The sequence below is a fragment of the Cheilinus undulatus genome, linkage group 4 (genome assembly GCF_018320785.1).
Source record: "Cheilinus undulatus linkage group 4, ASM1832078v1, whole genome shotgun sequence".
NCBI lineage: Eukaryota > Metazoa > Chordata > Actinopteri > Labriformes > Labridae > Cheilinus > Cheilinus undulatus.
This window is the reverse complement of record NC_054868.1, coordinates 37,727,524-37,970,657: the sequence shown is the minus strand read 5'-3', so window position 1 is coordinate 37,970,657 and position 243,134 is coordinate 37,727,524. Positions and strand designations below refer to the sequence as shown.

Sequence of the window (243,134 nt, the reverse complement as noted above, 5' to 3'; positions counted from 1 at the left end):
AAGGCAGGATATTTTGATCTATTTAAGCCTCATCCACTATGTGAAATAAGAATGGTGGGTTGAGGTTTTCTGCCCTTATTCCATCATCACAATAACACATAATTCACAAAATATACTTCTTTCTAGACTTTCAAAATCTTGCTTACACTTGCCAGTTTCTCAACAGCTGCCCTCATCTAAAAAAAATAACTTGGTGAAAATCTTATTTTTGTGGGCTTCTGGTGATTTCTGACCTTGAAAAAAAAACCAATGGATTGGTCAGATTCCATGTCTGTTACAGAAATCCCATAAAGAGGATGTGTGAAAAACTCTATCTGGCGTATCAGGTTGAGAGATTTCATTTTACTGAGGTGTTGCTGAACTTTACTCTGAGAGTGCACTGTGATGTCACTGGTAGGAACAAGCTCAGACAGTCAAGCCTCATATTGAATTGCATTATTAAAAATGTGACAGAGTATGTGTCAAAATATCAAATGTAAGTCCAGCACTGGAATAATTCATTATCAAAACAAACTCTAACTGCCTGTTTACATTGGAAGCACATTATATATCTGATCTGTTTAGCTGTATGTAGGCTTTATTGTCTCAATGGATAATTAACCCTTTTAAATCTCTATGTTTAACATATCCAGGGCCAGCTGGTTGTGAAGGAAACTAAGTATTTGTAACATACATAAAGGTTTATATGGTGGCATTTACAGGAATGTAGAGCTGGTCCTTTGGATCATGTGAGAAAGGTTGAAAAGTAGAAGTTTGAGGTTTCATATTGTACTATTAGACATAAATTTATTGTGCAGGTCTTGATTTGAATCCTAATCCATCTACCGCAACTCTAAAATCTAAAAACATCATTTCTTTTTAAAATGGCTGCACACAGAACTATTCTTATGTACTGTCAGAAAGTAGGGCAACAGCACTGGGTTCAGTGCCCTGCAGTCGTAAATACCAATGGAGTCAAGCCCTCAAATTCCTTGAGTGATAAATAAATTGAATTAGCGGGATGATCCTACGGGAAGCTGATGCACTGGTAAATATGGATTATTTCATTGTACTGTCTACCGATACGTTTCGGTCCTGCCATGATGTGAGAAGACAATGAAAACACGTGTATGTAGAATTGCTATTTAAACACCAATGCTAAAAGCCTTCATTAATAAGACTTATCTGATTGGCTGCAAGAAGCCAGGAATGCTGACCAACGATTAGCTTTCCTAGCTGTCAATAAATCCTTCCTCGGCCAATCGTCTGCTCTGTATTTGTAGGCGTTGACGAGGGCGTAGATGTTCCTAGCTTTCTGATTGGTGCGGTCACATCACAGGCCTTGTTTGATAACACTGGGGACCCGCGACAGTGGGACGAGACGAGGGCGGCGGTTTCCATTGATAGATCGGCGAGTCCCCTCTGGATCTTTACTGAGGATTGAAACACGTTATTTAAGATACAAACCCTCACCATCGAAGGTAATGTTTCCTACTGTTCGGCAACACAGATATTAAGAGGATTGTCTCGGTTAGGTTACGAAACTGCGAAATCCTAGCTAATGCTAGCCAGCCAGCTAGCTAGCTAGTCCGCTAAAGGTAGCACAGATAGCATTCGCGACAGGTCAATGCTAACGACGGCTAAACGAAAAAGGCGCTAGTTAAATTATTGTTTTTGGTCACTCTTAACTAGAAGTTAACTAAACTAACCAACAATTCAAACAGAATCACATGCGCATTCCCATGTGACATTTCTGTTTACATTGTCGTGATACGTATTTGCCCTCAGCTTAGGCAGTTATTTTTTGATTGATAGGAGTTGCATCATGCGCCAAACAGATATTTTGATTTTACCTTTATAGATGTAACCCCAGAGCATGTTCACGTATCGTATTAATCATACAGGCTTCATAGTTATTGTAGGTGCTGTACTATTTATTATCAATCATCCAATAATGACAGAGGGAGTTGCATCAGCCATGTTTGTAAACACAGGATTTCATTACGTAATTTAAACACGGTAGAATTAAGCATTTGCCACAGAGTCACCAGCTGTATAAGTAAAAATATTGATTATAAGTCAGACAGAGGACGCAAATCATGGTCAGTTACTTATTCCCTATATCACTGTATTATAAATAAATAGAGCTTTTCGTATGATTTGATAAATGACTAACAGTTTTATTAATTTTATTCTTTGGGTAAAAACATACATTTCTGTCAGATACTCTATTCTTTAATTATGCTCAAGTTTGTAATTTAACCCTGCATTGTCTGCTCCACCTTTACATACTGATGATTGTTTAAAGCACCTTGTAATAACTAACAGGCTTGCATCATCCTAACCTGTTCCCTCACTTGCCTTAACGGTAAATTAGTTACACATTTAAAACAACAAGCACTGGAAAAAGCTGCAAAATAGTTGTCAAATTTTTGTTTTGAACCCATCAGAAAGGAGGCATGTTTTAATCTTCGTCAGACTTTGGATTCTCGACTAACTTTCTGTTTGTCTTCAAGGTTTGGACAGAAAATCCCTCTTCCTTGGCAACCAGGGGTTCTCCAGTGTTTGTGCCGTCAGGGGGATGTCAGCAGTCTGTCTTGCGCGCCTGGCAAGGTGCAGCGGTCCTTATGTTGGTCGCAGTGGTCTTTTACCGATCGCTATTCTCCCACACCCATCCAAGCAGGACAGCCAACTCCAGGTTAAAGTCATTTGGAGACAACTTTACAGCCCCTCTGGGAAACTGAACAGCAACACACGCTTTGATGCAGACAGCAGTGGCCGCCCTACTACTTGGGACTCATTTGGCATCTGGGACAATCGCATTGATGAGCCCATCCTGCTGCCATCCAGCATTCGCTATGGCAAACTGATTCCCAAAGTCAGTTTATCAAAAGTAGGATGTGCTTCACTTATTGGTCAACGCAAGGAGAATGAAGACCGCTTTCAGGTCTCCCAAATAACAGACAGTATCCTTTACTTCGCTGTGTTTGATGGACATGGAGGACCGGAAGCAGCAGACTTTTGTGAAAAGTACATGGAAAAATTCATCATGTAAGGAGACATTACACAAGCTGTAACTGCAACATGCACGGTTTAAATATTTTAACCAAAAACTACTGCCATTTTTAATGTCTGTAAATATCAAACAACTGGAAAAAGTTCTTGCTTTGAAGCTGATATACTTAATGAATTCTCTTGGTGGTTGTTTCAGGGACCTTCTGCCAGAAGAGTCCAACCTAGAGTTGCTTTTAACTAGAGCCTTCCTCGAAGTGGACAAAGCTTTTGCAAAGCACTTACATTTCACCCCAAATGGTAGGTTCTCTTATGTTACATGTGCTTAGATATATTCTGTATACAAACACACACATTTATATTTTTGCTTTTCTCTTAAAACCTCATCTACCCATTCTACTTAGGCTTTGAAGCCTTGGATTTCCCAACTGACATGACCCGAGCACTCTTTGGTAGAGGTCGGTCATTTAACCAGAGTTACTGAATAACTGCTGAACAGTTGACAGCTACAAGTAGAGCAAACGCTTGTGCCTTACTTCCCCAAATACTGCATCTACACGTACAGATTGGTGACAAATTAAAGGAAACAAACCTGAGTGCATGTTTGGGTAAACATTACTAAGGTAAATCTATCCCTACAGAACTATATAAATATATATATAAAATATACTTTGATCATTGTGTAAATGGTGCACACATTTACACATCTGTGTTAGACTTTAGAGTGCCTGTAAGACCACACTCTCCATCAGTAAGGAAAGTTAAGAAATTATTCAAGTAGAGATCCAGGGATTTGTTTAATTTATTCAAAGAAGTTTTTTTGGAATTGACTCTGTTTTCTTCCTTTAGTTTGTTGCCTACCAGCTGATATTTTGTCACTCTGCAGTTTAGATATTTGAGCACTGGTGTTAAATATAACATAAAGCATCCCTTAAACATTTTAATGCAGTATACGTAAATCATGATGATGACCATCTTTAAACATTTCAAGTTAGCCTGGCTTTGATTAAGTAGACTAAGGATTATCTGTTACTCTGAAAGCTTGTGTAAATTTAATGTGACCATCTTTGGTCACGCTGTGTGAAATGTCCCAATATGCCTGTGTGTGTGTGTGCATGTTATCTACGGCAGCTGCTGACCCAGCTAAGAGCTGGAGGCCCTTGACACCAGTGTGGATGGCAGGAGACTAAATTTTGAAGGAGAGTCCAGCGGGTCCTAAATCCTGGACTACTGGAAGGTTCCTTATCTTTCTCTAACTCCTCTCTCTCTCTTTTTCTCTTCTTTCCTCTTTCCAAGTGTTTGCAAAACTTCTTGTATGACAGTGCTTTAAGTTGACAAGTTGAATGAGATGTATGTTGTCAGTGACTCATTTAATCCATGAGATGTAAGACATTTTCAGTTATAATCTTAAGAAGAATGCTCGTTCTGTAAAACTGGCACTTGCAGTATGTTTGCTGTTTTAAACCAAAAGTCAACATCCCTGGGGAACATTACAAGTAGTGTCAGTCACAGAGCAGTGATTGTTCAGTAAGAGAGGTTGCTCAAGGCGATATTCTGTCTTCTCTTAAAACCAGTAAACAGTTACCATGGCTGAATAAACAAAGAAAAGATTGAGTGCAGCAATGATCAGAAACACTTTAATATGCTGCTCAGATTAAAGGAAACAAAATAAAACGTCACTGAATATTTCATTTATTTATTATTTTATTTAGTTATTTATTTTATTTAATAAAACAAAAAACAATTCATATTCAACAGAAAAATTCTTCCACTTTGAATGAAAAGGAGCAGAATGAATATTAAGTCATCATCATAAAAATGTAGATTTAAAACCACTTCTTTTGTCACCTGATTTATTATATCAGAGAGGTAATAAAACAAACATACAGTGCTTAAAAAAATTTATTAGACCACCTGTCATATTTGTCTCAGAGACCATCCAGCATCATGAAGTGCTTTAATCCAGACTTTCATTTTCAGTGAGCTCTCCACGTTTTACCATTTTGAACAGAAATGAGGGATTTCAAACTGAATTGACCTTTTTATACCCAAATTTGAGCCGGCTCGCTGGGCTTCTCTGAGAAGTCAGAAATTAATCAAGCATAACATTCAACCACTAAAACGAATTTTTCTGTTCAGGAATGCAAGTAAATAACTATAATTTGACATACTAATCAAGAAATAATCATTTGCTTTAATATATATATATTTTTTTTTTCAGTTTTTTTGTAAATCAGTAAATTTGAAAATTCATGGATAACAATAATAATTATATTTTAGCATTAAAAATATCATTTGGGTTAAAGAGCTTCTAAATATTGGTGTATTAACCATTGCAGAAACATAAAAAATGATTTTGGTAATTACCAATGCTGTTAATTTAGGGCAGCTGTGGCATAAACCTTACTTTTGGTGGTGGTCTAATAAATTTGTTAAGTACTGTACATATATCAGAAAATGCATCTGTTTTTAAGTTTTGAAGATTTTTTTCCCCCAACTAAATTTCTAGCCCCAAGTCAAAAAATGTATGTATTGTTAAATATCCTCTGTGATTGGTTCACTCAGTACCTCTGACTGAACCTAAGGAAGACACTGTGCTTTATTCTAGCATGTAGCAGCAGCTAACAGCTACAGCCTCTTGGTTTCACATGAAGTTAATAATTTATATTCTCAAAATTCATTTTGAATTGCATACTGTGCTCATTTATAAAAAAGTGATTATTGTTTAACTAAAAGTACGTCCAACTCAAACATCTCACTGTTGTTTCAAGTACGTGAAGAAGCCAGAAACGGCTCAAAACAATGGCATTGGTGCTGTATGCCAACAAGCACATTGGTGATGTAATCGTTGGCCAACACGGATGCCAAACCACAAACACAGATGCAACGTTTGCTTCGAAAAGTTACAGCATGTAGGCTTTGGCATAGGATCTACTTAGGTTGAACGCACAAGTATGAATCGGGCTTTAGACATAACCCTGCTGTCAAAATGCTCTGAACCTTTACTCTGTGCTGCAACAGTTCAACCTGCATGTGTGATTGCTCCTCTGTTGTTTATAATCTCTAGCTTGTCGTAAATCCACTTTAAGACTCCCCTCCCCCCTTTGTGTTTATGTTTCAGTGTGTGGATGTGAGAATGTGAGGCCCACCTTGTGGTCGTAAACAAAGTGAACAGTGATTTTTTGTGTGGACCTTTTTAAACAGCATGTTCTATCTCTGATGTTATGTTTAATGTCTCTGTAGCACCCGCAGTGAACGCAGGAACCACTGCCACTGTGGCCCTGTTGAGGGACGGCATTGAACTGGTGGTGGCCAGTGTAGGCGACAGCCGTGCCATGCTGTGCCGCAAGGGCAAGGCACTTAAACTCACTGTTGACCACACTCCAGAGAGGAAGGATGAGAAGGAAAGGTATGGGTATTGATTGATTGCATTTTATTCGAAACTTTATATTCAGTATAAAGTATGATCAGCTTTTTTATGAATCAAATAGCTTCAAAACAAGGGTGTTCTTCATGCTGATTGAGTTGTTTTTGCAGTAATGCAATGATATTGCCTCTGTTTTATGTTAAACACACTATGACATCTGAGGTATTTCTTTTGTGCCTTTTTGCTTCTTCACTTGACTCCAGGGTAAAGAGAAGTGGGGGTTTTATCACATGGAACAGTCTGGGACAACCAAACGTAAACGGGAGGTTGGCCATGACACGCAGCATTGGAGACTTTGACCTGAAGAATATGGGAGTCATCGCCGAGCCTGAGACCAAGAGAATATCAGTACGTTTATGAAACTGGAGTTAAACTAAGAATAATATTCTAGATTCTAGATCCACAGACTTATCTGCTAAATAACATGTGCAATTGCCTCCCTTAGTCTGTGGAATGTATCAAAAAGACACTTTTAATATGTACTCTCATAGATGACCTTTTTTTACTTTCTGCTTTTGCAAAAACACCAGAGGTTATGTTGATTTGATCATTTATAAACTGCTGTTGCAAATATACACTAGTCTTTTCACTAGGCTTTGAAATTCCAACTAACATTAAATGTCCTTAAATGTTTTTCTTCAGTTACATCATGTCCATGATTCGTTCCTGGCACTGACGACTGATGGCATCAACTTCATTATGAACAGCCAGGAGATTTGTAATGTCATCAGCCAGTGTCCTGACCCAAAAGAGGCAGCACAAAGAATATCTGACCAGGTAAAGTGTTATTACATTATTTTTAATAATCTCTTGATTTTCATGGGTGCTAATGTTGGTTAAGGTGTGTCCCATGGATGTGGGCAGACTGGTTTCAAGTCCAGCCTGTGGCTCCTTTCCCCTATGTCAGGGGTGTCCAAACTTTTTCCACTGAGGGCCACATACAGAAATATGTAAAGACATTGGGGCCCCTTTAATATCAACAAGACAAGGTACACAACATTGATTAAATCAGAGGCAGAATGAAGGAGGAGCTGGGGTGGAGAAAGGTTGCAAGAGCAGCTTGCAAAGAGAGCAGTAGAGCTTGGTCAGGAAAGAGCCGTTTGAATAAGGCAGCATGGCCAACAGCGTGCTGAGAGTGAATCAGCTGGCTGTCAGCTAATGAAGGCTTGCACTATAACAGATGGCTGGGATATTATTGGTACTGCTATTTGCTGCCGAAATTCTTCAGGGAGTTTGAAAACAAGATATTATTATTTTGATTGCCAATTTTTTTGTACAGTACTCTTAGTTTGGTAGCAAAAAAAACATAAATTACCTAGTTAGAAAGTGACATGACCAATCAGCGCACAGGGCAGCGATTTCAGGCGCGGCGGAGTCATGACGTAAGCAAGCAGCGACAAAAGGCCGGTTCAATTCTGGTGGAAGACATTATCGTGGATGCCGCTAAAGCGCCAGTTTTATCAGAACTTGACGACATTTCTTTGTTAAAAGAACAAAGAACAGCAATGAATTGTTTTCTTTTCAAAAATGACAAAAGTCGTGTACTGACATGTCTACAGTCGCCATGGTTTGCGTTATGCAGCTCTGTATGGAGTTTACTCCTTCGGTAGGGGTGCAGCTCAGTAGCGGCTACGTCACGTGTTCTGTTACTCCGATTGGCCCGTAAAGATATGACAGAAAGTTTATCCAATCACCCTCAGAGTTTTTATTTTTTCCAAAGGCTCTGCCCTTTCCCAAATGCTGTATATGAGTGGTTTTCCAGATGGTTGTGTGAAACAAATTCAACTGGCGTGCCAGGTTATTGTATTATTATGATTTTTTATTTATTTATTTTTTCTTAACTAATATCCTATTGAAGCTTAAAAATCTGCTGTAATGTCAGCTCTGATCTTGTGGATTAATTGTTGTTTTCTCCTCTCTTAGGCTCTTCAGTATGGCTCAGAGGACAACAGCACCATTATTGTGGTACCCTTTGGGGCTTGGGGAAAACACCAAAGTTCGGACGCAAGTTTCTCCTTCAGTAGAAGTTTTGTGTCTAGTGGTCGCTGGGCTTAATCAGCAGGACGTTGGAGGGAAAAGTGCGGGTCTATCGGCCTGTTTTAAGTGTGCAATACAATCGAATAGTGGTGCCCTTGTGAAAAATTTGTAAAGAACAATTTTCCCAGACATTGATACCTAAGGACTCTAATATTTTATTGAGAGTAGCATGATATTTATTAGCCTCTGGGGACTAAGGGGCTGTGAATTCATGATGTGCACTAAATGAAAAACGTCCTCTTTATACACGTTTTATCTGACAGAACGTCTCAGGCGTTATAGGTGTTTAAAATAGAGACATGTTTGAATGGCAGAAAGGAATTAACAATGACATGCATACAGTTGCTGTGCAAAATACAGTGCAACATGACCTATGTAAGCTAAAAGCTCAAGAGTGTCCCTGACTTTCTGCCATTGAGACATCTATCCAGCTGTTTAAAATTCCCAAGTTTTCTTGTATAACTGAACTTGGAGAAGTTGCATTTTTTACCACTTGCGTAAAGCCAGCAGCCTCTAATTGGTTATGGACCATTTTTCAGTTTTAACAGCTGAATTACAAGCATTGAAAAATTGGAGTTCTTTATAACTGTCTGTGGTGGAGGTTTCACTAGCTAGAAGAGACTTGCTGCTCAAGTGTCACTGAGTTGATGCCCAGTTGCACAATTGTTAAGGAAGAAAAGAGCAAAACCCTGAATGTTCTGTGTCTCGTAAAGGTGTGAATGGAGTTGCTAGATGCAGTTTTAGTGTCTGAGTTAAAGATTTGTTTATAAGATATTCATGTTTGTTGCAGTTCAAAGATTGCTCTTGTTTAAGTATTGATATCTGTATTTAGTTGAGACAGGTATTGTAAGGGCACTGAAAGGTGCTCAGGGTACAGAAGTGTACAGTTTATTTTTTGTAAATAAGTCTATTTATGTATATCTGGAAACTCTCCGTTGCATATACTGAATAACATGGTTAAAGAGAATCTCATCAGGATTTCTTACATGCAGGAACTGAAGTGCTTGTATTTTGTTGTATGTATGCTTCATTATTTTGCTGTAACTTGGTTGCACTCAGTAATTTCTGATTTAAAACCATTTCAGTGTTTTCTCAGAAATAGCATAACACACTTAATGCAACACTAAAAAAACTGTATGGCCTCGAGCCATGTTTGACAATGTGAATGTTTGCTTGAATGCCCTCCAGGAATATAATCTGTCTCAGAACGGTAACGGAGTAATTCAGCTGCACTGTTGTTTTAGACTGGCCTCATGTCACTGGGCTAGTTTCCTGTGTAAGGCAGATGTAAACTATTTGCTTGACAGTACTGCTGTTGTTGGTCTTTGGTTTGCGGTTTTTGAAGGCAGATAAATGCATTACTGTATATTTATCAGCACTTATCTGTTGTGTAGGCATCCATTGTACAAATTTGTAAAAACATTTTTTCCCCATTCTCGTGAGGGATGGCATCCTGGTTTATAATTAAAACGTCCTCCTCACAAGCCTACTCAATTATTCTAACAATCACAGCCTTTTTGTTTTTTATTTACTGTATTTGTTTCATTGCCTCTTCAACATTATCCAAGCTGTGGACCTGGATCTGGGACCTAAATGTTAATGTTTTAACAGCAGCCTAAGAGTACTGTGTTGAATGGCTTGTGACACCTCAATAAAAGAAAAAATACAATGTCAGTATTTTGTGTTTTTATGTGACAGTTTGTGAAACAGAAATTCAAAGTTTCACAGCACCAAAATGCAAATGTTGAAGTCATTGGATGTTAGGTTAAGAATACACCAGCATTTTTTAAGAGTAGTGACTTCATTGTCACACATTATGCTTACAAATGGACAAAACCAACCATAGACTTTGCTATAACCACAGGATAATAATCAAGGGAGTTCATGCTCTTTTTAGTGATATGATTCATTTGGCTGAGCTCACCAAGAAGGGCAGGTTTTTGGTTCTCAAACAGCAAATTGAAAGGTCTTGTGCGCGTGCTACTGCGAGCATGGGGAATCTGCACGAGAGCACTGCTGGAACTTCATTAAAGAGACGGAGGATTTTGAGGAGACGCTGGAAGTACAAGCCTAGCTTACGTAGCCTATATCCAAGTTACGGAATGTTAGAGACAAAACCATGCCAAAAGGTTTTGTTTTTTTAATTTGAAAAAAAACTTAATCGAAAAAAAATACATTTGAAACTAAAAGTTTATGGTTTGATCCTGAATTTGAAAAAATAAATACACTGAACTGAAACTAAAAATAAGGTGGTGTTATTTTTCAGTCCAGGTTTTATGTTTTCAGATTAAAATCTTTTTGTTTCACATTCAAATCTTTTTTTGGGTTCAGATTTTTTTTCACTTACAGATCATATTTTTTCCAGGTTCAAACTTTTGGCCCTGTTATGGTGTGGGGGGCATGGGCTCGACAGAAAAGGGTGTAGAGTTGTGAGTGACAGCATAGCAAAGAAAGCTCAGAGCCTTCCCCAATTATGTTGACATCAGGAAACATGGGTACTTTGAGATATATAACACAACACTTCCTATACAATTCATCTATTAGAACATTTAAATTGTCAGATTGTTACGTTTATCACCCATACTTGAAGAAACAATTTTCCCACTTCCGTATTGGACTGTGAATGCAGCGCAGCAAGGCTGCCCGTTGAGCCCACTACTGTTTATTTTAGTGACTGAGCCCCTATCAATAAAACTGAAGACTACACAGTCCATTCATGCTAGCAGGAGTGAGTCAATATACAAGGTTTCTTGATATGCTGATGATCTTTTGATTTATTTATCAGACCCATTATCTTGTACAGCTGAGGGTTTGAAGATCCTGGGTGACTTCAGCCATTTTTCAGGCTGTAAGATGAACTATTCAAAAAGCATGATTCCCTTTTAATGCCAAGACAAAACAGATTCAGGACGCAGACGAGCCATTTTGTCTGTCAGATTCAGGGTTTAGATATCTGGGAGTCAGTATCAGCCCTTCTTTCTCTGGTTGGTTTGAAGCTAAATTCACACCTTTGCTTGAGAAACTAGAATTCACAAGCTAATTTTATGGTTTGGCAGCAAATTTACAGAAAATAGTTTATTGGCTTCAACATCCAGATTGGTGCAGGGCAGAAGCAAACCTTTGCAAACCGCCATCACTCCGTGTGTTGATCACTCCAAAACTCCCTTTCTCTCATCACATTTCCCTCCAGTCCTGTAGTTAGTTCTTCATGAAGAATCTGGATGCAGTTTAGACGAGCATTGAACCTACCTGACCTTTCTCTGTTAAGCCCAGTATGCAACAATCATCTTTTTCCAGCTGCCAAATGAGACATCACACTTAAACAATGGGACAATATGGGACTAAGGACTTAAGAGGATTTTTTGGATCATGTTTTCTCCCATGTCACAGACTTAGCCAACGTCTTTGCTATTTTTTTTCTGGTATCTCCAGATCAGCCATTTCATTCAAACTCATAATTCATCATTTGCTCATTTACCTAGAAGTTCCAGCTTAGAAGTCATCCTACAGATGACTTTAACCCCAAAAGATCAGATTTCTAAATCTATAATTCAATGATGTCGTTGTACTGCGTTTCAGCAGACACCATTAAAATGAAATGGGAGGAAGAACTATGGACTGGCATTCCTGAACTTACATGGGACAGAGCTTTGAGTGGATGAATAAAACGTCTAAATCTGATTCGGTTCAAAGTTCTTCATGGCGTTCATTATACTCAGGTAATGGTGGCCATTTTAATCCTTCACCTCAGACAGGAAATGGGTCATTTCTCTATTATTCTTACTGTTTTAAACCTATCATGCTCTGATTTTCACCTGAACTCATTAATATCTGTCCTAATATTGACATGACTCATTAACAGATGAGTGGCCATGTTGGCCATTTTGGTCCTTCGCCATGACACAGGAAGTGGGTGTAACTTTTCATATGAAACACCTGATTGCCTTCTAATTTCACCTGTATGATCAGGGTCTGCCTCTCTACAAACTTCAATGTTAATTTCATGATTTTGCTGCAGCACCTCCTACTGCAAGATGCAAATACACCTCAAAAATAACAAATCCAATCCTTTTTCAATTTTACATGATAGACAATCCTTCCCTAATCACCTCAACATATCAACATCCACCTCGGACATACTGCCACCTACTGTTGAGGGGCAGTAGTACCTCATGTACAAAATGCACCTTGCTGATATTTTTTTATGTAAGGATGCTCAAAGGAGGATCTTCGTTGTCTCTCTGCAGTGCTGCAGCTCACTGCAAGAGTTTACCTAAACCTCACTATAACAACACAGGGGCGGATGGCCCACACCCTGACATGCGCCAGGGTGCGAGGGCCCTTCAGTGCTGCTTGCAGCCCTGGTGTTTTGTTAATATTGTCAATGATCTATGTTGTCATTTATTTATCTACTTATTTCAATTATTTATTTATGGATTTGTGGGCGTGGGGTTTGTTGGGGTGGGAGGGGCTTATAGCTATATAACCACTCTTCAATATTACAAAGGTAACAATGTTGAAAATTGTATGCCAATGGAACCATGGCAAACTGTGGCACTTCATGTGACATTGTAATCACTATGTCTAAAAAATCTATAAAAATCTATGGAAAAAATACTTACTGTGAAATATGTGAATCATTCTTTAGAGTTTGATTGGAACAGCAGTTAATTCTACATTTGAGAAACTTTAAATGAATATTTTTCCTGATGTGTTCATGCACCGTAGGTTACCTGTAAGTAACATTCTAAGTAGGGTAAGATAATCCTACAGTACCATACTACACACCCTAAAGGTCCTATCAGTAAGGGACATTACAGCTGTTAATAGTAGAGAATATGGAGGTGGTCTGCAGGTTGACATGTCTCCTAAACTGAGAGCAGATTCTGATGGAGTGATAAATCACTGGACAGGAGTGAAACTGGCACAGAGGGGGGTGGAGCAGATAAAACAGACCTGAGGCTGACTGGGCTGCAGGCTTACTCCATGTGAACCCAGGTTTCAGGGCTAGAAGTAGGTTTTCATCAGTTCAATGGAACATAGGTTTGGCATGACATGACTAATAATAATGCATGAAACTGGGTAGGGCTAGACCTGCAAGCTTTCTGGGTCTCTGAAGAGACTCCTTTGAGTTTGACGTGGTCCATCATTGCAAATGAACGATAATACACTTCTGTCCAGAGATTTGAACCATTCCTTTTTGATTAGAGGGGGATGGTCTGGAAATAATAAGTATATTCAGGCAGCACTGTGGCCAGTGGTCCAATTCTAACTGGCCTGCAGAAAGTTCAAGAAATAAAATGAAATGCAGCCACATTATAATGTGAAGCTTGTGCTGTATTGTACTATTGTACGCTTAGTTTAGACAGGAGAAGCACAATATGCTGCTATTTATCCCACAAATTCATTTTAGCTGATGGACTGATATCAATATAGATCAAACATAGCTCTGACCTGAAACACCAAAAGGACTGTGGCAGCAAATATCAGCATGAATGGCACTCATTTGCTGAATCATCTGCTCCATCTCCAGCTCCACTTTACAAATTATATTCAGTCACCCACACTTCCAAAAAGTTTGTCAGCTTCCTGCAGTCTGCTCTTACTTAGTGTCTGAATGTTAAGATGAGTCACCAGCATCTCCCCTCTCTGCTCTCATCCTGACTAGAGCCAGATCCAGGAGCAGACAGGACCATTTTATGTTGTGGTTAATAATGGAAAGCTCTAATGTAGGCCATTTTTAAGTAAGGAAACTTTGCTCTTTATAGAGAACAGCGGCCCTGAAAGGGGTCTTTTGTTTGTGAAGTACTGTAGGGTTGGTCACAACTACATGCCTCCAGGAGCGCTCGGTAGCTTCAGAGTTGAAATACCAGGTGAACCTCTCCCTCTGCTGCATCAGTAACCTGGTGGACTTGTTGGATCCCAGATGACCAGCACTTTCCAGAACATCCAAAACCTGGAAACAAGAATCCCAAATGTGCACTCTACCCCCAGCAGAACCTAAGAGACATGAATTAAATATTCATACATATAAAATATATGCATGGGGTATCCTGCTGTGTGATTCTGGGAGCCACAATGGCAAGAACAGCATCAAACTGTTCCTGGGACAGCCTGAAGAAGTTACTGAACAAATGCAGCCAGCTCCTGGCGCTGGTGCAACAGTGTTCTCATCAAACAGGAAGAGACTCTCTTCTGGCTCCACCTCTGACAAAACCGCTAATGGAGAACTTCAGAGAAAAGAATAAAAGAGAACATATGAAGTCTGAAGAGGTGCAAACACTGTATGGTAACTGTGTTAGTCAAAGAAGCTCTAGATTTGAAGGTCAGGCACCTTAGCTAAGTATAGACCTATTTCTAAACTGTTTAGCTGCAAAGATCCATGGGAAAGTCAGGGTTCAGCAGCTCTGACTGTCTGAAATGAACACTGCATTAGAGTCAGGATTTAGACTCCAGCTCAGCACAGTGGTTAAAGTGCCTAAAGATCTACAGTTAGCTGCAGACAGAGCTCTTTTGTCTCAGTTTCTTTTATTACATCTTAGTGCTGCTTCCAAACAGCTGTAAATAGTATTTCTATTTTTTTATTTGTAGGTTACATTTCTATATTTCCTGTTTTGTATTTATTCATTGTACTAATTAAATGCTCTTTTTACTCTCATGTGCTTTGTTTGCTCCACTCTTGCTGCTGTAAATTTGGAATTCCCCTTGCGGGACTAATAAAGGGATATCCTATCTTATCTTATCTTATCTTATGTGCTCTTCCTTCGCTAGCTAAGGCTTGGATCAGCGCTAGTTGTTCTGCTATAGGCTCAGGCCGGACACACACTAAACGTTTTTCAAATCTGAAATGATTTTAAAAACAAGGGAAAGCACAGACATCCGGACAATTTCAAACGATTTTTCCTCTTTAATCTTCTGAACGCACACAGCCAGATTGTCAGATCACTGGAGACCACACACCTGCCGACCTGCCAGCGAGCTCAGTGATCACGTGACTTCAGGAAAAAATACAAACACGGATGTCTGTTGATGCCCTCTTGCTGTCGCTCCACGACAAAATGCCTTGGCATGCCTTACAGGTGCAACAAAAATCCTAAAACAAGGGAAAGACTGAGGATGCAATCCTGGCTGAATGAAGCTACTGTTGTGTTTACGGTTGTGAGCGATGAAAGTACCGTTGACGCAGGTGACGCTGCTCTGGCTGCTCACTCTCATTGGTTGTTGTGGGTGCTCTGTCAGAAGCACTGCGATTTACACTCATAAATATCAAACGTGTTTGATATTTAGCCTATGAGTCTCTGTCTGGGAGGCTCCAACGCGATTTGGAGCAGTAAAACAATCGTGCTGACACCAAACACACACGACGATTATTCTGAAAAATAGTGGTTTGTGACTAGGCTGTTGTTATATGTTTTTTTTTTTTTTTTAAAACTAAATGTATTCTATTTTCCAGTTATTGAACTAGACCATCATTATCTTTTTTTTTTTAATCCAAACCCGCCACCCCACCGTCATCGGAGGACAAATAGTTTTATTCTCGTGAAAAATTACAATACAGAGCTTTTAAAAACTTCTTTTATTCTATTTTGTAAATTGTTAAACTACACAATTAGTGTGTTTTTTTCATCCAAACCAGCCACCTCCTTCCTCATCGGAGGACAAACAACTTTATTTTTGTGAAAAAAGCAAATCAAATATGTTGTTTTTTTAATTTTTAAAACTAAATTATTGTTATCTAATTATTGAACTAGACAATCATTATCTTTTATAATCTAACCCCGCCATCACCACCCCTCATCGGAGGACAAATAACTTAATTTTAGTGAAAAAATCTAATAATATACGTTTTTAAAATTTTTAAAATTACTTTAATTCTATTTTTTAATATTTAAAACTACTTTTATTTATATTATTTTTAAATTGTTTGACTTCACAGTTTCTCTTTTTTGTTATCTAAACCTGCCACCTCCCCTCATCGGAGGACAAATAACTTTCTTTATTCTGGTGAAAAAATCTAATAATATATGTTTTTTTTAATTATTATTTTCAAACTACTTTTATTCTATTTTCTAATAATGAAATAGACAATCATTATCTTTTATAATCTAACCCCACCACCACCACCACCACCACCCCCTCATCGGAGGACAAATAACTTTATTTTAATGAAAAAATCTAACAATATATGTTTTTTTAATTTTTAAAACTACTATTATTCTATTTTTTAATAATGAAATTAGACAGTCATTATCTTTTATAATCTAAACCCGCCACCACCACCCCTCATCAGAGGACAAATTACTTCATTTCAGTGAAAAAAAATGCATGTATATATGTGTTTTCATTTTTTTAAACTATTTTTATTCTATTTTTTAATTATTAAACTAGACAATCATTATCCATTATAATCTTAACCTGCCACTACAACCCTCATTAGAGGACAAACGACTTTATTTTAGAGAAAAAAAAATACACGAATATACATGTTTTTTATATTTTTAAAACTACATTTAATCTAAAAATATTTACTTTTTGACACTTTTAAGACTACTTTTATTCTATTTTTTAAACTAGACAATCATTATCTTTTTTATTCCAAAAGATAATGAGAATCCTGTCCCCACCTCTGCCTTTCCCTCTGCTTCTGTATCACCCTTGCCTCTCTTCCCCTCTTCTGCTGTAACACCCTCTCTGCTCTCTCTTTGCTTCTGCTCCTGTCTCTCCTCCTACACCCAACTCACTATATCTTCCTGTAATATTTTATCCATATGCTCCACTGTCCAGTGCCACGTCATTTTTTTTTCTGCCGTTGCTCCCTCTTCTTTTCATCCATCAGTATCAACTTAGTGGTCTCCCACTCTGTCTGCTTCTTGCTCTCCCTCTCCATCTGCTCCTCTGTCTCCACCTCTATCCGTCTCCCCATTTCCTGTCTCACCTTCAACCACTCTTACAGCTCATCCCACTTCTTCATCCACTCACTTATTTCCTGTCCCTTTCTTTCCCTCTCCTCTGTCTTCTGAACAAAGTCTACTCCCTCTTCATTTTTCTTCCAAAGTCCCTTCTTCTTCCTGATCTTTTCTTCTAAACCTTCCTGTTTCCTTAGAAGCTTGTCCCACCTCCCCTCGGTCTTGGTCACAGCTTTCATGATGTTGTCTCTGCTGTGTTCCATGTACCAGAGCTTCAGTGCCCTGTCTCCCTCTCTCCTGTCCTCCTCGCTCCTCCTTCCTACTCGTCTCCATACTTACCTGTCTCTCCATCTCCTCTCTCCTGCTCCTTCTAGCTGTCATCCTCCCTCCTTCTATTTCTCTCTCTGTCTCTCTCTCAGCTTCAGTCACTCTTTCTATCAAGAGTCCTCAGCTTCACTCTCTCCTCCGTTGGTGTTCTCCGTCCTGTAGTGCCGACTCTGTTCAGTAGTTGATTTCTCTCTCTTTATTGTTCTGAAAGATAATTTCCCAATGATGTATCAGTAAAACTGCAAAACTATTTAAACAAAAACATGTTTTCATAACATATTTGCAATCATTAGTTGAACATGGCTTACGGTTCAAGAAGGAACATTTCAGAGACAAGAGTTCAGAGGACATTTTCAATGAAGCTATATTGAATAAAGCATGAAGGATATCAAAGAAATTAATAATATAACAATATTACTTATCCTATCAAACAAAAAACGCAAAGACCCATATGATCACAACGTACACCTTCACTACAGTGAAACATTAAAACAAAATCAAAGTACAGTAAAGAGAAAAGAGAGCAGCATGTTAACTTCATGCTATAGGACAGGGGTGTCAAACGTCATCATAGCAGGGGCGGGATTTTAAATTTAGGTCTGACCTGAGAGCCTAACAGGGATCTAATTTAACCATAAACCATCAACCTCTTTTCCACAAGTATTTAATTATGGGGAAAATTATGATGAATGCTTTTGAGATTTAAGGAGTCACAATAAATCATAAGGCTAAAGATCTGCGATAAAATGCAAATGCATTAGTTCAAATGGTCAAAACAAGCAATAACAAGCCAAACCAATGTTTTCAATAGGTCAAAGAAGTCTAAATAGGAGATAAAATTCAAAATACTGAGTTTAAGAGGTCAAAATATAAGATTTAATTCAAATCCTGAGTTCAAAAGGTCAAAATATGAGATAAAGTCAAAATCATGAGGCTTAAAGGTCAAAATCTGAGAAAAAATCAAAATCATGAGATATAAATGTCAAAATATGAGATAAACGCCCATATTGTACGTTTAAAAGGTCAAAATATGAGATTAAAGTAAAAATAATGAGTTAAATAGGTCAAAATATGAAATAAAATTCGAAATCATGAGTTCAAAAGGTCCAAAACATGTCACCAAATTCAATACTGTGAGATTCAAAGGTCAACATATGTTCAAATTCAAAATCATGAGATGAAAAGCTCAACATATGAGATGAAAGTCAAACTCGTCAAACTCGAGTTAAAAAGGTCATAATATGAGATAAACGTCCATATTGTAGGTTTAAAGGTCAACAAATGAGGGGAAATGTCAAAAAATAAGATCAAATTCAAAATCTTGAGTTAAAAAGGTCAAAATATAAGATGAAGTCAAAATGATGAGTTTAAAAGGTGAAAATATTACATTTAATTCAAAATCATGAGTTCAAAAGGTCAAATATGAGATAAAGTCAAAATCATGAGGTATAAGGTCAAACTATGATATAAGCGTCCAAACTGTAAGTTTAAAAGGTTAAAATATGAGATAAAACATTGAAATCATAAGTAAAAAATATTCAAAATATGGGATAAAATCTAAATCATGTGTTCAAAAGATCGAAATATGAGATCAAATTCAAAATCACAAGATAAAAAGCTCAACATATGAGATAAGAGTCAAACTCTTGAGTTAAAAAGGTCAAAATATGCAAAGAAAGTCAAAGTCATGAGTTTAATATTTATTAAATTCTCACTTCTTTATCTGATAAAGTAAATTAACTTAAGGAAACAGGAATTAAAATCAAATTATGACTTGTTGATAAATATTCCAAGAAGTTACAAATATGAGACAATAAATAAGTTATTAATAAACGTTGTTTCAGAACCAATTATCATAATTAGAAGTATAATTTTCCTGTTTATATTTATTTATTCATGTCACTGTTTCAAACCTGTTTTGTTATTTAAATGTATGTTTTAATATTTTTCCTCCCTGTAGTCCCAAGTTAGATGACTAAGAAAAATGTGGCCAATTTCACTGTGTAAGTGTTCAGTCAAAGACAGCCCTGATGACTTCTTTTAAAAAATAGTAATAATTTTAAGCCACTTCAGACCACACTCTCCATTATAAGAGTTACATTAATCTGAAATTAATTCATGATGAGCACGCACAACGAAGTCAAAGGTATATTTCTTATGTAGTTTTAGGATTTGATTGATCCACTTTTCCTGCGCTTTTAATTTATGAATGTAGGAACAGTGCACACTGGTTCTAATTTAGTGGGTGCAGATGGCATTCAATTCAGCTCACTTCTTTGTATGTGTAGCTGACGCTGTCAGAGTTGAAGTTGCCATGACGACATGAAAGGTTGGAACACCTAATTTTAATTTTTATGATTGCCAGGTTGTTTTGTGTTTATTTGCAATCATAAATGTCTGGTTGTATAATGTTTGTCACATTATTAGTTATATTATTATTCAATTTATTAGTTTGTCTGTAATGTTCGTTCTGTAATGTTCTACAATTTTTTTTTTTTTTTTTTAAATAAAATAAACATTCATTTACAAACATTTGGCATTAGAAAAGGTTGACATCAACATCAACAACAAGGCACAGTTGAAAATGTAGTGACAGAAGAATACATGAAAATAAAACAAGAAAATAATTAGAATGAATAAAATAAATAGAAAGACCAAAACAAATAAATAATAATAAATTATAGAAAATTATACGCAATATACTGTATATATTGCAATTATACTGTTTATCCTTTCAAGAAGAAAATGAGAAAATGTTGTACATAATGTTTAGTTTGTTATTTGAAGTTTAATCTGGTATTGTGACACTGTAAGAGCATTTTAATTCCTAATTTTACTTTGAAAATACGGTGCTTTATTTTAAAGTCGCTCAGTAAGTATCATTGAGCTGCTCTCACGTGAAAGCCACTTGTGTCTGTCTGTGCTTGGAAGGAATGATAATATTTATTTTATTGTTCATGAGTTGTTAAATGTTATTTTAATGACGTATGTCGGACTTCATATGATTTATTGTTATTCATTTTCAGTTTCACAGTGCTCCATGATGTGATAATTCTTCTGTGAAGATTAGACTTTGTTGTGGACATCAGGGTGAATCGTGGACTCTTTAATGACCAGCAGGTACAGTATGTATCCTCTTATCCACACACTGACAAATATAATAGCTGTGACTTCAGGCCAGTCAGGCCAGGTCACAGTAGATTTGCTTGTAGCCCCATCTTGTGGACTTAAATGGATCTACAGGAAAGGTGTGGAGGATTGCAACAGCGTATTCTCAGCAAATGTATACTGTATACTGACATGAATTATGTTTGAATGCATATGTATTATTATCACCTTCATAATGAGGAAAAATCACGTGAAAGAGCACTTTGAACAGATTTTTGCACTTTTTCTTATGAATTGAGAACAAGATTTAAAATTTCCCTCCACATGTTAAGTACATAATCATGTAAGTTCATTAAGTGTCGGCTTAAAACTGAACTATTTGATTGCTTTTTATAGTTAGGGCTGGCTTAGTCTTAGACCAGCTCTTAGTTCAAGGTCCATTTTAGTGTCATTCATTCTCAACCTTTTCAGCCCATGTTCCCAAAAATAAAGGTGCCAGAGACCGGGGACCCCCACTGTACCTGAAGGCGGTTGAACACAGGCATGCACGTTCAAGAATAGTGATGTGCAAACAAGGCCGTCCATAAGGGAGGATCAATGGGAGAGCTTTCTGGGGCCATGCCAAACTCGGGGCCCATGGAGGTCAGGAAAATCATAGTCCATTATAAAGTTAGCTAGATATCCCGATCTATATTTGATATTTAACCTGAATAATAACCACTCTTAACATAGCAACGGGTATCTTTTTTTTAAGTCAGTTGTGACAGTATATATTCATCCTAAAAATGTAAGACCCTTTTCTTAAAAACAGAATTAAAACAGTAAAGAAATAAGTCTAAAAAGGTGGTGGGAAAGGTGGTTAAATGGGATTTTAGGAGAAATGGGTTAGAAGTGGCATAAATTTGATAACAGTGGAAAAAATAGCAAAAAAAAAAAAAATGGAAAAAATGTGTTGAAGTGGCAAAAACAGGCGAAAAAAAGTGTTAAAAATGGATTAATAAGTGACAAAAAAAGTTTTAAAGTGGCAAAAATTGGTGAAATGGGATTTCAAAGTGGTAAAACATGCTTTAAATGGGCAAAAATGGGTTAAACAGGGCAGATAAATTGGCAGAAATGGGTTAACTGGTCAAAATGGGCATATCAAACAGTGAAATGTAGTTGAAATTGGCAACAAAAGAAAAAAAGGGGGTTGACAGTGGCAAAAATGAGGCAACAATATATGAAAAGTTGCAAGAATTGGTTTACAAGTGGCAAAACCGGCAGTAAAAAGTGGTGTAAAGGGTTTTGACAAGAATGGGTTTAGTGTGGCAAAAATGTGTTAAAATTGGCAGAAATTGTTGGTTATAAGGGATGAAATGGGTTAATGTGGGGTAAAGTGGCAAAAAAATTCCAACTTGTGCAAAATTGATGAAAAGTGACAAACAATAGTCACAAAATTGGGTGAGAAAAAAATCATTTCAAAAGTATTCTCCATTTTCATCTGGCGATCCCCTCTTAGTGTTTCGTGACCCCCAGTGGGGTCCCGACCCCCAGGTTGAGAACCCCTGCTATAAAGGACAAGTGTTCAGTTGAAGTTACTATCGCCCATACAAATGAAATAGAGACATCTGTTTGTATAGTGTCTCTCAAAAGTTTGTGTTCAAAACTAACTGTAGGTTTTTTCACTACTTTTACACTGTAGCTACCTTGCAAAGAGTTTTACAAATGCAACATATAAAGCAGTGTATTATGCACAATAATGCCATGTGCAATATGCAATGGCTCATATGCACATTTGTACTAATTTATGTAAACTATCTTAAATTATCTTTCTCATGTAAATCAGCCCATATTCTTGAATATTTTATACTTCCAATCATGTATTCAGCATTCCTGCACTCTTTGCACATTTTGCATCCATGCTAGTATTACACATGGACTTGTATATACTAGAAAAATATACCTAACAAGAAGTTGTACATATTTAAATCCTAGTTTTTTGTTATACTTTTTCAGTTTTGATTAGTTTTTGTATTTAGTGTTTAACTCCTGTACCTTGAGAGCAAAGCTAACTAGAGTCTTTGTTGCATAAGCATACCTGACCAATAAACCTGGTTCTAATTAATACTGATGTGGCAGTGTTTTTGGTAGTGCATGATGATGATTGTGATTATTTTTCAGTAAGTTATTTGTTTGAATTATCTAAAATAAGCATCACTTTTTAATCAGCTGTATCACAAAACTGAATTTATCATTTATTATCATGAAGCCACATATCATTTGTTGTTCCAAAATAAGTGTTTGATGCTGTTCGAACTTTAGTATTTTCAATAAGGTGTGGTTTAAATAGAAGAGTCTTGATATAAAAGTCCCGATGGCACTTTATTTTAAAAGTCTGCTCTGCTTGGACATACAGTGGTAATACGAGAATATAAAACATCAATGTGGTGATGATTATTGTACAGCTGTTGCTAATTCTCATGGGTCTAGTGGCAGAATTTTACATTTGGCAGAACCTGTTTGAAAGTTATAAAAATCTACTTCTTCATCTCAGTCATGCCTTTCTAGGTGGAAAGTAAAGGGTTAAATCTGTTTGACCCTTGCTTTAAACCCAACTGAGTGTGAGGTTGGATGGTGAGGCACCTGTCCCTGCTGTCATGAGCTGATGTTAGCCAGCTTGCTCCGTCTCTGCTCTGTCAGTCTGCAGCAGCAGAGCTCCTGAAGGCTGCAGCAGGACGCCGAACCTACAGCTTTATCACAATCTCGCAGTCCGGTAAGTCCCTGCAACAAAACCTTCTATTACTTTGCATCAGCAAAATGGTGTTGCCTATTTTCATTGCTTTCACCAATTTATTTCTTTAATCTGATACCTCAACAAGAATAAAGAATGGAATTCTGGGCTTCCTGGAAACCTATTTATTTATTTATTTATTTATATATATTTAGACCATTTGCACTTTATATCAGCAACAACACTGATTATAATGGCGCTATGTAAGAATCAGTGATGTAGACAGAGTTCAAAAATACTGAAGCAACATGCACGATTCCTATGGACAGGCTTTGCTTCTGGTTTGGAATGGTTATAGAATTGATTAAAATTAGGCCTATGTCTGCAGAATTAGAGTTTCTAATGTTCATTGCTGCATAAAAGTTAATATGAATAGCATCTATCACACAAAAAGAAACCTATCTATACAGTGTATTATATATTGTAAATCTTTTTTTAATCATGAAAAATCATAGGTAATTTTCTCTAAACATTACACAAAAAACATGGTGGTATCAGACTATACACATCTTACTATAAATATGAAATTGCACATAATATACTTCTAATGAATGGGTTGTGTATTGTACTTTACTCTACAAAAATGCTTCATTTGACAAACTGTGCATTTTTTTAGCAAATGGTGTTGTCTGTTCTTGTACATGTCTGCTTTATGATGATTTTGCGGATCAGTCAAGTATACAGCTTAATATGATATTTCACCAGCAATTCCATAAGATTATATTTTCAGAATCATTTTTCTTTAACCCCTTAATGCCTATTGTATCATATTTGATACACACTTTTATGAGACCTCTATCTAATCAACATGATCCATGAATTACTTAAAAATATTTTGAATACAATCTGATAAATGATAAAAATGCCCAAAAGTGGATTATCAGTTGCCAATATGCCTAACGTATCAAATGTGATACAAAAAAAATCTATGCTAAATTTAATGGCAATTTTTCTTTTTTAGATTTCAGTAAGATGTTAAATAAACATGTCATTTCAAAAAAATTGATTTTTCTAGCTATTAATTGAGTTATATCAGTAAATAGATAAAAAGATGCAAAAAAGAGAAAAAATGGGTATACTGAGAAAAAAGGATTTATGAACTGCTAAATCACATGCAAACATCATTTTATTGCAGACTCTTTTTGCTCTCCGTTGCTATTTTTCATCCATTTAATTATTAAAAAACATACTTTCGTATAAACAAAATACCCATTTTAGTTGTCTGCAACAGTGGTTCCCAACCCATTTTTCCTTGAAACCCCCCCACTACTTGTATTTAAGAAAAGCTGCCCAACCCCACCCAAAAAAATCAAAATTGATTTTAATTGTTAAATCCATAAAAACCCTTGAAATGAGGTCTAAACATGTTTCTTCTTAACAGAATAGCTTTGAATAAACTATTTGAGTGTCTTATTATGATTTCAGATAATAACTGCATATCTAATTTTGACAATATCAGAGCAGGTAAAGCCTTGAGCATCCCCCTAAAGGGGTCCCGGACCTTAGTTATAACCAATTGTGGCTGTTTTTGTTGTTTTTTAATATTTTCTGGCTGTGATTCACGCCCCAACAAGCTGTGCCAGAGCAGTACCTTGAGTGTTTTTTCACCTCTCATGCTGTAGATGCAGTTTTTTTTCTAGAAATCATTCAAACACTAATTGATCACATTTATTAATCTAATTAATTCCCAAGACACATCCAGTATATTAAATTTGCTGTAACTGATAGTCATTTAGCTTTTCTGTTGTCCTATAACTCTGATGTGTTTTTATTGTGTTATTATTCCATATTTTCAGTGGATGGGCTCTTTGCTGTAGCCCTAGAAATACTGTAATACATTTCTTTATTCCTGTCTGTGTACTCTGACTGTTCTTTTGCTGCAGTGGAGGATGGAGAAAGCCAATCACGTCAACATTGCCATGATAGAAGATGCTGGCACCAACGGCATGGCGAGATCAAAGATCGTCTCAGCCGTGGACCAGAACAAGCGCCCATGTGGCTCCACTGTGAGCTTCCACAACATCCATTACAAAGTTATGCTGAAGAGCGGCTTCCTCTGCAAAAGAAAAATCACTACAAGGGAAATCCTGGTCGATCTCAAGTATGTTCAATAAAACTTATTTACTTTCTTTCACCTGTCTTTCTCTATTCATCTGTTTTCATGGATAGTGACCTACTGCACATTTGTCAGTTGTCTATTTCTACAAATTTACTGAGATTTGAGTCTAAAATTGATAACACTGTCAGTAGTTTCTTATTTAAGTTTGGTGGGGGGGTTTTTCACTTTATTCTCCAGATTTTTTGATTAATTACGAGCAATTTCTTAAAGTGAATCAATAACAAGTCACAAATCTGGTGACCCTTGAGTTTTTTTGACCCGCAGAAACACAAAGTGAAACTGATCTTTTTTGGCTCAAAAAGGAAAATGTATTGCAGTAATCCATTTGTAATTCCAGCATCTATGTTACTAAAGAGCAGTGGACCTTCATGCTTCATCAAAATGGCTCATTGTATCTTTATCCAAAGAAGTACAATAGTGAATAGGCTCTTATATTACTTTCTTTCTGATGGTATTAAACACACCTGACATTTCCCATGAAAGAATGAATCATTTCACACAAGTTTTGGAACCTTTTCCAGCCTAAGTGTTAATTATAGGATATTAAGCATGGTTTCTTGCATATAATCTCTCTGATGCACTAAAGCAAAGTCTGCCAGGGAAACGAATTAAACACCATCACGTGATGCGCTGCCAGGCTTTTATTCAGTCTATTAATTCCTTTTTATATCACTGGCTCGGGGGGCTTTTATGAAACTGCTCTCTCTGAAGTCAAAGGATTTGATTTTGAATTTTCTAACACCAAAGTATAGTTTTTCTTTTGTGTATGTGCAGCTTCCAAGAAGAGCTTTTGAAACTGCTCAATCTTTTCATGATATTAATTTCATTTGGGAAGAGGTAAAGAATGTAATCTGGGGTAGGTGGCTTTGGAGAAACCAGAAATAATTAGCTGGATTTTAAAATTATTCACTGAGAGTGCAGTCCTTCATTTAAAGTGCCTATAAATTGCATTCACCCCTTTGGATGTTTATCCTTTTATTGATTTTATTAATCAATCATGGTAAATATAACTTGGCCTTTATACTGAAATTACAAAAGAAATTTTTCACATTAGAGTTAGAACACATCTCTACAAAGCAATGTCAATATGTGATGTAAAATAAGTGACTGCATAAATACTGCCTCCTTCAAGTCAGTATTTAGTAGATGCATCTTTGGCTGCAATCACTGATCTTTGGCTGAGACATCACTGAGTCTGTGTGGATAGTTCTCAGTCAGGCTTGTACATCTGGACTCTGCAATTTTACTCTATTCTTTTTTTGCATGGGGATCAGGTGTGAACAGCCCCTTTCAAGTCCAGCCACAAATTATCTATTGGATTGAGGTCTGGGCTTTGACTCGGCCACTCCAGAACATTCACCTTGTTGTCTTTAACCCATTCCTGCGTAGCTTTTGCTGTATGCTTTGGGTCATTGTCTTGCTGGAAAATAAATCTCCCAAGCCATAGTTCTCTTTCAGACTGAATAAGATTGTGTTCCAGGATTTGCCCATATTTTGCTGCATTCATTTTACCCTCTACCTTTACTAGCCTTCCAGGGCCAGCTGCCGAGAAGCATCCCCACAGCATAATGCTGCCACCACTGTGCTTCACAGTGGGAATGGTGTGTTTGTGGTGATGTGCTATATGTGATGTCTGCCAAACCTAGGGTCTTGTATGATGGTCAAAAAACACCATTTTGTTCCCATTAGACCACAGAACTTTCTTCCACTTGACCACTGAAGTCTCCCACATACCTTTTGGCGAACTCTTGTTGAGATTCAATATGAGTTTTCTTAGACAGTGTCTTTCTCTTTGCCACTCTCCCATAAAGCTTTGACTGGTGAAGAACCCTGGCAACAGTTGTTGTATGCAGAGTCTCTCATCTCAGCTGCTGATGCTTGTACCTCCTTCAGAGTACTCATAGGTGTCTTGGTGGCATCTCTCTCCAGTCTCCTTGCATGGTCACTCAGTTTGTGAGAATGGCCTGATATAGGCAGAGTTACACATGTGCCATAGTCCTTCCATGTTTTTGATGATGGATTTAACTGACCTGAAGAATAAATCTACCATTGTCTTCCATGGATGTGGCATTATTTATACTTTAAAACTACCCTTATATTTGTAATGGACAGCTGATCTGGGGAACAGAAATTGCAAAGAAATCATTTAAAACCTTTGAAATCCTTCCAGTTGTGCATCTTCTTTCCTGACAAGCTTATACTCAGGATCGAAAATGAACGCCCCTCCAGGTGCCAGATGTGGGCAGATGATTTTAGTTGGTTGGGGTTTGGCCAAAGCATGCTTACCTTTATAAATAAACAAATGCAAAGCAAATGAATTTGTTGTCTTATTTGAAAATGATTTAATCCTTGACTTAAATCTGAGATCCAGTCTGAAGGAACATTCCACCTTGTATTACAATAATTTGTACTGAAATGAAAGTGTATGGGACAGAAAATGTTTTTTTTTTATTTTATCTGTGAAAAGTTGGTTTGGCCAGTAAGCCAAAAATGTATTTTCCAACCGTGTTCATACTGTTTATGGAGAGTTTTGTGTTATTATCTTGCAGTGGGATCATGCGACCAGGTCTAAACGCTATTCTTGGACCTACTGGAAGTGGAAAGTCTTCGTAAGTTTGTCACTGATATCTTTCAGCATTCATCTGCATTATTGTTGCATGAAGTATTGCTTTTTATGTGCTTGAAGATTTTTGGACATTCTGGCTGCAAGGAAGGACCCCTCTGGTCTCTCAGGAGAAGTCCTCATTGACAGAGCACCACAGCCTCCAAACTTCAAGTGCCTCTCTGGCTACGTGGTTCAGGTGCATTTTTTACTACTTGAATAAATTCAGGATGTATTGATCATTGATTTTTCAAACAACTACAGAGCAGTGGAAATAAACTATATTTTTAGATCTGGTTTTTTTTCAGTGTTAGGTTAAAATATTGATCAAGAATGCTTATAAGCTAGCTCAAAACTATAAGGTAAAATTTCAGCAATTAACAAAAGCAAACCACAGAGCAAACAGTCCCTGTATCTTTGACATCTGCGTCCTGTCTCCTCCCTCAGGATGATGTGGTCATGGGCACCCTGACTGTGAGAGAGAATCTGCGTTTCTCTGCAGCACTTCGGCTGCCGAGCTCGGTACCTCAGAGTGAGAAGGAGGCCAGAGTCAATCACCTCATCAAAGAGCTGGGTCTCACCAAGGTGGCTGATTGCAAGGTAAATAACACCCATGTAAATTTATATAGTTATCTGGTCTGATTTAAGTGTCACGTGAGGCAGGGTCGACTTATTATAAGGGTGCTTTCTCCTCAGGTGGGCACACAGATGACTCGGGGAATCTCTGGAGGGGAGAGGAAGAGGACAAACATCGGTATGGAGCTGATTATTGATCCTTCAGTTCTCTTTCTGGATGAACCGACTACAGGACTGGACGCTAGCACTGCTAACTCTGTGCTGCTGTTACTAAAGAGGTATTGAAGACAGAAATGCTCCCACTTTATCATGTTGAATTTGATAATACATAAAGGTCAAAGGTCATTATTATTGGGCTTTATGTTCATCCCTTTCTTTTGAATGTGACATCCTAAGAACCCTTTGAGGGATTTTCCTCAAGCTTGCATAGATGATCACTCTGACTTATTAGGAGGTCTCTATGAGTTTAAACATCAAGGACATTAGGCCTAATGCTAAATCCTTGCTTATTACCTCCGCCAAGGAGGTTATGTGATCGAGTGGGTTTGTTAGTTAGTTTGTTAGTTTGTTAGTTAGTTTGTTAGTTTGTTAGTTAGTTTGTTAGTTTGTTAGTTAGTTAGTTTGTTAGTTTGTTTGTTAGTTTGTGAGTTGGTTTGTTTGTTAGTTAGTTTGTTTGTTAGTTTGTTAGCAACATAACTCAAAAAGTTGTGGATGGATTTTGATTAAATTTTCAGGAAATGTCAGAAATGGCATAAGAAGGAACTGATTAGATTTTGGGACTGATCGGGATCACCGTCTGGATTCAGAATTTTTTTTTAAGGATTCTGTACTATTGGGAGATAGGGCTAATGGTGGAGGTCTGCGCTGTTACCACTTTACACCAGGAGATGGTGGACATGAGTATCTTCAACCCCAGCAGAATTTTGGGTGTGTTTCTATTCAAAGTTTTGGGGTGTTTGAAAAACGCATGCCTGGTCGGAGCCTAACAGAGAGAAAGACAGCGAACTGTAGCGAGAATACTCACAATGCTGGGAGGAACAGAGGAATATTCATCCTCTGCCATGACTTTCAGTCTTCCAGGGAGACCATGAGTGAGACTCTCAGTGCATCTGTTGGAACCAGCAGGCAATGCTTCCACTATGACAGTCCACCCGTAGCGAAGCCAATGCTTTGCCTTACCGCGTGTCCACCCCACCGGGAAGGGAGTAATCAGCGAATGCCGTGGGAGGGGGTACATGGGGATGGATCCAGGAACTTTTTAAAGGATTCTTCACTATTGGGAGATAGGGCTAATGGCGGAGGTCTGCACTGTCCGAGTGCTTTTCTAGTTTGCTATGTATCCCACTACCACAGAAACCACCCAGCCATTCTTCTTGGCCCAACACTGTGCTCTTCCTGTCCTGCAGTTATATACCTCATTGAGGCAGACAACTGCCCCGCAGTAGTTCTAGTTTAAGTGCTCATTTATAAAAATTAAGTCCAAAGAATCTCCCTTTTGGTGGTGAAAAGACAGTTGATAGTGGCAAAAACTGGTTAACAGAGGCATCAATAAGCAGAAAGTTTGAAAAATTGGTTCAAAGTGGCAAAACAAGCAGAAAGGGCAGTTCTACAGTGGTTGGCAAGAATAGGTAGAAAAAGTGGTGAAAAGTGATAAATAGTGGCAAATATGGGTTAACAGAGGCAACAACAGATGTAACGTGGGAAAAATGGGTCAAAAGAGGCAAAAATGGGTTAACAGAATAAAAAAGGCAGAAAGTGGCCAAATGGATTTGAAGTGGTAAAAATGGGTACTGAAATACAGTTAAATTGGGAAGGATGGGTACAAAAAGTGGTGAAAATGGGTTATTTCTTTGTCTAAATCTTTTAAATGATAAAAGTCTTGATCTACAAACTATTTTATTGTAATTTGACCCCCGCTTCTCTTGAATAATCTATCATGATATTTTACTTTTCAGAATGGCTAATAATGGCAGAACCATAATAATGTCCATCCATCAACCCAGATACTCCATCTACAGGCTGTTTGACACTCTGACTCTGCTGGTTAGTGGTAAAATGGTTTACCATGGTCCAGCACCAAATGCTTTGGACTATTTCTCCAACATCGGTGATTACTAGTCTTATGTTATTTCTCAGGATTTTAAGGTTATTTAAATGTAATATGTGTACATTGTTGTGCAGTTGTACAATGTAGCTTTTATGGCTAAAACATTCAAATGCTTCTCATCAACATTGACCATGTGTTGCCATTAAACCTGGATTATGATGATCTCTGTTTAAGGTTTTCCCTGTGAGCCCCACAACAACCCAGCAGACTTCTTCTTGGATGTTATTAATGGAGACTCAACGGCTACAACTATGACCAAAATGCACGGATCAGAAGGTAACAACATTTATAAATGACATAAAGACTACAGTCAGGATCATTTTCTTTTGTCACATATAATCATAAAATATACTTCTAACTTAAAATGTTTCTTGTAAATTCCTAAAATTTATACTTAACAAAAAGAAAAATCAAAGGGATTACTAATCTTTTAATGTTTAATTCTTTGGTAAGTAATACATTTTTTGGAGAACTCGTGATAAAAGACAAAATAAGTAAATACAGTAGGGGTTCAGTAAGGAGATAATTCCAATAAGGGCTTTTCTGGTCAACTTGAATCTCAATTTTGAGTTAAATGGCAAAATCACTCTTCTCTCTTTATACATTCGAAAGCACACTCATTGTTGTATTTGTTGAAATGCTTTTTAGGATGATGAGTGTCTATTTTTTTAGAATACCTCTACTTCACACACCTGTAATTTTTCTTCCTGTGTTCATTCATAGATTTGGACTTTGAAGAGCTCAGCAGCTCTCGGCAGAGTATCGAGGAGCGTTTGGTGGAAGAGTTCAGGAACAGCAGCTACTCAAGTGACACAAAAGCCGAGCTGGAGGGCATTGTCCGGGACAAGGAGTGTACATTATGTCCTAAATCCCGGACCATCACCTACAACAGCTCATTTATCCACCAGCTACACTGGGTGCTCAAGAGAACTTTCCAGAACCTCATGCTGAGCCCACAAATATCTGTGGCCCAGGTAATACACCTGAAATAATCACCTTAAATACAAAACTCAGCATGAAATGTCTCCCTCAGCTATCTGGTGATTCTGTCATAATGATTGTCAGGGAATATGATGATGAAGGACCTCTTCAGCTGACCAGTATTAAATGCACAGTATTTATACTGTGTATATTGACAGGGTACTCTAAATTAAAACAATAACTGAAGATGATGAGGAGACACATAAGGCCCAGCTCAGCCCACCTCCATCCACCCCCAATGCCGACTTCTTGTTTTGAGTTTAGTTCTCTGTTCAATAAAAACGACCCGGCCTTCCTTGTTGATGCTGTGAGCAATCCTAAAAAAAAAACAATAAAAACAAAAATAATGTTTTACTGTTTTTTAAATACTCCTTATTGAATGTAGTTTTCATTTAACAGTAAGTAAGCAACAGAGCTGGGCCAAGCTGAGCATTATATTTGGTCTTTACTCAACCTGGAAATGTCTAATGGGGCAGCATCATTATGGGGGTTGGGGGTTCTCCATTATGGGAGCACTTGGATGATCAGATGCAAACCTAATGGCAGAGAATAACTGTAGTCCATCACAAGTAAGCAGCACAAAACATGAACGAAAAACATCTACCGAGTGGCAGCATTCAGTTGCAGCTCACGCTTCTTAATGTAGCAGTCCTTGACGTGAATTCCAGTTTTTCATGGCAGCAACCAGCATATTATGTCTTTCACATTGGCTCTGCCATGGTGGCCATTATAACTATGAAAATTATGGATTTCTCTGGCTTTGAAAAGTGTTGGAAATATTTCAGATAATGTAAGTACTCCACAAAAAATACATACAGCATAGGAGTAGTAATTTCATAATCAAAGTAGACATTTCAGTGCATACATTTTGCATAAATTTGGTATAATGTGCCAAATTTATGCACTGAAATGCACAAAATAAAGTGCATAAATTTGGCATATTATATGTTTTAACGTTTTCTTCTCTGACATAGAAGAAATCTTGTTTATGACTTAGATTTGTTAAAGCAACCATCATGAGTCAATGTCTATATACAGTGCATTCAGAAAGTATTTTTTCCCTTCATTCCTAAGCTTTTTAAACATAACTTTGGGCTCCTTATACCCCATGCAGTCTCTCCAAAGAGTGAAAATGGCAAAATGGGGAAAAAAATATTATAATAATAATAAGATAATATTAAATATTAATCTACACTCAGTACCCCATAATGACAAAGTGAAAACAGAATTTTAGACATTTTTGCAAAATGTGTATCAGAGCAAAAAACAAGCCAAGAGGGCAGAGGATCCTGTGTCTCCACTTAAAGACAGGATTGTTGCAAGGCACAGATCTGGAAAAGACTACAAAACAATTCTGTCTCATTAAAGCTTCTCAAGAGCACAGTGGCCTCCATAATTTTCAAATGAAAGAATTTTGGCACAGCCAGGACCCTTTAAAGCTGGTTTCCTGGCAAAACTGAGCAATCAGGGGAGAGAGAAGTTAGTAAGAGAGGTGGCAGCATAAAAGTTAATCTGCAAGTGTTAAAACAATGTTATCTCAGGTACATTTTCATAATTCATGCCTGTTGGCAGTAAGCCAAAAGGCCAAAACTATTACTAAAACTATTTTTTAAAGATATTTACTGATCTAAGATTAAAGCTCCCCTTTTCCCCCTTTATTCAAACCAAGCACAAAGTCTTAGTTTCATAATTTCAGTGCAACCAAATCCAAGTCTTTATCTTTGAGAACAAATATGGGACATCTTGGTTTCCTAAGCTTTTTAAATGTAACGTAGGGCCTCTCATAGCTTGTTCAGTCTGTCCAAATGATGAAAATAGCAAACATCGCTCAGTCTCGGTGCTGTTATTGTGATGAACAGGATGTTAAGACAGCTCTTTGGAGAGGTCAAGACTTAATGCTCTCATTAGTCACCCCATGGCGGCAAAATGCCATCAGAAGTCTCCTCACTTTAAGAATTATTAACAGCTAATTGGCCCCAAATAAATCAGAATAATCCTACCAGAGGGGCTCAGGGAGGCGTGGGCGCAGTAATCGGCTTTGGTGACTGTTGTGACCCCACTCTTGACTCTTTGGGCCAAGATCTGAACTGATATCATATCTGGCCAAAGCCCCCTGGCCCTGGTCCGGGACTCATCACATGATGGCGTCATGACCTATCACTCCACTGCCCCGCTTTCACATGAAGGGCTGTGGGGAATGAGGTGAAAAAGGCTCAACCGTATTAACTTATCCCTTCACCCTGGGAACCGCTTAGTCCTGTCATAATCTGTAAATTGTTAGGATTAAAACTTGCGTCCCTTTCACTTTTCTCACTCTTTTCTTGCCATCTTCCCCCACCAGCCGCTCTGCTTGTTTCTTCTGAGGGGCCGCTATGGAGGAGGAGCGAGGCGTCCACTTGACCCTTGATCCCTAGAAAGATTTGCTTTTTCCCCCTTCAGAGAGGACCCCACTGCCATTTTGTTTCCAAGTTGCCGAAGAATTTATTACAGTCAACATTAGAAGAACTGTTGTCCAGAGCTATAGCCCCAGTCTCTCATCTGCAGCTTCCCTGAAGATGGAAAGACTTAACAATCCAACAAATACTTTTTACACTTTATCCAGTCATTGGTACCAAATATCAGTATTCCAGTGAAAAAAAATATGACCCTACAAATAAATTTCCCTAATTATCTGACTGACTGCTTCACTACTTCATGACCCGTCATCATTATAGAGACATGAATGACAGTTATTTTTAACTGGTCAAAGAAGTTGTTGACAATATGATAAAAGAAGAAAAAACAGCAAAATGCTGGTGAAAAGAAGTGAAAGGATAAAGGTGAAAGAGATGACATTAACATCAAATTACAGAGAAAAAATAGATTAATCTTGCATTTAACTTTTTGAGAAACAATTTGTATGTACTACATGAACCAGTGTAGCTAAGTAAGCTCATATAACTGCTACAGAGCTATGTTATCTATAGCTAAGTTAGCTTTAGCAATGTGTGCTTTATTACAAATAGCTAAAGCTAACTTAGCTATGTAGATCATATACGTAGCTTACATAGCTGCTGTGTGAGCTTAGCTTTACTACATTAGCTACGTTATCTGAAGTTTTCTATAGCAACGTGAGCTTTCACTAAAGTAGCTAATGATAACTTAGCTATGTAGATAACAGATACATTATTTATGTAGCAGGTTTGTGGGCTTAGTTTCAGCTATGTTACCTAAGGAGGTACCTTATCTGTAGCTAAGTTAGCTTAGGCAACGTGAGCTTTAGCAAACGTAGCTTACGCTAACTAAGCTATGCAGATAATATAGAGACATAGCTTGCATAGCTGCTTTGTGAGCTGAGCTTTGGCACCACTTTTTAGATATTTTATGTAGCTAATGGAGCTATGTGAGCCATATGAGCTACACTTGCTGCTTTTTTTTCTGTAAGTGCTTTATCAAACATTTTTTATTCATGTTTTGCAGGTCAAATTATTAACTTTTAATTTTTGGTATCCTAACTATTACTCTTAACTCTAACCCTAGCCCTAAACAGAAGTGTAATCCAATTTTATTTTAGAAGTTGTAGCATGTATTTCCATTCTGAGATGTACTGTATGATGAACGGTTTGTGATGGTGGCTATTAGTCATACATGGTATACAGGCAGACTGTTATTGAAAGATTGCAGCATGAAAAATGTCCACAACCGTTCCATGGTCATAAACTCCCAACTTCCGATCAAATACAACTCTGTGGCTAAAAACCTTTCACACACACCTGGCCCTAGACAGGGACTCCATAGAATTTGTAACAGAGCTGTAGTCATACAGTGACACCTGCCAGCAGTACAATAAAAACTACTCTTAGAAGATTTTGGCTCTCACAGAATTACTGTATGGGGATATCATTGTTATTTTGGGCCACACATTATATCATTTTTTGAGAAAATTTGTGATTTTTACCCCTATTTTTCAAAGCTACAAATTACAATGAAACTGTTTCATAAGATATGATGTTTTCCTCTGCAGGTGGGAGTCCACATTTTCCTCGGCCTCATTGTAGGAGCCATTTTCTACGGGGTCAAAGAGGACCAGAGTGGTATCCAGAACAGGTGAGAGATCAGTAGAAATACAGACAAAGTAGTTCTCTGTATAGCAAGCACCATCATAGAACAATTCCAATATGCTTTGCATTCAGAAGAATTCAGAACCCCTTCATTTTTTTTTCTTGTGTCGCAGCCTGATGCTTCAGTTGAAAAAATCATTTTTCTCTCATTGATCTACACTCAGTACCCCATAACGACAAAGTAAAAACAGAATTATAGAATAAAAACACTTGAATTTTTCAAGAAAAACCTCCACATGAAAGCCAGTTGGGCCAGTTGGACTTTCAGGTTGGCCTATATCCAGTAATGCATTTGTAGTGTTACCAACTGGATGAGGTGGCAGAGGGTTTGCAGGGTTATAGCCACAAATTTCCTTGTTTATGCAGATATCCCTTTTCTCATTAAGGTATATTGAGGGAGGGATATCTGCATCACACAGAGTTTCTTATACATAATCTTAGATTATTTCTTGCTCTCATAATCTGGCACACACACATATATACTGTTTTTAATCAGCCATGTTAAGTGGCTATGCAATTTACTCATATTGATTATTACAACATATTTACTCATGATTAATCAAGGGTCTTTGATCAGTCACTGGTTCGACAAAAAAGTGTGAAAAGTAGAGCTAGTCCAGCATGGTTAATCCTCTTACCATATTCTATTGGGCACAACCTGGTACACACAAACCCAGCGCTGAAATCTCAATGGTCTCCCTCTGTTCTTTCTGTGCATGGTTGAGTGAAATATAAGGACCTAATGTCATTATATTCATGGTCAATGAATAGGCAGTATGGCAGAAACCAATGTACAGAGCTTATATGTCTCAAGTTCTTTACCCCTCCCTCCTTTTGATTGGTGCAAAGGCAGACACTTTTAAGTCCCTGTATAGACCACAAGATATTAAGTACCATAATCTGTGCAGTGTTGACAGCTCAGTCAGCTCTTTGTCAGCGCCAGACTGTCAGCAGTCACAGATACAAGTGTTTCTCACATCAGTTCAGTTAAGGAGATTTTTGCTCACTCCCTTTATAAAGCATGTATCCTGTCCAAGAGATTCACTGATCCAGTTTGGTTTCCTCTCACAGAATGGGCGCCCTCTTCTTCATCACCACTAATCAGTGTTTCAGCACTGTTTCTGCAGCTGAGCTCTTCATCATTGAGAGGAATCTGTTTGTGTATGTAATCTCTCAGGAAGACATCTATGACAACTTTGAGGATCATTCAACACAAATTAAGACAAGACAGTTGATTCTGATTTGTTTTTCTTATGTCAGGCACGAGTACATCAGCGGCTACTACAGAGTGTCAGTGTACTTCCTGTCTAAGATCCTGTCTGACATCACACTGCGTACCATCACCTCTGTCATCTTCAGCTGCATTGTTTATTTTTTGATTGGTAAGATTCAAAAACTGTGAGCTACTTTATCAGGACATTAGCTGAATTATTGTTTTAAGTGTAGTGAGATCAGTCTCTGTTGAAAGCTGATGTGCATTTTACTCTGTGTGTATCTTCTTAGGACTTAAATTGTCAGCAGCAGCTTTCCTCGTCTTCACGCTGACAGTGACTCTGGTGGCGTACACAGCCACAGCCATGACCATGGCCATCTCAGCTGATCAGAGCGTTGTGGCTCTCGCCAACATCTTCATGACCATCACCTTTGTCTTCATGATGGTAAGAGACTAAATTAGATTAATTCTTCATCTCATGTCCAAAAAGTAACACATAGATATTTTTCTTAAAAAAAAAACACCATGTAGAATACTAAGAGCATCTGTTTTGCATAGTTGGTAGAGCAGGCATCCAATGCACAAAGGCTGCAGTACAATTCACACTGGTCACAGGGTCAGCTCCCAATTATGATGCTGTATGTTGCATATCATGGCCCACATTTCCTTTAGCTGCCCTTTCAAATAAAGACTGAAAAGCCCTAAAATAATCTTACACTAGAAAGCACTCAGAGAGTGCAGACCTCCACCATTGGCCCTCTCTCCCAATAGTGAAGAATCCTTTAAAAAGTTCCTAGATCCATCCACATGTGCCCCCCACCACGGCGTTCGCTGATTACTCCCTTCCCAGTGTGGTGGACACGCGGTGAGGCAAAGCATTGGCTTTGCTATGGGTGGACTGTCATGGTGGAAACGTTGCCTGCCAGTGCCAACAGATGCACTGACAGTCTCACCCATGGTCTAACTGGACAGCTGGAAGTCATGGCAGAGGGTGAATATTCCTCTATTCTTTCCAGCATTGTGAGTATTCTCACAATTCGCTGTCTTTCTCTCTGTTACACTCTGACTCGACCGGGCGTGCGTCTTTCAAACTCTATAAACTCCAAAACTTTGGATAGAAACACACCCAAAAATGCTGCTGGGATTGAAGTTACTCATGTCTGCCATCTCCTGGTGTAAAGTGGTAACAGCGCAGACCTCCACCATTAGCCCTATCTCCTAATAGTACAGAATCATTTTAAAAAATTCCTGGATCCAGATGGTGATCCTGATCAGTCCCAAAATCTAATCAGTTCTTCCTTATGCCATTTCTGACATTTCCTGAAAATTTCATCAAAATGTGTCCACAACTTTTTGAGTTATGTTGCTAACAAACAAACAAACCCACCCGATTACATAACCTCCTTGGCGGAGGTAATGAACAACAGAAAAGAAACATGTAAGCATGGGTGCTGATTTTGTACCTTTTTATGCATCTGTTCTGGAGATAGCTAAAGCCAGAGGCATTATGTTTTAAGTTTTCATCAGTTTATCCTGCTCATTCTTATGAATATCTCAATACTACTTTGAGGGATTTTCCATAGCTTTCACGTATGTCCACTCTGATTTATAGATGAACCTATAAGATTTTGGAGGTGAAAGGTCGAGCTCATTGGGCCTCATGTTCATCTCTTGTTTGTTTGGGTAAAATTGGAGCAGGGTCAAACAATCCAACTTTTTAAGGTGTTTTCTCAAGTAAACTGAAGGGTCAGCACTCAAAAATGTCCTTTAAAGTTTTTTAATTCTTCCTAAGGTGGTAACAAGACACAACAAACATGTTTTAACAAGCAATCTTCTGTAGCGTTGAAGAAGACTGCAAGTTGAAACCTGTTTTTGACATTTTTGACTGCTGACCCTTCATCCCTTGCTTGTGAACATGATATCCTAAGAAAATTTTGAGGTAATTTCCTGATTTTTGCACTACTCAATACAAAAATACATGCCTCTATTTCCTCCCTTCTGGATTGCTGTCATTCTCTATATCCTTCTCTGTCAAAAAAGCCTACATAAATGACAGCTGGTACAGACAGAGATCATATCACTCCCATTTTGGCCTCACTTCATTGGCTCTCAGCTTATTTTTAGAAGCAATTTTAATGATAATTTTTAAACCATTTTCTGGTTTTGCATTGAAATCTCTATGAAAAACACATTTTTATATGTGCACTTTCACTGGGTCAGCGTTTTAACCTAGCTCCAATGATCGATCACTGGGTTGAAGCTCTTGGTCATCCCTTGCACATAAGATTTCTGCAGTTCACACTACCACAGAAGCCACCCAGCCCTTTTCTCTTTACCCACTACTGTACAGTACTTTCACCGTTTGGCAATTGTATACCTCATGAAGGCATATAACCATCAGGTGGTAACTGTAGTTCCTGGTTGGTTTGGTTAAAGTTTGCACTGATTCCACACAATTTAGTACCTGAACAAATAGAAAGAAATGAAGGGAATTTTCTTCACGAATTAGCAGACACTGGAAAAAGAAATGTTTTTTTCAATTGTTGAAAAATGTCTGAGATTTTCCACATAAGGAATTAAAAAGCAAGACAGGAAAACACAAACAAGTTATAAAATAATGAACAAAGAAACTTGACAGACATGGGACATACTGAAAGAAAGAAGGTCTAAACACTTTTTGGTCAAGTATAGGTATAAAATGCCCCTTTACTTACAAAGAATAGGGACTTTGTGTGTTGAACTTAACTGTGACAAAATTGTTGACAAATTAAAATGACCAGGAAGCCTCTAATGGAGGAAAATCAAAGCTGGACCTGATAACACTGATCAAAGCTGTGTTTCATGTAAATGTGTCAGGGCACAGACAGTCAAGTTTAACATGTGGTTTTTTCATTTTGAAGAATAATATTTATTTTATTATGATTATTATTATTTTTTTTTAGATTTTCTCAGGTCTTTTGGTAAACCTACCGAGCATCATGGACTGGCTGTCATGGCTGAAGTACCTCAGCATCCCTCGATACGGCCTCGCAGTAAGTCATGTTTAAAGGAAGATTATAAAACTTACTTCAGTGAAAGTAATGGCTGGAACTGCATAGAGTAATAGCTTTCATTGTATCATCTCATGCTCGGTTTTGTGTCTCAGAGGACAGTGAACTATTGATTACCAGCAATCATCACACAGTGTTACACTCAAATCTATAGAGCACTGTAGTAGCTTTGTTCTGCGCTGCATTTGTTGACACTGCTGTCTGTTTTCAGGCCTTGAAGATCAACGAGTTTGTTGGTTTGAAGTTTTGTGAGGAGTCTGTGATCAGAAACACAACCATCATGACTTCAGAGACAAACTGCAGCATGAGCACAGCTGGACTGACGTGAGTAGACCGACATACATTTCTTATGAGCTCTAGTTGTGGTTATAGTTTACTCAACCCTCAGATCTGCTTATTTAAAATGCACCACTTCTTTAAAAAAATTATTAACTATTAAAGAAGTGAGCTTTAATATTGTATTTTATGAGTAACCAGTTGGGACTTGTGTTATTTCAGATGTACTGGAGAGCAGTACCTGGACTACCTGGGAATAGAGTACACCACCTGGGGATTGTGGGAAAATCACGTGGCTTTGATCATTATGGCGTTCATATTTCTCATCATTGCCTATCTGAAGCTCCGCTACATCAAGAAGTTCACTTAAATACCCCAGGCCAGCAGTACTCCTATATGATTGATCAGTTTACTTCAGTCAGACCGTTAAGGAGGCAATCTTGAATGTGGGTTAAATACAGAGCTAAAGCAAAGAGGCAGTTAGTTTATCTCAGCATGATGGCTGCAAACAGAAAGGAGTTAGCTTGGCTTTGTCCAAAGTTCAGCTATGCATTGCACCAGCTATGCTTTTGTTCAAATAAAGCCTAGCTCGAACATAAGTTTACTCTCTACATTGTTTTGCCACTGAAAGTCCAAGCAAATATGCCCTCCCTAGATGTCCTTCAATAATAGATATACCAATATTATCAATGCTTTTAACATGAATGCATGCACATTGGATAAGCAGCATTCGTCCTAGCCTCCTGGTCAACCTTTGCCTCCTGGTCCTAGCTCTAATCAGCTTTGGAGCATATGGTTGTAGGTCCTAGCATGGCCACACACAGACATCACTGTCCTACCAGTGAAATTCTATCCCCCCTCCTTTGAAACACACTGAAACAAGCAACAGTAAATTAAATCTGTATTTTCATTTCTTCCAAGTAATGGAGAGATGTTTAGGTTTGAAATAAAAGTTGATCTTTGCATACATTCAGGATGATATATGTATCTGCTAACCTCCAAGGGTCCTTCTATGCAGCTGGGCCCCAAAAAGCTTTCCCTCTTTTTTCCTCTCTTATAGGCAGAATTGCGCTTTACTTTGGTTCCATCTTCCATTCCTCAATGAGAAATTCTGACCCAATTTTTTATAGATTTTGACCAGTTGGATTTATCTGATTTAAATAAAGAGTTTCATGAATATTGTGGCATAATTTTTGCTTCCAGGAACACATTTGCAACCTACAGAAAATGGCTCTGCAACACGCTTTTGGATCTCGACCCACCAGTTGAGAACTTAGGTGTTGTACCAGCTGAGATCGTTCCGATGTAGGCTTAAGTTAGAACTCAACTCTTACACATGCCTGCTTGTAGGTTTGAAGAATGTATGACTTATCATTTAAAAATGAATCATTACTTTCTTGTGACTCACACTTTTGTGTTAAGTATTGTTAAATACCTCATGTTATTTAGAATTTCACCACTCCATATCACTGGTGTTTTTCACACTGGCTGTAGGTTTTGGGTGTAGGCTTCATTATGATCATATCATGATGCTTTCACATATTTGACATACATTTTTCGCCCTATTTGTCAAGTTAGCAGTCATTTTCATCTGCTGGTCTTGTCAGGGCCCATTCCTCATAGGAAGCAGCATTTTCACAAATGCTGCATAAAGAATGTTTTTGACTAACTGATTAAATGAAGAGAAAACATCATTTCTGAGACAATATTTTGGTTCTTCTAGTTTAGATTAACCTTACATCTCTGTGGTGCAACTTAAGTTACAGCTGAACTCCATAACTTAACACAGAACTTTGGCATAGCTGGTGCCACAGACCACAGTACTGGATACATCAGCTCTAAAGCTCTCTAGGGTTTTATCTTTACTTTTAGAGTGGATTACATGCTTTAATGATGTTAACAATTTCATTTAACTGTCTATGCAGTTATGCCCTTGTCAAAACCTCAAAGTTTAAGAAAAACATGGACAAGACTATCCTGTAGGAATGCATTACAAATAAATAAACTGTTGTTTAAAGATTTCTCAAACAAGACAGGTAGTGGCTAGTTTTCTGCCCAGTAATGTTTATATTTGACCATGAAAAGACAGAGAATGATTTTATTACCTGTTAATAAAGATATAGAAATGTTAATTAGAGTAGTGAAACATGCATAAATAAGAGAAATAATACTTTAGTGAGCCAGTTTTTCTAAAAAAAGTAAAGCATCTCAAGAGAGAGGGCTAAATGCTCACACAAATAAACCAGGAAATTCTTTACAGGTCAATACAAACCTTTCCGTTTTGTACAAATAAGTAAACTGTTTATAGCTTACTAAATTTCTGTCTGTAGTGTGTTATGTGTTTCATACAAGTTAATACTCAACATTAACATTAGTTTTTGGACATCAGATTTCATTTTATTAAACCTCTGTAACTAGATCGTCTCAATTATTCACTTTTGCACACTTTTGAAATAACATGAGTTTTAAATACGTCTTGATTTTGTCTCTGCTCTCTTTTCCTTATGTTATACCTGAGTGTCTTTTGTGATATATAAGTAGCATGTGGGGTAACTTTTTTGTTCTGAAGAAATGTCTTATCCTAAAATTTGTATTCTGATGTAAATGTTTGACAATATGTATAAACATTTTAAATGCGTCTTTGTTAGTCTTTTATTAAGTGCAACTTTAAAGTATTCTGTTTCTGCAGACCTGCGATGATTATGTTGTGTTTAATTTATGTTGTGTAACAATCAAATGTAAAAGAAAACTTTGTAAAGTTAATTTTAGTTAAGTTTTATAATATTTAAAAACTAGTCCAAGTTGGCATTGTGTACTGTTACAAATTAAACAAGCCAATGTCATCTCCTTTTTTACTGTTTCCTTTCTTTAAATACTTCCTCTTCAACTGTTTCTATCATTTTACTGTCTTTCATCTTATTTCTGGACCTTTTCATCCTTGGTGATACCCCTGAAAACCACCATGCTACTCGTCATATCCACCTCATACGCCACTGTAAAGGTGTACACTTTATTTTTTCAATCGATTATTTCTCCTTGCCCCTGGTAATATGCAAGAACATAAAAAAGCATTACATACTAAACATACCCATATCTTAATAAAACTTTATTTGTCGTAAAGATAAAAAAAGATTGTGTACAAAAAGGTAAGGCACAAGGACAAATAATAAATGCATGGGTTTCCCATGAACACTAGATGCACTCCAAACTGAAGTTTGTTTTAAGTTACAATATGTATCATAAAATGATAAGCTAATAATCCAAAGCTCAATCAATGTACAAAGGATGAGTAACTATGACAGAACGCGCCACACTTGTACCTACTGTGTGTTAAAAATAAAAAGAATCAGCACAATAATCATTCATAAAAAAGCCCTTTTTGTTTTGTGTAAATAACATTAAGATTTGAAAATATCAAATCAAAAGCAAGGTGAGCATTTTTCATGTAATACTGAAACCATACACTCTGTATTTGAGTACAACTGAGTATGCTTACAGGCTGGTGTATTATATACAACTCTGTGTCTAAAACACACCGTAACACTGTACCATTAATCCTTCATATTCCTTGAAATTCCTAAGTCTAGTGAATACTCTGGCATGTAACTCTTAGAACCTCGCTCCTGTTCAGTGCATTTAGGCATTTATAGTAAAGTTCCCTCCTTTATATTATGTAAGAAACTTGAACAGTTTCATCTCATTTTGGTCTTAAAAGCAAAATGTCCCTTGTCTTCAGTTGCTTGAACTGCTGTTGGAAATATCAGAGTGTTTCTTGCCATAGTGGAATAATCTTCAGTGAGCCAGGCCCTCACACATGGCCGCTCACGGTTGTGCTCGCATCGAGGCCATCGACGGACAAGGAGGAGGATGGACGGGGCCGAGGGCCGACAGGAGTGGCTGTCTGAGGGTGGCTCACCTGTGACACCATATCGTCAGACTCCAGGCGCTCCAGCTCCTCCCTCACCAGCATCTCCATCTGCTCCCTGTGAGCGTCCGTGTCCCGACCCAGGCGCTCATCCTGAAACACAAAAACAGATGACTGTTTCAATGGACATAAGGAATGCTGATAACTTATCAGAAAGCAGTGCTGTCACTGTAAATCTGAATGTTCCAAGCTCTCCTATGTGTCTAACCTCTGTTATTGAAGCATGGTGTTGTTTTCTTATGTGTTTGAAGTGAGAGCATGGCTTTTCTCGTTACGCTGTAATACATTTAGGTGATGATATTAAAAAATGAGTAAAAGAGGATTAAAAAATAAGATAAGGGTTTGGGGATGATTATCTGTTGAAAATACATACAGCCATGCAATTTTTGTCACAGCTCAGTGCCATTAAACATTGGCAAAACTCACCACTTTCAAGAGAGCTACAGAATCTTAGTTAATTCAGAAATAACCCTGCACTCATGTCTGATTTTACTATAGTTTTTGTTCTGGCTAAGCAAGTCAGCTCAGATATCCCTCTCCCTAGTGACATTTTCCAGCTTCTCCTCAGGGATTCTGAGTTATTCCTGGGTCAGACGGGATATAAAATCCCTCCAGAAAGTTCCGGGCAAGGTTTGCCCTAAGGTCTCCTCCCAGTTGGATGTGCCTGGAAGACGTCCATAGGTAAGTGGCCAGGGGGCGTCCTGATCAGATGCCTGAACCACCTCAGCGGACTCCTTTCAATGTGAAGGAGCAGCAGCTCTACTCCAACCTCCCCCTAAATGTCTGAGCTCCTCACCCTTCTCTAAAGCCGGGCATACACTGTGCAAATGTCATCCGGTTCAGACATGATTTTTGGGTTGCACGACCCACCGATTTTCAGTCAGATCATGCAGCATTTGTTGTACTGTGTCAGAGGGATATGATACCCAGTTTAAGACTGAGCCCAGCCACCCAGATGAGGAATCTCATTTCAACCCCTTGCTCATAAACTCCTTCTCTTAGGCAAAGGACTCATTCCCCAACCGGGGGAACAAACATGTTTTTGGCAGAGAAACATGGCCTCGGGTTTGGAGGTGATGGCCCGGCCATTTATTGTTTTGCACAATAGGTGTGCACCCCTTCTGAGGATGGATTTTGCATGAATGGCTGTTCACAGTTTATCTATGTCTATTGTATCTGCCCCTGACAAATAAACCATAACAAATGAATGGACACTCTATCTGTAAGGCATATTACCTCCATAACTCCATCCAACAGCCGGCCTAGCACGTCTCTCCTCTTGAGTTTGGCTCTCTCCATGGATTCCAGCTTCACAATCACAGCGTCTATCTTTGACACAATGCTGCCAATAGAGTGCTCCATCCTGTCCACGCGCCTCACCAGTCTGGAAGAAGCAGAAACATTATCATATGGCTATTCTAATTTTTAAAAATTAACAATCTGTTTAGGTATAAAATTTGCCAAAATTAAACCAAATGTTTCAGTTTAACATGTAAATCTGTTGTTGCTGCTGCAGCTAGACCACAAACTCTAACAAGCTGTTCAAGAGACAAATTAATCTGCAACACTTTTTGATGAAAGATTAAGTCATTTCTGAGGCAAAACTGTCGAAACTCCGTGGTTCTACCTCTGAAATTAAAAGTGTGAGATAATTCTGGAAACCTGAGTGTCTACACTTACTAAAATGAAAGGTGCTTGATAGTGAAACCTTAAACTGTGTGAAAATGTCTGCAGTGTTTACATGGGTTTGTATTTTTTCCTGTGACCCCTGTGTCTGATTAAGGCCTCTTCCTCTAAATTTTATCCATCAATAACCCTGCATGTAAGTTAAAGTACAAAAAAGGTTCCATACACTTGAAACTCCTCATAGGACACGCCCCCAGAGCTGCTGCCACGCCTACGAGAGCTGTGGCCACTATCCTCGTCGTCGTCTTCCTCAGAGTCATCCTGGGTACGAGGAAAGCTCCGCCCACTGCTGGGTCGAGTCAGCGAATTGCGTTCCAGCTCCAAGTCCTCCTAGCATACGAACATGAACAGACTGAACATCTACAGGTGTTGCTGAGTTTGTACTAACACGTTTATGCTGTGTGCTTCTGCATCTTTAATCTGAATCAGTTACTAAAAGCATTTGTTTTCATGTTACAGACTTAACAGTCTGTGTCATCACTCACTCTCTCTTTTTCTAGGTCGTCTCTCATTTGCTGGTGTTCATGCTCTGTCAGCTCCTGATCGCCATCTTGATCATACTTTGCAAAGATGGCTTGAATCTCTGCATCTGTGTGGCCTTTCCTGGGCAACAAAAGCACAGGAAAGCACAAATGTAGCATTAGTTTGGCATTCACTGAACTACCCAAAAACAAGAAATACAGAAAAGCAAATGTCTACTATGACTCTAACATTCCCTTAACCACAAACAAATACATTTTAGTGATTTTTTTGGTAGTTTTTTACCCTTTCAGATCCTGGCGGAGTTCATCAAAGTTCAGTTTCCCCCCGGCCTGACGCAAACTCTCAGAGATGTCATCTACTGCTGTCTTCTTCAGTCTCAACTTCATCAAGGCTTTGTTACAGCCCTGAGAGTAAAAAAAAGGCATTAACAACATTACTTTTGTACGTAAGACAAGTTTTTTAAACCGGGAACAACTTTACATTTTCAGAGGTGGAAAAAAATACACAATTATTGTACTCAAGTAAAAGTATAGTTACCGTTGTTGCCCTAACTCCGTGGATAACTTCACTCATGCTGCAAATGTGTCTCACATCAAAAACAACAACAATCCACCAGAAACATGAGTTGAGATGGATAAATACATTGGTAATGCAAATGCAACCTGCATGAAGTCTTTCTGTATCATGTATTATGAAGATGACTCTGACTGGAACAAAGAGCCTCTCAGAATCAAAATGGTGTTCTTAATGGAAGTTCTGTGAGCTTCATTATGTGACCATAATGAAAATGTTTTTAGTTTTAGTTTTTCTGACTTACACCTACTGCAGGAACCATCAGATCTTTTGCTGACTAGGACATTCAGGTAAAGAGAGCAGCACAACACAGCTCATCACCAATTGATGGTGAGATGAACCTTAACCAGGGTCAACTTCTTAAGTCTGACAAGACTTCTGTGTTCAAGTTCACTAAGAACTACCTTTGCAACCATTTAATCACCCATGCAGCATAACTCCAGAGATCATACCCAGTTTGCCTTCAATCTGTGGACTTGGAAAAAGCAGGCATTTTTTCCAAAGAGCAGTCCTGTTGAGGGTGCCAAGGGTATTGCTGCAAACCACTGAGTACCCCTTACCACCTCCAGCATGGCCTCAGCAGATGGCTGTCAACATGATTCTGGTTCTGCTCAAAGTTCCTGCCCCTTAAAGGGAATGTTTTCCTCACCACTGTAACAAAGCTAAATACTACTAGTGATAAGCTCATGGTGATTAGCATTGGGTCTTTATAACAGGCTACATCAAAGAGTACAGTCTAGACCTGCCCTCTTTGTAAAGTGTCTCGAGATTACTTCAGTTATAAACTGGTACTATACAAAGATTGATTTATTGATTGATACAAACAGATTTAGAGCTCTGTCTGTATTGTAAGGACAAAGACAGATATGAACCTGCTGGTTGTGGGCCTCTCATAGGGATGTTCCTTCATATAAATTCTTTCTATAGTTTGGTTTTGTGAGGGGTAGTTTAATGAACTCAGAATTGCTTCTTTACTTTATGCAGGTGATGTAGCTCTGTTTGTTTTATCACTTTGTGAATGAGAGGAGGTGCACAGTTTGCAGTTGAGTCTTATGTAGTGGTCAGCAATGCCAAGTCTGCCAAGTTACGTGCCAAGTTATACGTGCTACAGTCTTTACGTTTTGTTTATTGATGAGGGAATAAAGGATCATGCAATTGATAGACCGAAGGCGTCGCATCAAAACTAAGGAGTCAGCTGAGGGTTTCAGGTATCTGATTAGGATGCCTATTGGGCAGCATCCGCTCAAGATTTTCCAGGCATCTCCAATTTGTAGACCTCAGTAAAACCCCCCTAAATCCCTATGGGACAGGATTATCTCATCTGGTCTGTGAATGCATCTTTATCTCCTATGTAGAGAATAAATACACGTCTGAACATCTGCACTTTCTAAGCCTACCTCGACCCAGCTAACTAAGGAAATATGAAAGGATAGATGGGAACTCTGGCATCCTAAAGAAATTGTAGAAAATGTGATTTTCACTCTGTAAACTATAGAGCAGGTGCATGTATATTCTTATATTATCTGTCTTTATTGCCATCTTTTAATCAAAATTCAAACACCTGTATCTCTACAGCAGTGGTGTGCATTGGGGCAAGTCTAGGTGTGCCATAGGAATTTGTACAGCCATATCACAACCAAAGCAAATCACAACTATACAACAACTAAAGATGCTGTAACATATTTTCATTTTTCTGGATATGAATAAGGTGTGCCTTGAGATTTTTGGGCAATCTTGAGTGTGCTTTGGGAAAAAAATATCATAATATGTGGACTTATTCCTGAAGCAATTCATCCTAAAGTAAACACACTGTTCCCTGGGCCACTCTAGTAATACTGTATTTTCATAGTGATGGTGTAATGGAAGCCCAGCTTTCTAAAACAACTGCCACATGTAGCTTATTACCTTTTTAATAAGGTCAGTCATTTCCATCTCAGACCTGTGCTGGGACATGTCAGCCTTCACCTCAGAGTATGTGTCATTGATGATTGCCAGGAACATGTTCTGTGAAGGAAAGACAAGATTAAAGCTATTTTTGTTTTGGTAATTAGAGAAATTCAACAAAGCAGAGGCCTTACTCACCATGAGAATGAAGAAAATGAAGAAGACAAAGGTAATGAAATAGATTGGTCCAAGCAAAGGATTCACCTCTTCAATTTTTGAGAACTCAAAGTCTCCAAGAATGATGCGGAACTGAGTAAAACTAAACACACAGCGAAACATGTCAACACCTGAAAACAAGTGGTAGATTTGTTTGTATAAGGACTACTTTTTGCTATTAGCGCTCTCACATGCTTGCTTGGAAAGTGCTGAAATCGTCAACTTGAGTTCCAAACACCAAGTAGGCCAGCTGAGCGTACGCCAGGAAGATGATGAAGAACATGATGGCGAAACCCACAAGGTCCTTAGCACAGCGAGACATGGTGCCTGAGAGCTGACTCATGGTCTTATTGAAATTGATGAACTTAAAAAGCTGAGAGAGATTATGTGCTGGCATTAGTCAACGTTACAGCATTTGGGTATACAACATGATAGCTTTGGAGAGTTTATACCTTAACCCAGGAGAAGAAGACGATTACTGCTGCCACATTGTTGAACTGGACTTGCAGACTGGCTAAAGGTTCAAATATGGGGTGAGTAGCATGGTACTCCAACAGGCCTTTGAGGAGATTTCCAACCATTGCTGTTCTGGTTATGTTCATGATTACAGCAACAACACTCAGCTGAAGAAGGAACAGACAAAAAAGTCAGGGAGAAACTAGTAAGATTGTTGCAATAACCCAAAATCCGACTCTGAAACACAGTGATACACACCACAACAATGAGAACATCTAGACAGTTCCACAGGCTCTTGAAGTAATGCAGACGATGGATGCGGATCTCCAGCACCTCTTCCACTACGTAGTAGAGGATGAATAGGCAGAATGCCACCTCACACACTCCCACGAAGTAGTCCCAGCTGGACACATAGCGTATCAGACGCACTGTTTGAAAATTCCAGGAGGTCAGCACGCCACCAGTGGCAGGAAACTCCACTAACAACCTGACAAAGGCAGCAAATTGTAATATTCACACAATGTTAGTTATAATGTTGAAATGTTGTTTTAAATGCAAACCAAAGTATGGGAGCACGGCTTTAAAAAAAGATTGATTTGTTACAATTTTGAAATATAAAATATGCCTCATTGGCTTATTAACATTTTGATCAGTTAGCTTCAAAATCTACTTGGTCATTGTTATTGGTGAAAAGATACATGTGAAAACTGCTGATCTGATGTGCATGTGTTCATAACATCAATCCTCACTGAGCTTTGAAGGGGATCAGCCATTTATTTTGGCAGGTCTGGAACAAATATGCTGTCAGATACATTTTATTTAGTTTTTTTGGGTTCATTTTACCCCCCTGATATACTGGAGACAGTGGAAAGAAGGCACTGGTCTTTATAGAATAAATACTAGCTAGACATATAAAATGATATAGTGTTGCAGTCAACAATTTTCCCTGAAACATTCTAATTTTTAATGTTTCTTAAATGTTGCAATCCATATATTTCTGGTATCATTATTCTTAAACTTTTTCACAGTATAAAAAGGTTAAAAGCCAATAAATAAAATATACTGATCCTGACAGAACTACATTGTTGTCTGGACTATATTTTAATGGATAAGTTGTGACTGCTGATGCTGATTCATACCTGGCAATGCAGAAGAGGTTGATGTTCCCATTGTAGACAGAGAAGTCAACAAACACCGCTCTGGTGCCTCTGTCCAGCCACAGATGGTCTTTGAGAAACTGCAGTTGGACCGCTGACTCCTCTCTGGTACGTGACAAGTCCTGGTAGTATCCTCCACCTCCATATTTAGACACCTGACCCCAATAACTGCTCCCATTCATCTCACTCTCTGTTGTATACACCCAACTACAAGACACCAAAATGAAAGGCCTTACTTTCAAAACGCTCTGTTTTTCTTAGTATTTGACACATTGAATGAAAAATCTGACTTACGCAGTCCCATTCTTGGGGCCGAAGGAGACGGTATCCTCGTTGGATGGGGTGTACAAGTTGTAGCAGTCCTGAACCTCATCTCTCAGATCCTCATGGACGAAGCAGGATTCATTGCGAACTTTGACTTGCCTAAGCCGTGGCACACCAAGCAGGAGGTTCTCATAGTAGATTAGGCTCTGGTTCTCTGGCAGGCTCTTGTTGTTGTACCAAACCTCCCAGTACATGCCATTAAGGAAAGGACCCTCTGTGAACTACAATGTGTAAGGCAGGCAGGATTAAAGCAGAGGATGAAGACTTTCTATAGCACAGTATTGAGTCATAATGTGACCCTACAGTGACATCACTGTAGATCCAAATTCAGTAAGGCTGGTGTGTTAATAGTAAGGAATTGTTACCTTATTCTTGTGTGGCATTTTCTTTGTTTGATTAAGTTATGAACTGTTTTTTTCTATGTTTTGCTTTCATAAAAGGCATCTCCTTTAACATCTGCACTTTAATTTGCACAAATAAAGTACAATTACAAGAATTTCAACTTAAATAACACCCAACTAAAGGTAGCTCCTGAAAAAGAGATTCTCTTTGTCTTTACCTTCCAGAAATCCTCCATAGTTGCGAGGCTTCTAAAAGTGCAAGGGTCACCAGCAGACAGTGGGGTGTCCAAGAAAAGCTGAGACATCACTTTGGTATAGTAGTACATGTTGGCACTCACCATCCCATAGGTCACTGCAAAGCAAATCATACTACAAGTAATATTTCCAGGAAAACCAGCTATATAATAAGAGAAAGAAACAGATGAATGCAGACTCAATAAATGCTTTTTGTTTACATAATTGTTGTTCAATCTCACTGATCTAGAACATAAAATCTGTATTATCTTTCTCCTGTGTATTTCTATTCCTAGTAGGCATTCAGTTTTCATCGAGGAGCAGCTCTGGAAAGTTCTTTAAAAAGTGAAGCTCTGCCTGGCAGAGTATGCCTACACACAGTCTGCCAGGAAATAATTTCCTGATCCACCCCAAACCACAGCTTGGCATTTGTAATTGCAGCAAAAAGAGAACAGAAATGTTACAGAGGATTCTTCATCCCCCGACATATTACATGTGGGCTTTCCATCAATTTGTTTACAATTACATGCTGCAGCAGCAACTTTGTACAGTTACTGAAAGGATGCTCGCTGACAATTTTTGGGGATAATATATACATAGCAAAGACTATAAAGCCCAAACTGTGAGCCTGGTAAATAACTTTCCAGCTCCATAAAAGGTGTCATGGCCTGTGGACTTGCTTTATTTTAACAAGTTTTTAATAAACTCACAAATATAGCAACAACTAATGATTGGTTTCATTATCAAGCAATTCATTTGGTAAGATTGGCATGATGGTGTAAACTGTGAATCGTCTTCTTTTGTCTAACCTACAGTGAACCTCCAATGTACCATGATCGTGTCAGAAAGAAAACAAGACAACAGAAAACACAGAAAAAAAATATCAATTAACACAACAGACCCAAGGATTATTTGCTACTTTTTCTTAGAAATTAATGTAACGGTTAAAAGGTGATCAAAATAGTTTCATATTTGTTGTCAAGTTAAAGTGTTATGGTTGTAACTAAACCAAAGACTAGCTTTGACTGCACTAACATTTTGCTATTATATGAAATAAATTAAAAAACCGTAAATAAATCTGCACTTTCTCCTATTAGTTACTTATTTTATGTGTAGGTAGTTCAAGACATGACTACCTTGACATTCACACCAGTTGGGATAAAAAAAAAAAAAAAAACACTTGGCAGAAATATTTTTTCTTGCCAGGTTGATTTCTCAATACTGCACACATTTCTGTCACAATTTTGGAAGAGTTTTTACTTTTTACTTACAGATACAAAGGGTGATGAGGAATGCGATATACGTGAGCATCTCCCTCAGTACATTCTTGAGGTATCTTTCTCTGCTGCTTTCACTGTCCTCCATCAGCTCTGTGCCCCACAGAACTGCAGAGAGACAGCAATACAAGCATACATCAGCACATGAATGGTAGATTAATAGACAAGATAGGGGAAATATTAAAGAAAAACGGACAAAAGACAGACTGTATGCCCAATATATCAATATAAGATGGCATTTGATTGCATTTGTCAACCTTAATGTGTGTTATAATGTCTGAAAGCTTGTGAGAAAAGAAGACCTTAAAACCCACTTATTATCCTGATTTATTTGGATTTTACTTTGAATGCCTTTGCGCTTGACTGGTTTAGGTCTTTTGTAAAGTCATCAATTGGGCTGGAAGATATAGTTCAATACTCGTATTATTAACCTCCTAAAACCCCGAGGACATTACATTTGGCTTTCAAACAACAGAGTAATAATTTCTGCTGTTGGGAATTTTTCAGATAGTTGTCCGGAATGTCCACTGAGGATGCAGTAATTTTTTGGAAATGTTGGGAGAGTTTGCTTTAAAATTATCAGCAATTTTCATGAAAACTGTTGCAAATTTGTTTGGATGTTTTGGGGCATTTGCTTGGAAATTTTCAAGTATTGTCGAGGAAGTTTTGGGGATATATTTATATATTTTGAAGAGTATCATTGGAAGTATTGGGGGTAAATTGCTTTGAATATTTTTGGAATTTTAAGGGAATTTGGGATATTTGCTTGGAAATTTAATGGAAATTTGTGACATGTGTTTGTAATTTTTTGGGAAACTTGAATTTTGGTGGGAATTTGCTTTGCTTTTTGAGGCATTTTAATGAAAATTTGGTAAGTTTATTTACAAATTCTGGTTAATTTGATTGGAAATTCGAGGTAGGGTTGTCCTTTGAGGAATTCCATAATTTTCATGAACATTTTGGAGGGACTGTATGGATGTTTGTGGGGAATTTCCACTGTTTCATGAAATCTTGGGAATTCTTTAGTAAAGTTTGGAGAATTTGATAAGAAATTTTAGGCGGAAATTGCTTGTATTCTTTCAGGAAACTAATAGGAATTTTGGGTGAATTTTCTATAGAAACGTTTAGGCTTTATGATAAAATATTTGGGGACTAGTTGAAGAAATTTTAGGGTACTTTTTAGGGGCTACTATGAAAATATGTTTACCAGTTTTGACAGGATGTTCAGTGGATTTATGGACATCATTTTTGGTCATGACGAATTTCTGCTCGAAGACAAGGCTAAGCTTTTAAAACCATCAGGTCCTACTCATCCCAAATATGAGGGGAAAAAATGCATTCAAGGCAAAAGCTCAGGTCTCAGGAAGTTAAGGCTAGTGTCGATGCTTTGAAAAGATATGATGGTTAAAATTCAACTTTTGTAGCTGTGTATAATAGATATTAAAGTGTATCAACTCTTAACAGTGAATGGGGAAGTGACATTTTTTTTAAAACACTGTTATTTATATTTGAGAGGAAGTAATGAATAAAAATAGGACATTAAAACTGTGATATAATGAAAATTACATCTGGTTGAGTGCTTATTATCAAGGGAAAATAGTCTCTTAACTCTACAGCCATATATCCTTTATCTTATTTCATTTACACAATATCATAAAGAGTCTTATCTGTAGATTATAAAGTATTTGCTACTTTGTCATGCCAACACGTTATAAAAGCTTCATAGTGACTTACCTCTGATTCTCTGGAGTATTAGCTTCAAACAGCTGGGGTGCTCATGCCTGTCCTGCTGCTGGGCATCCACAGTCGGGCTGGGGTACAATCCTCCTCGGGTGATGTGGGTGCTGCTGCCTCCGCCAGTGTAACTTCCCAGGCCGCTGCTGCAGCTGCTGCTGGAGGCCGTGGACACCGACCTCCTCCCGGGGCTCGCCGGAGGCCAGTCAGCCTCCATAATCTCATCTTCGGGCTCGAAACCGGGATTATCACGGCTCCACGCTTGTCTGGATGGAGGAGACGGTGTTCCAATGACTCCTCCGAGACCAAGGTCTTGAGGCTGGATGTTCTCCATCTCTATCCCCTCTCCTGCGTCCAGTCTATGAGGCAACCTGCCAGTCTGGGTCTGCGGTAGCTGCTGCGGTCTGACTCGGGAAGAGCTCATGGTTCAATGTGCTGAATATTTATTTTACTTTGTGTGAGGCATCTGAAAAACTTCAACGGGATCTAAGAACGCGAATTCCTCTAAGAAATGCTAAAAATGGCTAAACTGTTTGGCTATTCCCTTGAAAAACTCAACAGTCAAACGCCTTAAATCAAAGCAGTGGGAAATTTAGTCAAATACAAAAGGGCCAGATAAAAGAAAAGCTTACACTTGTAGGAAGAAGAAAGACATTTAAACGCTTAAACGATGCTAAGTTAGTCCCTGTTTTCCCGTTAGTTTCCACTCACCAACCGTTAAAAAAGTTTCCTTGAGTTATACATCCAGTCGTCTTCATTTACGTCTCAAAAACGATGTCCGTTAACCTTAAAAGGATGCATTTAAAAAGGGCCGAAGTTCTTACACAACACGTAATTAAAGTTGTCACCTAGTAAGTTATTTTCATGACGTTGACGTCCGCATTAAAATGCTTGTGTTTATGTGGAGCGAGAAAGGCACTTTTCTTGCCCCAGGACAGCCATCTTGTTCTTCAACTGTTCCCCTAAAATCGCTCTTTCTCATTTGTTCAGGACTCAGATTACACTGAAGAAGTCATGGCGTCTTAGAAAAGGATGAAAACACTTCATTGGAAAGCATTTTCTCGTCTGAAATTTTAACAACAGTAATTTGTATCAAATGTTTTCTCGATTGAGAAAAGGAATTAAACGTTAATAGATGAACGCTGCGATGGTTTTTGGTTCGTTGTGAAATGTAAATATGATATTTTAGTCACAGGTAGTATGAAAATTATTTGAAAACTTCTCTCACATTCCTATTGATTCTAAATGTTTACTAATAAGTAATTACTGGATACATTTTGTTTATGCATTTTGTTCGTACAATGAAGAACAGACACTGGCATTACATAATATCTTTATGTTTGGGTCAGCGGTTGCTATGGCAACATGAAACTGCAAAAATCGCAACGTCCAGAGGCAGATTAGCAAAGGTGGTAAAGTAGGCCACACGACTATTACACTCAAGTTAAGGTAAAGTGACTCTTGTGAAAGTTTAATTTAGTTGAAGTAAAAGTATTGGTCTTTAAGTAAAAGTAAAAAGTATCTATGTAAAGTTTACTTCAATTAGTGAGAAGCTACTGAGGAGTTGTACAGTAAAACAATCTTCCCCTACAACCAGAGAACAGATCTCAAACCAGGTTGTCCAGGTAAGGTCACACCATAATGGATTTGTCCAGCAAAATTGACAATGGTAATTAAATTTACAGAGCTAATTTTCACAATTTTAAAGCGATTATGCTGATCCACACTACATAGAGTTCATGTTAAAAACTGTTTAATACTTTACTATACAACAGAGCTACAGCAACTCTTGTGAATCTGTGGCAGGATGGGTGTCCTCTAGCAAGAACAACAACAACAAGAACAACACTTTAAGAGCACATAGAGCACAGACAGGACCTCTAACTCAGTGGATAACTTCACTCATGATCCAAATGTGTGTCACATTAAAAACATCAACAATCCACTAGAAACATGAGCAAAAGTAAACCCAGCAGGGATCACTGTACAACAGGCAATATACAAACACAACTAAACACATATAAACACAACTAAACACTCTGCCCAAGGGTATGATGTGGAACTTTGCCCACACATCCCCTTAAATTTGAAATCCCAGTGGGCAGAGCTTAGACAAGTTGACTCAACACCATCAAATTAATCCAAGCCTGAAGACCATTTCACCCAGACTACACTTAAAATTACACTTTGACAGTTAAACTCAACTCTGACATGTTTAACCCTGAGATACTAGCGTTTTTGCTTTTTGGAATGTGATATGGAATCATTCTCTCTGTGTGCTACTGTGTAGTCAACAGAGATGGAAAAAAACCACAAGACTGCTGTACTCAAGTAAAAGTACAGTTACTGTGCTTAAAACTTACTTAAGTAGAAGTAAAAGTGCTGATTTCAAAATGTACTCAAGAAAATACTAGTACCCAAAAATACTACTCAAAGTAGTAATTTGAGTAAATGCAATTAGTAGTAAATAATAAATGTACCCCTGCTAATTATCCTTCCTAAGAAAGTGGTTTGCATGGACGCAAAGGATAAAGTCAACATGTGTCTTAATCAATGTTAATCCTGTTTACTAAAATTACGGCTAAGAATTTTTTTCGATTATAATTTTTTTCTGTTTTGAAGACTAGCTTCACTAGAAATACAGTAGTACTTTAAGATAAAAATTGTAGCTGTAATTCCTCCATGAGGCACCAATACTTTTCTCCACTAGGTGGTGCTACATGTCCACTTTTTTGATCCAAAGCAGCTACAAGCCAACCCTGCTCAAATTTAACATTTTTGTCAAAGCAGAATTTTGAGTGGCATAACAAAAAGATTACAAACGTGACAACTGGCAACAGTTTTCCTAAGCAGACTGCTGATTGTAGCTTTTTCTTTCAGAGTGAAAGAAGTCTAGAGTTGTTAAATGGGAAGAATGTGTTATGTGCGAGGGCTTGTTTTCTGTGATAAAGTTAGGAATTTATTTTAATGTATTGCAACAGGTATTCAAAATAAGCACATTGGTCATATAGCCTTGTTTTGGAGAGAACTTTCTTTTAAAAGAGGACCTTCTGTTTGATTAACAACTTACTTGTACCCCTTTTCAGTGTGTAACCTCTGCATCATGCCTTCACAAAGTCACAGGGGTGGAGCACAAATGACTGCAATAAAACTACTGAGGTAATTTGAGCTGGTAAATTTGGATTCAAACCACATGAAATTGAAATACAGAACTTATATCACAATATCCATCCACCAACCTTCTTCTGCTTATTCTGAATGGACTGTAGAGGATAAATAAGAGCATACAAAATATCCAAATTTTTCATATTTAGGGGTAGACAATCCCTTGAATACCAGGATTCAACTCAAAATTCTTCTGAATCGTTTTGCAGATGAAAATTATTATTATTTTTGACTAAAAGAACAAACAGTGTTTCAAAAGTAAACAAAAATTTACACCTGTTTTATTTGCCAACAATTTCTTTATTGTTTTCCAAACATTTCAGACTCCACATGTGCTTCCAAATAGACCACACATGCATCTAAACATAGAAAAAAACAGCTACACATACAGTAAATACTAAACCCATACCTCCCTACAAACCAGGAATCAATCTGTTTGCAGTAACATTAAACAAAATAATAAAATAAATCATGCAATTAATTGTGATTAAAAAATGAGTGCACTTATCATGGACCTTAATTATTGACAGCCCTGAATGTCACAGACGGTGACTCAAGAATCATCCCCAGTTGCTCCCATTGCATTCATCAATTCAATATTTTCCAGAAACAAAATAAAGGTTTCCCAGAAATTGTAAAGACTGCTTTTTTACACTTGATAGCACAGGTAATCTTTTCTAAGGGAAGAGTTTAACATAATTCAGAAATCCATCTACATCTTATTTTACATGCAAATGCCCATGTCTCAATGCAAAACCTAAATTGTAGTCATACAGGGGTTTGAGCTTTAAGTGTTTTTTTTGTTCTTTGTTTTTTTGTTTTTATGTACTAGTATATATATTAGTCAAATGTGAGTGTGGTTTAAGGACATGAAGCCCAAATTCGTGGAGGCGGAGTTATTTGTTTGTCGTCATAATTTATGTTGCCTAGTGTAAACAGTCCATTGGCTGAATCTTAGTGATGGGGGTTCCCTGCCCCAGATTGCAGGGGTAAAACAATAAATAGAACCTATCACTTTAAATCTGCAATCTCTGGTACAGCAGAGATCATAAACTGTTAGTTCTGCGTGGTAAAAATTACAAGATAAAGCTGGGATACTCTGTATTTCAGAACAGTTTACAATCGGTTACTCGTTGTTATTTATTAAAATAATTCTGTCTACATAGATAGGTCTTTCAGAAGGTAAGTTAGACTCCTCCAAGCTAAATCAGCTAGCTGTGAAACGACTGATGAGCTAATGCTAAGTGTACCTGCTAATGTTATCTAGCTGCATTGTCTAATCAAAACCACGAATACTCGATGATCACGCAGTAATCAGTCACAGTTGTCAACCGGGTGTGTCGCTGCTGATTGAATAGCACACTTTAACTATGCTGCCGGAAAATATCAAATTTTATCGAAATTGTCAGATTTTCCTCCCTTTGTTGTCTTTTGGCTAACCTAGCTTAGCAGTACACTTGTTTCATTGATAATACTTCACAGTCAGTGGAAGTTAGAGGCTATTAATTTTAAAGTTTTCCAGGTTTGATGTCGCCAGCAGGTTACAATGATTATAAAAATCAACTGAATTTGAGTAGTAAGGGTTGTCGATTAAGATAGCATTGGTATACATTATTGGTGCATTACAACAGATACCCTCAGCTTGGTGTCTTTCCCCGCTTGCAATCTGCATAATTAAGGGTTGTTTATGTGAAGTACAGCAATGCAACTCAGTGACAGCTATTCTGTATCCCTGTATCGGCTTTTTGGCGTTGTGTTGTGTAAAAATGCCCCTCTTCACATTGTTGTAGTGACCACCGGCTAAAGAATAAACGACGACGCCACAAGTTAGCATGAGCTAACTAGCAGCGTCGTTGCTTTCCTGTTTGTCGGGTCTAGTGTTAGCCGTTAAAGATGACAGCTAAAAGGCCGGTGTTCAGTGAAAAATTAACACCCCTTCAGTTGTTTTGTTGTGTGGTTAACGTAAAAATAGTTGGAAGTGTAGACCTCCCGTGCTCTCAGCTTTTCCAGAATGAAGACACTTGATATATATATAGCGAATCTTTCACGTTATTATGGACATGCGACAAATGAGAGCATGGACCAAATGTTGTTAGCATGAAAATGAAAGGCCTGTTCATATAGTAGGTCATTAATCTATAAAGGATTGCGGGGATAGGAATGATACATGTTGCTGGTATATACTTATTTTGAATAACTGTTTTAAAGTTAGTTTTTTCTGGTGCCTAACCTAAACGTTAGCAACAGTCGCTCTTGTTTTTATCAACAGTCCGTTTCCCTCTTTGTCTCATTGGATGGACGTGATGGCGCAGTTGGATGTTAGCTGGTGTGGTAGCCTTATAGCTAAACAGTCATCTGTCTTGGCTGTGCCATTAAATTGATGTAGGTCAGGTGAATAATTTGGCCTTATCGTTAGACAAAGAAAGTGAACCATCTTCATTCACTATTGTACTTCCTGCACTTCCTACTCTGTGGCAGCTATAATGTTTGCCTGGGGCGCAGTAAACGTTTAATGTACTAAAATGGGCTTCCGCAAATGACCTGACCTCAAACAAGTCATATCGCCCTCTTACTGAATCAGAGCTCAATTCCTAGTCATGGTCTCCAGCACTGATTTGCAGAGGTCGAAAGTAACCAATTGCATTTACTTTAGTTACTGTGATTGAGTTGTGTTTTGGGTTCTTTTTGAACAAGTTGAATTCAGTACTTCTACTTCTGCTTTAGTAAGTTTTAATCAGAGTAGCTATACTTTTACTGCAGTACTGTTCTCTTGTAGTTTTTCCACCTCTGTTGACTACACCGTAGCACATGGTGAGAGAATGGTTCCACATCACATCCTAAAACAGCAGTTGTTTTTAATTTATTATAGAGGTTTGACTTTACCTGAAAAGCCTGGTTGGAAATCCATATTTACACATTTTTATTGCCTACACGTAAAGTATATAATGGACTGTACAACTCCTCCATAGCTACTAAGACTGGGCAATAAATCAAGATTGAGATAAAATTGTAATATGTCCTGCTACAATTTTCACATCCCAGAAATTGCAATATTTGACTTGAAATGTGTGTCAACATGCAGTTTATGCTTTTTTTTTTTAGCATCTGTATCATCATTTTATGCATTACTGGAGCCTGCCTACTTTTTTTGTGGATAAATACGTAACGATTTACCAACTTTAAGAGGATGTGCTCTATTTTCTGACATGTTGATCTCTGTTTATGTTCTGTTTCAGCACTTAATATTGTTTACCAAAGAAATGGTGATGGAGAAGCCAAGTCCCCTGCTTGTAGGGCGGGAGTTTGTGAGGCAGTATTACACACTCTTAAACAAGGCGCCAGATTTTCTGCACAGGTGAGATATCAGTGTAATGTGTTAGACAAGAAATGTCACCTGAAGTAATTTAAATGTATTGAATGTCATTTTATTGTGCTGTTAGGTTTTATGGGAGGAATTCTTCCTATGTTCACGGAGGACTTGACCCAAGTGGGAAACTGGCCGAAGCAGTTTACGGGCAAGCGGTAGGTGATAAATCTCAAAATGGGGATTCAGTTAGATAATATTGTGAGGTATAGTGAAAGCTCTACACATACCTGTTAGAGTTCCAGATTTAAGCAATGTGAAAAAATAAGGCCTAGATGTGTTATTACAGATGTGTTTCACCTGTAATATAATCTATAACATCTGTTGGGGGGGAAAAAAAACCCCCAAAAGATTTAAAAAGTAAAAAGTAATACAATCTGGTTGCATAACACTATATACGACTATACTGACCTATACTAATACTCGATTAAAATCTTGATTATGCCATAATCTTTCAACTGTGTTTATGCAGATCCTTAAAAAGTCTTAAATTGGACTTTTTAAAGTTAATACCATAAAAAGTCTTATTTTTACTATGAGTGGTCTTGCATTTTCATTGGCACATTGACTTAGTTGTGTTTTTATCTGGTCTTTGTTTTCGACCGATATGTCTGATTTTAATCATTCTTTTTTGAGTATATACTTGTTGCGTATTTTATGATTAATATCACTATACTGAATATAGATGAAAAAGGGGCACTGAATGTGCCAGAAAACCTCAAATTTGGGGGTTTATGACCAAAATATCTATCTGTCCAGTATCAATTGATATTTTATGAATGGGACATTAAACCAGGTAATTCAGCTCTGTCAGTTGTAATGAGAAATCTCACAAACCTTTCATTTTTGACTATTTGTTTCAAAAATATGGTTTTAATTTTTATCAGCTCAGGTCTTAAAAAAGTCTTAAAGTATTAAATTTGATAGTTAAGTGTGTAGGAATCCTGTGACAAATTTTGAGCTTTTAAAAGGAAGCATGAACAAATTTTGCAGAAAGGTGACTCTGACTCCAACCCAAAATAAATGAAAGCTTTAGCCGGTGCATATTTATGCAGACAGGTTTTTTTTTTTTAAATTTCTGCTGTCTCAATTTTTGTTTTTTTTCTTTGGATTGTAATCATTTATAGGTTACATTATGGATGGTAAATTCAGCAGTGCTATATCTTGCCATTATTTTTCACAAAAATGTAAAAAAAAAAAAAAACGAGTGTGTAGATTTGATCATAGTGTTGTTAGATAAGCATTTGATTGTTGAACAAAGGAGGGGATTCATTTACACAGCTTAAGGAAGACATTGATGTCAGAAAACAGTGCTGACATGATTGAAAGATTGATAAACCTTCCCAGGTTTTCTGTAACAAGCATTCATACTTTCAAATCAGTGATCTGGTCCAACCAAAATTAAGAATAATTTTTGCAAAATAATCACAAGGCTGTCCTGGGTTAAGCGAAAGATGAATGTGAAGGCATATAACAAACAAGCTGACTCATACTGCAGCTTACTGCCAGTTTTAAAAACCTTTTAACATGCCTTGGAGAAAATGAGATTTTTTTAACAGCTTAAGAAGCTATCCCACATTTATTGTGTACTTTTTAATGTAATACGTTTTTTTATGTCTGGTCTTAAAAATTCTTGTTGATTTTAACTTAAATGTTGCATTTATCTGTATTTTTATCTTTTGGTTATTTTTTCTCCTTGTAGGAAATCCATAAGAAGGTCATGTCCCTGCAGTTCATTGAATGCCACACAAAGATCAGACACGTGGATGCTCATGCCACCCTGAGTGATGGCGTGGTGGTGCAAGTCCTTGGAGAACTGTCCAACAATGGCCAGCCCATGAGGAAGTTTATGCAAACGTTTGTGCTTGCTCCAGAGGTAAGAGCCCTCATTTGAATGCTTTTAACCACCATATAATTAGATTGACAATGGCAGTTGTCTGTTGCAGAGATTTGTTACTTAGCTCTTAGCTGTGATGAAATACTTGTAAAGTGTTTGCATGAACATAAGGGGGTAACAGGAGATGAGTTGGTGTTACTTTTTAAAAAGAAAAATGTAAAGTGTGCTAGTGTGTCTTAAACAAATATTATGGGGTCTTTGGTACAATGTGATGTTATTGGCTGAAGAAATATTTTTGGACGAAATTCTGTAGGGTTCAGTGGCAAACAAGTTCTACGTTCACAATGACATCTTCCGTTATGAGGATGAAGTCTTTGGAGACTCTGAAGCTGAGCTCGATGAGGGTAAGATGCTCACAAACTTCCTACATACACCTTCTTAGTTGTAGTTTTTCATGTAGATATCTTTTAAATTTGTGGATCATTTGCTTTCTCTCCCTCAGAATCTGAGGAGGAAGTTGAGGAGGAGGGAGAGGAGAGGCAGCCTTCCCCTGAGCCCCTCCAAGAAAGCCCCAACAGCACCACCTATTACGAACCTCACCCTGTCACGTATGCTAACATTTCATTGTAACCTCGATAATGTGTTGCACTAGGAACGTTTTAAGTTAGAAACTTCTATTGCAGTGACAGCATTTTGATTTGTGATCTGTAGTAACGGAGTAGAGGAGCCCATGGAGGAGCCAGCTCCTGAACCAGAACCAGAGCCTGAACCAGAGCCCAAAGCAGAGGAGATAAAACCTGACACAGAAGAGAAGGTTCTGGAAGAGATGGAGGAGAAGGCACCTTCACCAGTTCCTGCAGAGTCCCCACCAAACACCCAGGAGCCTGCCAAGGTAAGAAAACGTGAATCTATGCAATTTACTTTTCAGTTGTCTCTTTTCAAAGGCATATGCACTCACAGTCACTTTTTTAGGTACATCTATTCAACTAATCAACACAAAATACCTATTCGTCTTGTAACATGGCAGCAACTAATACATTTAGGCATTGCATCTAGGTAGATGTGATCAAGATCATCTGAAGTTCAAACAGAGCATCAGAATGGGGATTAAAGGCTTGTTTACACAACAACGCTATGCTTTTTTTTCTATTTTCATTTTCAAATAGTTTCACGTTTAGATGGCGACGTTTTGACAACAATCTCCGTCCACACAAGACCGCAGGAAACACAAAAAAACTGCAGTAAAGGGATTTACTGCACAATAAAACTGTCTCTACAACAAGGATAATACTGCACATTCACTGTTTTTCATGTGTTTTTGTTAACCTGTAACATTTTTAGCATACACGGGTGCATGAAAGTAATTCATCACTAAATACTCCTCTTCATCACCATTGTAGCACGGCAGCGAAATTTCACAGCACATATAAGCACCAAACTGTTTTGCTAGACCAGTCTTGTTATAACAAACGTCTTTTAAGTCTGTTTAATTTTCCACAGACACATTTCTCTCCTACAGCTTTTAATTGCTCTTGGGTTTACTCAGAAAGTGCAGCGCGCCTTCTGCTTAAGCGCAGCAGGAAAAGGATGGCCTTTTAAGAACGATATTTCTATTTCCCCTTTTTCAATTTTATCTGCTTCTTGGGAGTAATTAACTATCTTTTTCAACCTTAACACAGAAGCTTCAATCCTGTCTCCCCCATCAGCTACGAACTGATGTGCAGCCACAGAGGAGGAGACAGGAGAGATTATGGGCTGAAGTTTCCGTTGTAAAACTTCAAGAAAAAAGATAAAGGATAATTCATTTCCAAGAAGCAGATATATTTGAAATAAAGGAAAATAGAAATATTATTCTGAAAAGCTTCACCCATGAGCGGCGCTGCACTTTGAGAAAATCCTCAAAAAAATTAAAGGCCATAAGTGCTGAATTTGTCTGTGAAAATTAATTACTCCCACGGCTATCTACGTTGAAAAGGGGCTCCTGCAAAGCATTTTTGTGTTAATATAAGCTGTGAAATTTCTCTGCTGCGCTACAACGGTGATTACAGTGATGATCATGATGATCGATAAAACATTTCCAAAATTAATAGCATGACTTTATCTGACGAAAGTGGCATTGATAGCCCTAAAACGAGAATAATGTTTCCCATTTTTTTCCCTTTTCTAAATCCAGCTGTCTGTGACTTTACAACTGGAATCAGAGGTAACATTTTGGAAAACTTTCAACCTGGAGCCCGTTTCCAAATTGTTCTATTTTCAGGCACCAAATTGCTGTTCCTGTGTATATGGACAGCCAAAATGCTACAAAAGCTTAGTGTTTTCACCTGAAAACATTGTTGTGTAAACAGGACCTAAAGGTGATTTGAGCGACTGTGAAAGTGTCATGGTTGTTGGTGCCAGCACAACCCTTTCTAGCATCTGCAGAGAATAGCCTGAAAAAGAGAAAATATCTATTGAATGGCAGTTCAGTATGCCTAGTTTAGGGAAGAGGTTTGATGAGAATGACAAGACTGGGTTTATTCGATAGAAAGGCGAAAATAACTTAAATAACCCCTCTTACAACAGAGGCAGGGTCCAAAACTAACTTTTTCACTTACCAGCCAGCCTGGCTCTTAAGTGAAACTTTTTACCAGCCAGGCAGATATTTTACCAGCCAACCAAATAAAATATCTTTTAAGTGTTGTAATTTGCTATAAGTATTATTTAACATGTCATTTGGGACTTGTATGCAATTCTCAATCAATATTTTAATATTTTAATAATATGTACTAATACTAGCATTAATTTATGCTAATAGAGACAAAAGTGAGTAAAAAGACCCTTATTATGTGTAGAACAACAAATGAACTTGCTTCTGTCGATTCATGTTTTTATAACTTCACAATTCCAACCCTCCTTTATCTGGGCTTGGCAAAATGACTTGAGATACTCTGACAGAGTAACTTTAAATTTTATTTTTTAGGTTTATCATTTATTTATTGTTCTATTTTTCTTAGAATTTTAGTTTTCTTACGTTTGGTTTAGTTATAAACCTTATGGTCCACTGAAGAGCCTACAACAAATCAATTTATTTATTTTTTGTGTAAAGTCTTCATTAACAATCAAAATGGACCAAAAAGAGACACTAGAAAAAACTGTCAAGGTGCCATCACAGCGCGGTTAATCTGTAGTCTGGACATGGAGGCGTGAGCATCTCCTGCTCTGACCACAGCTGAGAGGGACTACTGCGCGAGGAGTGGGCTGCCAGTCAGTGCTTTGGGACGGGAGGGGCCCACGGCAGCACCCCGCTGCTCAAGAGGCGCTACAATGATTCCCATCATGTCAGAGTCTTCAAAAGTCTCCAGTAACACCAGAAAAAGTTGCTAGATTTGTCGCTAGTCACTTTTTTGAAAAAGAGTTGCTAGACGGGCCTGAAAACTCACTAAAATAGTGTCAACGTCGCTAAGTTGGCAACACTGCAAGGAGGTACGGGTACAGTAACAATTAGCTATCCACCTCGGCATGCTGTGAATGACGTCATGACTGACGCACTTTCGTGACCAAAGATTGTCTCAGCCTGAAATACACATTACTCTGCCAGGAAACCAGCCGATACCAGCATCGTTCTCCAGTAGTAAAAAAATGAATTTTTTTGCTGGTAAAAAAATAACTCGCCAGAGTGGCGAGTGGTCTTAAAAATGTATCAGCCAAAATCAAAATCTACCTGTAATTGGCGAGTGGCAAGTGTCAGTTTTGGACCCTGAACAGAGGTATGCAAAAGAGCATCTCTGAATGCACAACACGTTGGACCTTGAAGCAGATGGGCCACAGAAGCAGAAGACCACACTTGGTGCCACTCCTGTCAGCTAAGAACAGGAAACTGAGGCTATAATTCAGATGGTCTTACTAGATAACAGAAGATTGGTAACACATCACCTGATCTGATGTCTTGATTTCTGCTGCCATATTATAATGGTAGGGTCAGAATTGGGCATCAAGAACATGAAATCCTGCCAGACCATCAACAACTATGAAATAAATCGCCCTTCTTCCCCATTCTAATGCTTTGTTTGAACCTCAGCACATTGTCCTGATCATGTCTACATGCCTAAATACATCGGCTGCTGCTATGTGATTAGCTGATTAGGTATTTGCATAAAAAGTATTTACTTTAAATAATAAGTTAAACCTTTTAAAGTGACCAGTGAGTGTATATTAAGAGTAGGAACGTACACTGCCTGAAGCACACTTAGAAATATTGTAGGGCTTTTTAAACAGATTATTATTAAATCCTTCACAGACTTTCTCCTGGGCCTCGGTGACCAGTAAAAACTTGCCTCTTTCTGGCACAGTCACCTCCTCTGGAATTTCACCCCATGTTGTGAAAGCTCCAAGCTCACAGGTAACCAACTACAACTAGATGAGAAAAGGGCAGAATATCTTAAATAAAAAGTTGTAGATTCAGCCTATTTTGGAATTATTCAGAGTTCCTCACTGATTGTGAGATGTGTAACTTTTGTTGGTGTGACGCTTAAAACTTTTTGAGATAAACTTATGCTCGACTTTTTTCCTGTAGATTACAGTCACTTAAAGAGCTCTGGTAAAAATAGGAAGGAAAACACAAATTATTGAAGAATAAAAGTAAACTTATTAAGGGTAGCAGGAGGGCAAATTTGTAACAAGCTCTTCATCACCAGCAAATTGAGAATTGGACAACTGAAGTATAAGTAGCTGAAACCTTCTTCAGCCATTTATCTCTCTGAATTGAAGTGATGCTTAAACCTATAGCTTGTATTCTATGAACCAAGGTTTCCCTTATTTTTCTGATCAGCCTCTGTCTCTTTTTACATTTCTTATGAAATCAATGAAAGCAGTTAGCATTGCAATAAAGCTTTGTGAACGTCTTTGTTTGAAAATACATAACCAGGTCAGGCAGGTTGACCTAAAGCAATTCTCTAGAGTCTGCATGAAAAAGCAGTGATGAAAAGGATTTCCGTTTCATTAAGTCTTTTTTGTGTAATGTCTTCCCCCTCACAGCCGAGAGTTGAAGCCAAACCGGAGACACAGACAACACCTCTGCGGCCCAGAGACCAGCGCACACGGGACAGACCGGCCTTTACTCCACGAGGTCCCAGACCAGGTAATGCCAACACACTTTCATCTTATTGAGGTTTTACCACTATTCTCATTTATTTTAAACCTGACCTGCTCCTACTTCCGCCCTTTGTCTAACACTTTTAGATGGCGTTGCATCGTCTGAGTCACAAACAGGAAAACCACACTTGAGTTTTGTGAATAAAGGTAAGGAAAGTTTAAATAGACTCTAAGCTAACCTAAAAATCACTTCCAGGTCCCATTTGTAAGGTTAATATGGGGATTTTTTACAGGATTTTGATGCAGATTTCGCACCTGAGCTTTATTTATTATTTTGTTCCGACAGGTGGACGATCAGACACTGAATCTGGTGACATGGACAGCAGACGGAACCCTCGGTACCCAGACAGCCACCAGCTTTTTGTTGGAAACCTTCCTCATGACATTGATGAGAGCGAACTCAAAGATTTCTTCATGAGTGCGTCTTATTAGCAAAACAGAGACAGATAAAAGCTAAATATTTAATTGAATCAAAACTTTAATAGGCTTAAAACAAAACATCCATGGCCTCTTTTTGTGCTGAGTTTTACAACTAACAAACGTGTGTTTTTTTTCTTGCAGCATACGGAAATGTCGTGGAGCTGAGGATCAACACCAAGGGTGTTGGTGGAAAGCTGCCAAACTTTGGATTTGTGGTCTTTGACGACTCTGATCCAGTGCAAAGAATTCTGGGGGCGAAGGTAGACGGGGCATGTATAAACATTTCATTACCCACTCTCATTCTTTGGTGGTGGTTTGGTGAAGCACATTTTCTCTGAGTTTTAACTTGAATCTTTCACAGGTGGGCTAACTCCCTCCTCAACTGTCATAATGATGTGTACTTTTTAATTTTAGTTTGTCAATGTCTTATGGGGAACAAATCATGTTATCAGTGGCTGTGTTCAGACCAGCTCTAGCCCTGAGTAGAAGAAAAGTCAAAAGGAGCTTTGATTTACAACCAAAAAGTGGCATTATCAACTTTTACTCACAATGATTGGATTGTGCTGTGGCAAAAGTTAATCAAAGATAGACTTTTGTGGAAAGGCTTTCCTCATTTCTCAGCCATTCAGTTGTTAAAACTTGACCAAATAATCTATTAGTTTTGTGTGAGAGTTTTGGAGCTGAATAGTTTTTAGAACTTCAACTGTGAAGCTTACAACAGCTATGTACCTTCAAAGTCTTTTTTTTCCCCCTCGCCTAAGTACTGGAGCACTGAGTTTGCACCTGACCTAAAGCCTAGGTCAGACCAAAGGCTGGCAATGAGACTGTTTTAGAACATAGCTGGTGATGGTCACAGCAGTCTGAACCAAACCGTTGAAGCTTGAATCGAGCAGTCTGATGCAGTTCAGCTTGGAACTTCAGACACTTCAGTCCTGGGCAGCACAGCTGATGGAGGAGACGGGTGTGTTTCCTCGCTAAAGTTTCTGCGTGAAAAGTTGAAAAAAGACCTAAATTCCTAAATTCACTGCATGAAAATGAACATTCTACTTTGAACAAATATTTGTTGGCGTTTTCAGCCTTCAAAATTGGATTTCTTGTTTTGATTTCCCATTTATCTGCTTCATCTTGCTGCAACCGGCAGTCTGTGACTTGACAAGCTAAATCAAATAGGTCGTTTTCACCAAGCCGTCTGGCTCAGTTCGGTGCAGAACGGCATGCATTTTTTTGCGTTTCCATACAGCAAAAGTTGGAAAGGGTCCCAAAAAAAACGACCTGTACCGTCCCACTTTTCGGCACCCTTTTGTAGAGGTGCCAATCTTATCTATCTGTACCAAAAAGGTGAAGTTACACACACAACAATAGGGGCTGCACTGACATCACGTCAGCGCGCGACTCAGCTGCTCGCCTCCAGGCTCCAAAACACGGAAGCCTGCGCTGTGAATGAGCGGCGAAAGTGGAAGAAAAACGGACAAATATCTGCCTAAATGGGAAATATTTAGACTCGACGGAGATCCAAACTGTTTCCTAGTCTATTGATATTGGTATCACGCCACAAATCAAGTTTCCTGACATTTATCTGGACCTGTACACAAAGCAGAGCCCAAAGGCTCACATCAGCCTGATCCATTCACGATGGATGAGAAACTAAATTAATGCTTAAGTTTTATGAATACGAAGACTTAGATGAGTTCATTCTCTTCTGTAGCTAGTTATTAATCTACTTCTTAAGTTAGGTAACCTGTGAAAACATCGCTCTGTGGTTGTCGAACGTGTTTGTAAAACTACAGGCTGCAGACTATTTTAAAACGAAATCAGCACACCCTGGATTTCTGACTTAATCTAGCTTGATTTTAACACCAGCTGAACTTTTACTTTATTTTTAATGTGTTGAATTCTCACAGTACAGCTCTAAGCTTTCATATTTTGTTGTATAAACTGTTCTGGACTAGATATATTCACATATTAACATAGCGTTACGACTCAAACCGTCTCTGTACATTTATTCCATCAGCTGATGATCTGTACTGACAGCAGTTAATGTCATTAAAATGTAGTTTGTTTGTTTTTAAAGCACTTCCAGCTGAAAAAAAACGGTTTAGTGCTTATTCCCTACTGATTTCTGTTACTCATCCTCTCTATAACTCTGCGGCTGGAGCAGCAGACTCATGCTGCATGTGACTTCACATTCATCACCTTTACAGCCCGCCCACCAAGTGAGGGCACGGGTGTCTCACTATTTTGGGATTTAGCGTACCAAACCAAACTGAACTGAATCAAACCAGACCCCCTGATGGAAACACGGCTAAAGGCAACAGCTTAATTGGTGAAGGCCTTGTTCAAATAGGTGCAGCTGTGGCCAGTGACACTCTAAAACAGTCTCGTAGCAATGCTAGTCTTTGGTCTGAATTGGGGTTAAGCTGTATTTTAAACACAAAGCTTACATAAACTAAAGTCAGAGAACACTGTCAAAATTAATAATAATAATGATAATTTATTATGCTTTTATTCTGGTGCCTTTAAAAAAAACTTAAGGCCACCTTACAAGGCAAAGTTGAATTGCACAAATACATGTAATGTTTCTGTAGCGAAACATATTTGTACTATTTAGACAGTGTACAGGAATTTGCAACTTTTTGTAATTAAAAGGTAATGTGTGTTATATTTAGTAGGCTTCAGTGGAACAGACTTGGTAAAAATGTAACATAGTATTTACATGTATGTGCAAATTAGTGTTCAATCCCCTAAATATACATTAGAAAAATACATAAAGATTTAATTTCATGGATTTAGAACAAGACTTGCATTTATTCGTAAGGAGGGCTCTCCCCCACAGACTCCACTGTCTTGCACCACCATGCATCTCCAGTACTACAGAAGGCCCATTTATTAAAGCCCAAAACATATGCATGTCCAGTTGATTGTCATGCAGTCATCCTAATTATTTTCTATTGCTGAACCCACACGGCACTTCACATTCTACTTTACCTGGACGTGACGTGCCATGGGACTTTATGCCACTGTTCTAATCCCAGTGTGGCCAGTCGCGGCTGCTGGAATGTTTTTCTGACAGAGCACCTGTTTTGTACATCTTGGCTGCAGATTCGCAGCTCTGTTTGAGAGCACAGAAGAATAAATTTAGTGCCATCTTCCATTTGAGGTGTGGTGGGAGGCCACAGCCACTGGTGATATGCCACTACCCTTTCATTTTGTTTCACTTACCCCATGAGGTAGGGAGGCAAGCTACAAGCAGGCTCTCACTTCTGGTATCAAGTGCCTGGCCCAGCAGTGGCTGTTGGAAAGTTTGGCCGTCGACGCGTTGCTGCCAGGGTGATCCAGAGCCTGGTTGAGAATTACACATGACTGGGTGGCAGTAGAATAACACAATGATGCCAAAAGTAGGTGAAAACAGTCCCACATATGAAGCTTTTTAAGACGCTGTGTTAGAGGCTTTTTGCCAGTCCTAGTTGTGTACTTGAGGCAGATTTAATCAAGCAGGCTGCCTTGTCAACTTATTTTTTCTGCATCAGAACTTACTATAGGCCCACCTAGAGTTTATAGATTGTGTAAAGAATGATACATGGATTGATAAGCTTCAACAATTTCCTCTTGGTCCCAATTACATCAGGAGACGCTCATCTTCAAATTCTAGCGCATAAGTTGGTCTGAACTCAGCTGTTAAGCTTGATTTATTATTGTTTTTTTAATCTCTTGCCTTGATACGGAACCTCTTGGATCAGACTGAGGTAACGGCAGAGGTTACTTGGAGTCTTGGATATTTTACCAGTCGTGTTTAAACCAGTGAATGATGTGGGTGGTGATTTTGATAATCAATTTTTAAGGCTCTGTGTGTTTCCTGTATTGACTTTGCTTTTCTTCCTGCAGCCCATCATGTTCCGCGGCGAGGTGCGTCTGAATGTGGAGGAGAAGAAGACGAGAGCGGTGCGTGAGCGAGAGACCCGAGGCGGAGGGGAAGAACGCCGGGACATGCGACGCAACGACAGGGGCCCTGGAGGTTCACGAGGCATCGTGGGAAGTGGAATGATGCGCGAACGTGATGGGAGGGGACCTCCACCTCGAGGCGGCATGGCCCCTAAACCTGGCATGGGCTCTGGAAGAGGCTCCGGCGGCCAGGGAGAGGGTCGCTTCACCACACAGCGCCGCTGAGAAGAGCACCACCTGCAGCGTGGAAGTAGTACCGTGTTCTTCATCTTCAACCGTTCTCGTTAACGCAAAGAAAATCTTCATGTATAAAAGTATATATTTGTTTTTGTTTATTTTTTTTGTTCCCTCTTTGCTTTGGAATGTGACACAGCCTGTCAACCATTTGTTTGTAAAATAGACAAAACAGAAATAAGCAAACAGAAAATCTCGCTTATTAGTTGTGAGCTGAGCATCCTTTTTTCGGGTATCTCAAGAATTCACAAAACTTTAATTTGTAAATTTGTGAAAAAAAGGCAAACCAACCAGGATAAATCTGCCACATTAGGAGGGACTGATAAGACTTTTAAGTACGACAATACAGCCCATCATTTGGAAAAGAGATTATATGCCTTGACTTAACTGGGGCGCTGCTTCACGAAATCCCTGTATTGCACATTTTCTATGGTAGTTTTCTGCCCGTTACTGTTGGAAAAGAGTGAGATGCAAAATTTGTGCAGTTCCAGGGGAAAAGCTTGCCTTTTACTTTTTTCCTTTTGAGAGACCACTGCTTCAAAATTGCATAAAGCACTCATCAATATGCACTAATGGGTACTTTTGTCGTATTACATTGACATCCATGCTCGGAATGCAGCTGGAGAGACCTGTTTTGTCTCAAAACGATACGACTTAACCGGGGCAGGCCTCGCTTACAGCCTGTCCGCTGTGACCAATGTACTTTTCACACTTTGACCCAAAACTACGCTTCAATTACTGCTGGATGGACAAGATGACAAGCAAATCTACATTATATTTTTCCTCATTTATAATCAAATAAACAAGAAAAAAAAGAGCTCAAATCTTGGACTTTCACCAAATGAGTGGGGGGAAAAGGATTAACAAGAAACAAAGTTGAACAATAGGAGAGTGGTGATGATGATGGCTGCTCGCTCTGTTTTTTTTTCTTCTTTTGATTCCAAGTTTGTTTTTTCTTCATTTTTTTCCCTGCCAGCTAGACCGCGAAAACTGGGATGGACAACAACTCCTTCCCTCTTCCCTCCCTTCCCGTCTTAAGCACGGAGAAACAGAATAAATGTACAGCAAAAATCATAGTTTACTGTATGTTTTGTTTTCTGTGCATCTTTTCTTTTCTATATCTCTCAACTTGATAAGAGCATGATGGTGCCTTCTATTTCACCTTTTCCAGTCTTATAAAAGCGGTTCGAGGCTTTGCCGCCTCCTAATGTGGAGCTGCTCATTTTGAACTTTTGACTTCTGGGAGCAGACACACCTGAGGAAAAGAAAATTGCAGTATTCACATGATTTAGTTTTTCCAGGTGCAAATTTCTTTTTTCCATACTGTTTTACTACCTAAGATGTTCTGTTGTGAGTTTTGTACATTTGTTTTGTATCGTCTGTTCTGGGTTTTTGTAGAGACAATAGGTGCCTCGAGTTCTGTTTGATGTTTAGAGGTGCATCTGAAGAACTTCTCCCCAAACAAATATAAAGGTACATTAAAGATGGTGACAGAGAAACGCTTGGTGTTTGGTTTACATGTCATAGCTCAACAAAACCGCGAAGGAGAGAAAATGTCTCGCAGTGGGATTCAGATACTGCTCATCCTTAACTTTCAGTCTGACTTGTTTTTTTTTTTTTTTTTTAAACCTCATGGCAGCACGCGGGTTAAATCCCTGGACTCTAAAGTTGTCAGACTTTTTCTCAGCAACAATTTTGTAATGATCTGTTCGGGTGGGCCGGCCGTAGCGCCGGTCTAAAGAAATAATTGTGCTCACACTTTTCTAGCTGTTAATGCATTTGTATTTTCATATGCTGATTATTCATTGTGCTTATTTTATTCTGTTTGTTTTTTTTTCATTCAAGGCAAGTCTGGTCTGATGCCATTCTGTTCGTCTCCTTGCCCTATGGTGTTTTTTCTTTTTCTACCACTCAGTAGGTAGGGAGGGAAGACCCTTCTGGTTTCAGCTGGAAAGGAAAACCCAAAACATGAGATGTTGTTTTACATTTTATTTCTGTTTTTTTCTTGTTATCTTGCACTGAAATGGGAAGTGAAAATCAATGTAGCATTTTTCTGGACAAATATAATGAATGAGGTCTTCCTTGTCTGGTGGTATTGCACTATTCCCAAAATTCCTGGGACAATCTGTCAGTTTGAACACAGCCTCTCTCCAAATTTCTCATCGGGTAATGACATTAAGTGAAAAAGAAAATAATAGGGCTTATCTATTAATCAGCCTGAAATAGCCTTTTCTCTCTTGGAGTTCAAACCAAATTCATACTTAATGTAGTTTTCAACAGTAATGCTGGGCTCTCTCCCTTTTATAGTTAAAATATTTTCTGATGTTAGCTTATTTTCAATAGAGAGATTTTTAATGTGTTACCATCAGTTTGTGACCGAATATTACAGAAAAATAGCTCTTTGGTCTTTGAGTGTTAACAGACAGCTCTTATTGGGTGCCTCAACCTGAATGTTAGTTTCAGGTAATTACTTAACACGGGCACTTGACTACAATCCTACATTTACAGCAATGAAGAGGGCGGTGAAGAAGAGCCATCATGCTTTCAGACCAATTTGTGCTTTTACATAGTAGTGGTGGTGAAAAAGAAACCTATTTGTCTGAGTGTATAAGTTTAACAGTTGAATGGTTATTTCTCATATTTTCAACAAACCAACCCCCTTTTTCCAAAACCTGAAAGGATCCTCAGAAGAAAATCCTTAAAGATGTATAAATTAACTTTCCTGTGGTTGAAAATGCAGTAGAGTGGATCCTCATTGTGAATCATTCCAGTCCTTGTTATTTATTTTGAATGGAAATAGAAGTACCTTCTTGGCTTAAGCAGGTGTGGTAAACAGTTGGCTGCCATCTTAAGTTTTACTGTGTTTACCCTTTACTTGTTGCTAGTACAAAAGTGTTGCAGGTGGAGAATCTTTTTCTTCTTCCTTTGTTCTCTTTTTCTTTCTATTTTGAATGTGTTGGACTTAACATACAATAAACTACTGATATCAGCACCACTCACACCGTTTGTCATGTTTGCAGGTTTCTCCATGTAAACATTGTGTAAACAATGAGCTGGTGGTGAACATTGTGTGGTTTGAAGGACATATGGAGTACTGTGGTGCAGATTTTACTGCTGGAAGTACAGAAGCCCAAAGCAGACATGCTTCACTACATTTTACTTTGTTTTCCCATGACAAGTAGTTTCACGCTGTTTCAAGATCTCAACTTGCTTAGGTGTTAATCTAGAGCAGGGGTGCCCAAACTTTTCAACTGAGGGCCACATAAAAAACTGGAAGGATGGTTGGGCCAATTTCCTATACCTCTCCTTTATGATATCAGGTTAGTCAATCCAGTCCAATTTAGGCAACGATTTTAAGTCATGAAAAGATGCACATCATTGAATTGTTGTGTCAAAATGTTTGTTTACAGAATTAGCACAGTGGGGTATTCATACCATCTTCACAAACTGTGATTTCTTTGTGTTTTATTTTGACAGATTGGTATAGTTTTGTGTTACCAGCCCGGGCGAGCCTCCAAGTTGATGAAAAAAAAGGAAAAAAACATAAAATATACAGTCAAGCAGGAGTTTCACACTCTAATGTGGGACATTTTACATTTATATTTTAGAGTTTGCTGCGGGCCAATTAAAAATGGGCCAAGGGCCCCTGGACAATAGTTTGGACACCTCTGATCTAGAGGGAACATTTTTTTGTTATTTATTTATATTTTGGGATTGTCTGATAAAAATAACTCATTAAATGAGAAAACAGATAAAATGTAAGGATACATGTCTTCTTAGGGCCTCTGTAATGACGATCAAGAGTCAGGACTATTGAATGTTGTAGAGCCAACAGTACTTTGCTCTTAAAGACCAGCTGTGCATTAATATCACCCTTACTTGAAGTGTGAATTGTATATTTTGAGTTTTAAATTAGGATAACATTGATTTTGGGCATGCGTGGCAATGCGGGGGTTAGCGCTGTTGCCTCACAGCAAAAAGGTTCCCTGGTTTGTTTCCCAGTCAGGGCCTTTCTGTGCAGAGTCTGCATGTTCTCTCTGGGTATTCTAGCTTCCTCCCAACACGAAAAACATGCTCATTAGGTTAATTGGCGGCTCCAAATCGGCTGTAGGTGTGAATGAACGTGCCTGATTGTCCGTCTCTATTCAGCCCTGTGATTGTTTGCCAATTAGTCTGGGATTGACCTTGCCTCTTGCCCAATGACAGCTGGGCTAGGCCACAGTCCCCCATGACCCCGAACAGGATAAGTGGTGTAGAAAATGGATGGGACACTGATTTTTTACATCAAAATGTAATCTGGACATTCAAAGCCCCAATCTGTCTCCACAAGTCTTATTAAAAGAAGCAAGGATGCTGCAGGGCTACCTTGAGGACTTATGTGGGAGCAAAGGATGTAGTTCCATTCCCTTATTTCAGGGGTTCTCAGACTTTTCAGTGTCAGAAATAAAAGAAGGGGGACCCCCCACCTTCCCTGATAAAAGCCTATGATGATGTATATAACACCATGTAGAAATGTATGTTTTAGGGAGCATTTGTACACATCACTTTCATGTAAGCACAAATCTCAATTACTTTTAATTTAAAATGAACTCATTTTAAGAATACTTTTTAAAGTAATGGATAAAATATCCTACTTTAAATCATTTTAAAATTCTCTTTGTGTTTTTGGAAAGCATTCCGTGACCCCTCTTCAGGGTCTTGTACCCCCCTGGAGGTCCTAACTGCTTTAGGTGATTTATTGTAAAAAAAAAAAAAAATTGACAAACACGTTTTTTAAAAATGCCTAAAAGTTTCACAAAAATGCCCAGCTGAGTAATGGGACTTTAACTAGATTCTTTGCTTTGGGGGAGTACCTGCTGTGTAGACAGTCTTTTATCTTCAAGAGCACCCTTTTATATTTCACCAACCTGCCTCTGGATCACCCTGCATCCCTCCTTTGTCACTGTCTAGAAATTTCTGTTCAATATAGAAAAGCCCCAAGTTGTATTTGAGATTAAACATCTTGTGTGACAAAGTGGAAGTTCGAAGCTTGGACAAAATGTATTGACAAAAAAGGTGTGAGTAAGTGGTGTATTTATTGTCAATGAAGTAAAGCTGCTGCCAATTATCCTGTAGTGACCAAATATTGGACTGATTTTTAATAATTTGATTAAACTCCTTTTCATTGGATTTTTTTTTCTTTTTAGGAAATTAAGTCAAAAATGATTTAAAACTCGTCTCAGCTTTTCTAAGATGCAAGCAGGGGGGCCTCAACGGAAGAAAGGTTGTGAACTGCTGCTCTTTAAGACCTATGAAAGCAAACAAGACTCAGTGACAAGACTGACTATTTCTATAATGTAATTTTAAATGCCTGTAACTTCTCTTATGTATAGAAACAAACAGCCTATTTTATATTTTGTATAGCAAATATTTATCAAATGTTAAGGGTAAAGTAGATAGAGTCAGAAAACACTACTTTTGCATGTGCGGGACAAAATCAGCAAGAAGACTAGAGATAGTGCTTTGTCTTCAGGGGGCGCCAAAATCAAGCATACCAAAAGTTCTAAGCAGGACCTTTAATTCTTAATATATCCTCTTCTATGGATGGAAAAGGGCTGTTCAAGCCAATACCCATGCAACCTGACAGAGCTTGAGCAGTTTTGCAAAGAGGAATGGAGTAAAATTGCAGTGTCCAGATGTGTAAGCCAGATTGAGACCTAACCACACAGTGTGTGCTGTGATTACAGCCAAAGGTGCATCTACTAAACACTGACTTGAATGGATGAATATTTATGCAGTCACTTATTTTACATTACATATTCTTATTTAATTGGCATTACTTTGTATTAATCAGTTTTCACTTTTACATTAAAGAGGGTTGTTTTTCTCAGAAAAGCCAAATTGTGTTGACAATAATTGATTGATAAAATAAAAAAAAAAAAAGAGTGAAACATCCTTGGTGGAGGAGCAGAGTATTTTTATTGGTGCTGTAGGTGAAAGCATGTTTTAAAGAGTATAATACAATGCAAAAACATACAAACAATATCAAAATTCCTTCAGTATTTATAGACAAAAAAATTCTATTCAATTTGTTATTCTTAGTCACACTGCATTTAAAGGACTTTTTTAAAACACACACATATAACTTTGAATTTTGATGTGGTTCCTTTTCGTGACTGTCTTACTGTTGTGTATTATCCTATAGAAACGAAAGTGTCAGTGAAATAGTATTTGTTTTATCTTTTTGGAACCATAAACATAACAAACATATATTATGTCTATGTTTGGAACAACGGTTTGTGTTGCCCTTTAAACTACTGAACTTCCTTGTCTACTGATCAGCCACGTATCGCCACGTCTGCGCGCATGCGCAATTTCCTTATATATCTGTTCCGGGGTCTGTCAGCGTACACAGTGAAAAAAAATATTCAGTTCGTACCCCTTTCTGTTTCTTCTCCTATAGTTTTATCACGGACCGCTGAGGGCAGGCTGGACTATTTTGTAGGAAGCAGGGACAATTCATCGGCACCGAGAGGACATCTGTGGAGATGAACTTTATCAGAGGAGTGATGGGTGGACAACAAGCGGGGCAGCAGCCGTCTGGAGCGGAGACGGTAGGAGAACCAGTCCTGTTAGCAACGGCTAGTAACGGCTAGCTAAGATTTTCAACGCTCTGTGTGGGGCAAACTGTGACAACATGCTTGTCATAGATAAAATATGTATTAACGCACATAGGTTTTCTCCCCTGAAATATCCGAAATCAGATGTTTAAAAGATTTGGGTCTCCTTGAATTAGAACAAGGAGCTTGTCAAAGGCTAATTAGCTAGTTAGCTAACGAAGCTAAGCTGTCATTCAGCAGTTGAGTCTTTATCTGTGACATATATCCTGATTCCTGTTCAGGTAGATGTGCTGAATGAATGAAAACAGATGAAAAACAGATTTCAAATTACAAAAGAAGTGTCGGTTGTGGGTGGATTGGGTATATCTTTAGATATCAGCATTTCTTTATATCTTAAATGACCTCCAAAGTTAATGAAGATATTTGTTGTAATGAATGAAACTGAAGACAATTGCGCAATCTGTTGGCAATCCGGAAAAAAACGCACTTTTTATTATGCTGTGTATAGACATGTAACTAACTTTATTTATAGATTGTTTTTCTTAGCGTTGTATTTAGAGGACGCATTTTATTGCAACGGAATATATAAACAGATGAGTAATGTACACTTCTCTGCACTTCTCTTTGTAATCGTCTCTTGTTGGCTTTGGAAGAGCAATGTTGTGCACACTTAATAAAATCTTTATAATTAGATAGTCCTATTACAAGCAAAGCTTGGCTCTCCTGCAGAGCAATTCATTCATCAGGATAGTGTTGAAATGTAATTTCAGCTGTTGACGTCTCTATCACTGCTCTACCACGTATCCTATCACTGCTAATAAAAAATTAACAGGAATCTACATTGCATCAGTATGCCCTACCCAGTTTCTAGCGATAACTGATAAATCTGCTGTGTAGACAAGGATTTCCCAATATTTCTGATCTATTACAATGAAGCTGTTGTCAAAGTTTACTGTTTAGATACTTTTTCTGTTAATAATCATGTTAATCAAAGCACCTTTTCCCTTATTTGGAATAAAATCAGTTTTGTCTCTCAATGTTACATCCAGCCTGGAGAAATTTCTAGAAGGAAGGTGGAAATCAAATCTACACAAAGATAGGGAACTATACAATTTAATCATAATTTGAATATTATGAATTAGAGATTTGTTTACTAAGCAAAGCAGAATTCCACATGAATAAAATCTTTGAATACTTTAATAAGATTGCAGGAAAATATGAGGATAATTTAATGATACCTTGTACTCCATGAGTAAATAATGATTCCTGTATTTACAGATACAAAAGTTGTGTGACCGGGTGGCCTCCTCAACGCTTCTGGAAGATCGCAGAGATGCTGTCCGTGCTCTTAAGTCGCTCTCTAAGGTAAATAATCTGGTTAGTCAAAGGTTGCAGTAAAAATACAGCTTGCTGCCTCTTCATGTACACCATTGCAAACATGAATTAAGGGGTTCAAATATACAAGAAACACCTTTTACAGTGGTCTTTTTTAAAACAGAACATTTAACCCTGTTTAAAAGGTTGATTTTAATGCAGGATGCTCCATTATCTAGATAGCTTTAAAACTTAACGTGTTTGTATGATGGGGTTTATGGGTGTTTAAATTTACTGATGCTTTTGGTATGTTTTTATCCATAACACATTCATAGTAGTAGTTTTTTAACCAAGTTGAAACAGCAGTGGAATTAATGTGGCCTTTTAATAGAATGTGAAAAGAGAGGCTTGGCATTCAAGTTATTAATGTTTCAAAGCACAGGGCAAAAGCAACACAGAGCCCAAACAACTGCTTGTTCTCCTCCTGGCTTTATTTATCAAAATGATAACATTACATAATTTATTTTAAACGCCACACACTGGAGCAAGGGACAAAGACAAGTGTCCATGGGCCATTTCTAAAAATGTCATCAAACACATCACAATTTGTGAACTGGAAGCTCTCGGAAAAGTATCTCCTGTCGCCACCTGGAACAGTTTACCTTATTCAACCAACTTTTGCTCCAACTTCGACTTATTAATGCTGGCTATCCGCATGTGAATATGTCTGCTTCTGAGTCAACCCAGAATCAGCATGATACTCTGGCCAGAACTTGCTCAGAGCTGAGAAAATCGCTGCCGCCTGCGAGGAGGAGGACACAGCTACGTGCCTCGCACAGGACGTAATGCAGAAAATCAGCGCCCTGATGGACCTGAAGTTTACTGAGCTCCACCTGACTCTGGAAGGGATGAACAGCCGTATCAAAGGTAACACGAAGCGCATAACCGAAGCAGAAACATGTATTTCAGATGTCGAGGACAAGGTTGCCTCTCTGTCAACCAAGATAGCCGCTCTTGCAAAAGAGGTAAACATTCTCTCACAGCGAGCTGAGGACAACGAAAACCGCAGCCGCAGGAAAAACATAAGGATCATCGGGCTGAGAGAGGGAACGGAGGGACAACAACCTGTTAAATTCTTTGAGTAGTGGCTTCCCAGCCTGTTAGAGCTGCAAACCAAACATGGGACAGTTAAAATCGACAGAGCACACTGGTCTCTTGGCCCTCTTAAAGAGAAATATTCAAGACCAGTGATAATCAAACTGCACAACTTCTCAGACAAGCAGAGGATCGTGGCAGCAGCCAGGGAAAATGGCAAAATCCAACACAACGGACACCAGATATTTATCCGCCAGGACCTCTCCGCTCAGGTGCGACAAACCTGCCGTGAGTTCAACGATGTCTGCCAGCGGCTAATCGCGCGTGGGGTCCGCTTTCAGATGCGCTTCCCAGCCAGCCTGTGCTTTATGCATGACAATCAGGAGTGGGACAAATGAAAAACTCTAGAAGGTACAACCCCTTTGCCACTGTTTTATATCTCCTTTTCGTCTTCACAAGTTAAGGATGTACAGAAACATATGAACCAATTTAGGCGCCTAGGCAATCTTACTTTCAACAAACTGTTGATATACCCTGATGTTGATAAGCTCCTTGATTTATTCAACTGATGATCCCCTGTGGAGAGAAGAATGCTTATTTTTCCTTATTCATTTAATTTCTATTAGGATCAGTGTCTTTCACAAGTGCTATTTTTAATTTACTAATGTTCTAATGTAATGTTTACATACAACAAATATGACACAACCAAATTCATAAGAAAGTGGGAAGTAACCAATACATTGAAGAGGATTGGCAGGAGGCAATAAATTTGGTACATAAAACCTTCTCATGTAACAGACTTGCAGAGATACAATATAAAATACTACACAGGTTACACATATCCCCGACCATCCTCCACAAGATATCACGGACTATCTCTCCCATATGTCATAAATGTAAAACTGATCTTGGGTCTCACTCCCATTATTTCTGGGGGTGCAATCAGATTGCCAGATACTGGAGTCACATAGCCAAAGAACTGAACGGAATTTTTAAGACTACAAGATGGGTTAGATGGGTTTACCATCTAAAGAATGGGCTCTCTCTCGCAATCATTACAATTTATTGGATAAACTCTTGGTCCTTGCCTGCAAATGTATTCTGCTGAAGTGGGTGGAAGACACCACACCCACAGTTACTTTGTGGTACACGGAGATTTTCAATGTCATGCCACATTGAAGGATTGGTAAAAAAAAAATGCATAGTACTTAAAATACCCCTCTGATCACGCTTGAGAACTCTGAAAGGATGGGAGCTGAGGTACATTTCACCATATGAGATTCTATTCCTGTGAATTTTATTATCTACGTCATTTATTTACTTTTCAGTTATGCTTATGAATTGTGCACTGTTAGATATACAACTTGTCTTTCTCCATCTGAAGTCTGCTTTTATGTTACAGTATCATTTATTACTATTATATTTATTTTTCTTTCTCTGTATACCTTTTTTTAACATTATTATTATTATTATTGTTATTATTATTATTATTATTATTATTTGGGAGGGTGGGGATTATCAGGAATCTTTATTTGTATTTGGAATTTGACAACTGATATGCACATGCTATAATGTGAACTGTGAGCCTTTTGTTATGTGTGTTTTGTTCTGAAAATAATAAAAAGTATATATATATATAAAAAAAAAAAAAGATTGACAATATTGTCCACACTGCCAAAATTAAACCCCTTTAATCAATCCAATGATTTAAACAAACTGATCATTCATATAGATGTCTACAAAGCTACGTCTCTCTTCTGTTTGTGGACAATTTTGTGACCGGCTGCTCTGCCAGCCATGAGTAATGAGTTTATCAGGCATGAATAAAGGGTTTAGGAGGCGCAGGGTTGCACATTAATGCTCAGTGAGGTCAGAAATACAGGGATGGATGTGTTGACTTCCTGTATTTTAGACCAAACACACTTTAGAGTTTGTGATTTTTATTTTTCCTGTTTCATATGAATTGAAAAAAAAAAACGAAAAAAACATTGCACTATTGAGCTTATGGCCAAAGAGCTTCACATTTCAATTATGCAGAAGCTGCACTATATTTAAGAATCCAAAATAAAACAACAGCAAGAAAAGATAGATATTTTATTACCCTATTTTTGTTTACCTTTTTATGCCTTGATTTTCATTTGCTCAGTCCAGTTATCACATATATCCCATCCATGTGTGTAAGCTTTTGCAAGACTAGATTAGCTGTTTTTTCAATTTTGTATTGCGTACATTGATATGTTTCTTTTTTTTTTTTTGATTGTGTACTTAGACTACTTTGTGATCATTTGTCCAAGCCTAATTAGTTTTATCTTAATTGTTTATCTGACCTTGATCAGTTATTCCTTTGTTAACCCACTGCCACTCTACAGCTGTTAAATGTCTGTATTCATAAATCTGATGTCTTTGTGTATGTTCTGTTCTGTTGTGAACAGCCTGCTGCAAATCAAATTTCATCAAGGATTATAACAAAGTTGTCTTCTCTTTTATTGTCTGTAGACATATCGAACGGAAGTCGGCACACAGGCCATGGATCACTTGATTAACATATTGCAAACTGACAGGTGTGTTGATACACTGGAGTTTGTATGTTCTTCTTTTGTTCTTGTAACATCTCACCTGGAAAGCTAATAATAATAAATGCTTCTCTCTGTTTTAATTAACAGGTCAGACTCTGAAATCCTCGGTTATGCTTTGGATACAATCTACAACATCATCTGCAACGATGAAGAGGAGGAACAAGGTATCTTCTGATCTCAAAAATAATTATAAATAATCAAATTCACCTTTAATTAGTTATTTTATGGAGACAATTCCTCCTAATTTTTTACCGCCTGAGCAACTTTTTAGTTTGCATGTTTGAATATAATTCATATTAGGTGGACTTGCATTCCCCTAAACTGCCAATGACTGCTTCATCATAAAGATTCTCATCTCTCTTTTCTTCCATGTTTTAACCAACAGATGAATCAGAAGGTAAAACGCTATGACTGTGCATGATGACCCCACCCTCTTTCTTTTCTCCCTTAACAACCAGCAGCACTCACAAATCAGACGTTTCTCTTTGTTGGAAAAAACAACGTGCATTAATATTCTCATTCACAACTCCCACAGCTGATCAAATTCAAGGCTGTGTTGGTTGTTCTCAGCGCATGTATTTGCAAGAGTCACTGCTGATTCTTCACGGTGGTCGAAATAAAAGCTAGCTTCTGGGTGAGGCTTTTAAATCGCTCTCCTCCCTGCTGTTGCAGACGCAGTAATGCAAATCCCTCTCTCAGGGAAGCATAAGAATGTGCCAGCACCTGGTCAGTACTGAAACTAACCTATATACGCAGCAGTTCTGGTGCTGCCAGATAACTAACTTCACTAAAATCAGGCTGCATTGGAAGAGTGACTGGAAGGTGTTTAACAAAAATGCTTCACTAATATCATGTATCCAAACTTCAGTTTGTTCATGATCTCTCTGCTTTGTTGTTTTTCCTCATGTTTTAAAAACTGGTATTTTTGCTCTCTTGCGGTGAAATTCTTTTGTTGTTAACAGATATATACACACCTTCTTTATTGGGAAAAACACCAAGTGTCTCTGGTACAAAGGAGGCTAAAAGCAGGGAAGTAGACTGTCTGGTAGTTGTTTTATGTTTGGCGCTTCACCGGGCTCACACTGGGCCTCTTTGAGAATAGGCACCCTATAGACAACCATCTAGAGTTGTTTGTATGGTTGAACATTTTGCTGCTATTTAAGGCCTATGTGTAATTGATACTTGATACACTATATGGACAAAAGTATTTGGCCGCCTAACTATTACACCAAAAGGGACTGTAATGACATGGTGTTCTTCTACTTTAATATAGAGATGGCCCCCCTTTTTGCAGCTATAACAACTTCCACTCTTCTTGGAAGGCTTTACACAAGATTTTGGAGAGTTTCCATGGGAATTTGTGCCTATTCATTCTGTATAGTATTTATGAAGTCAGGCTGCTGTGTGGCTGAGTTGCTGATGTTCCTAAATGCTTCCACTTTCTAATACTATCACTAACAGTTGACCGGAATATCCGGCAGGGGTTAAAATTCCACACACCGTTTTATTGCAAAGGTGGCATCCATCACAGTACCACACTTGAAGTCACTGAGCTCTTCAGAATGACCCATTTTGTATCACAAATGTTTGAAAATGGAGACTGCATAGCTAGGTGCTTGATTTTATAACATTTACGGCAACAGGTTTGATTGAAACATTGAATTGAATTTAATAATTAACAGGAATGGCTAAATACTTTTGTCCATATAGTGAATGTATGGCTACTATATTGGCTGTAAATAGCAGAAATTTTAATATCACTGAAAGCATTGTCATGCATCTCTAGTTTATTTCTCAGTATCTCTAGAGAACCGGTTTGGTAGAGCCAGATGTTGGTGTGGTCTCCTGATACATTAAATGTTTTGTGTAGTGTTAACACTACTGCTTAAAATCCCTTTTATATGGCAGATAGTTATTTAATCTTTATTTTGATTCATTTTTGGGGCTTGTGTTGCAGAGATAGAGCAGTAGTTAGAGTTGGAAACTGGGGAGAGAAAGTGGGAAATGACATGCAGGAAGAGAACCACAGGCTGGGTTTGAATATGAGCTACCTGATTTGAGGACCACAGCTTCTGACCATGGAGCGTGCAGACATAACTATTAGGCTATTGGTGCCCCAGTTACATCTTTATTTTCTAAAGCGATAATTTAATATTACAGTTTTTAGCAATTTTTTCCCAGTTTGTGACCAAAAATTAGTCTTTGTTGTTTTGAAGTGAAAACAGTTGATAGCCATTGATAGATGAAAACATGGGTAAATAGATCTTAAGGCTATCTTTAAATGTTGGTACTTTTGTATTTTTTACCTTCGTACATATTTAGTTGATTATACAATTCTTCTCTGTGTAGAGTTTTTCCTAACCAGTTTGTCCATCTAAAACCAGACGTCTGTTTCTTTGTGTTCACAGTAGAACTCCCCACATTCACCCTGCTGATCTCACCCCATTCACCCTCCCATCCAGCTATCCCTCATCTGTGTGTCACCCTTTGTTTTGCGGATTAGATGTTCACAAGTGTCACCCTGAGCGTGCTCACACTTCATACACAGAACTATATATTCCTTGAAAAGTCATTATTCAGCAGCACAGAATAATAATGGGGACGTTTTAAAGACGTGATAGACTCAGTTAACAGTTGCTGTTTTACTCAGGCTGATTACTGTGAACAAACCAACTGATTTCCTCACTATCCTGAGGTCTCCTGCTGTGCCGTTTTTGAGACCTTCCTGATTAATTTTTCCATCTCTTTCACAGACGAGGCTGGTCAGAAGCAGGCGGACGACCTGGGTGCTCAGTTCACCGACAAGTTTGTTGAAGACCCTGAACATGTGACCCTACTGCTGACTCTGCTGGAGGTACTGAACTCTTTCTGCTTGATTGGCTTTATTGTGGGGTGTTTTTTTAACGATTGGTTTGATTTTTAGGAGTTTGACTTCCATGTACGCTGGCCTGGTGTAAAGCTATTGACTGCTCTGCTGAAGAACCAGGGTGCCCAGGTCCAAGGGATCATTTTAGTCAGTCCCATGGGTGAGTGTCTCCTCTACTAATCTGATTAAACTTATTTTTTATAGTCAAGATTTTTCTGAGGGTTGCTCTGCAGGTCTGATATTGATATCTCTTTACTGAGGGCATCTGTAAAGCTGAATATTGATCATTTTTGCACAAAGCTAGGGCAGTGTATAAATGTTTTCAAAGAGCAAAATGAATTTTAAATTTTTGATTCCAACTTTATTTAAATTATGTTTTTATTTATGTGTCCATACAGGTGTTTCCAGGTTGATGGATTTGTTGGCAGACTCCAGAGAGGTGATTAGAAATGATGTGAGTACTGATTCCAGTTGCTTTAGCAGACAATTGGCAATCAAAACCTGGTGAAAAGGGTGCAGGTTTGGCCCAGTTGGTACAGCAGGCACCGCCCTAAACTCACTTGTTACATGCTGAATTTAGATCTTAGCACTGTTTCTCTTCTGTTGTCCTTTCACAGAAGGGTCATGTGATGTTGCTGTGACGTGTCTTATCAGCTGATCTTATGCAGGTTTGGTCGTCCTGTCTTGATTGACAGGCGGTATCTTGTATGTCATGTGAGAAAGCAAACATAAGAGAAACAGGAAGACATGCAAAAGGGAACACCAGAAAGACTGTTCGAAAGAAACATCTGTAAGGTAGACACGATCCATCAAAAAAAAAGCAGAACAGGAGAACTTGACCGCTGCAAAAAGGGAAAATCATGTCATGGACTGGAAAACGCCAGAGAACAACTACCACTGATAGATCAGGGAAGCCACTGAGATTCAGAAACAGGCCCATACAACTGTGAACAGGGACAAGGAGCTTATCTGTTGCCCCATATCTGGAATGCTTACCTCAAGAAGCTGCAACAGAGGGCATCATTGTGTCAATCAAGACCAGGACGATGAAACCTGCATAAGATCAGCTAATAAGACACATTGCAGCAACATCATGTGACTCTTCTGAGGAACACTGCAGGAACTTAGCAGTCAAAACATGTCAAGGCATCACAAAAATATACTCAGTAAGAAAAAAAAGAAAAACTATTGTCACATGGTCAACATTTACCGCTGTTATATTGGTTTGAAATGTTGACAGAAATGTTCCTATCTTACCTTAGTGTTACATGACTATTTAAGCTACTATCTGCCAAAACTGATAATGACATGATAGACATGCGTATCTACTTTGGGAGCATTTTTTGTCATCAGATGTTCTGCGTTTTCTGACTGTAAAAAAGAAAACAGGTTGTTGTGTAATGTTAGTGTATTAGAAGAACTATTACCTATTGATCTCTTATTCATTCCTTTAGCAACTTAGCTGTAAATAATCTTCAATCCAATCTGTCAACCAGCTAAGCCTTAATTAAGTCTGGTTGCCCCTTTTGGATCAGGCTTTGACCTGGAAGACTAAGAACATACAGACTTCTGTCTTCCTGCTTAGCTAATGAGAAATTAACACCATGCCATAAAGTTCTATTGTTTGCCATTGTATGAAGCTTTTACGACTACAAGTATTTATGGAATGTGTAGTTTTTGTCTGATCCTCTATTTCTTTAGATGATGTTTGATGGTCTGTGTTTCTCTCCTGACAGGGCTTGTTGCTGCTTCAACAGCTGACTAAAAGCAACGCTGCAATTCAGAAAATTGTGGCATTTGAAAATGCATTTGAGCGTCTTCTAGACATCATCACAGAGGAGGGCAGCAGTGATGGAGGTAAACTGATTCTCAGATTTAAATAGAATCCCACTCCTTTTATTCTGTGTTGATTAAATTTGTAGGTTTTACTTGCGAGATAATGAGAAGAAAAATTTATTTTCCCTCTTTGCAGGTATTGTGGTGGAGGACTGTTTGCTGCTGCTGCTCAACCTGCTAAAGAACAACAGCTCCAATCAGAACTTCTTCAAGGAGGGCTCGTACATTCAGAGGATGAAGCCCTGGTTTGAGGTTGGGGATGATAACTCTGGTTGGTCTGCACAGAAAGTCACCAACCTGCACCTCATGCTACAGGTACCCAAGCACAGCCATGCTGAACTGTTTCTGTAGAGTAATTGTTACAATGGAGAATGAAAACAGGATGTTGTTTAAGCTGAAGTGTTGCAAAATGATCTGTTTCAGTTGGTGCGAGTCATGGTGTCTCCGGTGAATTCTCCTGGAGCCACAGCCAGCTGTCAGAAGTCCATGTACCAGTGTGGTCTGCTGCAGCAGCTGTGTACCATCCTCATGGCCACCGGTGTACCCGCTGACATCCTCACTGAGGTAAAACTGGTAGCGTTTAGAAAGTCTTTTTCAAAGAAGTTGAATCCTCACTGACTGTAATGATGTTAGGTCAGACACTTGATAATTTGACAGGAAAGCTGTAAATGTGATTGGGATTGGACAATAGAAGACAAAATCATGTTTATTCAGCAGGTTTTTCTCCTTTGAGCTTTATTCAGCTATGTAATTTAGTCTCTTTCTTTCAGACCATCAACACCGTGTCAGAGGTTATCAGAGGCTCCCAGGTCAACCAGGACTACTTTGCTTCTGTCAACGCCCCGTCAAACCCACCAAGGTAAGCAGATTACCTACGTAGTGCTTCCTTTTTCTTACAACTACTCAAAGTGCATTTATGCTTCATGGTAACACACAACCAGCCAACCTTTATGTTAGATATCTCATATCTATCTGACTGAACTAAACTCGCTCTTTGATTTCTCCTCCTCGTCTTCTCATAGACCAGCCATCGTAGTGCTCCTCATGTCCATGGTGAACGAGAGACAGCCCTTTGTGCTTCGGTGTGCAGTGCTCTACTGTTTCCAGTGTTTCCTCTACAAAAACCAGAAAGGGCAGGGGGAGATCGTGGCCACACTGCTGCCCTCCACTATCGATGGTACGTCAACCAAGATAAGATTTTAAAATGGTATTTTTAGCTGTTCGGCAAGAATGTAAGAGAAAAATGTCAACAAATAGTGGACATATTTATCTCTGACAGTATCTTTGACAAATTTATAATTGCACTTCAAGAACTCTATTTCCTAAAAAAAGCTGCTTCCTGGAATATTTCAGTAGATAAGATATCTTTGTAAATCAATAACTCTAACTGAAAGGGAAGCAACATATGCTGGTCAGATTGGCATAGTACTGCATAATGGAGACTTTTGAGGAAACCCAATGTCAGATTGCGTCTGTTATTGATTATTTTGACAGTGACTAGGCTAACCATGTTAGCTGGAATTAGCAGTGTGATGAGATTGCTCTTATCATCAGCAAGCATACCTTTATGAAGCTACTATCATAACAGAGATACAAAAAAACCTTTCAGTACACATGCACAACATGTAATACTCTGTAAGGATGCACAATGCTGGAATTTTGCAAATATCTGATATGCCGGTATTTACAAATTCATTTATAGACACCAGTACCAATATTGAAACAGATATTTGAATATGACCTTTAATTGACCTCCATTTTCCACATACAATGACTGATCCATGATCTCCTGGTGAAACACACCACTACTCTGCTCCGCTTCATTGGAGATACACAGCAGATCTATTTTTGGCTCCTGCTGCTGCCAAACCACGTCAGTCCACATAGAGCAGATCAATCCAAACAGCTGAAAAAACATGCAAAGTATCTTGTCAACTTCAAAACCCAACCCAGTGCACAGACTCCTGATAATAAATGATCACTATATCAACATCAAGTCTCACCCTACACGAGCGAGAGGTCATTAAGAGGTCAGTGGGTCACAGAGTTAAAACGACGCCATCTAAGGTGGAAAATGTGCTATATAAATAAAGTGGATTGGATTGGATTGGATTGAAAACCACTGGGTTTTACATGGAACCACAAATAACGCAGACTACAAAGCTGGTGAATGTGACTATTAAGGGTTAGGCTTTAAAACACACTTTAGCACACTCTAAACCTTAAGGAGGAACAAAGAAACGAACGTCTGTCGATCCTGCCTAAAACTCCAAGAATATATTCATACATACGGCTGAGACAGGTTGACATATTGGTTGTAGATATAAGCAGAAATTTTCCTATCAGCCAAAATCAATATCAAGCATTTAATACATCATACATTCCTAATAATCTACAAATAAACAACACAGAGGGGAAAGATGGGTGGTACCAGTGTGACTGATGCCTGGCCTCCAAATATTACACTACCAGCCACAACATAAGAGTTTATGGCACATGTCAATGTTTACTGCTTCACAGCAGCAAATATGTGTGAATTAACATTTAGGTGTTGAGTGGCCCGACAGACAGTGTATTTTACAGCCAACAAATTTTTAATTCAAAATGAGAAATACTAAATCAAGAAACAAGCTGTGTCATTATTACTGTTTAAAAATAGGAAAACAATGGGGCGCAGGTGGCCTAGTGGTTTAAGACGCGCCCCATATATGTGGATGGTCTGGGTTCAAATCTGGCCTGAGGCTCTTTATCGCATGTCTCTCCCCCCCCCCGTCTCGTCCCTGTTTCTGACTCTATTCACTGTCCTATCAAAATAAAGGCTCAAAAATTCCCCAAATACCCCAAAAAGTAGGAAAACAAAACATGAAAAATACATGCTCTCACAAGCAGATTATATCAAAGTGAAAACAGAAAACAAGATATAAGCTGTTTTGTTTTGTTTTGTTTTTTTTTCATTTTTTGTTTCCCATTTCATTTTTTTTTTTATTTTCCACATAGAATTGAAAAAATGAAAAACTATTAACTTTCCATCATTGTTTTCTGATCAAAAAAGGAAGCTCAAAGAGTGGTGATGTAACATTATTTTTTTTACAGCACCTGCTGCAAGTCACAGATGTAGGAAATAGAATGTTACACTCCCAGTGTTCTGCTCTTTGACCTTCTGTTTTTGATTAGGGCACAAAAACAATAAGATAAAAAATGATAAATCCCAATTTGTATGAACTGCTGCGGAAACAGCTTTCTCATTTCAAATTAAAAATCTATTGGCTGTAAAATACTCTGATCCCTCACCCTCTTTGTATCATTGACCAACTTGCTCCCTTTCCCTCCTCTCTAGCTAACTCTATCTCAGCGGGCCAGCTGCTGTGTGGAGGCCTGTTCTCAGCAGACTCTCTGTCTAACTGGTGTGCTGCTGTAGCTTTGGCTCATGCCCTGCAGGACAACCTGACCCAGAAGGAGCAGCTTCTGAGGGTCCAACTGGCCACCAGTCTGGGAAAGCCCCCTGTCTCTCTGCTGCAACAGTGCACCAACATCCTCTCTCAGGTAGGACAGTAGTTGATAAACGAATCTGCTTTTTTTAACTTTGTAGGAAGGATTTTTTGGCAAACAGCGATGAATGTTTCCAACAACAGTGAATAGAACAGTATCAAACTATTGTGGTTTTGCAGGGAGATAAGATCGCCCGGCGGGTAAGTAATGTGTGTGATAACTGTGTGAGTGTTTGGGCGTCACCTTTGCTGGTTATTGTGGCTTGGCATCTATAGTAGGGGTCTTGTTGGCCCTTGTGTTGGGGGATCTTGCTTCTTTTAACTTTGTACTACTCTGTCTTTGTCCTTAACATACGGCTATGACCCAGGTCTTTCTCACACGTGTGTCCCGTCTTATTTGGAAGGGTTTTACTTGACGTTGAGAGGGCGACACAGGGACTTGTTTTAGATGGTTTTATCTCCACTCATGTAATCATAACACTGACTTCAAGCTGTGACCTTGGACTGCTGTCTGCTGCATGCCCTTATATGTTGGCTGCAGCAGCTTTGGGGCTTTTCTCGTGGAAGTGACATATAATCACTCTTTTATGAGTTGTCAAAATATTTCAAAGACTATACTTGGGAGGATTATTCATTTTTGAAATGGTTTTAGATGGCTGAACAATTTCAGCCATTCGTGACCAGCCCTCCTGAAGTCCCACAGCTTGGACTGTGGAGTGGCAAGTTCTTCACTTTTTCTCCCATTTTACTTCCATTTCATTTTGTTCTTGAAGTCTTTGTAAATCTGCTGAAATGCATAAATTACCCACTTGGTTACAGTCAATCTCTTGACCACTTGTTGCCGTTTTAATCTTCTGCTGTTGGTTGTCTAAATGAGGATTAGAGATACTGGGCTTATCTTCTTTGTAACTACATCTCTTTGTCATCTTTAAACCAGCAGAAGCAACATCTGTGCCAGCAGCAAGTCATGCTTTAGGACTGCATTTGCATTCAGGAAGTAAAGAAAACATTTGTCATGGGATATAAAATCTCAGAGTTGTGGCCAGAAATTGTTGGAAGTGAGTCATCGTATAGAAGATTTTGTTCTTTGGCATCTGTATAGCAGACAGGTACAGGAAAGGCAGACTGCAGCCTCTCTTAGGTGACAGAGAATCACTTTAAGAGGCTCTGGTTCATGGTTGCCAGAATTTATAGGGGATAACCAATGTTGTTTTTTCAAGGTTGATGCAGACAGTAGTTTATAAGGCTGATGTGCTGATGACTCTTCCTCTTTCAACTCATTTTAAAACATTAACAGATTCAAAAGTAGAAATTTCCTCTGATGGTTTTAAAGTTTAGATTAGATTATGTCCATCCAATGTCGGCCACTTAAACCCAAACATAAATTGTAGCAAATCCTTCTTTAGCAGAGGCTGATGTCTGTTGAATACTTGGTGTCATGTTTGTGTCTTTTGTTTTCCTCTTCATTTTTTTGCATTTCGTCACATTTGGAGACTAAATCTGAAAAGGTGATTTCTTCATTTTTTGTAGTATTGAATGCTGATAAGTTTTTACCCTCACCTTCATCGCTCTGATCTCCATACCTAGCAGATTTTTTCTTTCATCACTGCAGGAATGAGGTCTGCTTTTCTTAAAGCATGATGTGCCTAAGGTCTTAATGCACCAGCTTACTAGCATCCCTAAGCTACAGAATAGAGTTTCCAGTTTCTATTGACTATTTAATCAGTATTTATTTTCATCCTTGTGTGCTCAAACCCCATGAAAACCCTCCCTCACTACCACTGACTACAATGTAAAAATTACAGCCATAATGTCTTTCCATTGGACCTTTGTGAATGACACTGATTGTTGTAGGTCTAAACCTCTAAACTGTTTTCATGGAAATGCATGATCATTTTATTCCACTAGTTACCATTACAGTTAATTTCCCCTCATGTCCATGATTTTGCTTTGCATGTCTGAAGCTGTAAATACAGTCTGTTTTTTTATTGATCATTTGTTTGAAAATCATCAAAATAGAAACTGCAAACCACAAAAACATAAAAACTGATGGCTTAGTGTTTAATGCAGGCTTGCTCTGATTGCCATAACCCTGTTTGAATTTTCTGAATGAGTTTTTTTGAGTGTGTCCTTGTTTTTGTTCCTGATCAGCTAATTAATAACTACTAATGGTTGATGTGATATAAGTATTTCCAGCTGATTAACAAAGTGATTTAACTGTACTGTCTCCAGAGAAGGGTTTTCATCTCAGCATCTCAGAATGGGAAGAAGTTGTGAAATTGTTATTAAAGTTATGTCCTAACAAATGTAACACTCTGGTATTTATTTTAGCAGCCCCCATTTTTGTTGCCTTTTTTAATCTTGTTCAAACCTAACACATTTTGATATTGATGTTTTTGGGGATAATTTGATTGTTACACTCAGGGAAATAAAGTACTTATCAGCATTTTCAAGAATTACCAAGAACTGTCACCAATCTCATTTCTAAACATTAACATAACAATTGGGTCCATGGACAGGAATCAGATTTTGATTACCTAGAAGAAGAAGAAATTGGTTTCCATTCTGATACTGTTTTCATCATATTTCTCCTTTAAATAACCCCACATATTTATAAAAACAACATGTAACAACAGATTGGTTCTTTATTGTCTCAACTCTGCACCAGCTGAACTATTTCTTACAATATTTATTTTTTAATCTCGCCTCTTGTTAGTATCTTTAATTGTCATCCAGAAGGCAGATGCTGACATTTCCTTGTTTTGTTCTCATTCTCTGCAGGGCAGTAAAGTTCAGACGAGGGTGGGCCTCCTCATGCTGCTGTGTACATGGATCAGCAACTGTCCCATCGCTGTCACACACTTTCTGCACAACCAGGAAAACGTTCCCTTCGTATCCTTAAATCAACCTGTGAATCATTCAACCATGTCATCACTCTTTGTGTCTGTACTTAATCTTCTCTTTTGAACTATGACCTCTTTGTAAATATCTGTTGCCATGTGATTATCAATGCTAAGAGGAGAATAATACTCCAGCTCCAGGTTAGAAAGCTTCTGAGTGAAAGTGACGTGTGAGATGGATCCTTAACTGTTTGACTCGTGCAGCTGACGGCCCAGATCTCAGAGAACCTGGGAGAGGATGAAAGGTTGGTGCAGGGCTTGTGTGCGCTGCTCCTTGGCATCTGCATCTACTACAATGACAACTCGCTGGAAAACTACACCAAGTAAGCATCAGCTCGCACAGTCAGAAATATGTCAGCTTGTGAGGATTTAGAATTTCAGTCCTTTTAAGTGCACTATATGGACAAAGGTATTCAGCTGCATAACCGTTACACCAGCAGGGATTATAATGACATTCTATTCAAATACATGTACTTCAATATGGAGTTGGTCCAATATGGAGTTTTTAAACCATGTGTTTAAAATCTGCCACGCTGCCCCTGTCATCCTCAGAGAGAAGCTAAAGCAGCTCATCGAGAAGCGGATTGGGAAGGAGAACTTTGTAGAAAAATTGGGCTTCATCACTAAACATGAGCTGTACTCGAGGGCGGCTCAGAAACCACAGCCTGTCTTCCCATCTCCTGAGCAGATGCTGTTTGACCACGAGTTCACCAAGCTGGTCAAAGAGCTTGAGGGTCAGTCACAGACTATCTGATGATGTACCGTCTATCTCTGAGGTTACAAGTGCCATTTTTGATTCTGTTATCCTTCTTCCCACAGGTGTGATCACAAAAGCAGTTCATAAATCAAGTGAAGAGGAGAAGGAGGAGGAGGAGGTGAAGAAGACGTTAGAGCAACACGACAACATCGTGACTCAGTACAAAGAGCTGATCAGAGAACAGGTAACACAGCTAAGTGCTGCTGCCAGCTTTATTTTATTTTTGGGGTTTTGATGTTATTCATATTTGATGTACTCTCCTGTTGACATTTTTGTTTGGATGTTGTTCAGGATGCTCAGATCCAGGAGCTGAAGGAACAGGTGGCGACCATGTCGGCTCAAAACGAACAGATGCAGACGACGATGACACAACAGCTGTCCCAGATCCAGCAGCACAAAGATCAGTACAACATCCTCAAACTGAAATTAGGTGAGCTTGCTCCATGGGTTGGCTTGTTTCAGCTGTATCATGTCTTGGATCACAACAAGTAATTTATGTCAGGTTTGTTAGTAGGAAAGTACAAATTAAAGAAAAATTGTGTGACAATATGCACATTTAATTCTAAAATATCCACTTCCCTGTTGGTAAGATTTTACTGCTTTACTGCTTTGGTTGACAGAGCTCTTCAGCCATGTGAAAAGCTGCAGCTGACATGACATAGTCTGCACAGGAGCATTGGAATAAAGCCCTTAAAGATTTTTAAGGATAAGATAATAAAAACATAATGAAATTTGAAGGTTATCAAAGCAATTTGTGTATATTGAACCTTTGTCAGACCTAGTCCTCTTTGGTTACTGTTACTAGGTTAGACAAAATCCCTTATTAACAGGCTCCCTCCCATTTGAAACAATTGAATTTACCCCGCTAATTAACAAACTTTAATTCATGTTTTATTAATAGAATTATCTTATAAACCTGGTCTCTGTCAAAGAACAAAATATAGCGAGGACTGTAAGGAAAACTCAAACTCTCTAAAGACTTGTTATAATTGTTTAAGATACTCCTGATGTCTGAGTATAGTGATGCCGGCCAATGTTGGTGGTTCTCCTGTGATGCATCAACACAGTGCTTGTGTTACAAAAAGAGATAAATAAATTTGGTTTTATATTTCAATGTTCCGTATGATACCAACATTAGTTTTAAGTTATACCTTGTAAGTGCTATAGTGATGGAAATTCCAGCTTCTTTTAGTGACCTGGATCATTTAAGTCAGCTCAGTAAGAGCTAGTTCTTCAGCTCCCAAACAGCTCCTTATCTGGAGTTATGTTGGCTTTTATTAAATCAACCACATTCAGCAATGTTTTGACCTATGATTTATTTTTTAACTGAAGGGTTTACTTCTAAATGTCTTGAAATTAAAAATGGTGTGCCTCAGGGCTCACTCTTAGGAGCACTGTTAATTACACTTTATATTAACAGCATTGGTCAGAATGTAATGCAAATTTACATTTATATGCTGAAGACATTGTCATACTTAATCTTCTTCTGTTCCACTTGTGTGATTTTATTAATGTCATACGTGCTAGAAGCTACAGTCTTCACTCTGTGACTCAGCCACAAGACTTCCTTTTCTATTTGGGCCCAAAGCCCTTCTTGAAATGGGTAACGGGTTTCAGGTACGCTGCTCCTGCAGCCTGGAATCTTCTACAGAAGGACTTGTGTCTTGGGGAGCTGGTCTCTTTAAATTGTTTTGAAACTACATTGAAGGTGCAGGAGGAAGATGCATCAGGCTGTAGATGTTACAGATCATTGCCATGCGACCTGATTTGACTGATTTGTGTTTTTAATAGTTTTTATGTTCTATGAATGTAACTCTGTGAGTACCTATCTTGGCCAGAACTCTCTTGAAAATGAGGTTCTTGACCTTAATTCCTGGTTAAATAAATATGAATAATCACTTAAATAATCTTACTAAAATGATTAATAATAATTAAACCTAACCATAGATTTCCCAGAACTAAAATGTCTCTGTAAATTTTTAGAATACATAAAACGTTATACAGAGATATTAAACATGTCAAAAATTCATCTGAGCAGGTCAACAACTCATTGTGTATTGTAACAATTCATTGTGTATTGTACCTTAATTGTCCCATATTTGGCAATATTTAACACACCTGTAAATCAACAACTGTGGTTACAACTGTAAAAGTTGGGAATATATCTGGCTCTTTAACCCGCTGGAAATAATAAGGTAATGCAAAACTTTAAATATACAGTATGCATAACATAGATGTGGACATTTTTGAATTAATGTAGACCTTTCAGTGTCAGAATTCTACATGTTGTACCTTTTAAAGCACTTTTTATTCCAGGGAAAAGCAATATTATTTATACTGTGGGTAAAAATGGAGAAATACAAGAATTTCCTCCACAATCATGAATTGTGAAAGAAAATCTAATAATAAAGAAACATCGATTATTGATTAATTGATTATTTGTACTTACAGATATAAGTTTTAAAAGCTGTGTCTCCAGAGTCATCAGTTTTAAAACATTCAGGTCCTCTTTGATGCTAAGGGACATTTCTGTCACAGTTAAATATGACTTCTAGTTATGTATATACTGAATGTATGTGTGTGTGGTTCTAACTTCAGGTAAAGAAAACCAGCCCAACAGTCAGGGAGACAGCACACAGGTGAATGGGCTGCAGACAGAGGAGGTCACACAGCTCAGAGAGGAACTAGAGGAGCTCCGCAAGCAATACACACTCCTTCAGACACAACTCAGCGACAAAGACACACTCATCAACAGCCTGGTTAGTTAATGTGTGAACAGTGGTGTTGCATTTGTGTGTGAATTTCCATAAAATGTTCCATGAAAGCTGTGAGGTATCTCTGATGTTTTCTCTTTTAATGTGTGGCTGTAGAGGTCAGAGACGTCCCAGACAGCTGAGGGTTCAGCAGCAGAATCAGACAACACAGAACTGCTCAAGGTAAGAATTCATCTTCAGTCACTTCTCTTTTATCAGTGTGATCAGTTGAACTCACAAAACCCCACAGAGACTGAAGGCAAAAGCTAATTACCTGTATGTATATAATATATGAGGTATGAATAAGGCAGACACTGTTCTGTATCGTTTACAAATCCTGTGAGAGAGGAGTTTGTCCTCCAATGATTTTTCTTGACTCTCATTTACCTAGTACTATTTTTTCCTAATTGAACCAACTCTGAGCTTACTCCCACTCTAGCCAAACACCAGCACTGGAACTGACTTGGCGGAGAGAAACAGTGGCATACATGAATTAAAACCCTCCATCTAAAACCTGAAGGAGCAGGCAGACAGGGCTTGCTTATGATCCATTTCCACCTAGAAGTCTGGTTTGGTTCTGTACAGTTCGGCACCGTTCGATATAGTTAGCCCTGATCTTTCTTGTGTTAGTCCAGCCCCGTTTACTTTGATGGGGAATCTGTCTCTCTTTAGAGATCTGGATCATTTGTCTCAGCTCAGTAATAATAGCCAGTCTTTTGGCCCCCAAATGGCTCTTCGTTTGATACCCATCTGGGTATTTAAAATATGTATTAAATGGACAAAAATGGAAGAGGGGACCTAGCCCCTGTGGTTCTGGCTAAAGAATTGGTTTGTTTGTTAATGATGTATCCTCATTCAGTCACTTACCCCACAAGAATTGCTTAATAGTATATCACTGTTTCAATTAAAAGCATATTTTTGACAGAATGTGTGAGAAAAGCTGTTGAAAGGGTGCAGCTAGCCTTTGGCAAATCAGCTAGCGGGGGGGGGGGTACTGTTTTTGTGAAGTGTAGGGATGATAGCTAAAGTATATAGGAGTTTACTGATGATAATTGCAGTGTGCATGTCCACATAAAGCTCAAATGTATAGACTTTCCTCCTTTCCCATTGATTCTTAACCAGTCTGCCCCCATCTGACATCCATACATCATTGGTACTAACAAGACTACACACGACCTAAAGCAATGGCAATAAAGATCAATTTATCACATTCCACTGTGTGAACACTATCATAAGGTTTGACATTAAAACATTATAAAGCGTTCTTTCTATTTTAAGATAGTTAACTTGTTGATCACTAGAATTACACAAGAAATAACTTGTTTATTTTTCACATGTTGGTTGACTTTGTTTGGTTGCAGGAGCTTGAGGCTCTAAGGAGTCAGGTCCAGTCACAGTCAGCAGAAATCAACCAGATGAGGACAGAAAGAGAAGAGCTTCTCAGGAGAGCTGAAGCTTCTGTAAATAAGCAAATTTGATATATTCTGTACTACATCACACCACTGTAAACAGATACTGGATAAATAAACCTTTCTGTGTTTTCTTTCAGTCCTCAGATGCAGCTCCCAGCAGTGACGGCTCATTAGACGCTGCAAAGATGGCAGAACTGGAGAGCAGACTCGCAGCACAGACCGCCGAGACAGAGCGACTCAAGGTGTGTCTTAACAAAATAGCTGTCTGTATCTGAGCTCCGAGGTAATAAACTAATTTTTAGATTATTTCTGTTAGATTTAACCCTACTGAACATCCATATGTTCTTTTCCTCCTCCTTGTTTCCTCCTCTGTTGTCGTTCTCTTCTTTGTTGGTTCAGGCGGAAGGAAAGAGCTCGTCGGATAGCAGGGTGGAGCTGGAGCAGCAGCTGGCCTCAACCACCAGCACGGTGGCCATCCTGCAGACAGAGAAGGCAAAGCTGCAAACAGAGGTGCAGGAGTCCAAGAAGGAGCAAGACGACCTGCTGATGCTGCTGGCTGACCAGGACCAGAAGATCCACAGCCTTAAACAGAAACTCAAAGACCTGGGAGAGACGGTAGAAAGACTTTTAATTTATCAGTGCTAGTTAATCTAGTAGGTCTTTTAAGTCTGACAATAAAATAGTACACTACAATGTTGATATTTTAAGCATACATGTAGATGTGTAGGGGTTGTTAGTTAAAAAGATTTGTAGTTTTTTGCCCTGTTTATGCCTTGTGGTTGCAGACTTTTGGGAGATCTGATCCATACAGACAGCATACAGAGTATTTAACCAACAAAATGTAGCCAAGCTAGCTTTAGCAATCCTAGATATGTAGCTTTGTTTGGGTGACTAGACGTCTTCGATTACCTGGGACAGACCCTGTTTTAAGAGACCTGTTCCTGGCTTGTGCCTTCCTCAGAAGTGTGCCTGGTTTTAACTGTAACTTAAAAATATCCCCCATAAAAATCGATAACCCATAGCCAATGTAGCTAGGTTAGCTTCAGCAAAGTGAGCTTTAGCAAATACAGCTAAAATTAACATAGCTATGTAGCTTTGTTACTATAGATGTCCATGAGCTTGGTGAGTTTAAACTTGAAATAAGTTAAATATATTGCTCCATTTGCTACATAGGTTACATTTGTTTATTTAAATTACTTCACTTTCTTCAATTGGCCTGTATGTTTCCAGCACTAACAACAGCTCACCTGTGTTCACATGCCATAAGGATTCTCATCCTTAACCCTGAAAACCCAAAATATTTTCTTTGGTTCTGTCAATTGAATGGACAGGTCATCATTTGTAAGTTTGTGCTGCAGCGCTGCCTTTCTCACATTAGCCATGCCTGCAGAGGAGGTTCCTACATTCCTTTGGAGTAAGTGAGTAAAAGTCGCCATCCAGAGGGTTTGAAGGCGAGGACTTCTGAAAAAATGTCAGCTGCTAGTGGACACATAAGATGCATAAGGAGACTGTAAACTGTATGAAAACATAGATACCCTCAGCGACATTACCTGTTGGTTGCTAGGGAAGCTTTGTGAAGCCAGATGGCGGTGTAAACAGGGTGTAAACAGGGCCCTGTTGCTCCCAGTTGAACAAGTTAACTGAACCTTTAGTCTTGTAGTTGTCCTGACTAGCTAGCTAACACAACAAAGACATGCTCTGTGTCCCAACCACTCAGTTGTGTTTCGTCTGTTTGCCTTAGTTAGACTGTGACCCTGTCCTTACAGGTGGACGATGAGGACGACCTCGATACCAGGGACCAAACAGATGATGATTACGAGGAGGAGGATGAGGATGAAGACTAGAGATGAAGAGAAAAACACTGAGAGAAGAAAAAGGAGATTTGTCTGCCAGCAGGCAAGAAAAGACTTTTCAGAAACACACCAGAGAAACTGAACTTTAGGACTGATATAATGAAGAAGTTTCTCTCCCTGTCTGCCATGCTGTTCAGTTTTCTTTACTCCTGTCCATCACATCACACAGTCATGTTAGTTTCAAGACATTTTTTAGTTAAAAATGTGGTTCTGCAGTTTCCAGTAACAGAAAGGATATAAGCATGTCAGTGCATTCATCTCTGCCATCAGATTGCGATGGATTTGACTGGTCTTGTTAATTGTAACGTATTGTCACATAGAGTTAGGTTAATTTTAACACACAAGTCACCTGAGGAATTCAGAGAGGATGATTGAAAATGTAGCAAAGATACAATTAGCAGATTTGATCTTCTCATTTTATCATAAACATTCAGATGAACTTTTCATGCTTCCCCTCTCTGACGTGATGCACAGACGGCATCAAGATCATCTGTGACTCGTCGCTGTGCTGCACCCTCAGTTCTTCACTCACATACACATTAGCCAGTTCAGGTTTAGTGTGTTACAGTATTTCATCTCTGTTTCATTTCACTTAAAAAGATAAAAAACCTAATTGCTCTACAATATGCTGCAAAAACCAACACTGACAGAAAAGATGTAAAGACAAAAAAGATATTTTTGCAACTTTTTGTCCAGTTCTGGCATCCAGCTTCTGTATGATATTATGTAACTTATCGATTTATGAGCCACATTGATATGAATAAAGAATCTATCAGTCTGTATGGAGGGATGATTGTAGATAAATTAAATTTTACTAAATCCACAATAAGACATCTGTTTTTGTCTTTTTAGCCTTATTAATATCTGAAAATATAGAAAATGTGTAATCTTTTTTTTTTTTTTTGCAGATATGGCACATAAGGTTTAATTGAAGGATCACATGCTGACTGCCTAGAAAAATCAGGTTATCAGGGGCAGTTCTCAAGTTAATGTACTTATACCTTATACTGATGCAAAAGAATTTTCTCGACATTGGTATCAGACATTTTCACCACATGCCAGTGCAAGAAGTGATACTTGCTTAACGTACGCAACTGTGCAGAAGTTTTAGGAATATTTGGGCCAAGAAACTAAGGAAGAAGTAAGGCGTGCAATGGCAAGTAAACTGCCTGAGGGCACTATCTGGCTCTGGATGTCCTTGCATATTACCGGGGCAGGGGAAAATGATCTGTTGAAAAAATAACAAAGTCCACACCTTTAGGGTGGAGTCAGGGGATGGATGTGGTGAGTAAGCATGGCCTAGGGGGATGTCCAAGCAGTTACTAGGGTTGCACAAGCCCCCTGGTTGTGCTGTAGATGTCCCAAGCATCTAGAAACTGCCAGCAGTCTCTGGTCATACCACCAGTGGTGAAAAGGCACGGAAAAAAGGGATGCCATCAAGCTGGACTCTGGCCGTCCTCCGCCCCCAGTTCAGCCACAAGCTGTGGCACGTAGGGCCATCCTGTTGTCCCCAGAAACCTGATGATGCTTATGAAGACATTTTCCTTTTCTGCTCTTGAAGAAATCAGACATCTCCCAGCAGTGCAGTGATTCATCTGTGGATGAAAAGGCTGATTTCATAGTTCACATTTTGTTTTTACTACCACGAGTATTAAAGTGGTAGCCACATCAGGTGGCATCTTGTTTGTTGCACAGCCTCATTCTTTGTGATCTGGAGTGTTCTGAAATCACCAGATATCCAGAGTTTTTTACAAAGCAGAGAAATAACGACTACCTTAGGTAGCATAAATTTGTTTATCAGCTGTCAACACTAAACTTCAGTTTTATAGAGAATGTTTTGAGCTGTGCCTAACAAACACAGTGAAGGAGAGACTGACACAGGTAAGCCTTGTAAGCTTGACTGACATGATTGACAATTTTTTTTTTAATTTCATCATCCTGAGTAGTTACAGAGGGAAGAATTCAATGTGTAATGGTCAGAAAAAAACAGTAACAGAAAATTAAGGTCTTGCTCTCATTCCAAAAAGTGACTGCTGTGTTATAGCATAAACCTACAGAAGAACACCCATGGTTGCAATGACTGCTTTGAATGAAATATATTTCAGATATCAGAATATCTGCTTAAAGAGTCACTGGAGGCTAATGCCACAACTATTGCCAAGTACTTTATATGCCCCAACTTCAAAAATACCAAAATATTCCTTGAAGTCTTCTAAAGGTCAAGACAAGTAGCAATGCTGTATCAGTTAGTGCAGCTTTTTCTGCCTCTGAACGATATAATTTGAATTATGACAGCTGGATCTGTGGTGTCTTATGAACAGGCTTTAGCAAAATATTATGGTCAGAATTACTGACTATGAGAGACACTGATGCTTTTTCATTACATGGACTGCACAGATGCTCATTTTGCGTCCCCCTGCTGTGAGTAATCCTCTTGTGATGACTGAACTTAAACACCGGGGGGCAACAAATACACTCAAATAAAGATGTGCACCAGCCAAAGCTTAAATATTAACATGCATTGTTCTGTATGCCTTTTAAAATAATGTATGCCAGGGATTAAACTACATTTACAACCATTTAGAAAAGATTATCACATAAATGTTTGAATCTCTGTTACAGATAAGGCTCTGGTAGTCAGCATATAAGCATAAAACAAATGGCATGACCTATATTTCAGTGAATCTAAATTTAATGATATAGATATCATTCCCCAGGGGCAGTTTTAGTACTTTAGAAACCCAAGGCAAAGACCATTATGAGGCCCTTCCCTATTTAGCTAAACGCAATCATAGCGAGTGAAGGAAATATTCTGAGGCATCTCCTTGTGGTAACAAAGCCAGGAGAATACAGGACACACCCTAATCGGAGTTAAAAATACCCAGCGATACTCACTCATCAGATCTTAGAGCGGCAGAATTAAAAATCAGCACACTGTAATATTTTGATGTCTGTTGTCCAGGTTCAACTTAAAGAAATAGGAAATATATAACTAACATTAGTGCAATATTTGTTCTTCTCCCACAAATCAAATATTTTTATTTATTACATGCCATTTTAAAGAACAATAATCCACCAATTAATTATTTTAATACCTCTATAGTGACTGGAAGGGTGATGTAAAGACATTTTGTTTTATTCACTCTTGGCCCCTTATTTACATTTATAATCACACACATCTTAATCACTAAAAATAATTTCAGTAGGGCTGTCAGCATTAATTATGATGATTAAGATCCGTAATTATTGCATTAATTTTTTTACCTGCATGCTTTTTAACTTTTCATTACACTTTTGTTAAATCACTGCAACATCTCCCTGTAGCCACAGTGATGTAAATTAAGGGCGCCACTGCTCCAAAATGTCTCATTTTGCTTTAAAAAAAAACCCATAGACAGCTCAGTGTACAAGTCAAAAGTCATCTGAACCTTGTGTTATCAAACATTTACCTTTTTACTGTTCCCTTATCTCCTTTTCATTTCTTAAAACTCCCCTTTTCTGTGTTTATATTCATGTCATCATTTTCAATCTAAAGTGTCTTGTTTTCTGTCAAAGTAAAAGTGGGTCCAAACAGGAAGTCAGCTATCCTTAGTTGAAGACAATATTCCACGATGAAACACAGACAGTTTTAAGTGCAAAACGGGGGGAATTTATAAGATGACAAAAAGGAGAGTATGCATGATTAACTAAAAAAAAAAAAGAAATTAAAACCCCTTAGAATTCTTAGTAAAATTGGTCAAAAAATGCAAATCTAAATTTGACTGAATGTGGTGTTTGAATCATTTGGAGTACAAGCTCAAAAAAGGTATCTTTAGGAAGGTAACACTCTGTAGTAGTATTGTAAAATACAACATTTTTTCCCTATACCTCACATTTGATACATACCTAAAATTGCTATATTGATGCGCCTTCTTGTGTTCTTGTGTGAGAGTATGTTGGAATATGTACAGTAACTTGCAGACACTAATGCACATGCACAACTGGATTTGGTTGCACATGCACCTAAAAGCAAATCAAACCAATACAAAAAATATAACAAACAATGAGTGTAAACATAGCTTTCATCGGAGTTTAAAACAGAAAAACATTAGAATAACATAAGATGAGGGTGTCAAACTATGGCCTGGGGCCAAATGTGGTCTGCAGTCCATTTTTGATTGGCCCAGAGCTAATTCTAAAAATAAAATGAGATATGGTCCACATTAGAACATGAAGCTTGTGCTTTACTGTAGTTCACTTCACAGTTTCAGCACAAGACACTGCTTCCTTGCTATTTTTTTAAATACAAATTTTTACAAAAAAAAAAAATTATATATATATATATATATATATATATATATATAATAAAATTGAAATGTTTTTTTTTCATGACTAAATTAAGACAATACTGAAAATGACAGAAACAGCATGTTGGCAATCAAAATAACAATATCTTGACATTTAATGCCACAGTTGATTACCACAGCAAATAGCAGTACTGATAGCATTCCAGGCACAAAGCCAGTGGTGGCCAAAGCCAGAAGAGACCTCCTTGAAATGATCGACTGTTTGCCTTGTGTGCCATTAACTAGCAATTTGAGCTTATTCCAACACTGAGCATATCTTAACCTACGTCAGACTGATTTAACTAACGTTCAATATCTAAAAGTGGCCCCACAGTCCTCATATATGTAGCCCTCAGTGGACACCCTTGACATGAGAGAACATATATTTATAGGCTAACTTTAGTTTGGATTGGTTTAATAAATTATGAAGTACAGGGATGGGCAACTTTGGAGGGCCACACTAATTGTATTGTTGATGCCAAGGGGCCACAGTGTTACAAAAAGTTTAATATTCTTAATTTAACAGTTGTGATACAAATAATTTAACAACAGAAAAAATATGCTGTGTTTATAAACACTGATAATACCATAATTTATGATTTTGAATTAAGCACAATTGTTAAATCCAATGAAATAAACAGAATCAAATCAATTTCAAACAGTTGTTTCAATGCAATGAACATGATAGTTACTTTTTATTTTGCTATATTTTAATTATAAATTTATTTCAGAACAAAACATATACCGGTAATCAAAGATTATAAGAGAAATGTTTGTATTTTCTTTTTTTTTTTTTTTTAAGTTAATTCGACTTAAGGGCCGCAGTGAGTGAGGTGGAGGGTCACATATGGCCCCCGGGCCGCCAGTTACCCACCCCTGATTTAGTGTAACTTGGCTGCAAAAAAATACACAGAAGAAATAAGTTTATTGTTTGAGTTCAAATTTTACAGTGTAAAGTTCACATTTAGGCCCACATTGTTTGAACAACGTTATGATACATCCTTTTAATAGGTCACGCTGTAAACTTTAACATTTAATTTAACGTGTTAATACTGCTTTAATGTTTAATAACCAGCGTTTAATGGCTCTTAATCGGTTTAATTTTACTGGTAGACTACTGGTAGAGTTAGCATAAAAAAGCGCCCTTCATAGTCCCGTCCCGGTCGCCCCTCCCTCCTCCACTTCTCGTCGCATCCTGTGCTCTCATCTCTTCATCCTCCTCCTCCTCCTCCTCCTCCTGATCCGGCACTTGTTTTCCTTTTTTCACATGGTCACTGCACGTCGCGTGCAGGAGGAGGGACATGCCCTGTCTCTGAGCTTTTAATATCTTTTTATTTTTTTCTATTCTGAGGACTGTGAAGGTCGAGGCTGGCATCATGACTTCTAAATGACCACCATGAATCAAACACTGATGTTATAACGCGACTCGTCACCACCCGGCAGCTCCACCATCAGCTCCACTTCAGTCCTCTTCAGGGAAAACTACACCACCACCTGCCGACGCATCTCGCGCCATATGACCGTCTCAAAGGTGAGTTTACTTCACACCAAAGTCTCGAAGCTTTTCGTCATGTTTGCAGACGTGGAGCTGCAGGGTGGGGATTAAACCCGCGGTGAAAGTGGGACAGTTTGATTTCAGACGGGTTTAAACTCAGTGTGGCTCCGAGCTGCAGCTCTGCCATGCGGCCACAGCCTCCAAACACCGCCCGGCCGGCCGGACAGGAAACGCACTTGCTATGTTGAGGTTACACACGCATGTGTGTAGGTGATTCTGCAGGTAATGGGACTGCATGAAGGAGGATGTGCATGTGTGTCTGTGTACGTTAACACACACCGAGGAGCTTCTTTTCAGTGAGAGTAGTAGAAGGATCAGCTGCACAGTGCCCGGTAGTTCTGAACTCATCACAAACACATTTCTAAATCATTTTTCCTCCGCAGATACAACATAAAAGACAGGTGTAGCCATATTGTGCAGTTGTAGATTGTTTTTGCTGAAAAATGTCTACAAACTGGCCATTTAGCCTTCCCTGGCCTGCTGGTTCAACCTTCAGATTGCCTGTTTTTAAAGAGAAAGTGGAAAACCCACCTGGCAGTTTTATGCCTGTGCATGGTTGGCTATATGGTTGCTGAACAGTCAAAGTTCAATGGTGGGTTAACTGGAAGGACTGCGCTGGTTTCAGAGGTAGTGCTATTTGTAAAAGTATTACAAACAAGGGATAAAATATGAAGTCCATGACCTTAAACTTTGACCCCCAAGAGTGGACATTTGTGCAAAGTTTGAAAAAAAATGTCTTTAAAAAAATTCTTGAGAGGTCACTTAAAAAACAAAGGAGGAACATGAGGCCTGATGACGTTGACCTTATGACCTTTAACATTTAATCAGTTCAACACATGTCAGAGTGGACACTCGTATGTTAATGCTCATTTATCCTTAATGTTTAAAACAGACACAGACAGACCTTTTTGTCTTTACTCTGCATATCATCAGTTTGTAACCCATTCTCTAGAAAATTTTGGATATGAACCAAATGTTGCAGTACCACCGCCAATCATGGGGGCAGCGTTGAGAAATGCAGCCAATAGTTCAACCCAGAGAAGCAATACATGATGAAAAAGAATAATTTGAAAAAAGGCATAACTTAATAAGGGTTGCTGAGGAAATATCACAGAATATTGAGGGAGTTGTTGACAAATACAAGAGTACACCTGAGCAGAGGATGAATTATTTCTGTCTACAGTCTTTGGGACAGAGGGAAGAAGCTTCAAAGGGTTAGAGATGTTAGAGACTGTTAGAGACGGTGACACCTGGTGGATTAGTTTTTCAATGTCTACTTCAACATAACAGAGGTCAGAATGAGGTTAATGACTGTTGTAAAGTTAAAACTCACATTTCAACATCTGCTGTACTTCATGCTTTGTGTTTACTATCATCAACCTGGCTGTGATCGTTGTGCTTCCTCTTCTGTCAGTTGCCTCCTGATTGGCTGATCAGTTCCATGCAAAAATCAGAGTGCATGCTCACCTATCCTCTGTGTTCCCCCTACACAGCAGGTTTTCTTATTATAAATATTGGGCATGATTACAAACTGGATTATAGATTTGTGTAGGTTAAGGTCTACTAGCAGTTGTGTAAAGGAACAGATTTTTAATTTGACTTTTTTTCTCCAAAATATGACTTTTTTTGCCAATCATATCTGGATTTTTGTGAACAACTTTACCTGCACTATGATAAATCACATTTTTATTTTATTAATTCAAGTTAATGTCAAGTTTTTTGGTTATCAAATACTGGTGTTAGAATTGATATTTAGATAAAAATGCAATATTTTTGTTTTTTTATTTTTTGCCAATCTTGTGTCTCATCTCAGAATTGTATGATTCTCTTACTTTATCTTTAATATAAACACTATTAAACAAATTTTAAAAAATAAATTAGTTACTATTGCATATAGATAAGCTGGTATTTTAACCAAAAAGCAGAAGAAATGAACAGAGGTCGATGAATTTTTAAATCAAATTTACAAAACCATCACCTGATGAAGTTGATTGGGTTAAAAAGTAAACTAGCTTTTAACACAAATTAGTATCTGAATTGACGATGCATTAAAGAAACTTTACAAAAATGAAAGGTAAAAAAAAAATCTCTGCATGCTTTGATTAATTTTTTTGTGTTTGGTTGGCTCTTTAGTCAAGCAGGGTTTACTAAAACTGCTCTATGCTATCACCATTAGATTTACTCCTGATTGTTCCTCATCAAAATAATGTGTCCCTAAGAGGTCCCATAAGTCCCTCCGTTTCATTTGAACAATCACTTATTACATTAAGACGGATGTTATTCAAAAAAGTCTGTTAACAACAGATGACAGATACTTACTTATGTTTCAAATGACAACAAATTGCTGGAAATGTTTCTGAAGTGATTTGATGATTAAAGAAAGTCATCCCCTAAGCACTCATGATTGAGCTTGATGCCTAAATTGAAGGCTTTTATCCACCTTACGTAACTTCAGTATCTGTAAGGTCACATTTTCCAGAGAATATGTGAAAGTAACTTCTGAAGCGTTTAAGCATCCCACAGGGAGGTAGTTAGAAAAAGAAAAAGAGAAATGTGTGTACCCAAAGCAAACTGTATTGTGCTCCACTTCATGTCCACAAACTCATCATTAGTTATAATGAAATGTATTATTTTTGCCCTGCAGGTCCTGTATTCTGCTTGTCCAACACTTCACCAGATGGTTTGGATCCATTGTTGTTGCCCACTTTTGTCTGAATGGATGTAAACAAACTTAACACAAAAGAAGACGCAGTTTGAGAGCGCTGTGTTTAATGACCCGAGTCTAATAGTGACCACATGTGGATTAGAGTGAGAAATTCAGGACTTTGTACCAGGGGGGTCCTCTGCTGTAGCATCACATCCACATGGACAAGGACAGGGCATGAAACTGGTTTGCTGTTTAGTTTAACATTGGTCAAAGACTCAGTGCTTACTGGTTACAGACTTTTTTCCTTAGTTTCCAAGTCCTGTTCAATCTAAAATGAGCCACCAGAGCAGAAAACTAGTACTGAGTAAACAGAACCTGCAAAGTTGGTGAAAAATGTCAAGTATTTTGTTAAAAAATTTAGATTTATCTATATGATATCCACAATCTAGGGCTGCACAATGTTGGATTTTTGACGATATCTGATATGTACAAATTAGTTACAGCAAATACTGATATTTAAATGTAGTTAGACCTACAAATGTAGGAAATACTGCTCATGTATTAATTTTCATCTTGATCTGTGCATAAGAGGATTGATACTACCTTAATGTATGTGCACTTGTGATAATCTTAGCCTAAAAATTTGAAACATACTGGTGGTGCATACTCATTGACAAATTGTGGTAACTCATACCAAAATCTTGAACAAGGTCTTGTTAAAATGTTTTTTTTTTTTGGATGATGAAAAAAGGAAAATAGAAACATGATTCATAGCATGCTTTAGCTTAAAGGGATATTTGTTGTCGTCTTTGTCAAAGCCCACAGACCCAAACAGCAGAGGTGGTTGTAGCCGAAGCTTGCATTGTACAATATTGTTAAACACAGAACTTTCTGGGTAAAAAATAAACTGCTTCAAAGGTGTACAGTTGAGCTGAAATTGTATGTTTGGTCCATTTTCTTTAGCTTGCTAAACAACGTGGAAAAACTAAACCCATCTGCTATGCTGTATAGCCTAGCTTCTCCAAGCGTGTTGTATTTAAGGGGAAACACTCACTGAATTCATTGGAGGCTAATGCCACTACTATTGCCAAGTGCCTTTTACAACCCGATTTCAAAAATACCAAAACATCCCTTTAACTAGCTATGAACACCTTTAAGAAAATCCGTTGACAGGAGCTAATTTCTCCTGAAACCACAGATAATTCTTTATTAAATGATCTTTGTATACCCATGTTAATTTTGACAGCTGTTTTTAATTTTAGTCTAAGTCTTTAGATTAAATGCCTTCAGTTCTAGTCACATTTTAATAATTTCTACCTTTTACAGTTTTAGTTGACAAAAACTCAAAAACATGTTAGTCCAGTTTTAGTCCATAAAAAGTCCTTAACATTTTTGTCTTTCTTTTAATTGAAACATTTACTCTCTTTGCCTTAATCTGGTACAAATCATGGTAATGTGTTGTATGAACCCTGCCAAACCTGGGGTCTCTGCTTTCTACAGCTGAGAGGCAGGGGGGCAGGTATGTTGTTTTTTTTTTAAAGATTTAGCCACAGTGGAGCAATATCATGGACTTAATGTGTCTGACAAAAACTAAACTATATTTTTGTCTCATTTTAGTCGTCTTGACGAAAACTAAACTTTTCGTCAGAGTTAGAGTCATCAAAAATGGATTTTTTGCTCATTTTAGTCAAGTCTTTTTCATGGAAAAAAGGTGGTAGACTAACACTTTTAGTCATAATTTAAGTCGACAATTAACAGTTGTATATGTTTCTTGTGTGCCTGTTTGTCAGTTTTGGAGCTGCTAGCTAAAATGCTATTACAAGTAATTTTGTTCTGCTTGGTCCAAGTTGCAAATTTGATAGTGAGGGAATCAAACGAAATGATTTTTCACTGTTTTCTGTTGGTTTACCCCTAAAAAAGATAATGGATAGTTAAAATCTGAAAGGACATTTGGCCATATTTCAAAGTTAAACTTTATACTTGCTAACTGATTAGCTACAGGGACACAAAAACTAAAGCTAACATTGGCTAATGCTAGCTAATATTAGAGGGGGGAATTTTGAAACTGGGAAAACACATTTTTAAAACTAAATTTGTTAAAGAAATGGTACAAAGATGATAATTTAAGATGGAGAAAAGAAGAGGAGAGTAAGAACTGGTGGCATATTGACCATTTTCTCTGATGTTTACACAGGAAAGATATTTTGGAAAAGTTGATAAAGGATATGATTTTTAAAAAAGTGTTACTATATCTTTCTCCTTTCAGGGCATGTTCAGTCTGCTTCATGTTGAATACATTAGCCAACATTGTTGTTTAGATGAATTATCTGCTCTTTCATTTTCTGTTCTTTATTTTTACTGCTTAAAATAAAGCTAAACACTAGATGATACTAGAAAAGCACTCGGACAGCGCAAACCTCCGCCATTAGCCCTATCTCCAAATAGTAAAGCATCCTTTAAAAAATTCCTGGATCCAGACGGTGATCCGGCTCACTCTCAAAATCTAATCAGTTCTTCCTTATGCCATTTCTGACATTTCCTGAAAATTTCATCAAAATCCGTCCATAACTTTTTGAGTTATGTTGCTAAAAAACAAACTTAAAAACTAACAAACCCTGCCGATCACATAACCTCCTTGGTGGAGGTAATAAAAAGTCAATACTGTCACATAAAAAGATAGAAATGACTTTTGCTTCTGGCTAACAGTTGTCCTAGTTAGGACATAGCTGGATGCTAACTTTAGCTAAAGGAAACTTTTATTTAGTTTCAAATATGCAATGTTAGCTTTAGACATGCCGTTAGGTCCTCTTGGTTTTTCACTGTCAGTTGTCATTTAAAATACTGACGCATCAAGAAGTGTTACAATGACAAAAATGGCTGCCATGTAAATACTGTTAGTGCACTTTGGCTGTAGTCATGTTTGATAAGATGTAGAATAAAACTGGCGTGTGGTTTATGCAAATGTAGACGTTGGCAAGTGTGAATATCTTGTACTCATGTAATGTTTGCGTGTTAGAGCCCGAGTGTTTCATTCATAAACCTTAAGGATGTCAGACGGTAAAAGACAGTAATGCCTGTGGAGTTTAACAGTGAGACCAGTCATGGTGTGACTTTTGGACTTGTTGAGTGAAGACGTGTGGTGCCAGCTCTACGGTACATCTTTCATCTAAATAATGACAACCGTCTGCCAAAAAGAGCATTACGCTAATGAGTTTTCATCACATTGACCTGTTGGGAAACAGAAAACTCACAGATGAAAAACAAACCTCGCTCCTCGTAGCTGCTTTCTCACAGCTTCAAGGTCTCTAGACATGTTTTAATGAGGCTTTTGTGTTATTTTAAGACACCGTACTTAGTTGCTGTTTATTCCTGATTTGTCTCCTGTGGAATCAGTTGTGCACTTTCATGTTTGGCAGTGAAATGCTACCTTTTATCTCTGGCATGTTATCACACAGACTGTTAACACATACCTGAAGATTGTCCCACTTTTTCCAACCAGTGAGTCGTGTAGTTTGCTATGTGAACATTTACTTTCTCACAGTCTCTAAACTGATATTTTAAAGCTTTCTTTCCTTTAAAATAAGAATGATTTCACCTTCAGTCACTTAAGCCAAATCAGTAGCATGGGCTCTGTTTCAATGATTAGACAAACTTTGTGCTTGTTGCATGTATCAAAGTCTGAGTTGCTGTGATAACAGCTGTGAACTGAAGGCGTGCTTTGTGCAAATAGTCCCCTAAACCTAAGGGCTTTATTGGCTTTCTGACAATATGTCTCTGTCATAATGCGTATGTGCAGTAAAGCAATCCACAAATAGGAGCAGGTGTGCCCCGTATTCCTGATAAACAGTGTGCTTTGATTAGCTCAGGAGCCAGTCGATATTTACTCTGCGACTCTGCAATAGGACTTTGCTCCACCACTGTGGTGTTTTTAGTTCAGTGATAACTCAGAAAGAAAAGGCATAATAATTGACCAGTTAATGGAGTGAAAAATCTACTACTGTTGGGACAAGCAATTATTTTTAAAAGTAATTTGTCAAACATTTAACACCTGTCTGTAGGACTGGATATATCCCACAGCCTCCCAATATGATATAATAAACATCCCATGAAGAACTCACCACATTTAGCCCTTGTTTCTTGTAGATGATAACAGCAAAGTCATAGTTTTTTATGGTTCCTACATTTTAAAACACCAAGAAGTATATCAAATGTTCTGTTTAGAATCCCTGAGCAACTTTATTTAGTAATATCTACACTTGAAATGGCCCTCTGGGCTGCCTCCTTTGCTGTTGTTTTGGATACAACAATATTCTGGTTTCACTTCACTTGCATTTGCAAATGTCTTTTTTTCATGCAAAACTTCCATGATGGCGACAAGTGGGGATCAAACAGCATCAGTCACATTCAATAAGCAGCTACAGGAAGCCCTCATTATTAGCTACGCTGTACAGCTCAAGTCTTTACAAATAAAGTTTAAACTTGCTGCTTGAGATCTTCGGATTATGTTTAGAAGCTGAGGAAAAAAAGTCTTTACAGTGCCATTTAGTAGCCTTGCGAAGCAGATGGATCGGCCACACACCATATCTTGTCACTTAGACGCGTCATACAGTGTTACTCCACACAGAAGTGAACCAATGAAAGGGTGACGGTACATTATGTAACCCGGTCAGGCTGCTGATGTTGGTGTGAGTGAGACAGTGTAAACAGAACGCTTAAACAACAGAAGTTGGTGATATCTGCGCCCAGTTTTAAGGTCTGTTTTCTGTCTCTAATTTAATCTGGTTACATTTTTGATATAATGGACTTATGTGAGACACTAAAACAAAGTTATATTTGACATTTTAGCCTTGCTAGTAGCACAGCTCACTGCCAGTATACTATGGTGGACCACTACATAACTCCAGACTGAGATATCTCAACAACTCTGGCCTTTATACGCATTCAAATGCTTGAAAAATATAATTCATCTCAGTTTCTGTAGTTAATGATGATAAATCCTCCCTTTGTCTCATTCTGAAATTCCACAATTTTGTGAACAAAACTGTTTTGATTCTTTTGTATTTTTTCTACTGTCTTAAACTAGAGGCAATTGACTTCCTGTTGGATATAGACCTGCTTTTATTTTGAAAAAAAGAGATGTTGCAGTGTTTTAACCAAAGGATCCCGAAAGAGACAATGAAGCATACAACAAATTGGCATTTAAAAAATTAATGTACTAATTATGGAACCTAATAGTGGTTAATGCATTAATGCTGGCAGCCATAAATCACACTAATGTAACAGTTTCAAAGTTTGAAAAGTTATTTTATTTTGGATAAACTTCTTGAAATTGTAATCATCTCTATTGTAATGAAAAAAAGCTTTTACAAAAATAATGATTAAATAATGATGGGAAAATGTCAGCTTCTCTTTGAAGGAATATCTTTAAGTAACAAAATAAACTCAAGGTATCCAACATCATTTTTCATGAGTCATCACTTTAATGTGGAATATTTATTTTGTGCATTTATTTGTTTGGGAAGTAGTTGTAGGAAATTTTTTTTCATTGTGGGTTCCTGTAATTTGCCATCGGTTATATATTTGTTTCTTATGATGAGGAAGTAAAAAATCATTTTTCCGTATATATTATCTATTTTTATGAATATGCAACTTATCACAAGGTGTACAAACCTTGATTATATTTTGTGCCAACATGCCTGGTCTCCTGAGGATGAACCCTGAGGAATTTGGTGACATCTGACGTACCCAAAACTTTGGCTTGTGACTATCTAAATTATACATAAAACTTCAGACAGCTGAGCTGTTCTTTAGTTGGGCCAGTTGTCAGGCACTGGTATTTGATGAGAAGGCCCGCTGCAATCTCCGCTCCAGTTCATCCCAAAGGTGCTCAGTGAGGTTGAGGTCAGGGCTCTCTGCAGGCCAGTCAAGTTCATCAAACCATGCACCTTGCTTTGTGCACTGAGGCACAGTCATGTTGGGATAGGAGAGGGCCTTCCCCCAAACTGTTGCCACAAAGTTGGAAGCATAGCATTGTCCAAAATGTTTTGGTATGCTGGAGGATTAAGGCTGGCCTTCATTGGAGATAAGGAGCCTTGCCAACACCCTGGGAAACAGCCCCATACATTATGCCTCCTACATCAAACTTCACAGTTGGCACAATGCAGTCAGGCAGGGAACGTTCTCCTGCTCACCCATCTGACTGCTAAACAGATGAGATGAGGTATTCCAGAGAACACTTTTCCACTACTCCACAGTCCAGTGCTGGGGTGCTATCCACCACTCCGCTCAATTCTCGGCATTGGACTTGGTGATGTGAGGCTTGCATGCAGCTGCTTGGCCATGGAAACCCATTTCATGATGCTCCCAATGCACACATTTGTGCTCCCAATGCACGTAACTGTCTTTTACAAAGGTGGCATCCATCACAGTACCACACTTGAAGTCGCTCCTGTTTTGTTATCACAAATATTGGTAAATGAAGACTGCATGGCTAGATGCCTGATTTTATACACCTGTGGCAATGAGTCTGATTGAAACACCTGAATTCAGTAATTAACAAGTTTGCTGAGCTCTATTAGACTGATTAATTCCTCCTTCTGTAACAAAAAGAAGAGCCTTCAGTTTGTTGAAGTATACAGGGATTAACATTTAAAAAATCTGATTTCTAATTGAACTACATGGGGCTTGTTGTGTCAAAAGCTAAACTGACTCAAAGCGATCGTCCACATTAAAGTGTACAAGCTTTAGTCCTGGTGGATGTTGAGGATGATTACTGTACATGTAATGACAATGGTTTGGAAATCCTAAAATGCTCTTATGTAACCAGAGAGTCTGCACGTGACGGCAGAATCTCTCACTGTTATAGTCAAACACGCACACCAGTCCAGACCACCAGCCTCGCCCTACAAACCGGCTCCTGTTGTTCGTGTCCCCTGCAGGCCCCCTTCATGTGCATGGCAAAGCTTAATGACTTCTTGAGACAATAGCTTTAAAGGAAGCCATTTGTATTAGCAGTCTGTGGCCCCTCTTGTTGTGTTACATCACTGTCACTCAGATCAGGTCATCCTGCACGTTTCTGACATGACAGCTGTCGGACTGGTGGAGGATTATCTGCTGTTGCTCCCCACGTGGGCCAAACAGGGAGGGGATTACTTAAAAAATGCAGAGAGACTGTGGATTTGCTCTTGCACAAGTTTTTCAGGCTGCAGGGATCAAAGCACTCCTTAAGGACACCCGGTAAACAGAATGTTCAAAATGCCTCTTAGATCTTTATTTTACAATTTTTTAATCAAATATTTTAAAGATATTGAAAAGGAATTAATGATCTCAAAGATATGAGAACTCTAAAAATGGAAATCCTTTATGAAGCTAGTTGTAATTGTCCATGTGGTTATTATTAGGTAAGTAAGCTTTACATGGCTTTTTCATTCTGAAATATACCAACAAAAAGGATTATATCTCAAGTAATACTTGGCTGGCTCTTATAGAAATAACATTTAAAAGTCCTGCATGGAGCTTTGATGGTGATGCTGTTAAAGTTGGCCTTTCTGGTTTAAGTATGGGACACTTTTAGCAACTGTCTCATGATATATTCCTCCATGAAACAAAAGTAATAGTTTACTTTTGATGATAAATTAACTCCAAAAGGTAAAACAGTCCGCTGTTGACATACTATTCCTGCGTGAACTCGCAGTTGTCCCGTGATCTCTTCCTGCTGATCAGGACTGCGCGCCGTGGCGCTGCACTCTAGACTCGCTTCCAGTGGGCGAGGTCGCTCTCCTTCGGTTGGAGCAAACCCGTGGTGCGCACACTGTCTATGGAAATTGGAGGTTAGGGAACGGAGAAAAGTTAGAACTTTAAAGCTCTAAATGGACCTCCATGCTTCGGTTATCATCAGCACATTCCTACATTAAGTATGATTCCCTACACTCGATGAAATAGGGTTTTTTCAAACAGTTTAACTGATTAATCTGGATCGATACCACAAATTACTCATACTTGCAGACTTCTTAGCGTCTAGCCAGATGAAGGAAGACTGAAGTCTAGAGGAGTCTTGTACTGAGCTAAGCTAGCTGAAACCTTTTAACATGTAAAAAAACATTGTTGTCACAAACATGCTTTTAACTGAAACGAAGATGTACTATCAGCCAAATAAACCTTTTGGGGTGAGCATCCAAGTTCATGGACGAGCTTTTTACGAAATGGGACTGCCATCTGGGATTTGTCTTGCAACTCCCAGTGTGGGTCTTTTGTCTCACACCTTTTATTTGATCAATGAATAGATTGATTCCCACTGTTCTGGCTGTGAGCCGCTACAGGATGTGTTTATTTAAGCAGCAGTGTGTCAGTGTGAGCTCTTGCTTTGTTTCTTGAGTCAGAGGGTCTTCACAGAGAAGCAGATGGGTCAGCAGAGTCTTAATTATTTATTCATGAAGAGAAGTAGATGGCCTCTCACACTGAAGTGTGTGTGAGTGTTCACCATATTGATTCCTGAGCCCTAAAGAAGCTCTAATGGTTGTTCCTCATGAAAAATGCTGTAGGAGCAAACGTATGTTTGTTCACTGACAAGATTAGAGGTATCTGTGTACATTTGTTTATCAGAGTCAACAACAGCTGTCTTTTTAAGGTATTTTCACTGATAGATTGACAAGTTCAAATGAATTTATGCTTCAGCCAGTTTTAACTGTACAAAAGCCATTATATGAGTACATCTTGGCAGGATTTATGCACTAAATAATGATCCCCTGAGGATGAACCATGGGGGATTTAGATTTCCCTGCCATTCAGCGTTGAGCCGTCAGCTTGTTTATTGTCTGACTTTTAATTTCTTCAACTGATTAAATTGAATTTAATGTACATACAAAAGATTTGTGTAGGGACTTGTGGTAGGGATGCGTGACATACGATTTTGCTGACATCTGATATACAGATAGTCGCAAATTAATTTTAGCCTATACGTATACCCATATTCAAATGTAGCTCAAACCTAAAACTTCAGTCCTTCAAACTCACAATTTAAAGTTTGAGGATGAACAAAGAAACAAATTACAGTACTTAAAACACTTTAAATAGTAAGGATAATCATAAAAAAGGAGAAAGCCCTCAGAAGATGTAGGTCTGTTGGTCCAGGCCAAATTCCCAAAACTTTAAGTTTTGTATGGCAAATATTGACAGCTGTTATGGTAGATGTTTACAGCCAAAATATCAGTCGTAAATATGGGCAGTTTTCATCACTGCCAATACTGATATTTTGCTTTTTAAGCTAATATCTGCCAATACTGATATCATGCCGAACATACTGTGCATCCCTACCTGTCTGATATTAATACTGATGTCTGTTGTTCAGACCTAAAACTTCAGTCCTTACAGAAGGTTTCAGCTGCGGTAGGTCTTTTGGTCCTGCCTAAAACTCCACAAATGTTTTTTGTACAAATAGCTGATTTTTTACAGTTGATGTATCTATTGCTAATATTGGCAGAAATGCCAATATCTGTCGACTCTGATGTCTTGCATCTTTAACTTTTTGCAGATTCTTTTAATGTAGCACCATTGTCAGGTCAAAATCTAAAACTTGTCCATTAGACAGGGTTTTAGGTAGGTTTTAACCTACTCTTGTTTAAACTACAAAATGGAAATAAAGCTGTACGCAGGCTGTTGAGTGTTATACTCAGGTATAACTACTCTGCCAAACTGATGAGTAACCAAATTAAGCACAATATTAATATGCGAAGAGGAATGACAAATGGCAGCAGCAGCTTACTAGCTGCTAACTTTAGCCACACTATACGAGGCAAGGTGACCTCACATCATGTACCCACTGACACAATGACACCGTTGAGGAATTTGACTGCTTTTAGAGAATTTTCTGCACTTAAGACTAGTTGATTAAAAACAATTTAAATGGTTGATCTAGCATCACAGCCAATGAAACTTTTGACTTTTCTATTATGTAATAAATAACAAATGAGCCTTGTGTGGTCTTCACAGTTAATTTTCAAAAGTTAGCATGCTAATGTTTTATAGTGTGTCATTCAGCTGGATTATCTACTTTAACATAGCACAATTATTAAGTACAAAAAATGTAATCCCCCATTGTTTCGCTTTAAAACGGAATACCTGAAACCTCAAACATGTGTTTTATGCTACTGTATATATAGATAAGCATGCTATCACGCTAACTTTTGAGCATAACTATAATGACCACCAGGTTGTTTTGTGCCTCTCCATGCAAAATCTAAAAAATTAAAAAAAAATCCCTTAAACATGTTTTCATTGCGTTCACAAGCAACGGATGAGTGTGAGGCCCAATGACCTTGACCCTTGACCTGTAATCTCCAAAATCTTGCAAGTTTTTCCTTGAGTCAGGGTGGATATTTGTACAGTTTGTATAAATTTCTTGGGATATCATTTTTGTAAGAGGCCAAAGCCGGTTCATGCAGACGTTAGCGTGTCAGCGTGCTGCAGATTCAGTGTGTCCACTATCAAAGCGCGCTAATGCAGTTAGCTAATGGAGGTGATCTGATTAGCAGCAGCCTCCCTGAGCCTCAAACAGGGTGTGCACTGCAGCAGTAGGCTGCCTGTGTATTGTTTACAGAGAGACTGAGCCTATATAAAGGCAAGCTAATCCTCCTGAGTCCTAGAAAGTGAAACTCACCTTGACGACAGTTACTATGGTTAGTGTGGATGGATGGCCTTAGCCGGCGTGGCTCACTGACACTGTTTTATTTCAGGTGAGAAGGATCCATGTGACTTGTTTGGTCTGCTCCCAAGAACAAGCTCATCGCCTTTGCTGAATAATTAATCCTCCTTCAGCCTATACATCATTTAATATTAATCACGAATATTACATTTATTTAAATCTACAATAAAATGATTCTCTCTGCCACATTTATCCCCAAGGCTGTAATGACATTAATTTTAGAGAATAAAACCACAGTTTCTTTGCTGTGGGACATTATTCTCTTTTCCCTCTCCTCTCAGTGCAGAACAGTTTTAATAGTGCTGGGAGCTTGAGATGTTGTCTGTACAGCAGATGTTCTTACCAGTAATTCATAAAAGATCATAAAAAAATCCTGAAGAGGCTCAGACATGCAGCATACTTTGGCTTCCATGATACATTGTGACATGATATAACTAAAATCACCTTATATACTTGTGGAGATTTTTTGTGAGGTGTCCTGTGTTGAATATGTAAAATGCTGCTCCCTTCCTTCCAAAGCAAGCAAGGCAGCCATGAAAAATACTGGATGCTTGCATGACATCAGCCACTTGGTTACTGATGCTGACATTTAAGGCACATCTGTGGTAGCTGCCATATTGAAAACATTGTCTCAAACTAACTTTAGATCAACCTCAAAACAGACAGAGACAGTTCCAAGGCAGACTCTGAGCCTCCAGACAAACAGCTACAAAGCACTGGCTTGTAGTCATCTCAGCTATGCTCCTAATTATTCAGAAATGTTGTTGTTGCTCTTTCATCTGAAAGTTTTGCACACTAAAAAAAAATGAGATCTCTTTCGACACCGTGAATTGCTTCTTTATTTGATGGATTATATGGAACACAATCAATGGTATGCCAAAGTTTGTTCTCACAGCCACATAGCAGAGCCTTTTTCTTCATTTGACACAGCATCATGACAAGGAAGCAGGTGTCATTTGAAGCTCTGTCAGGATGGATGGACCCAGTGTTTTTCTAAGAAGGGAAAGAGCCACACAATCACCCTCACTATTTTTACTTCTCAGTACGAAACAATTTGCCAAATTGACACCAATTTTCACAGTGAGTGCAAATAAAAATGCACCACACTCAGTGTGCAAGGTTTAAATGCCTAAGGGTTTTTTTGGTATTGCAGACCAAAAAAAGCATCAGAAAAATAATGGACTCTGTGTGCAGACCTTAACTCCTTAAAAACAAAACAGAAGAGATTTAAACCCTAGCTGCTCCTAAAACACCTAAGAATGGAATACCTGATATTTTAATGATTAAAATAAAATGAAATAAAATAAAAAGACGGCCCAAGCCATAAAACAGACTAAATCAAAAACTGTACCTTGACATCAAGGTATGAATTTAACAGCAGAAAGACTGTGCTTAAGCCTCAGTAGTAGCTTTCTTAAACCTGAGTATGCACAAAGTGAAACCTGAGAATTCTCTTGGGCCCAACAAAAAAAAAAACAAAAACAAAAACATAAAACTCAAAAGAATTGAGGCTACCTCTATATTTATACTTATATACATTAATAGGAAAGCATGTGCAGTGCCATAAAATACAATTAAATGCCCTCAGTAGTTAACAGGTTTTTAGGAAACAACTATAAAACCACCTCTATTTTCTTTTGTATTATTCATCTCTTTAAACATACTCTCTGACCCTACACATGCTTTCCTAGAGACACTAATGTCTCCAAAGACACTGATAATTTCTTAGAATTGTGATGTGACAGTAGAGTATTTAACAGAGTGCCACAAGTTAATCCATGGCAACAGTTCTGTACATTGTGCAAAATAAAAGACAAAAAGTTGACAGGGTAGTTAAATCTTCTGGCTGTGTTTATTTTATTCTGGGGCTTAACTTTTTTTTAATAATAATAAAAATAGTTGACATTTCTAAAATTAGGTTTATGGTTTGTATGTGTTGTAAATGACCTCTGGGGGCCCACCTGCAGTGTCTAGGCCCCGGCCCATACTTTGGATAGCAATGGTTTAAGAAAATGTGACCTCTCGTGATCTGTTGAATTTCCATCCAAATTAATAAGGCATCCAGCTAGCCAGCAACATAGCCATTGCCTCTCAAGCCAGCCTCAAGTGGACACTTGAGGAACTGCAGTTGCTTCTAGTTACTCTTGGCTTCATTTGTCGGTGCTGGTGGTTGCTGCCTGCAGCTCAAGAAGGAAACATTAATTCTAGTGAGCCACAGGGGAAATTAAGATGTAGTTTTATCTCTGCTAGCAAAATTGCGTTGTTGGCTGGAAATGGAAAATCTGCTTGTTTTTTGTAAAATAAGCCCAAGAACTTGTTTATTTTATTACTTTGAATCCTATGTGGTAAATCTATTGCTATCAACTTGTATCTATGGTGAGAGAGGATGGAATCTTAACAGGCAAGGTTGCAGTAACAAAGGGTTGGCGGAGCTTAACAAATTTTCAGGGTGTTTCACTTTACACCACCTTCAACAGAGAACCTTCCTATAATAACAGTCATACAGCCAATATGCTGGACAGTGTGTAATATTTAGGAGAGTTAGTGTGACTTGGGCTCTACTTTTAGTAAACAGATGTCAAAATTATTTAAAACTGTGATGTGATAATTATGTACTTGGTGTGAAACGACCTTTAAACATCTTCAGGCATGGCTTTCTTTCTGTAAGCCAATAAAGGAATTGATTTAGTTTCCAGCTCATCAAACATGGCTGATGCCATTTGCTTCTTAATCCCAGACATTAATGGACTTGTATTCAAGACTTAATTCTTTGGGTCAATAAATGTTAAAGTTGTAGCCTATATGTAAAAACAAAGCAAAGTTCATTAATGAAAAACACCCGATTTTGATCTTTAAATGAATGAAAATGATTTTCTCCAGAGGGTTTCTTTGATGTGGATTCAGGGCTTATTGGCTGTACAGAGTGTCTTCAGCTGCCAATGTTGATGTAATCAGGTAGGTAATGCTGTGATATCATAGATTGGGATCTGTTTCAACCAGTTGTGCTAATGCACACATGAAAAAACAGGCCTGCTTCAACGTGAGCCATGTAAAATTTAGCTAACTGAGGGTTGAGATCACAATCACACAGTGTACCTCAGTGGTTTGTGTGATGAATGTACGGCTCTTTATGTTATTAGCCAAATACTTTTAAGATGACTTGATCATTTTATCAAATACTTGGTCCCAGCATCACTTCCTAATTGCTTCTCTTTGTCTGTGATTTCCTTTAAATGAGTCACTTCTTACTCAGTCTTGACCTCTGACTTTAACGTTTGTGAACTGCTACTTGAAAAGAAAAATGCTGGCAAGTTTCGACACATTGACTGGTCTGCCTAAGGTGTAATAAGTGATTTTATCAAATATACCTTTTGAAAAACACAAGAAGATCCCAGTGAAACCAGAATCTAAAACAATCATGCTCTTGATTTATCTCATGTTACTGGGAAACTTTAAGTTCCTTCTTAACAGGTTGTTCATTTTTACTCTAAATATCAGTTTTGTTTTTGGTTGTATAGAGGGAGAAAGTTTGTAATATCGACCTTGTGCAGACACGACTGTCAAAATGTCACTCACTACAGTGGATGGCAGAAATACCACTGTGGGCATTAGGTTACTATGTATCTTAGTTGATAACACTTGGTGATTTGTATTTCAGAGACATTAAAGTAACAGAAAATTCTGTCTTTTCCTATATATTGCCACATTAATATAACCCTCTATCTTCACAAGCCTTCCAGGGCTATCTGCCAAGAAGCATCCCCACAGCATGATGCTGCCACCGCTATGCTTCACAGTGGGGATGGTGTGTTTGTGATGATGTGTAGTGTTTGGTGTCTGCCAAACAAAGCATCTCGCCTAATGGCCAGAAAGCATAATTTTGGTCTCACCAGACCAAAAAACTTTCTTCTACTTGACCATGGAGTCTCCCACATGCCTTTTGACAAACTCTAGTTGAGATTTAATGAGTTTTCTTTAACAGTGGATTTCTCTGATGGAGTAGTCATTCGTGTCTCCTAGTTTCCTCCTTTCACGGTCACTCAGTTTGTAAGGACGGCCTGATCTAGGCAGATTTAAGCCTGTGCAATATTCCTTCTATTTCTTGATTATTTATTTATCTTAACTCCAGGAGATGTTCAGTGTTTTAGATTTTTTTTATCCATCTCCTGACATTTTCTCTGAGTTGCTTGGGGTGTTGTTTTGTCTTCATGGTGTAATGGTGGCCAGGAATACTGATTAACCAGTGACTGGACCTTCCAGACACAGGTGTCTTTATACTGCAGTCACTCTAGATGCATTAATTGCACTCAGGTGATCTCCATTTCACTAACTGTGAGACTACTAGCACCAGTTGGCTGGACCTCTGTTGAATTAGGTCACTGTAAAGGGGGTGAATTAAAACAAAACATCCAAGGGGGTGAAACTACTAATTTATACTGTCTGCGGTGTACCTTGTACTGCAGACTGCATTCAAGTTGCATAAACCTTACCAAATGAAATCCATTCCGGGGCTGCCTGGCTGTGTGATGACTTGAAGATTCAATATTTTGCCTGTTTTTTCTGACCAGCTGTGTCTCCTCATTTGCAAAGGAAAGCTGCTAGCTAACCAGAGCGTCAAGCAACATGCAAATTACTGATGACGAGAAAGTAAGCTGGCCTTGACTTTTCTATGCATAGTCCTGATCAGTGCTGACTTATTAGTGCTATAATAGGTGAGTTTCTTTCTCTTATTCAGATGTTTGTTTGCTCTCTGAGTGATTAATCTACCTGTATAGAGGTTTCTGTTTACATTGGACTAAAAGCTCCTGATGAGTTATTCAGCTATCAACTGCACCTGTTCAGATACATTTTAATAGAACAGCACTGACATGTTTAGTAAAAACCTTTTTGTGCCTCACATAGGCCTGTAGTTGGCTCTGAAACCAGGTGTTTTACAGTCAAAACACAGACAGATTATCAGCAGCGACAAAGTGAGGAGGGGAAGGTCATCGTGTCTCTGTTGTGTCATTTTCTCACAGCAGCCAGCTATTAGTCTGGGTCTGTGTGTGATCTGTGATTAGAGAGAGCGAGCCTTGTGGTTTGGGCTCTTTAGAAAGACTCTCAGGCTTTTAGGACTCTTGCCCTGTCTTTATCAATAATTATCAGTGGAAACACCAAGACTGTCCAGAGCCAAGCCAAAGGAAAATACAGGGTTTAAATACAAGTGGCTGCCAGTGCCAGCAGAGTCTATAAATTAACACTGTCAATATGAGGAGTGTATACAGGGTGACACTGGTCAATAAAATCTCCGTCTGTCTGGTTGATATCTTTAACACACCCTGCTGCATCCTGATGCTGGTTTGAACTTTAGATCACACCATAACTTGAGATGGAACTTCTAGCTGGTACAATAGGTCACTGTGCTTCTGTTTTTAGTTTCATTTTTGTACACAGAAATACAGGATCTACACCTGCTACTCCCAGAAGTTCACTTCCATTAAAAATAAACTGACTTTAATCTGTTAAAAATACTGAATACTGATGTTTTAGGTTATTGACACTCTTAGGCTGATGTTGTCGTTTATGATGAGAAGAGGCACACGTTAGTTGAAGTTGAATAACTTTAGAACCATAAATTGTGGGATAAAAATTTTTCCTCCTGGGGTAACTGAATTCCACCATTCTGATGACCCTATCCACACCTTTGTAGCTCTTATGGAGGCTTTTCTAGTGAGCCTGGAACATGGGTGACTTTCCTGAGCATTTAGAGTTTAAGTCCACATCAGTAACTACGACACTGACATTTTTATCCGTTTTTTTAGTCATTTTTTCAGTTGATCCTGCAATTAGCTTTGGCATAAGCCACCATATTATTTCCCACAATGCATTGTGACAAGTTGTGACAGCCAATGGCAGGCTGTTCCATTGTAACGTCATGCTCTGCCGAAACTAACAATTTACAATGGCAAGAAAGAGACACAGAGGCTGTGATGTGTCACTGTGTCTCTGCAGACAGGATCTGCTTTGAGCAATGACTCAAAAGAAGCCACTTCCAAAACGCACAGGGTGTTTTTTTTTTTTTGTTTTTTTTTCAAATGTGAATATCTTGAAGACTTTTTATTACTGAATGATTTTTTTTTCCAGTTTTAGTCCCCAAAAGATGGAAAAATAGGTTTGTGCAAAACCAGCCTTTGTCATTATTGTTCATTGTTTGTCACACATAAAAACATGTGTTTTAATCATCCTATTATCCTGTTATTCTTTTTGTATTTATAGTCCATTAACTTTTTTTGAAATTCAAGTGACATTACTGCAGTACACATATTCTTCAAGCCCAGGTTGTCCTGTGGAAGTAGGATGTTTAGAGCTTGACCGTGCACCACAGGTGTGATATTTACAAGCTTTTTAAGACAATAAGTCCAGGTGAGATAAAATGGTTAACAAAATAGCATATTGCTCAGAGGGTTAAAAGTGTCTCTCTGTTTGTGAATGGGGGAATCTGTGTTTAGCTACAACTCATTTTAGCTTGCTGGTGACTAAAACTCTTCACCTAGTTCAATGAAATCAGAAACTGTTTCAATGTAACTTGTAAAACTTAGAAAATAGTTAATGTTTGGCTTGTTGATTTGTCCTTGATGCTACTTTAAGAGTTTGTATGACTTTACAGTTGTAGGGGTGTATGAAATGTTCTAGTTATTTCATAATGATTTATATGGGTTAACTGTGCCAACTGTGCCTCTGCTATTTGCTGAGGCAACATTTCTCCACCGAGCTTCAGTTTATGTGTCTTTGTTATCACAGAGACAGTGTGTGGCCGTTGGACTTTGCTGTGTATTTTGGGAGGAGCGTGCATTTGTGGCAGCTTTATCAGGCATGTATAGGAACGGCTCGGTGAATATTGTGATTTTAAAAAAATAATTCAATTTAAGAAGTAGAACTTTCAAGCATTTATCATACATAAAGTAAAATATTTTAAACCTTTACCAATTTTGTTTTTAATCTTGATGATTGTAGCATTCAACAAATGGAAACCAAAAATTGAGTACCTCAAATTATTAGAGTATTACAGCCCAAATTCCCCAAGAAGTTGGGGTACTGTGTAAAATGCACATAAAAACAAATGCAATGATTTCCATGCCTCATAAGCCCGTATTTATTCACAATAGAATACAAACAATATATCAGATGTTTAAACTGAGACATTTTACCATTTAATGAAAAGTATTAGCCCATTTGAACTTGATGGCAGAAGACATTCAAAAAAGAGGGATCAGGAAACAAAAGACTGAAGGAGTAAGCTGTGCTAATGAAAATAGCTGGAGAAGAATTTTGCTACTAATTAGGTAAGGCATTTTAGGGAGTATCTAAGAAGTAGAGCTGGGCAGAGCTTCACAAAAACTGTCTAAAAATTCTGGAGCAATTTCAGAAAAATGTTCCTCAAAGTAAAATTGTTGAGACTTTAAACATCCCACCCTCTATAGTCCATAATATCATCAAAACATTCAGAGAATATGAATAAATCTTTATGCAGAATGGACATGGTGGAGGTCAGTGTTGGATGTTCACGATCTATCAAAGCTCATGAAAACAGACTAAGGCAAAATGGAAAACTGTTCTGTGGTCACTGATGCCATGTCCTGCAGACTAAAGAGGAGAAAAGACAGATTGTTGTTGATGCAAAGTTGTAAGGCCTGAATAACTGATAGTATGGGGTTGCATAAGTGCCCCAATTTTTTTGTAATTTGGATTTTACATAAGACCAGAAAAAAAGAGATTTAAAATGCATAAAAGTTTGTTCATTTATTTATACTTTTTGCACAAATTGCTTCATCAGTGTAGTGTAGAGGCCGTGTTATGAAGCCCAGGTTGCTTTGATAGCAGCTATCAGCTTGTCTGTAGTGTTGGTTCTACTGTCTCACATCTTCAATAGCTCATGGATTCTCTGCTGGATGTAGGTCAGGTCAGGTCAGTTGATTAGCCTTTCCAGAACAGTAAAACCAGGGTTAGCAAACCAGTGTGATTAGTGTTTTTGGAAATGTGGGCAGGTACAAAATAGAGAAGGAAATGGATGGAGGTGTGAAGTGCTCTGAAATCTCCTGGTTAACAGATCCGTCAACTCTGGACTTGATGAAGAGGACTGTGGACCACTGAGTAAGAGAGTGTTGTTCTGTGATCCAGAGTCCTGCCACACTACACTGATTCAATAGTTTATGCAAAGGAAACCCTGACCAAGTATTCAGAAGGTCAACATTTCTGCCTTATAAATCCTTTTTGTGATTGATCTTCTGTAATATTCTTATATTTTGAGATGCTGATATGTATTTTTTTATTTTAATGAGCTGTATGCCATTATCATCAAGATGAAAACAATTTGAAATATTTCCCTTTTTGTGTCATATATATACCAGAAGTGTGGCAGACTAAGTATTCATGTTTCACTTCTTAAGTTAAATATGGAAAACTTTTTTTTTTTTCAAAAAATTATTTTTTTTTTTTTTTTTTTTTTTTTTTTTTTTTTTTTTTTTTTATGCACCTGTATATTACTATGTAAGGTGGATTAATACCAACACGTTTGGCATAAGATACCTAGAAAATAAACTTCGGTCTTTCCATTTTCCCTGTCTTAAACCACATTGCTTAATTTTACACATCGTTCTTTTTCACATAAACTATGGATGCATGATTGTGGATATTTGCCAATATCTGATATGTCAAAATTTACAGATTAATTGTAGCTGATGCAGATATATGTAAATGTTGTTCAGACCCAAAACTTCAGTCCTTAAAACACACAATTTAATGTTTTAGGATGAAAAAACTAACAAATGTCAGTCCTTAAAAAACACACAAAGAAACACATTTCAAAGAGCACATCATTACAGAAAGACATGTCTGAATAGGTTGCATTTTACTCAATTTCTTTCCCAAGAGAGCATAGAAGTATGGCTATTTCTTAAGGAATCCCCTCATTATCATGGGAAAACCAGCTTCATTATCCAGGAAAAGGAAAAAGTAAGTTGAAATATTGATGAAAAGACAGAAATGTACTTGTCATCATAAGAAATTTAAAAACTAGTTTGATGTTCTGTATGTCCACTCAGGGCTTTCATACATCATAAACATTTTGCCGCATAATTTTTCCTGGCACACATTGGTGACCCACTGGAAACAGCTTTATAACCCACTTTTGAGTCCCAACCAACTAGTTGAGAACCATTGCTTTAAGGATCAGTGAAGTCAAAGACTTCAGCTAAAGTGTTCACTTACTCATTATAAATCAGTCAGGATGATACTAACTTGTGTAACTTCTGAATATTTTGTAGACTAATTTATTTTCTTGTTTTTAACCTTTTCCTGTAAGGTGACCTTGAGTGCCTTGAAAGGCACCTATAAATAAAATGCATTATTATTATTATTAAATGGGCATACTTGAAAGCCTTATGATGATGAAAATTATGCATTCAAACATCTTCAGACTTGTTATATTCTGATCAAATTCAAATCACAACCTCACAGTCCTAAGAGATCTGATTTTGTTCTTTAGTTTACATCAATTACAGTATACTAGATATAGCACTAACTATACTAGCTACTAAGCATTTCTCCTTCCTCAAAGAAAACTTAGAAGACAACAAAACAAAGGATGAGTTGGAAAGAAAACCAGCATTAAACAAAACTTGAAGCACAACAATCTGTGACAGATGTTGACCTTAAAGATTTTGGGTCACTAAGCTTGAACCCTGGCAGGCTCATAGTCAGTGATGATAATCTGAATACTTTACAGCTGGCATGTGGGCATGCATGTTTGACAATAATTATTGATCAGCCCTTCAGCTCCTCTCTCCCCAGTTGACCATGTGAAGGCCAGTTGTGAGTGGGCAGCTATTTCACATATCGAACCGTCAGCCTCTCGTAGCCTCTGGTGCTAATGCTGCGTTACGTAATACTTCAGTTTACTCTGCTGTCAGGCTGGATGTTTGAGCAGCAGCTGCTGGGCTTTCTGCCAAATAATCTGCCAATTAAACTTTGAGTGCAGGTCTCACCTCTCACAGGTTTTCAGTCTGGAGAGGCTCAGAGTGAACTTCACAGAGGACGCATGAGAGCACTCGGAAAATTGGTAGAAATATTTGATTGGATGGAAATTTTCGATGGTGCATTACTGATTGCTTTGACTGGTTGTATTATGTTTGAGGCTGTCTGTCCTTCCCGACTATTCTTATGATATCTTAAGAGCCCTTTGAAGGATGTTCTTCTAAGATTCATAAATGTCCATTCTGACTCAAGAGTGAGCCGGTAAGATTTGGGAGGTTCAAGGCCAAAAGAAAGAAAGATAGTCATTAGGCCTCATGGATTTTCACCAAACAATCCACAAGTGTCAATTCTTAAGGATTAACTGATGAGACTTCAGGGGTCAAAGTTTAAGGTTGTTGAGCCTCTTTTTATACCTCGCTTGTGAACGTGATTTTCTTCAAACTTTGCACATCTGTCCACTCTGACTTAAGGATGAACTTATTAGGTTTTAGAGGTTATAGTGCAAAGATCAAGGTTAATTTGCTTCATGTTTACCCCATGCAGAATCTCTCATTAGCTTTGTAGAAATGAAATTGCATTTAACCAACTACCCTAAAGTGGAGAAAATGTCCAGAAAACAATCAAATTCACGAGCCATTGTGTCAGTGGGTTTATGATGTGAGCCTAGTATTCTTAGTAGAGCGTGGCTAAAGTTAGCAGCTAGCTCTGCCAGTCTCTGTTTCTCTTTGCAGATTAATATTGTGTTTCATGTGGTTACTCATCTCTTCAGATGAGTAGTTATACCTGAGTATGATCCTAAAAAGCCTACATTAAACTTTATTTATATGTTCTATTTCAAAACACTGCAAACCACACTGAGATGCTGAACGCTAGCTTCTCATCCTAGCTAGCAGGGGGTAAGGTAGCAGCCATTAACCGAAGCTACAGCAGCTACCAGTGGTGGGAGTCAACGTTACACTTTTAAAAGCATTTGACTGGGATTTCAGGCCTATGTTTATGTAAAACCTGAGAATTAGTTTAACCTACTTGTAAATCTAGCACCAGCTAATCTGAATTTGGCCATTTCGCCAGCTAAACGTGCGCATCCCCAGTATAAATGTCCGACTTGGAGATTAACTAATTACATTTTGGAAGTCAAAGGTCATTTTTCCTCACAGTCATCCTGTGCATATAAGACTTTTGTGAATCACACAACCACAGAAACTTTCCCAGCCCTCCTTCCTGAACCACTAATGCCCTTATACTGTCTGGTAATTGTATACCTCATTGACTCATGTAACCACCAGATAGAAATTCTAGTTCTCAAACAAAGCTGCTAGTCACAAACAAAAATTCACTCCTTTACTTGTTAAAACTATGTGTTTGGGACACTGAGCTGTAATACAGTTATAAGTTTAAAGGGACCATCAACCAATAAAAAACATGATCATGGTTGGTGAATGAGTTTTGGGTCTACAAATATAAACTAGACGTATAGAGTTTAAAGACATATTAACAGCCAGGGATGCTGTAACATTCGATTTTATTTAGAAAGCATGATGGGAAATGTAGGATAGTTAACCCCTAAAATAAACAAAACTTTTTTTATCATGCCATTAAAAAAAAAAAAAAAAAAAAAAAAGATTGCCCAACATGAATATGAAATATGTGAAGTAATAAAAGATCTGTTAGCTCCAGACTGTGGTGAGAAAAATCAGGAACTTCAAACGGTCAAAAGGAAGTTGTAATGTGTGTGTATAAAATACGGATGCAGTGATGTATTCCATCAGTCTCTGAAGCACACTGTAGAAGCCCAACAATACACTCACCATGCTGGCTGACTTAAAAGCAAGCTAGCAACAGGAAAAGTCTGAGCCAAGGTGGGCATTAATGGTGTATTCCTATATGTGGTACCGGCTGAACTACCCTTGACTACGCTCACTTTGTTTTCATTAAAGTATTTACTTTGATGGTACCTCTAACACAGGCTGGGTTATCATAGAGTGGCTGGTCAACAAAATCTCCTTAAACAAAAGGCCAGAATATTATTTCATGTTAAAAGTTTAACAGGTGCTTTTCTCTGTCCTCTTCCCACTCTCACCCTTTTCTCAGGTTTAATGAGAGGAACGATCGTTCTGGCTGATATCAGTCATGAAGGGGTTTATATGTCGACTTCAAACACAGCGAGTTTAAGGGAACTCACTGTTCCTCATCTGAGTGAAGCGTCTGATTGGCTGAGGTGTTGCTACCTTTGAGACGAGAGGCACACAAGTCCGTATACGACGGCATCTCAGTCTGGATAACAGACTGCAGACTGTTAATTAGTGACCTCAGGTATAAAGCATCAATGAGCCAAGTCTAGCCTAATTTAATTATAACAGTAGAATTAAAAAACAAACCTCGCCACTTGTGCATTGTGCGCTGAAAAGAAATTGACTATTCAGGCCAAAATTATTTTTTGAACCAAGCTGTAAATGTGTTTTTCTGTTATATGCAATATGCAAAGATCTAAATCAAGACTTGGCTTTTGGAGCCAGCCTCTTGTGGACACTTGAGGAATTGCAGTTCTTTTTTCCACTTCTTAATTGGCTTCATATTTCAACACTAGAGTTTGCAGCCTGGTATTTGCAGTAATTCTGCTTATTAAATAACTAAATGATTAATAGAGTAAGCAATCTGCTTTTAACATTCATATAAGTCTGTATGATTTTTTTGTGGAGAGTATTGTTGAATAGGGTTGATTTATCCCTCCATTATTTGGTTTTACAAGCTGCTTGGATGCAGTTTTGCCTTAGGAACAGGTCTTTAAATCAGCTCTGTAGCCTTGGATCACCTTGGATAAACTTTATAAGACTCTTATGGGAGATGCATACAGAAGAGATGAATGTCATGCAGGTTCATTAACTGTAAATTTAGTGGGAAAAAACACACGTCTGACCAGGAGATAATTTATTATTGAGCAATTAAACATCCTAAAGCAGGAAGGCAAGAAGAAGTCCTGATTGAGCAAATGGAAAGGAGGAGTGAGAGAGGGAGCAGAGGAGAGATATTACCTGCTCTCTCTCTCTCTATCTCTATCTCTCTCCCTCGCTCTCTCAGTCACCTCCCTCTCTGGGAGTGTACACACACTCCTGCGCTCTCTCCCTGCTTGTTCACACACGCGCTGAGCTTCATGCTGCACTCACACGCCCTCTCTGTGTCTCCTCCTGACTGTCAGTGTGGACTCAGCGTATCAAAGAAGAAGAAGCTTGGACAGGACAGGCAGCTTTCAGAGAATGAAAGTGTGTGCATGTGTATTAATGTGTGTATATTGATCCATGTGCTGTGATAAAGACAGACAAGTAATGCTCTGAGGGATTTTATTCATTTTGGCTTTTTTGGAGTATTTTTGGACTTTTTTGGTCTTGCCACTCAGAGACGAAACTTTTTTTTTTTTTTTTTTTACTCAGGGACCGTCCGCTCCTTCTTCTTGCCGTGCAGGTGACGACTCACTCGGCAGGGTGAGTGCTGCTGGACTCCCACCTTGACTCTTTTCCTCTTGCTCAATCCCACTCTGCCTTTTCTCTTCCGTGTCGCCTCTCCCTGGATTTCTTTCTTGAATGTCCTGCTCCTTGTACCTGCGTCTGCTGTTGGGCATTCTCATATTGATCTATTCCTCTGTCCACTAACGTCTCTCTCTCTCTCTCTCTCTCTGCTGTGTGCTGTATGTGAGTTCACTTTCCCCCCGGGGGATTCAAAGTCAGTCAGCATTCATGTGCTTGAGACAGGCTTGAACAAGATGAAACAAAAATCTCTCTCCCAACAAGCTCCCTGCTTGAATCAGTGCGTATTTAAATGCTACGTTTATGACAGTCACAGATTTATCTGACCTGACTTCTACTCTTTGAGTTAATGATCCTGTTGTTCAAACTTGGATGAGCAGCCGCTCATTCGCTGCCATAAGCGTAGAAGTATGTTCTATTTTTTGCTGATGAGAGAAAAAAAAACGTCAATATGAAACCAAAGCTGTTCCACTACATTGAAAATGACATCATCATTCAGCGTCCCAGTCATGTCATCTCTGGCCACAGCTGCTATTTCTGGTGGTGTCCAGCCTTGAAGACGAGAAAATTTACTGAAATATGTGCCCTGTGGTTTGAATCACAGCCTGTTTGAGGTCTTTTCATTAAGCCTGGTTTCCTGTTTCTCATGTATAAACCTGTGTGAGAAAATACAGTCACAGCTGTAGGAATAAAAGTTGGCACATAAGACTTAACAACTTGCATAGTCCAGACAACACTGTATTTGTAGGATCTATTTCCCCAAAGTTGCCATTTGATACTCAGTTATTAGAACTGTTTACTTCCCCTTGATAACACAATTCCTCATCTATAATGGAAAACTTTTACAACTTAGTTGAGCTATATTCAAGCTATGTGTTGAGTGTGCTGACATATGTCCTTGAAAGAAAAGATGTTCAGATATCATTGTCATTTTAAAAATGTGGTTTGTAGTAGAGATGCCCAGATCACTTTTTTCAAGGCACACCATATTTATATCTATGCAGTATATTCTCTTCAACACAGACACTATATGGACAAAAGAATTAGGCCACACCTGTTAATTATTGAATTCAAGTTTTTCAATCAGATCTGTTGCCACATGTGTATAAAATCACCTATCCATGCAGTCTCCATTTGCAAACATCTGTAATGAACGGGTCATTCTGAAGAGCTCAGTGACTTCAAGCATGGTGCTGTGATGGATGCCACCTTTGCAATAAGACAGTTTGGGAAATTTCATCTCTGCTGGATGTTTCACAGTCAACTGTTAGTGATGTTATTAAAAAGTGGAAGCATTTAGGAACAACAGCAACTCAGCTGCAAAGTGGAAGACCATGCAAAAATCACAATTTGGCAGTTGGATGGGCAAGACTAGGTTTGGAGGATAAGCAGGAGAACGTTATTTGCCTGACTGCTGTGCTAACTGTGGAGTGTGGTAGAGGAGGGCTGTTTTTCATGGTTTGTCTTCAGTGAAGGCCAATCTTATTGGTTCCACATACCAAGACATTTTGGACAATGCTATGCTTCCAACTTTGTGGCAACAGTTTGGGGAAGTCCCTTGTCTATTCTAGCATGACTGTACCCCAGCGCATAGAGCAAGGACATGTTCTGATGAGTCGGGTGTGGAGAACTTGACTGGCCCTCACAGAGCCTGACCTCAGCGTCATTGGTCGCTGAACTGGATGGGGATTGCCTGGTGTCATAAATGCTCAACAGAGTGAATGGGCCCAAACTCTCACAGAAACACTCCAAATCTTGTGAAAAGCCTTCCAAGACAATGGCAAAGGGGACCAACTCCATATTAAAGTGGATGTTTTTGAAAACAATGTTATTATAGTCCATGTTGGTGGAATGGTCAGGCTGCCAATTACTTGTGTCCATGTAGTGTATTACACTATCTTTAGTTTCTGTGTAGTTTTAATTTTAAGCTATAGTTGTACAAATTGCCATGGACAGGAGGTTTTACCATTAGCCAAAGTTAGGCAGTCACCTGGGGCCCTGTGCTATAAGGAGCCTCAAGGCATAGCCAAAGGTGTCAATTAAAATAAAGTATGCCTAAAAAATGATTTCAGTGATTAAGATAAGTAGTTTGAAGGATCAATGATTTTGACACCGTCTGATACCTTTAATTTTTTGAATAGAAAATGCTCTATTTACTGACTGTACTGTAGTTTTAGTGTCTGTTTACACCCCCTCTCTCTCTATGATTGGTGAAGTGTAGTCTTGCTAATGACATGAGGATGTTCTTTAGCGGCTAATGGACAGTGCTGTTGTGTACACTGGTTAATGGAGAGCTAATAGAGAGCTGCCATAGCTAAACATACCTGCTTCCTTTGAAGCTTCAGTACGATAGATGCTTCAGTTTTGTTTTGATTTCCGATCCATGCTGTAGTGGTTTACTTAACATAGAACAATCTAGATTATTCTGGATTGTGAAACTTTTGGTTTTCTGTTTGCAGTTTTAGTAGCTATTTCTATTTCTGTTTCTATCTTTGATCATACACTCTTGGGATAACTTAAACTTGCATAGTTGTAAGAGTTTTAAAGAAACCATAGAGGTCAGACAAATGTATTTGAAAGAGAAACAAAACTCTAAATGTGTGGATCCTTGATTCTACTTGCTGTAGTTGTGCAGACAAACAGTGTTGGTGTGTGAGGAGGTATTTTTACCCTTATGTCAGGTGCTTCTGTCTAAACGTCTGAATGTTTGATGTCTTGTTTTGTCTCTGTAGTAGTAAACTCACCATGTTTCCACATCTTCGCAGCTTCTTTGATATGTACTGTTCTGATTGCTGATAGGAATGGTTATTATAAACCATAAAGAAAACTCAGGTTGTAATAAGTCAGAATAATCATTTAATTAAAGTTCTATGGATTTGCAGTATGCTTGACACTGATTCATATTGGCATCTTTAGTGCTGTTTGTCCTGGCCTGAGGCTTTATTTTTCCTCCTTTGAGCAGTCAGCAAGAACTAAAGAATGGATCCCTCCTCCCATGAATCATCATGTGTGAGTGTAACTCTCATGGTTGGTTTATTGCACTCAGTGAGTTGCTGTCGTGTCCCCGCCACTGTCTGCAAAAATGATGTCATAGCGTCCCTTAACCCGCTCATAGCAACCGCCTCCCTGCTTCTAATCTGACATTGACAACATTATCATCAGGTGAAATGGACGGTCAAAAGAAGAGGAATGGTGGAGCAGGGAGGGAGAGAATAAGACTAAGAGAAAGGAAAATCCTTTCCACTGAGGTTTGGCAGTCGTACTGTATCCTGGGGTATTTAAAAATAGCCAGAGTATCCCTTTAATTACCATGATGAAAGAATCTGCTGTGTAATGTGTGCATGTTTAAAATAAATGCATGTCTGCAGCAGCAGCTCCTCTGACAGTGTTTGAAGATGCTGTAAAAGTGATGACAGAACTCTTGTGATTAATGTCGGCCTACTTTGTCAAATGAAGAACCTGCCACAAAAGGACACATTATTTAGACACAATACTCACATGTCGTGATGGTACTGCACTGTGGTTTCACCTGAAGTCAAACTATAACAGGCACTGTCTATTGTAATTTGATATAAGGTAACATAAGGTTGAACAACACTTTATTTCTCATTTCTAGGGATAAATCAGTGATGAGAAATGACATGAAATACTTTAAAGCTCAACTCACTGCAGGACTGAACTTGCCATTGTTGCATATAGACCTAGGCGATATGGCCTAAAATTGATACCCCGATATATTTTTGCTATATCCCGATACACAATACATATCGTGATACTTTGAAATATCCTCTAAGTCTCTGTATAATGTCTAATTCAGCCCAAAATGACACTAGTTTGGTGATTAAAATAGACTGTTCTATTGTATTTTTAATAAAATTGTATGCAGAAAGGGTTGCTTGGAGGCAGGAACTCCTTATCTCCTTATCAAGCCTTATCTCAAGGCTGAGATAAAGCTCTGTAGTTTTGGAGAATCTTGATACGTATCTTATCGTGGCCTCTGTATCATGATATGTATCGTATCGTGTATTGTGATATGCACCATATTGTGGTCTCTGTATCGGGATACTTATGATATCATGGCCTCTGTATCATGATGTGTATCAAATCGTGGCCTCTAATTGGTGATACGTATCATATCATGGCCTCTGTATCGTGACAGTATTATATCGTGGCCTCTGTATTGTGATATGCATCGTATCAGGGCCTCTGTATCGTGATACGTTTCACACATGGCTTCCGTATCGTGATATGTATCGTATTGTGGCCTCTGTATCATGGTACATACCATATGGTAGCCTCTGTATCGGGATATATATCATATCTTGGCCACTTTATCATGATACATATCATATCATGGCCTCTTTATTGTGGCCTCTGTATTGTGATACGTATAGAGTGGCCTCTGTATTGTGATACGTATAGAGTGGCCTCTGTATTGTGATACGTATATAGTGGCCTCTGTATTGTGATACATATATAGTGGCCTCTGTATTGTGATACATATATAGTGGCCTCTGTATTGTGATACATATATAGTGGTCTCTGTATTGATACATATATAGTGGCCTCTGTATTGTGATATGTATCCTATTGTGATGCTTTTGGAAATAACCAGCCACATCATCAAGCACTCCTTCTTTAGCAGCTATTCAACTTAATCGCTTTCTTTTCAACTTCAGCTTAGTTTAGCTTAGCTAAAGTTAGCTTCTCTCTTTTTGGTCTTTTTTTCTATGTCTCGCTGTTCGCCCTTTTCCAGTGCACCAGATGTTTAGCAAATCCTCGATCTCCTTTACAAAAACGGTACATGTATCAAATGCAGTATAGTTCTAACTTTGTATTATTAAACAATTTTCCATAATAAGTGGTGAAATAACCAAGGTTTTTTTGTTTATGGCATGTTTACATCCTATCATGTTAAATATCTACCATTTGATTTCCTAAAATGTACTAAAGGCTCATTTTTACTGTAAACACATATTGCTTCCAAATATTGATTACTGGTCCCATGGACTACAGTATATTAGCCCTGATAAATCACTATCTGCAGACCTCTACTCACTACAGTTATAAACTGAATTTATGATTAAATAGTGAATACATTTTAAGAGAGAAAAATGCCAACATTAGAACATAAAAAACAAAGATGATGATTTACATGTAAAGTATTATTTATTTTTCCACTCAGAGGTGGAATATTTTTCTATACCAGACCACAAATTTGGATTTTTTACTGTGTGTATAATATTCTTTAGAGCTGTATATGGTCATAAACTCAAAAGGAAGTCTGTTGTTTTCATTCATATTACCCACTCCTTCCCACCAGACTTCTGTGTACGTTAATCATTAATTCACTTTTGTCTGTTCATGATTTTATGTGCATGTAAAACGGCCTCATAGAATAAAGGACTATTGTGGGCTGATCTGGAGATCTGAGAGTACAAAACTGGAGTACAGGGCTCTTAAATGTTCCATAGATCATAACCAACATTACAGTGAGCTGACATGTGTTTGACTTTGCAGATAATTTACTGGCATGGTTTTGATGAAACATAAACAAAAATCTTTCTTTGTTGTGTGAGTGTGTCCATGGCCGTGTGGAAGTCTTTGAAAACACACCTTTTTGTAGATGTCATACAAAGTTCCATTTTGTGGCCTAATAAGAGAAACTATTGATCACAAATGGAAATAATAGTATTACTATCACTAACCTTTTCTCTTACTGACATGCACAACTCTGGCAGGAAGTTTCCAGTATGAAAAAAATTGCACCCAGGTAAATCATACCTTGGGCCGAGTGTCTTTATGAGATTTTTAAATCCTGGCTTTTCAACAACACTGACTGTGGCCATGTCTTTGGTGATGTGTTGTGTTACTGCTGCCATAATGTCTGCATAATTTTGTGGCATATTTTACTGATTATCGCATTTCTTCGACATCTTCCTTTTCTAATCTGACCCACTGCCAGATGACAGATTCCATTCGGTTTTTCTTTGGAGCCAAATAGTCCGCCTTCATTTCCTGTGGTCTCAAGCCAACTTGCTTTGGCTATTTACTTTTTCCACTGTCTATTTCCTCCCTTGCCTTCTGATAGAAAAAAATGTGCAAGTGCGGAGGAGTTTTCTAGATGGATGGGGAGTCATGCTGTCTGCTATGAGAGAGGGGTAAGGAGACAGTAGGAGAAACAAAACTCCAGAGAGAAATGAATGCTGATGACTTGAAACATCTACATAGTTTATACTCGATGGTTGTGATATAGTCATTTTATACATCTCATGTGGCAAAGGCCACGATATATGGAGTATAATCATTATATCGCCACCCCTACTCTGTAACATTGTTTCTAAGTAACTACGTGTGCTTTCTTGTCCTGACATACGCGGGCAGCAGCTGTGACCTGGAAACTTGACCCTCAAAAAGAGGAGCTGAATAAGTTTCTCTTTCATCATTATCATAAGTATTGTCCCTTTTTGATTTTGATCGGCCAGTGATTTGAACTGTTTTCAACTGCAGGCACTGTTAACGTGACAACAAAGAAATAGCTGATGCCTAGGGCATTTTCTGTGTTCAGGATGCCGAGTGCTGAAAACGCTGGACTACGCTGGTTCTACCCAGAAAGGCCAATTTTAGCAGCTATTTTACCCTAATGTAAAATTAATCCATGCAATGAAAATGTCAGTCTTCTTTTTAGCTTATATGCTGTATGGAGTGCACCTTTTAAGTGTATTTTGGGTTTTATCATTTTATTGCTCATTATCATTTGAGGAGGACAGTGGATAGAATTGGAAACAGGGATGAGAGAGTGGGGGTGAGACATACAGGAAAGAAGCCACAGGCCAGACTTCAACCCAGGCCGCCTGAGCACATGGGACATAAATTAGCCATTTGGCCATCCACTCCCCTGGGGTGCATTTTTTTATTGAACAGAGTCCTCAATTCAAAACCAGAGGTAGATGTGAAACTGAGCAGTGTGGTCTCTACTTGATCTGAGCCTCATCATTACAGTGATTGGTGGGTGGGGCGAAGTTCCTTTGTATGGTGGGCACTTGCTTTGGATGCCAGAACCTACAGGTGATAACATAGAATAATCTGGTGCATCAAAAACAAGTACAACAAAACATGAATGAGATGCAGCTCTCAGTAGCAGCTCACGCTTCCTCATGTTGCTCTTTCACGCAACATTCAGTGTTTCCAACAATGTCATGTGTGCCATGGCTGTCTGTCATGGCTGCTGCCATCACAAGAAACACATTTTACAACTACAGAAATGTAAGAATTTCTCTGGCTTTGAAAACTGTTGGAAATATTTGATGTGATGGAGTTGTCATTTTTAAACGAATATGGGCATTTCGGCGCAGACTTTCTTCCGATTGGACCTTTTTTCTTATTTCACCTTTGTCTGACATTATCCCGCTGCTCTCTTTCTTCTTCTGTGGCCTATAACGTTCTGTCTACCTCATTAATTTCATAAGTGCCACTATAAAGAGTCATAAAAGTTTGTCATGGTGAGTGAAATAGGTTGGAGAATCCATGTGGAGCATGATATTTTCTACAATCATAATATAGTGTTTTTGCACCAGTGATTTGATCATTAAATAACAAATCAGGATGAGGCTATAGTGCTGTATTGATATTTTGAGCCCCCTATGTTAATGAGCATAAATATTATTGCATAGTTAGCTTTTCTGAAGTGCTTTACAGCCTGTATGTGATAACCTGCATGCACAAAGCTGAGAGAGTTACACAAAGTGGCCCACACTAATACACACACCGACAGAAGACATACAGCCTGTCTCATCCCCTCACTCTCATTCACTCCCTCTGTCTGCAGCATTAAAGCAGCGATTGGATTACCAGTTTAGCTCTCATCCTGTTACAAACAGAGGTGGTAAGCTGTCATCTGTGTGTGATATCAGAGAGACGTGTGTCTCATTCAGACACACAATGAAGACTGTGTACACACCGTCTTACCACACTGACATGGCATGTGTTCACACCTGTACATTCCTGCTCTTGAATTTCACCTGGAGCGTTTACAAAACATTACATCTTATCCCATCTGCAGATTGAGAGGGCGGGGACGGCGCGTGCTTGGTTTTAAAAGTAGAAGGTTTTTAAATGAAGTCTGGGGACAAAAGAGGGACGAAAGTCTAAGGTTTAAGATATCATTAGAGCAGTTAGTGTTAGGCTCATGGGTTTCTTTCTGCTCATAGCTTTAGGCCTGAAGCTGCTGAAGTAACTGATATCTTGACACAAGTAAGTAAACTTTGAACTCATTTCTTTCCTGCTGCACTCCAGAGAAAGGAGTGGCTGCTAGCGTGCAGGCTTATGAGTTATGAGGTGCTTAAAAGACAGCCTTAGGTGAAAAATAGGTGAATATGTACACTTTGCACATCTATATCCAAGCACAGACCCACACGAGATCTTTCCAAGCAAACCAGTTGTACATATATCTTTTTTTAAAGCCATATCTGCATTTTCAGTTTAGTTTTATGACTACTTTTACAGCCCCCTTATTGCGGCTGCTGCTGTGACTCACTGGTCACAGACTAAAATAAATTTCCCTCTGACAAAAACGACTGCATGTTTCTTTTTTTCCATTTAAGCAGACATAAAACCAGTCGTAGCAGCTTTGTTAATAAAAGCATCTTTTCCTGCTGTCAGTGAACGTGCCTGGCTGTCTTTTGATCAGCAAGAAGCCGGTGTAAAAATAGCCGGAAAAGTGTTTTTCGTCATCACTTCTGTGACAGGCCGCCCACCGAGCAGCCTGCTGTTTAACCTGCTACAGAACACAGCGGAGAGGAAGCTGCCAATGGCCTGATTACAACCTGCTTTAGATGTGACAAGACGTCTTAGCTCTCTGCCCTGGAAGCCTCTCCCTCTGGTCTTGTAAGCCTCAGCAACACATGAATGCTGATTATATCAACCCAGATGTTCCACTTTACAAGACCAGGAGCATATCAGTCCCTCCTTGGACAAAAATGTGCACCTACTGGTTGATTAAGTTAGAAAAAAAGGTCAAATGTAGTGAAATGAAGCTCATTTCTGTTTGTGGGTGTTTAAGCTGATCCCACTCTTGTCTTTGTCCATGTCAGGGGCTTATGTGCTCATTTGCATCTTTAAGGGCCTCTGGGGATTTTAGATATTGGTTTTCCTTGCAAAGCTGGCAGCATTTCTTTTAAAGGCAAAAATAAAGGAGATAATAATCAAGAATGTGTCGTTCCGTTGCAACACAGGCGTTATCAGAAAAGTTGGAGTTTACACAATGGGAATAACTGACTCAAAACAGAAAATCACTACAAAAGAATGCATGTCAGAAAGTTTAAAGGATCTGAAGAAGCACATGGTCTTCAGTGGACCTGAAAATATTTGATTTATTGATTACCTGCTACTTCCTTGTGCAGGTTTGGTCTTTGGAGAGTTGTAAAACTCTCACTGGTTGTAAAACAGACTGAAGAGGATACTAAAGATTCTGCATGTGCTACAGCAGTGAACAAGACCATTAGGAATAAAACTGTTTCTATATAGTTTATTTTAATGCCTTTAAACTCTGTCAGTGGGTCAGACAAAGCCATTAACAGCAACCTGCCAAAACAAGTGAGTGATAGCTTGACAGTTAAAAGAAGATTAAAAAAAGCTACATACAGTACCTATAAGAAGTATTCACCCCCTTGGATGTTTTACCCTTTTATTAATTTTAATTTTGCATATCTGGACAATGCATTTTTTTCCATTCCTCTTTGAAAAACTGCTCAAGCTCTGTCAGGTTGCACCTGGATTGGCTGTGAAAAGCCCTCATCAAGTCCAGACACAAATTCTCTTTGGCCTTGACCTTTGACTCAGCTAGTCCAGAACATTCACCTTGTTGTCTTTAAACCATTTCTGGGTATCATCCTCTGTTTGATTTATCATTGTCTTCCTGGAAAATAAATCTTCTCACAAACCGTAGTTCTCTTGCAGATTGAATAAGATTGTCCTCTAGGAATTTCCTGCATTTTGCCGCATCCGTTTTATCCCCTACCTTTACAAGCCTTCCAGGACTGGCTGCTGGAAGCATTCCCACAGCATGATGCTGCCACCACCATGCTTCGTAGTGGGGATGGTGTGTTTGTGGTGATGTGCAGTGTTTGGTGTCCACCAAACATAGCCAAAAAGCACCATTTTGGTCTCATCTGACCAAAGAACTTTCTTCCACAGTCACCCACATGCCTTTTGGCAACATCTTGGTGAGACTTAATATGAATTTTCTTCAACAGTGGCTTTCTCTTCACCACTCTCCTATAAAGCTTTGACTCGCGAAGAGTGGTTGTATGCAGAGTCTCTCCCATCCCAGCTGCTGAAGCTTGTCACTCCTTCAGAATTGTCTTGGTGGCCTCTCTCGTGTCTAGTCTCCTTCTTGCATGCTCACTCAGTTTGTAAGGATGGCCTGATATAGGCAGATTTACACATGTGCCATACTCCTTCCATTCCTTGATGGATTTATATTAACACCAGGGGATGTCCAGTGCCTTGGAATTATTTTGTATCAATCCTTTGACTTATACTTTTCAATCATCTTTCCTTTGAGTTGCTTGGAGTGGTCTTTTGTCTTCAAGGTATAATGGTGGCCAGGAATACTGATTAACCAGTGACTGGACCTTCCAGACATGGGTGTCTTTATACTGCTATTCCTAGAGACACATGTGATTATCATTTCACTAATTCACTTAACCACTTAGCATTCAACTTCCAGCAATTCTTTTCTATTGGCTGTCACCTCCAATAAAATATCTTTAAAATGTCCAAAATAATTGTTTAAAAATAAGAAATTATTTAAATGGTTTATGTCATTTTTTTGTATTGGCTTATGGAGGAATAAAAGCGTGTTTCTCTGCCCCAGTGTAAAAATTAACACATTCAGCCAGTGTGCATGTGTTACTCTGCTAGGATTAATCATTTAATGTGACTGATATTTTCTTATCTTTTAATGTGACTGATAGTGTCTAAGGGACAGTGTGGTTCTTTAAACACCTGTGAAGTTTAATGGAGCTGATCCTCAGGTGTGGAAACATTCCTGTGTGACAGCATGAAGCTTCTGTGACAGCCTCAGGGTAGAAACTAAGAGGTGAAAGAGTAAATGGAGACACAGAGAGTCACAATCCTGACTCCTATTACTTTTTATTCTCCCTTCTCATTTGACAGATTTTTCCTTCAGTTGTTTTATTCTGTGCCGTATCAGAGCTGCAGTTACACTGACATTATGCTTACATCACCGTCAGTGAAACTACCAATAACACTGTCAGATTTACTTCACCCACTGTGATATCACTGTTTATTTAGCAATCATCTGAGTGGACAGCAGGCATAAACAAGAATGATGTTACTGTTTTGTAATGATTTTTAAAAGGCAGGACATTTCTGTTTTTTTTTTTTTTCCTGTTGTCATTACCCTCTTAACTTCTTTTCTCTGTCTATGTCTATGGTGAGTCTTGCTAGGGTCCATTTTTTTGCGTTAACATCTTGTCCATCAACCTCCTCCTCCACCCCTAATTCATAAGTAATGACCATGCAGCAGGCAGGCAGGGAGCCAGACAGAGTAACAGAGCAGACATGCTGGCTGGCCAGGCCTCGTCCCAGAGGACCAGAGCCACTTATCTCTCAAAGTAATGACATATACATCGAGTGGTTTAAGAAAAGCTGCTAAAAACAGACTCTGGATATGAGAAGTCTCAGCTTTCTCTTTCTGTGTTTATTCCCTGTAAGATTATTGACATAAAGAATATTTTTTTCAATATATTAAATGTTAAATTTCCTGATAAGCATAGATAAGCATCAATTAAACAGTGAAAGACAGCAGTATGATATAAACAAGTCATCTTTTGTAATCAAACATTACCAAATGACTAATAGTGCAGTTATTTACACCAATTAAGAGAAAGAGAAGCTTCTACACAACTTCAGCGACCACTTAAACCTTGAAAAAACTAAGATTTTTATTATAATAGGAAGCCAACCAAAACTTTTAGTTTGACATTATTTATGTAACTTTTTATACAGTATAATTTGTTAGTAATTCACAAGAAGTTGTAAGAGACTGAGAAGCATTTTGTCCTTGTTGTTATTATTATCTTTTTTCCTCTTATTTCTTATTTCCTTCTTATTTTTTCCTTCTATATTATTTTCTTTTTCTATCTGGAGCTAAAGACAAGCAAAATTATAAGAATTTTTAAAAATAAGTGGCAGTAACAAGCAGAAGTTTCACCATAATAACATGAATCACAGTGGGCCTATACTAATACCTTGTGGGACACCACTAAACTTACCTGGTCTGAGATGATGCTCTATAAGAATGGAAAAATTTACCTATAAGTTTGTAAAGTACTTTTCTAGTCATCTGCCTACTACAAATGCTTTTTTCGACGCAGGTCACACCCATTCACTCCACATTCACACACTGATGGTGAAAGAGGCTATGCAGAGTGGCAGCAGTTATAATCCCGTTATATGCATCCATACACATTCACACAACATTGGGAGGAATTTTGGACCCAGTGTCATTCCCAAAGACACATCGACAGGAGGTGGGATCAAACCTCCAACTGTCTGGTTGAGAGAGGACCAACTCTACGTGGGCCAATGACATTTAATGCTTCATTCATTTGTGGTTGTGCCACCTGACGTTTGCAAATAATTTCAAATTAAACAGTTTAATACTGTCACACATGTTGTTTGATTTGTTCTAGTTAGAAAGTGGATACATTTGTTTTCTGAATAAAATAAGGATTTCTGAAATATAATAAAATGGGTAAGATACCTTGGTGACACCACCTGAGATAGAAAGTGTAACCTCTCACCTATGCAAAACAAAGAAAATGTAACAGTTTATGTTTAGAGCTTTAAATATCATTTATTTCATACAGTGACACTTTTTGCAGTTTCACCATCTGAAACTCTGGTTGTGCTGCTTGACATCTGCAACTAATTTCAAATAAACAGGAAAATACTCAGACACATAACATTTACTATTGTTGGATTGTTGACAAAAATATTTCTTAAAATAAAATCAAAAGTTCCATATTTTTTACTGGTCATACATTGGTTGTACCACCTGACAGTGAAAGTGTATCCAACCAGCTGTGACTGAGCGGAAATGTTTTTATCTTTACTTGAAAATGATTTATAGATCATTTCACTCTTCCAGGAGTGAACTCTGGAGTCAAATAAATTATAAATTATTTAAAAATTGGTTTTTATTGCCTCATTTCAAAATAACATTCTCATGATTGTGGTTGCAACACCCTGGCTTTAAGAACTTGCAAATTCTGGGACACAAGTTTTTTGATTTTACTAACCTTACATTCCTAATTTTAATAAAATGTGTCTTTTTCAAAGATTTCAACCTTAAAACCATGCCCAAGTACTCTAATTGGAATTTATTGCCTTACAATACTTTTTTTTTTTTGATTGCCTCAGTAATCTGTTCATTTACTCAGATAGTCTCGCTACCAGACATCTTAGGGTTTGAGATGCCAAAATATTAAATTAAAATAAATTGAAATATACTTATAACATATTCAAACAATTTAGTTTTCATAGGACAAACTGATCAATTCCATGAACTGTTTATTTTTTCAACAAGTAATAATGATTTTGGACACAAAAATATGCATCTCATGTCATTGACCCCCCCGTTGTCCAAAGTTGCCCCAAATCAAAAACCTCTGAGCTAAACTTTTTACTTCATTATTAAATAAACTGTCTAAAGCACATGTTGGTCTACTTGTGTAGTATCTTTCAAAGGCTGTCCAGAAATCTTCACATTCAGACGCATCTGGAAGAATTAAATCATAGAAAATTCTAAAAATGAAATTTTCATGTAAACTACATTCATTACCCATTCAGTGTAATAAGCCTTTATGTTTTCATCCTAATGAGGACAACGTACAGTTGCTTATCAATTCCATGAATCAGCACTTTTCAGGGAACTAAAAGAAAATGCTGTATTTTTCAAATAATTTAACAATGATTGGTCATAGTCAGAATATTTTTTACCCTTTTTTTGTTTTAAAATGTGTTAAAACCCACTGACAAATGTAAAGGGTGACCAATGGCATTGATTTATGAAAAATAATTAGATAATAGAAAATTGATATATGTGGTTTTGGCTCAATGCCAACAAGAACAATGAATAAAAGACTTAAGGAAGTATGTTCACTCAGTACTCGATACTTGGTTGGATCATGCTGAGTGACATGGGGGCAGTCAGCATTTAGCACTGCTGAGGTGTTAAGGAAGCCCAGGCTGCTCTTCTGTCTGTATTGTTTTCCATGTTTGATCTCGTGTTTCTCACCTTCCCTTTGACAATACCTCAGAGATTCTCTAAGTGGTTCAGGGTAGGCCAGTCAAGCACAGTAACACCATGGTCAGAAAATCAGTTTCTGGTAGTTTTTGCTTCACTGTAGGCAGGTGTAATGTCCTGGAAAAGGAAATAAGTATCTCCATAAAGCTTCTCATTATAGATGGAAGCATGTAGTTCTCTCCTGGTAGACGGTAGTGTTGACTCTGGACTTGATAAAACAAAGTGGACCAACACCAGCAGATGACATGGCACCCCAAACCATCACTGGCTGTGGAAACTTCTCACTATAGGCCAAGTTACTAAGACTCTTTTGTCTCTCCACTCTTCTCTCAGACTCTGGGACTTTGATTTCACAGTGAAATGCAAAATTAGCTGAATGTTTATCTAAAAAGAGCAATGTCCAAAGTCCTTTCTATCAAGTCTAGAACTGTGTTTCACTTTTACTTTTCTCTCTGTTGATAAGACTGACCTAAAACTGTTCAACAAAGATATGGTAGATTATTCTGTGGTTGACATACTTTTCCAACATCAAAAAAACCCATCAAAACAGTGAATGTAAAAATAAAAGAGGCTATAGCGCAAGGCAGCTGCGCTTGGAGGCAAAGAAAAAGAATAAGATATTGACCTACAGCACTTCACAACAGCCAGAAAAGCCTTTACAGTATAAATATCTGTACTGGTCCTCTCCAAAATTATAGACATTTTCAACTTTGAAGTGTTTTTCTTGATTTTTGGTGAACCAGAGAGATTGCTGCTTATGTTTTACAAAACTATTCCCATTACTGTGATCTTTTGCTTGAGAAAGGAGCTGGAATACAAAAAGGCTGATCACCATAACTGTGAGGGATGACCCTCCTTGACTGACCTCCCCTCTCTCTCTCTCTCCTCTCTCAGATGACATGGCGTCCTCAGTACCGCAGCTCCAAGTTCCGCCACGTGTTCGGTAAGGTCGCCACCAAAGAGAGCTGCTACGATGGTGTGCCGATCACACGCAGTGTTCAGGACAATAACTTCTGTGCCGTCAACCCTCGTTTCCTGGCGGTCATTACCGAGTGTGCAGGGGGAGGGGCTTTCCTGGTCCTGTCAGTCCATCATGTGAGTGATTTCTCCTTATTGCAGATTTCACATGGCTCATGTCAGGTTTTTAAAGGGGCACATGCACTGTTTTACTCATGTTTTATTTATGTACACTCACTCTTATATAAACTCGGAATTTCTCTCGCTACAAGGTGAAAAAGTCTCCTGGGTCTGGTGTTTATATAGAGATATGTCTCTGGCAGGAAAATAGCAGAGAAAATTAGTTCTACACTGTAAAGTGACATCTTAATTTTACCTTTAAAATCTTAGATTCTGGGTGCCAGTCCAGCTCAGTTGTTAGAGCAGATGCCTATATACAGAGGCAGTCCTGGTGCTGTGCATGCCGGTGCATGACCTCCCTTGCTCTCTCGCCACATGTTTCCTGTTTATTTTCAGCTGTCCAATCCAAATAAAGGCACAAAGCCCAAAAAATAATCTTAACAGAAAAAGTCTTAGATTCTAAAGCAAATTCATAAATTAGTCTTTAAACACCAGAAGTAAAAAAGTACAAGAGCACTGTACTCAAATAAAAGAACAGGTACTCTGGTTAAATTTACTTAAGTACAAGTAAAAGAAACGGTCTATAAATCTACTTAAGTAAAAGTAAAAATGTTGATGTTTAATTCAAAGTTTACTTGAAGTACTAAGTAGCTACTGAGTTAGTTGTACAGTAAAATATGATCTTTTCTTTTTGGCAAGAACAACAAGAGTACAGATCTCCAACCAGTTTGTTCAGGTAAAGTCACATCTCTATAGTAAAGTAAAATAAACTGACAGTGTTAATGAAACTCTTAGAGAGTTCAGTTTAACACTTCAACAGTACCTATATTGTTGTACTCTACTTAAAGTTAAACTACACATGTGAAAGTGTTAAATATTTTACAATATGACAGAGCTGCAGCAACTGTTAAAAAACTGGTGAGGTTGGTCTCCTCTGGCAAGAACGAAAAAAGAGTCAACCTTATACCAAGGCAATTCATAATGATAAACTATGGACCCTTTAGGAGCAGCCAAAGTCACAGACAGGAGTTCTAACTCAGTGGATAACTTCACTCAGGGTGCAAAAGTGGCTCACATAAAAAAAACAACAATCCAACAGAAAGATGAGCAGAAGAACCCCAGCAGGGAACACTGTACAACAGACAACATCCAAACACAACTAAACACTTATAAAACACTTCTAAACACTCTGCCCAAGGGCATGTTGGGACCACCTACACATCCCCCGGATTTAAAATCACTGTGGGCAGAGGATTTAACCCAGAAACTGAAGAGCGTTTAATTCAGAATTGAGTTAAAATCAACTAAGCAATGTTTAACCCTCGTGTACAAGAGTTAAAACTTGAAGTGCTGAAGTCAAAATTTTCTACAAAATTTAAGTACCTAAACAAGTACTCCATTACAGTAGTTAAATGAACTTAGTTACTTTCCATCCATGTTTGACTTAATTATTAATTTAAAGTGTTAAAGCTAGTGCTACGAGTTTCAATGATGCAGTGTTCACTGAAGATTTGATTTCTAGCAGTGCCTGAAGTCTGCTCGTGCAGCCCTGAATGTCAGAATTTGAAGAATTTGACCTGCAGTTTTTGACAATTGAGGCAGGCCTGTTTTCTTGGGAGTAGCCACATTTATCACACACCCACAGCATTGAAGCACTTAAATTTTGCATGACTTTAAAACTTTGTTTCAATTTAGTGTTTCTTTTTTCATTAATGAAACTTTTCCTGCATGGTTCTTCTATGTAAGACAAATTCAAAATACACATTTAATTGACTTTACGCTGTAATTCATTCTGGTTATTTATTAAGTTGTAGTGGATGGTGTGTTTTGTTTTGTTTTTAAAGATACATGGTTTGGGCATTTTTATGCCTTTACTGAAGAAATAAGACAGTAGTTGTAGTTAGAAACTGGGGGAAGAGAGTGAGGATTGACTTGTTGGATTGGCGCTATTGACTGGATTTGAGCCTGTGCAGCCTAAATTAAGGAGAAGATTGTCTGTACATGAGCACTCAGACATAACCACAAGACTTCAAGTGCCTTAGATGATGCCTTTTTTCTCAGCCTTGTTTTGGTGCATCTGCAGCATAAAAATGAATCCTTAAAGGTTCACTTCCTAAAACAAACTCACCTTTTATTATCTGCATTAAGTCATTTAATGTTGTTGCTACAGCTGTAGGACAACTACATAACAAATGTACCTGAGATTTAAAAAAGTCTGTACCAAATGTTGTGCGGGTCAGAACATCAAAGATTATTGATGATCCATGCTAATAACATCAGCTGCGACAAAGAGTTGCTCTACAGTCTGAGTGAACTGGATATGACACAAATTTATGGATGGACACAAATCTGTGTAGACTATTTCTTTACTGTAATAAAAGCAATCCTCCTCATGTAACTTAAAGGGAAATTCTGGTATTTTTTAATGTAAAGCTGTATGACATACTTGGCAATAATAAAGGCATTAGCATCCAAAGATTTTAGTGTGTGTTGCTCCTTGAAGCAAAGCACACTGTAGGCCATGGCAACGAAGCTAGGCTATACAACACTATAGATGAGTACAGTTTCTGTGTCATTTAGTGAAAAACAATGTTGGCTCAAACATATGCTATACTGTAAAATTCTGAAGCATTTCATTTTTCACCCTCGGTGTTTGGCAACCTTTGGCTCATGTTCTCTTTCACCCTAGCTTCTCTTTCATACTTTCTCTTTTCTCTTTTTAACTTGCAGCTCTCTTAAGGCAAAAAAAAAAATCTTTTAGTAAAGTTTTCTTTCTGCTAAAAAACATCTCAGCATAAAAAAAAGATTGCATTTTTCTTCAAGATCCTTCCTTCAAAGTAAATATAACCGAAGATACCCCTGCCCAAATAGTTCTCATATCATGGCACTTTCTCAAAAGAAGTAACAAGCTGTCCATTTTTATGTTGGGAGTTAAAGGCAGATGAGATAACATGAAGCAGAACACCCTCTTAATTACAACCTACATTCAAATTATTTTAAATTGCTTCTTTCACTGACTGGTCAGTGTTTCTGTCACTTTTTCTTTCCTTCTCGTCTCTGCTGCTCTTTCAGCTCACCTGGAAAAGACAGCTCTGCTCTCAGATTATAAATAGGTCAGCAGCAGAGGAGCCAAAAGCATCACTAAATAGCAGGAAACCCCTGACAGCTAATCCAACAAAACCTAAACATTGCATGTGGTCTCTTTTCCTCCTCCTCATTATTTTCCCTTATCGCCCTCTTAACCAACCGCTGCTTAAACATAATTAATCAAACTCTCTTCTGGATACTATTTATGCCCATTATCACATCCACTGCTGTAATCAGTAACAACAGTCATCTTTCATAATAAACTCAGGCAGATCTTTAACCTGTACTGGTAAATTTACGGTGTTTCATCAAACTCTCCCTTCTTTCTCTGTCTTTATAAACCATCTCCATGAATTAAAACCATCCTCCTGGCATGGGCAGGTATTGCATACATGCTCAGGAATGACATAACTCATCTTCTGACCCACCTCTCCCCCTCCTTTAACTTCTCAAAAAGGTGAAACTTCAGCACTCCCACCCTCCTTCAGTCTCCTTTACATCCAATCTTTGTGCCTGTGCTAACAGATAAGCTATTGTTCTGTTGAAAAAGCAGTTAACATGCCGTAATACAGGAACAGTAAGTGCTATGTTCAGCTTGAAGTTTGCTTTAAGCGCAGGTAGCCGTTACATCACCTCACCTGCACAGTAATTCAGCCTGCAGGCGTGTTTGTCAGCATGGAGAAGGTTCTGTTCCTACAAACAGCATAACAATTACGGTCGTGTCAAGGCAGAAAATTTTCAATGACTTCAGTCCAGTAACAGGATCACCAAACACCAGAGTGTGTCGTAAATGCTTTGTGTGAACACACCTCCAGGTTGAGAGTTTTCAGTTTCTACAAGCTAGGATATGTCTCCTTTCTTTCACCTGACTGACGCGTCCTGTTTAGATAAAGGGACGGTGAGTGGGATTGTACTTTCTGCTTGGTTGCAGCAGAATTTAAAGAATTTTGCTCCTTAGAGCAGGGATGTACAGTGCTTTGGGCGTGTTAATTTGTGCACTGCTGTGTAATACAGTGTTTCATTTTTCTGACTTACTGCTTTGTTGCTGCTAACATTTCTTCCACTTTCCTCACAAGTATTGGGCAGCCTGACCATTACACCAGCAGGAACTGTAATAACATTGTATTCAAATATGTGATCTTTAATAAGGAGTTACCTCCCTGTTTGCAGCTATAACAGCCCTCACTCTTCTTGGAAGGCTTTCCGCGAGATGTTGGAGTGTTTCTGTTGGCCATTCATTCTGAAGTTGGACGAAAAAGCCTGGCTCACAATCTCAATTCCAGTTCATCTCAAAAGTACCTGATGGGGTTGAGGTCAGGGCTCTGTGCGGACCATTCAAGTTCTTCCATACCTAACTCATCAAACCATGTCTTTCTAGACCTTGCTTTGTGCAGTGGAGCACAAATATGTTGGAACAGAAAAGGGCCTTCCCTAAACTGTTGCCACAATGTTGGAAGCATAGCATTGTCCAAAACATCTTGGTACGCTGACGCATTAAAACTGGCCTTCACTGGAAATAAGGGGCCTAGCCCAAACCATGAAAAACAACCTCATACCATTATCCCTCCTTCACCAAACTTCACATTTGGAACAATGCAGTCAGGAAGGTAAAGTTCACCCAGCATTCACCAAATCCAGACTCGCCCATCTGACTGCCAAACAGAGACTCATGATTTATCGTTTCCACTGCTCCACAGTCCAGTGTTGGTGTGCTCTACATCACTTATTCCAAACATCTTTTTACTGAGTAGTTGGCCTAGCATCTAGTTGCCTTTTTTTCAAATCAACCATGACATGAAATATACTGATATAGACAATAATGTCTTACTCTATGCATGTCTTCTCAGAAAAAAAAAACTGCCTTTTGAAATTTTAGACTGACACTTTTTTTTCTAGCTTTTTTTGTTTTTGTTTTTTTTTTTGTTTAATTAACTTTGTATTGTGTGTTTGTGTTTCAGACAGGTAAGGTGGATCCGCACCACCCCCGGGTTTCAGGCCACCGAGGAAACGTGTTGGATATCAAATGGAATCCCTTCAACGATTACTGCATCGCCTCCTGCTCCGAGGATGCCACGGTTTGTTCTCACTTTTTAAAACACATTTTTTAACTGGTTCACTGACTTGTTATCATTCTCTCTGCTATATGAGCATGTAGCAGCAGGGAGATAATTTTATTGCCTTTGCGTTTAGCCTTGAAGAAGAACTCGAAGTCATTCTTCACATTCCTCAGCTCTGAGCTGGCAGAAACACAGTGAACAAACCTCTGAACACAAAAAGACAAATGAAGAGGCAGCAGGTTTTACCTCCTGCAGAATAGCTTTACTAAGGGTGCCCTGGGGCTGTGATTATTTCTTTTTTATATTTTATTTTCTCCTTATTGTTTATTTGCTTGCTTTTTCTGCATGTGTGCAGAAATATTTTGATCCTTTACTTAAAAAGGTAAGATTGCCACACAGTCAAAATACTGCAGGTTAGGGTCCTGCATTGAGGAAAAATATTGAAAAAGCTGACAACTTATTTGATATCAACCAATGAATTGCTTCACATTTCGCAGCATTGTTTCCTTTTAAGCTTTAAAACTATATCTGGAAGTCAAAAGAGTGACATTTATTTTAAAAACAAAATGAAAGAGATCTTGAAAGTTACATGAGGAAAAAATGTCTTAAGCAACCCCTGCACTTCCTGTATTTAGTTCTATATAAAAGGTAAGTGTTAACAGCAGAGCACATGTGTGTCCTCAGGTGAAAGTGTGGGAGATCCCTCCTCATGGCGTGCTTAAGAACCTGACAGTACCATTAAAAGAGCTCCAGGGTCACAGCCGCAGGGTGGGCCTCATCGAGTGGCACCCAACCGCTAACAACATCCTGCTCAGCACGGCCTACGACTACCAGGTAACTCAAACTGTCCATGCGTTTACATGCACGGTGAAGTTTAGCTACAGGTATTACTTGAGTAGGCAATTTAACTGGACTTTAACTGGTCCCTGTGTACTGCCACGGTGGGAGAAGGGATTTATTAATGAGAGCGTGACCAACTCTCTTATGATAGATGGCAGTATGACCCCTGTTAGCTAGCTACCATGGACCTTCTTTCTGTTGACCTTTGCTAGTAAGGAGCTAAACGGCTGACTGGTGAAAACCTGTACATTTCTTTTTGGACTCATAAGAGGATCGTCATACCATTAGCTTATTATGATGTCAGAAGGCAGACGACAGTTCAACTCCTGATATGCTTGGCATTTATGCTGTGTAACTTGGGTCTTTTTTAGACTTTTCAAAATTAAACTTTATTCATAAAAAGTCTGGCTGTTATATTCAGGAAATAGCTACACTGCAGACATTACAAACTAAGCAACATTTTATAAACAAAACAGAAACGGTTCAGAGGTCTAATCCAGGATTAAATCATGTATAAACCCGTTTTAGAAGTAGATGCATGTAGAGTGGCTCCCTTTAGCCATGTTAGCTTTAGCTAAAGCTAACTTTGCTACATAATAAACATGACTATATAAGCCAGTGTAAGTAAGCAGCGAAAGCTTTAGCAAAGAAGCCAATGCTAACGTTCCTGCATTGATTTCATAGTTTGCATATCTGCTTTGTGAGCTCAGCCTTAGCTGCATTAGCTACATTAGCTATGTAGCTACATTATCTATGTAGCTTATGCCGCTTACAGAACTACATTAGCCATGTTTGCTGCGTTAGAGTGTTTTTATGGAGGAGGAGCTTTTTTCCCTGTAAGCAGACTGTTTACTCAGTCTCATTGTGATTACATTTTGCAGGTCAGGTTTTTTACTTTTGGCATCCTAACAAAACTGTTTTTTTAGCGTATATTTCCATTCTGACAGAGACTCACATGGATAGTCTATGAGAGGGGCCGTCAGAGCTGTGTGGTCTGCAGCCAGATACCTCTAGGAAAGTCAATGCTGTACTTCAGTTCTTAATTTACATACATTCATGCATTTAGATTACTCTCTTTCACTGTGATCATAACTGATTTTCATTGTTTTCTCAATATTTAAACTCCTTTATCCCCTTTTCTTGGGATAACAAAGTAATTTCACAAGTTCTCTAGGAATTTCCAAAAACTGAGTAATAAAGGTATAATTGAGTAAAATGCATTTATCTCATCCAGCCCCTTTTTCAGTCACGCGTTTTGTTCAATCAAAGATCCTAACTGGATCATTTATTATAAATAAATATGAGTGCTGTCCAGTCTTGTCAAAATTGAGGTCAATGCATGAAAGAGAAAATTAAAATCTAACAGTTTTAACATGATTTTAGCCAGACTAAGGTGTTTGCATGCACTTTAAAAGTCCAGTTTTTCTAGGTGCATGCAGCTGTACCAACACAAGCAAATCCTCTGACAAAGCCAGAAGAAACCCCTTAAACTGTAAGAGAAAGGAAGACAAGGGGCCTATCATGATGCATATATGAATGGGATTTTGCATTGAAACAGCATCACAAACATCTCATATATTCCTGCAGTAATCCAGATTAATGACTGAGTCAATCTCTCAAACAACTCCCTTCTTTAAATAAAGAGTATGAAGAACAAGACAAATTTATATAATTCATCTTTGGTCTCAGTGTTGAAGTATCATGACATTTTATGTCGGGTTGCACAGATGCATCAGTTTAACATTAATATCGGCCCTTTTTACAAACATCCTTCATAGGCAAATAATGTGGGCATGAACCAAAGACAGTAGCAGATTTTTATCTGCTGTGTGGTATCAATTTAATGACATTAGAAGACCTAACAGCTGATTCAGAGGAGAGATTTATTATCGGGGAGAAGTTTTGATCTGTTGGACAAACTCTGATCTCTTTTGTGGTCAAACTGGAGGGAAAATGTAGGCATTGTGAGATGTTATACAAAAAAATTGTCATTAAAAACATTTGCGTTAGCATCAGCAATCGGCTAAATTGTTATTCTAAAAATTGCAACCAGCATCTGACCGGATTTTCACAATTGGTGCATCTCTAATTTCATGTTTTACAAAAGGAACCATTCAAGTGCAATTTAGAGGACTCCTTATTTACAAAGTTGTTGTTAATTTAAGAATCAGATTTTGGATTTATCATTTCTTTAAGGTATAAAAAGCACAGATTGCATTCTGGATAGCTTAAACAAAGTACTTGGGTAGTTAGAATTATCCCCTCTGATAACATTTTTTTTTTTTTTCCAAATGTAGTGGCTAATGTTGAATATTTTTATGTTTTACTCATATTTTTGTATGTGTACTCCTTTAGGTGATGATCTGGAACCTGGACTGTCCGGAGCAGGTGATAAAGAACCCGGTGCGGACAATAAGCCTGCACACAGACGTTGTCCTCTCTATATCTTTCAGCACAGATGGCAGTGTGTTCACAACCACATGTAAGGACAAGAAGGTGCGACTCATAGAGACGCGCTCAGGAAACCTGCTGCAGGTAAGGATTCAGGAAGTTTGGTGTTAAATCACTGGTAATTGTTGATATTTGAAAATCAACAATAAAAGTATGGGTGAAATTAGTGTGTTCCACTGGTAGCAAGAGCACTGTACAGCTGAACTGTCTATTCTTTCTAAGAGGATTACTTACATAATCAGCAGAGTATTTGCATCTGCTTTTTGCATTTTTTTCCACAACATCTTTTTGCTTTATACTTTTTTAAACTAATATTTTACCTCAAGCTCTACTGCAGTCTTTCTCTCAAGTCAATAACCCCAACTTTAAGGAACTGGTGGAGATAAAGTCTTAAGCGAAAATCAATAAAACTTAAAAAGAAAACACCAACAAGCCTTAGCTCTAGTGTAAAATAACCTCTTGGCCAACATTGTATACATTCCCCTCCCAGCTCGGGCTCTCATCCAGCACCTCAGAGCCAAAACTTACACCTCTGTCCTCTGCAGGCCCAAAGCATAACTCTTCAGACCTCTGGGTCACCACACTTTACCTTGGTCTGCTCTCACTTGGCTCGCCTGCCAGACAAACAGAATGATATAGTTCTAAGACTATAACTTTTTGACTCTTGAGATATTTAATATTAAGTATTAATAATGCTTTGTTTGTTATGTGTGTTGTCTCTGTGTTTGCAGGAAGGCAGCAGCAAGATGCATAAAGCCACCAAGGTGCTGATGCTGGGAAACCTAAAGATGCTGGTCACAACAGGGACGTCACGCTGGAACCATCGACAGATCTGTTTGTGGGATCAGGTAAGAAAAACTGAGGATACGACAGAAGAAGAAACACAAATCTCTTGGTATGCTGAAGTGTTAAGATTGGCCTCCACTTGAGATAAAAACAGACCCACTATTATCCCTCCTCCATCAAACTTCACAGTTGACACAGTGCAGTCAGGCAGGTTACGTCCTCCTGGCATCCAACAAACCGAGACTTACCCATCTGACTGCCAAAACAGAGAACCATGATTGGCCACTCCACAGAACCTGTTTCCACTGCTCCACAGTTCAGTGTCAGTGTGCTTTACACCACTTCATCCAGCATTTGGCATCAGAATTGTTCATGTAAGGCTTGCATGTAGCTGCTTACCCATTCCATGAAGCTCCTCCTGCACTGTTTTTATGCTTGCATTCATGCCGTTGGAAGTTGGGAACTGTTCAGCTATCTGAGTGTTGGCAACTTTTATGCACCATGCACCTTGGAGGTTGTCAACCTAGCTCTGTGATTTACATGGTTTTCCCACTTAGTGTTCGAGTTGCTATTATTCCTACACGCTTCCACTTTCTAATGATATCATTTACAGTATCACTTCCTAGTTAAAATGCCTGTCCCTTATAAGCAAACTATACATCTGATGGAGGTTGATTACCAAGGCATTGCAAGTAAAAGGCTTCTTTTTTGAATGTTAGTGTACAGGAGTCTGTTTGGTAATATTTGCAGTGTCCCCTCCTTTAACCTCTATGAGCAAAAGATTTGACAATGATGGAAAAACTTGCCTTTATTGTGCTGAAACTTCAATCAAAACCTGACTCACTGATGGACAGCCATCTGATACAAACAGAATGATTTCTGACAGTGCTGTCAAACACAAAGATTTCTGACCACATTAGAGAGCATGCTGCAGCAATAATGTGATCTTTTCATATTGGTTGTCAGATTTGATCAGCCTGAGCACACAGACATTCATTTGACTCTCAGATTTTACAAGACAGGAGTAACTGTTCGTGAAAATATAGAGGCTGTTATCAGAGAATGTTTGGTTTAATAGTGGATGAAACAATTAAATTCAACTCACAAGTTCCATTTAAGGTTATAAGCACAAATTAATCTGACTGTCTGCAGCTACTGCTCCACAGCTCTTTTGTTTTAGAAATAGAAAAAAACTAAAAATATGTGGGACATGAAATCTCCTCCAGTCATGCTGTTCCTCCCTGACCTCTCACACAACTCTGCCATCTAGTGGACAGACAGGTGAACACATTTACTGTAGGATTTAACTCAGTTTAAACTGAACCAGAGGTGTTTTATTCTTGATTATGTCATTGACATACAAATCCCTGAATCACTCCCACCTCCCAGCCTTTACTGAGAGTCAGCTGATGTTTGTTTTGATGTGTGAGAGTGTATCGTGGGTGGGAGATTACAGCCACAGCACGGATTAAGGATTGAGCACTCAATGTTTTTAATTCAGCGCTGGAGAGGGCCTCTTATGTAGAAGTGCATTTATATGAGTTGAGTGTTTTCCTGTGAGGGATCCTGTAGAATGTGTTTTTGTGAATTTATTTGTGTTTGCAGGATGATCTGGCTACACCTTTGGTACAAGAGAACCTGGATGGTTCATCAGGAGTCCTCTTTCCATTCTACGACCCTGACACGCACATGCTCTACATCGCTGGGAAGGTAAACACAGCTACAAAGCGTCCATGTATTCATAAAAAATACTTTCATTTTAAATTAATGTTTTAAATAATAACATTGTGTTTCTGTCAGGGGGACGGAAATATAAGATACTATGAAATCAGCTCGGAAAAACCGTACATCCACTACCTGACAGATTACCGCTCCAACGTACCTCAGAAAGGACTAGGTGAGAAACACATTCACACTTATTGGGCTTCAAAAAAGAAAAACCTCTGTGTGCATTCATACTAAAAATTGTAAAAAATGTGGTTGTTGTTCGTTGTTTTGAGCTCCGCCTGCCTCCAGGCCATGCTGATCCTCCTGCACCTGTAAGCAAAGCTGCTGTGCAAATAAGCCGGCCATATTTGAATAGCAAAGCCAGCTGATAGAAGCAGAGTTGTAGATCATGTTAAGTGACAAAAAGCAAACACCTAAGCCTGCAGTCTGGCAGACGCTTACTTCTACAATTCAACACGTGGACAAAGTTAAATGGAAAATGTTCAAAAACAAGACATTTTACCCACAGGCCTGAACACAGCAGATTTATTATCAGACTGCAGAGAGACAACCAAGATAGGAGTCAGTCTTTTTCACCTGCAGGAGGCTTGTCATAGATGGCCAACGCTACAAAAAGATGATCTTTATTCATAAACTGTTGAATTTGATATTTTATGCTAACTTTAAACTGATAATTCAAAGATGTAAAAAAAAACTCATATGAGATTTAAATGGTCAGATTCATAGGTTTATTTAAATTGACAATACGTAGAAATTTGCACTTAAGTATGTACAGTTATTTAAAACTTTCTACTCCTGCATTTTTAGTTGAATACTTGAATCACAGACACCCTTTCATGATGGACACAAAATCTTATGGTTGAATGTTAAGTCAAACACTGCTATGTAAGGATGTGTTTACTGCTACTGAAAGCTGCCGTTCTGTTGCTGTATCTAAACAACAATTTTCCTCTGCCATGTTATGTTGCACAAGCTTTACAGAAGTGCTGCTCAGCTCTCTTCACCTCCACAGCACACAGTATTTGTTATTTTGAATTATGGAGTATTTTAATAAAATCTTGTTTGATGACAATTGACATCAATCAGTTTGAGGCAAAAAAGTAGTTAAAACTGTCACCTGAAACACTTTGCAAGCGGCTCACAGTGCAAACTAGGAAGGCCACTGTAAACTGCTTTTCTTCCTCATAATCTTGAATTTATCCACGAAACAAAATATTTTTTATTATCAAGTAAGTACAAGTACAACACCGTACATTAACATTCTCAATTCTTAAGCTGGTCCATTTCCACAAAGCTCCCCAGTTTGATCCAGTACAGTTTTGTCATGGTTCAGCTCATTAAACTCTGATCTTGCTTGTGTTTCCTCTGCTGATGTCTGTCCAGTCTTGCTCATTGTAACAGGAACGCCGTCTGTTTTAAATGATCCCAATCATTTGGTTAAGCACAGTGGAGCTTGTTTGTTTGGCTCCATTTTGTACCAGTTTTCCTTATTATATGTGGATTGAATAACAACAAAGGAGGAAAGGGAACTGACACTCAAACGGGAGCTTGCTACTGTGGCTCACAAAAGAGCCGTTTCATAGAACAGGCTTGTTTTTTAACGGTACACCATCACTCAGTCACTCAGTAACCCAGGTGTTGCATTTAAGTGTCAGAAAGCTCTTGAAATTGTCAGCGCACACCTCCTTAACCTGTTCTCTGGACAGGTCTGGCCCTGTGCAGCACTTACCTGGATAACAACGTCAACATGTGTGGGAGTTTGATATAGGGCTTTAAGGCTTTCAAAATATTTATTTAATCAAAGAGTTAACACTGTACCTACTTCACATTTAAGTATATAGGAGAAAGTATGTTGTATAACACAGCAGTAAAGCAGTTTTCCTTGTGTATGAGAGTAACACTGCTTCACATGTGTTGGTTTTGATCCAGGTGTGATGCCAAAGAGAGGTCTGGACGTGAGCTCCTGCGAGGTGTTCAGGTTTTACAAACTGGTGACAGTGAAGAGCATCATTGAGCCTCTTTCCATGATCGTACCCCGCAGGGTGAGGGTGCAGTGATCCACACAAACCATGTACACAGATAATAAAGACGTGTTATTGTGTACTAAACTCTGACCATTTTTGGTGTTTATGTGTAATCAGTCGGAGTCGTACCAAGAAGACATCTACCCAATGACAGCGAGTAACAAACCTTCTCTGACTGCAGAGGAGTGGCTCAGCGGCATTGATAAAGGTCAGTGTTAATGTGTGTGAGAGAGGTAGAAGGGGGCGTTGATATAGGTCAGTGGGGTGCTGGGAGATATACAGGCCTTTCCTTACTGCTCAGGGAGGAAGGAAGGTGATGAAACGCTTTAAAAGTAAATCATATTAAAGATTCAAATACACTTCAATAGAGGGACTAAAGAAACGTATGCAAAGATGTTTGAAGTTTGACTACAATAATGATAAGAAGTTTTGATTGGGGCAAGATAGATGCAGCAAAGTATTTAACAAACTGTTAAACCATGTACATTAACAATCATACTGTGATGAAATTCACTTCTTTCATCCATGCCAAGGAAGTGTCCTGTGCTATAGCCCGTTACGGAGTACTTTCACTGGTCAGAGCGGATTTTGGGCTCAAGCTTGCTTGGGCATGGTACAGATTGCCTAGTGTGAGTGCACCCTTGCACTCAGTTTATCTTAAGCAGTCGGGATTCATTTAAATGATGGCCACAAGACAAAAAAAAGAGTAAAGAAAATAAAATGATGATTGGATCCTATGTGACAAAAAGGTGACTTTGGATATTAATAACACGCAGAGCTGGAGAATTATTATAATATCCTAAACCTATTTTAGTTTTTGGTGATTTAATTTCTGACTTTTGCTTCTTCAGGCCCAATTCTGATGTCTTTGAAGCCAGGAAGTCAGGAGGCGGAGTCGTATCAAGAAATGAGCAAGGGATCAGGAAATGCGCTGGACTCTCACAGGTCTCAGAGCAGACCCGGGATGCTGCAGCTGGCATATATTCAGGATCAACTGGGAACCAAAGACGGCACAGAGGATGGAGGACAGGCGGAGGACGGCATGAGTTGGACACCAATCAGCAACGGACAAGATCTCGGTCTCTGCTCTCCACCAAGGACGGAGAATGAGGTATCCTAAAAATTCTCTACCAACAGGATCAGTCCTGGAGTTTTTATTGCCCATTCCTACTCATCTAATTGTTTTCACTAGGTTGTGAGAAATGGGGGCTCATCCGGGATAATTACAGTGAAGTTTTATCACAATAAATAAGTAAATTAATGAATGTACAACAGAAGCGGGGCAGGCGTGGGTCCGGCTTAGTGAGAGAGTGAGATGAAGCAGAAGACAGCTTTTTAGGACTGGGTGGAGTGATTGGGCCAAGGTGCTCCGCATCAGGCTGTTTCATTGAACCTTGGATAGACAGACACTCAAGCCACACAAATATACTGTAGGGTCCGTCACACTCCTCCTCACCATAGTGCTCAAAAACTTAAAAACATGTTAACATGGTGCTTTGTCGTACTCAGGGATCCAGGCCTCCTGGGGGAGATGAGCGGTTTTGTCTGTATTCAGGATGTTAGAATTTTAGAATTGCATATGAAATAAAATCATAATTATGTGCTGACTGAGTAGTTTATACAAAGGTATTTTTGTAAAAACAAGTGTGTATGCTTATTTCGTTGAGGATTTAACAATGAAAACATGGAATATTTATATTTTTGACAGCAAGGTATCTCTGTTTTTTCTAAAGGGTCTGGGGGGTCAGCTTTTCTTAGAAACACATGCCCCTCCCCAGAAAAACTGCAAGGGAACCACTGTTGTACAGGGATGCATACTTATGTTTTAAATCCACTATGTAGTCTAAGTATTGATAAAAACTTCAGCTCACAGTGGTTTTAGAAAATTAGTGACCTTGATTAGAGATGAGAGAATAGACTTGTGGTCAAAATATTTTGGGAGACTGCACCAGGAAAATGGTGGTTTCAGCCTTCATATGGGAAGTTCTCCAATGCTAAAATGACAGTAAATCACTGGTTTGTACCAAAATATTTCAGAGCACACTGCAGTAATTAATGCTGACCATCGAATTAGAGCTCCTCATATCTGGAATATTTAGATGGCTAGAGGAAACTTCTAACTGAAAAAGAACAAGGATGAGAAAGTCAAGATCTTTATACATCTGATATAGCTTCCAATAAATGTATAATTTTTTTTTTCCTCACAGCTACGTCTGAAGTTCCACAAGCAGCAGGAGGAAATCCGACGGTTGAGGGAGCTCTTAAACCAGAGGGACGTGCGCGTCAAACAGCTGGAGCTGGAGATTAAAAACATCAAAAACTCGCAGTCTCAGAGCTCACTTACAGACTTACCATGACCTGCTGATTCACTGTCACCTCCACTTGGAACACACACATTACTGTACGAAAAAAAAAACCTACTTCAACCCGCCACATGCCCGTCAGGGTCCCAACTTACTTCCTATCCTCCAATAAGCCCTGAATACTCACTGCACAGGGGTGGTTTTAACCTCATTTCTGTTTATTTTCTTCTGTCTGTCATTCTGTCCACATGAGATGCACATATTCTTTATAAATGTAAATACACTCAAACACTGACTCTTGTTTTTAAACTCTTTGCACCTGTTGACCTTCTTTACCATTTTTTCTTTTTTACACCTCACAGCTATGCAAGTTTATTGTAATTTTTAGCTTTTTTATGCTCTTTGTAGCCAAGAGTCAAAAGGATGTTTGTTGTGTCCCGATTGAATGATATCACTGTTTGAATGTTGTTTGAAAGTTCTCACAGGGCAGAAGCAGACATCCTGCGAGATTGTACGATAACGCAAAATTTTATTTTTGTTCCTCCTTCCCCATAAATATTTAAACTACTGTAAGCGATGACTGTGGCTGCGGTGTTTTCATGTATGTGTGATTGAATGAAAGTGATCTAAATGAATGAAAAATATCAAACCCAGCTGTGTATGAGCATTCTTTTCAGCTGCATTTGCTTTTATTTTCTGAAATGACTGGAATATTAGAAAAACATCTCTTTGATTTTGTGGAAAACAAATGTTCAACCCAGTGGCTCTTAACTGGTTTGACCTCAGGACTCACCACCACCACCTCTATTATGAGAAAACACAACCAAAACTTCTAAATTCCTCCTACCACTCAAATTTATTTATTGCAAAATGTTGCAGTTTGGACCTAACACTAATCATAAAAGAGTAAAAAAATGAAAATGTTAAAGAAAGTATAGAAGCCCTGGGAGGACATGCATGAAACCTTTTTATTTTATCCACGTTAAATTTGATTGTTTTCTTTATTATTGCATGATAAGCAAATAGAGATTTCTGCTTAGGGCTTCCATACATTATTAATGTTTTTTTTTCTTTTTTTTGCCCACAACATTTAGAATGTTTTACCTTTTTATCAATCATGGTCAATGTATTTGCTTTTTTTTTAACTCTTTAATGTTAAAGTGAAATCCAATTTCTACCAAGTAATGCCAAATAAATAAAAATATGTAAGGTAAAATAAGTGACTGCATAAATATTCACTCCCTTCAGGTCAGTATCTAGTAGATGCACCTTTGGCTTCAATTACAGCACTGAGTCTGTGTGGATAGGTCTCAATCAGGTGTGCACATCTGGACACTGTGATTTAACTCCAATCTTGTTTGGAAAACTGCTCAAACTCTGTCAGGTTACATGGGGAATGGACATGGATATGAACAGCCCTTTTCAAGTCATCCACAATTCTCTATTGGATTGAGTTCTGGGCTCTGACTCGGCCTCTCTTGAACATTTACCTTGTCTTTGAACCATTTCTGTGTAGCTTATCTGTATGCTTTGGGTCATTGTCCTGCTGGAAATAAATCTTCTCCCAAGCTGTAGTTCTCCTGCAGACTGAATAAGATTGTCCTCCAGAATTTTCCTATATTATACTGCATTCATTTTACCCTCTATCTTTGCAAGCCTTGCAGGGCCAGCTGCTGAGATGCATCCCCACAGTATGATGCTTCCACCACCATGATTCATAGTGGGGATGATGTTTTTGTGATGATGTTCGGTGTTCGCCAAACATAGTGTCTTGTCTGAAGTCCAGCAAGCACCTTTTAGTCGTATCAGATAAAAGAATTTTTCTCCTCTTGACTGTGGAGTCACCCACATGCCTTTTGGCAAAATCTTGTTGAGATTTAATATGAATTTTCTTCAACAGTGGCTTTCTCTTTGCCACTCTCCTATGAAGCTTTGACTGACAAAGAGTTGTTGTATGCAGAGTCTCTCCCATCTCAGCTTCTGAGGCTTGTAACTCCTCCAGAGTAGTCACAGGTATATTTTTATTTATTTGGCATTTCTTCATTGAAATCTGTGTTCACTTTGACATTAAAGAGTGTTTTTGTAATTTATTTTGTTAAAAGGTAAAACATCCAAGGGGGTACTTTTTATAGGTACTCTTATGTTCTCGACCTACCAGTTGAGAACCACTGTTCTTTCCAATGCCATGTAGCACATTTTTATTATAATTTTGATGTATTTTTTTCTAAAATACAGTGGCACACTGAGTTATTTTGAGTTGCCATTATAATTTTGAAAAAAAAAAATCATGCAACAGTTTTTTAAAAAGTGTTTTTCCCATACAAATCACTGTGAAATGCAGTTAAAGACCCTGTAAAGTGAAATCCAAAGCTTTTGTCTTAATACATGACATATGCTGGAATTTGGTTGCTGTAAACGTGAAAACACTGAGATCCACATGTGACTGAATTTTGGATCGAGACCGTTGGAACGTCTTTGACCTCTTTCCTGGCTGGGTTTAATTAGGGCGGGGCCAACATGTGGGCTTGTGATGTTGCAAGCCTACAGTGGGGAATGACGCTCCCCTCTAACGCTACAATATGAAATCAATAAGCAGTTAGTCTCACCATAACAGAGATTTGAGCCAGAAAACAGACTTTGTCTCTTTCTCTAAGGTCAACAGGCAGGATAAGGGTGTGAGTTCTGTCCTGTAGCACTTTTGTAATTTGGGAGGACTGTGCTTCTCCAGAGTGGGCGTGGCTTCAGCACAATTTTTTTTTTTTTCAGACACGCCCACACCATCCTGGAGCAGATTTTACCGCCTCATTTTTCATGATTTTGAAGCTTAATTTTCTAAACTTAGAGATATTTTTTTGACTGAAATTCAACCTGGGGGTTCATAACACTGACCTGTCATGCAACAAACCTAAATACAGATCTGTTTTCACTTTACAGGGTCTTAAAAAGCCATGGTAGCATCCTTCCACATATGTCTTAGCATCTAGCTTTCTGTTTTGAATGTATTTCCCTGAATATGATGCTGTAGTGCTCTCTGTCAAAATCTGAAATGTAACATGGTTTTTCTGTCTGTATTTCAAACTTAAAGGCTGTCTATATTTTCAAAAGAAATTAATTTTTAAACATCCTGTGCATTAAGATTGCGCTAGAGATAAAGGGAATGGCTAGATATATCTTAAGAAGACTAAAATATGTCTAAAATTTAAGATTTTGTACCAAGGTGGCTCTTAAGGAAGTATCTCTGCTGCTTTGGACAATGATTTTATCAAAGCTTATGATTTCTAATTTGGTAAGACATAAGGAAAGACAAGAACAATTTTGTTTCCTGCTTGAACTCATGAGCAGATTTTTAATTTGACCGCATCCTAGCACATAGGAGGAAATACGTTTTATAGAATACGGCAGAGATTTGTAGTGTGATGTTTCAGATTTGAAAAAATCCTCAATATGAGATTCTGATTTGTTGAGGCTGGTTGAACAGAGATTTTCATCTCTAAAAAAGAACATTTTTACTTTAAATTGACAGGGAATCACTTATATTTACAGGACTTGACTGTGATTTCTTAATGCAACCACAAACACTTAAAAAACTGTAAATTGGACCTAAATGATCTGTGAACAGTTGCCAGTCGTGATGGTATGTATAAATGTGTTTATCCTCAGGAAGTTTCTGTATGGTATTACATTTTTTACTTCCTGAATAAGGGCAAACAAATTTGACTTCATTTATCTTCCAACAAACTAAAAGGCAAACATTCCTTTGGCTCTTATAGCCACTTTGAGATGATATAGTATATGAATGGCATGTAAATATGCAGGGATGACACAACTGCTTGCAAATATGAAGGCTGCACAACCACTATAGCTTATAATGCTAGGACAACCTGCCAGAGAGGGTTTAAATTAGCATGCATGCCTGTATTTACATAATCAGAGGCTCAAGCACCACAATGATTTTCTAGATTTGGTTTACGTTTCACGTCCTCTTGTAAAACATGAAACAAATAGAAACTGCCACACTAACCCACACACAGATACACACTGGCCTTTTTACAGTGGGGAACCTTTGACTGACCTTTGGCTGGACAGTTCTAGTACAGTTTTATTTCTGGTGGACTTTTGTCCAGAAGCTGCAGCGCTCGTCTGTGTAAACTGTAACCAGCAGTGCTGCTGCTGGACTTTTGATAGGGAACCCTGCATATTAAGACTAGGCCTGTCAAGATTAATTACATTAATCAGGGTTAACTAAGGACCCTAATTATGGCACTCATTTTTTAAAATTGCGATCAACTGCATGATTTATTATCCCCTGCAGCACACTTTGGTTAAGCCACTGCAGCGTCTCGCTGCAGCCACAGTGATGTAAAATAAGCCCACCTCTGCTCCTTCATGTCTTATTTCACTTTAAACAAACTCAGACAGCTCAGTGGACAAGTCAAATGTCCTTTTGTTATCAAACAGTTAACTTTTTACTGTCCCCTTATTTCCTTTTCAATCCACAACAATTCATTTTCTGTGGTTAAATTCAGGTTAAAGTCTTCAGCCTGCCTGTTAAAGCAGGTCTGTATTCAAACAGGATGTCAGCTACTTTGAGTTTGGTATTAAAAAAAATCCAAAATGGCACACAGAATGTTCTGAATGCAAAATAAAGGAATTTTTAATTTTGATAGAAAACAATGCAATTAGTCATAATTAACTACAGAAAATCTGAGATTAATCTTAAATTTAAAACCCAATCTTTTGGCAAACCTAATTAAGATATGTTTACATTATTAGATGTAAACTTAATGACATTTTGGAAATAAAGTTACATGAAGGCTGCTGTCCAGTGCGCTTTTGGTAGAGATGTGAATTAAATATTTTGTTGTTATTCACACACCTTTCAGATTGTACTCATCTTGATCTACATTAGAGTCAGTTTTTCTTTATTTACCTCTTCACTAGGACTGCACTCAGGTGAATGATAAAGGCACTCCACAGGAACCATTTGACATCATGGCCCCGAATGCAATGCACAACATTGGCAGCCTACATGGGTTAGAAAATCTAGTGTTTCTTTACTAAAATACTGTACATATAAAAGACACCCATGTTAATCTAATAAGTTCAATGTCTCATAGTGTGCAGGGTTTAACACAGTCCCACAGAAAGCTGCAGTTTAAACTATTTCCCAGTGTATCTGCTCAAGGGGCTTTTAGGGCTGTTTGTTGATGTCCCCTGACCCTCACAATTAGAAATGACAAGTTGTCTTCACTCCCCTTTAACACCCTTTATGACACAGAGGTCAGTCATACCCATGTGTAACACTGGATCTAATTATTCTAAAAAATTCTGCCTGAAAATACTCATGAAGAAAGGTCGTTTCTTCTGACTGCCAAGTTTTGCATGTAAACAGTAATTAGTGTGGGGATTCAAATTCTATGTACACACCTCTAGTTTTATAAAAGTATCTGCCATGTTTAAACCAATTCTTTCAGCACTGGCAGTGGCTGAACTGTCAGCTAAATGCATCTTTTAACAGTTGCACCATCCTACTACCTGTGGTCCCACTGCTACGTAGATCCGGCCAAGCAAAAAATCAAAGATTGACCTCATAAATCGAAAACCCTATGCAGGTATTTTGTAAATTATTTAATGCAAACTACCTCTGAAAGAAAAACAAAAAAATATCTTTCGATATATCACTACCGAGCCTCAGTTGATTTCTGTTGACCAAAGCCAAATTTGAGAGGCACCTGTCTGCAGGCATCAGACATCCATAAAGACATTTGCACTTGGACTTATTAGTTTTTAAAATCTGTAATGTACGGCTCCACAGAACATCAACAAAGTGACCATGTACTGTGATCCTAGAGCAGTTCAATTTTTCTTTCAATGCCGCTGAGCGATCCTCCAAGGCGTTGTGCTCCAACTACATCTTATTTTAATGGAGGTGTCTTTTCATTAAAGCTCAACTCCATAAAGTGAAAGCACTTAACATAAAACCAGCGTGTAATTTTCATTGATGAATTTCGCTTATTGATAGAAAACCAGTTTTAAAGATGTCAGTGTATGCCAGCTTATGCTTCCAATGGATGTGAGCCACATAAAAAGCATTTTGGGAACCCAATGAAGCGTGAAGCTAAAATATGTCGGCACTTTTGAAAACATTTTCAAAATGTGCAATTTATCCACGAAAGTGCAACACTGGGTTACTATAGTACATACTTGTTATTTTTAAGAATTTTCCATTTATTTTGATCAATTAATCACAGGAGTGAAAAATGCAGTTAAAGCCCCTGTAAAGTGAAAACCAAACTTTGTGTCTAAACACACTAGATAGGTTGGAATAAGGCTGCTGTAAACATGTGGAAACATTATCAGTCTTGGTGGCCCACAGGTCATTAGAAGTACCATAATGAGATTTGTACCAGAAAACAGTAAATGTAATCCCCAACTTGCTCTGATCAGAAGCATTATTCTAAATTTGAAATTTGTGAGGATCATATTTCTCATGAGTGGGTGTGGCTTCAGCTCATTCAACTGACACGCCCATACCATCCTAGAGCACATTTTACTGCCTCATTTTCCATTATTTTCAAGCTCAGTTTTGTAAACTTAGAGATGTTTTACATGACTGAAATTTGGCCTGGTGGTTCATAACATAGTGACTTGAGATACAACAAACCTAAAATACAGATTTTTTAAAATCACTTTACAGGGACTTGATTAACTGCTGTCGGTCAACACAAATTCAGCTTAAATGTCTTTTCACTATATTTGTAAAAAATTCTCTGTGCTCTTAAATTCTATGATTTTATGGATAGAATCCATATTCTGGAGATGAACACCGTTGTAGATTGAGTAGTAAGTGAATGATCTGCCCTAAGTCTCCACTTCTTATGTTTGAAAAGCGAATAAGTTTTAACGCCATTTTGAAATTTTGATGTCAGAAACATGTCCTTTTTGATAGTTTTGTTAGTATTATTATTGAATAGACCAGTAATGCAATCTTTCTCAAATTATTGACATTTACGATTAACTGCAATTAATTAATTATCTCTTAAATTGATTAGATTTTTTTTATATCGACTGACAGCACTCGTACATACAACTTATGGAGTTACCTTTTAAATAAGACACCTCAATTTAAAGATGGAGTGTGTAATTTTTAGTCAAGCAGCATTTAGTGGAACAAACTTGGTAAAAATGGAACAAATATTTGTAAGTAGGTCCGTCTCAATTCTTGTTTTATTACCTGAATGCAATTTTTTTTTCTTAAATAAGCTTTTTAATTATAAGGAGGGTCCCCTCCACAGAGGCTGTCATCGTGAATTTTTGCATTTTGCAAATTTCTATGATACCACAGAAGGAGCCAAATAACACATTTTTTTTAATTTATTGGTCTCCAGAGTTTCCACCAGAGAAATTAGCATAACAATCTAGAATTGATTGTCAGATGTTTCTAGTATTCCCAGTATTACACACTGCTCCTTAAAAAAAGACTTCATGTGTTTATGAATGTCTAAATATCCTTGGATGTCTGATGTCTGCAGCCAGGCTCTCTTGCCAAGTTTAGTTTAATTGTAATTAAGCTTTGAGATTTGATTATTGGTGCATTTAACACCATAAATGATTACTGCACATCTCTGACTAAATCAAAATAGCAGCTATTATGTTTAAAAACCATAAAAAGTGACTGTCAAAACCAATATGTCAAAAATATTTTTTTTAAAGTGCCATTTTAGTAGATGTGCACAGTCCTGTGGAAGGCAAAAATTAAATGAAGATGTCATGAAGATGTTTGTAGAATGTCGCAACCAACACTTTGTTAACAAGAAATAAATAAAATGTATTTTTTTTTCCTTTTTTAAAACATCATTAAACTAAGCAGGATCTTGACAGCTAAAGTAACAACAGTGCTAACGCTTTATTAACACTACTAATAAATAAAAAAACACAACCTCTTAGATAAACAAGGCTGTTATGCCACCTAGCTAGCTAAGTAGGCTGACCTGTGATGACTCAGCATAACAGAAAAGAAGCCGCTAGCACCGTTAGCATAGTTAGCTAAATGCTGTTAGCGCAGTTCAAAGAAAATTTGTAGGCTGTTTCTTTTGACTTTTTAAAGCTGCATGTCTTGCTGTGAAACATATTTGGAAACAAACTCTGTCATGCTAGCTCTGAATTAGCATTTGCTAGCTTGTTACTGCTTTTAATGCTGCCACTATTCTCCGACTGAGAACAAAGAATAAACACTGGTTTTTAGCCTCATAAAGGACCAAGCAGGCCTAAGGCTAAGGTGTGACCTTTTCACTGTACATTTTATCTTTTTTTTCTAAATATTGTGTTTTTATATTATCAAAAGTGGTACACTGCTTCTTTTGAAAAGTAGTTTTTTCAGTTTTCTTCTCATATCTTGGTTTCATTATTGGAAATGTAAAATTTTAGGGTTTTACCCATAGAAGGGACCAAAGATCTGTATAATACATCTGCAGCATCTATTTCTGAGTTTATAACTTCAGCACTGTACTTAAGTGAAGCAAGAAACCCAATTTAAACTGTTTTACTTATGAATGTCTTTAAATATTTTTCATTTTACTTGAGAGCCATATGAGAGTAAAGGTGGAAATTACTGACTTCACTGCCTCAATTTTAACGAATACAGACTAACTTAAGATTTTTGTGCATTACACATTCAGTGGCTCACTTGTAATACACATCATATGTCATATTGTACTATTAAATCAAAGATAAAGGAAAGTAATTAACTGCTGAATGATGTAAAAGCTGGGTTGAGGAACTATCAGTTTGCTTCGCTGAAACATGTTGCAGATTGCTTTTTGTTTTGTCATGAATGTAGCAAAAAAAAAATCCATCAAGCAAGAAGAGAACAATATTGATCCCTTCCAGACACTTTTCTGTAATAAACCATGTCACCCCGACTGTCTGTAATGTTTTACTGGAGCAATAAAGTGGCTGCAGTGTCGACTGATGCATTCACTGTCAGAACATGTCTGATTTAATAAACTGTTTCATTTAAATCTTGTTTCTGGATTCATATAAGCCTCACTGTGCAGCACTTTTCTGTTTGCAGGTCCTCAGTTAACTGTTAGGCGTCTCTGAGGCTGCAGCATGTAGACAGACAGCATTTTTCATTAGGCATGGTTCTCTTGCTCATGTTTGAAGCAGCTAGAAGCAGCAGAGGCAGACTTGAGTAGACTTGTAGAAACAGCCATGTTTGAAAACAGTTTATTACTCCTAATAAATGGCAAGGCAGTTGAGTTTCTGGGCTTAACGTTAAAAAGGAAGGTAGTACAGGCCAGCTCTGTCTGTCGGAGGGTCATGTTGATTTTGTTTAGAGAAAAATTTGACTAATGTCAGTCACAGAATAAGCTACAGCATGCATAATCCTAGAGGGACAACTCATAAAATGGATAGATTTGCATAACCCCCTGTCCAGAGTCTCACCTTTCCAAATCTAGCTCACACAAGTGGCTCTGAACCTTTTGGTAAACATACTAAAGAGTTAGGGGGGTGCAGAAGAAAGAAAAACTAACCCTTTTTTTTCCTTTTTGTTAAATTGTATTTTTCTTATTCTCTTTATTATTTAATCTGCAACAATTCTTCCTCTTCGGCTGCGTTGAAGCACCTGCACACGTGTTGATGCCTCATTATGAAATATGAAAGCAAAGTTACAAATTTCTGTCACTATGGATATAATGCCGTTTGGCCCACCCGCGGGGTAGGTGTCAAAAAAGACATCTAACAAGCTTGTTGGCAAAACAGTCTTTTTAGATTTTTTAGCCTAAGATGCCTGGTGTGTTTTTTTCTGGAGAGCAGGATGAGATTCCTTTTTCAGAAAATAGTCCTTGGACATGTGGAGAAAGACTACACAGGCAGTGCTAGAAACAATACAACTCAGAAGTTCCTCACAGCTGAGGATTTCCCCCCCTTTTTGGCCTTTCTTAGATGGGGCAGGTAGATGTATGTAATGGGGCACCATGGCACCATTGAATCTTTAAAGTTAAAGGGCCTGTAAAAAGTATTCACCCCCTTGGATGTTTAACCTTCTTATTGACTTTATGAATCAATCTTGGTCAATATAATTTGGCTATTTTGACAAAAAAAGACTTTTGGTATAAAAGTGAAAACAGATATCTACAAAGTAATGTCAATTACAAAAAAATATATAATGTTAATAAGTGACTGCATAAACATTAACCCCTTTTAAGGTAAATTACCTAATTCAACAGAGGTCTAGCCAATTGATGCTAATTGTCAAACAGTTAGTGAAATTGGGATCACCTGAGTGCAGTGAATGTGTCTCAAGTGATTGTGATATAAAAACACCTGTGTCTGGAAGGTCCAGCCACTGGTTTATCAGTGGTCCTGATTACCACTACACCATAAAGACAAAAGAACACTCCAAGAAACTCAGAGAAAAGGTTATTGAAAAGTAAAAGTCAGGGGATGGATACATAAAACTTGAAGGCACTGAACATCACCGAGAGTTCAGTTCAGACTAGTGAGAGAAGCCACAAAGACACCTATGACTGCTCTGAAGGAGTTACAAGCTTCAGCAGCTGAGATGGGAGAGACTCTGCATACAACTGGTTTCCAGGTTCTTCACCAGTCAAAGCTTCATGGGACAATGGCAAAGAGAAAGCCTCTGTTGAAGAAAACTCATTAAATCTTGAATAGAGTTCACCAAAAGGCATGTGGGAGACTCCATATTCAAGTGGAAGAACTTATTCTCTTGGACTGATGAGACTAAAATAGTGCATTTTGGCCATCAGACAAGGTGCTACATACCAAACACTGCACATCAACAACAAAACACACCATTCCCACTGTGAGGAACGGTGGTGGCAACATCATGCTGTGGGGATGCTTGTAAAAGTAGAGGGTAAAATGAATAAGAAAATCCTGGAGGTCAATCTTATTCACTCTGCAAGAGAACTAGGGTTTGTGAGATGATTGATTTTACAGCATGTCAATGACCCAAAACATACAGCAAAAGCTACACAGAAATAGTTTCAAGACAACAAGGTGAATCTTCTGAGTCAAAGCCCAGACCTCAATCCTATAGAGAACTTTGTAGCTGGACTTGAAAAGGGCTGTTCATGCTCAATCAGCAAGCAACCTCAGAGAGCTTGAGCAGTTTTCCAAATAGGATTGGAGTAAAATTGCAGTGTCCAGATGTGCAAGCCTAAATAAGACATATCCACACAGACTCAGTGCTGCTATTGCAGCCAAAGGTGCATCTTCTGAGTGCCGACTTAAAGGGGGTTATGCAATCACTTATATTATATTACATATTTTTATTTAATTGGCATTACTTTGTGGAAATCTAGTTTCACTCAGACATCAGACGTTTTTTTTAAATCTAAAAGAGCCAAATAATATTGACCACGACTGATTAATACATTATTAAAAGGGTATTACAACTAGAAAATATAAAACTGCTCGTTGCTTGTTCAGCCCGCCTTGCATACCTCAGAGTAGACGTTACTTGTGCTTTTTGTCACTCTTCAAGTCGCTGACCAACTCTGTGCTCATTTTTTCTCCTTAACATCATGTCATACAAGTTGACATTTTTCCAAATTTGAATCCAAATTAAGAAACTAGGACAAAATCCTTTTGATTTGTGCTGTACAAAATATTTGAGTCAAATTTAATGGGACTTTAAAGTCTTGACTTAGATGAATCAATGGAATTATTCTTTTGGTTTTCAAGATGAGCTGCATGTGTTAATGCTTTCACACATACAAAAAATACTCAGGAAATTTCACATCAAAAGGCTTGGAAAGCATAATGAATTTTACGTGGTGCAACCTGCAAGCAACCAGAGACTGCATAGAGAAAAGCCTGTGCAATTACTGTGCACATAATGAAACTGCTTCATCACATTTTGCCAGTACGTTCTTCTCCACTCTGGTTGATACCATGAATATATTAGACCAATGCAGTATAGTCATAGTGAAAATATTTTCATTATGGCGTAGTATAGTAGAGTTCCTTTATCCACCACTTGGATGTCATTTATTTCCATCACGTCTTGCCTCCTAAGACCACCAGCTATCCAACACGGGTTGGCATGAGGTGCATGTGTGAACAGATACTGCAGGAATGCAAGATTATTTCAGAGGCAATCCTCCTGAAATTCTCAGGCATGCAGATGTGCAGATAATTTAAGATGGACTAACGCTCCTTCTGTGGAGTGTTCAATGTCACCACCATGGCACAGAAAACTAAAAGAGCATAACAGCATGGGTGAAGGAACCCAACTCAATATTTATCCCTTTCAGTTAATTTTCAGATGCCAGAGAAGCAAGGGAGAACAAGAGAAAAGCACAAAATGTTAACATTTTATTTACAAAGTTGTTTTTTTGTCATACAGAAAGTAAAAATGTAGCTACAACCTTGATTTGTGCAACAGGCAGCCACACTAAAAATCATGGCTCGCTCGTTGCACAGCTGCTATAGCAATAATTTTATTGGGAAAAAATTAAGGAACAGAAAAAAGACAAAATAAAGAGAAATAATAAACCCAACAACAAAAAAATAATTCATCCAACAAAATATTAAAAGCACAGACCCAAAACTAGATACCAGTCCCAAAGTCCTCACACGGGAATACATAAAGAGGGATCGACAGTGAAATTGTGGAATGCTGAGTGCTGGGCTGCCTGAGAACCTCGGGGGGCCGTGGGGTGGGTAATGTAGAGGCTGTTGGGTGGCTCTCAGTTCCATGGGGTGAAGAAAAAAAAAGGGGGGGAAAGGGAGGGGCAGCTCCACTTGGCCCACCCATCCGGTACAGTCTTGCCCCTTCAAAAGAGCTTAGAGCTGGGGGAGTAGACGTGGATTACAAAGGCGGTGTGAGGGCTGACGCTTGGGGGGAGGAGGGGTAACTCTGTAGGCTCTCGTTTTCAGTTTTGCTCTTAATCGTCATCTTCATCATCATCGTCGTCGTCTTCATCCTCTGGGTCTCGCTTTCTCTTTTCACCTTTGCCAGTTTCTGCTTCTGTGGGCAGAGAGGAGATTTGTGTCATGTGGAGTAAGGGGTGCCAAGACCACCAAACAAGACCATCCTTCAGCCATGCAGGAATAGCAGAATGCACCATAACATATTCAAACGCGTCTTTGTGTAACATGTTCCCAGGTTTCTTTACATGTTTGAAGATACAGTCTGTAAATTATGCCACTAGGGAGCTCTCAATCAAAGACCACTTTCAACCCTTTTTCCCTTTGTTATATAGCATTCATCCATGAAATGAAAATGCTGGTTTATTGTGTAGTACGTTCAACTTAAGGAGTGCCATTTTTGACAGAACAGAGTCTTAAATTCAAAACAAGACGTAAACAACAGAGGTCAGTTGGGCTGAGCAGAATGTCCCTGCCAGTGGTGTCTACTCCACTAGGAAATGTCTAGTGGGGCAACAACATTACAGGTCAGAGAATAATTGTTGTCCATAACAAGTAAGAAGCACAAAACATGAATTAGAAACTGCAACACAACAGCAGCTTGCAGTAGCAACTCACATTTCCTTACAGTCTTTGACGTAAAATTTAGTGTTTCCATGTGTCTCATCATGGCAGCCACTGTGAAAAGACATTCCTCCTGACAACTATAAAAAATAACTGTCTCTTAACTGTTGTAAACTGTTGGAAATATTTGAGGGAATGTACTCAAAAAGGTCATTCATTAAAAAATGATGTAGACATTTTAATGGGAAAATTCTACGTAATGCACTTTTAAAAACCATGAGCAACTTTTATCTTCCAGTATTTCACAAGACGTCTGCTAGGATGATCTTAAGAGGGTGTGCTCTGTTTCTCCCAATGGTCGCTATCTTGTTCTGCTGGACTTACATGCCAAAATGTTACAGGATTGGGATCTTAAAATAAACCGTGTCAGACATGTATCCTTATAATCTGAAGTTTTAGGGTTTTAAGGGGTCTTTCTCTGCCTCACCACTCTCAAAAGCTTTACACTTTCTTTTAGATCTGATGAATGACACTCCTACATCATTTTTAACCAGCCCTTTGGTAAGTCTACTGTATATTTTAAATTCAATGTCAAATAAAAAAAGTCAGCTGAAAAAAAAAAATCAATGACGGAAGATCCTTTGAACCTTTAAGCAACTGCCATATTATCTTTAGTATTTGGTTTGTAGATTAATCTCTAACACTAAATATACAGGTGCATCTAAAAAAATTTGAATATCATGAAAAAGTTCAATACTTTTTTTTCACTCACTTCAGAAAGTGAAACCCATATATTATACATACTCATTACACACAGAGTGAAATATTTCGAGCCTCTATTTCTTGAAATTTTGATGGTTGTGGCTTACAGATAAAGAAAACCCAAAATTCAGTGTCTCAGAAAATTAGAATATTACATAAGATCAATGAAAAAGGATATTTTAAACAGAAATGTCAGGCTTCTGAAAAGTATGTTCATTTCTATGCATTTAATACTTGGTTGGGCCTCCTTTTGCATGAATTACTGCATCAATGCGGCATGGCATGGAGGCGATCAGCCTGTGGCACTGCTCAGGTGTAATGGAAGCACCTGCCCAGGTGTCCCTCTTTGAGATAAATATTAAACCAGGTTTTTAATGGTACATAAATCTTTTACCTTCTGTCCTTGTAACTTCACTAGCTAGATTAATCCTGATAACAGTAAATACTAGATGTTAAATCTGACCAAGAAGCAGAAATTAAAGTTAATTTAACAGTTAACAGTTAGACTAGATTTAAATAAACAGAGAGCTGACATTGAAAAAAGGAGCATTAAAAACAGCTTTCTAAAAATTTTATTTTCTTCTTTAATAATTCCTCTGATTGTAAATATCTAGTCAACATGTTGCTAAGACATCGCTATCTCTCACTCCCTCTTTATCTGACTTGGTTTGTTTATTTTTTGAGTTGATCTCCAGCACGGGGCTCTCTTTATAACATATCAGTGGGCTGAGATGTACTGATTATGTAACCAACTTAATCTCTGATCAGTATGTTATGGTAAACCCCATTAATAAAATGGGCTGTGGGTACTGTGATAACCGAAGACTTCCCTGAGTTTTAACTGAGAAGTGTTAAATGTTCAGGTCTGTTTGTGCTACGTTTAGTGTTAGCACCCTGGCTAGTCTTTAGCTCAGCCATCTCAGCAGCTAAGATTTTTGTACTGCCGTTGTACTTCATGACTTTTCTTCAAAGTGTACAGACGGGCAGACATTTCAAAAGTTATCCTTCCTTTATATTAAGTACTTTGGACTTGATTTATGACAGAACTTCAAGATGTTTCTGCAATGAGGATATGTGCGACAAAATCAGCTACCTTGAAAGCACCTATGGCTAACGTTACTCTTGATAAAGGGTAAAAGGTCATCAAGGTAACCAAGAGGAAAAAGCTAGGAAAACAAGCAGCAGAGCCCAGTGAACCGATTCATTCATTTTTAATGATCCAGGGCTCCGATAAACTTGAACCTTTGACATTAAGATCGGTTAACTGATCCAGATCGGTTTATCTTTACACCACTAATTATCAGTCGTACATTAAAGCTCAAAGAAGAGACCTGGGATTAGACTAGTTTCACTCTATGTTTCATCATCACAACACATGATCTGCAAATGGAGGCTAATTGATGATGATAATGTGTATCGCTAACCTTGCAAAGCACATGGATACATCCGTTTCCGTGTTTCTCACTGGCTAATTCATCTTGCAAATCTCCCGTCTGAACTGTTTCGGGCGAGTTTGAAAGTGACAGGACCAATCAGCGACCAGGGGCAGTGCTTTCGGGTGTGGCTGAGTTGTGACGTAAGCAAGCAGAAACAAGAGGCTGGTGCAATCATGGCGGAAGAGCTAAGCGTGGATGCTGCTGAAGTGCCAGTTTTATCAGAACTTGACGACATTTCTTCGTTAAACGAAGAACAAAAGAACAGCATTGAGTTGTTTTCTTTTCAAAAACGACTGTCTACATGTTTGCAGTTGCCATGATTCGCATTGTGCTGTTCTCTATGGATTTACTCCTCGGTAGCAGCTATGTCACGTGCTTTGTTGCTCTGACTGGCCCATAAAAATGTGACAGACAGAACGTTCATCCATTCACCCTCGGAGGATTTTTTTCAAAGCCTCTGCCCTTTCCCAAACGCTGTGTATGAGTTGTTTACCAGATGGATGTGTGAAACATATCCATCTGACATGTTAAGTTAGTGTATCACAATAATCATCATAAAAACGAGTGTGGGAGAGCATTGGCAAGAAGCAACTGAAGAAAATTATCAAGCTTCAATTTGAACTCAAGACAGCATACCTTAATGAATTAACTTACAGAAGAAATGCACTGTCAGCAGACTTTTCTCTGCTCTCTTTCAATTATTTGCGTTTCTCTGCCACAAGCACCACAGAGGGTAGCAATACATGGACAAAATAAAGGTTTTCATTTAAATTTGGCATTGAAGTCTGTCATCTATGGGGGAAAAATTGATTTGAGTAGCAGTGAATCTTTATTGATGACAGAGTTTACCTTTATTGAAGATTTAAGGAGATCATTTTCCAAGTCAGCCTCACAAGAGCCACAACTGGTCACTAAAGAGCCACATACGGCTTGAGTTTCACCGGTCTAATCTGTTCATTTTCTTCATCAAAGTCCTCTTCCACATCATCCTCATCTGTTTGACCACTGAACTTTCACCATGCCCCACACACTGCATACGTTTAATTTTGCAAAAAGACAAACTGTTTTATGGTGTGTTTAATAATTATTTTGCACTTTCTTTTGTCTTTTTTGTTGTACAACTGTGCACGTTTTCAAAGCACACTTCCGCAGCAGCCCCATCATCACTACGCCTTAATACATTCATAACAATTCTGCCATGCTGTTACATTTAGTATTACTGTCTGGTAATTCAGCGGGAGATCCATACAGTGCTATACTCCCTCTGCTGGCTCCCCTGTTCCTGCCACACCCCTATTACATCCCCGTTACTACTTCTGAATCTTGCAGAGGGGAGATCACTTCATCCCCTTATGTCTCCACAGCGTGTATAATGAAGGCGAAACATTTTAAGGCAGAAATATCACACCTTGAAATGTCACTGTGAATCAGCCAATAGAAACACTGATGCATTCTAATGCGGTGTTTGGAGTTGTCATATTGTTCTAGTTTACTGTGATATGATGTTGTGCCATCCATCTGACATGTGAAGGTGTGTTTGAGGAAAAATACATACCATCATCGTCTTCATCATCATCGTCATCTTCATCATCCACTTCCCCATCCTGACCAAAATCTTCCTCCTTAAAAACAAAAGCGTCAGAGTTATCAAAGAGGACAAAAATCCTTCATCTCCAAGCAGGAAAAAAAGTCAGTGGCAGCATTTTCCCCCTAGTTACCTCATCTTCTCCACTGACTTCATCATCGTCCTCTTCTCCTTCTACCTCCTCTTCATCTTCTTCATCCTCCTCTTCATCGAAGTCCTCCTCCTCACCATCCTCATCTTCCTCCTCCTCTCCCTCTGCAAAACAAAAGCAACAACAAGTATAAACAAAGTGAACAAGTCCTTTATAATGTTAAGAATAAATTAAACCAAACTCTCCCAATGTTGTTATGTATCATAACACCAGATCGTCTTACCTTCATCTTCATCATCGTCTACGCCGTCTCCGTCTACCTCCCCGTCAGAGTCGGATGCTTCCCTGTCCTCTATGTCATAGCCATCCAGGTAGGTGAGCTGGGGCAGCAGCTTGAAAACACTCTCTCTGTAGTCATTCAGGTTTGTCACTTCACAGTTGAACAGGTCCAAACTCTTCAGGGTTACCAGCTTTTGCTGTTGATCGAATACAGTCAACAACGGTTATGAGCAACTGCTGCCTGTCCTATTATGAATTATTGGCACTAAATGCTGTTTCACGCTTCACCTTAAATAACGACGTAAAGAAACAGATATTTCATTCATATACATGTATTTTTAATATATTTAGTTAAGTAAGGACACTCACAGTTGAACTTCTTAATGGCAATTATTCATTTGGGATACTTTTCCCATCGATGTGTTAAACAGTTATTATTGGCACAAGGGTCATTTTTTCAAGAAAAAACTTTGAATCTGACTTTTTTTTTTTAGATTCTTTGGGGCTTTTTTTTTCTTTACTCAGATAGGACAGCTCAGAGAGAGGAAATATAAGGAGAGAGTGAGGGGGAAGACATGCACCAAACAGGACAGAGACTAGGGATTCAATCCCACAACCAGTACACTGCTCCAGCAACTGGGCCAAACCGGTGCCTAATCTGGTTTTGTAATTAAGGCTTCATTTTTCTAGGGGAGAGGAATAGAGTCAACTGGAGCACAAAGACAAATTGTGATTTAAGGACTTGCACATAAAGTTTGCTCATAAATGTTGGCGTTTAATTCTGCTCCTGTATATGACGGCAGGTCAAAAACTAAGTTTGTATATTCAGATTAATTACAAAGAAAGCAGCACTTAGATCAGAAAAGCATGTTGTTTAGATGGTGTAGATTAATGAAACTATAAGTCGCTAAAGTTATCAAAAACATATTTGGGAGGATTTATGAATGACATGATTTTGTTTTCTCTGACTTCTCATAAATGTATCAACAGATGATAAAACATTAAAGTTAGAAGTCTGCACAAACCCAGTTTTAACTATTCACATTATATATGTAACTAAATGTGTATTTATGATGAGTTTTGTTTTCAAATGTCCTCACAGAGATACAACACATACCAACGGTTCCAATGTGCTGATATCTTTCAATTTGTTGCCACTCAGGTTTAGATGTGTGAGGTTGGGGAGTTTCTCTGCTAAAACGTCAAGGCCGCCACTGATTCTGTTGTCACTCAACTCCAGCTGCAAAAAAAGGTAGAGGGAAATATGTCTTTATTCCATTCGGCACACACCACAAATAAAACATAAATGTATCACTACATATATTTACCTTTTTAAGTTTTCCTAGTTTGGGAAGGTTGGCAACTGACATTAAGCCAACATTTATCAAACTGAGGAACTCCAGGTTGACAAACTCAGCTGTGAGGCCTTCAACTTTTCCTTCATGTGATCGACAATTGTCAAGGACAAGTTCTCGTACCTGTAATACAGAAACACATGGGAATATTTAATCTCTGTGTCTTTGTCTTTATAGGGATTTTTATAAGGATACTGTTAACAGCCTTTTAACTTGAATATTTTTCATTTGGGTTTAGCCTATTGGATGTATCATCAGACTCAATAAATACCTGTAATACAACAAACTTGTTATTGTTTCTAAAATGCATTGAGGAAAAAAAAAAACAAAACAGACCAAAATTGCAATATTTCTTACTTTTTAAAATACACCATGGTTCCTGCACACTTTCCAAAATCTAATTTTAAAACTTTTAAAAACCTGAGCTGAGAAATATTAATACCACTTTTGCATAGCAAAAAATAAAGGCATGTGGGATTTCTTGGTACACTGAATCGGGACTGAATTTTATGATTTATTTTAGTGGTGATAAAAGTCAAATGGTATAGGTCATAAATCCCTGAATCTGGCAAACAGGCACATTTAATCCCTCTATTTTAGCAATATATCATACATTGACATTGCAGACATCTTTCAGCAGGTATGCTGATGTTATCTAAATAGTTTAACTACTGAATAGGAGAATAACGTTTTTGTAAAGGTCTTTTCAAGATAAGGGTGTGTTAAACAGAGATTTAAGTGGGAAACTTGGTAGCCCAGAGGTTAGAGAATTGGACTAGTGTTTCTCAAGAGTACACAGCTTTTATAACTTAGATATAATTTTGAGCATCTGGCACTTGATTCCATGCAATTAAATGAATATTTCGTTAACAATACTTGGTGGAAAAGGAAGTTACTGATTGATAAGAAAAGAGAATGCTATTTCTTTTATAAAAATCAAATTCTGACCACAACGCAAAAAATGATCAAAATTAAACAAATTTAGCTAGAAAACAAAAAATGGATGAAGACATACTACTTCCTAAAATTTAAGGTATCTCACAAGTAAAAAAGTCTTTATTGCCTCAAATTTCAAATGAGCAATTTAAGACTACGACTTTTTAAGGATGTGCTAGAACCTTGATAGACTGTCTTTCTAAAAAAAAATATTTTGGGTTATTTTCGCACAGAAACATACAGAAAGTTGGCAAACAACATGGCGATAACGTGTTTACTTTAGGATGCTCTTATGCAACATTTACATTAACTCCAAGTTAAGGCGCAAAAAACCTTCTGAAACGTTGTTTTCTGTGAAATATTAGGCAAAAACAAGTCTGAAGGCGGAGTTAGTTTGAGTCAGTAAAGCTAACACTGGTTGCGCAATTTAGTGTTGAGACATAAACGTTGCAAAAAAAGTTGTTGTCAAACGTGAAAGATCAGGATTTCTAAAGTAAAACGCCGAAATGTATACTACGTCTCCTCTCGCTAACACTTACATTCATTGGGTGCTTAATTTTCCCGGACACGACAGTTAATAAATTGATTTCTTTGAACGAGGAAGAGCAAGGCAGGAGCTTCCCATGGCCTGCTGATGCAGTCACTAATGACAAATGCAATGATTTTTCTGAGCTAGCTTGCTACAGGCTAGCCATTGCCCCTTTTAAACGCTGCCGTGCGGTAGAGGAGCAGCTACAGAGGTCTGTCTGCCCGCCATTAGCCAACCCAACAGCAACGGAAAGGATTGCGAATACACCCTTAGTAAAGCCTTTCTTTTTCGTTAAACCAGCTTTCGTTTTGGGAAGTGGAATATTTTCGTCGTCGAGTGAAAGACCGATAATGGCTGTTTCTTTCAGGGTACATCGTCGTTTTCAGGGGCGAAGTGGCGAAGGAAATATGTTGAGAACGGAAATTTAGTAAAAACAAAGATGGAGACAGTTCCTTTCTCCCAGAGCTTCAAAGACGACAGAATGACAACATGGCGATTCCTGAGATACAGTATGCAGTTCTCTGAACAGTTAAACGGCAGATGTGCTCTGCGGGAATACTTATTAACGCTAATTACACGTTTCTGGGTTATTTTTGGTGTTTATTTTGTTTTATGCTGTGCATGAGTCGATAGGAAACGCCGACCGTCGAGTTTTTGGCAGCCCACGCATCAGGCGCGGTGCACCGGATCTCTGTGTCATTCAAGCAACCTGGCTCGGTTTGTGGAGCCACTAGCTAACAAATCGACCCGTTTAGATGCAAACCACACCAACTTCCGATTTTCTAACGTTTATCGACAGAAGAATACTTGTGCCTGGTGGTTTAAATGTGAAATATGGTACATTTTGTTGTCTTTGACTGTAGTAGCGAAGGGGGTAATATGGCGGGAACAAAAATACTAAGTTAGGTGGCTGCTGTCTGAGTGATTATGTCTCAAGCTCATCCGAAGAGCCAGGCTTTTTAATAAGTATGCTTGTTTAGATGGAGCAGATGAAAGGGTAATGTAGCTGATGTATAGGAGTGCAAGTATTTTGGGGGGAATTAACTGCTGCACACTCCATTTGAAACTTGCAAATCGCAACAGCCTTAACCAGACTCAAAGAAACCACGATTTAGAGGATAGTTTATTTTTCATAAGAAGACGGCGCCTCGACAGTCTTTGGTTTGAAGAATACTTTCTTGTCGTTTAATGGTCAAGGCATGGATGACTCGTGAATCAAGTGACTGTTTTTTGTTGTAGCTGCTGAATCTGGCGATTTGATATTATTGTAACTAAAGAAAATGCAAGACACAACTCATGATCGGCGGTGGCCCGTATACATGTGTACTAGAGTCGGTTTTGCACTAACCTTTTTGGAGTTTGGAGGCGCTTTTGACATAAAAAGCACCCCATCTAGCAGTTATGCTAGCAGCAAACATGGCTTCCAAGGTCTGTATTAAATATACCTCTCTGTGAATGCCAAACACGGCGCAGGAAGCACATTTCTTTTTATATCAGCGTAAAAAGAAGTTTACCAATTGTGCTTCAAAGGTGGACCAGAGCTGAATCGTGTGTGCACCACTGACCGAGGAGGCTGCGAAACGGTTAAAGCACTGCAATAATGCCAGCAAGCTGAGGAATCGCCGTTTCAAAGTAACGATTGAATATAGCTTTCATCGTCTCGTTGCCCCTATACGCCCAATCCTCAACCGTATAAAAGATAAGCTTGTTGTGTGAGTGTTTTCCGCCCTATTATAAACGAGAAACAATCTAAAGCCCATGTGGTCACCATTACGCTAGCCACACAGGTCACTCGCAAAGCAAAAAAGTAGCAAGCTGGCTAGCAAGGCTAGCAAGAAAACTAAGGGTTGGTTTTAAAAAGCACGACTCACATCAGACGGTGTCCTGTTTCTTAGCTCCAAGTGGATCCTCTTATTCATGTCCATCTTTCCCTACGAAAGTTAAAACTTTTCTCTCTGGGGTTTTGCTGGGATCTTCAGTCCAAAGGCAGAGATGCCCTAATGGAGGGAGAATATAGGACTGTATAATGAACTGAGCCAAACGCTAAGTTAGTCGGAGAGAGGAGAAACCATGGAGGGAAACGGGACTGAAACAAAATATATGCTCAACAGCGCCATCTGCGTCCAGAAACGCCCATCGCCTCTATGAAGGCATTGCAGTCACAAAACATGACGCTACCTCGAAACAGTGCTGTGGTGCAATTTATTTCTGCAAGGAAAGTGTGCTTTGTGAAGACGAAAACATTTGGTAGAAAAGCTGTCAGTTTAAATGAATGAATAGAGAATGCACGTGCACAATTTACCACCTAAATAAGAACTGTATACAACTTAGACGTCGATTAAGTAGGTCATAAGGTGAACTTTGTTTATCCGCCAATAAAGTTTTACAGCTGGAGAACATGGCCCCGTTTTGTTGTCATTGATTCATATGTATAAATCCGTGTACCTGTAATATAACGAGACAGCTTTTTTTGATCAACATAATTAAATACCTAATTTGTTTGGTAAATGCATAATTGTAACTAGTTTCCTTTCTACGATGTATGCTGATCAATAAACTGCTATAATTTTGGCCCAGAAATCCTACTTTCTTTAGCTGGTTTGAGGCTCATTGGAAAAAAAGGGTAGGTTTGTTTGGTTTGCAGTAAAGAGAGTATTGTATATGGTGTAGGGCACCCCCCTCTAACCCCACCCCCACTTTACTTCCTGAGACACCAGAGTCCTCATGTAGAAGTCTGCTGAGTAGGCAAATGTTTTTTTGGCCTTGCAAGTTGAATAATGAAAAAGCAGCTATGATCTGATTTATTAATTTGAATTTATTACTTTATGTATTGATTTGAAATATTGGTTGCATGGAAAATATGTGTCAAAATTTAGTATAGGCTAGGATCCAAACATAAATCAGTCATTAAAACAAAATACATTTATCAGATGTGATATTTTTGGCTTCATTTTATTATGAATACAAAGAAATGCAGCTGAGCTGTTTTAAAATATCTGATTGGTAGTTTGAAGTGCACACCAGAAGATGGCACTGTAATATCTACTTTGAAATCCTTAAACTGAGTTTCGTTGTGCAACAGTGAGGGTGTGTGAGAGTGACAGCTCTGTTTGCTTTTGTTAGGGCAAAAATGCTGATAATCTGTCATTTTTTAAATATTTTCACACTCAGCAGGAGTTGATTAACATCTCTGTGAGTTTTTAACCAGCTGGATGGCAAGTTACAGGTGATCATTCCTAAATGGTCATGGTTATGTTCTGGAGGCTATTTTATTGACCAGTGATAAAACATGTTCAGTGCGTTAAAATGTACATGATTCGGACATCATATCAGATTGACACACAGTTCTCCTACTCTAGCTTTATGCTTTTGCTTGAATAGCCAAATGCTCCTTTAACGCAGACGTGAGAGAATTTAACCAAGAAGAGATCCTCAACATTTCCCCCACAGTGCTGGAGGCAATTGGCAGTTGAGTGTTATTTACTCTGCTGGACGGCCTCTTTTCTGTGAGTGGCTCAAAAACACACATCATGGCTCAATGTGCTTTGAGGAGATTGAGAACACACCCCGACAGAGCCACTCTCCATGTGTGAGATAAGATGGGTATGCCCTCTTCTCTTGGAGGATCTCTTACTTCATCTAATGGCTTTTCAAAACTGTACCCAGAGGACTTTAAAATATAACGCTGCTGTTAAAAAAGCAAACTAAGAGGGCTTTTGAATGAACATAGTGTGTTTATTATGCACATCCCCAAATAGTGTCTTGTAGCATGTTAGAATATAAAATGCTTAAACGATTCAATATATTTGATTTTATAGATGTTTGAAATAACACTAATAGCCTTCTATGTTAAGGTGTACTTCATGTTGCTGTTTTTTAAGATATACTTTTCAGCTTTTAATAACTTTATTTGAAAAATAGGAAAGGGGAAACACAAGCATGGTCTCAACCCAAGCCACCCACTTCAGGGACAACAGTCTCTGTATGGGGCCCACAGAGAAAACCACAGGCCAGGGGTTCCCATGCTTTGCCATGCCAAGGACCCCAGCACCAGCCTCTGGTGGGGACCCCCTCTTATAACAACTCTTTAATTCCTTGAGTCAGATCATGTTTTTCTTTTTCCATTTCAAGAGAAGGTAAACGTGTAGTTTTCACAGGAATAGAAGCTTTCTGTTATATCCATGTCATTCACAGCAGCTGCTTGATTCCTATTGGCCAGCAGGGTTGTGTTAGTGTCTGTGACATTCCAGCTGATGAGGACCATCAGTTTGAAAACAATGCACTAGGCTAATGCCTGTTGAGCTGTTTATTAAATATTGTATACTTATTCATTTCAATCATATTGCAATACTGTAATAGAGTAATTCCTTAATCAAGCCCTATTACATCAGAGGGAGTGTTGCACTGAATATCATCACTGATGTGATTCACACTGATGTTTAATCTAACATTTTCTCCTATCAGCATGTAAGCATCTGCCATGGTGCATAGGATCCCTGTCAACCCTACATCTGTAAAATATATAAATTCTCTGCCATTTGGATTGCATGACATGACATGTGGTGCTTTGCATAGGCAAGGCTCTGCAGCTGTGAGTTGCACAAAATGCCTCAGTGTTAACACAAGTCGGAGCAAACATGGATATGGATATTATTAATGCATCACTGTCACCCCTTTTTAAAATAAGCTAGCAGGCTCAATAGGGATCTGGCTGCAGACTGTACATCTCTGATGGCCACTTTCACTGGCTGTTTTTCTGCCATCTCTGTCAGAAAGGAAATACACACTAAAAAAGGGTACATTTTCAAAACAAAAATCTGATCAAACTTTCATTTAGGGTTAGGGTTAAGGTAAGGGTTAAGATACCAAGTAGAAAAAATTTAAAACCTGAGCGGCAAAACCTAATTACAAATTTTTTTGATAAAGCCAAGGAAACAGTCTGCTTACAGGAAAAAAGCTTGTTCTCCAGAAAATCTTTTGGGCACAGCAAGCTTAGCTTACATAGCTCCATTAGCTGCCTAAACTATGTAGTGATGAAGCTAAGCTAAAGCTAAGCTCACAAAGCAGCTACATAAGCTACGCAGCAGGGTTTATACTTGGGCTGTCAAGATCAATCACATTAATCATGATTAACTACGTTCCACTCTTAGTGCAATATTTTTTTAGTTAATCACATGCTTTATTGTCCCTATCAGCTTTATTTAATCCATGCAGCATCTCCCTAAAGCCACAGTGATATAAAATAATCTACCTCTGCTACTTCCTGTATCATTTCAATTGAAAAAAAATAATTGTTCAGTGGACAAGTCAGAAGTCATCTGAAACTTGTCTTAGCAAAGATGTAACTTTTTTTGTCCCCTTTTTTCCTTTTAAATCTATGACAAGTTCTTTCTCCCGTGGTTAAATTCATGTTATAAGTTATGATCTACTGATAAAAGCAGGCCTGTATCAAAACAGGAAGTCAGTCACCCTTAGTTTTAGACTGTAAAAATGACACAATAACATTTCTAAACACAAAAGAGTGGAATTTTAAAATGTGATAAAAAGGATGTAATTAGATGCAGCCAACTACAGAAATCCTTAAGATTAATAGTGATTTAAATCTTAATTTTGACAGCCCTAGTTTCTACATAATTTAATCATGGAGAAGACCTTTGATCTGTTTTATCTGCTTTATTTATGAAATACAATAACTTTATCTATCCTCGAAGGGAAATTCATTTGTCTGGAGTCCCATCTGTTTATGGTAGAACTATATAGTCTTATTGCTGATGGTATGAAAGATCTTCTATATCTTTCTGTCCTGCAGCGAAGCGAGAGGAGCCGTCCACCACCGTTGTTTCTTTGGTTATTTAGGGTGATATGAAGTGGACGATCCATGTTCCTCAGAATGGCCTCCACCTTCTTCAGTGTGCATCTCTCCATCTCTTCCTCCAATGAGTTCAACTTGATTCTGACCACAGAGCCAGCTTTTTTTCACCAGTTTGTTCAGATGCCTTGCATCCTTGTGTTTTACACTGCCTCCCCAGCAGACTGTAGCATAAAACAGAACACTTGCCACCACAGACTGATAAAACATCTGCAGCATCTTACTGCAGATGTCTATTGATCAGAGTCTTCTCAGGCAAAAGAGGCGGCTCTGCCCCTTTTTGTAGATGAAGTCTACGTTTTTAGACCAGTCCAACTTATTATCCAGGTGTACACCTAAATATTTATATGATGTCATGACCTCGATGTCCACGCCACAAGTGTTCACTGGCTGATGAGGGGGTTTGGATCTGCGGAAATCTATATCATTTCCTTTGTCTTTGAGGTGTTGAGTAGGACGCAGTTTTTGTGACTCCAGTCACTGAAGGCACTATGTTGCTGTCAATGTCAACAAATGTTGCTGTCTTTAAAGTTTACAGTGTGTTTTTTTCATAAAAGTAACTGCTAGACATAACGAATAAAGTTAAATAATATGAAACAATCTAAAAACTGAAAACACATTGTACCAGCACAAGACTAACCTTGCAAAGCAGATGGATTCATCTGTTTCTGTGTTTCTCACTGGCGAATCCATCTTGCAAAGCTCCCATCTGAACAGTTTTGGCCCAGTTAGAAAGTGACAGGACCAATCAGCACTGAGGGGCAGTGCTTTCGAGCGCTGCGGAGTTGTGACGTAAGAGCAAGCAGCACCAAGAGGCCTGTGCAATTAGGGGCAGAATAGATTAGCATGGATGCTGCTTTAGTGTCAGTTTTATCAGAACTTGACAAAATTTCTTTGTTAAAAGAAGAACAAGAACAGCATTTTGTTGTTTTCTTTTCAAAAACGACAAAAGTCATGTACTGACATGTCTAAAGTCACCATGGTTCCCGTTATGCAGTTCTGTATGGACTTTGTTTCTCAGTAGCAGCACATGCACCCCTCAGTAGCGGCTACAATGTCACGTGTTTTGTTGTTCTGATTTGCCCTTGAAGATGTGACAGACAGAAAGAACGTTCAATCACCCTCTGAGTCTTTTTTTAAAGGCTCTGCCCTTTCCCAAACACTGTCTTTAGGAGGTTTTCCAGATGGATATGTGAAACAAATCCATCTGGTGTGTCAGATTAGCAAAAGACAGCGTCTCGCATGAATGGTCTATTAGAGTGTCTGTCGGAGATGTATGGTCTGCAGCCAGACTGCAGACAGGATTTGTCTTGACAAGCTTTGCTGAGAGAGACAGGAGAAAGAAAATAAAGAAAATATTCTGATGCTCCTGATGCCTTGTCATCTCCCTCTTTCCTTGTTCCTTGTCCGTGTCAATCAAAGCAACAGAGAAGAAAATAGGAACAGAAAGACACGAGAAAAACATTGCACTATTTAGCTTGTGGGTTGTCAGGATACTGCGAAAGGAATCAGTGTAATCAAGCTGACATTGTTGCCAATGTTTGCCCATGTTACATGCAGTTAAGACAGACTGTAATGTTGATCTAATAAAGTCAGTGTGTCTTAATATGCATGTTCCTTTTAATGGAAGTTTAATTAAAGGTCCTGTTAATGTTGGAATTGTTGCTTTTGGCGCCCTCTGTGGACAAGATCTAATTCTTAACCGTTTTTCTGATCTCTTTAAGTGAATTTGTAAGAAGTGTTTTCTGATAAAAAAAAATCTCATTATTCCTTTATTTTAATTTTGACTCAACAATTAATCCTGAGATTGGAAAACAAACCTCTTATTGATGTTGTATTATCTTGATTCATCCCATTATTTCTATTCTTTTCATGCTCTGATAATAAAAATACACTTATCTTGTATTTTTGATTATTGCTACTTTATTTTTACACACCTAATACAATTTACATTGCAGATAATGAGCCATTAAATTAAGTAATTCTGGCATTGCTAAGCAACGGCAACATTTTTTACACATAAACCATGCACACAAAGAAACAAACCCATCTATTTTTCTGCCTGTAAGCAAGTTTAAATAAGACAGCACTTTACACAAGGAATTTTTGCCTTACTTTAGAAGCTAAAAATTTACTTTGGAATGTATTTCCTCTTTTACCACATACATTTATCCCTATCTCACACACTGCCCACACACAAACTTGCCTCAGCGTTTTTTTTTTTCTGCTGTTGTGCCAACTCCTCCAGCTTTACAAATATGATAAGACCAGAGCTGCAAGAACTCTTCCAGCACTATGGTAATGGTTAACCAGATAATTCTTGTAGGGGTGGGAATAGACAACAGTCACAAGTTATTCTGTCTGCTTTTCTGTGCTTTCCCGCCGTTAATGACTTGAATTCATTCATAGCAGGACTCACAATGGAGGACACTACGCAACAAGAGAAACAAGAGACGGAATATAAGGATCCCAACGAGGACCAAGGTTAGCTTTTTGACTTTTTTCTTCTAAAATGAGTGCTTCAACTTTTCAGTACTTTACAGCTGACTGAGTTATTCATCTGCGTACAGCCTAGTGTTGTTTGGCTTTGTTAGATGCTTCTTTTAATCATTGAAGCAGTTTTACTGCAAAAAGAGACGGGTTTAGTCCATCAGTGCAACTGTATTTTAAAAGATAGAGTGATAACTTTCCTGTCTAAGTTTGCACTGTGTCCATGAATAGGGAAAATGTTAATAAACTACACGTTTATATGCCATCAGACTCGCATTTTCCAGTCATGCATAGGAAACAGTGCTCTGTCTGTCTTTAGTTTCATACTGCCATTGTTGGTTTCACTGCATGGGTCTGTGTTTTTAGGAGGGATCCGTCGACGGTTGCGAGACAGGGATCTACTCAGGAAGAGGAAGGCTGAAGCAGAAGAGAAGGAGACAAACCAGTGGGTTTTTGGGTAAAGATATAGAAAAACAACAGCCAATTTTAGTGAACTGAACTACATTTAAAGCTGTACCTAAAAGCTTGAAGGGATAGGCTTTTTTAAAGCTAAAGTACTTCTATTCCAGTGCAAAGATGTTTTAATGCAATAAAGAAGGAAATAGAAATGTCACCATAAGTTGAGAATGTTTAGTTGGGACTTAAAGACAAAGTCTGCATTGTAAAACATTGTACACTACAATCAGTTGCTTATCACACGTCTGTTTTATATTGAATGTGGAGCAAGAGGGAACCAAAGGTTGCATGAACTGGTGTTTCTATTGACGGCCGCATTCAGGTCAAGGACTTTGTACTATTAGCTTTGCTGGAGTATCACAAAGAGCTGTAACAACATCCACTGCTGTTGATTACGATTGTCCTTTTTTAGGGTGGAGAGTCAGAAGAGAGCAAGAGTTGACAACAAGAGCAGTGCAAAGAGGAGAGGAAGGCCCAGAAAGTCTCAGCTCACTCCAGAGGTAGCTGTCAGTCAGGAGGAGGCTGCAGCCCCTCAGGAAGCCCCTGTAGCACTGCCTGAACCCGCTGAGGTCATCCCAGATCAAACATCGGGCTCTGTGGAGTTACAAACAGCATCTGTCCTTGCTGATCCGGCTCCTCTGCCAGTGTTTGGATCCATCCAGAATCCTGTCTTTGCTCCAACTTTGACCTCTCCTGCTCCAGTTTATCCAACTCCAACCCTCATTACTCCATCCATTTCTACATTTTCCCCTGATAAAGTTATAGATGCGGCTCCAGTCCCTGTCCAAGATTTGGCTCCCGGCACTGATCTAGACGTTGATGTAGTGTTAGTCCCAGACCCAGTCCCAGACCCTGTCCCCGATCCAGTTCCAGATCTTGCACCAGCTGAGACCTCTGTTCAAGCTGCAGCCCCTGCACCCCCTATACTTCCTCCCCAAGAGGAGACCTTTATAGGGACACAAGGCAGGGAGGCTCTGGACCAGGTCCTGATTGAGGACTTAGGCCCTGATGAGGAGGAAGACATCACTCTTTCAGAAGATAAAAGAGATGACGCAGGTAAGCTTTAGATCACAGTAAGAGTAGGGGAAGGGTTTTTATTTGTTCTAATGTATCTGCCTCTTTGTCTGTTTAAGATCCGGATGAGACGCCTTCGTTCAGCGAACCCGAACAAAACAAAATGTACTCGGTTCCAACCTTGTCCTCGCAGCCTGCTCCACAGGAGTATCTCCCTGGAAATTCAGTATGAATTGTTTTAGTAAATAATTTTCCAACAAATCCTGTCAGATTCTATTTAAATCAAACCAGGCCATATCATACTACACTTTGTATCTGATTATTATTTTGGTTAAGATCACCCATCTGGTTAAAGAAACCAAACTAGCTAAGCATATAAATTACTCAAAAGATAAATGTAAAAATTCAGACCCAGCCTGTGTGCTTATTTATTCTGTTTGTGCTTCAAGGCAAAGCTTGTGGATTGTATTTTTTAAGTTTTCATTTATGAATAAGTCTTTATTTAAAAAATAATAGAAATCACTGGTAATGATGATGTTTTTGTAATTATGGATTTATATGATTGCATTTTTTTTCACCTAATAAAATACACTTAATCATTTACAGTCTATCGGTGTAACATGTATTCACTGACCAATTAATTTATATTATAAATGTGATCAAAGTGATCCAGAATAAGATAGAAGATGAAATTTAATGTACTGTTATTTTCTGGGGTGTCACAACCAGGAATTTACATAGTTAAATCTGGTCAGATTATGGTTGACCAGTCACTGAATGCCTTTTTTCCAGCTCATTAGCCACATTCCCATTTAAAACATTAATATAAACCACACAATGTAAACATTAATCCTCCAGACTGGATCCATCCTTTTTCTCACTCTCCGAGGCTACATATGGTGATCTAATAACAACATTTCATTTTTCCATTCATAATTCAGAAAGCCCATAGCGTAACAGTCTTTCTCACGAGCAATACACTGTAAAATAAAATGAGTTGAGTTCACTTTCTAAAAAATAAATACTCAGGCTAATTATATTATCTTAAGTGTGTAATGCTAGTTTTAAATTAAAAATAAAAAAAGATTCAAGTGTTCAAAACAGATGCAAATGTTAATTTGAGTTTGTAGTGCTTAAGCCAAATCATCTACTTTGAGTGTACAATACTTCTAAAAAAATTATAATGAAAAATTTTGAGTACTGTTGATTTCAAAACTAAAGTCGAGTCCAAATAGTTTTTTGGATTTTTAAGTAAGCACAACTCAATCTTTTTTGACTGTCTTTTACAGTTTGGTCTTACAGTGTACACTAAGTACTAAATAAAAATCGTTTTAAACAACTGAACTCAAGAGAATCAAGTTCTTTAGCTTTTATGTCCAAGGAGTACAAGTGACTTAGTGTTTATAACAGGTTACAAAAAGTGAGTTTGCTCAACTCAGTGATAAAACGGTATACCCTCTATTTGAGTCTTCATAGAGTATTCCCATTTCTAAATAACCTTGCAAAGCAGATGGATATGCCTATTTCCGTGTTTTTCACTGGCGAATCCATCTTGCAAAGCTCCCATCTGAACTGTTTGGGCTTGGTAAGAAAGTGACAGGACCAATCAGCGACGCAAAAGGTTGGTGCAATTATGGCGGAAGAGCTTAGCGCAGATGCTGTTAAAGCGCCATTTTTACCAGAATTTGGCAACATTTCTTCATTAAAGAAGAACAAAGAACAGCATTGAGTTGTTTTCAAAAACGACAAAAGTCGTGTACTGACATGTCTATAGCCGCCATGGTTTGCGTTATTCCTAGGTAGCTGTGTCTCGTGCACCTTGGTCGCAGCTACATCAGGTGTTGTGTTGCTCTGATTGGCCCATAAAGATGTTCATCCAATCACACTCTCAGTTTTTTCAAAGCCTCTGCCCTTTCCCAAACGCTTAGTATTGATGGTTTACCAGATGGATGTGTGAAACAAATCCATCTGGCATGTCAGGTTAATTTCTAGAGCCCTTCTCCTAGAATGATGAAGAAAACTAAAAAGCAATCTACAACATTACTCCTGATCACTGCTGAGTAATATGGAAGAGTTCACACAAAATGCAGAATCGTGTAGTTGTCTGTGGGTCAGTGTTGTTAATGATCTTTGAAGAAGATTTTGAAAAACGATGACCTAGATGATTGAGAACCTACCCGGCATGTTCATATACATGCTGTTGTTTATAACAAAGGGTGGCTATCCTTCGCTGGATATGCTGCATAAAAATGTGGAGAATAAATTAAGACTATAACTGCTTCCCCAGGCACCACTACACCACTGATTAACAGTGTTCATAACTTCTTGTTTATATCAAAATTGGCCATCAGTGATGATTTTTTAATAGCAAACCTTTGAAAAATTAGACATCTTACATCCCCATTAGCTGTAATGGACTGATTCTTAATTTCATAAGCATTTTTTGGCTTGTCAAATAAGGCCCTTTCAAATCAATCGTAAATGATAGTATACAACCTCTAGTTATTATCATTCATTTTTCATCTTTGGTCACTGAATCAGAAATATCCTGTGGTAAGAGAGGATGGATAACTAAGTCCAAGCAAAATTTAAATCATAAACAGGAAGAAACTACAGGCCTACTCTGGGACACATGAGCCAAGTATTGATTTGAAAAGAATTTAAAATTTTTAAGTTGTCAAAAACGACAAGAAAGAATCTACAGACAGCAGACAGAGGAAAGTACAAAAAAGTATCTTGTAAAAGGAACTGTCAAACACCAAAGGAGTAAAAAGTGAAGCAATGCAATGAATAGTCCAGGAAGTGTTTTCTCTTGCCATAAAAATGTAAAGCTTATCCAAAAATGCACCTAAATTTATAGAAGAGTGATCAATCAAAATTCTCATAAAGTAACAGTTAAATAAAGCTTTGAAAAAAAAAAAAAACACACCTACATAGTCTAATGTTACTCTCGGCCGCTCTCTGGTGGAATAAAAATATATTACAGTTGTAAATGTGTCATTTTTTTTTCCACATGCGTCTCAGATTAAATTCATTTTTATAAAACATTAGCAATGCAATAAAAACAAAATATAAAATGAAAATTATCTGCAATAAAAAGTTTCCACCGAGTTGTGTTTTCTGCACAGGTTTAGTGTCGTCACATGAACTCACAACAGGAAGTCCAAAATTACTTCCGCATTACAAGACTCACATGTGTGACAGCGAAGTGTGCGCTTGTCGCTATTCAGCAGAGTTAAACGCTTTTTTATTTAGAGGTGTCGTGTCTATTTCTCGTCTTTTGTATCGCCGAAATGAGTCCTGTGTGTGACAGCTGCGGTAAGCACATCGATCAAATGAATCAGCAGATTTCTGTGATGAGGAGAGAGATCAAGAACCTGAGGTAAGTGAAGGATATTACAGTTGAATATGTCATGTTTGCCATCAGTTTTGCATATTCTATTGATGTATAAGGCGCCATTTACTGTGCTTTCTTTCGTCTGTTTTGTTCACTTTGGTAGGTGTGCCAGTCACAAAATTTGTCATTTTAATTTGCCATGATCTTTGTTTACTTGTCTAACCTGTTTACACAGGCAGACGTTGGACAGTGCTATCAGAGCTCATCGCAAACACATGACATCCATCCAGTCTGCGGTGTTAAAGATTGAACCCTGTGAACCCGATAAAGAGACGACGCCATTACCACATTCATTTACATCACCACATACTGCATTAGAGCAAGGTAAGTGTTATAGATTACTATTTCTACTCGGGCCTGTCCACAGAATTTACTGGGCCCCTGAAACTCACTGAATGGGCCCTCCAAAGTTGTGATTTATTTATGATATTAATAAAGGTGTTGGATCAGTAGCAGTGGTACTGGCCTCCTTTCTAACAATAACCAAATTTGAACTGATATATTTGTCAAGTTTTTTGGGGTTCTGATATTAACATGTATTTGGGCCAGTTTTAACCCCCTTTCACCAGTTGCTATTGTGTTACCTTTTAACCAATTTCTCAGCCAATTTTGCCACTTTTAACTATTTTTTAGGGGGATAATTTGCCTCTCTACCCCCAACTTTTGCCACTTTTTAACATTTTTTTCCTCCTGTTTAACCGTTTCAACACTTTCTAAACCCTATATTTCACCTCTTTTTCTGCCCATTTTGCAACCCCCCCACTCCCATTTTGACCATCTTCACCACATCGTCTGCCCATTTTTACTAATTTTTGCCACTTTTTAACCCTTTTCCCCTGCTAATTTTGGTCTCTTTTGCTCGTTTTCACCCATTTTTGCCTCTTAACCCTTTCATGCCACTTTCAACCCATCTTTGACACTGTTGACCCATTTTCACTGCTTTTTCTACCAATTACTGCAACTTTAAACATTATTTTTGGCCACTTTTTGCATTTATTTAATCTGTTTTCATTTAAATGTCACAGTTTTTGTCTAGTTTATTTTCTGGCTGTTTGTGCACATAACATTATTGCTTAGCTTTGCAGTCTGGTTTAGTTCAGTGTGCCCATCCACCACATTGTTAACACCACCAAAAAAGGCAATTCTGTTAAAAGAAAAGAGGTTTATGTTTTGAAAAGGGATGTATTGTATTACAGCATACATTTTCACCATAGTCTTAATCAAATATAACATTATTTTCAGCAACAAAAAATAGAAAATTAAAGTTGGCTAACTTTGGAAAAGCCAAAGTGGCTGTTGAGTAAAAAAGTTAATGTTAAAACCTGTAAACATGAATGTCAGACGATTCAGTTACTTTACTAAAGAGTATTAAATGAAGGTTTTAAAATTAACATAACAAGTAAAAATCTCATGTTGGAAATGAGTAAAAAGTACGAGTGCAAGTTTCAGGAAAATGTCCCTGGGACTGTTTTTTATTTTGATTTATTGTACCGTCAGATATAATTGGTCATGCAATGTAAAGTTGAACTGACGCTATCTTTAACAATTTTGTTGAGTAATTTCTGTCATTAATCATTTATTGTCAACACATCAGTTGCTTTTAAAATGATATCAACTGATGGTTTTAATTATAAAATGATATATATGTAATATATTATGTAAAATGAAGGGGGAAGAACAATTTCAGAGATGACTGAGGTCATTTTACAAAATGATTTTCATTTTAGTTAGCCTAACCATAAACAATTTTCAAATCAGATACTCCCAGACTGTCCAAGCCATTTTGCACATGCAAAACTTAATTTGCTTTAATGTGTTTGTCTGTGCATATACTTTGTATGTAAAGGTATTATTTTGTGAAATAACATGTTAGTAGTGCAGTTAAATGCAGTTTTTTGCTTGTATATAACAGATTAAAAGCTGAAGGTGTTAGGGATTAAAAGAAGTAAATAAACCTATTACTTATATTTGTACTGAAGCACTATATTTGAGTAAACATACACCATAACATCACACACTTGGCTTTAATTTGTGTTACTATATCTAAAATTTAGTGTTTAATAACACTGCAGTAAACTGTGACTCTGTCAGGAAACATCCAGACAGTCCCCATTGGTTACATAAGTTCCTGTTTCTCTGCGAAGAATGGGACCCCCAGACAGCCCACTGTATGTGGCCCCTCTAGGGCAGAACTACGCATCCAGCAGAGAGTCTTTAACAACCCTGAGCACGCTCTGGTGGGTTTGGAGCAGTACTCACATGTCTGGTAGGTCAAATACAGTGCATGTTCTAATTCAATTGCATGAAACTTCAAAAAAAGTATTTTGAAATTTTTTGGACTGAGATTTTGCACTTGGTTAAAATGATAGTATTCAGCATTTTGTAGCTTCTCTTTTCCTCTGAAAGAAGCTGCAAATATTTTGGATTATCTGTCTATGCTGCTTGTATGGACGAATCATTTAAGATTTTTCCTACTTATTATAACTTACCAGCCCCTTCATGCCTATACATTAATTTCTGTCGCTGTGTTCTCTCCTCTTGGTTTTCACAGGATCATCTTCCTCTTTCACAAAAATGGACACCTGAGTTACAAAGCCAAAGTGAAGCCTCCTCGTCTCAACGGTCAGAGAGTTGGTGTTTACTCCACACGCAGTCCACACCGACCAAATGCTCTGGGCTTAACTCTGGCTAAACTTGATAGAATAGTAGGTAAGTATATGTTAAAAATGTCTCTATAAATGTGTTCTGTTTCTCTCTAAATATAAATTTCCATCTGTATTTATTTTAAATCAATGTATTAGATTAGGGTTGTCCCAACCTTTTTTTTTTTTTTTTTTTGCTAAGGGCCATGTACAGGAAAAAATGTAAGCCACTCAGCCACTGTGATATACCTTCTTTTTAGTGAATCTGTTAGTCAAACCAATCCAACATAGGTTTAGATATGCTTAGTGCTGGAACTGACTAAAGCACTATTGGCATGGGACTAATGGACCTCTGATAATTTTTTTCACGCCACTGTTTGGTGAGGTGCATTTGCATGGGATAGGCATGTAATGTACTTAAATTTACTGTCCTTTCTGAAGGGAAACATGAGGGTGCATCATGGCTGCAGCAATGAAATTATGATAAATTCTTATTTCTCAGGTCATACAACCAATGCAATGTTGTGCACATTGTATTTTGCAGGTGATGTTGTCTTCATGTGTCCTGTACAAACTATTAACCCGAGTTTTCAATAGACAACGTGCTTAAGTGTTTTTCCTGCTCTGTCTATATATTTTAACCTTTATCCAGATCAGTTGCAAGCTGGCCATGACCAGTAAACTGGTGAAATATCTCTCTCTCTCATTGCACGTCAAGGTCGCATAAATCACCTGTGCGTATCTACAGCTGATCAGACAGAGGAAGAGGAAGGAAGTCAAGCTTTCCGCCAGTAAATGTCTGCGAAAGGGAGATATCTGATGTTAAATATGAACCTTTCCTGCTACTTTAAACAGTTTTTATGCAGTTGATGTTGCTGTTGTTATTCTACGCTTTATATATTTGGGATCATTACGCACTCACAACAGTCCTCCTTGCTCAGATCAGCTGTTGTAGCCTAACCACTGAACACATTTAAAATCTTAAATTATGTTATGCATGAAATGTACGACTAAGTGATACTGATTCAAGATCAAGCTCTTGTAAAGAGGAGCTGTAGGGGGTGCGCAGATGGCCTAGCGATCTAAGGCGCAACCCACGTATGCAGGCGGCCCGGGTTTGAATCTAGCCTGTGGCCCTTTGCTGCATGTCTCACCCCACTCTCCTCCCACTTCTGACTCTATCTACTGTCCTCCTCTGTCAAATAGAGGCAGTAACAGTTTAAAAAATAAATCTTAAAAAAAAAGGAGCTGTAGGAAGCAGACAGAAGTACTGTAGGTATTAAGAGAGCATCAGTGCACAAATGCACATGTGGACAGCAGAGTTAAAATAAGTTAAGTAAAATAAAGCTAAATCAGAAAAAGGCACACATAAAGCCACACAACCATTAAAGAAAAGGGAAAAGAAAAACATAATTACCACCCTAAACTACTGAGATCCCGATTCAAACAGGATTAGTATTGCCTGTGGACCTCTGTGTGCACTACAATATGGTCGAAAATTTGCCCTGGAATCTTGATTCGCATGGGATTGTCCTATTTTGTTATTATTATAAAGGTCCTGAGTTAATACTAATCCCTTGCAGTAGGGCAAAAGTTGACAAAGAAAAATTCTTACATCAGAGCTTTCCATTAATGGCTGACAAGGTAAATAGCCAGTTGTTAACCCTTGTGTAATCTTCTGTCCCTCCATATTCTCCACCTGCCCAGAGGGTCAAAGATGACCCACCTTCATTAAACTCATTAAATAAGGAGTACTCACTGAATTTTAAGCCCACAATATTTTGTATAAAGAAACAACTTGCCATTCATCCCAAACTTTGTTAATATCTCGGTTGTCCCCCTTCACTGTGCAGAAGGACTGCATGCAATCACTGAACACCACTCCTTTTCTACTACAGCATACCTTTCAGTAGTGTTTCTATTGTTATTATGGTCATATATTGCTAAATTAATGCATCCTTGCTAGCATTTTTTGCAAGACATTCTTGTAGAGCCTAAATAGTTGCAGAAATGTACAGCAATAGGCTTTAAATGCATTTTATCAAAGGGAAGTGTTCAACCTTTTGTAAACATAACATACGGTATTTCATTCTTATTTTTGGTACAAAATGGAGTTAAAGTAAACTTTCTTAACCATCGCTCCCATCTAAAACTACAAACTACAGAAAAGCCGCCACTCTTTATAGAAGTGTTGATGCTTGAAGATGATTAGCATGACATCCTTTGTAAATCGGACCTTGGGATGGAGCAGATAACAAAGCAGTTAGTGCTGTTTGGGCTGCTGTATGCTGCTGTGTTCATTTTGCCCTAATTCATCAGGACATTATAAATTGAGAAATATTATTTTGGTAGTCAATACGTTTACAATTTATGTTTGTTTACAGGATTAACATTGCTGTATTTCAGGTTTTTATGTTCAGTTTTTATATAAAAACATAATATAAGCAGTTGCTTCACTCTGATTATACCAAACTCATCCCTGTTTTTATTCTCTAGGAGATACACTACACCTGTCAGACATTGACATGATTGCTGGCACCCCTGTCATGGACATCAAACCCTACATCCCAGAGTATGATTCACCTCAAACCAGGAAGGTTGTGGACTCAGAGAGTCATGATTTAGACACAGACCAACTACAATCAACATCTTTGTCCCTAGATGAGACTACAGACATGGCAAAACTAGAAAAAGACACACAAACAGATCCTCAGTTAGGCCTAAACACTGAAAGAACTAGTGATGAAGAAGACTTGGATATCCTGCTCTCAAAAGAAAAACATAGAGCTGATACCCAAGCCTCAGGTTCATCCAGGAATGCTGCTCAGTTTTCCCTTCCTAAAAACCTCTGCAGTGTATTGGAGGAGGTCAAGACATTTGTGACTCAGGGTGAAGTTTACCAGCAGAGTTGTGAGAGTGAGGATCAAGTTTCTGACTCTTCAAAAACAAAACCTTCACAGTCGAGTGCTGACCACCCCCACTTTGGAGAGGAGACTTATGGCACCATCGCTGGCTGGATCAGAGAGCCTCCCGTTGGAAGTCTGGACGTACGGTTCACCCCACATGCTGAGAGGGAATTAGCAGAATTCCTTCCTACTCACCTGCCAGGTAAACCAAACTTATAGTAAGCACTGAAACATTATACCACAAGAGGGTGCTGTTGTAAAAGAGAAAAATATGATAAGAGCATCAGAACATACTGCTTCCATTGAAAAATAAACTCTCGTGTCACACAGGACCCTCTGAGAGTAACAGACCCAGGTTCAGGTTTCTCCGTAGCCCACAGGAAGCTGCTGCTGCCATCAGAGGGGTTCTGTCTGCTGACCCTCGCTCAGTCTACAGGAGGACTCGCTGCAGAGACAGACTCTTCTTCTTCACCCTGGACACGGCTGATATCACCTGCTGGTTTGGACAGGACTTTGCTGAGGTGCTGCAGGTCCGACCTGTTGGACAACACATCCCCTCAATATGAGAACTGATACACTTAAAGCTATATTGATACTTTTTATATAGCAAAGAAACAAAAAGCCTACTCAGTGTACTTCAGCTTAACTTCCTGAGTACTTTCGTGATTCAGAAATGTGTTTTTGGGTTGTGTTGGTTTAAACTTTATCAAAGAACAACTGTAAAACCTGAATCAACCAAATAAAGATCAGCTGAAACAGATCACTTTGTGATTTTTTTGTATCAGTATTCAACAACAAAAAGCTGCATTACTGTAAGAAATTGAATTATGCGTCAATACTCTTAATTATAGTCAAACTGAAGTTATTCTAATGGGCTATTCACTCCTTCAGTTCTGGACATTAGACTAAACAAAAATTATGGTTGAACAAAGAGACAAGAGAAAGCAAACATGTTCATTCCAGACTTGCATGCGTACTTCTCCGTTTGGCACTGATAACTGGTAAACCTTGACTGTTTTCTAAGGATCTTGGGAAACTGACTCACTATCATGGACAACACAAGCTTTATTAACCAACCTCACGAGATAAATAAGTCAAGATCACAAGAAAACAACCTAAATTTGTTTGTTACAGATGCAAATTAAAGTAGAATAAAAAATACCCATGTATGTTTGCTGAGGGCTTTCATAGCCTTTTTCCTAATTTTTTTTCTACCAGTCAAACACTCACGACCAACTGAGAACACCTCTGCAACCCACATTTTGGCCCTGACCCACCAGTTGGGAACCACTGATTTAAGGCATCTGATAATGCATTTGCATCCTGAGAGACAGATTTCTGATCATTTCTCCACTGAGGTTTTTACATACAGAGGATCATACTGTTTGATGAAATTAGATCATTACAAAACAAAATCATGATATGAACAAACAAAATATCAGAACATTTTGAAGAAAAGGAAAACAATTTAAAAACATGAAATTATAGAGTGTAGAAATATAAAAGTTGATTTTCATATGAGGTCACAGAAATGAATGGGTAAAAAAGAGGGTTTGTAAGAGTAGTAGTGGGTAGTATTTTTGGAGAATTTTATTTAAAATTTGCTTTTGTGTGTGTGGTTTTTTTGGGGGCTTTGAAAATTTCCAGTACTTTCATGACAATATAGGGAATTTATTTTTTTAAGTTGGGGGTTTTGACTGGAATTTTGGGGTAATTTCCTTTTTAATTTCCCTTATTTCTCATGGGAATGTTTTGTAATTTGTTTTTGATGTTTTGGGGTTTGTCTGGAAATGTTCCATAATTTTTCATGTAATCTTTCCATAAAAAGACAAGGCTTAGATTTTAGACTAATTGAGCCCCACATATTCCAAATAAGTGGACTAAACTAAAAAAAGCAATCCAAAAAAAGTTCTGATTGAAGGAGGTTATTGATTTAAATCTAAATGCTTAAAGTTTAGTGTAGGTTTAGTAGAAAGTTTTTGAAATGAGACAATTACGATTTTAGTTTAAAACTTAAAGTATGGTTAATTATGAATTTAAAAAAAAGGAAATCCTAGTAGAAAGTTTGTAGATCGCCTTTACGTAAAAACGCCCAGTTGTAGTGACATTTGGCGCCCAGACGAGGGCAGCAGTATAAAATGCATGCTCCGTCACTATGAGCGTTTCAGAATCGTAGAAGAAGAAAACTGACCAATAGCAGGTCTGACATTTGTGTTTTGAACCAAACGCGGTTGATGGCAGCCCTGCACTGCCTTTATTTATCATATTCTGGTCTCTTGTGAATTTGACTGAAGTTTACCATCCAAGGATAAAAGGTAAAATACTTTAAAGTGAAATTCACGTCTGTATAATTCATTCAAATTTCGGTGATGCCGCCTCGACTCCTCGTTAACTTGCTATCATAACAACGTTCTGTTTAGCTAACGACTTCAGTAACGCGTACTCTTTCCTACAGTGGAAAGTTGACCATGTAATACCTTGTTTATGGTATAAATACCCTAGTTATAATAACTAGGTTATTTAGTCGTAAGCATTTATGATTGTGCTTAAAATCGGGACGTTACGTACTTTCAGTTGCCCAAAGTCGAAAATTCATCGCTCGTCAGGTGACATAACAACCTACATAATAGTTCAACACAACTGACCACCGAGCGATTTAATCAAAGTTTGAACTCGTGTAATCATTATTTCTTTCCATTTTTAGTTGCAAAATTGCTTTACCTGAACTCCAGCGCAATGTCAAGCAATTTAGGCTCCACTGTGGAAGGCTTGGTAAGGTTTTTGTACTTTTGATACTCATTGTTCATTGTTAAAATACGTCGGAATAAAGCATATTTATTTTTCTGTTGATTTTAGCCTTTAAGCAGATGTGGAGAGCGTACACCTTTGAGGAGTCTAGATAATGAAACACGTCATCTGTCAACACCATCATCAAGGATCAAATTAAAAACATTATTCAGTGCTGATGCGATTAAGACAACAAAGGTGGGTTCAACTATATATTTGGAAATACACCTGCTGTTCAAAGTTAATTAATGGCCTTTATTAATCTACACTTTTAAATCAACAGGGTGATGTGTCTGTGGGTGACCAAGAGCCCCATTTGCCGTCTGCATTAACAAAATTGATACAAACCAATCCTACCGCTACTGACACAACTGCTACAGACACAGCCTGTGGACTTGGAGATGTAACATTCAAATCTTTCATCTGTCCTGGTGGAGAAGTTGAGATCTCAAACTCCTTAGTCTGTGCTGAAGAGAGTATAATTCTGCCCCAAGATCAGGCTTTGAGAAATCCAAGTGTAACAGAGAATACAATCCTCTCTGACAGCATCGTTGTTCAGTCATGCAGCAACCATGTAGATCACCCTTATTACCAGCCTGAGATGAAGAATGCTTCCTTGGTTGAAACTGATGCAACATGCTTTGTTGACATTTCAATGGGAACACCTCACTCTGAAGACTTTGATACACATACTGGAGAAGAAGTACAAGAAAACATAACTTGGAAATCTTTTGCCTGTGAAGGAGGTGAGGTTGAAGTTTCTGATTTGACCAGAGTACAAGAAGAGACCATCCCTCTGCCCCAGGATCAAGCTTTTGGAAACATCAGTGTAAATCAATCAAATCTCTCTGACTGTTGCCAGCTTTCTGAAACAGAACATGCAGATCATCCCTACTGTAGCGCTAAATGTCATGGTAAGGCCATGTCCTTGGAAACAGCAAGTGAATCTGAAACGCCTACAGATGGATTGAGGGACATTACTTTCAAGTCTTTCAACTGCACTGGAGGTGAGATTGAAATTTGTGAAGGCTATGATCTTGAAGAAGAGCTGGTTCCTCTACCAGCTGACCAAACTAAAACCTGCAGTGAGCCAGGTAATGATGCAAGCATACTACCCAGTGACCAAGATATGCAACACTGTGATCACTTAGATCACCCATACTGTAATAGTGAAAATTTCTTGTCAACTCCAAGTGGTGACCTCTCCATTGCACAGGAATCAGTCAGTCTTGATGCTGTGGATGAGGTTAAACAGATTAGCCTGGTGGGACAAGAACGTCAACCTAGCAGGAAGAACAGCAGTGCACCTGGCTCTTTTATAAGTGTTGGAGTCAAAGCAGAGCAACATAATGGCACTAGATTTTCCTCTCTGCCTGAAGACCAGGCTGTGGTCTGCCTGCCACTGGATGCCAAATGTTTACCATCATCTGAAACTCAAAATCGTTTTCAAGATAAAGATGAAGAACCTATAAGCCATGTGGAAAGCAGTGAAGATTTTGTAGATGTTGACCAACCAACTATAAGTCCATCTTCACCTAATAACTCATCATTAAAAGCCTCAGAGAACAAATCTGTTCATTCTCAACAGCAGGAAAAATCACAAAAGAACTCATTGCACCATGAAGACAGTTTGAAGCTCTCAGTGCTTTATAAAACAAAGTCTCCTGACAGAAGTCGTCTTGCAGCCTCAGCAGGGCGTCCTACACCTGCTGAAGTGCATCAACAGCATGTCTCTGACTCACCCATGAACATTAGATCCTGTGTATCCAGTGAGGCTAAAGACAGCGCTCTTGGATCATCAGGAAATGCCCTATTTTGTAACGCTGCTGAAAAACCTCTTGTAGAAACCCTCCCTGATGTGTTAAAAGTGCTTTCAGAGTGTCCCTCTGTAGCATCAGCTTTACCACTCGGCGTCCTCACACCTGTTGTTAGGAGAGCCTCTCTGCTTCTGTTGAAGGCTCGTAAAGAGTCTGAAGTGGACAGATTTTTTGCTGACGATTCTGCTCTTGAGGATGAGAAGAGCTTGGTGGCTCCTGTAAACCTCAACCCCGCTGGCTTATTTGCAGAGCACTTGGAGAGCCCTATGCCACAGCCTCTGCTTAACTCTACAGCGCTAGCTTGCAAGGCCCAGCCAGGCCCACTCGCCGAACCAGTTGAGGATGTGGATAAAAAGCCTTGTGCTGTACCTCAGCCTGGGGAAGAGAAGTCGGCTCTGAATATTCCTTTGATTCCAGATGGTCCCCTTCAGCAGCAGCTCCGACAGATGGCAGAGTTTCTCTTCTTGGCGTCAGGAAAGATGGGTCCTGCTGCCGTCTCTGCTCCCGTTTTGCCTCCTTCTGCCTCAGTGCCATCAGCAAGAGCTTCTCCTGCTGAATCCCACAGTGTCTGCGTGGGAACAACACCTATGAAAAGGATCGACCACAGCGTCAACACGTCTGGAAAATTTGAAAGAAAGAGGGAGTTTTCTGCAGTTGATTCCTGCACCCTGACTGATCCTCTGCTGTGGAAGTGAGTGTTGTCTCTGGATTAGTTCTTTAATTCTGTTTTATTATTGCATGACTAATTCATGTTGTGGATTTTTCTGTCTGCTTCTCACCATTTCTTGGCAGTGTACCTCCAGGCAGCCTTGAGTGTCTCCCCAGACAGGAGCTGGAGCAAAGGTTAAGGTCTAGTATGATCATGGTTGAGGCTTTGGTGCAGCAGTTGGCTGCAGCCAGGAGCCATTCACCTGCCGGTACTGCCCCGTCAGACCTCAGAGAGAAACTGGTGCAGACAGATCACACTGAACTTAGTCAGGTAAGGACACATACAGACATTTTTAAGGTGATAAAAGCGAGAGATGTCATGCATTGAGATACGACATGGTCTCATTTAGTACAATATGTGTGGATTTTTTTAAACAGGTTAATAATTATGTCTTTTTTAAATAGACCATGATGCACAGAGACCTGTATTTGGAAGCTCTAAGGAGGATTGGCGAATTGGAACTGGATGGAAGTTCTCTACGAAATCTTATCCAGTGTATGCAGGACATGAAAATGACCATGGTAAGGCACAAAATAATCACAACACTGGCTCCAAGTGGCTAAATGGTTTTAAACCATATAAATTAAAGGCTTGGGCTTGTCACTTTTTTCAGTCACCATTAATTTGATGAGGTTATGTTTGGATTGAATTATTTACGTAACCTTATATGAAGTATTTAAAATAACTTCCACATGGCCGCTGCTGTTTTCAAGGTGTGTTTTTCTCCCAACAGACTTCTTTGAGTTGTGACACAGATGCTGCCCTCACTAACATGAAGCAAATAGAAGGTGTTATACAAGAGGACCATCAAAGCCTTGTTTCTCATGTATGTATACATATCTGTCACAACTTTGCTATCCTTAATGTGTGTTTTTAATGTAGTATTTCATTATACTCCATTTTTCACATTTTCCTTAGTATGGCGAGATGAAGTCTCTATTAAAGAAAACGAAGCAGACACAGTCGGTAATGATGCAGAAAGTAAAAGACGCTTTTCATCAGAGAGATGTTATGAGGACACAGATGGAGGAAGCCTTTTCAGCCAAAGAGGCGGTAAGCACGGCAATGAGTCTCTTAAATGTTAACTTAGTAGTTTAATTATGCTTTTTTTCTCTTAATCTGTTAAAATAATTGTTCAAGAGGCATTAATGCAGGTTTCAGGTTTTATGTTGCATCACTGATTATGGTTTGGACTTTATAATAATATTTAAGTGACTGAAGTAGTTATTTTAATGTTTGAATAGAGCAGAAATAGTTTGTATCAAGTGTGTTCAGAGTCAGACAACCCAAAATGAATTGTAACACAACCGTCAGTGATACTTAAGTTAAATGCAAACATCTTTACAAAAGAAAAACCATAGCCAGAGCAGGAGGTGGCTTACAGGGCTTAAGCTCCAAGTATTTTCTGAAAAACCCCAAATCATTTAGGCTGATTTAAAAAAAGTATATTACTATTGAGTTTAACGGAAAGAATGAAAAAGAAAAAATGGATAATGATTAACAAGTGGACCCTACTTATCACAACATCGACTTTTTATTTTTGCTGCAAAACTGACAAAATCAAGCTTTTTTACCCAACACCTTGTAAATATATTGCATTGTTGAAAGTGCTAACATCACACTACTTATTAATTTAACTGCATTCTTATGGATACATCTCAAACTACACATTTTACTTTTGTTTTTTCTTTTGTTCAAAAGAAATACAGTAAGAAGAAGTTATGTTATACATACGTAATTCCTCTACCTGTGTAATGTAACTTATTCAATAAATATCAGACTCTTTCTATTTTTGGATGCATAAGGAAAAAGTATTGCTCTTCAATGTGATGGTTTCACAATGACGACACTTGAGAACCATAAGGTATTTAAAACGATGCCAGCTTTAAAGCAGTTGTTCTCAACTAGTCCAGTCTTGGGACCCACCACAGGTTCCCTAATGACAAGTCGTGACCCAGATCGCTGACATTTTTCAATCAGATTTAATCAAAGATGGTGCTATTCGGACCCCAGATAGAAATGTGACAGACCAAAGAGTAGTAAAATAAAATAAAACCTATAATATAACAGATAAAGAATAACATAACCAGGAAAGTATAATGGAAGACTCTAAATGTTTCCAGGACAAATACCAGATAAAATCTAAAAACTTTCTGGGAAAAATTCCCTGACATTTCCGTTGAAAACCGAAAATACACTCCTGGTCAAAATTTAAGACCAAAGGTGGAAGAAAGTGTTACTCTCTGATGAGAAAAAGTGTAACCTTGACAGTCCTGATGGCTTCCAACGTTATTGGCATGAAAAGGAGATCCCACCTGAGATGTTTTCTATGCGGCACAGCAGAGGGGGCGCCATCATGATCTGGGGTGCTTTTTCCTTCAATGGAACAATTGAGCTTCAGGTTGTGCAGGGGCATCAAACGGCGGCTTGCTATGTGGAGATGTTGCAGTGGGCATCCCTCATGACTAATGGCCCTCGTCTGTACGGTAATGACTGAGTTTTTCAACAGGCCAACACTGAAGTTCTCAGTGCTTCCCTGACAAAGGACTTCTTCCAGGAGAGTCCTTTTTTGAAACTTTGATTTCTGTTTTGAGGGGGTTTTTCGTTTTTTTTTTTTTTTGAGCTATGGTCTTAAACTTTTGATCAGCTGATCAACAGCCTATTTCAGTTTAATTGTTGTTTTCAATGAATTGCTTACTCAGATTTTTTTTTGTCTCACTCCCATTTCTTCTTTTTGCACTTTGAAGCTCTACTTAGAACGTTCTTAAGATCCAACAGTACAAAATGTAAATTCCTGCAATTTTTCAACTGGTCTTAAAATTTTGATCAGGAGTGTATTACTGGAAAATATTGCTGAGAGTTTCTGGAAAAAGTCCTGAAAGTCCCAAGTTCTTTGTTTGATTTTCTTGGATTTAAAAGAAAAGTCACAGAGAAGATTATCAAAAGTTTCTGATGAAATGGCAAGAGAAAACTCCACAAAAAATGATAAGAAAACTCTAACTGTTTTAGGAAAATTACTCTAAGTCTAATTTTAAACAGATGGAGAAAAATTTCTGCTATTCACAAAAAATCTTGAATGATTCAGGGAAATTATTTATATATTTGTAAAACCATTTTTATTTCCTTTCTGCCATCGAAAACTTACATGGTGGAACAAAAGCATTTAAAAGACCCTTAGACAAATACGCAACCCACTGAAAACAGCTCTGACCCACCAGTAGAGAAATACTGCATCATTTTTCCTTGAATTTAAATTTGTATTTAAAATGAATTGAAAATAGTGCATTTAACCGCCTGCTAAGAAAAAATCATCTGGGAAACATGCCTCCAGATCATTCAATGTTTGGGCAAGTAAGTGGATTTTCAAAACTTTTAGCTTATCTCTTCCTAAAAAAATAATATGTCATTTGTGGTGATGCACCACTCTGTGTTAAAAATGTTTGCTATATATTTTGCAAACCTCCAGATGTCGCTCTGTAGCAAGGATTCTCTGTCACAAATGGAAAGTATAAAAGCCTAGTATGGCTTTATTAGTAATATTTATTTAGGGAGCTGTTCTGTGAGCCAAAAGGTAACAGGCATTAAGCAGGATTTGCAGTTTTCTATCTTTGGGAAGCATGCTCTTTATTTTATACTGAACTCTGCACTAGCAAGTCCACCATAGTTGATTTGGACATTTTTAATGATCATTTTCTTCTAAATATCTAACTCCAGTAACATTGCATTTGTCTTTTCCAGGCCTTTAGTGCAACGGAGCAGCTGAGGACACATTGTGCCACAGAAATCTCAGAACTGGAGAAATGTGTTGGGTCTCATCATGAGCTTTTAGTGTCCTTGAAGCAGATTTATCCTGAGCAGGTAAAGCAAACAGGCAGCTGTTTAAAATCTAATCATTATATGAGCCATTAGAATGTGTTTGATGCAATTATTTTCTTTTTCTCTTTTGCAGGTTGCATTAAATCAGGTCTACACTGAAGTACTGGATTCTGCCTCTGATGTTTTGTTAAAAACCAAGGAGGAACAGTCCAGTTTGATGACAGAAGTATGCTTGACATAACGAGGGACTCAAATAAGCCCTGTGGACATATTACAATATCCCCTCATAATAGCAGAAAATACTGTGTGCAATTTTTACAAATCCTCACAACAGCATAAACGTTGCTTTACTCATAATTATTGTTCTGTACCTTTGGCACCTCTGTGATATTTGAGCCACAAGCTACCTTTATGTTGCTGTGTGCTCTGACGTGGTGTTTTCAAATGTGGTAGTAATTCTGTAATGACACTCTTTGCCCTCTTTCACAGCTTTGCACAGTCCGAGGCCTTCTTCAAAAAGCTGCTCCCCTTCTCTGGAAGCTAAATGAGAAGGCAGCTGCTGCACTGAGAGAGCGAGATGAGTATATTTCTGAAAGGGACCAGGCAGTTGAGGAGAGAGAGCAGGTTTGTTATGAAAAGGACACTTCTTGTCCTGCATTTCTTTTGTAGTTATCGTAATAAAAGAAAGAGGATGGATGCAAGACTGAAACATTTTAATCTTCATTTTTTTTCTTCACAGATTTCAGAAGAATGGAACCAAGCTAACTTAGATCTCCAAACTGCCAGGGAACAGATTGGTGATTTAAATCTGCAGATAACGATTCTGACCTCAGGTAAAAACTGAAATAGTATGTTTAACCCCTTAACGCCTGTTGTATCATATTTGATAATACTTTTATGATACCTCTATCTAATCAAAATGATCATAAATGACTAAAAAAAATTCTGAATACAATCTGATAAATGATAAAAATGCCCTCAAGTAGATTATCAGTTACCAAAAACAACAAATGTATCAAATGAGATACACAAAATATATATATTACATTTTATGGAAATTTAGATTTTTTTGGATTTCATTAGAAAGTAAAATAAACATTTCACTTCCAAAAAATTAGAATTTTCTGGCTATAACTTGTGTTTTCAGGCTTTAAGGGATTAACTTGCTTTTTGTCATCAATTTCTCCTCATTAAGAACAGCACCCAAACCTTAAGGTCAGTTTAATCTACCTTACCATTCTTTAAAATGGCTTTTTCTTGTAATAAATTTCAGAGATGGGTGTGCTGCGTCACAAGCTAGCAGAAAGAGATGAAGAGAGGGGTCAGCTGGAGAGGAAGGTGACGGAGCTGTCTGCTACAGTTTCCTCCAGTTTGGCCTCCTACACCTTCCTGGAGCAGGCTCTAGCTGCTGAGACCACAAAGTATAACCCTGCAACCACACTGAGTGGCTCATATACTCATGCATATCAAGGGGAATTTTTGCCACAGATGGTTTTTTATTGTGGGGGTTTTTTGTTTTGATATACATAAAGAAATGCTGCAAAACTGTTCTGTTGTTTCAGGTTGCAGCAGTCGTGGAAAGACATCCAGCTGTCCAAGGACAGAGCAAACGAGTAAGTATTGAAACTGGTTTGATCTATACATGGGAGGAAAACAGTTACTTAGGTATGGGATTGGCTAATATTTTAAGATTTATTCTTGGGCCCTTATGCCTTTTTCAGGTAGGATAGGAAAGTAAAAGAGCCAGAAACTGGAATGAGAGTGGAAAATGACATGCCAGTACCCCAAGTATTACATTTTAAGCCAACCTAACTCTAGAGACAAATCTAAGACAAGTTTGTCTATACCCAAGTGTTAATACCTCAAGTTCTGTTTGAAGGAGAGCTGATCCATATGGTCTTTATGGTTGGTTGTTTATGAGGCTTGGGACCAGGAAGTTAAGCAGTATGACAGATGTGAAAACATCATAGCATGCATGTAGAACCTGGCTGTGTTTAATGAAAGATACATTCTAATGATCTTAAAACATTTTATGTTGGATTTAACTTTTTTGCAAACATAATTCACTTGTTTTTCAAATCTCAGGTGTGAGTCTAGAATGATTCCTAAGTACTCAACATCTTTGACCATATTAAAGGGCTCATTATTGATCTGAATCAAGAATGATTCTTTTTCTATGTTATTTACAGGTAGAGAAACCTATTGAGACAGTTTTTTTAATGTTCAGTGTTAAATAAGAAGACTCAAGCCATAGTGATACAGAGTGCAACAAATCATTTAACTGCTCAGCGGCTTTCTTTGCTGATCTACCTGGTGTGTATAGGACTGTATCATCAGCATACATTTAGCAATTGACAGCAGGACAAATCTCAGGTAGGTTATTGATATACATGCTAAAGAGCAGCGGACCAGCTATGTTCGCTCCCTGACACCCCCGACAACCTGTGAACTCGCACACAGATGTCGAGATAATGGTGACGTCAGCACACAATGATCTTTCGGGATCATACATGATGTGAGGCCATGCTGTCGGCCAAGGCGAGACAAGATTCTCTGACGTGGTGCCGTCTTGAATGACTGAAAAAAACAGTGTAGTCTGAGGCAACCTTTAGGCAACTGTCAACTTTGGGAGCGGAACAACTTCCCTGCCACAAATCTACAAATGTAACCTGAAGAACTTTAACTAATGACCCTGCATTTGTTTGTGTCTGGTTCCAGGTTGGAGCTTTCGCTGGGTGAATCGGAGCAGCGTGTGTGTGAACTGAGTCAGGCGCTGGCTCAAAGCAAGGTGCAGCTTGGTCAGCTGCAGGCCCTCTCACAGTCTCAGAACATGCAGATCCAGCAGCTCCAGGATGTTTGCACACAACTCAAAGGTGTCAGGGAGGAGAACGAGGTTCGCTTTTGCATTCACTATCCCATCATTTGACAGCTGTCTTTGTTACATGATCAGTGTTTAACTACACCTGTCATCGGCTTTTATGTTGGAACTCATCTCTTCATATTTACACAAGCATACACAGTTTTATTAGTTTATCTTTATTTGCTGGTAGTTAACAGGTTTCTGGCTCAATTTCTACTGTTGTATGTGTCTGTATGTCTCAGTTTTTACAGATGGAGAACGAGTTGGCGAGGGAGCAGATGGCAGAAAGTGAGCGCACGCTGAGGGCCAACTTGCAGGGGCTCCGGGAGAGAAACATCGAGTGTGAAGACCTGAAAGGAGAACTTGGTCAACTTCAGTAAGTTTAACAAACATGTTTTGCGTTCTTTAAAAACTCATTTATGATTTAAGATGACCTAGTTCAGAGTTTATAACTGTTGGTCTTGGGCGACCCTTGTCTCTCAGGTCGACAACATTTATGTAAAACTTAACCACTGTAACATTTTGTTTTCATTGGTTATTATGGGTATGTCAAAAGCTTTAGCTAGAATTCTTGCATTTAGAAGTGCACTACATATATTGTGTTGAATGATTTTATTTCACTGCTGTCCAAGAATATCTGGCTGCAGCCTTTAGATCTCAGACAGATCATCTCACAAACTGTTCTTCTACAGTGTTTCCAGTAACTACATTGCAAACATTTTAGACCAAGAAACATTTCATGAATTAAATGGAGAAAAATGTAGGAGGTCAAAACCAGGAATAGATAATGTTAAAGCCCCTTTAAAAGTAGATACATGAATGCTGGCACTCTTTAGCTTTGATAGCTATCGCTAAAGTTAACATAGCTGTGCTAGCTATGTAGGTAACGCTACAACGTAAGCAAATGTAAATAAGTTAGCTTTAGAATTTTAGCTCTAGTAAATCATAGCTACAGCTACTGTAGCTATGTAGGCTACGTACATAATGCAGCTACATGGCTTACGTAGCTAACGTTATCAGAATAGATATCCATGAGCTTTGTGAGCTTTATCTTTAGCTCCATTAGCTCTGTTATCTACGTAGCTCTGTTATCTATGTAGCTCTGTTATCTACATAGCTCTGTTATCTACATAGCTTATGCAGCTAACAGAACTACATAAACTATGTTTACTACATCAGATTGTTTCATGAAGAACAAGCTGACTTAGCTAACCCTAAGTCAGCTTTACCCTTACCTAACCTAACCAAAAGTTTAATCTGGTTTTATTCAGCAATAGTAATCCATGCAGCTATAATTCAGCTTTGACAAAACTTTCTTAAGATTTGCAGGGATTTCAATTTAAATTTTAATTTCAATTTTGCTTTATTGGCATTAACAGATCAGTTACTGCCAAAGCAGTGTAAAGAATAAAAATGCATTAAATATTTACACACAATATATCTGATTAAATCAAATAAATCTGATTAATTAGATAAAACAATAAGACTAAGAAATGAAACAAATAAAAATAAAGAATTAAAAAAAGATAAATAAATGAATAAAATTCAGTGTTTCTTTCTGTCTGGTGTTACTTTCTGTGTAATTAATGACAATGTATGCTGCCATTTTTTCTGTGCTGCAGGTTTGAGAACAAAAGTCTTCAGGAGGAGTTGGACATCACAAAATCCAAAGCTAGTAAAGCCCAGCTGGAGCTCAGAGAGCGACTGGCACAGGCTGTCAGTGAAATTACTTTACTACATCACACACTGCGAGGACTGACCAATGAACTACACACTGCTCTCAGTGAACAGGTAAAAGTGCTTGACCTAATCAGGAGCAGAACGAGTGAATGGACTCACCATATTTGTCTCACTTTCCTATATGTCTCTGCCTATGTCTAAACCTCTATGTATCTATCGGAGACAGAATATGTGGCTGTTGCTGCATAACTAGATGACTTTGATGGTGTCATAGTAGAACTAATATTTAGGTTAATTCATGAGAGTGGCATCAAGCATAAAGGCTTTGTGTACTTCTGAAGGTAAAAACAAAGAAATGTAACTTTTTCATATAGCCTATTCTTCTGACTTTTTAGAAATCTGAACCAATGAAGGATAAGACGTCTGGCATGGAGCGTCGTCACCCCTCCAGCTCCTTCGTCGACAGTGTCATGGTCGCTTTAGCTACTGAACAGGAGAAAGAAGTCCTCATGGAGACACCAGGTACTGCAGCTCAATGCATCTTTCTCAGAGTGGTTCTACATCTGCTGTATATCAGCCAGCTGTTCAGAGCTTTGACGGCTTTTAAGGGTCATACGGCATCAGACTCATTCAGTCATGAGTCATACGATTCTGATTTTAACCTTAAACACGGTCGGTGACTTTCAGACTGATACAGTGATGCTGGTGGTCAGTCAGAAAGGATCAGGATGCATTAACAGAGTTTAACTAGACTCAACCTTAGGTTTCAAAGTTACACTGAAGTATATAACATTAATCACTGTGATGTGTGATTGTTATATTTATCAAATGTAGACAGTTGTCTCTAAATCCAGAGATTGACGCATGAAGTTAAACCTGTGGCAGCACATAGATTTGAATGGCACAAATATAGATTAAGTGCTTGTTTAGCACGCCTGTGTCATAAATGCATGTTTTTTAGAAAAGGAAAGTAACAATTTTCTCAAAAAAGAAAAGCCACAACAAGGACTACATAGCAAAAGTGACTTCATAGATAATACAAATGATTAATAGATGACTAAGGCATATAGTAATTATGGATTGTAACACGCACTCTGATTGGCTGAGGATATTGGTAATAAGGCAGAATGAATCAGCAGCATTAGGAGAGTAGAGTTAGGCAGATATCATAATTTAGCCCAAAAATGACTTGGGCAATTTTGCTATGAGGCTAACAAAATATAACTCCAGATCAATCTGATTTTAACAGTCAGAAGTGATAGAATATACTACATGTCCTTGCTAGTTCCATTTTCTACTGTACTCTATTTTTTATTTTAGTTTCAGCTCCTTGCACTGTCATATCGTCATGTTTCCTTCATTTCTTTCCTCTCATAGCTGTATATGTTATTTATTGAAAATTATCATTATTTTATCATTCTTTTCTTATTTCTACATTATTAGAAACGATCAGTTTTTCCCATGAGAATATATACCCTCCAGCCTTTTTCAGCTTATGGCTTAACTTTCTCTTTAACTTTTAAAACCAGAATGTTTCTGAACTGAACTAACAAGCTGAACTACACTGACACGAACTCAAACTTGAGCAAGAGTCTATGTCCATGACCACTATTTTTGTGCCAGCAGCAGTCACTTTCAATACAGAACCAATGCAGCTGAGTTTTCAGCTCTATTTTAAATAGTACAACCTTTGGATCTGTGCCACACTTGTACCACAGTGTCACTCCTCCCTCACCTATCAATCAAAATCATGAGGGGTGGGACTTCTGATACTAGCTTTGTTAGCAATGGAAGTGAAACCCATCTGGGTGCAAATGCCAGGACATGATTCGTTTGCATGTGTTCTTGCTGATATTTCCTTCCATACAGTAAAATATAAGGCCCATGGAACTGTTTAAAAATGATCTTATGAATATTACAGAGTAAAGAAGAAGTTAACATTTATGACCTAGAACAATAAAGGCTGGTGAGAATGTCTAGTATGAGGTTGTGGGCGCTGCCAGTACAAAAAAGGCTGTCTATGGATACAGGCTTATACACCTCTTGAACTCAGTTGAGAAGGGATAATTTCACCTAACAATGGAGAAATCGAAGTTGTAGTTCACTGTCTCTTCAGTCCTCTCAGACCTGCCAGAGCTTCAGTGTGAAACGCTGTTCAGCGAGATGAGCGCTTTCACCCGCATCACAGCAGTCACCTCTAGAAAGAGCGTGAACAATGTCGAGTTTGAGCCTGAGGAGGATGAGCAGAGCAGCGAGGCCGAGCTATTTGCTGACCTTGGCAACAACGTCACAGAGCTCATCAACAACCTAAAGCTGCTGCGAGAACGTAAAGACGCTCAGCTGGAAGAACTGCAAAACACTGTGTAAGTGCTGATGGAACATGATCAGTTTGTCATGAAATCAAAGTAGCCTTATAACTCACGGAATCTGTCCTTCTCTAAATATGTTGGTAAATTGAGTTAGTTTTGTTTCATTTATAGTTAATACTCTGTTTTAAAATATATGTGTATGGGAAAAAATGCCCAAAGCAAGTTTAACAAACAAAAAGATAAAAAACAAAAAAAATCCTACAAGTCTGATCACAGATCAAGTAAATGTTTGGCAAAAAATGTCTAATAAACTGAGAAAATCAATCTCTCGTCAGTGTCCTGCTAAACTATTTTCCTTGGCTCTAGACTTCAAGAGGGCCTTCTGCCAACAAGTGTTTTCTCTCTCCATTGTTCTGCTCATTATTTTCTCACTTGATAAAGACGGTCTCGGAAAGTCTTTAAAGCGTTTGAAGTCATCAAATTGTCTGTTTTGTGCGACCAAAGATGGTGAATGTTTTCTCTAAAGATACTTACGTCAGCTCTGCCTAGAAAGCAGAAAACTGTTGGAAAACCAAAAAAGGTTAACGAATCATCAAAATAGACTTGGCTACAAAGGTAAAAAAAAAATTGTTTCAGGCAGGGTCTATCTGGGACAAAAGTGGTGATAAAAGATATTCACAAGAATCAGGGATTATGAATTTGTATTTGATAGGGCTCCCACATAGATTAATAATGATTTGCTGCCATGTTTTGTCAGACAAATACATTTATTATGAAAAAGCATTTTGAATTCATATTTAAGTCAAACTTAATCAAAGATATGTGATTTGTCGTTCCAGCTCTGTGCTGCAGGGGGAGCTGCAGGCTGCAAACAGCAGGCGCGAGGCAGAGGTGTTTGAGTTGAAGCATCAGCTTCACCGTCTGAACAGCCTGGTGGAGAAGGGCAGTCAGGCTCTGCAGCAGAAAGCACAGGTAAGAAAAGAACATGCAAATAAAGAATTGTCAAGACTTTTAAGTAACCACAGGATGGTTCTGAAGGGGAGAAAAGCACTGAAACATCTGTCTAAAACTCTTTCTCTTTACACAGGATGAGAAAACTGTGATGAAGTTGATGTCAGAAATACAAGAGGCTCAGGAAATTCTCAATAAACACAAGACAGAAAGCAACGTAAGAAAAAAAATCTATGTTTTTGTTTACATTTTTGAATGACAAAGCTTCTGCTGAAGGTGAAATCTCCTTCAATATTTAATTTTTTTGGTAGGAACTGAGAAAAGAGGTTGTTGAGCTTCGTCGCTCTCTCCAGCACTCGAAGGTGGAGTCTCAGTTCCTGTGGGAAGAGTTGAGAACAGCTGGTGGCCAATCAGAAAACTCTGCTCATTTCATGGAAGAGAAGATCCAGCTATTGAAAGAGGTATTTGTTTTCTCTTACGGCCGGAGTTACAGTGTCTTTGTTGTTTATTATTTTAATTGATTGTATCGGTTGGTACATCCCTCTCTTTTCATACACTCATTGATGGAACCCTGAGCACTTTCATCTTTGATCTTTTTCTTGTTTTTGGCATGAGTGTCATTTTTCAGGGGTGGGATGGGGGGCATTTTTCAGTACGTTTTAAATAACCTTCATCCTTCCTGTTGTTTGTTTCTTGTTATTTCTATCGTGTGACCTTTGTGTCATCATGAATTTTACAGTCTCACTGGCTGCAAAACAAATCTACCTACGTGTACAAATAAAGTAACGTGAAACTGATTATTATTATTTTTTATACAATGTGTATTAGGTAATTATTAGGCTTATTTTCTCAAAGACATCTGGTTTTATTTGTAGGTGGAGAGACTGAAGTTAAGTCTTCAGGAGGTGGAGCAGGCCAGAGTAAAACTCCTCGAGAGAGCAAAAAGACATGTATGTATCTATTGCTTTGCATACTGCTTTTTTTTTTTTTACTAATTCTGTTTTCTTTACATCTGTTTGGGTATTTTCTTATGAAGTATAGATAAATGACTATCATAAAAGGGAATTTAATCCTCTAGAATGATGATTTTGTAATTCTGTTGCAGCAAATAATCCTTCAGACCAACCAGCAGAAGAGTGAGAACGAGCTTCAGATGTTAAACAACATTATCAACAGAGTCAGAGAGGTAAGAAGGGATTTTTTTACTGCATTTATACTTTCTTTCTTTTGTATGTGTTTGTATTTGTTTGTAATGATTATTTGTCCACACAGACCCTGCTGTCTTTGCCCGAGCTGGTGAAGAATTCTGAAGAACTTCAACAGCTTGTTGAATACATTGGCTGACATGTTTATTATCGTCTGCTTGTGTTGTATTTATGTTTGTTCATTTTTAGCTCATCCCAGTTTTAAGTGTTGATATATTTAGTATGGTTGGAATAAAAATCTTTTCAATATGAAATATATTATCCTTGTTCATAGTTTTTGTTCCTCATTTCAAGTGCAGGGGCAGCGTTACAGTTTTCCCTCCAAAATCTCCTCACTTTATCTCAGAATATGATGACAGATGTGGTTTACTTTAAAGGTGGGCAATAAATCTGATATTTTTCCTGTCAGATGAAAAATATAGGACTAGCTTTATCTCGTTTCTGAGCAGTTTTGTTTGCCAAAATAAATTTTACAACTTTGCCCAGTGTTTTAATAAATCAGTCAGATGATGTTGGATGAAAGAGTAGAAAAAAATTGCCATTTTTCAAACTTTACATGTGTTTCCGTCAAATCAGGGCAAGAAAGATAAAAAAGTGATATATTTAGTTGAACTTAGATGATGTCTCCTTGTTGCTGTTGGAAAAGCATTACTGTTTCAACAACACGTCTCATCCCAGTCTAGGCACTAGCGATTAGTTTTTCGTGCATGATTCAATACGACATGCTACCAAAAATATACATTTATTTTAAAAGTTTTTATAAAGTTATTAAACACTACACACAGGCATTTTGTTTAAATGACAAAGGCAACATTTGGATTATTTTATTTGAATTCAAATATTATCTTGATCTGCAATATTTACTATGTTGTGTGTAGATATCCTAGAAATAGCAGCTTTACACCTTCTAAGGTTACACCTATGTGAGCATAACAGGGGTCCAGCCAAGGTTATAATAGTTTTGCATTGTTCATTTATTTTTATTTTTATTTCATTATTAGTTTTTACTGCAGGTTTGTTAGTTTAGTTTTTATTTAGCAAAAATGTTTCATTTTTGTTTAGTTTTTATTAGTTTTAGTGTTAATTATTTTTTTGGCAATATGAGATACTTGTCAGGGGCAAGACCCAAAAGGGATCTTCTGATATCATTTTATTTGTTTAATCTGGTGTTTTTATTCAATTCAAGACCTGAAATGATATGTGTGTAGTCTTCTTCAATCAAATCAGGTGATTTTACTCTCCAGGCTTGGATGTACATGTCAGTCAGTCAAAAACTAAAGAGGTTTTGTCTCTTATTTTATTTTGTTTTGTTAGTTTTGTAAGCACAGAATTAATCTTTAGTTTCAGTTTTTTTGTAAAGCTTAGTTTTAATTTAGTTTCAGTTAACTTATATTTACTGTAATCTTGATTTTTATCAGATTGTTGTTGTGATACCCCCTACTACACTTATCTTGAGTGCAGTACTTGCAGTAATAAACAACTGTCCTTTTGAAGCTATAATTTGACATTTGCAGATTACTGCAATCCTCATTTAATCCACAGACTTGAAGACTCAGTAGCACTCGACATGGATGGCTATGTTTGAAAAAAAAGCTCAAGTTCTGTCAACAAGGCCTTTTTTCTGATAGAAAAATTGAGTGTTGTCACTTTAACCAAGCCGTTCCTTGCAAGTCTCATCTTGTCAGTCATGCAGACCTTTAGCGAAGAAGGCTTTCTGGTGCTCAGATAAAGGACTCACCCTACTTAATGTTATGAGCTGAAATATCCAGTTACAAGTCAATTCATTTTCCTGATTAGTGGATTTATGTGGCAGATTAACTGCGTCTGTCTGTCTGTCTGAGAGCTGTGTTGATGTCTGGACATGATAATTGAGGTCAGTCACGGTGAAAACTTCGGCTCCAGACAGCACTTCAAGCCAGCTGAGCTGAAACGGCAACGCAACCACAAAAGAGAAATATGCTGGAGAGTATTGTGGTTCCTAGTCTAAATGTTTTTAATGTTCCTAGTCGAAATGCTGCCGAATATTTAAGTCTAATTAAAATAAATTAAGTGTCAATAAATTAAATCGAAGAACAAAAGTTCATTGCGTTTATTTCCAAAAGCAACCTATTATGCATTTTCATAAAGCAAAAAATACATGTTAATGCACCAAAGCTGATGCTCCTTAGTACAAGCCACTTTTGCAAAGCTCAAGACAACAAAAAGCAATAATTTATTACAAAAATTAAGCCTTTCACTTAAAGTCACCAGTAACGTAACTATTAAACTTGCACATTCAATCCATGACAGCAAAAGCTTTAAACCACACACATTAAACAAATGTACACTCCTATGTGCCTCAAAGAGCCATGACCTTTAAATCCCTATTTCAGATTGAGCTTACCAAAAATCTAGAAAAATCTTTTAGTATTAAATCACAGTGGTGTCAGGAGAAATGTTTTCATCAGTCTGTTCAGCTTGTCCTTAAAACGTGTCATGAACAAGCCTTTAAACCCTGTTCGTTTGCAGACGTGTCTGTTAACATGGCAATGAGATGCTCAGATCAAGATTCTCATCAGCTCAGATGGCAGAAACAAACCTGTCCATATTCCCGGGGTATGTCGGGTGTCTCAGGTATCCCCCAGTGCTAGGGATGGGACCTGCAGCGCTGTTATACTGGGAGAATGAGCCCAGCTGCACCGGGGAGACCCTGTCATAATGGTCCATGGACTCTGCAGGGCCGTGAGCTGAGGAATGGATGCGTCCTGCTGCCATGTACCCCTGGGCATGGTTCTGTCCATATGAGCCCTGGTGGGGGTGATGGTGATGTGGATGGCTGTTTGCTCCAGAGTAGGTGAACCCGGGATGTGTAGAGGATCGAGATGATACGGCCCCTCCGCATGGTTGGCCCTGGAAGGGAGGGGCTCCAAGGCTGCAGGGACTCGTTGCATTTGGAAGCCCTTCTGGACTGAAGCTCCGACTTGGCTGCTGCATCACCTCTGACCCTTGACCTCCAAGCATGCTGGCTGAAGTCGGGTGTCCTATGATGTTATTTATGCTGAACATGCGGGTCTGACCAGGTCCAAACCCAGGCGGAGAAGATGAGGGATAGTAGCTGGAGGGCAGTTGCTGCCCGTAGGTGGGACTCACAGTCATGTTGGGATAGACGGTGTTGGCGTATGCAGCTGATCTTGCGATCTGGACTGGAGAGAAAACCGGTGTTTCATGGACGTATGATGTGTAAGTGCTGAAGTCACAGCGCTTGAATCTTTTCCTGCGCCTCAGGAAGCTGCCGCTCTCAAACATGTCCTCTGCGTTTGGGTCCAGAGCCCAGTAGTTCCCCTTCCCTGGCCGACCTGGTTCTCGAGGGATCTTGATGAAGCAATCATTGAGAGTCAAGTTATGGCGGATGGAGTTCTGCCATTTCTTTGAATTGTCTCTGTAGAAGGGGAAGCGCTCAGTGATGAACTTGTAGATGCCGCCTAAAGTCAGCTTGCGGTCTGGAGAGTTGGCGATAGCCATGGAGATGAGTGCGATGTAGCTGTAAGGGGGTTTCCCTCTCTGGATTGGTCTCTTTCTTCTGCGACCTCTGGGCTGTTCCTCCGTCTGAGGAGGAGGGTTGGAGGCAGACAAACTGCTGTCTGCCGGAGAGTCTTTCTCAACTTTGACCACTGGCATCGTCATTGGTGGTTTAAAAAATGTCCCTCAAAAGACAGACTTAAAAATCAACTCAATGCAAATAGTGCTCAAAAGAGTAGTCCACAGTTTTGTTGAGGGTTCCCACTGTCTAAGGAAACCGGTAAAATCCTGCACAGTCAAGTTCAAAACAGTTCTGCCCAGAGATCACATTTGTTTCTAAAAACTCACTGTCTTTGAGTCCAGATCCAGTCTTTCAAATGCAGGAAAGTTCTCTTCTTTCCCGTAACCATGAAACCCTCTTCCTCTTTTGCTTTATTCCCAGAGTATGTTGTCAGGTTAAGTTGAAGAGTGGAGGTGCGTGAGTGCCATGAGGTGTGTGTTGGTTCAAATGAGTCATTCAGCTTTACCTGAGGAGTGTATTACCTCCACAGAGCACCTGAGGGGCCACACCCCCCTCAAGCATCACATGCTCTCAGCATGCCTGAGCTTTAGAAGGGTCTATTGTTCATGTGTGACAAAGTCTGCATGTTTTGTGGTGGAAATGTCTATTCTCAGGGATGAAGGATGATTTAAATACAACTTTAAAAAGCAGGTGATATAGCAAAGCACATCTGCCATCCAAATTACAATATAGTTTTTGTGTGGATGATTAAAAAGAACACTCTTTTGTTCAAGAAATAAACACTGAGTTTACAGATTTGTGGTATTCTATCTTGCCACACTCAGTGACATTGTCTGCAGGCTGTATTTTAGCTTCCAGACATTAAGCTGTGAAAATAAACACTTCTTCCTCTTAATATTCAAATTTCCCTTTAAAGCCAACCTCAGTTTACTTTAAAAAATCCAGAATGGTCCATGTTGTTTTGACGTTCAACACTAAAAGACCTCTTTAGTGGTAACTTTACCTATGTGTTGTTTTTCTACCCTGCTTCCTTGTTTGTTTTGTGCCAGTGGTTGGACTAGCCAGCTGTGTTAAGAGATGTAAATGTTCTCTAGACAAAGGCCGGCTTGTGATTTCAGCATGCAAAATGTAGGCCATCATCATAATCCCTGGACGCAACCCGAGAGACAGGAATAACCAACCCTCGACACGAAAATCCGTCATTGTTTTGATTGGTTTGGATTGTCTCAAGGAATTGTTGGGGCTACTTGCTGGACATGTTTTATAGGGCACCTTTTTCATTGTAGTTTTTGCAGTGCAGAAACTGCTGCACAAATTAAATTTAAAGTCATTCTTGATAATCTAAAAAGAAAAAGAATTAAGTAGACTGAACAATATAGTTCCCTTGCAGCAGTGACGGAGACATTGCTGAGCAGCTCTGGTGGTATGCAGTGCGGGGACTCCGCAGGGCTGGGGTTCACCACCTTAATCTCTTAAACAAACAGAAAGGAAAACACGGCAGCACACTCCCACTGCTCAACACCAGGCAGGGTGAGCAGCGTGTGTCAGAGTGGGAGCGTGGTGAGAGAGCGCGGGTTTGCTCTCACAAACACTCGGATGAAAGGTTGAGTCCTGTGTGGGGAGGGCAGAGATGTGGCTCTGCTGCAACACCTGCAGCACCTTGATGGGTGATAAAATCGGCTGTTCTTCTTATCAGGGACTGAGGGAGACTTCTTTAAAAGATAGTTACTGTATTGTGCAATGCTTGATGTTATTTCTGTCATGATGATAAGACTAAGTGATCTATTTTTATCTGATTTCCTGGAGAGATTTAAATATAAAAACATGTTTATATAGCCCTGGTCCCTGTTGGATTTACTTTCACTTGGCTATTTTCAAACAACAACCCTTTTAATCTCTTGTTTCTTTTGTAGATTTTTCATGTGGAAGATTGTAGCAGGACACAGAGATAGAGCATTATAATTTTACACACAAAGATATACATTTTGTCAAATTAAATGTTTATATGAAAAAATAACACTGTGAGGTTATAGGACATGCATGACAGAAGTTGTTATAGTATCTACTGTTTGCATTGTCATACAGGACTAATAGAGCAACTTGACTCTGCTCTCAGTAAAAAAAACATGCTGGGGGAATACACACATTGCTTGAACTTCTCACTCTGAGCCTGAATTGAATGTAAATATATAAACATTCATACTAAAGCCATAGCATTGTCATGATCAGAAGATTGCCAATTTGTTTAAGTTTCAATATCATTCATGTTGTTTTTCAAGCAGAACTGCGAAAAATTAGAAAATCACAACATTCAAATTAAAAAAATGTGATTTTTTAAATTGAAAAACACTTTTCTTCCATTAAAAGCCGGAAACCATTAAACCTGTTGACGCAATTATGAAGATCTCAGATGCACGCTTTAAAATTTGATAGATATTTTTCAGCTTAGTTATTAATAGGGGTGTCTGTCAAGTGATTAATCACAATCAGTTTCAGAATTTCTGTTTTTTTGTAATGAATCTCCCCTTTTGTTACATTTATAAATTTCACTGTATTGCCTGTAAACTTTTTTTTTTTTAATGTTTTTAATTGTATTTATTTTAGTTTTGTTCAAGTGTAATTCAAGTGTCAATGACTTCCTGTTTGGATACAGACCTGGTTTAATTTGAAAAGAAAATAGGAAACTCCTGCCGGCCGTCCTCCAGGCCTCCCACAGTCCCGTCCCTGGCATCTGAACCAACCCAGTACACAGTGAGCTGGATCAGGCTCAGGAAAGTGCAAGCTAAGTCTGGTGTAGAGCGCTGTCTTTGCAGAGTTTACTAACCCCTGTTGGAGTGTAGACCGCAACGGACAAGACTGAGCCCAAAGAATGGGGTCAGTCTCGCATGCAGTAAACGCTTGTTGACAGTCATTACCTCCGATATCCAGGGGGCCAATCGGCTCACAACTGCCAGGTCCACCCACTCAGTGTAGCATCTGTCAGCACAGCCGCACCAGTAGTTGGTGCATCCACCAACACTAGTCTCACAAGTGCCAGGGCGCCTCACCTCGGACAAGGCACCGATGGTAACCCAAGCCGAGCCAGCTACCTCAACATGGCTGGTGTGCAAGAATCCTCCTGAAGAGAAGTCACGTTCCAGGCATCAACCTGGAAATACTGCCTCAGGTTGAGCTGTAACAGTTGAGAACTGGTTGACGACACCTTGGCACCAGCAGCGATGTTCAGCCTATACCTGATCGATGCTGGTTGTGCAGGGATCTCCTCCTGATCTCGCAGTTAGGGTCCTAAGGGCTTTGCCCCGCTGCCTTCATGTGACATGCTGCTCGTCTAATGGCCGCAGCATCAGGAGTATGACCACTGTGTGGTTCTTTTTTTTCGCAGGTTCTTATATGCGATGTAATTTAAAAGCATGGTGGTGCAAACCCCCCACTCTGAGGCTCCGGACGCAGGGGACGTTGACCCCCTTTCAGCTGCATTAGCAACTGCCATATCAGGTCAGTTCAGATATGATAGTGGTGTTGAACATTCAAGGATCCATTCTTTAACCCATGCAGTTCTCTTTATGCCATGCTGCTCTTAAACTGTAGAAGATTCAAAGGTTCCTCATTAAGAAATCCTTCCTCCCATACGTGGCCTTTATATCCAACATTTTAAGGTACTTCAAAGGGTGAGGTGAACGTCCTACTAGGCATAAAAGTTGGAATGGGGCCGATGTCCTATCACCATACCCATTTCTGCACACACTGCCCTCCTAAATAACTCACAAAGACAATGTGATAGCTTTAGTTTTTGTATTGCATTTAAACGGGGATATCTTGAAGAACAATAAGTAGACATCTTTCCATGTTTATCTATCACACCAAACTTTTTTTTGACTAATCAAAATGAGGTGAATTGATCAACAGGTCTTATTGATGATAATTTTATAATGAAGATGCTGTTTTATACTGGAGTCTAATATGGGTAATGAGAGTGAATATAATATCTTAAAAAAATAATTCAACAAGCCAGAACTTAGCACAAAAACATTTTAAAACAGACTGATTAATCAGTAAACAAAACATGAGAATGGGCTTGTAAGTAAGTCAGAATTGATATACAGTATATTGATATATTCCCTCTCTTATCCTTGAGTATTTTTATTTTAAAGAAGTTCCATTCAGTTAGGATCTTTCTTTCTTTCTTGTCAAAGAAGAAAAAACAATCCTCTTAAGCTGTACATAAAAGTAACAATAAATGCAATAAAGACTAAAGAAGATGTAGGAAAGGCAAAAAATAAACCGGTACAAATGAGGATACAGGGTTTGGATGTGAGTTGAGTACAAACATAATTTTTAATTTCTATTTGCATAAAGTGCAATTATTTCACGAAGAATCAATTAAAATGTGATCCTGTCATCTTTAAACAATGAGCAAGAGTTGTGTTTTTAGAGGCAGTGTAAACACTGGGGATATATTTTTATTAGTTAATGGACTCGTATCCTCATGACTGCGACAATGTGTTTGATGTGCGGTTACTTCGCTTCAACTCGTGACATGTGATGGACATGCAGTGTAGATTGCTGTGGACCTCACCCTTTGCTTAAGTCAGCTTCGTATGCTTTATGGCTGTGAACAATTAACAGTGAGTAATTTCTCAGGTAGCCGTTGTTTTTGGAGCTCAGGCTCATAGCTGCCATAGTTTGCTTATGCATCACGATTTGGCAGAGCTACAGAATTGACTGTTAATATTTGTTCATGAGCCTTTTATCTGTGCGTTTGTGCTGGCGGATTAAAAACATGGCTGAGGCTGCTGAAAGGTGACTCTACTGTCAACATTTGTGAGCAGGAACATTTTATAATGCGCCAGTGTGCCTTGACTTTTAGGCTTCTTGGTCAGTGTAAAATGGGCCATGTTGTACAGCCTAAAAATATCTAGTATTACTCTTTGATTTTCTGGTTTGTTTCTCAATTCTAAGCTGCTCTATTCTATAATTAAAATGAAATTACACTTGTATTATTTTAGCTTTTTTCACCTCATGTTTTGCTTTGGTTCACTCTTGTAAACTCAAGATAAGCTGGCTTAAGCCGAGTTCAGACCAGAGATTCAGGACTATCACAGGTGACAGTTGCAGCAGCGTGAAGTGAGCCAGGGTAGGAGTGGCTAATTTGGAGGATCAGTGGAAATTCTGGTGGGCAGGACTGATTTTAAGGCCCAGTGGGCTGATTTACAGTGGCATTAAACCAGCTGCTCTCGTGAGAGCGACACGGGCAGGAACGTTCATTGTTTGAATTGCATTTCAACTCTACCTTTGCTTGGTTGGGCAGTGAAGGTCGTCCGTGTCTCATGTGTACCTCATCAATGGTTATCCCTCCGACCCAAGACAGTCATGGTGATAATCACGAGAGAAAGATGGATAATAACCCGAGCAAAGTTGGTGAAAAAGTTAGACTTTAAAAAAGATAACTTTTTAGAAGCCTATGTGGCTTAGCTTGCACATTTATTGTTTCATTGCAAGCTTGTGGCGTGAAATTAAATGTTTCCATGCCTTTTAGCAACACATAACATAAACTGTGCAAATCAACGTCCAAGTTTATGAATCAATTTTAGTGAACTGTATGGTGTTATAGCCTATAACAACTTATATGATTTAGCTCTATGCACATAGTAGCTATTACAACAAGAAATATGTTTAAAACCTCACTTCTGCAGCAGCTGCAGGCCCTCTACCAATTTGCTGCTGCGTGAGTGAAGAAGACTCCCCACCACTAACAAGCACAAGCCATGAGAGTGGACAGGTAGGATTCAGTCAGTGTTCATGTTAAATATAAAAGTAAATAACAAGTGCCCAGAAAAAAAACCCTTATGGAACATGTAAACAAATCTAACCGGATATACAAATGATTGGAAATAGTTTTCTTTTTATAAACAGAATACTTATAAACTAAAAAGGACTTATATGACTGTAAAACCTGTCCCTAAATGAACGAGTGGCATGGAAGGTCAACATACTGAAATACAAACATTTTGAAATAAAAATCTTGTTTTCTATTCTTCTTTTTATAGTTATAAATGGCTTTCACTGACTTGAGAATATAATTCTTCCAATTTTTAACCTTGATTATTGTGTCAGGAGAAACTATTATAATGAATGCAGTTCATCCACAATTAATTCACAATTAATTAATCTATTCACTGGAACTGTAATGCTCTAAGAAGGCTTTCTGTGGTCAAAAGCCTCACTGCATATGCATGTTTGCACTAATTAATCTATTTATGGTACTAATTACCAATTTGATTTAATCTATTTACTGTAGTCAAATGCTACAACTTATTAATCTATTCACTCTAACTCAAATGCTGTAAGAAAGCTCATTGTGGCAAAGTGCCTTACCTCATGTGCATATTTGCACTAAATAATCTACTGAGTCGTTGCAGCACGTGTCTTTTGTTTATATTAGCTGTGAAAATGACAATAATGACAAAAGGGAATTCATGATAAATCACCCTCATGCAGTGATCATACAGTCTAATTTTAGTTGTAATCATGACGATATAAAAAAAAAACAGTGACTGTGCTGTATTTTTCCTTTTGAGACAGATTTATGGCACACTAACTTGAAGGAATGAATCACTTCAAACTGAGCGACTGGGAGAGTCGTTATGGAAACAGAACAAATTCTCTCTCGGCTGCTGTGGTAGAAACTGGTTGGGTTTCAAAACGTTGTAGGATGCAAGCAGTTGCATGTTTCAACGTATCTCCTTGGAAATCTTTGGTTATTACTGGGCTTTAAACCATTGTTTCTCAACTGGTTTAGCCTCAGGACCCACTCCAATTTTTCTGATGTGAAATTATGACCCAGAGTTGATCCAAATTTAAACCACTCAAGTTTGGAAAATAAAGAATGATGCAGTTAGGACCTGAGATAGTACAGAATATCGCTGTTTGACTTCTTGATGGCTTCACACCTCACCTTAGTCTACGCCTGGACGATATGGCCTAAAAATCATTTCACGGTATTTTTCTTGCCTTTGACGATAACGGTATTATATCTCAGTATTACAAAATTAAAAAGAGATAATGCTTTTTAATCTAAATTCAAGTGTTATTAACCCCCTTCTACCCTTGAAACAAACCTTTGATGGCATACTCAACTCTAAGTTTCATATTTCATCTCTAACCTGATGAGGTGTGTTAGGCTGACAATGACTTGAACATGTTTCCTAATGTTTTAATTCAGAAAAATAACAGCCGCGGACTTTTATTTTGAAGAGCTTGACGTTAGTATCGTGTTTATCATAGCTTAGCTTTGGCTGCTGTACCAGGGAATACGGCTAGTTTACAGCAGCTTTTCTGACCTGCAGCCTGGATCTTTGACTCACTGTGGACTTAGAAAAGAAAGTCATAAGTTAAAATAGACTTTTAAACGGTTGTTTATGCCGTTGTAAGAGGAAGAGCTGCAGCGCTGGGCTCTGAGACCAGCCAAAGCAGCACTCAGCTTGTGTTAAAGCCCCAGGCAACCTGACAGAGACAGCATACACACTCACACTTAGTTGCGGTACAGCCGTCAGACTTTGAGAGGAAAAAATACGCGTTTTTGCCTGCTAACTCGGAGGCAGATACGATGACGTCATTAACAAGCATTATTGCGATTGGTTGGTAGAGTCCAAATCTCTACTGCAGGCCAAATTTACATCATTTATACCGTCTCCCGCATATACCACGCACCCCTACCTTAGTCCCACTTGTCCTAATCCAAGTGCAATACCTCTGCAACTGAAAACGCACCTTTTACATGTTTCTTTTATTTATAGTTATTTAATGCTGTTTTAGTTATTTATTTATTTATGATTTTAAATTAAGTGTCCTGGGCCATAGTTTTGGCATTTTAACTTTTTTTTGTCATTTTTATCAATCCATACAAAGTGCTGCACTTTTTAGACCTTTGCCTTCATTCTCTCGTTCCCTGTTTTGTGGACTAAACAAACCCTTATCAGAGGATTATAAGACCTTTTTAAAAGGTGAAATATAAAACATTCGTGTTTTTCAAATAAGAAAAGTAGTTATGTTGTTGGTTCACAAAAACAGAGCAGATAAAAAAGTAATGCAATATGCCTTCATTTTACTCTGACATAACTCCCAACAAATACTAATGTTGCTTCCTGCTGGCTCAACATGTGATAAAGTGTCTGTTTGCTAACAGGTTTGCCATAATTAAGATGGTGGTGATATCTAGAGCATTTCCCAAACTTCAGTAAGATGAGGCCTAATTTGAAACCTGAAAATCTTCTTGGACCCTCAAAAAAACCCTTCTACAACCATATCCTAAGACTCCAATATTTTAATTTTATTTGTCACACTTTTGTTTTATAAACAGGGAATTTTAATGCAAATGCTTTGCTTCCAGATAAGTTACCATTACACTGGAAATGTTTGCTGGGTCACAAAGTATAATTTCCTTCCCTTTAATCAGGCATCTGCATCTTTTGTTGATATTTATCTCTGTAAACATACCTTATGCCCTGGTAAACCCTTCCTAAGTAGCATTAATGTCTCCAAAGACACCTATAACTTCTTAAAATCAGGAAATGACAGCATAGCAGTATGCTTAAAGGAGTGTCACCAGTTAATCCAACACCAGTTAAACCATGACACCGGTTCTACACATCACAAAAAATAAATTATAAAAAGGTAACATGACTTAAAACTTGCTATTTTTTTTTACATTTAAGACTCAAAATAATAACATGTAACAGGTTTTTTATGATAATTTAAAATGTGATTAAATTTTGTTTTCACTTTCTATAATTTTTGTTATTGTAAATGAATTCTCGCCGCCCACCTGTAGTACCTCTAGGGCGAACCAGTGGTTCCTGGCCCACTTTGTGGGAAGCACTGATCTAATGTTATGTTTACAGCTAATTTAGACAGAACTAACATTCTGGAAAAGAAATCTAATGGTACTGGAAAAATCAATTTATATGTTCCAGACATTATAGATAATTAAAATCTACTTATCTACTAAAATTTGATTTATCAGTTAGAATAATAATTAAAACCTGCATCTGAATGGATTTAATAATTTGGATGCACAACTCAGTTTAGTAGCCATGTTTACATTTTCATGCACATTTTTCCAAAACTCTTTTTTTTCCTCCCTAGCTGCTGGATCTTGGACTGCAGGATTTATTACCCTTATTTGTGGGATTAATTTTTGTAAATATAGTGCTGCAGACAGGCTTTTTTTTTTTTTTTTTAAGTGCACTTGGCTTTAGCATCACTGAGTCATACCAGAGGGCCCCCACAGCTAAGGGCCCTGGAGCCATGCATTGATGCCGCAGTGAGAGGCCTCCACCTGTCGATCTCAGTGCGCCGTGGAGACGCAAATGACGGCTGGAGGTCGGGACAGCTGCTGAGGAGAGCGGAGCTGCAGCCAAGGCAAATGAAGAGCTCTTCACTTTGTGTCTCACTGCCAGAGAGAAACGGCTCTCTCCAAACAAAGACAAACAAATGAGACATTTGAATTTGAACACTTGACTTTAACCATGTGATAGCTACACGTTTACAGGTGCTGGGTGACTCCAGGACTCATTCCAGATTACAACAGGGTGCATGCTGCACGTCGAGAATTTCAGAGGGATGCTAAAAATAGGAGGAAAAAAGAGGTACTTTACAGTAGAAATAATTCAGTGTCAGGGGAAGAAAGCTAAATCATGCTGTTATGAAAACTTGCAAAAGACTGAATATTTGAAGATATTTTGAAAGCGCCTATTCCAGGTGGGACATCACATTCTGTATTTTCTCAGTGGTATCTTTTTGTAATGGAATTTATTATGTTACATATACAGGCATGTATTTATTGTTTTTCTGATAAATAATTAATATATAAAAAGAACTGTGAAAACTCAACCAGTCAACAAATTGTCTTTTAATGACTAATTTTGCAAAATAACGAAAATAAAATGTAAATTCACTGCTATTTTTTTATATAAAATATTTTAGTAGAAACAAATAAGGGAAATATATATATTTTTAGCTTATATTAACTCAATTTCACCTTTAAACACATACATTCACTTTTATTCTTCCTCTGCAAATATTCTCATTTATTGTTCTGAGCACACACACCCACACACACACACTGATTTAACGGCAGGCTCCCCTGGCACTACAGTGCTTCAGTTATGTAAACTGGCCCGGGTTTGGAGCAAGTCAACCGTCAGGACTTTGCATCCTCACCAAGTCCCTGCAGCTGCAAATGCAAACATGAAGCCCTCACCCGCCCAACAGTGGCCTGACTGGGTCAGCAAGCACACACACATGCACACCAAGGTTATAATAGTTTGGGATTTTTCATCAGTTTTTATTTTTATTTCGTTTTCACTTTCTGTGTTCAATTTCAGTTTAGTTTTTATTGGTTTTGACTGCTGGTTTGTTAGTTTAGTTTAGTTTTTATTTTGCAAAAATGCTTTGTTTTAGTTTTCATTAGTTTAGTGTTAGTTTTTGTTTTTTCAGATAGATGTCGGGGCTGAGTGAACGTCATACATTTTTTAAAGCATATTCTAACAGGCTACTCTTCCCTTGTCCTTTTATTTATTAACAGATGATGTTTGAATACAACTCCAGGTTAAACTATGACTTAGTGAAGACTTAACCAATCAGATCAGGCAGTTTCACACTCCCCAGACTCATGTGTAGGTGCAAGTCAGTATGGTTGTATCAAAGACTAAAACTAAGGATATTTTGTCTCTATTTTTATTTTATTTTAGTTAGTGTTGTAAGAGCACTATACAGTTTTAGTTAGTTTTTATTTAGTTTCAGTCAACTAAAATGATTTTTTAATTTTAGTTTTAGTAATTTAGTTAGTTTTAGTTAACTTTAATAACCTTGATGCATATAGCACAAGGTTCAAATGGAAACAAAAAGCTCCATCTAAGAAATGCCTGGCTCAGTTAAAAAAATGTTTTCACTTACTAAAAACAAAAAATACACAGGGCAGTTTTAATAATAAATAATTTGGAGAAAAAGCAGCAGTAATCCTTGTTTTAGATAAAATAGTCTAAATGATGATACTTAAAGGCCTGCTCGTAATAAAAATCTAAACTTCTAGTTTATTAATTTAATGATTTCAGTGGCAAACCTCGTTCTCAAATGTTGCCATGTCTAAAAACATTTTTAAATAAATGTAAACTCAATGTTTGTAATACAGAAATAAAATCAGGAAAATACTTTAAATTCACACACAAAACAAAATGTGAAATGAGACACTAAGGAGCAGTGTTGTATTCATTTATGGTGTATTCATCATTCAAAAACTTCAAAAACAACAAACTGAACCAATAATTTAAAATGATTGACAACTCAGTCTAAGAATGATAGCAGAAATGGTCTCCATTGATAAAAGAACAGTTCATCAAATTTTGCATGAAAATTTGAGCATGACTAAAGGCTAAGTACCAAAACTTCTGACTCCTGATTTAAAAAAAAAAAAAAAGGGGGGGAAGTAAATTTGTGGAGACATTTTAAAAGAAACTGAAGGAACCCCATATTTCAGTTAAGTTTCAGCTTAAAAGCTAATTATTTTCTGATGCCTTATCAAAATTGCGTGCACTTCAAACAGTAGCTGGCGGTGAAATAATGACATCACTCATTGGAAACTTACAGCATGTGTTTGAATACCCAACCTTGAATATATAACTCTCAGTGTGATTGTAAGTAAACCATGTGTTTTTGTGTTTTTTGTGTCCTCATATGTGCAAACTCATTATTTAATAGCAATACATTTAGGTATATGTGCTTGAAACATTTTCTGCCAACTTGAGATTTGCCTGTTTTTACTGTTGTGCCAACTAAATGGAAACTTGAAGTAGAAAGTTGGACCCCTCAACTCAAAAAAAAAAGCTGTGAAACTTGCTACCTACTTTTTCTATGTTGGGTCCTCATGTTAGTTTTTACAGTGTTAAATGCAATTAAAATAATGTTAATAATAATGTAAAAAAGTTTACTGTGGTAAAAGGCCTCACCTTAAATGCACAGTTGCACTAATTAATTCAATTTACCTTAAATTATCTGTCTCATGTAAATCTGCCCACATCCCTGCGCATTTTATATTTCTGATCATGTCTTATCAGCATTCTTGCAACCTCTGCATATCTTTCAACACGGACTTGTATACTGGAAACACACCTTACTAGAGGTTGTACATCTTTAAATCTTAATTCTTTTTTTTAATACTTTTTCAGTTTTATTTTTATGATTCTCATCATCATTAATGCAATAATACTGACAGCCCATAATATAATTGTAGACCAAAACCATCTTTATGTACATTTGTACTGATGAGATATAAGGAGCTTTATGAAGGTTTCTCTCCATGTACGTCATTTGAAAGAGTCTTCAGCTGCATCATACTCACTTTTTGGTGTGTGTGCAGGTTTGAAGCTAAAAACCAAATGGTTTCTTCTGCATGCTACCAATACGGATGTTAGTAAGAGAATTTCTGAACAAATTCAGGGCTGGATATCTCATACTCAGTTTGCACCATAATCATCTCAGTTTGTAGAGGTCAGATATGTAGAGTTGTTTTTTCCCTTACATGTCCTGTGAGTGAAAAAATCAGCTTGATTACATTGACTCCTATTGTACTGTCTTGACAGTAAGCGAGCAAAACAATGCCCCTTGTCGCCCCTTTCCTGTTTTCCTCTGTCGCGTCTGCTGAGATTGGCAAGATATAAAGTGGAAGATAAGATATTGAACAGGAATATTTCCTTGGTTTTCGTCCACTCTCCTCTCAGCAGAACTTCTTAGCTTGTTTTAGATGTGGAAATATTTGTGCATTAATAATTTCCATGTCTGTGTTTGAAATGTTATGCTCTGACTTGTGTCAACACTGAGGCGAAACTATTCAGCCGTCAAAGGCTCTAAAGTACAACGCACCACACTTCCGTTTGTCCACATTCAAAATAAAAGAGCTGCATGTCAAAGGGGCGCCTGAAAGGCTGTCAGGACACAATGTTATGCTCCTTTTTGTCACCATCAGCTGCCTCTCACTTTTTGTGTATAGAAACAAGAGCAATACCTCAGATGCCCTGAATAAAAGATTATCCCGAAGACAAACAAGGTATTTGAACACTTTTGCCTCCTAGCGTTTACGGTGACATGTTGAATTAACAAAGTATATTTAAGAGAGTTAATCTGCCTTCAGGCTAAAAGTTCCTAATAGTGTTTTACCTGCATCCCTTTTTTAAGCAGTCCTAAATTAATTAACACTTTGATACATGCCAGTCAGAATGTCTTCTGTGTAAACTGTGAGATTTCTATTTGAGTACTGGGTGTGAACAACCCACAGATTGAATTAGCTGGGACGGCGACACAATTCCTGAGAAGTGCTCCCGCCTCTTGAGCAAGCAGAGATGCTCCAACAGAAAGACAGAGGACTAATTAACTTCTATTTGATTTTAAGGAAGGCTCTGCAAATTCTGTGTGTCACTATATACTCTGGATACACCATATATACTATATATACTGTATACACCATTATTTTAGAAACAGACTTACACAAAAAAACAATCTGAAGAAAAATGCAAAATCGAAAAAAAGGCCACAAATCAAACATTTGTACAAAAAGACAACAGTTTTTGAAAACAATTTAGCATTTTATGTTTTCTAAAGTTAATCAAACAGGTGTTAAAGTTATTTCATGCATTTTTGTAGAGAGTTATAGTTGTTTAAAGTAAGATTTTTGAAGCAAAAAATGAGGACGAATGGTAGAAAATATCAGGTATATAGTTTTGGATCAGACTTGCTTTTAATTTCTTTTTTCTTTCAGTTTCTTCTGCTGCTCTTTAATAATTTAATTTTTTCCCTTTATTTATTTATTGTCTTTTTAAATTTATTTATATTTATTTATTATTCATTCATCCTTGAATGTCTAACTGTCCCAAATATTTTAATTTCGTCTGATATGATGGGGCTTCTTATAGTCATTGCATATAATCCATTGCGTTTTCTTGCTTTTATTTGTTTAGTTTTAATTCTTGTTTGTCTTGTGTTGTTGCATTGTGTCTAATGTTCACTGTATTTTAAACTCTTTCTCTTCTTCTTCGCCTTTATCTTTGGTGGCCTTTCACGTCTGCATTTCTTTCCCACCCTTTCTGTGTATTTTCTGGGGTTAACTCTCTTTTGCCTGTTGTCTGCTTATCCTGTTATCTACCTGAGATCCTGTCTTTCCTCTCGCTAAAAACAATGTTTTTAAAAGTGCTATTTAGATAAAGTCAAAACTATTATTTTGATAATTTTTATGATGTTTTTAACACTGAAATACCATCACTTTTAAATTAAATGATTTTTCGTGTTGTACATTCATGCTTGTAAAAAAAGATTTTTATCCTTATAATTCATGTAGATGAAATCCTGTTCATACTGATACGCGTCCGTTTAATACACACTGTGACCAATTGTGATTCATACAATCTTTGAAGCACTTCCCCCTCTAGAATGAATAGAAAAAAATATCATAATTACAGATTAATCAGTGCCATTTGCAACAGTTAGAGTTCCCACTATTCAAATAGTTTTACAGTTATATCTTATGTTTTTTTAGTGGTCAGTGTGCTTTCTTGTTGTGTGTGGGATGTCTTTGCCCCCCCTACAGTACTTTAAAGCAGTGGTTCTTAACTGCTTGGGCAAGACCCACCACTACATCTTGAAATCGTGACCCAGTTTTTCCAAAAAGTTCAACTAATCAAATTTTTAAATGAAAAATTCTGTTTGAACCCTAAATGTAAGAAAATGTGATTAAAAACAGAGACGGGTGAAACAAACATAGTTAAAAAGCAGATCAATACAGAGGAACATCTATGCATATACTTTATTTTACTCAGTTTTCCCAAGACAGCATGGAAATTTGGTAATTTCTTTAGTCATTCCCTTCTTATATTGGGAAAACTAGCTTTGTTATCAGAAGGGAAACAAGTTGAAAACTTGAGCAAAAAGACCAAAATGTACTTGTCATCACAGGAAACCCTGAAAAAGAAATATGAAAGGTACTGTATCCATAGACTTTGACCATTCTTTTTATCATGGCACATATTCACGACCCACTGGACACAGTTTCATGACCCACTTCTGGGTTCTGGCCCACCAGTTGAGAACCACTGCTGTAAAGAACACAAAGTCTTTCCTGGTCTAAATTTGTGAATCTTATTGTTTCAGTTTTAGTTTGCTAACAGACCTATAACATGACATTTGATTCTACAGCAGGTAATAAATTAATTCTTTTTCAAGTATAGATATTCAGTTATGGAAAATAACAATCTATTTGGATTACATGTACACAGTGTAGCAAAATAAACATTTTAACAGTAGCAGTAAAACAAGCTTAATCTCTGGAGGTTTATTGCATTCATATGAAGGAAAAAAAAAAGTTTTTCTGTCTCTTTTTTTTCTGCACTGAATTTTTTAGTAAACCAACCGGTAGCCAAAAATTCCCGATGATACCGACTCTCTCACTTAAATGCAGTTGCTGCTGCAAATCAGCCTTACCCTCAAACAGTATTAGTATTTTCCAAATTTCTAACCCAAACAGAAATAAAACTGGATTCAACTAAACAGCTGAGCCATCTTTGCTCCTTTGAAAAGCCTGCATGAAGGCTTCTGCTGCAATTTTGAGCTGACTAACTCAGATAAGAAATAAAACAGAGAAAAAAAATAACTTGGGAAAAAGCTCAGAAAAACAGAAAACAGTTTTTCCTCTCATAGGATTTACATCTCATATTTCTCTGAGAGCTGCAAGCAACAGGAATCTGTGTAGAGCACAATATGAAAATGGCTATTTCTAAGGAAATTGTGATTCTAAACAGAATTAATTCTCCTATTTAAACAGCTGGTTTATGGGGTGGTTCCCTGATGCAATCCTGAGAAAGTGTTTGAAATAACAGGACAAGCACATTCTTCAAATGTGCAAAAAAATGAACCTAGCTGTAGTTCAGAGATCCTCAAAACACTTATGAATGAGGAGGAATAAAAGCTTTGGCTGACGTATATCTCTTTAAACTGCACAAACTTTTCTATAATTGTATCCTGCATCCCTACACTAACACTTTCTCTTGCTTCGATTAGCAAAAAACAATCAGGGTTAAAAAAAAATGGTGGATAACAAATTATCTTTGTTTTGCCTGAGAGCCAGACCAGCTCTGAGTCAGTCACCATCAACCATTTAGCACCTGAGATCTAATTGTGACATAAAATTATCACTTAATATGCTAAATGATAAGAAAAATGATTCAAACAGGAACTTTTTAGAGTGAGTGAATATCTTAACTGATTGAATGCTGCATGTTTTTCCCCCTGAAGTCAGTTGTTGATCAGGCTTTTTTAGTATGACTCACTCTGGATGAGTCACTCCTCTCCTGATAGA

At 38.2% G+C, this 243,134-nt stretch overlaps 11 protein-coding genes across 22 annotated transcripts; 8 read left to right on the top strand and 3 right to left on the bottom strand.

Moving 5' to 3' along the window:
- The first annotated feature begins 1,328 nt into the window (after window positions 1-1,328).
- On the top strand, window positions 1,329-10,134 carry ppm1kb (protein phosphatase, Mg2+/Mn2+ dependent 1Kb). Of its 2 annotated transcripts, XM_041785155.1 has the most exons (8): window positions 1,329-1,460; window positions 2,496-3,030; window positions 3,191-3,291; window positions 3,396-3,449; window positions 6,235-6,400; window positions 6,622-6,766; window positions 7,061-7,195; window positions 8,342-10,134. In XM_041785155.1, the coding sequence occupies exons 2-8, from the start codon at window positions 2,561-2,563 to the stop codon at window positions 8,471-8,473; spliced, it is 1,203 nt and encodes a 400-aa protein (XP_041641089.1). In that variant the 5' UTR covers window positions 1,329-1,460; window positions 2,496-2,560; the 3' UTR covers window positions 8,474-10,134. The 2 variants fall into 2 exon arrangements, with proteins under 2 accessions (XP_041641089.1, XP_041641090.1); XM_041785156.1 differs by lacking the exon at window positions 3,396-3,449.
- Window positions 10,135-25,455: 15,321 nt separating this feature from the next.
- On the top strand, window positions 25,456-40,960 carry abcg2d (ATP-binding cassette, sub-family G (WHITE), member 2d). The gene is made up of 15 exons (XM_041785780.1): window positions 25,456-25,667; window positions 28,235-28,294; window positions 28,372-28,486; window positions 28,735-28,887; window positions 28,984-29,141; window positions 30,819-30,970; window positions 31,145-31,246; window positions 31,694-31,944; window positions 35,955-36,037; window positions 37,123-37,212; window positions 37,312-37,433; window positions 37,555-37,709; window positions 40,207-40,296; window positions 40,526-40,638; window positions 40,813-40,960. Exons 1-15 carry the CDS (start codon window positions 25,456-25,458, stop codon window positions 40,958-40,960), a joined length of 2,004 nt encoding a protein of 667 aa, XP_041641714.1.
- A 2,718-nt stretch (window positions 40,961-43,678) lies between these two features.
- pkd2 (polycystic kidney disease 2) lies at window positions 43,679-55,853 on the bottom strand. Its single transcript, XM_041785316.1, has 15 exons — window positions 54,881-55,853; window positions 53,141-53,254; window positions 51,854-51,987; window positions 51,265-51,515; window positions 50,953-51,177; window positions 50,072-50,300; window positions 49,810-49,980; window positions 49,549-49,730; window positions 49,340-49,460; window positions 49,163-49,261; window positions 46,967-47,088; window positions 46,687-46,804; window positions 46,368-46,531; window positions 45,752-45,899; window positions 43,679-44,608 (listed from the first exon to the last, which is right to left on the bottom strand). The coding sequence occupies exons 1-15, from the start codon at window positions 55,302-55,304 to the stop codon at window positions 44,399-44,401; spliced, it is 2,712 nt and encodes a 903-aa protein (XP_041641250.1). The 5' UTR covers window positions 55,305-55,853; the 3' UTR covers window positions 43,679-44,398.
- Window positions 55,854-59,040: 3,187 nt separating this feature from the next.
- On the top strand, window positions 59,041-75,971 carry g3bp2a (G3BP stress granule assembly factor 2a). 3 transcript variants are annotated; one of them, XM_041784558.1, is made up of 13 exons: window positions 59,041-59,227; window positions 61,282-61,400; window positions 61,486-61,567; window positions 63,112-63,285; window positions 63,560-63,650; window positions 63,749-63,854; window positions 63,958-64,138; window positions 67,526-67,627; window positions 68,263-68,365; window positions 68,467-68,526; window positions 68,666-68,797; window positions 68,941-69,059; window positions 72,682-75,971. In XM_041784558.1, exons 2-13 carry the CDS (start codon window positions 61,306-61,308, stop codon window positions 72,961-72,963), a joined length of 1,527 nt encoding a protein of 508 aa, XP_041640492.1. In that variant the 5' UTR covers window positions 59,041-59,227; window positions 61,282-61,305; the 3' UTR covers window positions 72,964-75,971. The 3 variants fall into 3 exon arrangements, with proteins under 3 accessions (XP_041640492.1, XP_041640491.1, XP_041640493.1); XM_041784557.1 differs by having other exon boundaries at window positions 68,941-69,068; XM_041784559.1 differs by lacking the exon at window positions 67,526-67,627.
- Window positions 75,972-79,352: 3,381 nt separating this feature from the next.
- uso1 (USO1 vesicle transport factor) lies at window positions 79,353-103,250 on the top strand. Of its 6 annotated transcripts, XM_041785125.1 has the most exons (27): window positions 79,353-79,565; window positions 80,850-80,936; window positions 84,477-84,541; window positions 84,644-84,720; window positions 84,942-84,953; window positions 85,229-85,282; window positions 87,310-87,410; window positions 87,480-87,582; window positions 87,821-87,876; window positions 89,159-89,279; window positions 89,395-89,573; window positions 89,682-89,822; window positions 90,029-90,117; window positions 90,281-90,435; window positions 92,596-92,801; window positions 92,927-92,947; window positions 95,528-95,638; window positions 95,851-95,969; window positions 96,199-96,380; window positions 96,466-96,587; window positions 96,695-96,833; window positions 99,002-99,162; window positions 99,274-99,339; window positions 100,518-100,616; window positions 100,706-100,810; window positions 100,968-101,183; window positions 102,335-103,250. In XM_041785125.1, exons 1-27 carry the CDS (start codon window positions 79,500-79,502, stop codon window positions 102,410-102,412), a joined length of 2,931 nt encoding a protein of 976 aa, XP_041641059.1. In that variant the 5' UTR covers window positions 79,353-79,499; the 3' UTR covers window positions 102,413-103,250. The 6 variants fall into 6 exon arrangements, with proteins under 6 accessions (XP_041641059.1, XP_041641062.1, XP_041641061.1 ...); XM_041785128.1 differs by lacking the exon at window positions 85,229-85,282; XM_041785127.1 differs by lacking the exon at window positions 92,927-92,947.
- A 4,743-nt stretch (window positions 103,251-107,993) lies between these two features.
- Window positions 107,994-166,520, top strand: coro2aa (coronin 2Aa). Of its 2 annotated transcripts, XM_041786240.1 has the most exons (13): window positions 107,994-108,277; window positions 135,087-135,137; window positions 150,409-150,609; window positions 155,637-155,753; window positions 156,420-156,569; window positions 158,931-159,110; window positions 159,758-159,874; window positions 161,418-161,522; window positions 161,613-161,709; window positions 163,470-163,582; window positions 163,682-163,772; window positions 164,416-164,675; window positions 165,772-166,520. In XM_041786240.1, exons 1-13 carry the CDS (start codon window positions 108,263-108,265, stop codon window positions 165,919-165,921), a joined length of 1,647 nt encoding a protein of 548 aa, XP_041642174.1. In that variant the 5' UTR covers window positions 107,994-108,262; the 3' UTR covers window positions 165,922-166,520. The 2 variants fall into 2 exon arrangements, with proteins under 2 accessions (XP_041642174.1, XP_041642175.1); XM_041786241.1 differs by lacking the exon at window positions 135,087-135,137.
- An 11,682-nt stretch (window positions 166,521-178,202) lies between these two features.
- On the bottom strand, window positions 178,203-188,477 carry anp32b (acidic (leucine-rich) nuclear phosphoprotein 32 family, member B). 2 transcript variants are annotated; one of them, XM_041785814.1, is made up of 7 exons: window positions 188,179-188,477; window positions 184,816-184,965; window positions 184,605-184,727; window positions 183,492-183,684; window positions 183,251-183,372; window positions 183,088-183,154; window positions 178,203-178,870 (listed from the first exon to the last, which is right to left on the bottom strand). In XM_041785814.1, exons 1-7 carry the CDS (start codon window positions 188,230-188,232, stop codon window positions 178,788-178,790), a joined length of 792 nt encoding a protein of 263 aa, XP_041641748.1. In that variant the 5' UTR covers window positions 188,233-188,477; the 3' UTR covers window positions 178,203-178,787. The 2 variants fall into 2 exon arrangements, with proteins under 2 accessions (XP_041641748.1, XP_041641749.1); XM_041785815.1 differs by lacking the exon at window positions 188,179-188,477 and adding an exon at window positions 186,318-186,456.
- A 5,990-nt stretch (window positions 188,478-194,467) lies between these two features.
- hemgn (hemogen) lies at window positions 194,468-196,737 on the top strand. Of its 2 annotated transcripts, none has more exons than XM_041785533.1 (4): window positions 194,468-194,660; window positions 195,033-195,111; window positions 195,535-196,178; window positions 196,256-196,737. In XM_041785533.1, the coding sequence occupies exons 1-4, from the start codon at window positions 194,597-194,599 to the stop codon at window positions 196,366-196,368; spliced, it is 900 nt and encodes a 299-aa protein (XP_041641467.1). In that variant the 5' UTR covers window positions 194,468-194,596; the 3' UTR covers window positions 196,369-196,737. The 2 variants fall into 2 exon arrangements, with proteins under 2 accessions (XP_041641467.1, XP_041641465.1); XM_041785531.1 differs by having other exon boundaries at window positions 194,469-194,660; window positions 195,033-195,123.
- A 2,580-nt stretch (window positions 196,738-199,317) lies between these two features.
- On the top strand, window positions 199,318-205,841 carry trmo (tRNA methyltransferase O). Its single transcript, XM_041784867.1, has 6 exons — window positions 199,318-199,518; window positions 199,709-199,857; window positions 201,625-201,799; window positions 202,085-202,242; window positions 204,672-205,283; window positions 205,412-205,841. Exons 1-6 carry the CDS (start codon window positions 199,430-199,432, stop codon window positions 205,645-205,647), a joined length of 1,419 nt encoding a protein of 472 aa, XP_041640801.1. The 5' UTR covers window positions 199,318-199,429; the 3' UTR covers window positions 205,648-205,841.
- A 1,420-nt stretch (window positions 205,842-207,261) lies between these two features.
- On the top strand, window positions 207,262-223,442 carry spag5 (sperm associated antigen 5). Its single transcript, XM_041784865.1, has 25 exons — window positions 207,262-207,396; window positions 207,786-207,853; window positions 207,938-208,066; window positions 208,152-210,376; window positions 210,478-210,664; window positions 210,799-210,915; window positions 211,128-211,220; window positions 211,313-211,447; window positions 214,133-214,252; window positions 214,344-214,436; window positions 214,700-214,834; window positions 214,950-215,043; window positions 215,484-215,631; window positions 215,773-215,823; window positions 216,929-217,103; window positions 217,313-217,446; window positions 218,693-218,861; window positions 219,146-219,272; window positions 220,867-221,113; window positions 221,899-222,031; window positions 222,147-222,227; window positions 222,322-222,471; window positions 222,886-222,960; window positions 223,116-223,196; window positions 223,283-223,442. Exons 2-25 carry the CDS (start codon window positions 207,818-207,820, stop codon window positions 223,352-223,354), a joined length of 5,007 nt encoding a protein of 1,668 aa, XP_041640799.1. The 5' UTR covers window positions 207,262-207,396; window positions 207,786-207,817; the 3' UTR covers window positions 223,355-223,442.
- Window positions 223,443-225,774: 2,332 nt separating this feature from the next.
- Window positions 225,775-226,878, bottom strand: foxe1 (forkhead box E1). Its single transcript, XM_041786317.1, has one exon. The coding sequence runs from the start codon at window positions 226,876-226,878 to the stop codon at window positions 225,775-225,777; it is 1,104 nt and encodes a 367-aa protein (XP_041642251.1).
- Window positions 226,879-243,134: the final 16,256 nt, after the last annotated feature.

Bases quoted from the DNA above. Each gene is read 5' to 3' on its own strand.
- g3bp2a (XM_041784557.1), top strand. From the start codon at position 61,306: ATGGTGATGGAGAAGCCAAGTCCCCTGCTTGTAGGGCGGGAGTTTGTG. The intron at 63,855-63,957 runs GTATGCTAACAT...TGTGATCTGTAG, and splicing joins TACGAACCTCACCCTGTCAC to TAACGGAGTAGAGGAGCCCA. The intron at 67,628-68,262 runs GTAACCAACTAC...TCCCCCTCACAG, and splicing joins TGAAAGCTCCAAGCTCACAG to CCGAGAGTTGAAGCCAAACC.
- spag5 (XM_041784865.1), top strand. From the start codon at position 207,818: ATGTCAAGCAATTTAGGCTCCACTGTGGAAGGCTTG. The intron at 208,067-208,151 runs GTGGGTTCAACT...TTAAATCAACAG, and splicing joins ATGCGATTAAGACAACAAAG to GGTGATGTGTCTGTGGGTGA. The intron at 214,437-214,699 runs GTATGCTTGACA...CCTCTTTCACAG, and splicing joins AGTCCAGTTTGATGACAGAA to CTTTGCACAGTCCGAGGCCT.
- hemgn (XM_041785531.1), top strand. From the start codon at position 194,597: ATGGAGGACACTACGCAACAAGAGAAACAAGAGACGGAATATAAGGAT. The intron at 195,124-195,534 runs GTAAAGATATAG...GTCCTTTTTTAG, and splicing joins ACAAACCAGTGGGTTTTTGG to GGTGGAGAGTCAGAAGAGAG. The intron at 196,179-196,255 runs GTAAGCTTTAGA...TGTCTGTTTAAG, and splicing joins AGATAAAAGAGATGACGCAG to ATCCGGATGAGACGCCTTCG.
- trmo (XM_041784867.1), top strand. From the start codon at position 199,430: ATGAGTCCTGTGTGTGACAGCTGCGGTAAGCACATCGATCAAATGAAT. The intron at 201,800-202,084 runs GTAGGTCAAATA...TGGTTTTCACAG, and splicing joins GAGCAGTACTCACATGTCTG to GATCATCTTCCTCTTTCACA. The intron at 202,243-204,671 runs GTAAGTATATGT...TTTATTCTCTAG, and splicing joins TAAACTTGATAGAATAGTAG to GAGATACACTACACCTGTCA.
- anp32b (XM_041785814.1), bottom strand. From the start codon at position 188,232: ATGGACATGAATAAGAGGATCCACTTGGAGCTAAGAAACAGGACACCG. The intron at 184,728-184,815 runs GTAAATATATGT...CTTTTTTTGCAG, and splicing joins AACTAGGAAAACTTAAAAAG to CTGGAGTTGAGTGACAACAG. The intron at 183,155-183,250 runs GTAACTAGGGGG...TTTGTTTTTAAG, and splicing joins AAGTCAGTGGAGAAGATGAG to GAGGAAGATTTTGGTCAGGA.
- pkd2 (XM_041785316.1), bottom strand. From the start codon at position 55,304: ATGAGCTCTTCCCGAGTCAGACCGCAGCAGCTACCGCAGACCCAGACT. The intron at 51,988-53,140 runs GTAAGTAAAAAG...TTTGCTTTGCAG, and splicing joins CCTCATCACCCTTTGTATCT to TGACCTATGGGATGGTGAGT. The intron at 45,900-46,367 runs GTATGGAACCTT...TGCTTCTTCCAG, and splicing joins TCCTATGAGGAGTTTCAAGT to ACTGGTGAGGCGCGTGGACA.
- foxe1 (XM_041786317.1), bottom strand. From the start codon at position 226,878: ATGACGATGCCAGTGGTCAAAGTTGAGAAAGACTCTCCGGCAGACAGC.
- ppm1kb (XM_041785155.1), top strand. From the start codon at position 2,561: ATGTCAGCAGTCTGTCTTGCGCGCCTGGCAAGGTGCAGCGGTCCTTAT. The intron at 3,450-6,234 runs GTCGGTCATTTA...ATGTCTCTGTAG, and splicing joins CCGAGCACTCTTTGGTAGAG to CACCCGCAGTGAACGCAGGA. The intron at 6,767-7,060 runs GTACGTTTATGA...GTTTTTCTTCAG, and splicing joins CTGAGACCAAGAGAATATCA to TTACATCATGTCCATGATTC.
- abcg2d (XM_041785780.1), top strand. From the start codon at position 25,456: ATGGAGAAAGCCAATCACGTCAACATTGCCATGATAGAAGATGCTGGC. The intron at 28,295-28,371 runs GTAAGTTTGTCA...ATGTGCTTGAAG, and splicing joins ACTGGAAGTGGAAAGTCTTC to ATTTTTGGACATTCTGGCTG. The intron at 36,038-37,122 runs GTGAGAGATCAG...TTCCTCTCACAG, and splicing joins CAGAGTGGTATCCAGAACAG to AATGGGCGCCCTCTTCTTCA.
- coro2aa (XM_041786240.1), top strand. The intron at 159,875-161,417 runs GTAAGAAAAACT...TTGTGTTTGCAG, and splicing joins AGATCTGTTTGTGGGATCAG to GATGATCTGGCTACACCTTT. The intron at 163,773-164,415 runs GTCAGTGTTAAT...TTGCTTCTTCAG, and splicing joins GCTCAGCGGCATTGATAAAG to GCCCAATTCTGATGTCTTTG.
- uso1 (XM_041785125.1), top strand. From the start codon at position 79,500: ATGAACTTTATCAGAGGAGTGATGGGTGGACAACAAGCGGGGCAGCAG. The intron at 87,877-89,158 runs GTGAGTACTGAT...CTCTCCTGACAG, and splicing joins GAGAGGTGATTAGAAATGAT to GGCTTGTTGCTGCTTCAACA. The intron at 99,163-99,273 runs GTTAGTTAATGT...GTGTGGCTGTAG, and splicing joins ACACACTCATCAACAGCCTG to AGGTCAGAGACGTCCCAGAC.